Genomic DNA, 246,773 nt, shown 5'->3' with positions numbered 1-246,773 from the left:
CTTAAATAAAAATGGTTACTTGGGTCCATTCATATGTTGATCATTTTCATCATCCTTCTATAATCTTTAACTACACTTCTGATGAACAATTAAATTAATCAGGTTTTTGCCTCCATAGTCCCATATTAATCCAGGCTTGCTAGCTGCTGACCTTCTTTGGAGCGGTTCGCTGTTGGGTTTTTTCGCACTACACAGAAGGGAATATTTTAAGTAAAACTCATTAATTGTGGTGTAGCAGAGAATGATGGTTGACTTCATGGGAACACATTGCCAATCAAACAGCAAGAACTAACCTGTGCCAATGTTCTCTATTTTGCAAGGATGTCTGAGGGGGAAAACCTTAGTAATTGCACAGATTCGTCACCAACGTTTCTCAGTACTGGAGACTGTCCCGGTCTCCAGAAATACTTTTAAATGCAGAAACACATAGTGCAGATTACACCTTTGAATGGTAAAAGTAAGTACGCTGGTGTAACAATTTGGGGACAATTTACAAATACTGTATGAGATTTTGAATTTTCTGTATGCGACACTTGAATTAGTGGAGGTGGGAGTGAATTTTCATAGATCCCAAGGCCAGAAGTAACCTCTGTGATCATCTCATCTGACCTCCTATAGAACATAGGACAGCGAACTGCCCCAGAATAAGTCCTAGAGCAGATCTTTCGAAAAACATCCAAACTTGATTTAAAAATTGCCAGTGATGGAGAATCCACAATCAATTGTTCCACTGGTTAATTACTCTCACTGGGGGTGGGGATAAGGGGTTGGGCCTCCTTCTTTTAGGGACTATCTCAGTTCTGTCTTGTGGCCCCCTTACTTCCCACTACTGCTTAAATTAAAGCAATCCACTTTTTCCCATAATTTAAGCACTGTCTTTACCAAGCTGGTTTCAGAGTAGCAGCCGTGTTAGTCTGTATTCGCAAAAAAGAAAAGGGGTACTTGTGGCACCTTAGAGACCTACAAATTTATTTGAGCAAAAGCTTTTGTGAGCTACAGCTCACTTCATCGGATGCAAATGCATTCGCATCCGATGAAGTGAGCTGTAGCTCGCGAAAGCTTATGCTCAAATAAATTTGTTAGTCTCTAAGGTGCCACAAGTACTCCTTTTCTTTTTTACCAAGCTGCAAATTCTCTCTTGTCCTTTCACCTCTGTGTTGGGCTGAAATTCCAAGAGGTGGTGATACAGGGCTGACACCAGAGGGCCGTTGTATTGGATTGCTCCTCTAGTCAAATACAAACAACCTAGAGACTATGCTGGCTCACACCAAAGAGAAACAGTTTGTCAGGGGAGAGCTAGCCCAGCAGTGAAGTCACCTGGTCGGGGTGTGTGATACCTGAGGAAGGTGATCTGGAGTCACCTGACCAAGGTTATAAAATGGAAGGCTTCTCTATTTGAGATCTTTTGTCATTTTTGCCAGCTCAAAGTAGAGGCATGAAGCTGTGGGGGACCCTGCCTACCTGAACTCAGATGGTCCAAAGGGAAGGGTGAGGTAGAATGGGGGTCACTGTGTGCAGAGTGTTTGTTGTTTTCTAAATGATCTGGTCTCTGTTGTGCTTTAGGTCTTAAGGAAAGAGCAATGGTGCTTTAGAATCCTGTGCAAAGTCTGTCTCTGTGTGTGTGCACGCACTCCAGCTATCTTACAGCCCTTGAAGAGTTGATCTGTAGACCCACATGGCTAGAGTTCTGGGAGTGGGTGTGTTTAAGCAATGGGGAAATCTGGGAGTCAGCATTGGTACCAGGGTTGAGGTTGTTGGACTGTGAAGGTCTCAGTTGTCAGGATGGAAAGCACGCTAGAGGTCCCGCACCCCAAAAGTGTGCTGAGAGATCCCAAGGCAGAGGCAGTGCTTGGATTTGGAAGCTAAAAGCACATGGATTCAGCATTTGGATCTCGTCACAGCAGTCTGGTGAGTGCCCAGGAGTTAAAGAGTGATTAATCAGTTATGGTGTGTGTATATATATATAATCCACTGGTGAGTGTGTTTTACAGACTTCCCTCTGTGGCCAATCCAGAGGATCTGAGTCTTTTATAGCCCCAGCTAGAGAGCTTTAGCTCAAGCTGTGGCAGTTCATGCTTTTCGGGAGCACCCTGCTTCATTCCAAGATGGTGGCCATCATATATGCATGTCATGTCTCTTGTACTACAGTCTTCACGTTGTGCCAGACCTTTATAGCCTGGGTCAGAATTTCAACGTTTGGAGCATGCAACTGAGCACATTCATTTGCACTTACCTGGCTTCCATGCATATCTACCCATTGTGGCCATTCAACCAGGTATGGTTGTGCATTTGAAATATATAGCTGCATGTACACAGCTACATGGGACAGACTTTGAAAATATGGCCCTATGTGACATAAATTCAGATGCAAATGAAATGTTGCTGTTTCAGCTGAACTTGCAAACGCTTAACTGAACTCACAAGTAATAAGCCAAGTGCGCTATGCTCCAAATTCTCTGCCTGTGTAAATGGGTGCAAATCCATTGGCTTCAATATGCCAGCAGAGAAGAAGAAAGTAAATTGGAACTTTTCTCTACAACAATAGAGACTACAGTGTCCTTTTTCTACAATGGGTTCAGCTCCCACGGAGCCTCTTGGTGTTACTATAACACAATTAATATATCTGCCACTACATCCACAATATTTCCCATGTATGTGACTTCCCCCAACTCCACCTCCAGGGAAAGTCTTAGCTTTGCCTTCATTCCCTCCTGCCTGGTGTGCTGACTCTTCCTTCTTCATGGATTTCCCCGTATATCATATCTCTGTAAACACAAAAATCGTACAGAACAATAAAAGCTGTACAGGAGCAAGCCATGTCATGACACACCATACTGCTGGCTTCCAAGCCAAGTAACTTTTCCTTTTCCAACTAAGATGAAAATTTAGCTCACTAGTTTTTGATACCTTCCTTTGAAACGACACTCACATTTGTAAACTCTGCTAACCAAATTGTACCAGTCCCTTTCAACCATCTTAGAAAAGTGCTTCCAACAACCCCTATCAGTGTCCATGGATTTGTGCCGTGTAATAGAAAACAAACTATAGGTTTTTCCAGAGCTAGTTCATTTCCATGGTTGCTGGCATAACTGAAATTAATAAGAATGCATGCTAGCACAGTGGAGGGCCTCTTAATTATGTGACCTTGCTAGGCTGATAATTGCCTTCTCCTTAATGAGTTTATTCCCGTACTGAGGAAGATGTGTGACATAAATTGGGGCACTTTTGATTTCATGATTTGGTTTTTTATTTGACAGAATGAGTTTTCCATGTCTTTTATACATGGTCTAGTGCAGTGCTTCTCAACCAGGGGTACGTGTACTCCTGAGGGTATGCAGAAGTCTTCCAGGGGATACGTCAACTCATCTAGATACTTGCCTACTTTTACAACAGGCTATATAAAAAGCATTAGCAAAGTCAGTAAAAACTAAAATTTCATACAGACAATGACTTGTTTATACTGCTCTCTTTATTATAGGAATGTTTCTTAACCTGGGGGGGAGGCATGATTTATTTTATAATGATATGGTAAAAATGAGAAAGCAAGCAATTAGTCAGTACTAGTATGTGGTATCATTTGTATATTGTTATGTCTGATTTTATAAGCAAGTAGTTTTTAAGTGAGGTAACATTTGGGGTATGCAAGACAAATCAGCCTCCTGAAAGGGTATAGTAGTCTGGAAAGGATGAGAACCACTGGTCTAGTGGATAAGACACCGGCGTGAAAGTCAGGGCTAGTCCTACAAATGCCTCTGAATTCCTGTATGATCTGTGTAAGTCACTTGAGTTGTGTAAGTCTCTTTCCCCTCCCACCCTTTGGCTGGCTCATCAAGTTAGACTGTAAAGTCTTTGGGGAAGAGAGTGTCTCTTGCTATGTGTATATACAGCACCTAGCACATTGGGGCCTCTACGTGCTAATGTAATGTAATTATAATAACCAGGATCTAATGACTATTGCATTACAAACTTATTCTTTGAACTGTATGTTTAGGCTTACTGGTTAATAGGTTTCAATTCACAGCCCAGAAAAGACCAACTTCCAAACTAACCCACCTTTGATTCTTTATATTTTTCATTTCTGAATATAGGTGACCTAAACATATCCCAATTGTCCCTCACAAATTATAGATTGAAAACCCGGCAATGCACTGCACATCAACAAAATATAGAATAATAGAATATCAGGATTGGAAAGGACCTCAGGAGGTCATCTCATCCAACCCCCTGCTCAAAGCAGGGCCAATCCCCAATTTTTGCCCCAGATCCCTAAATAGCCCCCTCAAGGATTGAACTCACAACCCTGGGTTTAGCAGGCCAATACTCAAACCACTGAGTTATCCCTCCCCCCAATATATAAATATAGGCCTAGAGCTTCCAAACTGGGTGCCTGAAGTTAGACCAGAGGCCCTTATTTAAGCACCTTAGTGTGCCGGTTCCCCAAGGGGTCCCACTCTTCCTTCATGGTAGGCCATGCAGCCTTATGCCTCCATGACCGAGCCCCTGGCTTCAGCACTCCTCCATGCCATGAGCTCAGCCCAGCGAATCCAATTGAAATAGACGCCTGCTTAGAGACTGCGCTCTTCGGGGACTGATTCACTGCAGCAGGTGTTTACAATGACAATAGGCAGTGTGTGCAAAACAGTAGGATTGCTTAGTCAACTGTAACACAAGGTCGGAAGTCCTTTGGTTAGCACAGAGGAATCAACATTAAGACGTAGGCCATCTGGCCACCCCATAGCGCTCCACCAGCCAGCATTTCAGGTTCTGTCTCTTTTCTGACTTCTTTGGCAGTCCCCAGGCAACCTCTTTATCCTCTGCTTGTCACCTCTCAGTCCTTTGTTCTGGAGCTGGTCTCTGGACAGCTTCCCAGCAGAGAGGTCAGGGGGAAACTTTCTTCCTTTGGATTCTTGTTTCCTAGGTGTTAATGTTCTGGTCACTGAGGCCAGCTGTTGTCTCTTTTCTGCATTGATACCGGTTGTTTTCAGAAGGTTCCATCTGGTTCCTTAATGACTCATTCATTGCAGCCAGACAGCCAGGCGACACCCACCTCTTATGTCCTGCACTGCCCCCCAAAGCAGACTTAACTCTTGAATCCCCCACTGGATGGCAATTCAAATTATATAGGGAAACTGAGGCACAAGTAGGATTCACAAAACTATGACAAAAAATTTCCACTTTGTCACATGTATAAAAGGAAGAAAGGTTTCTGAAATACAGCTGTTGCTTAGAGTAACGTATTACCTTCTGTTAGCCCACATTTTCCAAAAAACCAGGGAGAACAGTCTGTATGCTAAGTACATTTGGTTACTGCCTTGAAAAACATACTGTGTTTTATTCCTAATAGGCAGGTGGTGGGGGAAGGGGGAGAACAGCTAAGAGGATTTTTTTTTAAAAATGGACCTTTCCACCTGTGGGACTGCAATGCACGCTTAATTTGAGACACTGAATAAAGTGACTTTGGCTCTTCCATTGCACTCCCAAGTGAACATCAGAATAACTCTGCTCTAAATAGTTTAATGTCGTTCCTCTCACCTTTGCTTTCATCTCTATGGATTTCCCCAAATCTCAGATCTTTCTGCTTCAGTTAAGATCCAAAACGAAGGTAGTATAGGAGGAGACTGACGAGTAAGTAGTCCTGCTAGGTCACACTAGAGGTCACTGCAGGGAAGGGAGAGAATTGTGTATACTGCATTTCCTTTCATTATTCCCAACATATGGCTAGAGAAGGCCCCTTTTCTGACCCATCTCTGTACGTTTATTTAACCTTTGCTTTAAATCTCTAATTAAAACAAATGCATCGAATAACATAACCCACAAAGAAACATATGCAAAATTTAGCTATATTCACAATACCCTATTCTTTATGGCAGAGGAATGCAATTCTCAGAGGAGCTGTTCCCTGTTAGTCATTTCCGCTAATTAGTGAATAATAGCTTAAAAGGACAAGGAAATGTAAAAACAAGTGGTGGGTATTTATGTGGGAGGTGAGGTACCAGCAAAGTGGTAAACAGGATGCAGTCAGACTGAGTGCACCGTGGATGCTAAGCTATACAAGGACTTCTGTGAGTTGGTGCCAGAGGGCACTGAAGATTTTATTTAATGTAGGTATATTATGGGATCTGTTCAGAGGGGCCATGCAAATCCTTGGGATGGGGGTGTAGTTTTTCTGGTTTCACTTGGCTCTAACCTGCATAGAGTGTGTTTGTCTCCACATAGTAAAAACTGGCTGGTAGGTTTTCTTACACTCTGTTGTGAAGTTGACTCCCAAATACTATTTATGGTGAAACTGAAGATACCCTGTGAAATTAACAATAGATGACTATAAATCTTAGTCAGTTACTTAGCAACTAGCCCACTAAAATGCAAAGGTTAAAAGGAGGGGGCTTATTTAGAAATACCTTGGTGTGTACATAATGCCCAGTTTTACATTTCTGGGTGGAAGGACAAAGAAAATTCATGTGATCATTACAAATTATTGTATCGATCAAGGTGGGGAACTGCTGTAAAATTATTCAAAGCGGTTTCAATCCAAATACCCCAGCAATGTGACACAAGTGGGAAAGCAACGCTCATGTGTTAGTCAGAGGGCTGTGATAATGAGCACAATAAGCATCTATGGCATTCTACGTAAAGGATGGAACACAGAGTGCTCTCGGTGACTCTCTCTAGGCTTACTTTGCTGTTGTTTCAGACACTCAAAGTGTGTGTGTCACTGAATAACTGTGTATTGAATATTCCACATACATTTTACCAGGATGAGAATGCTAATGGACTATGCAGCAGAAAAGCTACACAGTGCAATAAATAAATACATGAAAGTAAATGAAGCAATATGGCATGATTCATCTTGTTTTGAGTTGCTGTTCTGCCTGGCACAGCTTGAAATTCCCCATCCTTGTCTTGATGCATAATCATCACTATTTTCAATAACCGAAAGGTCTTCTGGCCAGAGTGTAAGCATCACATTGTCTCTCTAATAAAGGACCCAAGTGAGGGTGCATTTAGCCACAAAGAAAAGGTTTGGTGAATAAGCAGAAGACAATGCTGTAAAACAGATCCCTGTTTTATAGCCCAGTCCGTCAGCGGTATGGCATTTAGGGACACTTACTTGCTTTTCTAACTCTCTTTTTGTTATTGAAAGGGCTTAGACAATACCAACCAGAGGGTTATTATCAATGAGATAGTAGATGGCTGCAGAATTAATAAAGAGCTGTAATTCACCTGAGCTGAAGCTCTCCGTGTCAAGAGCCACAAGAGGGCTGACTGAGCAATATATGAACAGCAGCAGCTGGGCCCACCATTGACTCCAGCATCATTTGTGATGTAAACTATTGTCGAGGGGGTCAGATCTTTTGCTGGCGTAAACCAGTGTTGCTCCAGTGAGTACAAAGGGGTTATGATGATTTTTACTCTAGCTGAGGATCTGGTCCGCTGCCTTGTAATTTATCCCTGGCGGCAGCTGATGTTAAAATGTTCTCTAGAAAGGCCACATTCTGCTTGTCTTGCTCATGCAATGTATTTGACTTCAGTGGGGCTGCTGGCAGGAATTAGGACAGGAATTAGCTCTGCACAGCACCTGGGGACAAGTATTGGAAAAGCTGGGTGAATAAAACTAGAAATTTTCCAGGAACATTTGTCTAAATTTGAAGGGTTATAGTCTATATTTTACAAGTATGGTATGGGCTGGGCAGCAGAAGGGAATTAGGAACCTCCCATTCCTTGCATTGCCCTGTAAAGGCAGGGCCAGTCTTATGGGTGGGCAACCGCCCAGATCACTATGGTCGGACACCATGATCTAAACAGGCATGGAGCGGGGTGAGCCTGGGGTGCGAGGCCACAGAAGGGTGTTTGGAGCAATGGTGGGGAGGCAGCAGGGCCCAGGGGTGCAGTAAGAGCCTGGGGGAATGAGGGAATGAGTGCAGGGCTGTGGGGAGCCCAGGGAGGCAGCAGGAACCGGGGGTACCAAAATACAAGTTCACCCAGGGCGCCATTTCTCCTAAGACTGGCCCTCAAAGGTCAGACAGAATTCCAGTGCCCGCCTGAGGGGAGTTCAGAGATGGCACTCTAGCTATTCCCCTGTGTTGCCAGCTGTCCTAAAAGGGGACTGGAAAGGCACTGTAGTAAGCAGAGCCATGGTTCTGCCTGCATCCCTCCCACACATCCCTCCCTGAACAGCGTCCGTACGGGTGTAATGTCGTGCATGCTCCACCAGAACCCGGGGGGCAATGTGTCTGAGGCTGTGAAACATGGCTCAACGCTGAGCCAAAGTCCGTGCACAATCGAGCCCCAAACAAATTAGTTGTTAACCCCCTCCCCCGCCCCGGTGTGTGTGTGTGTGTGTGTGTGTGTGTGTGTCTGCTTTCCAAGCACCTTCACGCCATTGACTTTTGCTGCCAGAAATGTTTGCAGAGACAGAATTTTAAATTTGCTCTGCAAAACTTCATGGAAGAAGTGTGCTCGGCCTGTCAGGGAATAAGAACAATACCCCATGACATATCTGACCAATCAGAATTAAGTAACATTTCATAAATTGCTCAGTCCATAGGAGAAAAAAACTCCTGAATAAATTCCAGTTTACCCTTGGTAAAGCTGGTAAGTTATAGTGCATACTGCAGTATTTGTACACAGAAGTAATGTTTGCAGTGTAACTGGAAGCCACCCAGCCTGGTAATTGAAGTTTAGGCAGCAACTGTCCTCAACCTTCCCTGGAGCTCATTGATTGTATGCACCAGGTACAATAGAGAAGGGGTCAAATGAACATTCCTTCCACTTTACTCATCCCAGCAGGTTGAAACATCAAAAGGAAGCAAGAGCTCTAATCGCTACGGAAAAGAAAAACGGCATTAGATTTAAAAATGAGAAGGGCAGTAATTAGAATTGACAGCTTTGCACAGGGCTGGTGGAGTGATGTGGGGCAAAATGCGTTGAACAATTTAAATAACAAAAAAGTCAACAATTTGTCAAATATATTGCCTCTGACAAATATTATCCTACCAGCTCTGTTTCTGAGCCTATTGCTGGAGGTGTCTGTCTCGCCAAAAAATAATACCACATCTGAATTTCATTGCCTTCTGCAGAATAACCCACAGAAGGATGACACTTCTGTAAATAGCTCCAGCGCATTTCCCTCTGGAAGGAGGGTGTTTATGGGGGCATGGGATGGCAGGGGTGGTGGCCTTCTAATTACATGGAGGCTTGGGAACATGTGGGGATAAACAGCCAGAAAAATCAGTTCTGCTCCCTGGTTTCACCCCCACAAAACCATGGCAGGATGGGAGCTGTGCATCACCCCCGCTTTCAAAGTGGTAGAAACCATGCCCTGAGAAGTGTTAACTCCCAGTGGATTTCCTTGGGGGCAGGTTTGATGAGGGGCTGCCTCCTGGTTCCCTCTTCCTCCCAAAATGCATAGCGCTCCCAAACTGCAATGATCTCACAGATGTTCTCCTGGCTCGTCTCTCAATTTATGAGGCCCTTTAGCACTGAAGTATCTGAGCATCTCACCAACATTAATGAATGCCTCCTCAAAGGAGGGCTTTGAGGTAAGGAAGGCTGGCCACCTCCATTCTCTTGATGGGAAACGGAGGCAAACCGATTAAATGACTTGCCCAGGCTCACACAGGAACATTGTGGCAAAGCCAAGAATCAAACTCAGATTTTAATTTCTAGATGTTCCCACCCCCATACCCTCCAAGCTAATTTTTCATGCCCAAGGGGTGCAAGCTCCACTTTTTGGGACATGCTGTTGTAAATCTTCATACTATACACTTTCCTCCTTTTTCTTATAAGCTTTGAGCTACAAAATATATAATGTTTGAAGCACCACCATTGGCATCTGAGTTAGCACCCAGTGAAATGAACAAGGCAGTGCACAGACTCTCTGCAAAGGCAAGCAGACACCTCTGCACTGGCTACACTCAGGTCACATTTGGAAGCTTTTCTTTGCAACCGTAACAGTTAGAGACTGACTTTATCTTAATGAACGCTGAGAGCAGTGAACAATTAAAAGGTAGGTTCATGCCCCCTTCCTATGGCCTCAGGGGGAAGGCCCCAGAGGATGGGAAATATTACCCTAGTGCAAATGGAAGTAGCCATAATGTGATTTTTGTTGCAGAAAGGGAGCTGGCAATATAGCCATGAATGTAACATACAATCTATATTTCTCTAACTCCTTTCATCTTAGGAGCCCAAAATGCTTGGGAAACACTACTGTATGTTGTAGTGTAGCCGTGCTGGTCCCAGGATATTAGAGAGACAAGGTGTGTGAGGATATCTTTTATTAGCCCAACATCTGTTGGTGAGAGAGACCAGCTTTTGAGCTTACACAGAGTTCTTCTTTAGGTCTCACTAACACTAATCATTTAAGACCATGTGAGGAAAGTAGGGATAAATGTCCCCTCTTTACAGGTGGGAAAAAAGAAGGCCAGAAAAGTTGCATCACTTGCCCATTGTTGCACAAGAAGTCAGTGACAGTACCCAGTAAAAAAAACCCAGGATTTCTGGATCCCAGTCTTGTGCTCGGATTATGATGGGCCTGATCCTTGTGTGGTGCAGAGAACCCACTGAAGGTACTAGGAGTTGAGGGGGCTCAGCAGTTTGTAAGAACAAGCTCAGTGTACTGGGTCAGTTGAAGAATCCAGCTTTGTAGAATGCCCCAGCTGTCGACCTTATTAGACTTACTAGTGGAGTTCCACTGGTTATGAATTTGGTCTGTAAGCAGGTCATTAGGACCATGGGGCAGGTTCTCTGTTCTGTTCAACTCCCTTTCATAGAACCATAGACATGTCGGGCTGGAAGGGACAGCAAGAGGGCATCTAGTCCAGCCCCATGCACTGAGGCAGGACCAAGTTAACCTAGACCAGACCTGACAGATGTTTGTCCGACCTGTTCATTTAAACCTCCTAACCCTAACTCTGTGCTTAACTACCTTTACAGTTTTAAAGTTTTTCCAAATATCTAACCTAAACCTCCCTAACTGAAGACTAAGCCCATTACTTCTTGCCCTACCTTCAGTGGACATGGAGAACAATTGATCACCACACTTACAAAACATACGTGCAGGCTGTTATCAGGTCCCCACTCAGTCTTCTTTGCTCCAGACTAAACATGCCCAGTTTTTGTAACCTTTCCTCAGAGGCCAGGTTTTCTAAACCTTTGATAACTTTTGATGCTCTCCTCCTTAGCAACTGCATCACATTGTTGGCTCACATTCAATTCATGATTCACTAGAACCCCAAATACTCGTTTCAGCAGCATTACTGCCTAGCCAGTTACTCCCCAGTTTGTAGCAGTGCGTTTGATTTTTCCTTCCTAGGTGAAGTACTTTGCACTTGTCTTTACTGAAGTTCATCTTATTGAATTCAGACCAATTTTCTAATTTGCCAAGGTCGTTTTGAGTTCTAAACCAGTCCTCCAATGTGCTTTGTGCCACACAGGCACTGTAAAGGCTGGGGAAGCCACCCACAAGTCCCCAGCGGGGATTTGCCGGTCACAGAGGACTCTGCAGCAACCTTGTACACCTCCATCCTGGTAGCCCCCAGTGCAGCGGGCGTGTTGGTGGCAGGAAGGGGTGTGCTGGCTGGGAAGGGAGCACACCTTCAGCACAGTGTGCTCTGATGATCTCCAACTGACACAGGGATCTTTAGGGATCATAACAAGCTGGGACAAGTTAGAGCAGTCTCTGGGCTGGGGCTAGAACAGAAGATCACAGAGCTGTCGTTGCTTCCCTGTTCAGCTGTCCCAGTGAGGTGCAGCAGAGAATCTGGACCCACACCCTTTTAAATTAAGAGTGAACTTCACAATTTTTAAAAAACTGAACCATCTGTAGCAATTCCTGCCATATGCTCCCAGAAACTGAGCCAAGCGGGACAGCCTGTACATTAGGACTAAATTCGCCCTTGCTTAAGCGGAACCAACTTCACTGATTTCAGTACAGCTACGCCAGCAGGGAATTTAGCCCTAGAAGTCTGGATTACTTTAAAAGAAATGTTTTAAACCTACTGCACGTGTCCTGACCAACCAGACTATTGAGGGCACTCAAACCTTATTGCAAAAGCAATTAAACCAAAAATGATTGGCAGGTAACCTGGAAAGCATCTCCCATAGCACATTGATTCTGGTTTTAAATCATTTTTCTGGTGCTGATTTTCTTTTGGCAGGTTTAAATTGACATTTGAGGTATTCTGTACAGTACCTCATACAGGGCACCAAAATGCCATAAAGCTAGGGCCTGGTCTTGCAAGGTCCTCGTGCCATGAAATCCCCCTGACTTTGCCTAGAGATAAGAGTGCTCATTACTATGTTATTTACCACATCCCATTTTTAATTATTATTTGTACCATAGTATCAACTGGAAGCTTATGCAGAGATCAGAGCCCCATTGTACATTCACATATTCAAAAGACAGGCTCTTCCCCCCAAACAACATACATAAGTCACATGTGTACATAAGTCACCTCCCACAACTAACAGGGTGAGAAAAAATCCAGGAGGACAAAGAGAAAGAGGGAGAAAGCCAGAAAACAATGACTAAGGGAGAGAGGAAGGTTGGGGAATGGGAAGTAGCAGGGCAAAGGAAGCGTAGAAGAGGAGACAGGGAACGGGGTGGTCAACATTTTCCATTGAAATGTAATTTTGTGCAAAAATTTTGTTTTTGAGAAAAATGTTTTGGCTTTTCCATAACTTCTACAGAAACTTTTAGGGTAAATGTTGTTCAGTTACTGCGCTTGGAAAACCAACCATTTGACCTGGAAAACTGAACATTTTAACTCAAACTAATACATAAAAAAACAGGAAATAAGGTTTTCCGTGTCATTTCCTTCACCAAAACCTCAACAAATGCTCACTGGACATTTGGACCAACATTAAAAATGATTTTTATTTTACAATTCCAGCAAAAAAGTTCCATTTTTTATTGAAAACTATGAAATTGATCAACAGATAATGCATCCGATGAAGTGAGCTTTAGCTCATGAAAGCTTATGCTCAAATAAATTTGTTAGTCTCTAAGGTGCCGTAAGTACTCCTTTTCTTTTTGACTAACTCTGAGACAGGCATCCCAAAGTGAGCAAGATAGGCAGAGAAGAGAACAAACACGAAGGAAAGGAGGGAGATGAGATGACATTGTGAGGGACAAGAAATGCTAGGGTGAACCTATGAAATAATAATGGAGATGCTGCTCCATCATCTGGGCTGGAGATCAGCTCCTCCTGATTCTCTGTCTCTAAGCATTTCTATAGAACCTCGTTTTATGAAATGTTCTTGCCCTACAATGTTCTCTGTGTTTTGTTCTGTATTGTGCCAGATAGCAAAGGCCTTAGGGCAGGTGCTGGTATTTGGTCCGTTGCACCTATTTGATTACACTGTATAAGAATAAGAATAGGTTAATAAATATGCTGTTGACTCTTAAACTTAATGAAGACATGCTGTAGTTCACTAACAACTGGAACTGTGAGGACAGCGTAAAATAAATTGAATAACATAGCAAGGGCTATGTTACTGAGTGCATAATTTATTCTCATATTGAATTTAATAAAATACTCACTTAAAAAGCCAACAACTTTAACGGAAGCTGCTGAAATTTCCACTGGAATAGTGTAGACTAGAGGGGCCTTGTTGCAGGGATTAGGTCCAGCTCGCAGCTCAGCACACCCACTTGACAAAGGTCTGAGAAGCTGCAGGGAAGTGAGCTGGATGAGCGGGCAGGGCATTGCCGTGAGATGGACAGACGAGGTGGGGGAGCCGGTAGGGGCAGTGGCAGGAGGGAGCAGGGGCAGAGGAGGGGGAGTTATAAGGGGGCAGACATAGGTGTTGGAACTAGAGGTGCTGCTGCACTCCCTGGTGTGAAATAGCAATAACAACCCAAATACATGGTTTCTGCCTTCAGCCCACTATAACAATTGTTCCAGCACCGCTGAGGGAGCTGGAAGGAATGGACAGGGGCAGGGAAGGGGGAGTTGGAATGGGGCAGGTGAGGGGCAATGGCAGGAGCAGGTAGGGCAGTGGAACTGGGCCAGGAGGGATCAGGAAGGGAGTGGGGCAGGGATGGAGTTGTGAGGGGTAGGGGCGGGGTGAGCGGGAGGGGCAGGTGAGGGGTGGGGCGGGAGGGGGCGGGGTCAGCGGGAGGGGCAGTGAGGGGTCGGGGCGGGAGGGGGCGGGGTCAGCGGGAGGGGCAGTGAGGGGTCGGGGCGGGAGGGGTGAGGGGTGGGGCGGGAGGGGGCGGGGTCAGCGGGAGGGGCGGTGAGGGGTCGGGGCGGGAGGGGGCGGGGTGAGCGGGAGGGGCAGGTGAGGGGTGAGGGCGGGAGTGGGTCAGGACAGGGAGCGGAGGGGTAGTGGAAGGGGGCAGGGCGGGGCGGGGCGGGAGAGCCGGGGGGCGGGGCGGGGTGAGTGGAAGGGGCAGGGCGGGGCGGGGCGGGGCGGGAGAGCCGGGGGGCGGGGCGGGGTGAGCGGGAGGGGCAGTGAGGGGTGGGGGCGGGAGTGGGTCAGGACAGGGAGCGGAGGGGCAGGGCGGGGCGGGAGCCGGGGGGCGGGGCGGGGTGAGTGGAAGGGGCGGGGCGGGGCGGGGCGGGAGAGCCGGGGGCGGGGCGGGGTGAGCGGGAGGGGCAGTGAGGGGTGGGGGCGGGAGTGGGTCAGGACAGGGAGCGGAGGGGCAGGGCGGGGCGGGAGCCGGGGGGCGGGGCGGGGTGAGTGGAAGGGGCGGGGCGGGGCGGGGCGGGAGAGCCGGGGGCGGGGCGGGTGAGCGGGAGGGGCAGTGAGGGGTGGGGGCGGGAGTGGGTCAGGACAGGGAGCGGAGGGCAGGGCGGGGCGGGAGCCGGGGGGCGGGGCGGGGTGAGTGGAAGGGGCGGGGCGGGGCGGGGCGGGAGAGCCGGGGGGCGGGGCGGGGTGAGCGGGAGGGGCAGTGAGGGGTGGGGGCGGGAGTGGGTCAGGACAGGGAGCGGAGGGGTAGTGGAAGGGGCAGGGCAGGGCGGGGCGGGGCGGGGCGCTGGCTCGCCGGGCTGCGGGCGCCGGGCTGTGCCGGCCGCGCTCTCTCGCACGCGGGCGGCGGGCGGCGGGGAGCAGCCGCCCCGGGGGCCGGGCGCGGCCATGTTCAGCCGGGGCTCTCGGAAGCGGCTCTCCGGCAGATCGGTGAGTGCGCCCTGCCCGCGCCCCCGGCCGCCTCCCCGGGGTCCGCTGCGGCCGGGGCTCGGGGACCGGCACCTGCTGGCCCCGGGGCAGCCGCCCTCCTTGGCCCCCGCGCCCGGGCGAGGTGCGGGCTGCGGCGAGCCCGGGCCGCCCCCCGATGCGGCCCCTCCGGAGTCCGCCCCCGCTAGGCGCGCTGCAGGTGCCGCCGAAGGAGGCCCCCAGGCCCCGGCCCCCAGGCCCCGGCTCGCCTTTGTCCGGGGCGAGCCGCCCGGCCCGCTCCTCTCACCGGGCTCCTACCGCACCCGCCTGCTTCAGTGTCACCTGGGCGGGAGCAGCGCGCTCCCACCGGAGCCCGGGCCCGCGTCGGGGCAGGTGGGGCGGAAAGACTCGGGTTTAGGCTCGGAGGGGGAAACACGTTGCTTCGCTTTCTTGTTTGTTCTTTTTCAAGCTGACTGCCTCGGGCGAGCCAGAGAGAGGGCAGCCTTGCAACGCATGTGGTGACCAGTGCCCGGGCTTTGCGTTGCATAAATGGAGGTAGGACCCCCTGGGTGTTTCGGTGGCCTAGTTAACTGAAACAGCGGCAGGCCACCGAGCTCATGAAAGGCATGCAAACGGGGGGAGTGGGGCGCTGAATTTCCTCATTTTGTTTCCCACCTGAAGGATCAAAGAGGAGAGGCAGCAGCGGGTGCTCCAGTCAGCGCGGCTTGTGGCCCTGGGAGATCCCTTTCCCATGTGTGAACAGCCGTGCTTAGCTCAGTGTCCCGTGGCTGGGGTTCCCTTCTCCTCTCATTGAGACAGGGCTTCAGAACTTCCACAGCTTTCAGAGTAGCAGCCCTGTATTCGCAAAAAGAAAAGGAGGACTTGTGGCACCTTAGAGACTAACACATTTATTAGAGCATAAGCTTTCCTGAGCTACAGCTCACTGCATCGGATGCATTTGGTGGAAAAAACAGAGGGGAGATTGATACACACACACAAAACATGAAACAATGGGTTTATCATACACACTGTAAGGAGAAAGAAAAGGAGGACTTGTGGCACCTTAGAGACTAACAAATTTATTAGAGCATAAGCTTTCGTGAGCTATAGCTCACTGCATCTGTAAGGAGAGTTTCAGAGTAGCAGCCGTGTTGGTCTGTATTCGCAAAAAGAAAAGGAGGACTTGTAGCACCTTAGAGACTAACACATTTATTAGAGCATAAGCTTTCGTGAGCTAGAGCTCACTTCATGCATCTGATGAAGTGAGCTGTAGCTCACGAAAGCTTATGCTCTAATAAATTTGTTAAACTTTTACAGTTCATCTCCAGTTTGAAAATGCCACGCTGGGGTTTTTTTTTTTCAACGCATATAAATCAGCTGTGAATGTTGAATTGTGACCCTAGCTCCCCTACCTGTCATGTTTGGCGGATTGGTCTTCTTCGTAAGCAGGTTGCTTCCCTCCTGGGGCACAGGTGGATTTGTGATTTTATGCATTGGGGTTGTAAAGCACTGAAATCCATCCTACACCTAGAACAAGAGAAACACCAACATTTCTAAGCACTTCTTCTCCCACCCCTCGCCCCCCCGTGCTAGAATGACTACTTGTTTCTGAACTGCCCACTCAGCTGCCACTGCTTTCTACATGCCCAGCTCATCTTTTTGGCTTCTGCCATCCCCCTGACGGTTGGGTCTCACTCATCAGATTGAACTGCAGACTCAGAATGAGGGACATGAATGACATGATGCTGGAAGTAGCGGGGTTAATTTATTTGACATGAAGGCTGCCTGGAATAAATTGTCTGGGAAGGTTGTGGAATCTCCATCATTGGAGATTTTTAAGAGCAGGTTAGACAAACACCTGTCAGAGATGGTCTAAATAATACTTATTCCTGCCCTGAGTGCAGGGGACTGGACTAGATGACCCCTCAAAGTCCCTTCCACTCCGATTCTGTGATTCTATAGCCTCAGTTTAATCCTGTGTTTATATCCTACTGACAATAGTGAAAGCTAAGTGCTCCAAGATCTGGGTAGGACGGAGGCAAATCTGGGTCCAAACTGAGGCAGGATACTAAACATCAGGCAGGATATTTCCTCTCTTCCACTCCAGCCTTCCCCTTACTGGGCATTTCTCAATGTAGAAATGAGCAGTTATGCCCCACATCCCAATGTCTGTCCTGTACGGCAGGAGGGCTACAGGCAGCCTTTTCCAATGGTGACTGCTCTCCTGGCTGCACGCCCCTTTGGCAGAAGCAGGGTGCGCTTGCTCTTGTTCTCTTGAGGCAGCTGCCGTGTCCTGCTGCTTTTCCCATACTCTGCATCTGCCACATTTGCGTCATAATATATTTGTACAGTCACCCCATGCCTCTTTTTACAAGGGTTATACAAGGCTTTTGTTAGATGTCAAAGGCAACTTCAGATCTCAGGTTTGTGGTACTTGGTATTGTCCCAGAAGCTTGCAAGGTGCTTCATAGTTTCATAGATACTAAGGTCAGAAGGGACCACTCTGATCATCTAGTCCGACCTCCTGCACAGCGCAGGCCACAGAATGTCACCCACCACTCCTATGAAAAACCTCACCCATGTCTGATAATGTCAGAAAGAGGCAGGAAGACCTCATAAATATGTTACATGAAGATGGAGGCACCTCTCAAGGTTACCGTCTCTAACCACCACAAATCACTGTGCGGGATACAGGTTTGGTTTTCATTATGTAACAATCTGCAGCTACTTCTCAACATCTTAGCAGGCCATTTTTTTTCCTAATGTCACAATCTGGTGATGCTGTTTTGCCACCACCAATGGAATTGCATTCATCTCGGTGGATGAATGGTTTACCATCAGCTTGCACTAACATGGCAGCAGCCGCCCTCTCTCAAAATTTCCAAGCCTTACGGAGGGTTTCTGGCAGACTGGGAGTGAGATGGTGTTGGCTCTAAAGGAAAGGCTGCCATATCAGTGGAGGGAGTTATCTCCTGCATCCTAACAGAAGGCCTGATTTTAATCTCTCTTTCACCAGTGTATGTCAGGAGTAAATCCATTGAAAATCAGTGGGCCAGATTCTGACTCCTGCTCCGGCTGCTTTCTAATGCTCTAGCAATGTAAGGCAGTTGGCTACCTTGTTTAACATTGGAGCTTCCGCACTGCCTCTATTCCAGCCAGTGCAGGGATGTTCCCAAGGGCATGGGGTGTGTGGCAATTGCACTGCGCACTCTGGCTGTCCCTGGCTGCTGGAATAAGAAGAACTAGGTAAGTTCAAGGTCAAAAAAAGAACCTGATGAGTACACGGCGGATAGGTCCATCAATGGCTATTAGCTAGGATGGGCAGGGATTGTGTCCCTACCCTCTGTTTGCCAGAAGCTAGGAATGGGCGATATGGGATGGATCACTGTTCTGCTCATTCCCTCTGGGGCACCTGGCATTGGCCACTGCCGGAAGACAGGAGACTGGGCTAGATGGACCTTTGGTCTGACCCAGTCTGGGCATTTTTATATTCTTATGTTAATAGCCCATGTGCATAAGTTAGAACCTCTTTTAGCTGTTTTGTTATACTGGTGACTGTACCAGCTCCTATATAATTATTTTTAATTGCATAAATGTATAAATATATAATCAAATAAAATGAAGCCAGCTAAATTGCCAACTTAAATAAATATATACCGTGGACATAGATTCATTTTTACTTTTGAGAGGTCTGTTCTCCCATTAATGCCTAGGACGTATAAGTAGGCAAATATTAATAACCGTTACTTTTGTAGGTCACACACTCATGGGAGATTAGACCTGCTGAATATGGAAAAAAGTATATTTAACTAGTACTGGGGATGTTCATGAACATATTAAACCGCCGGGTGAAATTGAAAGAAACAATAGTTTTCAAGGGGATGTACGGATTAAGGATACAAGCCCATATCAATTAACCACTAGAGGTTCGTAAGCCTTTTTGTAATCCTTTAACAGTGTACTTTTGCTGATAAATGTAAATTGGACTTGGGCTTCAAAGATGGGAATTTACTGCATACATCAGGGAGAGAGGAATTTATAAGCATGCAGACACTGAAAGTGGAATTCATCCCTGTTGCTGAGGCAAGCTTTGTGTGGCATAGATAATTATGTGGAATTGTGTGTTTTCTGATTAACTGCAGTTTGGGGCATGATCTATATGTCCATGTTAACAAGCAAGCAAAGTTGTGTCCTGTCAGATCGCAGAGATTTTTATGCTTTTATATTCATTGGAAAGTCACTTTTTTCAGGTATGGGGTTGATTTTGATTGATTGAAATGATCATTCTTGGAAGCATATGCATGTTTCCTGTTTGAAGGAAACCATTCAGAAGGCAGAAATAGTTTGGAAGAATATGATTTATTTATGAATAAGACTACCAGGTCTAATTTAGAGGAAGTGAAATAATAATTTAAAAGGAAAGGAGTTTTCAAAAAATCTTGATTTATCATGATGAATGAATTGTTGTAATCGTATCTTTACATTACAATGTCACATTCATGTAAGCTTGTGGATTTTCTCTGTTAATGTGCCAGCATTTTTAATATGTATTTCAATAGATCCAAGTAAGAATAAATCATATGCAACATATTCTTTAAATTTGCACCTTCTATATGCACAATACCCACATGAAGCCCATGGAAGTTTGTACGTCACTGATCCCCCACGTAAATTGAGAATTTGAATTTTCAGTTTGCAGTGATTTAGCAAAAAGAGAAGAAAAACAGAGTATCAGAGTAGCAGCTGTGTTTAGTGTGAATCCGCAAAAAGAAAAGGAGGACTTGTGGCACCTTAGAGACTTATGCGCAAATAAACTTTTTAGTCTCTAAGGTGCCACAAGAAAAATAGAATATTTTATTTAAAAGAATCAAGACTGAATTTAGTCATCACTAGACATCAGTTCTGCACTGCAGTCCTCCAAAGACTACCAAACAGTAGCTACTGTAATCTGCAATTTCCCAGTGGTCTTGAACAGCAAAGTGACTTTTTACTTTAATAACATGATTTTTTTAATTACAGTAGACTGTGAATTAAAGACATAAAAAGACAAATATTTGTGTATGGCCATGTTCCTGAAAATTACCAATAACGTTAGCAACAGATTACTCATTCAGTATTTAATATAGGCTGGTACTTGAAAGGTGGCGTTGTGTGAGAAAGTGAAATCTTATACAATAAAATCTCCACCTCCTTAGGAGTCTGGCTGCTGTTTCCTAATCAGATCTGCATTACATTAAGCTACTTGCCATTCAGCTTGTTAACAAGCTTTGCATTAAATAAAGCTGTCACTGGAGTTGAGTGAATGAATAGCCATTAGAAGTGTCTTGTGCATAATGTCTGGCTGAAGAAAAGCCTGCAAAAGAGGTGGTCAGGGAAGGGAATTTATAGCCTATTCCTAATGCAATTAGTATGAATATGCAAACCTTAAAGGTGACAAATGGGCACCAATCAGGAGAATGGATCATGCTGCTTTTGCCACCCTGAAGTTTTTGATAGTCCTTTCACATGGACATTGGAGAAAGTTATACTTGAAATTGCTTTCAGTACTGCTTTTAAAATATGCTTTTGAATACAATCACGCATACTGCCACATGTTGCCTTATTTTGGTGTATCATCTACAGCCCTGAATTGTTTGTTTCCCCTTTCAGAGAGTCTTTTCACCACCGGTGACCCTCACAACTCAAACACCCCTTTTATTCCCAGCCCCCCCACCTAGTCTTCCTACACACACACACACACACACACAAAACCCCTACTCCAAGCAGAGTTTAAACCTCATAATTTCTCCATGCATATTCATCTTATCATAGGTCTGATCCAGTAAAGAACTCATGGGATCTAATTTAGTTGTTACCAGTCAAGACAGAGATCTTGGCGTCATCATGGATAGTTCTCTGAAAACATCCACTCAGTGTGCATTGGCAGTCAAATAAACCAACAGAATGTTAGGAAACCATTAGAAAAGGGATAGATAATAAGACAGAAAATATCATAATGCCTCTGTATGAATCCATGGTATGCTCACACCTTGACTCCTGCAGGCAGTTCTGGTCACCCCATCTCAAAAAAGAGATATTAGTACTGGTTCAGAAAAGGGAGACAAAAATGCTTAGGGTTATGAAACAGCTTTCATACTAGGAGAGATTCAAAGACTGGGACTGTTCAGGTTGGAAAAGAGACAAAAGAGGCGATACAATACGATGGAGGTCTTTAAAATCATGGTTGGAGAAAGAGAATAGGCAAGTGTTATTTACCTCTTTAAACCGTCATTTACTTTCAAACTAGGGGTCACCCAACAAAATTAATAAGCAACAGCTTTAAAATAAACATAGGGAAATACTTCACACACCGTGCTGTCAACCTATGGAACTCGTTACCAGGAGATGTTGTGAAGGCAAAATTATAACTGGGTTCAAAAATAACTAGATAAGTTCATGGAGGAGAGGTCCATCAGTGACTACTAGCCAAGATAGTCAGGGACACAATCCCATGCTCTGGGTGTCCCTAAGCCTCTGACTGTCAGACTCTGGGAGTGGATGACAGGGGATGACAGGACAGAATTGTCCTGTTTTGTTCATTGCCTCTGAAGCATCTGGCACTGGCCACTGTCATAAAATAGGATACTGGGCTAGATGGACCATGGGTCTAATCCAGTATGACCACTCTTATGTTCTTAAATGGAGAAGTGCTAGAGATGCCATTAAGTCCACTAGAGACTTTGCTTTTGCTATTGATTTTACAAGGAAGGTGCCCAGACACCGTGCTGACAGGTGGCAGTAAAAAACCCTAAAATAGATAGTATTTTTAAAATTAGCCAAACCCTTGCAGAAAATCTTTGTTGCCATAGTTATGCTTCTCATTTGCAATAGCTTTAAATAGCAGTAATAAATGTGCCATAAAAATGATGCTAATGCTTTTAGTTTTTGACTGCCACTGTGAAATCACATTTGTGTTGTTTATTGAATTCTTGTCCCTGTAACGTGCGTCAACGTTTTCCCCCTAAGTCATATTTTGATGGTCAAGAGTTCCGCTTCTCCTCAAGGAGCCTGTTAAAATTGTTTTACAGTCTCCATAACTTTGACTTATGTTTATGTAACAAGTATTGCCCAGTACTTAAAAAGACACTGTAAAGCAGAATCTTTAAAAGAAGGGAAACCATTTGTTTCTCAGTTTGGTAATATTTAACATTAATGAATGAAATCCTGTGGAGAGAGCTGTTGAAAGCATTCACTGCGCTTATAAAGCGTACAATGCCTCAAGGAAAGAGGACCCTAGATTTATATAAAGGTTGCATGATTTAGTACTGGACAGAGTACTGGGTAGGGAGTCAAGACATCTAGTTGCTGTGTGATCTCGGGGAAATCACCTAGTCTCTGTGTGGTGATAGGCCCAATCTTTGTCTGCTTTGTTTAGATGGTAAATTCTTTGTGAGTATGGACTGTCTCTTACTGTGTGTTTGTACAGTGCCTTGTCCTTGATCTCAGCTGAGTCCTCTAGGGCAGTGGCTCTAAACCTTTCCAGACAACTGTACCCCTTTCAGGCGTCTGATTTGTCTTGTGTACCCAAGTTTCACCTCACGAAGAAACTACTTGTTTACTAAATCAGACATAAAGATACAAAAGTGTCACAGCACGTGAGTACTGAAAAATTGTGTACGTTCTCATTTTTACCATAGAATTATAAAATAAATCAATTGGAATATAAATATTGTATAGCATATAGAGCAGTATAAACAAGTCATTGTATGAATTTTTAGTTTGTACTGACTTCGCTAGTGTTTTTTAATGTAGCCTGTTGTAAAACTAGGCAAATATCAAGATGAGGTGATGTACCCATGTACCCCCAGGGGTACATGTACCCCTGATTGAGAACCACTGTCCTAGGGACTAACGTACCATTAATAATTTAATAAAATAACTAGTAATTCTATATTTGTGCATAACCCAAATCTGCATATATTGGAGTCACATTCTTCCCTGGGAATGTACATGTCCCTGGCCAGCTTTTGGTCTTCAGTTTGATTACTGGTGCAGCTTCCAAAGGGCAGAAACAACGTTTTCAGTGTAGCACATGAATGAATAACAGTGAATTCTGAAGCATTTGTCTCTGGTTTCCAAAAAAAAAAAAAGAGAAAGAAAATACAGATTATTGCTTCCATATGTGTTCAGCCTTTTTACACTGCTTGCAATTGTTTCCTTTCATGAATAACGTGCTTTGCATCTCTATCTCCTTTAAAATTCAGATATTCTACACATTCTTGCATTTTTATTTCTACGGCTTTTAGTTTGGAGACCAATGAGCATACCTTACACAATCTTATCCTGTATGAGCTTCTGTTCGTGTCACTTCCATTGCAGTAATTCAAGGCCATTATCTTCAAGTTATCTTCTTCAGTTTTTGTGGTTGGTTGCTGAAATAAACAAAACTGTACCGGTGGGAAGAATATTGAACCTAATGACCATGAATACCCTTCCATTCTCATGTCCAGAAGCCATTCCTTGGAATTGCCATGTGGTCGGGGGTTCTACAGGAGTGAGTAAAAAAGGGTCTATCTCATGGAGAGCTGTTCTACGTGATATTATGTCCTCTGCAGTTAATGTTGAGTCTATCAGCATTAATTTCTGCATGTTCTTGCTCTACACCGTTAAATGCCTTGGAAGCCCAGGCTCTCGGACCCTGCAAGGTGGGAGGCTCCCAGAACTCAGACTGCAACCCAAGCCCGGAAGTCTACACTGCAATTAAACTGTCTCGTAGCCAGAGTCCCATAAGCCTGAGTCAGCTAGCACGGGCCAGCCACAAGTGTCTAATTGCAGTGTAGACATACTATAGATACATTGGTTTCAGAGTAGCAGCCGTGTTAGTCTGTATTCGCAAAAAGAAAAGGAGTACTTGTGGCACCTTAGAGACTAACAAATTTATTAGAGCATAAGCTTTCGTGAGCTACAGCTCACAAGTGAGCTTATGCTCTAATAAATTTGTTAGTCTCTAAGGTGCCACAAGTACTCCTTTTCTTTTTATAGATACATTGGAGTTGCTGCTTTAGCCCATTGACTTTACATCAGGACTTAAATTGTCCCATTGGGGTTAATTTTATCTCCACATACCTGTGAGAATTTATACTTGGTGGTTTCTTTTTTAACTGTGTGTATGTATTATAAAGCCCTGGAAGAAAACTGATGCACTGTCATACAATAAAAATAACGAGGAGTCCTTGTGACACCTTAGAGACTAACAAATTTATCTCTAAGGTGCCACAAGGACTCCTCGTTATTTTTGCCGATACAGACTAACATGGCTACCACTTTAAAACCTGACATACAATAGTAGTCCTGTCCAACTCAAATGACTGACTAAATGTAAATGAATGTATTTTTATTGAACACTATAAAATGCTTCTAAGAAAAACATTTACTTTTAACATACTTTTGTCTTCAGTTATTGTAAAACTGATCCCCTAAAAAGGGGAAAATAACTTTCCTGCCAAAGCTGAAGTTCTTTTTCAGCCTTCTGTTCTGAGACATAAACTAGAAACTAAATTGTGGTGCTATTGAGCGATACAGACAAAAACCCTGATTTAGCAAGATACTTGTGCACACATGTAACTTTAAGCATGTGAGTTCAATGGTCCCATTTACTTACATGTGTTAGGTTAAGCATGTGTAGACGTGTTTGTAGTATTGGGACCTAATTTATTTTATGACTTCTCTCTGTAAGTTTTCATTGGAAAAACCAGTGTTAATATGATTGATCTCTCTATGGTACTTACATGGGCCTCTGTGCACTTCACAATTTTTAATGTGTGTGTCCTTACAGCACCCTGTGAGATAGATTATGCCTCAGGAATCACACCTCTAATACCTATCTCCTGAGTTGTTGAGGGGTAGATGGATTTGAAGGCATCTCACATATTTCCTCATAAGAACCTACCCTTGGTGAAGCAAAGTGGTCTGTAGCAAAGCTCCCTTCTGTAGATCTGTTGCAGTGATATTGTTCTAATTTTCAAGTCAGGTTTCTAATTTGCATAGTAACAATGTGTAGTTGGCTACCTGCTACCATTTATTTCCTGACAGAGCCTGGGCCTGTTATTTATCATCAGCACTTCACGTGCCCCATGGCTCGATGAGAGATTAATCATGGAAGACGCTGAGTACCCTCAGTGGGAGCAATCTCTTGAGAAGCATCCCATGTTTCAGAAGCAGAGAGCCATCCTGGATTGTAAAAAGAAAAGGAGTACTTGTGGCACCTTAGAGACTAACAAATTTATTAGAGCATAAGCTTTCGTGAGCTACAGCTCACTTCATCGGATGCATTGTGGATCCTGGATTGTGGAAGTTAGTACAGCCATTACTGACCAAATATTTGTGTGATCGAATAGATCTTCATTCATTCAGATCACTTCAACATTGGCTGTAGCTGACCCTATTTATTTAAAAGATCATATTCTTATGGTTTGGTTTTCACAGCTGATCCTTTGCTGGAAGGTTTCTTACAGCGACATTTGTAGCCTGCTGAGAAGAGAGGTGTTTTGTCAAGGAAGCTATTCCTCTACGATAGCAGTTTTCAAACTTCATTGCACTGCAACCCTCTTCTGACAACAAAAATTACTACAGCACCCCAGGAAGGGGAGCCCACCCAAGCCCTGCCACCCCGGTAGGGGGTGGGGCGGGGGCAAAACCCTATTGCTCCAGGCTGGGGGGCCAAAGCTGAAGCCCAAGGGCTTCAGCCCCAGGCAAGAGGCCTGTAACCTTCACCTCAACGCCCAGGACTGAAGCCCTCAGGCTTGGACTTTGGCCTTGGGCCTCAGCAGGTCTAAGCCAGTCCTGGCAACCCTATTAAAATGGGGTCACGACCCACAGTTTGAGAACCGCTGCTCTAGAATAGCAGAGTGGTTTTTAAACTAGCAATTCAAGATTCCCCCCAATGAAAAGATTCAGAGTAACACTAGTGGGTTGGTGAGAAAAATACCTAGGTACAGAGAAGAGAAACACAGCTAAAAATTAAAAGGGTGTGCAAAGACGTCTAAAGGACGTGATTTACTGAAACGGTGTTTCTCAGACTGTGGTCCACTGGTGGCCCTCCCAGCACTCGGTGGAGAGCCCTGGAGAGCTGTCAGCCCACATGATGCTGGCAGTTTTTTGTTTCTAGGTGCCACATTGTGCCACAGTCAACTACAAATACATTCAGTATTTCCCCAGTATTATTTTTCACTGGAAATAATGGCTGTAGTTGCCACCAGGACATTATGGAATAACAAATAGGAACGAGAGGGTGTCCGTGACATTGTCAGTGGGAGATGTCCACAAGACAACTTCTCTCTCTATTAAGATATGGTCCACATTGCAAAGATGTTTGAAGGCCTCTGATATAAGAGATTGAAGATTTGATTCTCCTCCCATTTATGCTGCTGCAAATTGGGAATTACTCTCGTGAAGTCACAAGAGATGGGATGTGGCTGGTGTAAAACTGGTGTCACTCATAGTAGAGTTGGATCCTGAGTCTCTCCTGACTGGTAGACGCAGTTGAGATTGTCTCAGGTGTTCTTGCTGCCAATTCCCAGGAGTGAGTTTTCCAGGATAAGGTCTTTTTCCTTAGACTTGAAGGTTCTTCAGTGTGGCACTCACTTCCATAAAAGAAGGATGATCCTGTCATTAAGCCATAGGACTGGTAGTGGGGTGGTCTGGATTCAATTCCAGATCTCTTCTATGATGCTATTCTGGACAATGGGAATAAAAATATTTCCTTTCTCCCACTCTGTTTTCTCTTCACTTTTCAAGCTCTTTGGGAAAGGAAGCACATCTTCTTCGCACATGTGGGTGGGTGTACACACATATACAGTGCCAAGCACAATAAGTCTCTAAGTAATTGTCTGTAATGCTATAATAATTTATAACTTCCTCTAGTATTCTGACAGAGTCCTGGTGTGGTTGTCCTTAAGCTGGTAAGGCGTACACATTTTGTTAGGCTTTTAGTTGGCCTTAATTACACCAGCTTCAGGGCTTGATTGTTGCAGCTGTCATTTGGCTTAGAGGCTTATTGTAGTGCAGCTGTGGTTTATTGCCATCTATGGATGAGTATGTTGTGGTTTTTTTAATTGATTATTTAAATTTTCTTATTCTGTAAATCGACTTTGTGCTTCAGGGTGTGTCTACACCACAAAGGTGGGTGTGATTGCAGTGCATAGTCGAGCCAGCTTTCGTCCAGTTGGCGTGGGTAGCAGTGGTAGTGAGGATGTGGCCCATGCAGGCTTTGGTGCATGCTAGCTGCCCCATTCCAAGTTCTCTGGGGACTGTAAGTACTTGGGTTTTTGGCCTGCTCCGGGTTTTGCACTCTCTTGTCTTCACTGCTATTGTTGCCCATGCTATCTAGATGAAAGCTAGCGGGGGATATGCCTACCCACGCTGCAGTCAGACTTCATTTGTGGCGTAGACCTATTCTGGGAAGCCCTGTGGTCTAGTGGAATCAGCACAGGACTGGGAGCAGGGAACTCATGGATTCTAATTCTACTTGACTCACTGTCAGCCTCCTTGTGCTTTGTGAGCCCAAACGGGAGCCTCTTAGCTGGGTTGGGTTGTGGCTGGTGGGGAGGGGCTCTGGGACCATTGTGGGAGGGAGTGTACATTGGACCCTTTCAAGAGTGTCGTCCCAGGTGTTCTCACTTGGTTTCCCCCTTCCTACCTTCTACTTCTCAGCCCCCTGCAGGGAGAATGCTTCTGGGAACCCCTGGAGCATGGCTGAAACTGGGAAAGCTACAGTGTTGCCCTATATATCTGTTTCCCCGCCCAGTAAAATGGGGATAGTAATATTTCTCTGCGAGATGTTGAGGGGCCTAATGAATGTTTTTGTGCAGTGCTCTAATGTGTAAGGCCCAATCAAAAGGGCTCAGTATTAGTATCATTATCTCCACCATGGGTGGGGATTGTAGCACGAATGGGCATTTACGCTTTAAGAGAGACTTCTACAGCTTCAATAGAGGGCTTAAAGTCTAAGAGAGAAGGGACTATAAAAACCGAAATGTGCTAGTCTAAAAAAAATCACTTTTTTCCTGGCCAGTATTTCACTTTGCAGCCTTTCTTACAGAGTCAGTATTCATTTTCTTAAGACATAAACATTTCTGCAGCCAGATCCTGCTGTAAACCTGTGCAGTATCTATGCTGAGCTCCATCAGCAGAAGTCAGGCTCTTGTCTTTGAGTTGTTCCCCGTTACAGATAATTGTTCTCACTTCTTTCCAGAGATTCTCTTCCCTATTCTACTGTTTATCTTTAAAAATCTTTCCGCATTCTTTCAGTTTTGTAATCCATTAATGGATTACATCAGTGATTCACTGTTTTAATAATCTATTACATTCTAATTGACTACAATCTCCTTAGAGAAATCTTGGTCCTCTAAGTATATGGAAAAGCTTAAGTAACAGCAAATAGCATCAGCTCAGATTTTTGCCTGATGGTCTCATTATAGCTTGTTTATGAATTTCAATTGTACATTTAATTTTTCTGCCATGAATAACCAGGCAGTTATCACACAGGAAATCAGGGTGAAGGTTCTGTAAGCAGTGCACCCGTCATGACGCTGATTTGTGGTCATTAGCTAACATTTAAGGAATTTGTAATGCTATTTGTAATTTGTCTGATTATAAAGAAAACAAATTTCTGGGTAAGCTATACAGGCATGGCTGTTGCTACATAGGCAGTCCTTCCAATTAAGTTTTGGTATGTCTAAGTGTACACTGCATGTGCCTTAAAATGCTTGTTGCTATTTATGGGCCTATTGTACCTTTTTTACACCAATCTAGTCTTCCATTAGTTTCAGTGGAGCTGATCCTCGTTTAGAGCCATGTAAGGGAAATGATCTCTCAGCTGGAAATCACTCACTTTGTTGTTCACTTGTACTCCCATCCGTGCTGCACCGGATGCTTCACTGCATATAGCCAGATTCTGCAAGGCGCCGACCGCCTCCTACGACGGTCCAATCCCTATGTTCAAAGGGAGCTGAGGACATTGTGTAAATTTGGACTCCAAGCCCTCATTCTCATAGAGCTCTGCACCTACATGGAGTTTCACTGAAGTCAGTGGTGCTCTGTCTAGGCACAGAGAGGTCCATTAAAATTGAGCACCAACCAGGATCGGGGCCTAAGAGAGCAGTAACTGCAGAAGATAGGCTGGATCTGCAAAAATCACAGCGCACTCTTGCGTTAAGCAGAAAGAGCCTGGCTATTTCTTCCTCTATGTATGGTTCTTACGCTCCGCAGTGATCTGACTCCAAAGCTTGGTGCTTGAAGTGCTCAGAATCGCTATTATTATTATTACTACTAAGGAGGGTGATGCTTAGCGCTCAGTCATCACGGCAAATATTTCATTCGGTACCAGTTGCCCTTGTGCACATGCTGCTACTGCAATCATAAAAGACATAATGGCTGCTCTTGGAGATAAGGAAGCTATATAAATATAATTACTGAAGTCCCTCTGCCGAGGTGGGGGTGGGAAGCCTGTAGATAGATGAGTCCCTCTGCCTCTATATCTGCAAGGGAAGCTCCTGTGGCACTTTGCTATGCCCTAGAGAAGGGATAAAACTCCACCTAACCAGCATGCTAACCACTCGCCGCAGCACACGTTCCAGCTGGTTGCAGCTTCTGGCATACTAAATTGGAGCTGTTTGGTCACAGCTGTGAGCAATTAGCTACCCAGCCCACCATCACCACCTTTCCTCCTCCTATTTCTTGTCACCAACCCGCTGGAATTCATGAGTGAAAAAAGGGAAGCCCCTAGCAAGTTGGGGAGTGACAATATTAGAGTTAGTGAAATTGCAGTTGCATTAGCCACTGTGGCTAACAGGTTTACAAAGGGCTGTTGTTGCGCTAACTTACCCACAGGAACAAATTCAGCCTCATCATTCACTACTGGGAGTTGCACCCAATTACCCAGAGCTGCCAAGGTCTCAAAAAAACTTAAGTTAATTTCTAAAGCCTTTTCCACAGTAGGCATTTTAGTCCTGGGGTAGTTGAACTAGTGCAAATGTGTACAGATGTGATTTGTACCACTTTAGCTCACCCCTGGATAGGAACCAGGAGAAGTTGCCCAGTGCCCGTTGCACTGTGTTGGTGTTTGTCATGTCTATGTTACGGGCTTGCATCAGTGCAATTATGCTGGTGGCTAAAACCCTCAGTGTAGACCAGACCCAAGCTTCAAGCTTATTTTTCTTTATTTTCCATTTCTTCTTGTAGGTCCCATTTTTTTTAACCAGGACAGGAGCATGTTTTCTAGTTCTGTAGCCAGATATTTCTGAGGCCATACTGATGAAAATGATTTCCATGGCAGCAGTAACCATAGGAAACCTTCTGAATGTGTCTTGTTTGGTTCCTGGCTCCTTTATTTTAACTGTGTACTCTGCAAACAGACAGTGAGTATCACTGGTATTTTGTGCACATTGTAATCGTGCAAAGGGCCAAGAATATTTGCTGTGCCCCTTGGCTGATGAGCATCTCAAGTCTGTCATTCTTTCAAGTGTACCTGATTGTTTTCACACAGTTGCACAGGTTGGGGGTTGGGGAACCAAGATGTGGTGACTAATTCTCTTTAGCTGGCTAGAAGAGCTTTTGTAGGAGGATCTGTTAGAAGAAATGAAGTTTCACAGCTATCGTCTGACTCCTGTGTGCACTCAAAGGGTACAGAGGACATTGTACATTGGATGCTAATTACTCAAGAAAGAAAAGAGAATTGGCTCCCAGTACCTCATTCCCTTTTTCTATCTTTCTCTGTTCTTTCCGATTCTGTTTTAGAAAGATGTTGTGTTTCTGGTACAGCGAGGACATACTATAGAGTAAAACCTCAGAGTTACAAACATCTCGGGAATGGAGGTTGTTCGGAACTCTGAAATGTTTGTAATTCAACAACACATGATGGCGGTTCTTTCAAAAGTTTACAGCTGAACATTGACTTAAAGTACAGCTTTGAAACTTTACTATGTAGAAGAAAAATTCTGCCCCCCCTTTTTTTCAGTAGTTTCCGTTTAACACAATACTATATTGTATTTGCTTTTCTTTTTGGTCTCTGCTGCTGCCTGATTGTGTAATTCCGGTTCCAAATGAGGTGTGTGATTGACTGGTCAGTTTGTAACTCTGGTGTTTGTAACTACTGTAATTATTATTGTGTATTATGTGGTGCCTAGAGCCCACCCAAGAACAGAGCCCTATTGTGCTAGGAGCTGTACAAACACAGAGTAACACAGTCCCTGGAGAGCTGACAGTCATCCAGGATGGGCGAAAGCGATGGAACGTTCACCCTTCAGCAAGGATGGAGACTCTGGGGCAAACCTGATTTAAAGAAAAAAATGTGAAAATGCCATCAACGTGTTTGGTTGAAAATAGACATTCTGTTGAAAGTTTTATCAGGAAATCGAAATAGGGAATGTTTTCACCTGCTTTCTCTGGGACCTAATCAGAGGAGGGGTCCTGTGGGTACTGCTGCATGGAGGAAATTTGAACTGAAAAGCAAATCTAGTGCTGGAAATGAAGTGTTTAAATCAATCCTCATAATGAATTGGAAACCATGGGTGCAAGCGGGAATTAGAGCTAGAGTTAGATAGGTCATTCATGGACAATCGTGGCACTGGAAAAAGTGCAATTGTTTGGAAAAATAAAAAAATACTTAGCCCAGCTCTGGGCATGAACGTTATGGGGAGGGGAACAGGCACTTATGTTTTGGTATCACCGTTAGCCAGGTGAGGAGGATGGGAAGATTCCATTAATGATTAGTAAAATTAAAATTATTCTATACAAGGCAGAAATACAAATCCTTTCACTCCCTCCCGACCCGAAAAATGTATATTATTATTATTATTATTATTATTTTATTATTTATTTGTATTCTGGTAGCACCTAGAGGGCCCAACCATAGCTCAGGACCCCTTATGCTAGATGCTTTGGACACACAGAACAGACAGCCCCTGCTGCAAGGAGCTTACAGTCTCCATAAATATATATTGCCTCAATGACAAGCATACGGGTCTGCTCTTTCCTCCTTCCATTTGCTGTTTCACAAACCACTATTCAGTTTGTACCTTGGCCATTGCAGGGACAGCATTCATGCTGGTAATTCCACACATGGGCTGCTGTGCAGAAGATCGATGTGTGGAGAGAAGCATGCATAAACTAGTCAGACTAGAGAACTCGGTGGGGCTGGAGGAGGGGTCTCACTTGTCGTCATGTTTCCCCGTCATCTCAGTGTACGTTGGCACAAATATTAAGGCACTGTCAGTCATTGCTGCTCCACAGGGGGAAAAAAAACCCCCACAGCTGGACCAGGCTTTTTTTGAGATTTGCGGGGGAAGGGTGAAATTCAACTTCTGCTTCAGCAGGGCAGTTTGACAGTTCATCCTGCTTGCTGCTGCTGAGATGGTGATGATAATTATGTGGAACTGTCGTTTTGCATTTGATGGGAAATTCCACTTTTCCATAGTGTGACTATTACACCCTGGCCCAGTGCCATTCTGTAGGGTCCCGATCTGTTGTAAGTAGACCCAACCGCTGGGTCCCATGTGGTTGTAAACTAACTGGGGTCTGGGCTGAATCTAGCTTGTTTCTAGGATCCACAGGGCACGTTTCCAGGCTCAGCCTTCTGTCTGACATCCTTCCTTGGGAAGTGGCTCTGCAATCCAGCTGCCCTAGACCCTGAAACCAATTGTCAGACCTCCTGAGACCCTCAGTTGCTTACACGTATAACCCTAAAGCTCCAACAAGGATGTGGGCATTCTGGCTTCTCGTTTAACTCCTTTAGGAACAGTGTGTCAGGAGAGCAAGGGTTACAGGCTTAGCAAAGGAATTTCTTAACCATATGTAAGCGGGGGAATAGTCCCCCTCTTGTGGGGAACTTTCCTGGCTTCTGCATGACCCCGGTGAAGTGGGCTAGTGAAAGGATCTGAGTCCTCGCTCCCACTTCCTTTACCCAGTGGCCTCCCTGCCCTTGAGGACTCCCCTTCCACTCTCCTGTCTGGCAGAGTCCTCGTAACCCCAACAAGGCTGGGCCCAGGATTCCTGGGGGGCTCAACCCCCAACCCTGCTGTGGTCACCTAGGACAGGGGCTAGGCTGTCCCCACTCCGGGGTCCTCTCTCTGCACTGGGCACTTCTCTGACCCACTGACCATTACATACAATTTAAAGCAAATGCAAGTTATTTAATCAACCATTAATTTTAAAAAGAATAAGGGGAAATGGGAAAGGTTAAAGGAAACATCACCCCGCTCTGTGGCAGGGAACATCACAGACAGTGTCTCCGGAACATCAGGGCAGTTCACAGTCTGTTCCTTGCAAATCCCAGGCCGCCTTCTCCATCCCAGGCTGTGCTGCAGGGATGCTGTGGGTTGGATGCTTGCTCTGGTGGTGGCTACACGCTCTCAGGCTCTAAGTGGTAGGATCCTTCTTCCCAGTATCACCCCTGCCCTGTCAGGGTTACGATCCAAGCCTGGCCTGCAGAGCCCCTTGGCTGAGGCATCTCCCTGTGCTGGGTCCGCTGCCCAGGGTCCCCCTCGCTCTCCCCAGCTGCTCACCGCACCCAGCTCCCGACTGCTCCAGCCCCAGCTGCACCACTTGGTCTCTGCACGGCTGCTGCTGCTCTGCCTCCAGCTCCCTGGGCTGCTTCTCTGGCCCCTCTGGCTCTGGTTACTGTAGCTCTGCTCCAAGGACAGGTCTGCTCTCTCTGGGCTGCTTTTCTGGCCCCTCTGAATCTGGCCCAGTTCTGCTCCCCAGCTCAGCTCAGGCCCCTGCTTTCTCCTTAGCTCAGCCCCACTCTGTCTGACCCTGGCAATTCCAGCTCACACGGAGGATGGGACCTGATAAGCCTGCTCACCCTATCATTCAGGCTGACCTGGAGCATTGGCCTCTCCCCATTGTTCCTGGGGGCTGTCAGTCTCAGGGTCCTGGTTTCCCATAGACCCTTCCCCTTTTAGTACTGGGAGCTATCAACTAAAACACTCCCACTGAATGTTAGTAAGGGGGCAACAGTCCCCTTACACATAGTCATTTAACTTTTAAAAGCACTTGAGAGTTACAGATCTTTGAAAACTAACAGTCTGATCTGACCACTTCTGTGGGTCCAAAGTCTTGTCGGTTTTTCAGACTGAGCAGATCCCACCCCGCCCTTCCTCTCCTCCCCTGCTTCCCTGTGGCCATGGTCAGACCCCACTCCACAGAGAAGCACTCACCCTGGAATATAGTCTCTGTCTCCTTTTGCCATGTGTCATGTTCGTCCCTTCCCCACTCTGGGCTCCTTTACAGAGAGTCCATTGTTCCATGGGGTTGGGCCAGCAGTTTAGCAACAGTCAAAGTTGATGGCTTCAGATCTGCTCTGAGATGGCTTCCCCAGGAGAGTCTTTCCACAAGGTGTCAAACACCTCTTTGGAGAAAGGCTGCTGACTGAAATACACGGAGTGATAACATTGCATTGGGCCAGGTTAGATGTGAGTTCAGCATGTAACACAAAATGGAGATTACAATACAACATGGAGTTCACAATTTGACCCAGACACATCCCACTCTGTCACAGTGACCGTTCCATGCTACAAGACCAGAGTATGTAGACCCCTGTCTGTAAGGCAATGGGGCAGCCTTCATCAACTCCAGTAGCTGGGATTTCTACGAGGGAGTTGCCCCTAGACCAGGGGTGGGCAAACTTACCATTCTGCTCGGAGCAGCAGGAGCTCTCAGCCCCGCTGTCCTGATGGAACCAGCCCCACCGCCCGTGTGGTGGCTTGGTTGCGGGGAAGGGAGACAGCGGGGAAGGGGCTGGGGGCTAGCTTCCCCGGCCAGGAGCTCAGGGGCTGGGCAGGAGAGTCCCGCGGGCTGGAGTTTTCCCACCTCTGCCCTAGATCTTGTACAGTTTCATATTCGCCTCTATTGAGAGGGTGTCTAGTAATGTGAAGGCCCTTGCTCTGATCCCTTTTTGACTATTGGAATGGAGAAGCAATTAGGGCTGGTCAAAAACTTCCCTCAAAACTTTTTTCTGGAAATATTTAGATTTGAATATTCTACCGCAGTGCCTCATGGGAGTTGTATTTTCTTTGTCTCATATCCTCAGTCTCCTCCAGGAGCCAGGCTAGGGTTGCCAACTTTGGTTGGACAGATTCCTGGAGATTTCAGCATGTGACATCATCTCTAATTCCTGGAGACTCCAGGACAATCCTGGAGGGTTGGCAACCTTAGGCCAGACTCCTTGCCTGGACTGTATCTCTCATGATGCACTGTGGTCAGAGATTACCATGATGTTCCACCTCCCCTGTCCAAGTGGGGGACCATGGTGCATCGGGAGAGGTCTCATCTCTGAGCCCCATCCTATAGAAGAGAATGGGACCACAAAGCACCCAAACTACAACTTCCATGGGGCACTGTGGTGGCATTTCGATACTGAAATATTTTGGGGTTTTGAATTTTCACCAAAAATTTAAATTTTCCATAGAAAGTTTGGACAAAAAAATGATTCTTTTGCTTTTCATCTAAATTTTTTGCAGGAAAAAATTCTAATTTTCTGACTAATGCTATCATGTGCATTTTCCCCAGAAGATTGCATCAGTTGGGAGTGAGGGAATAAGAGAGATCTGGGCATTTTTGGAATGTTTGTGTGAAGAGAATATGGGAGAATGTAGTTGATTTCCTAATTAAATAGATGAGTCCCCTGTTTTGTTATGACAAATTTTAGGTTTGCGTAAACCTGAAAGTCAAAGTAAAACCTGGGTGCTGTGAAACTTCAGCAGACTAAATCTGGCTATGGTTGAGTAGCCATTCACTTCTGTTGTCAGCTATGTACAATAGAAGGGAATCTATAATAGACTCATGAATGCAGGGAAAATGGAGCAATGGGCATAGCTCCTTGGGCCACAGATGGTTGTAATTTTGTGTATACGTACTGTGCTGAACATATCCTTAATTCTTAACAAATCATAAATACCACTAATTGTTTATGGCAATGAACCTATTTGAGCAAAGTGCCATTTGAAGGGCAACGTGTCAGGTTGCAAAGACTGAAGGACTTTTCTTGCCTGTGCTGAAAGGAATCTCTCTTGCCCGTTGTGTTCCATTTCACCAAGTTTATAACTATTGTTTGTCTTCTACATAGAAGGCACATATTAGACGGTGTTTACATCATGTGCCTAGAGATGAAAATTGGCCAGCTTTACCAGACCCCAATAGATTTGAGTCCTAACAACCATGCTTTTGCTTTCTACAGTTTATTTAATCACTGTAGCTCTAAAACCCACAACTATAGAAAAGTCAGGCTTTTGCTTAAAATTCATGACTATTAAAGAACAGGCAATCAGTCGAGAACAATGCGAGACACACAATTGCTTTCTCTTCTCACATGCAGAACTAATTGTAACATTTATAACAAAGCTGCATTCCTGCTGTATTAAATCTGTAATTTGTGCCATAAAGATAATGGGCTGGAACTGTATCTCCTTTAAATGTTAGATTTAAGGAGGGTGGAGAAAGTGAATACAATAAAAGTTAATATTGTTCGTTGCAGTTTGTACAGAGTAGTAATATTGAGCATTTAAGGCTTTAAATAGATGTTTGAATTTGTTTTTGTTGTGGTGATTTTTCTTACTAATACCAGGAATCATGCTGTTCTTGCACAACAAAAATGGTTTCATATTGTCATGTGATGGATTTAGCTTATACCTGTAACATATGTGAAATTCGGCAAAGTATGCAAACGATCTGATTAATTCCGGAATAAAGAAGCCACATTGTTTGCTCTTATTTTCCCTTGTTGTTTTCAGAGATATAAATAAATCATGTCCAAACTGCATATCTCGAAGTTCCAAGAGAGACTGTATTTATTTTCTGCAAAGGTGATGCAACTGTGGCATATGAAAATTGAATATTTGCAAATGTGTGATGGGAGAAATCTCCAGGCATTAGCATTGTGCTCAGCATCTCAATTGCACAACATTTAACTTTATTAAACATTTAATCCAAAGTAAAATTATGAATATTAAAATTGCTCATTGGTTCTTCATTTTAAATAAAGGAGCATTTGTATCAATGTACAGCAGAGGGCACCATATAATGCTTAGCTGAGTATTTTGCTGTTTAATATCTGTATAAAGGGAAAAAACCGCTTGAATCATATTTTTTAGAAATTAATGACAGTGTGGCTGTATATATCATATATTTGGCCACCACTGAAGCTGGTTCAGTAGCTTGTCGTATTGATTAGTGTTCAGCCTGTTGGTACACCGAGCTTCAGGGGTTTATGGCTAAGAAAGATACATTTGAGAGACACAGAGGAGTAATGATGAAAGATGTCAGCATTGTAGAGATATGCCTGAAGGAGTCTTTTCCTACCAGTGGGTATAACTGTGGGCACTATTACAAATCAAAGATTTCTTGAACAGTATATAGGAAATATTAGATTATATGTATTTCACCCAAAAGTGTCAGAAGTGCCTCGCAGCAGAAAAGGGAGACACGGTCCTGGACAAGAAGACCTTACAATCCAATGTCCAGACTTTGCCACCTTTCTCGTGGGGAAAGTGCCATACTCTACCAATACCCCCACTGATTTCAGGGGCACTCCTGGTAGGTAGAATCTTACTTGTGAGTAAGGGTAGCAGGATTGGGCCTTAATTAAGATGTTTACAATCTTGCCACCTTGCTCACATGTGTAGTCACTCTGAAGTCAATGGGCTCTTTCTGTTAGTAAAGTTACTCACACGTGCAAATTCATCAAATCCAAACATGTTAGTTAAGTCCCCAATCCTGCAAAGATCTAGGCAAGTGATTCATTATGCACGCGACTATTCCTGCCGAAGTAAAAATCGAGGCTGTAGGTTGCTTAATAGTGTCATATACAGAAACACCATTTTAAATAGTAAATCCAACACTGACACTGTTTCTCTTGGAACTACTTCTTATATATTAAGTGATTCTTTTAAGGGGGAGGGGGAGGGTGACCAGACAGCAAGTGTGAAAAATCGGGATGGGGGTGGGGGATAATAGGAGTCTATATAAGAAAAAGACCCCAAAATTGGGACTGTCCCTATAAAATCGGGACATCTGGTCACCCTAGGGAGGGGAAAAACCCCTGCTCAAATGTTCTGTATTTCATAGTGTGCATTGTTGAAGAAGTGAGATGTGTTGGCATTTGTTCAGCAAGCAGTTGTACGATTGTGAAAATGCCAAGCCTGTGTTCAATTTAAACTTTAAATTGTTTTACTTCACTATGGCATATTTAAATATTCAATACAGCTGCATTTCTGATATTACACTTTGGCCCACATACTTTAAGGCAGACCCATAGAATTCCATACCGAATTTTAGATTTTGCCATTCATCTAACAAGATTTCAACATTCTCCCTTGGCAGCCAGCCCTTTTCTATTCAAATTGTGCAGAGTCAATGCAGTCTTGAAAGGCTTTACACCAGCAGAGTGCAGAAAGTATGAACATCATCATATAGAACAGGGGATCTGGTAACTATAGCAATAGTCCTTATAGTCAAAGATAACCAAAATTTCAAGCTATGTAAATGTTGTTACTGAATGTCTGTGGACGGTAAAGAACAGTTAGAGAAACATGGAAATGTTGGAGAGATTTTACGGTGGTGCGCACCATTCTCCAGCATAGACAGTATACTTATAAAGTTTGTGGGCGATACCTAGCTGGGAGGGGTTGCAAGTGCTTTGGAGAATAGGATTAAATTCAAAATGATCTGGACAAACTGGAGAAATGGTCTGAAGTTAATAGGATGAAATTCAATAAAGACAAATGCAAAGTACTCCACTTAGGAAGGAACAATCAGTTGTGCACACATAAAATGGGAAATGACTGCCTAGGAAGGAATACTGTGGAATGGGATCTGGGGTCATAGTGGATCACAAGCTAAATATGAGTCAACAGTGTAACACTGTTGCAAAAAAAAAACCCCATCATTGTGGGATGTATTATCAGGAGTGTTGTAAGCAACATGAGAAGTAATTCTTCCGCTCCACTCTTATACAAGTTGAGGCTGATAAAGCCTCAACTGGAGTATTGTGTCCAGTTCTGGGCATCACATTTCAGGAAAGAAGTGCACAAATTGGAGAAAGTCCAGAGAAGAGCAACAAGAATGATTAACGGTCTAGAAAACATGATCTGAGGGAAGATTGAAAAAATTGGGTTTGTTTAGTCTGAAAAGAGAAGACCGGGGAGGGGAGGAGAGATAACAGTTTTCAAGTAGATAAAAGTTTGTTACAAGGAGGAGGGAGAAAAATTGTTCTCCTTAACGTTTGAGGATAGGACAAGAAGCAATGGGCTTAAATTGCAGCAAGGGAGGTTTAGGTTGGACACTAGCCTCCTAACTATCAGGGTGATTAAACACTGGAATAAATTGCCTAGGGAGGTTTTGGAATCTCCATCATTGGAGATATTTAAGAGCAGGTTAGACAAACACCTGTCAGGGATGGTCTAGATAATACTTAGTCCTGGACTAGAGGACCTCTTGAGCTTTTCCAGTCCTATGATTCTATGATAAAAGATCAACTGGAATGACATGGTATCAGAATCATGCAGTTATATTAGTAAGGAGTTAAAAAGCCCTCAGAGTTAGAAGGGATACAAACCTTCAGGCCTTTGGGCTTAAAACAACCTCTGAGTGTGTTAGAAAGAGACTTTCTCCATGTTTCAAATATGGATATTTGACCTTTGAAAATACCTTCTATTCAAAATATTTGAAATAATAACGGTTTAGTAAACCTTGCACAGCACACTCCATGCTGGAACGTCTTTTATATGCTAACATTTATCCTGTTATGGAGGTCTGAGTGGTGTTATGGGAGCAGTCAGGAGATGGTGCTGTTACAGATAGGTCTCTCTCCTTTTTTTTTTTTTTTTTTTTAAGCAAGTTCTTCATCTTAACATGAGCGCTGTTCAGTCTTTTAGGAAATGTTTATTGGGTTAGTTTTGCAAGGCAGCATGTTTTGGGCTGGAGCTGTGGCATAGATAAAGGAATTGCTCTCTGCCTAAATTTTTCTGCCCCGAGTCAGTTCTGGAGGCAGAGTTGCTCCCTGGGAACTGGGTGTTGGTTATTTGCCTGAAATTCCTATAGCAGGTGTGATAGACCCAGGCCAGCTGGGTACAGCAGAGTAGCAGAAGGCAGATATACTGGCCACTGGGTTAACAGTTTTTTTGTTGCCTGAGTGACCAGAGCAAAGGGCTGCTCCAGGCTAATGAGAACACCTGACTCCAATTAACCTGCAAAGAGTCAGGTGAGGCCTGATTTTAAGCTAATGTGACCACCTGACTCTAAATAAGGCCCCTCTGATCATATAAAAGAGGAGGAGGAGCCAGAGGAGACGAAGTGCAGCTGAAGGGATGGTTAATGAAGACACTCTCTAAGTCATGGGTAAGGGTGAAGCAGGAGAACTGTGGGGAAGTGGCCCAGGGAAATGTAGCAACTCTGGCAGTAAAAGGTTGGCTGCCAACAGCTGCTACCTTTAGGGTCCCTGGGCCAGAACCGAGGGTAGAGGGTGGACCTGGGTTTCCCTACAACCCACCACTACAGAAACACTCTTGGGAGGGGAAAACAAGCCCCTGTCAGGACAGGAGGCTAAACTGTTTTGGCATCAGGCCGTAGGAGCAACAGAGACTGTGGGAATTCTCTCACCAACCTCCATTGCTGGCTTATGATGAAAAGGGATCAGTAGACTGTATCCCTGGCCCTAGAGAGAGAAGGGGTACGTGGAGGGTTGCAGTGAGCCTCTGAAGCTAGTACAAACCGCCTGGAAGCGCGGGATCCACAGGGACAAGGTCAGAGCTCTGGCACACAGGGGATTGCTTGCATGCTGTTTGTAACCACATTTGTTCCAGGACTAAGGAATGTAGTCTAAGCCAAGATGAACTGAGAATATACCCTGATTCCATATCACTGATTTCACCTCCAACAGGAGGATGACTTGATAGGCCTTGATGTCTTCTACCACTTACAACAGTATTATCCTGGGAATGGCATAGATAGGAGAAATCCATGCTGAATAGAAAAAATTGTCCATATGTGAACTCAGTAGTGTCTGTATTTTTGTTTGTGTAGCTCTGTGATAGATTTCCTTACCCTAGAAGATGATGTTAGTAGCGTGTAGGAGCCCCAGTCATGGGCCAGGTCCCCATTTTGCTAACTGCTGTACAAACATAGAACAAAAATGCACTCTCTGGTTGTCTCTTCTTCTGCCATTCAGGCTTCCCTGCCATTGTGTGAGCTGCATAAGATGCCACATGTAGCAAAATAAGAGTGCTTCAGAATATTGACTAGTCAAGAGGTTAGGATTTATGATAGTTTCATAGGGGTTTTTTTAGCATTAATGTGTATTTATTAACACATCATTAGAATGACTGTGCTAACGGCAGCCCTGCTTTGTTCTGAAGACTTTCTAATCTAAAGACTCACCTTTGCCAATGACAATAGACATGAAACTACTTAAATACACAGTTAAAATATTTTCTTATATTAATGTGTGGACCTCCATGCAAGATTCCTGTTTAACTATAATCATTTAAAGGACCCTCATGCAAGACATACAAAAGGCTTTTAAAACCTCGCAGCATTAACCAGTCGAGTGCTGCCAAGTGTACTTCATACATGCAAAGAGCCCACATGAATTTCCTCTCTGTGTACCAAATTCACACCTTCAGCACCCCAGTGTCCCTGTGACAGGGTTAAGAAAATGCTGCACTGTTTTCTTTGTGCAACAAAGTCCAGCTATATAGTCTATCACATTTTTTTTCATTACTATGTTTTTATATGTGGCAGCCAAAACCTTTGTAATAGATAATCTTCCTGCCAAGTTTTATCACTTAATTTATTTTAAGCTGATTTTCTGTTCTTTCAGGTTTTTTCTGTATGATCCTGGAACTTGCAAAAAAAAAAACCAAAAAAACTCCAAAGTAGATAAAGGGGCCAACGAAACATTCCCTTGTTGCTCATAGATTCATGGAGCAGACCCTTTACACAATATTGCATAAAGAAAAAAGTGGATTCCATAACCTTAGGGTCATATAATGTACAATTTATCAGGGTGCTGGCAACCGTTATATAATGTTTTTTGTTCTAATTCCTCTTTTCAGTCACTCACGATAACTGTCTACCCTTTTTGTCCTGAAATAGTCCAGGCTTGATAGGAGATCCTGTCCCCACTGAAGTCAATAGGAGTTTTGCCACTGACTGAAGTGAAACCTGGATTTCATCCTTGGTTGTTGCCTGAAGATAATTTATTTTTGACAAATTTGAGTATTTTGGAGCATAATGAGGATTTAAAAAACCTCTCCATGATTTCTAATAAAGAAAACCTCACTACTTTTAAAGCTCTTCAGCAGCAATGACCGGGGGATAGAAAGCTGAAATTCGGCATGAAAATAGCCCTTCCTGGGAAGTGCCTTGGTGTGTTCCAGGGAAAACTACTTTTGATTTGACTGACCCATATTACTTTGACATTTTGAGGACAGTGTATGCACAATACATTTTAGTGAATTCACCACTGCACAGAGGGCAAGCCCAAAAGCCATGCATGATTTAAATCCTACCAAAGCCCTAGTTTAAGATCTTCATTGGGACAAGGCTGAATAGTGCTGTCCCTTCTTCCCGTGTGTGAATTTCACCTAAGATACACAGTTAAGGATGGTCACACTCCCCTTGCATGAATGAAGAGTGTGTGCAACCCTAATCTGGATGTCACCTGACTTCTGAGGTCTTAACCATGAATCCTTAACATTCTCCTAACAAGGATTGTTTTTGTTTGATGGACTGCAGAGGTAATGCTCAGGCTACAGATTGGATTTGAATTTGGTAACTGATACCTGCCATAGGTGCTGGAACTAAGGGTGTGTGTGTGTGCGGGGGTGCTGCCAGACCTCCTGGCTTGAAGTGGATTCTGTTAGATACGGGGTTTGCAGTTTGGTTCAATGGCCCCCTGCCCCCAATAAAAATTGTTCCAGTGCCCCTGCTGCTACCTTTGGTTTTAGACCCTTCCAACTTCAGATCCAGCCTTGAACCAGAACTGAAGACATGGGTTTGGGCCTGAGCGCTTCAAGACCAAAACCACATCCCTGAATTTTGAAGGGGTTCACAGTCAAAGTTTTGGCATTGTCCTACCTCTAAAATATAACATGATGATTGTAGTATAAATATTTTTATTGGGCTGAATTTGGGATGGCCATTACTCACGCATAGTTTCTATAAACTATAATATTAGTATTATAGCTGCAGTCACTGGCACCAATTACATTTCTCTTAGTATTTCTGTAATAGAGCAGTGAATCCAGATGCAAAAAGTCTGTCTGGGCTGAAGCACAGTGTCAGTAAGGGGGACATGACCTGATCTGATTTTTTTTTTTTTTTTGTATCAGATCCTGTTTTAAATAAATCACATTAAACTTACAATTCCAGCAGCTCTCCAAGCTCACTTTGGAGGATGTTTACTTTGGAGCTCAGACTGATTATTCATTCTTAACTCACTCTCTTGTGCTTAGCTAGTGCAAGGGTTTCTGTAGTGGTATAATCTTGCATACAATTATGTGTATCCATCTTGTACTTTGCACACTTCAGTTCCATTAACTTTAATGGGAGTTATAGTAGTATCTTCAGGGGATCTATATCCTCTTAGGTATTGCAGTACTTAAAAACAGCCTGGTGGAACCAAGCCTTAACTCTGAATTTCCATGCTTCTGTCATTTTAAGGCAAACTCTTAACATTTCTTAAGTGGGATAGTTTGTGGCTCTATATATACATGTGTAGCTTACTGAGTTTGACTGACATTCTTACTTTACAAATTGCTACTTTTTGAGTATTGTTTGTTGTTTTGGTTTTTTTTTTTTGGTCAGATATGATTTTTCCCCTCTTCTCTGAATGTAGGGATATCGGACGTCTGCTGATCTCTGTAAGTTTAATATTATGAGTGCTTTGATTTTCATACTGCTCTATCTTTAAGATGATTTTATGCAATTGCCCCAAGGTGCTTGCATGCAAGGGTGCTTTAGAGATGTAAATTTGGTTTGAGAAATGATTCTCACTGTGACTCTCTCTCAGTTCAACACGAATTGGTACTGTAGTTTTAATTAAAGTTGGTGAAGGTTTGGAAACAAGTCGCTATGAACATGAAGAAGATAAGACATAATCACATGCCACCTAATCCCCCCCCCCTTAAGGGTCCATTGCATGTAGGGGAAAAATATAGGAGACTGAGATTGAAAATGATGAGGATTTGGGAGCAAATCTGTCTTTTATAGTTGGAGCTTTCAAACTATTTTACTTCAGGTTTAGGGATTTCATATATATACATACTATAGGTAAATAAAAAAGGACCCAATCCTCAGCTGGTGTAAATCAGCATAGCTCTACTGAAGTAGGTACACACACACACACACACACACACACAGTGGTCTTGCAACGTACGGGACCTCGGAGAAATTAATCATGTCCGGATGTGATGAGAATTAGCTTTTCGTTAATCCATGCTATGGTGCCAAGCTTCTATCAAGGACTTTCCCCAAAGTTGGCAGTTATTTAGACAAAAGCACCTGGTAAATTGTGTTTCTGAGAATAAGAGGGAAGAGAAGTTTTCAGGCAGGCAAGCTTTTAGCACGCTCTTTCAGCGGAGGAGCCAAGCATCCTGTAATTACCTGGTTGTGGAACTGCACTCCAAAATTTCCACTTTAACTGAAAAATTAAAGCAATTTTTGTTTCTCTAATGATTGCTAGAAAACTTTTTTTAAATTCAGGGATTGAGTGTAAATTGGATCTGTTGTTGTCTTCCTGAGTCTGAAGAGAACCTGAAACAAAAGCTCCAAGTGTTATGATCTTCCCTGTTATAGTTTATCCTACAATCCCAAATGCATTCCCAACTGCCAGAAGCCTCAACTGTCCTTCTATTTGATCACCAAAGCCTCTGGTTTTCCCTTGACAACTTCCTTGCTGCAGTTGTGCGTTGTCAGTGCTGCAATCTTTCCCACGTGGCAGACAGAAAATATAGCAATGAATGCTGGGCCTTGTGCTGATTGCATTATTTATTTAGTAAAAAATTTCCAACTTTTTAATTTCAAGGCTACTGTCCGAAGACTGAGGAGTCCCCCATCTGCCACATGAAGGACTAGGGCTCAGTTTACTGCAGAATGCACAGGGTCTTGCACACAGCTTCACTAATACAACACAACAAGAATTGTTTTCTGGGTGGAATAATTATAAGACAACAGCGATAATTGGCTCACCTTTTGTAACTGTTTGAGAATTCAGGAAAGCTCTATGTATATTAGTTTCACAATATGATAAGGGCATGATGTGATCAAAAACAATGAAAAACATATCTAAAGTACTGTTTCTTTATTTATTTAATTTGCCTTTCAAACTGCGTTAACAGCTTAGGAACAATGAGTTCTCCAAAGATTTCTGCATGGGTCCAGGTCATATTTGCTCACATGTTTCCTGTTGATGACCCGATCTTGCAAATGACTCCATTCCAGATCTTTTCACCTGCACAAAGCCCCATTGGGTTGAATGAGGAAAGGTTCAGGCTCCGGGTGGTTGAATGAGGAAAGGTTCAGGCTCCGGGCTATTCATAGGGCCATGGTTTGTCAGTGCTGGTTATGTGAATGACTTTTAAAGGCCAGTGTTTATATGTTATGACAGACCATGTTGTGTCACAAACAGTGGTATTTAACTTTGTGTAGTTCTGGGTTAGAAACCATGCTGTCATGTGGTCTAGCTGGGGGGGGGGGTGGTGGGAGAGGGAATTTAGACTTGTGTGAGTGTGTCAAACAAGAAAGAGAAACAGAGATTCTACTTACAACCCCCCGCCCCCACCCCCGAAAACCGGAGTTCTGTTTTGGTGTTAGCAGTAGAAATGTAGGAGCCATTTGTGAGAGCCTTCATATAATCAGAGATGTGCTGTGCAAGATGTTTCTGAGCACCAGGAAAACTTGAATTGATTTCAGTGCAAATAAGACCATTCGACTTTTTGGATCTGGGGTGAAATCCTAGCCCCATTAAAGTCAATGGCAAAACTTCTGTTGGCTTCAGTTAAGCCAGGATTCCAACCCTGATTCTGTTCAGTTTTGCTATGGTGTAAATCAGGAATAACTCCACTGCAATCGATGCAGTTCCGGAGGTGTCAAATTAGTGGAAGTGTGATTGGAAGCAGACCCTAAGATTTCCAACACTTGGAGCAAGAAAAGTAGCACGAGGAATTTTGCACTTGCTGTTCCCATTGGTAAAGGTGGACTTTGAACAACAAAGGGTTAAATCATCCACTCAATGACAAGGGGAAGAGAACGGCTAAAGAAAAGGGGAAAAGAGGGCTAAACAAATACCTGACAAAAGACTGAAGTGGACCAAATTAAAGCAAAAATGTGTCCGGCTTCCGCACTGCGGAACCTCATGGAAACTAGAAGGGCTTTTTTTAATCTGTCTGTTGAATTGGGCTCAAAGCCAAGTGAAAGAAAACATTTTCCCAACACCAAATGGAAAAACGCAACACAGCTCTCTTAAGTGATCTGTTAAAGGAATAGAGCTGTGAAAAGAATACATTTGCTGTGCACCAAGGTTATGCATTTAACAGATTTTGACTGTACTTGACCTTTGCAACGTGTAGGCAGAGAAATATGTTGCTGAAATTTGAGAAAGTACCGAGTGCTGAAAACAAATATCCAGCATCTCATCAACAATAAAGGATTGAGATTTAGTTAAGAAGAATGTAAAATATCGTTCCATACTAACAAGATCTCCCCTCCCCGCCCCGTCCTTTTTTTCTTTTGCAGATCACTAGCAATTCTGCTCAGGCTTTAAAATAATCCAGGCTAAAAAGTGTGATTGGTGTTTCAGTGATTTTGATTACACCCACGTACTATATTTATTGCCGTTGAAATCGTCTGTTAGCTTGAAACTTGTTTCTTATTTTTTTTGAAAAGCCTACTCTGCACTGTTGCTAAGGAAAAGAAGTTTTTTTTTCATCTGGGCACTGCTTTAATATTGGAAGGCCGATAGCCATGGGAGGGGAGTGTCAGAAAAAAATGATTACACTTTTAGGCCTTTTGGGGAACTTTGCCATATTTACTGATGGTTAATGGATATAATTTTTTCAACATTATGCATGTTGTCTTAGAGGTGCAACTTCCATTATCATTCATGGCAGTTGTTTTTCATCTAGGGCTTGATCCAATGCCTATTAAAGCCATTGGGAAAAAATCTATTCACTTAAGTGGGCTTTGGATCAGGCCCCTTATTCACCAGGGCTATAAGTTTTAACTGTATTCCCTATTTCATTCAGCAGATGTCCCAAGGCATCCATTCCAGAAATTAACAGTACTTCTTTTTTCTCATCTTTTCTAACGCTACTAAGGTTAGTTTCTTACAACTCTGAAAACCAGTTCCCACTCCTTTCAGAAGAGAGACCTGTTTTCTTGAATAATTTCTAATCTAGCGGTTTAAAGGTGTTCCTCTCCACCCTCTCCTTTGTATCATATCTGTTTGAATTGGCATGTATCTTCACTAGGAAAGATAGCTGAATTTATGTTGGGTTTAGCTAATCCATGTTAGCTAAATCCAACAAAAACCTTACTTTTTTTTCCCCCCAGCGTAGATTCAAGCCAACACCTTTAGCTTGATTTCAGCTGCTCAACTTGTAGATTCGACTGCTTCTGTTCCTCAATGACACTTGGTTGTACCATGGATTCCTAGTTTCCAAAGCCAGAAGGGACTATTGTGATAATCTAATGTGACCTCCTGTAGAACACAGGCCAGAGAACTTTCCAAAAATTCCTAGAGAAGAGCTTTCAGAAAAACATCCAACCTTAATTTAAAAATTGTCAGTGTTGGAGAATCTACCGCGACCCTTGGTAAATAGTTCCAATGGTTAATTACTTTCATCATTAAAAATTAATGCTTTTATTTCCAGTCTGAATTTGACTAGCTTCAGCTTCCAGCTATTGGATCATGTTATGCCTTTCTCTGCTAGATTGGAAAGCCCATTATTAAATATGTGTTCCCCAGGTAGATACTTATAGATTGTATGATGTGAGTTTCCAGTTTGCAACTGAGTACTTTAAATCCATGTCAGATTATAAGCAGAGAGAGCCAGAAATGTTGCTTCTAATGAAGGGTTCAGCAATGCTATTAGTTGTATGTGAAGTTTTCTTTTAGCGTCAAAGCAACAAGACAATATAGTTTCTCCTGAGAACTTACTAAAAATTTCTCCTCCTTCTTGATTTAAAAAAAAAAAATTGGTAACTTTTGAAAAAAATATAAGTTCTGTTTTGACCAGGATGGCTATCTTAGAGAGCTTGCACCTCTGTGTATTTACCAAGTGAATTTTGTAAACCTATCAACTACATTATTTTCCCCCACTGGGTTCGTTCAAGGAGTGCCCCAGGAATTCAATAATTATTTAATGTTAGTCTTAAAATGAAAAAACGTTCCTGGCATTGGTGTATGTAACCTGCTAAAACTAGGGGAAAAAATAAAATCTGTTTAGATTGCATGAAGCTAAGGGAATGTATACTGATTCTTCTGATGTAACATTTATAGTCTCACCAGGGATAGTCTCTATGACAGTAAAATAATGTGAGGTTTTTTCATAAAAATACCAGCTTACTCTAAACATTTTGCTTTAACCTTAGAGGGTTAAATATGTAACAGCCTCCTAAAATGCACTTGTGGAGTTTAAAGACTAATCCATTGGTATATACAAGCCCTCAAATTTTTGCACAAATTAAGTTACATATTCAAATTGGGCAGTTAGCAATGCAAACACTTGACGTATGTGTCCAGTTAAAGAGATCATCAGATATTTGAGCTTAAGCTGCTTGTTAGTGTTTCTCATACAAACTATATGACTTTTTTTGATCAATGTACATACCATGATAAATATCACAGTCCTAACTGTGATAAGAGTAAAGGGAAAAGTCATTGGGCTTTGATATGGTGAAGGGCAAAATTAATGAAAACACTGTTTTTAAAATGGCCATCAAAAGTTAAAGGCATCCTTCAGCACAAATACAAAACCATTTCTCTAACTTCTATGTAAATAGCAAGAATACTTTGTATTTAAGAACTTTCATACCAGAGTAAACATAACCAGGCTCTCTTAAAAATAAATTTATATATAAAATATAACTTTAACGTGACATCTGGAAGAGAGACACTTCATGACTGGACCTATGTGCACCCTTCTCCGTGTATAATTGGAAATGGGCTTGCCAACTTTTGTGTCAGGTCACAACTGAAACTTGGGTTTTCAGCTGAATGACTTTTTCCCCCACAAAAGTCTGCTTTCCATACACAGTGTAATTTTGTCAAAAAAACAATGTCCAAAATGGCAATATTTCAATTTGGAAATGTCTCATGAAAGGAGTTTGATTTCCTCCTGTCCCCATTCTCCCCTATGGTCCTGGTTCCCCAGCTAGACTATATCTTCCATGACCAGGGACTCCTGTCATCCACTTTCCAAGAGGAGACTGTGATGTATCACGGGAGATATAGTTAAACCAGCAAGCCCAGCCTATAGAGGAAAAACGAAGCGTGAGGAACCTGAACTACAATGGCTATCAAATAAAAAAAATTGAGTTTTGGGCTGAGTTTTTTCAGCACCTTGACACCAGAGACAGGATGTATATGACTTAAATACTGTTTGGCTGTACCGAACGAGCAGTGAAATCTTTTTATTGGCTTTCAATGCCCAGACCACACCAACAGCTGTAGTGTTGCTATTCTTTTCTTTTTTATTTTTTTATTTCACATAAAACAGAGTTGGCTCCTTGTTGCCATAGAAACCAGCAACCTTAATTATAAGGAGTGTGATTCACTGGATGTAGAAAGCCATAATTCTTATTTCTATTAAAAACAGAGTCGGGTCACAAAAATGACAACCCAGAGCTGGCACGGGATCAATCTTGAGAGCTTCCCATGAGAATAGGGTGTAATTGGATGATACAAATAGCATTGCATGAGAAGAGACCACCCCCTTAGTGTGTGATCAGTGGTGGTGGGCTTCTCTGTGATGTAGCCAATGCTGGCTTCCTTTCGAGCTCTGTCCCTTGTACTGCGGCGTTGCCGTTTCCACATGGATACCCTAAACCAAATCAAACTGATTATGTACTAAGAATGTAGATTTGACTGTTCTATCACTGCATTGTGTATAGCAGCATAGCATAACTTAGTGTGACTGATCGGAGCATTAACCGAGCACAGTTTTAAATATCTTCTTACGAGTTTGGTTCCTGCAAGGAACTCAGAACTCTTAGTAAGGTGAGGGTGCTCGGCACCTTACAAGATTGGGCCCTATAGCAAATCCAGCAAAACAATGAGGCGTGTGCGTAGCTTTAAACACCTGAGCTGCCCCCTTGACTTCAAAGGGGCTATTTATATGCTTGAAGGTGAGCATAGGCTTAAGGGCTTTGATGGATCAGCCTTAGAACTTGCCAAATTTGCAAACAGCCGTTAAGTAGCATTGTGACTAGATCAAAACAGGATGTGAATCAGAACGTAAATAATGCACAGAGGTATGCAGCGTATGCCTAAAGCACACTCAAGTGTCCTCCAAGTTCAACTTTCCAGCTAGTCCTGCCATCTGTTTTCTGATGAGTCTTAACAGAAACCTACAAAATTGGGAAATGTTTATCTTGACCTCTTAGCTTGCTTTCTTCAGGCAATGAGCTGGCCGAGGGTTAAATGACTTTAACTAGTCATGGTGTCAGTCTTCTTTGGGCCAATAAGGTTACCGGGAAGCCAGAGATTTGCACATGGAATTGATTATTTTATTCCTTTTTTAGAATGTGCTTCCTGCAGTGTAAAACATGTCTTGCAAATTCATCTCATAACATGAATATTTAAATCCTCGGCTGGAACCTTAGATTCAGAGGGGAATGTATTAAATAACTACTGAATCCTTAGTTCAATCCCTATTTCAAATATACATATAAGAGAGAGTCGTTTTCTGGTATATCTGTCAAGAAACAAAAGTTGATATTTTAAAATACATTCCATTAAATAATGCACTGTGGGCTTTAATGCAAGGATAATGCCTAGAAAGTTTGCTTTCTGACAGCCTGAAAAGCAAGAAACGTTTAGAAGGCCTATGTAGGCAGCTCTATTGACTATGATAAATTATGCATGATCAGCCCCTTGCAACTAGGAATTTTTCCAATAATAGGTGGAGTTTGTTATGGGGAAGGATTTTATACTCCATCTGGCTATTGGGAACAGTTGGTGCGGTGGTGTTTTGTATGGCACCCAGATGCTACAGCAATGGGCAGTGTTTGAATGTCTCACAATACCCCTTTTGAGAGTAGGAAGTACTATCCCCATTTTACAGATAGGGAACTAAGGCACAGAGAGATTGTGGTTTTCCCAGGACACACAAACCTGTGATGAAGCAGGGAACTGAACGCAGATCTTCCACGTCCCAGTTCAGTGTGTTAACCGCAAGGCAATTTTTTCTGTGTCTTTTCAGGGCTATTGCTGGGACGCAACTGGCAAGTTTGTTTAACAAGGAGTCTCTGAATGAACAACTGAAGGTGACAAATGTTAGTCCCTTATCAGCCCATGCTGTCAAAATGTGGCAAGGATCTTAAAACAAAACAAAATGCACTGCAGGCACATGGACAATTCCAGTGTTATTCTGCAGTTGGCCAAGAATGGGGAACTATAGTTTTTCATAGCTGCACAGAGTTAGCAAGCATAACTTTTTATGGGTGGTTAGTGGTGAAACTAAGAGGGCTATTCATTCTGTCTAACGTCATGTCAAACACTTTGGGGATAGTAATTAGCTGCCGGAAAGCAGTTTGGGAAACAATAATTTTCTCTAGCACTGGAGTGTTCGGCAGCTTTGAATCAGGCTGATGATTTGTGATCGCTTCGCCCCCCCACTTTGGAAAGTGACATGTCATTCCTACAGGTGTTACCTCCAGTACTTGTGCGAGTGAGATTACAGCCCTGAGAAAAGATGCTGCTGGGAGGACATTTCTTAAGAGACATTAACTCTGCAGATGATGGCCTGTTAGTTGTGGCCCAATCAGTGATTATACAGCAAAGTATTTAATCATGTGCATAGCTTTAAGCCTGTGACTAGACCAACCAAAGTCAATGAAATTACTCTCATACTTAACATTAGGCAGGTACTTACATGCCTCGCTGAACTGTGATCTTGGTGACTAATCCTGAATAGGATGTTATCTGGGCCTTTTCTAAACTGGAATAATTTAACAACATTTTACATTCTTTATGAGCTCTGAGTGATTCATCTCTGGCTTGAAGGTTCTTAGTCGTAGTGAACTATATCTACCTCTGCCAGCTGTTACCATGTATGAATTATGATGTTGTGAACAGAATTTATGAAACCACAAATTACCCTTCGTATATTGGAAAATTAAAACAGCACGAGCATTTTTGGGCTACTGCAAAGGTAATATAGTACTTTTTCACTTAGCAAGTAACCCTATGACTGATACAATATTTTTTTTTTTACCTACCCCTCATGTTTGGAATGTGTATATTGGGCATAAGAAAATTATAAAAACCATTAGGCAAGAATAACAGGTTTTTAAATGACAGGTTTCAGAGTAGCAGCCGTGTTAGTCTGTATTCGCAAAAAGAAAAAGGAGTACTTGTGGCACCTTAGAGACTAACACATTTATTTGAGCATAAGCTTTCGTGAGCTACAGCTCACTTCATCGGATGCATCCGATGAAGTGAGCTGTAGCTCACGAAAGCTTATGCTCAAATAAATGTGTTAGTCTCTAAGGTGCCACAAGTACTCCTTTTAGGTTTTTAAATGTATTTTACATGGGTTTCTTAGGCTGAGTTAACCATATGTTAAAATAAACTTCACCAATGGCAGCAGTTCTCGTTTGAGGCTGATTATGTCTGAATAAAATAGCATGTAGGTGGTAAATACAAGCAGATACATTACTGCCCAGAAATCAGCACTGGGATATTTTATATTATATTTATAGACCATATAATGTAGGATACAGGTGACCAAAGTTTGGCTGACTAAGTTTCCTAAGGTGGTCCACTCATCTGTAGCAGGAAGATGATTGTTTTTTTGTTTTTTTTTTTCCTGTGCTACCAGCCCTTGTGTGAGAATTTGTTCTGCTGCTGGTTGTGCTGATCAGCTCACACCTGCAATTCCTAAGCCAACAAAATGGAAGCAGTGGATCTTATGCAAAAGTGGCCTGATCCAAAGCCCACAGAAGTCAATAGTAAGACTCCCATTAGATTTAGCTCGGGCCTACAGGTGGGGTGGAGGGCTCTTGATCTTGAAAAGGAGGAATGTGTTCTGCCAGGTACAATCCGAGTAAGCATGTGGATTTCGGAGCACTTAGAAACATCAGCTGACGAACAGTAAGCTAGTCTCAACCTTAACTATTGGGATGCTACCACACAGCTATAATATGGCCCCTGATTAGCCCTCTGTGAGATCTATGCACCTGCTGCATTAGGGTTGACTCCTGTTGCCACTGAAATCAATGGCATAATCCCATTGTCTTCCATGAAAGCAGAATCAGGCCATTAGTGATCACATTGGCCAGGTTGTGACATCCTCACTGATGCTAAACAGTACCTTGCACTACGAGTCTTCCATTGAAGTCAAAGTTTGTGGAGTTCAGGTACTATTCAGGAAGAGTACAGCAATCTGGGCCATTGGGTGCAATGGCTTGTCTAAGTTAAGAAATTCTAAGTATCCTGTGAATAGGATACATGGCTTAGCTGATCTGTTTGTGTATACACTCCCAAGTGACTTGCTACATCCTTGTAATCTATTGTGCGTCTTTCAACGTAGAAACATTTTTCTCACCAGTTTAAAGCAAGGCAGGTTGTCTGAATAATCCTGATGCATTTTGGGGTGATGGCAGTGAGCCCTACGATAAGGCAGAGGCGCACACAACCATTTTTGTGAATGGCTAATGGTCTAATAGTGTCATTGGGCCTCCCTCTCTTTCACAAGTCACTTTTGTGTCTCCTAAAATCCCCAGAAGCTTGTCTATTTTGAGAGCAGGCAGAGAAATGCAAAACCTCCAGGACTTGATATATAAATCATTCTTTCAACAATCCGCATGCATAGCGTGGAAGTAGTGGTGTTAACTTGGTCCTGAGTGCATGCACTGAGCAGTGTCACTTCCTCTAAAACATTCCACCAGTTCTGCAATGGGAAGGATAGCTTTGAAGCTATGGCCTCAACCTTTTCCTCACATACGCAGGTGCACACACTTCAGATCATATATTTATGAAAACACTTGAGCCATATGCTTCTGTCAGTGTGACTGCAGTAGTGGCTCCCATCTGTTTACTGCCTGAACTACAGAAACTAAATAAATAGGATCAAAAGGTTTGAAATCCTAGTGATGTACACCTGGGAATAGGGGCGGGGGCTGAGAAATAATTACAAGAAACAAATGGCAAGAGCTGATCCACAGTCCAAACATTTAGTCCATATTACAAACCCTCAAACAGATTAGTTTCAGCTAGGGTCATTTCCCCACGCCAGCCTTCATCTGCTGAGAAATCCAATAGCTGCAGAAAGTTAAGTGACAGGATTCTAGTGGGCAGAAGGGAAGACAACTCATTTGCTACTTTTGTGAGGCATTTTGGCAATGTAGTTGGTTTATCTTCGTTTTTGTTCCTCCAACCTTTGCAGCATGACTACAACAGCCTTTTCTCAGCCCTTCCCCAAAACTCCATTGGTTCCCAGCGTTGGTCTCAGTGGGAATTTTGCTCAAGAAAAGACTAGAACATGTCCCATAGTTAGTTCAGCTACAGCAATCTGGAACTGCTCCCTTTATGTTTCGGCAAGTTTGTTCCTTTCCTGCTACTGGTTCAGGATTTTTCATTTCTTGCAGAGTCTGTGAACTATTCACAATGATAGATATATTTCCAAGTGCTCTGCTTCTTGCAGTACACAGGAAGGCATTGCTTCATCAAGTTTAAGGGTAGGGTGTGTGTGTCTGTAATCGCCCTCCCATACCAGACAAGTTTTATTAACACCATTGTAGGACACGGGATCCAAGGCATGGCGAGTAAGCCATGAGGTAGCTGACGTTCCATCTCCCCCAGTATATTGAATTAAGTGTAGTCTTTTTCAAGCCCTTTAACGCACAGTGGTTCATGTTTCCAGATGACAGTTTGAAGGAATTGGACAAAGTCGGTCAGAGCTGGCAGCCTGGAATGTGCTGTAATGGACAGTTAATGCCCTGTGTAATCTCTGACCTGTGTAAACCTGACCCACCCTCCGCTTACTTTACTTTTCTATACATAACTTCCTAAAACTGTGGAATAGACTTTTTTTTTTTAAAGGCAGAATGTGCAAGAAAAAACTAATAGAAGTCAGTTGTAGCCATGGATGTAACTAAAGATTTGGTGGAAACCACATCAAATGGTAACATGAGTCCAGAGATGAGCTTGACTCAGCAATGTTCATATTCCAAACCAATACAAATGGTTGGTTCATGTGTATGTGGATTTCATGGCTACCATTTCATACTGTGTCACTCTGGCCACCTACTAATGCCTCAGAAGGCCAGCGATGCACTTCTAGCCTTTCCCCACCTCCTTTTTTCCTGCTCTTTTCCTTGTCAAAAATGGGGGGGGGAAATATGGGCAAAAACTTAGATGCCCCATGAGGAATATGGAATTCCATCAGTTAAACCTGTGCCTCCTTTTAACTGATGGACTTAGCCCTCGATGGTAAACCCAGGCTTTAGATTTTCACTGCTGTTTTCCACTAACACTGGGCTTTGTCAGTCAGTTGCCTTTTCAAGAGTGATGTCTCATGCTCATCCTCCCTCCTTTAACTAATGCTTGTGCTGTGAGAAAATGAAAATGAGTCAGTGTACTTGTTAGATCTACAATTTTAGTTTGAAGTCAGTGTCCTGACTTCACTGGGATCTTGGAACATGAATGGCTGGGATGGGGAAATGGATATGCCCAGAATTGTTCTGCTTTGGGGATTTTCAGGAGTGTTTGGAACGTGGCTTGTCTTTTCAACCTTGTCATTATTCCTCAGTCCTGTAGAAATGTAGGGTTTGGATCTTCTCTCACTCTGGTATTAAATCAGGAATAAGCTCAGCTGAAACAAATGGTTTATAAAGTGGCATAAGTGTACAGGGAATCAAGTCCCTTGAGTCTTGGATGTCCTGGGCTTTTCAATGTTTTAATAGCCTCTGATTAGAGGATCTCCTGGTTGTTATCTTGGAATCACTCCAAGTCCATTGTAAAGTTTTGTTTTCTGTTCATTTTTTTTTAAGATAAGCGATTGTCACTTTCTGGCAAACCAACATGTGTTCAAATCTGGGATGTAAACGGGGAGCTAACCTTCAGAAAGATCTGAGCTCCTGCAGCCAGAGGGGACTTGAAACCCAAGTGGGGTTTTGACATTTTTTTTGTTTTTAATCTGCATACTTATATGTACAGCTTGTCTATTCATACGTGCTTTTATAAAAACGCCTTCTCCAAGTCTACAGCTCAATCTCAGCCACTTTCTTGGAAGCACAGGTGTGGGGTTTTGTGGTGTCGATCTGCGACATATTTCAAGAGGCAGTGTTGCAAGTACTCTCATAATGGAAGGTAGCCAAAATATTTCTCAGCTGTGTTAGCCCATTCCTGTTGGTTGTATGATACATTCTGTCACTCCAGAATTCTAGTTCTATTTATCTTTACCTCTGATCATTTACTTAACTTTGCGTTTATGTAGGATTTAACTCGAGCAGCTTGTTTTAATTGCTTATACTGCCATGTTGTTGTGCTAAACTCAAGACAGATGGTGCTTAAATACAGACCACACATGGAGACCTGCAACAATTGCTCTGCTGGTCCAGTGGAAGGCAAAAATGACCTGCTTCTCTTTGATAGGAGGGGACCCAATGGAAAATACGAAGGCTGGGAACTGGCAAGAGATTCAGCGGCATCTTTTCTGAACTGAGTGAGGAGCAGCAATTAGTACAAGGAAGAGCAAAATAAAAGGGAATCATGTTGAAAGCGAGTAAGATCCCATTGTGCCCAACTTAATCTATTTATTTGTGCATGTTTCCATAGACACACTCTGGAAAATCACAGAATGTTATTCAGGTGTGTAGAGATATTAAATTCAGCCAGGTAATGCTAGGGGCCTCTGATGAGGTATATAAACCCTGCACTGGGACAGTAAGGGTTAAGGAGCAGTTCTGGGCCGGGGTAACTCTGCCCATGCAGAGCCTTCTGCAGCTGGACCAGGAGTTTAAAAGGGAGCCAGTGCACACAGGAGAGGAGACCAGACCCATCTTGAGAGCTTCTGAGCAAAGGCTCCCCTTGAGTTCCTTCCGTTGCTTTTCCCTGCCAGCTAGAATCATCCTGGTTTCATGGGGCAGGGGATGGATCCATGTCATGTGCTTGTTCAGTGCCTAGTGCAGCGAGGCCCTGATCCATAACTAGAATTACTAGGCACTATTGTCGTTCAAATAATAAGTCGGCTTCAGCCTTATCCAGCGCCATCTCAGGCATCATCCTGGCTCCCGTGTTTGCAAGCTGTCAGAAACAAAAGAAAGCTGTTGGCTCTGACATATCAGAAAAGTGGAGTTAAGTGGCATGACTAAGCTGATATTTCTGCAACCCAAAATACTTCCCTGTCTCCTCAAGTGACCCCCACTTTGAACAAGAGGCCATGACTCAGTGGTGCCCTCAGAGTAGATTAGCAGTTGCCCAGCAACACCCTTTAAGGCTTCTTGGAAATAAAGAAAAGGAGCCACAGAAGAATAACCTTGTCCACTCTTGTCAGGCCCTGTGGGCAAGTCAGTAAACCTGGTGGTTGGTGCTCTGATGAGCTGCTGAGAGATCTAATATAATAGCCTGACCATGTGAAGGTGCACGTGTTGTGCAAAGCTTTTCTTGATGGTTTTATTATCCCTTGCATGGAAATCCTGTTGCAAATGGAAAAAGGAAAACTGAGAGTGACACTGTGTGTATTAAAAAAGTCAGCTATCTTCAGTTCAAATAAATACAGCTATTTCGAGCCTTGCTTATGGCTAGATGACGACTAATGATAAAAGGGAAATTAACAAATGTTCTGGATCTCAGTAACTGGAGTTTAGGACAATTAAAATGTAATTTTAGGATGATTAGCATGTTACATGCTCAATAAAAACTAAAAGAAACCTTGTGGAACAAAAAATCTTAAAGACTAGAGCTGGAATAGAACTATTAGTTCATTTTGTTCAACTTCCTAACAACTGTGTGTTCTCAAATGTTTTGTCTAGCCTAGTTGAAAATGACTCAAGCAGTTTCGTCGTTCAGTCTGGTATTAAATGACTCAAGCCTTCTACCACTTCCCTTGCTTGCTATTCCACAGTCTAATAGATCTCTCTGTTTAGGAAATTATTTCCTGATATTCAATCTAAATTTTCCCCTGGTCAGTTTCATCTTGTGAGTTATGCATTTGTGCCACTCAAAGTAATTAATTTCCATTATTTGTTTGCACTTCTTGAATACTGCAAGGTTAAATGCAGAACATTATCCTATTTCCCCCTCCATATTGTCAAGCAATATATATTCCTAGCATCTAATCTTCCTTCCTATATCCCCCAATAATTTTGTTGTGCTTTTCTGGATTCGTTCTGGTTTAGCATCACCATTCTGAAGTGCCCACAATGCTGGGCGGCTTTCTGAAAATTAGGGTTAGAAAGTGCATTGGTTGCGTTTTGACTAGACACCATTCGAGCATATGAAAAGAAGCTGCTATGCTTTGGATGAGATGTTAAACAAAAGTCTCTTCTGCCTTGTCTCTAGAGGCTGAATAAGTGGAAGTTGAAGATCCCCTAGCATTCCCTGTGAAGTGGAGAGCGATAGCCATTCTGTCATTCTTCACTATAGATTCTAATAGCGATGGGTGAGCTGTTGCTGAGCCTAAAATGGAAGGAGTCTGCATGCATGTGGCTCACTGCAGGACCTGGTCCTTTGTTGCTGTGCTCTTAACACACAGTATTGCTGTGTAATGCAATTTGAGCTGCTTGGAGTATCAATTGCACAATATGAAATGAAATCCCTTTCTAGGTTGTTTACTGTGTAGTTGTCAAAATGCTTTTAAGTAATTTTTTTTTTTTGGAAGCGTTTTATAAGTGTGTTTTCCCTCAAGGACGCTTTTTAAGTGGATTTTCCAAGTCAGCTTATTTTTTATAATTGCATCATGTTTGCTGATTCTGGCTCATGAATTTGTAATAAATGAATGTTGTAACTGCCTTTTGCACTAAGGTGCCACAAGTACTCCTTTTCTTTTTGCGAATACAGACTAACACAGCTGCTACTCTGAAACAGTACAGAGGAATGAATCCAGTCAGCTAACTAGCTGGGGCTCAGACTAAGGCCTGGTGTACATGTAAAATTTAGATCAATAAAGCTACGTCGGTCGGAACATGAAAAACCCACCCATCTGACCAATGTAGTTGTACTGAGCTAACTCCCAGAGGAGAGACAGTTATGTTGATGGACGAGTGTGTCTGTCTGTGTAGCTACCATCACCATCATTTGGTGAGGAGGTCTTCCTACACCGATGGAAAACCCCTTCTGCCAGTATAGGCTTTGTCTGTGCTAAATGGTATGCTCGCATAGTTACAGTGCCGTAGCAATGCTGGTATAGTCGCCATAGAGTGAACCTTGCCTTAGTAACAAAGGAATTCATGGCATGTTTATCCATGGAGTTTCATCAGCCACTGCAGGTGTTGCCCAGAGGCTGGTAGAGAAGGGGTTTAAATTATTTTCTGAGTTCTCAGCCAGTTTGCATAGAAGACAAAAAAGAAGCAAATTGTAATCGGTGTTTAAGTTTTGAAATCTACCCAAATTTCCCATAGGTTGGTTGTCCTCTGCTTTAGTGCTATTGCTGGAATCATTCAGTGTAACTAATTACAGTACCAGCTGGTAAGATTCTTCTTTGAATCTATAAAGTGGGTGTGCTTCTGATCTTTTTAACTCTTCTGTAGAAACCAGTCTAAAAGAAACCAAAACCAAGCCTGGAGAGTCTATATTAGACTTAAGTGGATGTGGGAACCAAGCTCTTATACCTGAGATAGAGAAGAGAGCCTTATTCAGAGGAAGCCTTGTAGTTCATATTTTGTAAAAGTGAGATTTTGTGCCAGTATCAGAAACCTTCAGGAAAAGATCAGATTTTTCTCCTCTCTTTGTAAGACAGACCTTCACTAGCCCAGCTCTGTTTTGAATCTATCTTTCCCGGGCAATAAGGCGGTATTGTCATTTAATGAAAGTGGCCACCAGATATTGTTTTTTCTTTTTAAAAAGACTCCTTTTAGTTAGTAGTTTTCTGACAAATCATTTAAAATCTTTGAAAATGTTGGTAACCAAAGAAACAGTTACGTAAACGAGTAGCACGGTTACCAGTGGGGTTACCAATGTAAATCCCAGATTATCCAGAGTTTTAAAAAAAAAAGTTTCCCTATGAAATGTTTTTAAAAGCACAAACCCACATTTTAATTACCTGCCCAATGATGGGAGGGGAATACTTTTCTTTTCTTTTTTTTTTTTTTTTTTTTTAACAAGGCAACTTATCAGTGACACACATTTGTTGCAGAACTCGGCACTAATATCACATCTTTGCTGTCATTTTACGTGCTATCCTTTGCTGAGAACAGTCTCTGAACAGGTATCTCAGAATCTGAGGCAAAACAGTAAATATTTGCCACTGGGCATTGGCTTTTTCTTTTGGCACTTGACACCTTGCATAGCGTCACCCAGAGCTCTTTGTACTGGGATTTTGCTTCAACATGTGGTCTTTTAAGAATCTAATAGAACTTACATTAGTTCTATTCACGTTGGGGGCTGAAATGGGGTCTGATTTTTCTCCACGTTTTCACTGATATAAGTCCATTGGCCACTGGGGATATTATTTGATTTATATTGGTATAAATGAGATCGGAATCAGGTCTTTTGAATTTTTTCAGTCGTTTGTTTTCACAAAGCACGTGTCAAAATGCATACCAATCCTCAGACAGTTGTCAAAACACATTGTGTTGTCAGATACTAAATTGTATTGATAAGTCAAAAATATGCCAACTTATGTACAATGAATGGTTCGTTATTGTACCAGGAGTGGGTACTGGGAGATAGCAGGCCTAGAACCACCCATAGTGAAAGGTACTCCCCCTTAGTTAGGGGGAGAGGCACCAGAGGCCCCAGGCTGCAACTAAATACTGGCAACAACAAATAAAAAAATGGATGGGAGTGAAGGTCATAGGGTGAAAATCAGAGAACCAGAAGGGAACACCAAGCAGAGAACCACTGACAGTACCCATTACTCCCCATTGCACCACCCAGAGGAGGTGTTTGGAGGTGTGACTGCACAAGGAAATGGAAATAGGCCCCACAGTCACAGAATACCCTCCCCCTCCCCCCCCCCCATAGAACTTCCTCCTCCTGGTATGGTGAATGGCCATCTTGACCAACACTAGAAGAAGGTTGACAAGGCGGTCCCATCAGTGTGTGCTAGGATTGCCAACTTTCTACTCGCACAAAACTGAACACCCTAGTCCCCCCCTTCCCTGAGGCCCCACCCCTCACTCAGGACATTTCCCCCTCCTTCAGTGGCTCACTTCCCCCCCCCCCATTCGCTTTCACTGGGCTGGGGTAGGGGGTTGGATGCGGGAGGGGTGAGGTCTAACTGGGAGTGCAGGCTCTGGGGTAGGTCCAGAAATGAGGGATCCAGGGTGAAGGAGGGAGCTCTGGGCTGGGGAAGGGGATTGGGGTGTGGGTGTGGATGCAGGCTCTGGGGTGAGGGGCTAGGGGTGAAGGGAGGGGGGTCCAGGCTGGGGGTGCAGCTGAGGAATTTGGAGTGCGGGAGGGGGCTGCAGGTTGAGGTAAGGGGTTGCGGTGTGGGAGGGGGTACAGGCTCTGGGCTGTGGGGCCAGAGATGAGGGGCTTGAGGTGCAGGAGGGAGTTCTGGGTTTGGGGGGCTCAGGCTGAGGTAGGGAGTTGGTGCATGGGCTTACCTCAGGCGGCCTCTAGTCAGCGGCACAGTGAGGCTAAGGCAAGCTAGTCCCTACCTGTCCTGGCTTCGTGCTGTGCCCCGGAAGCAGCCAGCAGGTCTGGCCCCTAGGCATGGGGGTTAGGAGGCTCTGTGCGCTACTCTCGCCCTCAGGCACCGCCCCTACAGCTCCCATTGGTTGCAGTTCCCAGCTAATGGGAGTGCAGAGCTGGTGCTCGGGGCAGGGGCAGTGCGTGGAGCTCCCTGGTCCCCCTGCCTAGGAGCCGGACCTGCTGGCTATTTCCGGGGCACAGCATGAAGCCAGGACGGGTAGGGACTAGCCTGTCTTAGCATCACAGCACTGCCAACCGGACTTTTAATGGGCCAGTCGTGGTGCTAACCAGAGCTGTCAGGGTCCCTATTCGACTGGGCGTTCCAGTTGAAAACCGGACACCTGGCAACCCTAGTGTGTGCCAAGATGAGGAGGTGTGAGGAGAAGTGAAGACAGAATATCGGTAAGAGGTTCTGGTGGTTGGTTATTGTAGGGTAGCTCATTAGTAAGGCTATGTTTTAGTCATGGGTATTTTTAGTAAAAGATGTGAACAGGTCATGGGCAGTAAACAAAAATTCATAGCCCATGAGCTGTCCAGAACTTGTATTATATACCCCTGACTAAATCTTGGGTGCTCTGGGCAGGGGCGCAGCTCATGGCCCGGTACCCCACTGGTGCAAGTGGGAGGGCAGGCGGGTGTGCAGCAACGTGTGGCCAGGGACCCCTGCTGCTTATTGGGGGGGGGGGGAGGGGTAGCAGGTGTGGCCCAGGACCCCCCACTGCTGCTGGGGGTGTGGTGGGGGCACGGCAACCTGAGACCCCTGCTGGTGATTGGGGAGCGCAACAGCCTGGGACCCCCGCTGCTGCAGGGTGTGTGCGATGGCCTGAGTCTGCCCCAGCAGTGGCTGGCCCATGGGCTGCCCAAGCTGGTCGGGCAGCCCGCGGGCCAGCCACACTGGCCACTTCAGAAGTCACTGAGATCCCGGAAGTCATGGAATCCGTGACCTCTGACGGACTCGCAGCCTTACTCAGAAGTGCCAAACTGCTGACCTTCTTTGTGGGGAAAATATATATACATTTTTAACTAAAATACATAAATATCTGGACTGTGCAAACGGACAGAAGAAAGAGAAGGTAGGTCAAATGTTAGGCTTGTTAACCTTAACTAGCAAAATCAGAGTCTGCTTATTTAGGGGTGTTCTCTGAAAGGGTTGATCCTGTATCCATTGAAGTTAAGAATGGCAACACTCCAGCTGATTTCATTCAATGCAGGTTTGAGCCCTAAGGGTGTAATCTTCACTGCAGAAGAGTGTTAGCCCAGCCCACCCACTACCATCTGCATAGAAAAACCTCTGCATGGAGGAGCTTTAAGCCTGGGCGAGCTGGCCTGACTGGCTCTGCTTTAACTTGGGTGGAAACCCACCTGCTTGGCAGCGAGGGGACAGTCTAAATCACCCGAGTGCTGATAGTCCTCCAAAGCCTTTCCATAATCACCCCCCGCCCCGCCCCGCCAAAGGGCAGACAAGTTCTCCCATGGTTATTGGGAAAGAATCCTAAAGCATCTCAGCACAAAGAACCATGGGATATGCTCCCAAACACACATGGCCAAGTGCAGAAACAGTGAGGATGCTGTAACATGGGTAGGGCTTTGTAATCGGAATACTTGCACCAGGGCGAGGACAAACCCAGGTGTTCAGCCTGAGGTGCCAGTCACCCGGGTTCACTCCACAATGAAGACGTGGCCTGTATGACTTTCAGTAGTAACTCCAAACCTTGTTGAAAATTGCTTTAAAATTCATTGGCGAGCAGGGAGACTTTCAACAGCACTGTGCACAGTAAACTAATCAGCTTTTTAATAATCTCTCTATCAAGTTTTGGAATGGCGTTTGTCTCCAGTTACCAGTCTCTCCAAAACGTATATACTGCTCTTTGCTACTATAATCTTCTAGCATGATTTGTTAGTAAAGATCTTTCCATGTGGCCTTATTAAATGACCTTTCAGTAATTTTAGGAGCTTAATTGCACTGTGCAAATAACTTTCATATTCTGATAGCTTGATGCATTTATTTAAATCCGTGCACGTTGGATTATTTTTTCCTCATGCTCAGTGATGATTTTGGTTACACTGGGTATATTCATAAATGCATATAGGAATGCCATAAAACTAAAAAATTCCAGGATTCAGACAGAGCATCTGAGCACTAGTCTGTGAATGCATCTTTGCTGTCTAGAGAGTTATCGGATCTGGCAGTTTATACAACAAGGTTTGGTAATGCTCCTTTAATCTCCCCTCATCTGAGTTAAAAAACCTGTTCTACACAGAGCTGCAACCAGCTCTCCCCCGCCAAAAAAAACAACTAACTGAAAATTACAGATCTAAATATTTGCTCAGTGAACATTCAATTCTTAATTACAATTAAGCTGCTACAAATTCTCCTTATAAATTGTTTTTGAAAGAACAAAAGCTACAGCATGAACACAGATATTAAAAATAGCCTTCTACAATTGCAATCTCTGAGTGGTGTGGTCCCATCTGGAAATCATTCATTCAAACATACATCCTATACACAATAGATTGTTGTTTTCCAGTTTAGTATGACTTTTGTTCCCCAGAGCATACATTATATCCAGGCACTGGATCTATTTCTTATCTATATTGTCTCATTAATACTGCACAAACTGGCTTGCAAGGGTACGTCTCTTTTGTGTGGTTGAGTGTCATCCCTTGTAGCAAAAAGAAATGCATGCCAAATGGCTTGGGTTAGTAAACTATACATGCACATTTTTATGTGACTATTGACTATCATCTCCCACTTAGATTTGGACTAAATTTTCTAAAATACTGACCCAATTGATTGCATTTTTAGTCAAAATAGGCTCATGTTGATTAAAATACACACAGAGATTTCCAAGAATGGTGGCTGAAAATGGCTTTGTTAGTCTATGGCAGATGTTCTCAACCAGGGCCCCCTGGGGGTTCGCAAGCAGGCTTCGGGGGTCCGTCAAACAGGGCCAGCATTAGACTCACTGGGGCCCAGGGCGGAAAGCCGAAGCCCCACCGCATGGGTCTGAAGCCCAGGGCCCTGAACCCCGTCACTCGGAGTTGAAGCCAAAGCCTGAGCAATGTAGCTTCGTGGGGGCCCCAGGCAACTGCCCTATTTGCTACCCTCTATCATAGAATCATAGAATATCAGGGTTGGAAGGGACCCCAGAAGGTCATCTAGTCCAACCCCCTGCTCAAAGCAGGACCAAGTCCCAGTTAACTCATCCCAGCCATGGCTTTGTCAAGCCTGACCTTAAAAACCTCTAAGGAAGGAGATTCTACCACCTCTAATGCTGGCCCTGGCTTTTATTTGCAGAAAAACAGTTTTTGTAGCACAGGTGGGCTGTGGAGTTTTTATAGCATGTTGAGGGGGCCTCAGAAAGAAAAAGGTTGAGAACCCCTGGTCTATGGTATCTAATTTTTCATGTTGTCCAACATTCATATTGAAGTTACAGTGTAAGCACGCTCCCTGCAGAGAGCTGAATGGTCAGGCTGTGCTAACAATGGAACATTTTAGTGACACAGACCAAATTCTCAGCTGGTGTACATGAGTGAAGCTCAACTGACTTACACAACGTCCCCAAATTCAAAACAATTTTTTCCCCAAATGGACATGCAACTGATTTCATTTCAAAAGATTTCATTGTGAAGTTTTTCATGGGGGGGGGGGAGATATTTCAAACAAAATAAACGTTGTGCTTTTTTTCAATGCCACCCCCTTCCCAAATAAAATAAAATAAAATTGATCAGCTCGAACGGGAGTCACAAAAAGCAACATTGGTAAAACCATATATCGGCATTTGCCTGATAACTGAATCCCAGTCTCCTTCCCCTTGCTGGGGACTGCTCATGGAAGTAAAATTACTCGCATGCATGAGTGCTTGTAGAATGAGGCTCTTTGTAAACTAACAGGGCAATGACCTTGCATGAAATCTTGGCCCTATTGAAGTCGATGGAAATGTTGCCACTGACTTCAGTGGAGCCAGGATTTCAGCCTTTATCTTTACATTTGTCTGTAAAGTATTGCACACAACCCTAGAGCCATAGAAACAGCAAATCATAGTGGTAACACTAACCAGTTTCCTCTAATCCAAAGCAGACTTTGGTGGTTATTTTGTGATCTGAGCATTGTCATTTCAAGAAAACTCCATAATGAGAACTTTCTGTCCATATTAGTGAAGTTTCCTATATTAACGCTATCTACCTTCCATAGAACCCAGGATATTTACAAATTGGACAGTGTAGTTTAAGCCCTTTAGGGAAATTTTCAGTTTCTATTTAAATCACTTTAGACAATTGTTAGGCAGCTTGTTAAAAGAAACATGAACTGCTTGGGAAAAAATACACACACATTATTGTATATAAATAGCATATAATTTTATCCCTTTGGAGATCTGGAATGTTGCCTTTTGTGTCCTGGATTATTGGATTGCATTCACAATGTCAAATGCTTGTAGCATCTGACAAGGTAAAAGCTTCATGTTCCTGCACTTAAAAAAAACCCAGTAGACTACATAAATGTGGTTGGGATTCCCCTCTTCCCCCAATTTGATGGTGCTTTCACCGCCTTCCTGCTGTGTGGAACATTTGTTTTCTGGGAAGTGATAATATGCTCTTATGCAGGGTTTATTCATGGAGTGGGAATCTTTTAATTGAAATATAAGTTACCAAAAATATCATTGTTCATCTTTTAAAAAAAAAAAAAATAGAATCCACTTCAAAGCCCAGTACTATATAAAGGTTAACATTCTCTACTACAACAACACTGAGAAGGCAAATCTGCTTGAAGGAGTGTAGATAAACTGAAATGTTCTTTCCGGTTTGGTTTTAAAAAGCATTTTGTTGATAGAAATTTTGCTTATCACTGTTCCAGATGAAACATTGATCTAATTAGCAAACAAAGACTATACGGTAAATGCTGTGTTATCCGAAAAGCATTTCGGGGTGCCGGTTCCGCGCAGCGCTCACCTTGGGCAGCTTCTCCCAAGCGGCGACATGTCCCTGCTGCTCCTAGGTGGAGCATGGCCATGGAGGTTCCATGCGCTGTCCCTTCCCCACCCCAAGCACTGGCTTCGCAGCTACCATTGGCCAGGGACTGCAGCCAATGGGAGGCTGCAGGGGCGGTGCCTGTGGGCAGAGGCAGCACATAGAGCCGCTTGGCCGCCCCTCTGCCTAGGAGCAGCAGGGACATGTCACCGCTTGAGGGAAGCTGCCAAAGGTGAGCGCCACCCTGGATCTGGCATCCCAATTCCCCTCCTGCATCCCAACCCTCTGCCCTGAGCCCGCTCCCGCACCCAAACTCCCTACCTCCGCTGGTAAGTATAACTATAACTCTTAGTTAACCAGATTGTTTCCCCCACCATGCTGGATAACAAAGCTTTTACTGTATTTAGTGGTGATTAAGGTTGCAGCATGGCACACCATGTCCATCCAACATCTTAAAAATATGGACATAAATTAAGGAGAAAGATTTATGCATCCCCTTCTACCTTCATATTGCCCAGACTCCTATGCAACATAAGGTTTCTACTTCCATCTCCAGCAGATACCCTTAAGCAATGCATACTCATCCAAATCAGACTCTCACAACCCTCATATTTCATCAGACTTGTACTCAAATGCAAAACCTTAAGCTTGTATAGCAATTACATCAGCAGAGCTGCACAGCTGACTCTCGCATTCCGTGCATTTGGGAAGTTATTTTGCCTTAACACTGCTGAGGTCACTGCCAAGGTTTTGCATTATGTGCCTCATGCCCCCATTCTGTTCTCTGGGCTGGGTACTCCTCCTGAACTATGCCTCCCAGAATGCACTGTGGCCAGGGACTCCCATGATGCACCACTGTTGCCCAGAAACAAGGGAGACCATGGTGCGTTATAGGATTCCAGCCCATACAGGAGAATAGAGACATGAGCATTTGAACTACAACCCCCATGGTGCACTGTGGCACCATTTCCAAATTGAAACTCTTTGTTTTTTAGCTTTATAGGTCAGTATGCCTTTAAACTCCACCTGGAAACCCACAGGCAGCCAGTACATCCTGGAGCAGTGGTTTAATATGGACTGAACAAGTAAGCTACTGCATTATGAGTGTGCTTCCGTTTCTGAATGATTTGAGGCATAGCAATGTGTAGAGCACATCACAGCAGTCTGATCGTCTGGTTACAAAGACTTGAATTGGGGTGGTGATGCCTCCACGTCAGAGAGAAGAAGTCACCGTGTTCCAGCCATACGCAAGTGATAGATGGCCGTTTCAGATACTGCTGAAGATTGACAATCCAGCAATGGTTGAGAATCTAACCAGACTCGCAGATTGCAAACACAAGTAACACACAGAGGAGACACGCCTGTGAGACACACCCTGGTCTGTGAGACCCCTCGCTACCAGCTTCCTTTGGCATAAGGAAGCCTTGTCTGTCAGGCCTGCCATGCATCAGCTCCATAGCTACTGGCCTCGTAAACCCTCCTATTACTCTCTAGGTTAGCAATAGACACATCCCAATGCTTGAGCCCTCTGAGCATCTCCCTGGAGTGTCCAGCCCCTGCTTCACTGGACGCTCAGCGTTCACAGATTCGCTGCTTCCAACGTCGCAGTTCACCCCAGCTTACCGGTTCCACCTCAGATCCCTGCTCTGCTTAACACACACGACCCCTGCCTATGCTCAGAGTGAAATTAAGTATAAGTTTATTTTACAAAGCATAGAGATTCAAGTGATAACCAGGAGAAGTATTGACAACAAATGAGTGCATATGAAATAACGCATTCTGGAGATAATCTCCTTTCTTCTTCAGTATTGCTCACCCAAAATCTTTGCAGCCAGGTGGACTGTGACCCTCCTTATATGAGACAGACGTGCTCTCAGCTTGACCCTAACTGAAGGATCCCATGTGTTCCTTTGCACCCCAAGATATACCAGCCAATCCTTTGTCTTTATTCATAACCAAGACCACCACCCTTTGCTGTTTGTTTCATCTAGTAGATTTCCTTTTGCCATCTCTTCTTTTACCTGAGGCTCAGTATGCACATAGGCATCTCTTGGGAGGCATACAGTGCCCAAATGGCCAGACAGGGAGATGGGTGTCTGTTACCTCCTGCCTCATCTGAGGTTCCCTTTCTGGATCCCTACTGTGTTGGTAGCTTCCCTGCACCCCCAGCTCTGTTTCCCAGTTCAAATTCTGTTCTAACCAGGAGAGGGCTCCATAATCCTGGGAGCTGGCTGCAGAGGCAAGGCCAGGTAACAGGCAGCCTGGTGCTGGCAGGGGGCCAGCAGTAGCAAAAGCAGGAGGATGCAGTGGTCTGGAAGCAGTGGATGTGGGGATGGCTGCACATGTGCAGCAAAGGGGAAGCACAGAGGAGACCCCAGTAAGACTCTTATGGTTACGCCCCCATACATGGGCTGTCCCCAGGGGCTGAGCTAGGAACCATTGGATGGATCTTCCACTGTAACTTAAAATCATCCGTGGCGAGGGCATGAGTACTACTTAATTTCTGGGAGCTCTAGCAAAGCTCCTCATTTACTCAGAACATGTAACTATTTATGGAATCCTACGAGGGCTGCACCTGTGGGGCCTAGTCCTGGGAGTACTTAATTTACCTCTGAGCTCCTGGTACGCAGAGCACACTATCAGTACCAGCCATGTAGAAGGGCCTGGTGCTCCACATGGCTTGCATCAACCAGCATTGTGTCCAGTTGCAGAACTATCGTCTCCTCTTTTTAGATTTTTGCCCTTTTCAGGGGATGAATGCTGCAGCTTGTCCTTTCCTTAGGAGCATAGGAGGGCCAGTGGTCCACCTAGTCCAGGATACACTCAGAGAGCCCAATGCTAGATGCTTGAGAGGAAGGTGTAAGAAACCCTGTAATGGATAACTATGGAATAACCAGCTCACTGGGGAAGTTTTCTTCCTAACCGACATCAACTATTGGTTGGTTTGTACCCTGAAGCATGAGAATTTATAGCCCTTGTAAAAACCAGAAATAATGTTTGTATCCTGTGTAATGTAACTGCACAGATTCTCATTATCCATATAAATGTCTAATCTTTATTAAGCTCTTGACCTCCATGTTTGTAGCGATGACTGATTTGCAGAATGGCACTGTAATAGTTTCCGTATTTTCCTATCCCACTCCTCTGCACTCTAACATTTTTGTTTGCAGTTTCAAATCACAGCTGTGCATGGACCAGGGTTGGGTTGCTGACAAAGATGTCTAGGTCTTTTCCAGAGTGGCCTCAGTGGTTTGTTCTGAATGTGTCTGAACTCTTGCATCTATTACGAGTAGTACATTGATTTGATAAACACAGCTAATCTAGCATGCCTCTATCTTGCCTGCAGGGAGAATGTTGTTGTGTGAACATTTACCTTCACAAGCAGATTCAACTTTGCTAGCTGATCTATTTTCTCAATTCCAAGAACTGAACTGAAATCATCCATTTTATGTATTCTAGCCCACAGGCTATCATAGAAGCACGATAGCAAGATTGTGTGTCTTAGATTGCAGTTGCCTTAACAGAGAGTATCTTCTGATGAATCTTTGGGGACTTTCCTGGGGTTACAGAGGAAATTGTCTGCATTGATTTTAATATTTAATGAAATATTTACAACATGGTGCTACTCAGTAGGATTACCACAAAGGAGCTATAAACCTTGGTATGTCATTTTAACACCAAGTTGAGACACCTGGGATTCTGTAGCTCAATAGTATTTTAATATTGGTTTTAACTGTGATTAAAGCTTTCAGAGAGAGGACATCTTTTTCATCCCTGAATATAACCCTTGTGGCTTTAGAGTCATAGGGCTAGAAGGGACCTCGAGAGGTCATCTAGTCCAGTCTCTTGCACTCATGGCAGTACTAAGTATTATCTAGACCACCCCTGACAGTTTGTCTAATCTGCTCTTAAAAATCTCCAATGATGGAGATTCCACAACCTCCCTAGGCAATTTATTCCAGGGTTTAACCACCCTGACAGTTAGGAAGTTTTTCCTAATGTACAACCTAAACCTCCCTTGCTGCAATTTAAGCCTATTGCTTCTTGTCCTGTCCACAAGGAGAACAATTTTTCTCCCTCTTTTATGTACTTGAAAGCTGTTCTCATGTCCCCCCCCCCTCAGTCTTCTCTTCTCCAGACTAAACAAACCCAGTTTTTTTCAATCCTCCCTCATAGGTCATTTTTTCTAGACCTTTAATCATTTTTGTTGCTCTTCTCTGGACTTTCTCCAATTTGTCCACATCTTTCCTGAAATGTGGCTCCCAGAACTGGACACAATACTCCAGTTGAGGCCAAATCAGCACGGAGTAGAGTGGAAGAATTACTTCTCATGTCTTGCTTACAACACTCCTGCTAATATATCCCAGAAGGATGTTCGCTTTTTTTTTTTTTTTTTTTTTTGCAACAACGTTACACTGTTGACTCCTATTTAGTGGAGCAACTTCAGTGACAAATTTGGCCCATACAGTAAAACACGATGTTGCTTCCATAGAATTATGGAAGTCAGAAAACACACGTCCCCATCTGTGAAGAACGACTCCCTACAGTACATTTTTAGGGGAAAGTCCTGGCCTCACTGAAGTTGATGATAAAATTCCCATTCATTTCAATGGGACCAGAATTTTGCCCTTAATGTTTAGCCTCAACTTATTTTTATTTGTGATTGATTAATTTATTAGTTTTCATAAAGAAACAAAGAGTGAAAAATACAGAAAGATAAATGACTTCCAGCTTGTGTATGGTATCAAATACTGCACATTTGACAGGATATCCAATAAAATTATGCAATTGCACCATTTTACAACTTGTCAAAGCTTCACGGGACAGACCGTACAAAATCAGACAATATTTTACAGAGATAACATAGACTCATAGGACTGGAAGGGACCTCAAGAGGTCATCTAGTCCAGTCCCCTGCACTCATTGCAGGACTAAGTATTATCTAGACCATCCCTGACAGTTTGTCTAATCTGCTCTTAAAAATCTCCAATGATGGAGATTCTGCAACCTCCCTAGGCAATTTATTCCAGTGCTTAATCATCCTGATAGTTAGGAAGTTTTTCCTAATGTCCAACCTAAACCTCCCTTGCTGTAATTTAAGCCCATTGCTTCTCGTCCTATCCTCAGAGGTTAAGAAAAACAATTTTTCTCCCTCCTCCTTGGAACAAGCTTTTACATACTTGAAAACAGTTATCCTGTCCCCTCTTAGTCTTCTCTTTTCCAGACTAATCAAACCAGTTTTTTCAATCTTCCCTCATAGGTCATGTTTTCTAGACCTTTAATCATTTTTTTTTGTTTGTTTTTTGCTCTTCTCTGGACTCTCTCTCCAATTTGTCCACATCCTTCCTGAGATGTGGCTCCCAGAACTGGACACCGTACTCCAGCTGAGGCCGTGTCAGCGCGGAGTAGAGCGGAAGAATTACTTACAACACTCCTGCTAATACATCCCACAATGATGTTCGCTTTTTTTGCAACAGTGTTACACTGTTGACTCATATTTAGCTTGTGATCCACTATGACTCCTTCCCCTCACCCCCGATCACTTTCCGCAATACTCCTTCCTAGGCAGTCATTTCCCATTTTTCAGAGTAGCAGCCGTGTTAGTCTGTATTTGCAAAAAGAAAAGGAGTACTTGTGCATCTGATGAAGTGAGCTGTAGCTCACGAAAGCTTATGCTCTAATAAATTTGTTAGTCTCTAAGGTGCCACAAGTACTCCTTTTCTATTTCCCATTTTGTATGTGTGCAACTGATTGTTCCTTCCTAAATGGAGTACTTTGCATTTGTCCTTATCAAATTTCATCCTATTTACTTCAGACTATTTCTCCAGTTTGTCTAGATCATTTTGCATTTTAATCCTATCCTCCAAGGCACTCGTGACCCCTCCCAGCTTGGTATTGTCCTCAAACTTTATAAGTGACTCTCTATGCCATTATCTAAATCACTGATGAAGATATTGAACAGAACCAGACCCAGAACTGATCCCTGCGGGACACCTCTCATTACATTCTTCCAGCATGATTGTGAATCACTGATAACTGCTCTCTGGGAGTGGTTTTCTAACCTGTTTTGCACCCACCTTATAGTAGCTCCATCTAGGTTGCATTTCCCTAGTTTGTGTATGAGAGGGTTATACGAGACAGTATCAAAAGCTTTACTAAAGTAAAGATATACCACGTCTATCGCTTCCCCCTATCCCCAAGACTTATAACGCTGTCAAAGAAAGCTATCAGGTTGGTTTGACAGGATTTGTTCTTGACAAATCCATGCTGATTGTTAGTTATCACCTTATTATCTTCTAGATGTTTGCAAATTGATTGCTTAATTATTTGCTCCATTATCTTCCTAGGTACAGAAGTTAAGCTGACTGGTCTGTAATTCCTGGGTTATTCTCATATCCCTTTTTATAAATTGGCACTATACTTGCCCTTTTCCAGTCTTCTGGAATCTCTCCTGTCTTCCGTGACTTCTCAAAGATAATTACTAATGGCTCAGGTATCTCCTCAGTCATCTCCTTGAGTATTCTAGGATGCATTTCATCAGGCCCTGGTGACCTGAAGACATCTAACTTGTCCAAGTCACTTTTTAACTTGTTCTTTCCCTATTTTAGCCTCTTCTGATCCTACCTCGTTTTCACTTGCCTTCACTACATTGCACGTCCAATAACCACCAACCTTCCTTGTGAAAACTGAAACAAAAGTCATTAAGCACCTCTGCCATTTCCACATTTTCTGTTATTCTCCCATCATTGAGTAACGGGCCTGTCCTGTCCTTGGTCTTTCTCTTGCTTCTAATGTATTTGTAGAATGTTTTCTTGTTACCCTTTGTCTCTAGCTAGTTTGATCTCATTTTGTGCCTTGGCCTTTCTAATTTTGTCCCTACATACTTGTTGTTTGTTTATATTCATTCTTTGTAATATGACCTAGTTTCCACTTTTTGTAGGACTCTTTTTTTTGATCTTTAGATCATTGAAGAGCTCCTCGTTAAGCCAGGGTGGCTTATTTGCCATACTTCCTATCTTTCCTATGCAATGGAACAGGGTCCTAATTTGTAGAAATTCACATAATTGCTTTCTGTGTTGTTAAGATATTCTTTCTCTGCCAACTCAGACAGGTCCAAATACCACAACTGTCTTGTAGGCCTATGCCTACATTTTTGTAAAATAATGCTCTTTGTAATCATTGAAGATCTCAAGAACCAAAGGCTTTGTGGTATAGTAAGCCTAGCAAAGTAAGTACATAACCTAGGACAGTGGCTCTCAACCTTTCCAGGCTACTGTACCCCTTTCAGGAGGCTGATCTGTCTTGCATACCCCCAAGTTTCACCTCACTTAAAAACTACTTGTTCGAAAAATCAGACCTAAAAATACAAAAGTGTCACAGCACGCTCCCACTGAAAAATGGCTGACTCTTTTTTTTTTTTTTTTTTACCGTATCATTATAAAATAAATCAATTGGAATATAAATATTGTACTTCCATTTCCATGTCTGGTATATAGAGCAGGTCATTATATGAACATTTAGTTTGTACTGACTTCGCTCGTGCTTTTTACGTAGCCTGTTGTAGTACTAGGCAAATCTCTAGATGAGTTGATGGACCCCCGGGAAGGCCTCTGTGTAGCCCCCACCTACGATATAATTTTCAGCTGAGACTTGGTTGCTGAAGCCAAGTGCCAATTTCACTCTTGTGTCCACCTTTTTCCACAGCTGCCTGACTGTTGGACGGTCCTGCAGCATATGCAATAGGCTTCCTTTTTCTTTATTACAGAGCCCACAAACATTGGAGGACAAGGCTTGCATAGCCTCTATGGCATCTGATACATTTTGGATAGAATTGTTTGCTATATCAGGTGTAATAATATGTTCTGCCATTGAGGTTCTTTGAAAAGCTGTGATAACTCCTTTCTGTGCTTTCACAAAGAACTGCAATCAGAAAAGCATACATAGTGGTAGTGGCTTGGGGAGTTTATGAAGCATTTCCAAGGTTCCCAGTAGGTCTGGGGCCTCTGGCAGTAGTAGGGCATCTGGACCAAATTGAAACGGCAGCAAATGTTTTAGTTGTAAGTACTGCCACTCTGCTGAGCGTGGCAGGTCATATTGTTGCTTTACTTTTAGGAAAGAGACAAAGAGCCCCCATCCTTGACTAATTGGGAAATAGCTTAGTCTTGTTTTAAAAGTCCCTAGAGATGTGACTTTAGAACTTTGAGCCTTTGATGGCATAATGAACACAGTTGTTCATACTTGTGTCCATAACTATACCAGGGCATGCAATTATGACTAAAGAATATTGCTGGGAAAAATTAAACAAGAGAAACGATAGACTAAGGAAAACGACCGATATGAATGGTTGCAGTTAGAATTTTGAAGTGAGCGATATGTATAATCAGTAGGCTTGTGTCATGGCAAAGCAATTTCAAATGCAACACTAATACAATGGTTAGTCCTTTGACTTTTTTTAACAATTGTTTATTTGTATTTTTTAAAATTAAACTTTCTTAGAGCTTGTAAGTGCTACTTAGCATCAACCTCTTTGATATGCACAGTAGCAGATACACACATATGTTAAAATCATGCACAAACATATTGCTGATGCAATATTGTGTTGGGGTTTTAGTCTTCCCCAGTTGCATCTGTGGTTTTTGGAAAGCTTGATTTTGTGTCAGGTTTTCCACCCTTGTAGAAGAAACCCCTCCCTCCCCTGTGGTGAAATCTAACTCAATTTCTGTTAAATAACTAGGATCGATTACACTCATTCTTGCTCTGTTGCTGACATGAGCACTCTTGACAATACCAGTAAAACACACATTCTTCACTTTCCACATTAATGAGCCGTCCTGAGTTGCTATATTAAATCCATTTATGCTGTTTTTTATTTTTAGCTACCAAGCAATCCTGTTTAAAAAAAAAAAAAGTAGTAAATGGCTGAGCATAATCATTTTCTCTTGCTCTTTCCTATTAGAAATACTATTTGGGAATTGCAGGTTTCAGAGTAGCAGCCGTGTTAGTCTGTATTCGCAAAAAGAAAAGGAGTACTTGTGGCACCTTAGAGACTAACAAATTTATTAGAGCATAAGCTTTCGTGAGCTACAGCTCACTTCATCGGATGCATTTGGTGGAAAAAACAGAGGAGAGATTTATATACACACACACAGAGAACATGAAACAATGGGTTTATCATACACACTGTAAGGAGAGTGATCACTTAAGATAAGCCATCACCAGCAGCAGGGGGGGGAAAGGAGGAAAACCTTTCATGGTGACAAGCAGGTAGGCTAATTCCAGCAGTTAACAAGAATATCAGAGGAACAGTGGGGGGTGGGGTGGGAGGGAGAAATACCATGGGGAAATAGTTTTACTTTGTGTAATGACTCATCCATTCCCAGTCTCTATTCAAGCCTAAGTTAATTGTATCCAGTTTGCAAATTAATTCCAATTCAGCAGTCTCTCGTTGGAGTCTGTTTTTGAAGCTTTTTTGTTGAAGTATAGCCACTCTTAGGTCTGTGATCGAGTGACCAGAGAGATTGAAGTGTTCTCCAACTGGTTTTTGAATGTTATAATTCTTGACGTCTGATTTGTGTCCATTCATTCTTTTACGTAGAGACTGTCCAGTTTGGCCAATGTACATGGCAGAGGGGCATTGCTGGCACTTGATGGCATATATCACATTGGTAGATGCGCAGGTGAAGGAGCCTCTGATATTGTGGCTGATGTGATTAGGCCCTATGATGGTATCCCCTGAATAGATATGTGGACAGAGTTGGCAACGGGCTTTGTTGCAAGGATAGGTTCCTGGGTTAGTGGTTCTGTTGTGTGGTGTGTGGTTGCTGGTGAGTATTTGCTTCAGATTGGGGGGCTGTCTGTAAGCAAGGACTGGTCTGTCTCCCAAGATCTGAGAGAGCGATGGCTCATCCTTCAGGATAGGTTGTAGATCCTTGATGATGCGTTGGAGAGGTTTTAGTTGGGGGCTGAAGGTGATGGCTAGTGGCGTTCTGTTGTTTTCTTTGTTGGGCCTGTCCTGTAGTAGGTGACTTCTGGGTACTCTTCTGGCTCTGTCAATCTGTTTCTTCACTTCAGCAGGTGGTTATTGTAGTTGTAGGAATGCATGACAGAGACCTTGTAGGTGTTTGTCTCTGTCTGAGGGGTTGGAGCAAATGCGGTTATATCATAGCGCTTGGCTGTAGACAATGGATCGAGTGGTATGATCTGGATGAAAGCTAGAGGCATGTAGGTAGGAATAGCGGTCAGTAGGTTTCCGATATAGGGTGGTGTTTATGTGACCATCGCTTATTAGCACCGTAGTGTCCAGGAAGTGGATCTCTTGTGTGGACTGGTCCAGGCTGAGGCTGATGGTGGGATGGAAATTGTTGAAATCATGGTGGAATTCCTCAAGAGCTTCTTTTCCATGGGTCCAGATGATGAAGATGTCATCAATGTAGTGCAAGTAGAGTAGGGGCATTAGGGGACGAGAGCTGAGGAAGCGTTGTTCTAAGTCAGCCATAAAAATGTTGGCATACTGTGGGGCCATGCGGGTACCCATCGCAGTGCCGCTAATTTGAAGGTATACATTGTCACCAAATGTGAAATAGTTATGCGTCAGGACAAAGTCACAAAGTTCTGCCACCAGGTTAGCCGTGACAGTATCGGGGATACTGTTCCTGACGGCTTGTAGTCCATCTTTGTGTGGAATGTTGGTGTAGAGGCTTCTACATCCATAGTGGCTAGGATGGTGTTTTTAGGAAGATCACCAATGGACTGTAGTTTCCTCAGGAAATCGGTGGTGTCTCGAAGATAGCTGGGAGTGCTGGTAACGAAGGGCCTGAGGAGGGAGTCTACATAGCCAGACAATCCTGCTGTCAGGGTGCCAATGCCTGAGATGATGGGGCGTCCAGGATTTCCAGGTTTATGGATCTTGGGTAGCAGATAGAATACCCCAGGTCGGGGCTCCAGGGGTGTGTCTGTGCGGATTTGTTCTTGTGCTTTTTCAGGGAGTTTCTTGAGCAAATGCTGTAGTTTCTTTTGGTAACTCTCAGTGGGATCAGAGGGTAATGGCTTGTAGAAAGTGGTGTTGGAGAGCTGCCTAGTAGCCTCTTGTTCATACTCCGACCTATTCATGATGACGACAGCACCTCCTTTGTCAGCCTTTTGGATTATGATGTCAGAGTTGTTTCTGAGGCTGTGGATGGCACTGTGTTCTGCATGGCTGAGGTTATGGGGTAAGCGATGCTGCTTTTCCACAATTATGCTCTAATAAATTTGTTCGTCTCTAAGGTGCCACAAGTACTCCTTTTCTATTTGGGAATTGTTCTGCCAATTCTGTATTACTGTGGGAACATTTTCTACAGAACTTTCAGCCAGTGGAAGAGCTTCATATGTGGGGCACTTTGCCAATACTGCCTGTCATTTCTGGTTTAGTATTTGATTCTTCTTACCTATTTTTTTTCTCTTTATTCTTCACAGTGCAGGCATTTCTTACACACCAGTTCATCTGCAAGAATGAGTAATCCCTTCCCCTGCAAGGATTACTGAATGAAATTCTGTTACCTCTATTATGTAGGAGGTCAGACTAAATGTGGCCCCTTCTGGTCTGAAAATCTGACTCTACAAGGTCCTGTTTTTCTAAAAACTGGGACTATTCAAGAAAGCTACACTTCTAATGTCATGTAATACCTTTAATATTTCTGAAAATCCAGTGCCCTTCCCTTTAAAATTGGGTTTGTCAGCTGCTTTTCTTCTTGAAAACCCCACTTCCACCAACACACTTTTGCCAAAATAATTAAATCCTTATTGACTACTTAATCTTATATCAGGGACTGTTCAGAAAGTTCAGAATGCCCATCCCTGAAAGTCAGGCCCCTTTAGGATGTGTGTACTGCAGTCATGGGCTGTGGTTGCAGTTTGAGTAGACAAACTCATGCTAGCTTTAATTTAGCTAGCTCAAGTCCTGGAGTAATGAAGATGCAGCAGCTTGTGTGCTTATGCTTCAGCATGGGCTAGCCCCGTGAGTAATTATCCAAGCTCCTGGGTGGGTTTGTACAGCTAGATTAAAACTATTTTGTTTATATCTACGTGATCTGCAGTTATACCTTGTGATTGCAGTCTAGACGTTGCCCTCAGTTTGGCCACTTAGGAATTGAAGTACCCCCAAATCACCGCTCACTTTCAAAAGACTTGGGTCACAGCATTTGTTTCACCCAAGTAAAATTTCGAATGGGTTTTCATTTTAGGTGACACATCAGGCATTTTAACTTGCCAAGATTCCACTGCAGTGTACGTATCCCTCAGCAACAGGTATCCAGGTAACCATGCCAATGTTGTTCTCCAGCAAGGTGACTGGAACAACTTGTTTCTTCATTTGGCAGGAAGAGCAGTTCAGCAATTGCTGTACAGTTTTCACACTCCTGCTGAAATTGGCATCTGAACAATACAGGTTTCTGGTTCTTGTCACTCAAAGCCAGGCACTTCCAAAGCCGATAAGGCATCAGAGGTTCAGCCACAGATCAAGATAATCTGACCTGTCACAGGTAAATTTGATTTAAACTATTTTTAATTTGTGTTTAACACTGAGATTGTGCCACATAGGATTTTTTATTGGAGGATTTTCAAAATACTTTCCCAAATGATTTCTGTCTTCTGATTTTATTAAATGGTTACAGCATCATAAGTGTATGGAAGACCTCACCAGAAACTCCTTATATTTAAAAGAATAAAATAAGAATCTTGGAATAGTTTACAGCTGTGTGTTGGGTGTTAATACTTTTGTGTTTGCCTAGTTTTAAAAGACAACCATCTTGTTGAGCGATGTGTTTAAATAGAAATATTTACCTTTATAAAGGAATTCTCTCTCTCAAACATCTCTTCTTCCGCTGTCCATTTGTAAACACTCAGTTCCCTCAAAGGACTGGAGAGTTCTCTTGGAGCTCAGATACATTATAACAATAATAATATTGGGCTTCATTCTCCATGACCTTGGGCCATGTGCAGACATTGACCAACCCCAACCCCAGAGTAATTAAAGGTTTCAGAGTAGCAGCCGTATTAGTCTGCATTCACAAAAAGAAAAGGAGTACTTGTGGCACCTTAGAGACTAACACATTTATTTGAGCATGAGCTTTTGTGAGCTACAGCTCACTTCATCGGATACATAAATGCAACCATTTTGATTTGCATTGTATGCCCATTGTACTCTTTCCTTGTCCATGACTACAGTGGTCATAGTCAATAGAGAACAAAGCATGGAATTAATACATCAGGAAACAATGCCAAATTTTTGTATTATTAGATTCATAGATTCATAGATACTAAGGTCAGAAGGGACCATTCTGATCATCTAGTCCGACCTCCTGCACAGCGCAGGCCACAGAAAGTCACCCACCCACTCCTATGAAAAACCTCACCCATGTCTGAGCTATTGAAGTCCTTAAATCATGGTTCAAAACTTCAAGGAGCAGAGAAGCCTCCCTCCAGTCAACCATGCCCCATGCTACAGAGGAAGGCAAAAAAACCTCCAGGGCCTCTCCAATCTGCCCTGGAGGAAAATTCCTTCCCGATCCCAAATATGGCAATCAGCCAAACCCTGAGCACATGGGCAAGATTCACCAGCCAGATACCCAGGAAAGAATTTTCTATAGTAAATCAGATCCCATCCATCTAATAGCCCATCTCAGGGGATTTGGCCTATTTACCCTGAATATTAAAGATCAATTACTTACCAAAATCCCATTATCCCATCATACCATCTCCTCCATAAACTTATCGAGTAGAATCTTAAAACCAGATAGATCTTTTGCCCCCACTGCTTCCCTTGGAAGGTTATTCCAAAACTTCATTCCTCTGATGGTTAAAAACCTTCGTCTGATTTCAAGTCTAAACTTCCTTGTGGCCAGTTTATACCCATTTGTTCTTGTGTCCACATTGGTGCTGAGCTGAAATAATTCCTCTCCCTCTCCTGTATTTATCCCTCTGATATATTTATAGAGAGCAATCATATCTCCCCTCAACCTTCTTTTAGTTAGGCTAAACAAGCCAAGCTCCTTAAGTCTCCTTTCATAAGACAAGTTTTCCATTCCTCGGATCATCCTAGTAGCCCTTCTCTGTACCTGCTCCAGCTTGAATTCATCCTTTTTAAACATGGGAGACCAGAACTGTACACAGTATTCTAGGTGAGGTCTCACCAGTGCCTTGTATAATGGTACTAAAACCTCCTTATCCCTACTGGAAATGCCTCTCCTGATGCATCCCAAAACCGCATTAGCTTTTTTCACAGCCATATCACATTGGCAGCTCATAGTCATCCTATGATCAACCAATACTCCAAGGTCCTTCTCCTCTTCCGTTACCTCTAATTGATGCGTCCCCAACTTATAACTAAAATTCTTGTTATTAATCCCTAAATGCATAACCTTACACTTCTCACTATTAAATTTCATCTTATTACTATTACTCCAGTTTACAAGGTCATCCAGATCCTCCTGTATAATATCCCGATCCTTCTCCGAATTGGCAATACCTCCCAGCTTTGTATCATCTGCAAACTTTATTAGCGCACTCCCACTTCTTGTGCCAAGGTCAGTAATAAAAAGATTAAATAAGATTGGTCCCAAAACCGATCCCTGAGGAACTCCACTGGTAACCTCCCTCAAGCCTGACAGTTCGCCTTTCAGTAGGACCCTTTGCAGTCTCCCCATTAACCAATTCCTTATCCACCTTTTGATGTTCATATTGATCCCCATCTTCTCCAATTTAACTAATAATTCCCCATGTGGCACGGTATCAAACGCCTTACTGAAATCTAGGTAAATTAGATCCACTGCATTTCCTTTATCTAAAAAATCTGTTACTTTTTCAAAAAAGGAGATTAGGTTGGTTTGGCACGATCTACCTTTTGTAAAACCATGTTGTGTTTTGTCCCATTTACCATTGACTTCAATGTCCTTAACTAATTTCTCCTTCAAAATTTTTTCCAGGACCTTGCATACTACAGATGTCAAACTAACTGGCCTGTAGTTACCCGGATCACTTTTTTTTTCCTTTCTTAAAAATAGGAACTATATTAGCAATTCTCCAATCATTCGGTACTACTCCTGAGTTTACAGATGCATTAAAAATTCTTGCTAATGGGCTTGCAATTTCAGGTGCCAATTCCTTTAATATTCTTGGATGAAGATTATCTGGGCCCCCCGATTTAGTCTCATTAAGCTGTTTCAGTTTCGCTTCTACCTCTGATATGGTAATATCTACCTCTATATCCTCCTTCCCATTTGTCATGCTACCATTATCCCCAAGATCCTCTTTAGCCTTATTAAAGACTGAGGCAAAGTATTTGTTTAGATATTGGGCCATGCCTAGATTATCTTTAACCTCCGCTCCATCCTCAGTGTTAAGCGGCCCCACTTCTTCCTTCTTAGTTTTCTTCTTATTTATATGGCTATAGAACCTTTTACTATTGGTTTTAATTCCCTTTGCAAGGTCCAACTCTACTCGACTTTTAGCCTCTCTCACTTTATCCCTACATCTTCTGACCTCAATTAGGTAGCTTTCCTTGCTGATCCCTCCCATCTTCCACTCCCTGTATGCTTTCTGCTTCTTCATAATCATCTCTCTAAGATGCTTGCTCATCCAGCTTGGTCTACAACTCCTTCCTATGAATTTTTTCCCCTTTCTTGGGATACAGGCTTCCGATAGCTTCTGCAGTTTTGATTTAAAGTAATCCCAGGCCTCCTCTACCTTTAGATCCATAAGTTCTTCAGTCCAATCCACTTCCCTAACTAATTTCCTTAATTTTTGAAAGTCAGCCCTTTTGAAATCAAAAACCCTAGTTGCAGATTTATTTTTGTTAATCCTTCCATTTAGTTTGAACTGAATTAGCTCATGATCACTTGAGCCAAGATTGTCCCCTACAACCATTTCTTCTATGAGGTCCTCGCTACTCACCAAAATTAAATCTAAAATGGCATCCCCTCTAGTCGGTTCAGCAACTACTTGATGAAAGAATCTATCAGCTATCACATCTAGGAAAATCTGAGCCCTATTATTATTACTAGCACTGGTCCTCCAGTCTATATCTGGGAAGTTAAAGTCTATTAGCTGATGAACCCGTCTTTTTAAGACCACGTGAGTGTAAAGTCAGAGCAAATTAAGCAAATAAAGCACTAAAAAAGCAAGCAAAGTCGCATGATTCCAAAGGGAGGCCTGGCAGTGGTTAAAATAGAAAATACCTAAAATATGTAAATTAAATAGTTTTCAGCCTTTTTTAAGATGCAGGGGGAGAGAGTTTGTGGTGATTGCTCCAGGAGTATATGACCAATAGTACAGCAAAGTCTGGATTGCCCTTTAATTTCAAAGCACAATGGTACAACCCCTAAAATGTTGATGGAGTCATAGAATGGGCCTTAATTTGGCAAAGCCCTTAAGCACTATCTTACTTGCCATTGGCTGCAATGGGGCTTATGTATTTGCCACAAGTTAAGAATGTGTTTGAAGTTTTACCGACTATGGGGATTGGATGAAAGTTAAGCACATGCGTCAATGCAATAGTGAATCAGGGTCATAGATAATCATAGAATCTCAGGGTTGGAAGGGACCTCAGGAGGTCATCTAGTCCAACCCCCTGCTCAAAGCAGGACCACTCCCCAACTAAATCATCCCAGCCAGGGTTTTGTCAAGCCTGACCTTAATAGCCAAGAGATGACTAATGTCGAGTCAGGTCCCTCGTTATCAGAGAGAGTCTAAAGTCAGCAGAGACTTCTTATCAATCCACCACTTTATAGATAGCCAGAAAGAAACCATTTCACAGGCAAGTGTCATCAAGGGAGGACTTTTGCCTAATCTGTCTTGAGTCAGACACTTTATGATCTTTGCCCAGTGCTGTAAACTGACACTGAGCCAGGCTTTATCACTCACTTTCCCACTTTCAGGTGCCCTAAGCCTCTATAGCTGTGAAGGGGAATTGTGGGGTACTTATAACTTGATTATTTGCATGACGTTGGAGTGGGGCTTTTTTGTCTTCATAGGTGTGGCTAGGAATATTCTGGAGTTTTGACTACAAAGGCTTTTCAGTGAAGATTAATAAAAACTCTACAGAGTTTCCATTTTGGAATTGCATATTTGGAAGCTCTTGTGTAGCCATTCACAGAATCACAGGGTTGGAAGGGACCTCAGAGGTCATCTAGTCCAACCCCTGCTCAAAGCAGGACCAATCCCCAATTTTTGCCCCAGATCCCTAACTGGCCCCTTCAAGGATTTAACTCACAACCCTGGGTTTTATAGCAGGCCAATGCTCAAACCACTGAGCTATCCCTCCCCCAAAGAAACAGGCACCTGCCTAGCAGAGGATGGCTATTCACTATCTGGTCTGCATGCACGAAGATCTTTCACCATGAACACTTTCATATTTGATGATAACCTCTTATAATAACCCGTGTAGCCTTTTTGCAGCAGCTGACCTTTACAGCGGGCTCTGAAGTGATAATAGAGCCAGTGTCCCCATGCAGTCAATGCTCATTTGTTGATGTGGAGATCTGCAGTCTTGGTGTAAAAGATCAAGGAATGCCGTTCTGATTCTTGGCCAAGGTGCATTTTTATTTTATAAGTCTCGGCAGTGGGAGCTGGGAAAATCATTGTCTCTGAAGCATGTGTGTACAGATGGGTGTGTATGGGCCAGATTTTCCAGCCTGGCTAAGCAGTGCTCAGTGCAAGACCAGGAGGAGAAGGGAAAGACAAAGGCAGTGGTAGGTCACATTTACACCTTTCCAGTCTCCCAGGGAAGATAAGCATCTGACCCAGCTGCCATCAGCTACATATCACTGGGGCACAGGGACACCCCGGCCGGCAACCCTTTCCACAGTCATGCCCCTGTGTCCGAGGAGAAGTAGGCTCTGGCTCTGTACGTAGGGGGAATTCTCCATTACCTGGATTTGCAGAGCTTTGAACTGGGAGACACGCGCAGGTCTGTATACGTGTATGCATGAATAGTGTGTGCATAAAATAAAGTTCTACTGGGGCATCACATGTTGAAATAGTGTCTGTCGTTTGTAGGAGAACTGTGAAATTAGAGACTTTGCCACCACTAGACAACTTTGCTCGAGAGCCTGATCTAGTGAGCTGCATAGCACCACTTGCAGGGTGCCTGGTGCCCTCTGCTCTCAGTGACAGCTGAATGCACTCCGCATCAGGCAGGACGAGCTTAGCAGATCTCAGGATCAGATTCTGCAGATTTAAAAAAAATATATATGAAAAAGTGTATAGGACTAGGTCCTGCTAACATTCTGGTTTTGCTTTTAGGAATTCAAAAACTGTTTATATCTTTTTAAAAAAGATATAAAATAATCCCTTTCCCCACCCCCAGCCACCCTCAGATTTAAATGTCTGAGAGTCTCGGCATGGCAGAAGTGTTTCCCATGGGAGTTATTTGGTTAAAACCCCACATGTTTTATCCCGCCCCCTCCCCCAGCTGTTATATTTTAATATTTGACTGTGTCTCCCGAATAAGACTTTGAGCAAAGCTGAATCCGGAGAAGTCACTGCATTTCACGTCGTAACACATCGCTGGAAGATTGCAGCTTTAAACTGTCTGGTTGCAGCACCTTTTAAAACAAACATAATAAGCCTGAAACAATGATACCTACAAATTCTTAAAGGGTATTTTAAGGGTACTTTAATTCTTAAAGGGTCTATTCATCCTATACGACAAAGAATAAGCAGGGTATGGTGGGAGCTGCTTTTTTCTGTCCTGGGGAGGGATTGTTTGTTATTGTTTGGATCAGAACTTCCACTGGATTTAAGTTGGGATTTTTAAAATAGCCTAAGGGAGTTAGGTACCCAAATCACTGGGTGTTCAGTTAAAGCTCCATTGCAAACTCCAGCTTTATATAAACATATATATCTTCAAATAGTAAATAATACAATTGCAGGAAAAGAAATTAAAAAGGAGAAGAAAAGATTTTGGTCAGGCAGGTCTGAGCTTCCTAAATGATTCTTCCATCATTCTTTCAACTGGATGCCAAATGGCTTATAAATTAGTTGAAACATTTTGATTTTCTGAATGTCTTTCACATGTGTGTTTCCAATAGGGAGGGTGCCCATTGGTTAAAAGAGTTCTAAGTGTCTCTCCTTTTCTTCAGTATAAGAATAACAGTATCTGGCAATGGGTTTTGTTTTGTTTTAATACCAGCTAGATTTCTCAGGGAGAGTGACTTCAGAATGACAAGTGAAAATCAACTTTCAACAGTAATGTCTATTTAATCAGTTCGTTTTTTTCTCCCAATATCTAAAGGGGGTTTGTCACTCAAAGAATTTGGGATTAATTGAATCACAAGAATTATGGAAACCTAGATTTGTTGGTATCAATATACTTTATGTAATTTTGTTAATAATCCAGTTAATATCCAAAAACAAAAATCAGGTCTGAATATATGAGGCTGATTTTGAGGACTTGAACTTTTTTTCCTTATTTTAAATCAATCTTTGATATTTAGTTCTGACTCTAAATTATTTTATTCCTACATGTGATGCAAAACATTCTATTGGCTTCCATATGTTACATTTAAGTAATTTAATGTATTTTGGAGGCTGTATAAAGATTTGATGATTGCCTTCTTTTGAAGGTTATATAAAGTGAGAAAGTATGCAATATATTAATAGCTGAATATATTTAGTCTTGATTGAGATAAACCAATAATCTTCTTGTAGACTGGGAGTTAATAGTAATGCATTTTCTCTATTTATATAATCAAGAAAGTGAATATTTCTTCTATCTCTGGTTTCCAGTAAAATGCATGTTAATCGATTTCCTCCTGAGTTGTACAGATATTTATTAGGGAATAATCAGACCATAGCTTTGTTTCATGTAACAAATTACTTAATAATAAATGTAATTGGATTATTTCCCAAAGATCTAGGAAGATTCACTATTCTAACAGAAATATTAAATGACATTGTCCCTTGATAAGTAACCAGGAAGGGAAAACTGAATTGTGGAGTCCATTTTGAATTGTTGAGTACTTTGGTGTATAATGAATGCTGTATAAGAAGGGCGAAGATTGCAGAAATTAACTTTTGCCTTGCAGTTTTGGAAGCTGTGTCTTTTTCTATGTTTGTTCACTGATTCTGGATTTTTCAAAAATATTGCATCAGAAATGCTGCTACCTGGGTATGAAAACTGAGGCATTATAACTGGTAACCTGCTAAATGTATACAGTCTGAGTTCCAATGACGGTTCTATTGACTGTGTGACCCACAACGATTAAGTTTCAATAGGCTTCACTTGTCAGTGTTGCCCTTGTATAATGTTAGAATTATTTTCTGCTAGGTTAGAAGTCGATATTACACATTGATTTCACTCCTGGAGATGAGCTGTATGTTATCAGGGCTCCATATAACAAGGCCTGTTTGGAATGTAAGAGGAACAGCATGAGCCCAATCTAAAATGGTAGAAGCATTGGGTCTATCTCTGAGAGCTCCCACATTTTCACTTACATCCTGCTGTGGGTAGTGGCTGAACTATGACAATTTAACCCTTAATTTACTTGTCTATGAGGGTCAACCCTTTCATTAATGCAAAGCGAATGTAGTGAGGGAAGGCCTAAGTGAAGTGCCTTGGCATTAATGGTTTCATTTTGTGACCACTGGAATTTGACATGATGCAAATGAAGCCACTGTATCTTAAGTGGTTGCTCATATTCTCCTAAGGTTATTGCCAGTGCTCAGCTGACCCTTTAGCTTCCCACATTTTTGCTGCAGATGAATATCTGCATCTTAGGTGGAGTTTGTAAAAGCTGCCTCATGACTGGTGTTTCAAAATGGAGAGTCCAGGGTTTTGATCAGTCTCCAGTGTTAGTGTGGCTAAAGGAATTATGACTAGAGAACAAGCATTCAACACTAACAATCATGTAATACTCTACGGACACAGGAAAGGAGCTGACTGAGACACGTAAGAAAGAGAAGAATGCAACGCAAACAACTGTGTTGATTCTGAATGAGAAGCTGCGCTGGTATACCCTTTCAGAGGGTAGCTGCGAGGTGAAACTGGGATCCGTTTGGAATAGTAGATCCCTAATAATAGATCACTGTCTTGCAAGCATCATTGCCTCTCTTCTGAATGGCTGCTCGCTGCTTTTGATTGTCATGAATTAGATAGTACTGCAGCGTTCCTTGCTGAAGGCAGTTTAATTCACAAAAGTACTTGCAGAAATATTTAGTCCTGCCTCAGTGCAGGGGACAGACTGGATGATCTCACGAGGCCCCTTCCAGACCGCCATTTCTATGATTCTGTAAAAGCCAAGAAAATGCTAAGTTTCCTACCAATTTCAGTACACAGGAGCCTCCGTTTGTGTTCAGTTTTAGAAAAATAAATACACTATGTCCATTGGTCATATATCTGTTACAAGCTGTAAAACAATGTTGACGGATTCTAATCTAACATTTCCTCAAAGAAACTAGAACATTTCAGATTTAAGATGAACTCGTTTAGTTTGGGATACCTTGATAGAGATATCTCCTAACACTGGAGAACTTGAGAATTTTATCTCTCGAACCTCTAAACCAGAGAGAGTTCCACCATTTTTGCTATCAGTATTCCTAGAAGTCTTGCCACAGACACAGCACTTACGCTGTGATGCAATACTCAGAAGGCATCGGCTCATGTGACATAATTCACAAAAGCCCTGTTTTCCAGGGGGCAGCACTTCTAAGAATGACTCTCAAAATGCCCCCCCCCCCCCCCCGATTGCTATGGAGTGACCAGGTTGTAAGTCAGACATACGGGAGCTCTTCAAAACTATGGCAGCACATATTGTTCTTTATCACAGGCTACAGGGCATTATACAGCTGTAGAGATTACAATGGGCCTCGTAATGTTACCCAGTGCAGTGGAACTCATGGTATAAATACTTCCTTCTTCCTGTTCCTTCATGCATTCGGTTGACTCTTCGCGCCTGCCCTATATGGGCACATGTAATGCTGCACCCATGGGTGGGTTGTTATTAGTGGGGATTGAGTCTGGGACTTCTGATTCTGAAAGCATGAACTTCTACGGCCTGAGTTGCATGACCATTTAATAAAATGGGTTTTGGGCCCTAATCCAGCAAAACACTTAAGCATGTGCTTAACTTTAGGCACTTGTAGTCCCACTGAAGCCCCATTCTCTATGAGAAATAAGTTAAAGATGCCTTGATAGAGCAAGAAAGCTTCATAAGGACTTACAATTTCAGGAGGTCGCAATTTCATTGTAACTTTTCCTTTAACTTTGCCCACTGGTCTGTTTATATGTCCATCTCTGTCTGATTCAAAGAGCGTATGAGTCTGTTACCACCTCCAGCTTCAAAGTGCTGGTTCAGGTTGAAATGAAGAGACCCGTGGATTTAGCTCGGGAGGTTTCCAGTGCAGATCTTTGATGTCAGAAGAAATGGTGGCTGCCCCACATGGTCATAAGCCATATGTGAAAGGTCAATGAAATGCGTGAAAATATAGGAAGATACAAGAACCTGAGTGGAATATGGTACTTGATTCTACAAATTCACAGTGCAAAATATCCTAACTTTCCATTGACCTTAATGGTAGCTGAAATGACTCCACACTTTTTAGTTTGGGTCCAAACACTGTAAACACCTCCAGTCTGGTGCCATTTTCCTGGAAATGTGACAAACAGCTGAAAGGCACTGGAGAAATCAGTTTTTATTCAAGGCAGTGCTGGGGTAACGGGCATTAAGATGGTTTCCCGTGCATTGGGAAGCGGCTAGGTCTGTACAAATGCATGCAATTTTATTTTTAAACAAGTACATTAAAAATCAATAATCTCATTAACGTGCCAATTGCAGCTCCTACTGTTCAAGAGTATTTAACTGCTTTCTTCCGCTGTAAGTAGCCATTTGTGTATTCTTCCAGGGGAGCCATAATTAAGGAAAGATGGGAAATGAGGGGAGCCTGTGTAACTGGAAACTGTTGTTATTGACTCAAACAGAAAGCAAAGTCCACATGCTAGTTTTGAAGCATTCCATCTCTGCAGGAGTTCCGCCACTCAAGCGTCCAATGTTGCCAACCCCAAATGCTCAACAATCATCAGGCGGGCCACCCAAAATCAGGAAATGCGCTTAAAAATCAGGAGACTTAGTTTATATATTAAAAAAAAGAGAGAAAAAATATGTGGGTTCTTTTCACTTGCCTTCTCATTTTTGAGCCTGTATGGCTTATGGGTGAAATCCTAGCCCCATTCAAATCAGTGGCATTTGGCCGTATTTTCAAGCTTTTCTCCGTTACCAGGAGGACAAGGAAATTACTTTTTAAAATTAAGATTCTCTCATAATCACAAAAAGAAAAGGAGTACTTGTGGCACCTTAGAGACGAACAAATTTATTTGAGCATAAGCTTTCGTAAGCTACAGTGAGCTGTAGCTCACGAAAGCTTATGCTCAAATACATTTGTTCGTCTCTAAGGTGCCACAAGTACTCCTTTTCTTTTTGCGAATACAGACTAACACGGCTGCTACTCTGAAACCTCTCATAATCACCTAACTCCAGAAGCTGGGGCTTCAAGAGAAACACCAAATATTGCAAGACTCTCACTAAAAGTTTGTGAGCTGGCACTTCTGAGCACTCATTCCACTTTTCTGGGCTTTTCTTTCGCTCTGAGATTACAGGGATAGAGATAATTCCTTTCTATGCGATTTCATTAAGCTACTAGACAGTGCTCTTACATTGTTTTGATCTTATAGCCTGCTTACCCTTATTATGTGTAGGAGAGTGTTGTTTTAAAAAAAAATGAAAGGTTTACTCCTTTCTTCTAATAAGCACCAGTTATCCATTGCAGTAGAAATGGAATTACGGAAGATGTAAGTAATCATTGGGATTATTAAAGCAGAGACCCAGCTACAGTCATTTCAAGTGAAAAATACATATAGGAGCCTGCTATTTACAAAAGATCCAGAATTTCTTTAGGGTTTATTATATACTCACGAAAGGGTTCAGTTGTCTTTAAGGGAAACGCTAACTCTTACGTCTAAGAAATGTGTTTTAAAAAAAGTCTGTGTGTCATTTTTTTAGTTCCCACGTTTCTTTCGTTGTTCCATCTCCCTCTTTTTTATTTTTGTCTTTTTATGATACCATCTTGCTTTTGCATCCACAGTTACACACTAAAAATGGTCTAAAGCTGAGAGTGGTTTATCCTGAAATGGTGAACCGCAGCTGTGCTCTGTGGTGTAGACTATCAAGATAAAAACAGTACATGATTTTAGCTCTCGTAGTGTTTACGTTTGGTGCCAGAGGTACTCAAGCGTTTTCGCAACGTGTGTCTACAGTGCAGGCAGGGTTTCCAAAAAAACAGAGTGCAGTATCTTTTGAAATCTACAGGATCTTGCTTACCCTGCTGGGTTTAATTTTAGAATACAGAGTTTATCTTAAAGGGGAAAAATGTTTTTGGTATGTTACATTCTCTATTTAATCAAATCCAGAAAAAAAAGTTGTTGTGGGCATCGTTCATTAGATTCATCTACATCGGCAAATTTTTGTTTCCCTTTTAGTTTTCTAAAAATCCTGCACGAGTGAAACTTATTTATTGATGGTGCAGATCTGATGTCCCTGAAACTGTTGCCCATGGTGTGGAATGGCAGCAGGGTGTATGGGCAGCCCAGTATGTATTTGTTGTTTGAGGGTGGTTTAATGCTGATAACTGTGTGTTTAATCACTGGGAAAGTGCCTGGATAGAATGAATAGAGCCTATTCCCCTCCACAGCTTCCAAAACTTAAGTCAAGCCCAAACGCACTCCACTCCCAGCTTCTAAAACTCATCTCTCTCTGCCCAGGGTCATGTTCCCTCAACTGCCTTCTGGCTACCACCCCCCAAAGTAACCAGCCCCCCCACTCCTTCACAATCACCCATCCTCCTGGGTGAGAAACCTTCCTGCACCCTTGGCGACAAGTCCCGTCCCCTCCTCCATCCCCCAGAAATCTCCCATGTCCCCCTTGCGTGTTTGCAATCCTGAGTGCTTGTGCTCAAATAAATTTGTTAGTCTCTAAGGTGCCACAAGTACTTCTTTTCTTTTTGGGAATACAGACTAACACAGCTGCTACTCTGAAACCTGAACAAGTCACGTGTGCCTCATGTCCATTAGTGAGAAGAATCCTCCTGGGGCTCATTCCCCAGAGTGGAGCACTGGGACCTGGAATGCTTTGTAGAGCCCCTCAGTCTGCAGAAGCCCACTGCTGCACCTAGGTGCCCACTTCCACTGTTCCCAGTGGGTGCTTGACCATCCCCCCCCCTTCCACCACATCCCTGCCCCTGCCCCACCTCTTCTCCACCTCCTTCCCTCAGTGCGCTGCCTCCCTGCTCCTCCTCCCTCCCTCTTGGAAAGTCCTAAGCCCCGCCAAACAGCTGTGTAGCAGGGGGAAGCGCTGGGAGGTAGGGGGAGGAGCAGGGACGCAGCGCGATGGGTGAGGGGGGGAGGGGAGGGGAGCTTGGCTGCCAGTGGGTGCAGAGTACCCACTAATTTTTCCCCATGGAAAAATGCCTCCAGCCCCGGAGCACCCACAGAGTCAGCGCCTCTGCTGCTGTGCCCCTTCAGAGTGCAGCTCACTCCTACCCCACCCACCCCCCTGGTGGCCAGCCAGCTTCACCATCTAGCATATAAGTGGGGAGGGGCACCCTAGCCCTCCCAAGCCCCTTTTTGGGCACTGAGCATGCCTAGGGAATAGGGATGGGAGGACAGATCAATCCATCCGCACAATGAGTAGGACTGTGCCTGGCCCTGGTCCAGGCCGTGGGTTACGGAAGGCAGGCTGCTTGTGTTCTCCTCCTCCCCGACTGTGCACCCTGATGAGGGGTGGGCAGAGTCTTTGTGAGCATCAGGGGAGAGGATCCTAAACACCAAAGCTGAGTGGCACTTACAGAGAAAAGAACTTACAATCCTCAACAGTATTTTATAAAGGGATACAGCATCTACATAGTTTGGTGTAACAAAGGAGAATGAAATAAAGGGTCCTACAGTATCAATAATGATATTTCTGTATGCAGACTATCAGCCAGCCACTAGGAGTCTTTGTGTGCTATATAGAATTCCAGAGAGGATGGGCTCCCTGGTAAACAAGAGAGACAAAAGGGGAACTCAAGCTCTTTGGAAGCCCGTTAGCTTGTTTTGGGAGGGGTAGCTGCTTTATTTAATACAATGCCTCCTGTTTAAAAAGAGTTGTGATTCCTCATACCATGATGATGATGACATTTGGAGTTGAGTGTATAGAAATACATGTGAATAACTTAAGCATGCTGCTATGATGATATAAGCATCAGCAAACTGTAGTGAGTGCTCATGCAGAATACCCAACCGGCCATTTGCATGGGCAGCTGCAGTAATTGCTCATACAGAGTTTGTGTGTGAAAATCTGGTCCTCGAGTGTGGTGGTTTTTAAAAAAATAAAATAAAATAAAATGGCTTGCTTTGTAAAAGTTGGCCCTGGAGTCTTTCTGTCATGGGCGTGTTTTAATATAATGGTACATGATGGCAGTCAAGTCAGAATTAGAATGCTCAGGAAGAGAATTCCCGTAACTGCTACCGATAGAGCCCAATTAGATTTCATTTCCCTAATTCAAGAAACAATTCCTGTCATTGTAGGGTCCAGTTCAGCCAAAGAAATGGCAGAGGGAGAGAGAAGTAAGGTGTCCTCAATACAAGGAGGTTGAAGGCTCTTATTTTTCATGATTTGACACATTTTAAAAATGTAAATTTCTAGTTCTGTTTGGAAGCGTTTTAGTTGTCTAATTTGCACATCTGTGTATTTGTACTGTTGTATGTTCTTCTGTATGTTAACACGTGCCTTGGAGTGATGCTTCGTGAGCTGCTCTGAAAATACAAAATAAAAAGGGTGGGGTGGCTTGGACTGCGTTGCAAAGTGGAACCGTTCTAGTATGCCTGCACTAAAGGGAAAGAGACAGGCCCCATTGCCCAAATTAATTTATGGTATTTGAAAGCCCCCTCTGAATATGTTGTACACAACACACTCGTGCTGGAAACAGCTGAACAGTTCATCACTGCAATAGCCATTCCATTCCCTGAGAGGGCGTTTTCAGAAACATTCCTTGAGCGATTTAACTAGCTGAACACAGGAGCTTTACAAGCTACGTTCATAAGACTTATGGCTACTTCTTATAGTGCCACCTAGTCAATAGTTTGGGGGTCAGGACTGTAAAGCTGAACAGTTCTAGCAACGAAGCTCTGAACTGTACCTCTGGTCATTATTCCAACCTTCCACTACAATTGCCTATTTTAAGAAATGGAGAGGTCATGTCAAGGCATGTTTCTTCTGTTATTCCAATGCAAATAATGAAACAACTGTGACGGAATGAAAAGAATAAAAAGCACTCTGAGAAAGGGAGTTTAAAAACAATAGGTTGGATAGTCAGCAGGTGTAAATTGCCTAGCACTGTTGACTTCTACAGTTCACACCAGCTGAGGATCTGGCACTAAGGTGAGCAGATGTCCCGATTTTATTGGGACAGTCCTGATTTTTAGGTCTTTTTCTTATATAGGCTCCTATTACCCCCCCACCCCGTCCTGATTTTTCACACCTGCTGTCTGGTCACCCTAATCTGGCCTGTGCTGTTCATCAATGTTATCCATTTTTCACAGTTCAGAACTTTGTTGGAGCTCTTCAGAACATTTGCAAATGGAACAGACTCTTCCAGATACAGTCCTGAGTCTGCTCCCATGGTGTCAATGTCAAAACAGTGTGATTGCAACCTAGACAATGCCCTAGCTCCTACAACCCCACTCTAATTTCAGAGAGTAGAAACTGGCATTTCCCAGTGCTGGGTTTAATTTCATAGCTTGGGAATTACACTAAATAATTGTGCATGTCTGTCGTGGCTTTGACCTTCAGGCCAAGATATGTGGTGTATTCAAATAAATATTGTTAGTTTGAAAACTAAGCTAACCCCTACCAGAAACCAAATAAAATAAGCAATTTAACAGAGCTCTAGATGGCTTCAAAGGAGCTGAGATCTTAAACATTTTTACAAGTCTTTTATGGCTGTCTCAACCACCTTTTATCTTGATCAGTTTTGCCATAGTGACTAATGACGCCTGCTGGCGGGTGCAGAACGGAACATTTGCAGGAGTTCCTGTGGTTACAAGCAGCTATGGTTTTTCATGATTTCAGCAGACGTGTTTCTTTTCTCACTATCCCTCCGCCCCATGCCTCCTGCTCCTGAGGCCAGAGCTGAATTTTCTAAACCAAGTCATCTACTTGATCTGCATGCATAATTTCCATCTGCATAAATGGAAGTGGCACAGACGCACCAAGAGGAGAATGTTCCTCTAATTTCTCTGTGCTCTGGCCTCCCAGAGTGATTGCCTCCAAGGTTTTACAATCAACATCTTGCCCACAACAGAAGAGAGATTTGTCTTCCTGGAGACACTGTGTTGAGGAGCAATGAAGTTTAGAGCACAGTGCTGCCTTCCTGGCTCTCTGAAGCATTTACCAGTACAAAAGCAAGCAGCCAGCATACAGCTGATAAGTGTTGGCAAGAATTTGCTCCCCTAATTGTTCTCCCTTATGCATAGATAATTTTAATATAGTTTCACTTATCAACCCTGCTGTTATTGGAGTTGCAAGGACTGACCTGCTAATCATAACCAAAAATTAATGGAAATTTTCAGTGGTCTCTGAAGTGCTCAGAGAGCAGCTTCAAAGGCAAATCAAAAAGTGAAGCAAGCATATGTTGCCCTTATGGCTGTTGATAAAGTGGCCCAATGTCAGTTACTGAGGTGGTTGGGGCGGGAGGCAAGAAATAAAACTGGAGGAGTGTAAATAAGAGGTTAAGAGCCAGATCTTGGGAGGTGCTGGGCCCTCTCAAGCCCCCATTGAAAACAGGTCAGCAACATGCAGAAACCAGACTCCTGGGTTTAAAAAAAATAAGAAAATTCATACTTTGCAAGAGTATGGTGGTTCTAGAAAGAGAAGCACTTCAGCAAGACAGGCCAAATCAATTCCGTTGTTACCATTCCCATAGACTTTAGGGGCCAGATCCTCACATGATATGAATTGGAACATCACAGTTGAAGTGAAGTGACATCAAAGCATCCACTCAGAGTTACGCTACCTGCGGATATGGCAGGTAATTGCCAAATACCACTGTGAGTTTGTGTAGATACTTCACAAAGCATTTCTCATTCATCTTTTCAGAGGTTTTCTTTAAAATGCCATGGATCCATTTTGACTGTAGAGATAAAATATCTTATCAGTACAGAGGCCCCCAGAGTCTGTAAACATGCTTTTATGTTGGTGAGGCTAAAAGAAAGGACTGATTAGCTTGTCTGAAATATCAAAAACTTGGTTTGCATGTGTCTGAGTGCCTGTACACCCATCTCAAAGAGAGAGAGATTTTTGAACATGATGTTTTTGAATCATAGTTTGGTAAATTGCACTTAAATAGTTCTGTCATGGGCACATTCAAAATGAATTTATAGGTGGACGTTTGGAATACTGGCTAGAAGATAAATAGTTTTATAAAACAGGAATAAATTGCTTATATGTGCAAAATAAAAATGGTTCAATGAACACATTTTCTTTAGCACTAGAAATTGGAAAATAAAATATCATTTAATCCATTCCATATGTGTAGCTGAGGATCTTTTAAAAGCATGTTTATTGGTTTTCAGGCTAATCCAATATTGGTGGGGGGAGAACTGTATGGACAATGAGAAAATGATTTATAGAGCAGTAAAAGAGGTTGGATAGGAAAGTATTCATAATCTGATAAATTCTAGCTTTTGAGTGCTGCTGCCTCCTGGAGAGAAATCACATCCCACAGCCTTCAGGATAACAAATTGATATTGTTGATGTGTTTGAACGTCTCTGGACAAAAAATAACTTTGTTAATTTTGAGCTAACATTGCTCTAACCTATTTCCTCACAGCAACGCAAACATTAAAGAGGAAGAAAACCCTCAAGTAAGGCAACTTTCCCACCCAACCCAATACCAAGCTCCACGAGAGAGCAGCTAGGTTTGTGAGATTCAGCCACATCAACCTACTTGGAAACACATATTTGTAGCTGTGCCTTGTACGTGGTGGATGCAGCGGTGGAATTAGTTGTGGCTCTGATTCTGTGGCTGGCTCTACAGGGTAGAGTAGCATTGGTGTGGCTCCAAATTTCCCCAGCTAGCTGTGCCCCAACAGGTTATAACACCAGCCAAAAGTAGCCAGACAGCAAGAGGGCCCTGGCCATGCCCCCTCCCTCCCTCCATGCCTTCTGCAGGGAAGGGGGCAGAGCTGGCTGTGCCAGCGGAATCCTAAGGTGGGAAGATATGGTGGCTTTCCTGCCACTACCAGTGTTGCAAAGGGGCTGGACTGCAGAAAAGCATCTGGCATTTTCAGTGCAGCAATGCTATCCCCCTCAGTAAATGCATGGGAGAACTGAAAATCACACTGCAGTGCCCCACCTTTGCTCTGGCATACCTTAGGAGACGCGCAAACAAACACACGTCTATGCTGTAGTAACATTGTGGCTTGGGGGGTGGGGCAGCTCAGCTCTACAATACACACCGCTAAACAAAAATCATGCATAAATATTCATGACATCTAGTAAAATCAGCTCCTGTGGATATTCCTAATGTGGGTTTAATGAAATAAGAAGTTGCCAGGCTGGAATTTTAAGTTGCTGTATTGCAGTGTGGAGGGTTTTTTTTTTTTTTTTTTTATCCCTGCTGAGCCTAGACTGTGGTTGCTGGCTCAGGTGATGTTGCTGGCACGTGGAGTGTATCTGGGTAACTGAGAGGCAGAAGAGGAAGGACTGTGCTACCCAATCCCTGAAGGAGATCCTGCCGTGTAAGCAAACTGAGCCAGATACCTGGACCTGAAGCAGATCCTCTTGGACCTTAGCATGCTGCTATGGGCCAGATGAAATGCTATGGGGGACAAGCTGAATAGGTTCTTCAAGTGGAGGAGGAGCACAACCAAAGAGCAGTTTACAAAAAAAGTGGAACAGAATCAGAAGCTGGCAGCTTCTCCTCTAGGCTTCAGGTGATAGACTTTTGTTCTGGGGCTAGGTAAATGGATATAAAACCGTTCTCTTCCATTTGGTTGCAGCTCAGGTCGACAGTGCTTGAAAGACGTTTCCATCCAGTGGAGGGGCAGCTGCTTCTGTTGGTGGGCAGACAGGCTTCCACTTTCGGAGGGCGGAAATGCCACTTGTAAAGAGTGCCTTTCTTGTTGGGAGCCTCAACAAAGAAGCCCAGGACTGAACATGCAAGGAGACCAGACTCCCTCCTTTTTGCACTCTGCTGTGCTCTCGCTAGATGGAGGGAGGACAATGTGTTGAGGGCTGTCCTGCAGTTCTGTTGATTCTGTGGATACTCCTGAAGACATCAGTTTCCATTGCTATCATGTTATGATGAGCACTACAATTCACGTAATTAAAACAACAGCCTCAGTAAAGCCCAGTTGAATGGTATAGCTGAGGGCTGAGTAAAAACGGATTTGGGGATTTTATCAGACACAAGTTGACTCTTATTGGTTGCTCTGAGTAGTCTCCTGAATGAGCAGAATAACCTCCAAACTCCTCCTTAGAACCTATTTAGTCTGTGAAGTCTTCCAGTGTATAGTGATGTACTGGTGGTGTCTGAATTTGTTCTTGTACTTTGACTAGTATCTTATGTATCATATCTAGGTTGTAAACTCCTTGGTAAAGGGACATTTGATTATAAAGTACCAAGCACACCTATTAGCCTTCTATGGTAATAACAGCCTGCCCCAAATTCTGATGCTCTGGAAGATCATTGGTGAAATGTGTTTTTTCTGGGGCTGAAGTTGCTAGATTCTTTTCAACACATTTAATTTTGGCGAGACACATTTAATTTCCTGGCTGCAGGAAAATGGGGTACTTTCAACAGTCAAAAAGAACGAGTTTCTGGACTGTTCCTCAGATGTTCTTGTTAACTGCTGGAAATAGCCTACCTTGCTTGTCACCATGAAAGGTTTTCCTCCTTTCCCCCCCCTGCTGCTGGTGATGGCTCATCTTAAGTGATCACTCTCCTTACAGTTTTCATAGTAGCAGCCGTGTTAGTCTGTATTCGCAAAAAGAAAAGGAGTACTTGTGGCACCTTAGAGACTAACAAATTTATTAGAGCATAAGCTTTCGTGAGCTACAGCTCACTTCATCCGATGAAGTGAGCTGTAGCTCACGAAAGCTTATGCTCTAATAAATTTGTTAGTCTCTAACGTGCCACAAGTACTCCTTTTCTTTCTCCTTACAGTGTGTATGATAAAACCCATTGTTTCACGTTCTCTGTGTGTGTATATCAATCTCCCCACTGTATTTTCCACCAAATGCATCCGATGAAGTGAGCTGTAGCTCACGAAAGCTTATGCTCAAAAAAATTTGTTAGTCTCTAAGGTGCCACAAGTACTCCTTTTCTTTTTGCGAATACAGACTAACACGGCTGCTACTCTGAAACCTGAGATAGTCATGGTTATTCTTTCAAGCATCCTTCTCATGATCTTCCATCCCTTGATTTTTCTCCATCATCGCAAAAATTAATAGAAGTGAAATTTTCTTTCCTACTCTTGCTCCTTGTGATCTCGCTGAAGTTTTAAAGACATACCTTTTTTCTTGCCTGTGTTTTGGTTATTCTGGAACTTTTATTTGGAGTTCCTTTTCTATATTTAGCATGTGTATTTTGCATCTGCAAGGTAATCCTTTGAAATGCAAAACAGTCCATTAAAGTTAATCTGCGAACACCACAGCTAAATGATTTCTCTAGCCTCACTCCTTTGCTCCCATATAGTCTTCATTGGCTTTATCCACATGCCTGTGACAAGCTGGAAAAAACTACTTTAAGGTTGGTTTCTGCAGTCCTTACATCAATTCAATATTCTTGAGTATACACTATAGTTCTGTGGTTTTCAACCTTGTTTCATTTGCAGATCCCTAAAAAAATGTCGAAAGCAGGTGTGGAAAAATTTGGAACCCTTTGGAAAAATTCAACCTGTGGTCTATGGACCCCTACCATAGAAGTCTTAAACTGAAAACTGACTGAACAGAATTCAACTATAAATGTTGCATGTGCTCTGCCCAGCATTTGGTGAGAAAGGGCGCTTAACTGTGGGCTTCTATGGTAATGACACCACTTCCAGGTTTTGACCTGTAGGTGGGGGTATTCGCATACTTCTGATTGATCCGAAAAACAGAATGCCATTTCTGGGATCTGAAACTTTTATTTTCATAGTCAACATTTGCAGATCCCTGAGACATAGTCTGCGGATTCCCAGGGTTCCGGGGATCCCAGATTGAAAACTACCACCATAACTACAACATAACTTCAGATTTATTCCGAATGCATCTAAACTTTTGACTAAATTCTGCAGGTACAATATGTCAGCGGAATCTCTCCAGGTTTACACACCTGTAAAAGATCAAAATTTATCACGTGAGCATAAAAGGCCTGCAACTTCTTCCATGCTGACCTGTTGTTTGGGAATGAACAGAAAGTTTCTAGGTCACTGTGCCTCCTGTAGGAAGTGGCACATGTTGTAGCTCTGCAGTTTATAATTTTATGAATAGCCCCTCGTTTAGTATAAGTATCAAAAGTTATTACCGTGATCAAGCATGTAGATCTGTATGCAGTGAAAAGAATGGAGCCTCTTTTACAACTAGGTTCTATTGAAAAGAACAAATGTGAACAGCATTCGAGTTATTTGCCTGGCATCTTTTATGGCTGATAGTTAACTGTGAGACTCATTATTACTTTTAGAACTACGTGCTGCTTATAACCCTTTTTTCTACTGACGTACAGCCATGAGCTGTGTTGGGCAAAGTAACTTTTTCTTAGCTCTGTTAGTTAAAGCTGTGAGGGATGCTGGCTCCCGAGATCGGAATTTGGTTAGAGGGACAGGGTTGGGTTGTGCCTCCTGATTTTCGCCAATAAGCTAAAACTTCGGTGGGCGTCACTGGAAACCGCCTGAGTGCTTTAACTCCCCAAATGACCTAACTGATTCACAGCTACGAAAAGCAAAGCCTCTCCAAATGGCAGTGTTTTAGTCAGGCTGTGTAAGAACGCTTCTCCACCTCTCGCTGAGTACCCCAGAGGGCCTCAGTAAGTATTTTGCTCTTTGCTTCAGCCACCACACTTTTCTCATTAGGAAGACATTGAAGAGACGTCTCTCTTTTTTTTCTCTCCATCTTTCTCCCTTTCCTTTCTCCTTCCCACTGACACAGTGGTTTTTGTGCACACAAAATAAATGCCTGCTTAGTCGGGGTAAGTAATCGTGTTCAGTTTGTAACATAGGAAAGCATAAGCCAATTTAATCTGACAATAATATTTACACTTGGAAAGTTGTTTTCAGTTGTAATATTCTGTATCCAGCTGTAAACTCAGGGTTGCTTTTGCAATTAGGCAGGAAAACTGAGCTAACTAGCTCAAATGTTGTAGAGAATTTTGGTCTCATTTAATTACTGCTGCTAAATTACAGTTCAGAGACTTGATTTAACTAATACAGGATATTAATAATATCTATACTTCAAGTGGGGTTTTGTTTTATTTCCTTTTTTTACCTAGGGAAGTTGTAAAATTGACAGAACCGTGGCTTTGCACAGCTTCTCTTACCAACTTCAAAACCACTGGTAATTTTTTAGTGCGTTAAGAGTCTAAAATGTAAAACACTGTGGGTTCTGGAGCTTATCTTTAGCTCTTAGTTTCAGAATGTAGCGTATGTCATCTCAGCTGCTGTGGGGATTTGTGTGGAATGACAAAATGCAAATCTTGAACCTTTTGACAGCTGTGTTTAATACAGGCTAAAATGTTGTTTTTAACTCTTGGATGTTGACTTTTTATATTAAAAATATTAGCACAGATTCTAAAGGGAATGTAGACTTTCTCTGATGCAAAGTAAAGCACTTTTTTTCTTTCAAATAAAAGAAAGATTTTTTCAAGTATCTAAGGAAACTTACTTTACTTACTGGCTTTTGAATACTTTTGCAAATAAACAACTAGCAAGTCACATTCACTGGTTAGTCATAAATGACACTTTTGAGTGGAAAAAAGATACTTCTTGCAAATACAAACTAGTATGCCGTCTACAGAATGCCGGTCTACATTAAGTTACTTTGGCTATTTGCTGCTATAGATATGTTTAACATCCTCCTCTTTTTGCATTCGTTTAGCCAGTTTAAATCATTTCAGAGTAGCAGCCGTGTTAGTCTGTATTCGCAAAAAGAAAAGGAGTACTTGTGGCAATTTGTTAGTCTCTAAGGTGCCACAAGTACTCCTTTTTTTTTTTTAAATCATTTGTATGCTTTGGGATTCCTGCTTTCTTCAAGCAGATGTGTTTATCTGCACAACTGGCGGAGTAATTGGAGAAGCAGACATAGTGATCTGTGTATACAGACAGAGCAAATATCCACTTGGGAGGGAGTGGATTAGGACAATTCTTAAAATAATCAGTTGCAAAAACTTGAGAACATAGCGCCAGGCAACTGAAGGTGTCAAGTGAGCTGGAGCAGTGAAAACCTTGTATGTTTCTAATTCTGTTCATCATGTTACAAACGGCCCCTTAGTGGGGATTAAAAAAAAAAGATCCAATATTATGTATCTATAGAGTCAGTGCATATCCTATACCCACAGAACTGCGCATAATCCCATCGTCGGAGCAGTTGGCTGAAGTAAAAAAAGTAAAAGAGAAATGCTATGGCCTGGCTTTCTTGACTTTATTTCTGTTGAGAGAAAGGGAAATAAAATATATTTGCACTAACAAATAGTTGATCCATCCTGGAGCAGAAGACTGTACTTGTTCTTAAGGCAAATTCCTCTGAAAGTGTGAATCATTTACTTTGGATTTTTGTGGTGGAGGCTTGGAGATGATTAAATGTTCTGTCTGCAGGAAATTACCAGGGGATTTGAGTATTTTCCTGAATCAGCCTCAGATGGGACACAGTTTTTGGTGTAATACAAGAAAGTACTGTTACAGGGCAATCTTTCTGTGTTTCGCTGCCTATTGACAGAGCAGGCCTCCCTGAGCCTTTCAAAGCTCTGGTTACGCAAGAGTATTTTTATTACATTACTATTTAAGTAATCGGAGCAACATGCTGATTTCGCTAATGATCTTGATTAAGTTATCATTTATTTCCTTAATTAGCTGCTGGATCTACTTATACCTTCAATGAGTTTATTTTCTTTGCTCTTCTAGTGATTAGAATCTATATGAATTTTTGCAAAGGTGACTCTCTCCTTCTTAGGTAACACTAGAGCTTAAATTGAAGGGCTGTAGCACTACTGAGCCAACACATAACAGTCCTGTTTGACTGTTTATGGCATTTGCATTGCAGGGTTGGGGAGTGGGAAATAAGGACGGCATTGTTAAAGCTGCCTGGGCTACCAGTGAGCGCATCATTCATGAACAGAAAAGGAGTAAAGATGTCAGGGGGAACTGGAAACTGAAAATACAGTCTTGTGTAACAGCCCTGAGCTGCTCCCAGTGAAGCGAAGCAAAATGGCATCTCTTTGGGACTTTATCTTTTGTCAGTGATGATTCAAAACTTCAGAGGATCCCAGTCAGGGAGAGAGTATGACTTTTAGAATGCCTCTCTCCAGAGAAGATGCCTATGTGCTTAAAATATTTCTGTAAGATACTTTGGTGGATTTTAAATAGACCAGAGGGCACAGCGCTGATGGAAGGCTACTTAAATATGCACCCAGACATTTCAAATCTGAGAAGGGGTGACAGCTACCCAGCATTGTTTGATGTGTCACTGAAAAACAGACCAGCCATTTGTATCTGTTGTTGTCAGTTGCTCTCAAACAGAGAGAGGCTTTAACAGAATTAAAAAAGTGTGTTTTAGAAATGGGCATGCTAAATATGTTGATTATATACAATAATGGGAGGGTGGTTGCTGTCTCCAACCCAACCAGGGAAAATATTTTAAAACAATATGCAGTACAAGTAGGCTAGCTGAGGTGTTTGAGCACAGGGCCACGAGAGGGGTGTGTGTAGACATGCACCCTCTGTGGGACAGCTTGGGGAATGGGTTGTGTCCTTAGACCTTCCTAAATTCTCCAGCATGCGGGAGAAATGCTCTGTCTGCACTACCCTTTGAGAAGGTGCATCCTTCTCTTCCCAATGAGCAGGGCCGGCTCTGTGTCTTGTAGGGGCAATCTGTTGACGCGAGGATGGAGTATTCACTGGGCCTTACACAGGATGCAGGGGAGAGAGGAGAAGGTTTTTTGCACCCATTTCCACTCTGCCCATGTGCAAAGGCCAGGGACAACGCAGCCGAAAATGTAGGTACAGATCTTTGTATCGTGTATCTGGTAAAGTGTTGGAGGCTGAGGTGGAAGGGGTGCTGCACTCAGCTTGTGCTAACTGTATTTAGATGATTGCTGTTGGCAAGGGGAAAGTGCATGGGTGGAATGAAGTAATGCATTACTATCACACCGTCCAGTATTGCAGGAGTGCCAGGGAGTTGTCAGAGCTGCTGGTCCAATTCATTAACAGTTTCTTTGGAAATTATACACAGTGTTTAATCTACAAATGCCTTTTTGGGTCCTTTGCTCGGAGGAAGTGCACCCAGCCGAGTCACGGAGCACATACTTTCCAGATAATAAAACACCTTCCCTTCTCCAATTAAGAGCACAGCACTGGGAGTCTTTCCAATGCAGTGCTAGCAGGCGCACACCTCGTGGCTTTTGTAGGAAATCGCAAGTTACTGTCAAATTAGCACATTCAGCTGTGCTCATGGGAAAAACTTTTGATAACATCCTGTGGAAAAACCCACTGAAGATGTACTATGTCTGTAATAATGAATATACCACAGAAGGCATTAGTGTTACTTAGTGCAGGGTCAGTTTTATTTGTGTTCATCTAGTGAGGGAGGGGAAGGGACAGCGGACTCTGACACAAATTTCAGATAGCTATTAATATTGAAACATCTCCTTATTTTAAAAATAGCATCATAGCTGGGGGCCTGTCTGTCACTAAGAAGCGCCAATCAGTATTGGAGCCCCATTGTGGTAGGCACTGTCCATACGCATGCCCCAAAGAGCTTACCGTCTAAATAGACAAAGGAAGGATTAGTATCTCCCTTTTGACAGGTTTCAGAGTAGCAGCCGTGTTAGTCTGTATCCGCAAAAAGAACAGGAGGACTTGTGACACCTTAGAGACTAACAAATTTATTTGAGCATAAGCTTTCATGAGCTACAGCTCACTTCATTTTACAGATGAGGAACACAGAGAGTAAGTGGCTATCTAAGGAAGATTGTGGCAGAGACAGGAACTGAACATAGATCTCCTGGGTCCTAGCCCAGAGCTTTTAACCACAAGACCGTCCTTCCTCTCCTTGTCATCAAGCAAACCAGCATATTTCATAGAGGTATCTGGGAAATTTCTTGCAGCATAACAGCATATACCCCTCTAAGGCTGAACGGATTTTCTGTTTCAAAATGTTGACATTTTGGCTACCAAGGTCTTGACTGACATGTGAGGCCTTTTAACAGGAAATCAGAATTGGTTATGAGATCAGTGATTCTCAACCATGAGAACATGTACCCCGGGGGTACGCAGAGGTTTTCCAGGGAGTACATAACTCGTAGTGATGTTTGCCTAGTTTTACAACAGGCTACATAAAAAGCAGTAGCGGAGTCAGTACAAACTAAAATTTCACACAAACAATGACTTGTTTATACTGCTCTATAGCCTACACACTGAAATGGAAGTACAATATTTATATTTCAATTGATTTATTTTATAATTCTGTGGTAAAAATGAAAGTCAGCTATTTTTCAGGAATACCTGAAATGGGGCATTTTTGTGTTTTTATCTGATTTTGTAAGTGAGTAGTTTTTAAGTGAGCGGAAACTTGGGGGTATGCAAGACAAATCAGCCTCCTGAAAGGAGTACAGGTTGAGAGCCCATGTAGTAGATCACTTGGCTCATCCCTTAGGGCAGAGCTGGGCAAACTACGGCCCACGGGCCACATCCAGCCTGCAGGACCATGCTACCCGGCCCTTGAGCTCCCAGCCAGGGAGGTTAGCCCTCAACCCCTCCCCTGCTGGCTCCCCTCTTCCTCAGTTATGCTACCGTGCGGGCAGTGGGGCTGCAAGCTCCTGCCGCTCTGAGCGGCATGGTAATGGGGTGGTGGCAGCGTGTGTACGGCGGTGAAAGTCTGGGCAGGGGTTCCAGGGGGGCAGTCAGGGGACAGGGAGCGGTTGGATGGGGTGGAGGTTCTAGGGTGGTCAGGGGTTCGGGAACAGGGGGGGTTGGATAGGGCGTGGGAGTCCCGGGGGGCCTGTCGGGGGGTGGGGTGTGGATAGGGGTCGGGGCAGTCAGGGGACAGGGAGGAGGGAGGTTGGATAGGGGGTGGGGTCCTGGGGGGTGGTTAGGGGTGGGGGGTACCGGGAGGGGATAAGGAGCGGGGGGGTTGGATGGGTCGGGGGATCTGAGGGGGGCAGTCAGGGGGCGGGAAGTGGGAGGGGGCAGATAGGGGGTGGGGACCAAACAGTTTGGGGAGGCACATCCTTCCCTACCCAGCCCTCCATACAGTTTCACACCCCAATGTGGCCCTCGGGTCAAAAAGTTTGCCCATGCCTGCCTTAGGGCCTACCATTGGGTTATTCTATGTGGGATATTCTCCGGTACTTTGACATCCTATTTTATCCATGCTATGCAATGGGCCTTCCATTACTAGTCTTGGAGAACATTCAACTCTCTGATACAGTGGTTCCCAAACAGAGGTCCATTTGCTGGTTATCTGTAGAGAGCAGTTGTTGCTCTGTTGTTGGCTCTCTTCACATTAAGATAAATTAGGCAAGTATCTAATGTATTTTTAACCTGACTTGACCATGTAAGCAATTGTGCCTGCCCAAGGGATGTTATTTGATCACCTGTGGTAGGAGAAATGTCCATGAGGTTACATCAAGGGATAGTCCACTCTGTAAATGTTTGAGAATCCCTCTAAATTAATCTCTGCTCAGTATGTGCTTATGCATTCTTCTTCTGTGCCTGGTGCATCGAACTCTGCTCGAGCGCTCATTTAGGAGTCAAAGTCTCTTAGTCCAAGCTGTAGAGGCTCATGTTCTTAGCTCTGAAGATCACTGATGATGTACAAGATGACAGTTCACAGTCCTGACATTAAGCCTAATTTTTTCTGCTCCTAGTTGCATCCCGTTACTCCAAAATAGCCCATTAATACTTCCTCTCCAACCTTGTTAAGTTATGCAGGACTTGCTGAAACGTACCATGTAGAATGAGGCTGATTCCATATTTAAAATGCAAGCCAAAAGAGGCACAAATTGGGACTGTCCCAAGTAAAACAAAACTGAAGGGTTGCTTTGTGACCTTCCGATAAATCTTAACATCTGTGCCAAAAAAGTTATATATTCTGGTTGGATTATCAAGAGTTGTAAAATATGCAGGATTTACTCTGTGCTTTTTTATTTTATTTTTAGCAATGACTAAATTTTAAATATACCACATTCTTCTCTTTCTTAAGGAACTTTAGACCAGAAACATGACAGGTCAGGTTCTCTGGTGCAGAACTCCAATTTCACGCTGGGGTAATACCACCAAAATCAGTGGGGTTACACTGGTGTAACACTGGAGTAATGCAATGGGAAATCAGACCTAGGAGCTCTGCAAGAGTCAGAGTGCTCCATTTGGAAAACGCGCATACGGCTGTCCTAAAAATCCCATGTGTCAGATCTGGAAGTCAATACAAGTTGGTTTCACCAGCTATAGAATACCATATTTTAGTGTTGCCAACTCTCATGATTTTATCACTAACCTTTACATATTTGGTGTTCCTCTTGAAGCCGCAGGTCCTGGAATCAAGTGACCATGTGAGGATCTCAGCTTTCCTTTTTTTAACTAAGCTACCTGCCCTAATAGTTGCAGAGAAATATTTGAAAGCATGAACTCTAAAGGCTCAATATCTAGAAGGCAAATAAAAAGAACCTCTTATTATTATTGATTAATCTCATGATTTTAAGACAATCTCATGATATTGAGATCCTGATTCATGATTTTTGCATGCTTGGGGTTGGCAATACTGCATCTGAAGAATATTTTGTCTATCTTTTGCACCCATTTCTTACCATTTTTGTATGTATACATTTAGTTTCAATGGGAAAAAATTAAGTTGGAGAAAGGGACAGTGAACATGGTTAAAAAATCAACATTTTCCCACAGTTAGCATAGAGCAGCCTCTGAAATTACCTCCCTTTTTTATGCTTCTAGCTCAGATATCACAGTGGAGACACGGAGTTAACGCTGACAGCTTGATTGGAAGTATTGTACTGTAGGTGTAAGATGCTGATGCTGCTGTGTGCCAGGTTGGATTCTCCCATAGTGGGTTTGTTCAATAGAGGTTGTCTAGGTGGGTAAGTGAGCTGTGGTGGTGGGATGTTCTTATTGTTTAAATTTTAGAGGCAGATTATCATATATGAAATGGAGTCCCTGGTGCTCAGTTCTCCCGTCCCTTAGACCCATGCAGTCTCACTGAACTTAATGGAATTGCACAGGTGTACATGAAGCCAGAATTGAATAGAAAGAAAGGATGGGTCTGTGGTTAAGACACTGGGCTGGGCCCCAGGAGTTCTGGATTCAGTTCCTGGCTCTGCCACAGATCTCTGGTAACCTTGGGCAATTCACTTGACCTTTCTGCCTTTCAGTTGCCCACCTTTGAATCGGGAATAATAACGCTGCCTTTCGCACAGACTGTCTGTCTATTTAAATCATAAGCTCTTTGGGGTAGGGACTGTCTCTTGCTATGAGAATGCACTGCAGCTAGCACAATCTGGCCTAGTCTTGTTTGAGGGCTACCAGAAGATAAATAATAATAAATGATAATAATTTGGCCCCAAGGTTTATCCAGAAACTCCTATTGCTGGCTTGTCTCTTCAGCCTTTCTGCACAAACTTTGGATGTAAGGTGGAGCGAGGTAATTGCTATTTGAATTCTGTTACATGACCTGACACTTTGGGTTTGGATTTTCTCCTCCTGCTTTGGACTATGGACTGATGTTTCCAATATTTCATTATATGTCCCTATTTCCAGCTCATACTGTGTTGTGAAGGGATAAAAGTGAAGGAGAAAGGTAGACTTTGGTAATGAGGTTGCTGCTTAATCACATCAGGACTGAAAGGGAGATACCCATTAAATATTTATAGGATTGTATTCATTAACATTTTCGCTGTGCTGGCACTGGACAGCAAAGCTCTCCTGAGAATTCAAACCTGTGTCATGTTGTGAAATAACTGGAAAGAGTTTTAGTCCAGAAAGCTTATGAATTCTTATACTGTTATACTAATATAGACTTTGTACCTTAATCGTACTTTGGATGAACAACAATGGCACTATGTCAGAAGTGTAAATTACCATTATGGGAATGTTTATGATAAATATTTTGGACCTGATTTTCTGACTGGCACCAACTTGGCTTCACATTTTTCAGGCACAATTAGTAGCACTTTGACATCACACTTCCTGATTCATGGACGGGACAGGTAGTTAGGCTGATAAGACTAAATTTGGAAGTGACTAGTGATTTGGGGGTACTTCTGTTTCAGAATGCTCAACTTGGAGACATGTTAAAGGGGCCGGATTTTTCAGAGTTTGTGTTGTCCTTGATTTTGAAAACCATCTTGTTGATCCAAAGCCAATAACCATAATCCATTGTAGATGCAAAATTATGGACAGTATTATTTTGGAGTACTCAATTATGCCCTCAAAATTAGATATGGGGTTAGTGTGGTACAAACACTCTCTTAATGATTTGGCAATTCTTATGAAATCACAAGTTATAAAACATTAAATTACTGTGTGTTAAATCACATTGTACACTTGGAATAGTTAAGCTAGCTAGTGCTTGAAGTATATTTGACTATTTGTGATAGTATAATTAATTTTAGCATACTGGCATGTGTCAATATATATCCCTCAGTAATAAGTGAAAATGCATGAAGCAGTTCAAAACTAATAGAAAGATGAAATATTTCTGAGGAGAGAAAAAAGACTGAGGTTAATATAAACTCATCTTGACAGCGGCTTTGCAGTATTCAGGATAATTTTGGAAACAGAATGCAAGTGTGCTGTTTAATTTGACAGTTGCAGAATGTGAGGTACTTAGAATAAATAGTGAAAAGATATACGGGAAATGTGTGCTTATTATAGCCAAGAAGTTGAAAGACACGATGGGGCTTTGCCACCCCTATGTGTTCCCATTAATTTCAGTTGGATTCTTACCAGAACAGAACTGCAGAGTCAAACGCTGCAAGTAACAGACATGAATATACCTGTAATTTCCAAAGGTCTCATTTATTTTTTCCTGCAGTGCATGAGAAATGAACCTTACAGTTCCCAGTAACATTAATGAAAATTGCATGTCTCATTCTGCTCTCACAGAGCTGAGAATTTCTCACTATGCATCAACATCTGTTGTGTCATGTTTTGTCATTTCATGTAAACTGATGCAGTGTAACACAATGCTTAGACGTGTTTGATTAACCTTCCTTCTATCCTACCGCTGAATAACTGATTCCTAACATTTGTGTGGATCGTTGGCAGCGATGATGGCAGAACACAGAACACTTACTGAATTTGCAAGTTAGTGGATGTCGTTTGTTTGAAATAGTCCGGATTTCTTTTGGATGACTTAGAATTTGTCTAACGATGATCAAAGCTGTAATGCTTTTCCCATCTCGTTTTTCTAAACATGCAGTTTGTCATTCAAATACACATTTATTTTCTTGCGCTAGAACATTAGAGGAATCTTTGTTCTGGCTTCAAATGCAAAGATTTATTTTTTCAGCCTTTCATGTAGAGTTCATTGGCATCGTAATTCCATTATTTCACCACCAGTATACACTCGCTAATGAAACTGTCCTATGCAATGCAGTTTCAGACTAAATATTTCCAGCCTCTTAACCTTATTTTATTATTAATATTTGTATTATAGTAGCACTCAAAGGCCCCCTAAGCACTGTACATACACATAATTAGAGACATTCCCTGCCTCAAGGAGCTTACAGTGTAAATAGACAGACAAAGAGGTAATGGAAAGGAAGTATCATTATCACTATTTTGTGTGTGGCCCAAGGGACTAGGTGATTTGCCCAAAATTACCCAGGAAGGTTGTGACAGAACCTGGAATTGAGCTCTGCTCTCAAGAGTGCCAGTCCAGGGCCTTAACTACATCCTAGTCTACATCCATCATACTCCCTAAAAGTAAACTGTCATTATCCATTGACATTTCCAACTTCTGGGATGAGCAAATGGGGTACAGCTTGCTTTCTGAAAGACCAGCACAGTATTATGTTCATAGATTTCAAGGCTGGAAGGGACCATTGTGATCATTTAGTCTGGCCTCCTTAGAACACAGGCCAGAGAATTGCCCCCCGAAATAATTCCTAGAGCAGATCCTTTAGAAAAACATCTAATCTTGATTTTAAAATTTTCAGTGATGGAGAATCCATGTCCCTTGGTAAACTGTTCCACTGGTTAATTATTCTCCCAGCCTAGTTTATGCAATTTAGATTGCTCTGAATCTGTGACCTGTCCTCTTCGTTATTTACCACGCCCCCAATTTTTGTGTAATTTGAAAACTTTTACCAGTGATGGTTTTATGTTTTCTTCCAGATCATTGACAAAAATGCTAAATAGCATAGGGCCAAGAACTGATCCCTGCGGGACCCCAATGGAAACACACCCACTCAATGATGATTCCCTGTTGACTATTTTATTTTGAGACCTGTCTGTTAGCCGGTTTTTGTTTAAGCATTGGCTACCTTAGATATGAGAGCATGTATCAGAATTTTGTGGCACATGGCACAAATTGGAAGCAAAGTGAAAGGCATGTCAAACATTTGCTCTTTCATCTATGGCCACACCACAACCTGCATGGCCCAGCTGACGAGCAGATGCAATGTGCCTTTCCCTTTGTTGTATGGCTCACACATACTGGAACTCAGCATCTAGTGTAAAGGACCTAACACAAACACTGTACAATCTTAGTGGATACGTGAACTCTTGGCAAAGACTTCTGGGATTGAAGGAATCTTTGGATTCTCTATTGTGATGCCAGTCTGCCAGCTCAGATATAATGGTGGTTTGTGTGAGGTGAAGGACTTTGTGTAAATTCACATTTCAAAAACAGATGGAGGAGACCATTCTGAGTGAAAGTCTGCTCTGTTGTGTAAGTATGACCCGTACTGAAGTCAGTGGAAACTGCATCCATTGTATCAGAGTGGAATACAGTACATAGATTTTGTGGCTAGAAGTTGGCATTATGATGATGTAGCCTGACCTCAGGGCTTAGAATTTCACACACTAATTCCTTAACTTCTTGTTGAACTAGAAGTTTTCTTTTCAGAAAGACAGAATCACAATTCAAGACCAACCGATGGACAATCTACCACTTCCTTCTCCTGTAGGAATTCTCTTCTCCAGGCCCAATTCTTTGGCATCAGTGGAACTGCATAGGTTTAACCGAGGAGGAATCTGACCCTCTTTGATTAGCTACATGAGTTTCATACACATGGCCAGTGTTCAATCTGCAGCTAGCCCCATACTGTAGCATTGTCCAAAAATATATGCTTCAACCTACCACAGTTATGGGTGTAGCTATGAGTTGAATATTTCCAAATTTCTGCAGAGTAGATGGGGAAGCCCTTTTTCACAACCCGCACTACCCAACGCCATTTCCATTTCTAGCAGGGAAGGATTGAAATGAATTCCTTTTTTCCCCTGGTTCTGAGCAGAGATTGGCAGATCTCCTCCAAAACAAAATGTTGCCCCAATTACAGTAAGCACAGGAAGTGCATTTCAACATCAAAGTCTATGTGTAATCTGCTGTGTTGCTGTTAGTTCCATGACCCCATGATGGGATTAATTTCTGTCCCTAAACACCCTCCCCCCCTTCTCAATTATCTTTTTCCAAATTTCCCAAAATAATTAACCCTTATTATAAAGGAATAGCACATTTTTGATAAAAACAATTACATCTGCCTCTGAAACCTGAAACTATCAGATATGCATCTGAGCCTGATTGTGTTTAAGATTTCACCTGTTTGGCCAAGTTTTTTAAAATGAGTTCCAGATCAACTTCCCCTGCTATCAATGGCTATTGGCCAGGATGGGCAGAGATGGTGTCCCTAGCCACTGTTTGCCAGAAGCAGGAAATGGGTGACAGGGGATGAATCACTTGATGATTACCTGTTCTGTTCATTACCTCTGGGGCACCTGCCTTTGGCCACTGTGTGAAGACAGGATATTGGGCTAGATGGGCCATTGGTCTTACCCAGTTCGGCCGTTCTTATGTTCTTACGTTCTTATGTTATCCTCATCACTTACTTTCTGAAGTTGTGATCGGGGGCAAGACAGGAACAAATGTCAGAGTATTACATGGAAATTGTCCGTGCCTGAGTGCCAGCCATACACAGTGCACCCAGCCACTTCAGAAATGAGTGACCAACAATCTCTGTGATGAACAATTTAATAAGACTTTGCACTTTTCTATAGAGCCTTTCATCTGAGATGCTCAAAGCACGTTATGAAGATGAGTAAATAGGATTATCCCCGTTTTGCAAAGGGGAAAACTGAAGCCCAGAGGGGTGAAGTGGCTACTCCAGGATCAAACCAGGTGTCAGTTCACAACTGAGAACAGAGCCCAGGTCCTCTTCATTCTAAACCTCTACTCTAACACTAGGTGATACTTCCTCAGACAAATTCTTTGAGTTCTATAACTGCATGAAGGCTTCTGTAATCTGCAACCTCTGCACGTGTCACTCTAGACCAGAGGTGGGCAAACTACAGCCCGTGGACCACATCCGGCCTGGCCTCTGAACTCCTGGCCAGGGAGGCTAACTCCCGGGCCCTCCCCCGCTGTCCTCCCTCCCCAGCAGCCTCACCTCGCCGCCGGCGCCATGCTCTGGGCTGGGGGGGCTGCAAGCTCCTAGGGCAGGGCAACTGCAGAGCCCAGCCTGACCCAGTCTCTGTGCTGCATGGTGCGTGGCTTCAGTGCCACCAGTGCTCCAGGCAGCACGGTAAGAGGGCAGGGGAGTTCGAGAGGGTGGTCAGGGGACAGGGAGTAGAGGGTGGTAGGTGGGGCAGGAGTCTGGGTGGGCCATCAGGGGACAGGGAACAGGGGGAGTTGGATGGGCCAGGAGTCCTGGGGGGGCCGTCAGGGGGGCGAGAAGCAGCGGGGATCAGATAGGGGTTGGGGGCCGGGCCATGCCTGGCTGTTTGGGGAGGCACAACCTCCCCTAAGGAGCCCTTGATACAATTTTGGAAACCTGATGTGGTCCTCAGGCCAAAAGGTTTGCCCACCCCTGCTCTAGAATAACTGTAAAACCAGCAAAATAGGTTTGTTAGAAATTTAGTGATAAAAGTGCTGCTTGTTTGCAAGCATTGCAGATACTAAGCCGTGGCTAGGTGGCTGTGATTGCTGCTCACTACACTAATTATAATGGTCTTGCTGATACCTTGAGCTCCTCCTGTCCGTCTGTTTTAGCCACCTGTTGTCTATCCTTTTTGAAATAGGCACTGTCTTTTTGTGGTGTGCGTGTAGTGACTAGGACAGTGGGGCCCTAATCTCTAATTTGAGTCTCTTGTCTGCTATTGCAATATAAATAAAGAGATAATAGTTTTCTGCATAGAAGGAATTTTTATAGTTCAAGTATAAGACCTTAAAATAAGGGGGCATCGTGTGAATACCTTAACTATAACATGGCAGAATGTAGTGCCATTGTAAAGCTAATTTGCAGTACCTGTGATTTTTCATTTCAACCCAAATGGGTTGTGTTATTGCTTGGGTTGCAAAGCTGAATCCCGCAAAGAAACAGATTCCTTCTGATCGCCACCTGTTTTTTATTGCTTTTTAGGAAAACGTTTTGTTCATTGTCACAAAGATTTCCCTGTGAAGAACAATCCGTTCTTGAGCAGTCGGCAAATACTTCCTGAGCCACAAAACGGCAAGATCAACAGAATCTCTGGCAGCAGCAATTACTTTTAGAAGGCTGACGAATTTAGTCTGCTAATGTTTGGCAAACATGTTTGTTTCACCCTTTGAAGATAATGCTGCATGCAGCACAGTGGGGTGAGAAAAAATATGAAGACATGGCCTGTGATTTTTCAGCATGCTTAACGAATAATGGCTCATTGCAGCAGTAGTATTAAATAATGACTTTTCCCTTTATGTTAAATACAAGTCGCGATTTTATGCTGGGCAATTTGATTTCACAAACCATTCTTGTGTTTACTGTTAGCTCACTTCGCAATGGTCAATATGCCCTCATGGTCTCAGGGAGAGGGATAATTGCAAAGCGGGATCTTTGAGATCTGGGCCCCAGTTGGAAGTGAGTCAACGAGCAGCTGGCAACACAGCATGTAGCTAATTGGTGCTGCTCAGCCATTCTCTGGCACAGGGCAGAAATACACCAAGACCCTGATCGATTGGCTTCAAGAGAAGTCTTTGCATTGTCTTCAGAGGGCCGTATCTCCTGTATCAGCTAGGGAAGTGAGGGGAGTAGGGAAGAGCAGGCAGAGCGGGTTGTAAAACATTGATCTCATTTTGGTTGTTGGTAGGATTATCAACTTGGCAATATTTAAAAACCAGGCACTCCAGCAGGAGTGCTGGAACCTCCCCTACCCCACCTCTTCCCCTGAGGCCCCCCACTGCCCTGCCTATTCCCCCAATGTCTCACCCCTGCCCCACCTCTTCCCCTGAGGCCCCGCTCCCATCCACTCCTCTTCCCCCTTCCCCCTTCTCATCGCTTCCTGCTTTTCCCCTCCTGCTGCCCAGGACAGGAGGGACTTGCCTGTGGAGCCGGGGCTGGGAGCTGCAGCTACCAGACAAAGGTAGGAGGCGGCCCTGGCTTAGTAGGGGCCGAAGCAAGTGATGACCCAGCGCCTCCCATGCTCACAGTAATCAGACTTTGGGTGTCCGGTCAGGAGATCTGATTGGACACTGTCAGGTCACCTTTTTGACCAGACTTTCCGGTCGAAAACTGGGCACCTGGCCAGCCTAGTTGTTGGGTTTAGGGTTTGGGTGTTGGTGGCCTATGATGGACAGGAGGTCAGACTGGATGATCTAATGACCACATGGGTAACTCTCCAGAGAAGGAGCAAGTGTGGGGAGGAGTGTGTTGAAAGCAGTGTCCAAACTTTTACTGGACTCAGACCCAGTGTAGTCCTACTCCACCCCGAATCATAATCTTCCCTTATTGTGCTGATTACTTTCCCCATAGATCATGATATGAGAAGAGTTTTGTTGTGATTTGTAATATGGAAACTGGTTTAGCAGAGTTTGAAAAGGAATGCGTTTATAATACCAAAGGGATTCTGCTTTCAAACTGAGCAGTTTGATTGACTTCACCTTAGTCCTCTTTGATGTGGATTTGGGATTGATCTGTATTTCAACCATATAGATTTGACAGCTGACATGGTGACTTCTTCGCAGTGGCACATGGGGCTTTTTTAATTATTTTGATGCAGCTGGCTATTGTGTATTGTATTTGGTGGACGTTCCTGGTGTGGTTTTGGGAAAGGCCTATAGATTACGAGGGACTGTCCTTCTCCTATTAAATGTTACAAGGCAGAGACAATTCGCAATTACTTTATTTCAGACAGAATATGTTTTGCCTAATTAGCAGTAAATTATCCATGAAGAAGTTGTTGTTAAAAATATTCCTCTACATAATATCCAAATGGTTGGAAAAGAAGCAAATGAAATAGCTTGCAGACTAGAAAGCATATTATCAAGAAGGCTGTTCAAATTATACACTCAAATTAGTTAATATTGAGCAAAGTATTTTTATCCCGAATTTAATATTCATACCTCTGAGGCAAATAAAACAATGAAATAGTTTGTGCCCCCATATTTTTTTTAAATTCAGCTGTGTAAAATTTCAGTTCTATAAGGTCTTAGAGGGAATATTAAAGCCTTTTAATTTCCATGAGTCAGATGCCATATAAATCACAGTCTGGGTGGTATATTTCATGGGTCACTTGTGGCAGGAGTGGTGAATTTCATGGTTCGTTATAAGCTAGCAAACTCTAATTCAAACACAGAAAGCACATGGAAATCTCAACGTATCATTCTATAAAGCAGTTTATTCCTAAGTATGAAAAAAACTCAAGCTATGATAGCAATGTTATTTCTAATTAAAACAGTGGGGGAAGGAGGAAATAGCAGGCATCAAATGTGATTAGTACACCATACTGGCGTCTATCTGATAGACACCCGAGTTCATTCAGCCTTATTCACAAGCGTGCCCAGAATGCTGGGTTAGGTTGAACAGTTGTCTGCATCACAATGCCACCAAATCCATTGACCTGCTTTGCACATGCTGTAGTTTGACGAGCCCTACCACAGGTTACAGCACATGTAGGTTAGCAGTGAGGTGCATCAGTAAATGGGATAGGAATGCAGGAAAAGCCTTTCAAAACCTGGGCGCCTAAAGTTAGGCATCGAAGTCCGTTTTTAAACCCCTGAATAAGTGACCTGGTTCTTAAAAGTGTTGTGGACTTGGCATCTCCCATGGAAATGCTTGGCACTTTTGAAAATTAGGTCACCTATTTAGGAGCCTAAATAAGGGTTTAGGAACTTAACAGTAGGCACTCATCTTTCTAAACTCTTAGCTGAAGCATAGAGCAGGATGCTTGGATTTAAGCTGTATTCTCTGTCCCTCATTTTCATAATCCCATGCATGCATACATCCCCCACCCCAAAAGGGTATAAAAAGCATAGTGTGAATCCACTCTTATTTATAATCCTGAACAAGCTTTTCATTTTTCCTCCAAAGGGCATTATGTGCGTTATGTGTTTGTTCTTGTACTCATAGACCCTCTCCCAAGGACCTATAGTAACCCCCCAAAAAGTATCTTTTCTTTGTAGTTGTCATTAAACAAGCCGCATACATTTTCCTCATGTGTGTAGGATAAGACTTGAGATGTTCTAAGCTAGTCATTGTTTTTAAGTGCTTGGTTATATGTTTGCTGTGATAGGCAAATACACTGTTTCCATCTAGTAATAGTAACTAGAGTCTGAAACAAACTTTTTTTTTTATTTTGTGAAGGTAAACCCAAAAAAGTCTTTAAAATGTGACACGTTCTCAGTAACGTCAGTGGAAGTGGGATAGAGTCCCTAAGCAAAAATCAGATAGGCACTTTGCATCATGATGACTTATTTTCTTCAAATAAAGCTGGTGAAAAAGCTTTCAAGGAGATTTAACTCTGTGAAAAGATGACTGGTAATAGCACAAATAATAAAAGTGGCTTAAGCTAGTAGGAGGCAAAGAAATATTAGATGAAAAGTTCAAATTCTATTTCTGTTCCTTTCTATATAGGTTCTTGTACTGCATGTGAAGTTCTTGCTGCTGATCTGTAATAACTGATGAATGTTGGATGTGACCTGGTTCTTGAAGAGTTGTTTTAGCTATATTGGGTTGGAATGTTTGCTGTATGCATGTTTTGATTTAGTTCAATTGTAGAGCTGTTGGGAAACTAACAGGAAGGCAATACATTGGCCCTAGATAAGTGACTCCCTGCTAATCATTTTAAGAAGGCTAAGAAAAAATGCCTGAGCTATTAAACTGGGAAGATGCTATTTACAAGCACCAGGTAAGTTACTTTTTTTTGCCAAGGCTGGAAACTAACAGCTCAAGGAAACTAAACCATTAGAAAGGGAAAATGTGGGGAAGGAGGAAGTGGTCAGTGAGCTGTTCATGGTAGAACAGGTTGACACAGAGGGACACCGATAGGTCCTGCAGAGAGAGTCTGAAGCCTTTGAGGATTGCTAATTGCCAGGGGATGGAAAGCCTCAGGGAAGACAGATATGCTTGTAGACTATTCTATTGTTCTAAAAGGCCAGTGCTGTGTTTGGAACAACTTACCCAGGGTGATGGTGGTTGATTCTCTCTTCACTGGCCATTTTCAAATTAAGATTCAGTGTTTTTCTAAAAGACCTGCTCTAGGAATGATTTTGGGGAAGTTCTCTGGCCTGTGTTATACCGGAGGACAGACTAGATGGTCACAGTGTCTCTTCTGGTCTTGGAATCGATGAATTTAGGAATCTACTGTTAAGATTAAACAATACTTTGCTGTAAGAAAGCTCCTGAAGAGCAGATTTGCAGGTGCTGAGCTCCGCGAGGCCTGCTGAGAAGTTCCAGGTGGGACACGGGGGCAGTAGCTCAAGACATAGTGGGAGAATGGTGGGATTCCATCCCAGGACAGGTGAGGGCAAGAGGGCTAACCCCTGAGAGGGGTGCATTCAGTGAGACCAGAGAAAAGTCAAAGGTGCAGCTGGTCCTGTAACCAGGACCTCATTGCCACATCTCCGTGCATTCCAGTCAGTGTAAAATTTTAATAACTGAGAATAAGTGTCATAAAATATCTTCCTCAAGCTTTGCCTTCTGAGCAATCTGAGTGAATTTGGCAACTTGCGGTCAGAATGAAATGTTCAAGTCTAAATTATAGAGGGGCAAAAATAGGGCTTTATGGTGAAAGCTGACTGCCTGGAGAAGAAAAGGGCCTAGGTTTTACTGCATGACTTTATCTATGCAGCAGATCTGAAGAAAAAGGCTAATAAGTGGTTCATGTTGGTTTCAGTGTGGAAATGGGAGCATTATGCTTTAAACAGTGACTTCCACATTCTGTCTCTGACATCAATATCAGCCCCAGTCTACCTCCAAAAGGGGGCAAAAGCTGCATTTTTAGCCTACTGAATCACTGATGCAGATTCTCATTGTCACAGTTCAGGGCAACTGCACCTGTATATCCCCCTCCGTGTTTGTGCAAGGGTACCCATTCTCAGCTTCCAGCTACGCAGCCGATGCCTTTCTGGGTGGAAAGCCACCTCTCTCTCTCTCTCCCTTCTAACCAGGATATTCCCAGACTGCATAGTTCCCTGTCTTCACTGTGCATTTCCCAGCACAGGCGGTCTGCCTACCCAGGCCTGCTTGCTTTCTTTGCAGAGACTTACAACACAGCGACTGCTACCACGCAATTCGATCTCAGTAAGCCTACTTTATTCTTAGGTAAAAAGCATTACAGAGAAAACAAATTAAAACCAATAAAAGAACCTACATGTTTGCTAATAAGCTTACCAGGCATCACCCCATCGTCAGGGGTTCTTTATGGTTACAAGATCATTGGAGCTTCAGCTCAGAAGAAGCACATGGTCTTATGGGTAGGCTAAGTCCTTCCAATGCTCCCCTAAGGACTAGGGCCCTCCATGGCCCAGGTGTCCTGTCTGTGTGCTGGATCAGGAAGAAGGCTGTGAGTCCATTTAAAACCTAGGCTTTTATCCAAAAGTATTTTCTTTGTCTGTTGGAGAATCTAGTTGGAACTAGTCTATGCATCTCTCTCCGGGGAGGGAGGCATCAAAGACTGATACAGAGGAAAGAAATTAGCATCCCCTGTCCCTACTAGAGACTAGTACAAAATTGCACAATTGTATTTTTAATACATTGTACACCTCTCCCTCCCCGAAGTATTAACCTTAATTTGATAAGGTTTGACTTACTTCAGTGAAGTTTTATAAGGGCAGCTCAGGATATGACAGAGTATTGTCAGTCTGACACACTCATGTCACAGAAATTGTGAAAATCAAGACTGTCATCCAGGAAATCTCTTCCTCCTAGATGGATTAGCTACTACCCAGAAGCCTCTGCAGATGCAATCATTGAGCATTAGGGTGGTCACCCATCTGTGCATGCAAGCAGCTCTGCCTGTGTTCAGGTCACAAGAGATATTTGCCAGTCAAGAGTATCTAGTTGGTTTTGCAACCTCCATGGAGGATACTGGGCCCAATCCAATGCCAACTGACGCCAATGGGACTTTCTGTTGACTTCAAGGGGCTTTGGATCAGGGCCGTTATCCTCCCTGGCATTGGGTAAGAGGTGTAACCCAGCTCTAGTAGATTAATTCTAAAAAAGAACTTCAGGAAATTGCACAATCATTCTGTCATCCAGAATGGCCAGAGATTCATCTGTCAGCATGGAGCCTCTCCAAAAGGTGCGCACGTGCAAATGAATGTGCATCATTACTGAAATATTCACACCTTGCTGAGGAGACAGATGGAGACAGTGATCTGGAAGCTATTGTACCATTGTCAAGCACTGAAAATGAGGGCTCTCTCTGCAATCATGGTACTGTCAACAGCAACGGTTTTTTGTTTCATGTGGGGGCATGTGGCAAACACATGAGGAAAACTCCCTGGTTTGCATCACTATATGCTTATGGGAGTCGGTTTTGTTCTTTTGCTGTTTCTTCATATGATCACCATGTTGCTTTTCTTAGCCATGGTATAGTTTGGCCTTTGCTGAGATTCCTGTTTCTCTGAAGGAGAGTCTTATGGCATTGCTCTCATTTCTGTTGTGCAGACTTAATGGACCAAAAATATATGTTTTCTAGTAGCGGAGGCTCGTGCACGTCCAAGCAAAATGTACATGAAAAACTTTTTCTCGCATAGGTTGGGTAAGTCAGTGCAGACAACCTGACATTGAGAACCCATTTGAACACACAGAGGAGCAGAAGGGAGAAAGCGAAAAGAGAGAGAGTTGGGAGAATGTCTCCACAGGAGACAGAGGGACAAATGCATGCCACTGAAAACTGGGTCCGTCGTCTTGCCGTGCTGCAGCACACCTCTGTGGAGTTATACAATAATGCTGACCTTGGCCAATCTAAGTTAGTGGGACTGTGCGCTGTTCTTCAGGAAAGCTAATTGGAATCTTCAGAACAGTCTTTTGCTCTTGGGCCAGTGAACTGCCACCATCCTGTGACGGCCTCCAACATGGAAAGCCACTCGAGCACTCCTGCCTGCTGATTAAGGAGGTATGTTGATGGACTCCAGAAGGCGTCATCTCCTGGCCTTACCCACTGGGGCTGCAGTAAAGGGGACAGAAGATAGATGGAGGAAGATGGGAAGTTCTCAAGGCACAAGCACTGCCCCAAAACACCCCAGTGGGTATGTTTCAAACCAAAATTGTCTAACATGATATTGACCCAGACAACATCAGATAATAAAAACAGCTAGAATGAAATAAATGAAAGCTGTTGCCAGGATACATGTCAAAACAGACTTTCAAGGCGAGTCAGTTTTATTGTAAATTTGTAATTTTATGTAAATAGAAAATTAATTTGTGTAACTGATCAAAGGTTTAGCTCTTTTGGAAAACATCCCACAAGATAAGCAGAAGATTTATGAATTTCCTTCATCGCATGTTTTTGGAGAAAGTTTTATTGACCATGGAAAGCCCCCAAGAAAAATATTTAATTTAAAAAAACACCAGTGTTAAGTTTTATTTAGCTTAAATTAAGATACATGCTTTAATTCAACCTTTGGAGATATTGTTAAAGGGACCATCTTTTCCTCCTAAAATGAGAATACTGTCAAGCTAAAAGAAAGACTGAGGGGGAAAAAACAGACACCACCATTGTTTAAAATCTGACCAAAATACAAAAGCAAAAAATATAATCATGCATAGTTAAGGCTGGAGGCTATGAAGAAGACTTATTACTGTTAAGTGCTCTAAGCGTCTAGCATTAAGGTGATTATAAAAAAAAGAAGATACAGTGGTTGATTGAAATTCAGTCTGTATCTTGCTCCATTGTGTCTCAGCAGTGTACGTGACATGTAAGATCTGCCAGTATCTCAAGCCCGCTGCAGTAGCTTTTATAGCATGATGGGTTAAAAATGGAGTAACGGTATTATACTCCTCATGTGCTGTTTTCTTTTTCTTGTAAGCAGTGAAGAATTGTGATGTGAATGAAAGAGAAATTGATAGCTCTGACTTGAGCCAGCGTGCTCAGACCTACCGCGAGTAAATGCAAGCATCTCCTGTGCAGTCCATCTCTCTGTGCATTTTAAGTGTGAACTGTAATTTGGCTGTTTTAAGGCCCTGATACTGCAAGCTGCTTCATTCAGTTGAACCTGTGGTGGCCATGAAGACTAGCTTTCAAGATGAGGGCCTAACTTTGGTGTTCTAGCTTGTTTTCCTTCCCCACTTTCCCCCCCAAAAAGTTGGGTTAAATAACACACTATAAATTTTTGGGAGTTGAGATTATTTATATTGTCCTCCTGGGGGAATTCTGCACCAAAAATTCTGCTCACGGTATTTTAAAATTCTGCAAATGTGTCAAAATAATACTATATAATGATACCAGTTACTTTTATTTGGGTAATTTTATTTCAAAATACCTGTCAGCAAGTATGACTGTAACAATACAGACACACACAAAAATTCCCCCAGCAATCGGGAGTTAAAGAAACCTACGACAACCCAGTTCCTGCTTCTCTGCCCCACCCAGAGCCTAGCCGGGAGAGGGGGAGCAGACATTCACCCCCTACGCCCCCAGAGCCCATCTGTACCACCCCGGCCCAGACACACAGCCCCTGACCACCAGAGGCCAGCTGCAGGGCCCTCCCCTGCCAAGACACACACCCTCTCCCCCAAGCCCAGCTGAGCCCCAGACATTCTCACCCCTTACTCCCCCACACACCCTCCCTGAGCCCAGCCGCAGCCCAGACACTCACAGACCCTACCCTCTTAGAGCCCAGGGATGCAAAGGGAGAAGAAGCCTGACGCTGGGTCCCGGGCTTGCACAGAGTTTCCTGTGCTCCGCTGCTCCTTCCTTCAGGGTGCGCTGGGAACTGCCGCTGTTGGGAACCCTCCAGTTCCCTCCCCCTCCCTCTGGCCGTGTCTTCTATTTGTGAGCTGGGCTCTGCTGGGTCCAGCGATTCCTAGTGGTGGCCAACATCTCTGCAGCTCATTTTTGTGGGGCGGGGGGGGGAAGGAAATTCTGCCCACCCAACATTAATTTCTGCAAAATTCTGCATTGCGCAGTGGTTCTGAATTGCGCAGGGTCAGAAGGGGGTTGTGATGCAATGAAGTTTGGGAATCCCTGATCTACAGTATTACTAATCTGTTACTAATATAGGGAGAAATTCTTCCCAGTACAGCATTAGGCCTATTTATCACTTAAACTCTATTCTGAGATGTTAATTAGGACTTCAGTGCTTTATAGGCCTTTTGCTGGACCTATGGGTATATTTCACCCATAGCCGATAGGTGTTGAGGGTGCTTAGGGCTTTGCAGGACTGAACATACATTACTGAATAATTTATTAATATATGTAAATAATTATTTCTACACATAAAATTACAGATATGAAAGTAACTGGGTGCAGAGGACATGGAGTACACTGCCCCCCTCATACGGCCTGCTGCCAAACTGCATAATATTTTAAACCTGCAACCAGTGTTACACACTAACATCTAGAAAATCAACCATCCACTTCTCTTGTATTCATGTCTCTGCGTTTCACATCAAAAGTAGCAATTATAACCACAGGAGTAACATGTAAAGCCAGGGATTAACCAACATACAGATAAAAGCCTGAGTCCTAGGCAAACTGAGGCAAAAATATAAAAAGTCCAAATTTTCAGGATACACTGTCACCATCTGAATTTTGTCCCTCCCTCCTCCCACACCCCCATTTACTTTTGCAATTTCTTTAATGCATTCATCCAAAAGGCCAAAACTCCCTCTGGCATTGAAATTGGGAATGTCTGTGACACCCCCCCCCCCCCCGAAAAAAACCCTAGTCTGTCTGAAAAAAGAAGAGTGTATTCATGACCCATGTCTTCCAAATAACTTCTCATGTCCCCAAAACGGTTGACTTCTCCTGACAAAGGGGTATAATCAGGAGGAAATGAGGTCAAAGCACCCTCCTGTTCGATCTCACTGCTCCTTCTTGCAGCTTGTATCAGCTCTTTGCAGTCACCAGTAGACTGGAAGGAAATCAGGAAATCTTTGCCTACTCAGCAGCATTTTCTTTTTAACCTGGGAGGCAAATCCCGTAGTTCAGGCATCCTGGAGAGGGAAGGATCTGATCTCCAGGGCTTTCAGTGGCCACTATTAATGCCAGTTTTGATCCCACTTTATTTGAAAGGCTGCAAGTCTTCATTTTTCTGTTGTTAGCTTTCCCCCCCTCTAACCTAGCTTTCATCATTCCAACCCATGTTAGTTCTAAGTGGGAGGTTTTCTCCTCTGAGGCCATCAGTCCATCTCCGTCTACCGGCTGCTCACTTTTTCTCTCCTTCAGCTGGGGATTTTCATTCCGAGAATCCAGAGGCGTAGTCATGTCTTCATTTCCCTGCACGGTCATATCCAGGAGCTGAGATTATCGTTCAGACCAGCACACTGCTGACTAGTCTGAGGATGTTGATGGCATTTGGAAGTTGCTTCACCGCATTGTTTCTCCTTCGGCTTTCGCCAGCAGCAACCTGTCTCTCTCCAACCTCTGAACCTACCCATCTTAGCTGTCACCTGTGGATGGTCATGCCCTTTTGACCCTAGCAGTTGACAGACTGTACCTGCAAATGGTCAGGAGATTAAAAGAAAGTGACTCATTATGAAAACCACTCATTAACCAACTTGCTGCATTCTTTAGTCCATATTAATGAGGAAATAATACATCCCCTGAGAGTGCTAAAGATCCTTTAGGAAGGAACACGGTGGGTGTAGTGCAGGCAAGGAGTATGCAAAACAAGAGAGTATTTATTTACTAACCATGCTACAGAATGACTTGTGGCTCTGATGAATAAGGCTGGCTGATGATGATGAATCTGTATTACAGTAGCCTCAGCTGAGATCAGGGCCCCCTCCTGCAAACTGTACAAACACACTGGGAGAGATTGTCCCTGCCCTGAAGAACATACAATACAGACAGATGATGGGAAGGAACACAAAGGCACTGAAAAGGGAAGTGACTTGCCCAGCGCCACCCAGCAGTTCAGTGGCTGAGCCAGGACTAGAACCGACAGCTCTGGATTCCCAATCTAATGTCTTATCACTGCACCATGTGCTTCTGCAATGTAAGTTAGTTATTGTGTCATTCTTATGATCAGATGTATCAGATTTTCTGTGCAAACCGCAAAGGGGGGGCGGGACAGAAAAATGACTGTAAAACAACCAATTCTGCATTTTTGTGGGGAGAAAGTGAGCTTTTGTTGTGTGTATCTGAAGTTTGAGAGGCTTATTGTGAGCAAACAAAGGATCCGTGATGGAGTACTGTGACACGAACCACAACAGCAACAAAATAATCCACCATCGCCACCAACAATCACCACCGCAATTGCAAGAAGAATTCCGGCCAGTACATGCTGTTGAACAAATGTATTGTTTTGTAGGTTTAAATCGGGAGCGTTGCTTAGCACTGTGTGTTTAGGGCAAGGTTTTTTTACAACCTGGCGCCCGATATTTGTAGATTCCTCAGCCTGTATCTCCTCTGAAGATACATGCATTGGGAGCTAGATTTTTTTTTTCCCTATCCAAAGGGGGTAATGTCCCTTCTGAAATGTACTGTAAGTAGGTCACTGCTGCTTTTATCTAACAGTCTTTCCTTTTTGCATTCTCTCATTGATGTACCTTCCTCTGATTCTCTGAGCTTCATGTGATCATTGACCAGCTGCAGTTTTACTCTGGCTAAAGAGAGTGCCAGCAATCAAGTTCCAAAGCAGGATTTGCTTCTTTGTGCTGCATATTCACTGAGTGCCATTTAAGGAAGCCTCAGAGGCAGCTCCTAGCCCGTGAGTCATCCGCAAGCGACCGCATTCTTTCTGTAGCAGGCTGCCTTGACAAGCTTGGTCAGCCTCTTTAGAGGATGTTCACTAAATAATTCAGAAAGGCAACTTGATCTGACATCCATCTGGTTTAGGAGCTTGCTGACCTCACTGATGATTACCTGCCACTTCTACCACTCGCCGTGTAGTGTATTATTTTTTGCAGTCTAAAGAATAAACAATGTAACATGAATCCGCATTGATAGACAAAAAAAACAGGAGTACTTGTGGCACCTTAGAGACTAACACATTTATTAGATCGTAAGCTTTCACGGGCTACAGCCCACTTCATCGGATGCACAGAATGGAACATATAGTAAAAAGATAGATCTTTATATATATAGATATATATCTATATATATAGATATATATACACACATATATAGAGAAGGTGGAAGTTGCCATACAAATGTAAGAGGCTAATTAATTAAGTAAATCAGTAATCGGTAAACTAAGCTGTTGAAAAAAGCTTGCATACTTTTAAAATGACAGTTCCCGCAGCTGTGGAAATGAATTTGTACAAATTAGTGACCATTATAATCAGTTTTGCTGCCTTAACAACAGCAAAAAAGGATGTCACATTTCTTTGGCATAATTATTGCCCTTGCACTGCCTAATCTGGGTATGGGATTCGAAGTTCTGATGATAATAATTTATCTTTATTTAATTTCCGAATCCCGTCCCAAAGTTTTTCTCTGAACAAAATGGTAGCTCGGAGCAATAATCTCATCTGAGTGTTGGCAAGATCCATCTCCATAGTTGTAAAAGTCATTCAAGTGACCTTTATGAAACAAGCTCCGTTTGCTTGGCCAGCACCTTTCTCCTTAATGAAACACCCCTTTAAACTGCACAGTTTCAGTCATAGGAAACACAATTTGCCCTCTGGAGTTACTTGAACATGTATGGTGTTTCCACAGGCAGTAGAGCAGTTAATATGAAAGTGATGATTACAAACCCATTGAGCACCTTTCCAGAAGAGAAAAGTACATTTTCGTGAGAAATTTGGAACCAAAACTTGAACAATCTCATCTGGTTTGTCTCAGAATAATAGTACTTCTTGTAAAATAATTATTGTACTTGGAGGATACCTTGTCTCTCAAGTACTGGAGGAGGAAATCTGCCAGGAGTGAGGAGAAATATATGTCCTTCTTTTAGAGTAGCAGCCGTGTTAGTCCTTCTGTGATGCAAAGGTTTCTTCTTCTTAGCTAACCCCTAGGTTAGTTGCATGGCTATAAACATTTGTTTTATGGGGCTATTACATGAGGTCACGACCTGCACCTTCATTGTACCATTGTGTGTCAACTAGTACCTAAAATCTTGGAATTCTGCATGTAATTACTATTTCCAGCAGTATTTGCTTAACAACATAAACAGTCAAACAAATAGGCCACAGAAGTTTGACTTGATGAGTGGCAGGGCTAGAACAGGCTGACTATGGGAGCTAAATTGTCAGCCCCAGCTTCTGATTCTGCACAGCCGCTTTTATGGGAGCAGCTGACGCTGCCTTCAAAACAAAACAAAATGTGGGTGTGACCATTCTGTGCATAATAAAAGACTGTTAGTTCAGGTGGATCATATCTGCTCACTCTACCACCTGATTTGCAATGGAAATGGGAGTGGTTCCTATGCATGAAAAATACCTGCAGGATTAGGGTTACCATATTTCAAGTTCCCAAACAGAGGACATTGCTGGGGGGGAGGGGGAGCTGGGGAGGGAGTACAATTGGGGAGGTGCTGGAGGGAGTATTTGGGGTGCTGGAAGGGTCGGTGTGTACAGGGAGGGGTATTTGGGGGGTGCTGGACGGGGTACCTGCAGCCTCACACTCGAGGTGGGGGGCAGTGTGATGTTCCCTGGCAGGGTGGCTGGCACGGGCCCAGGGCGCAGAGCTAACCTGTCACTGCCTCCCTGCAGGCCACTCCCCTCCCCAGGGTGGGGAGTAGGGGCTTAGCCCTGTCACCCCTCCTGGCCAGGCTCTGAGGCCCCATGGCGGGGCAAGCAGACCGGCCAAGAGGCGCTTGGCAGCTCCGCTTACCTGTCGGGCTGGACCAGGGCAGGCGGGATCCGGCAGCTGCAGGGGAAAGACCAATCCAGATGGAGAGATGGCCCCTTCTGAGCTTCAATGACTGGAGCAGAAAAATCCTCCCAGACGGAGGAGAAAAAAAGAGGTCATGTCCAGAAAAACCCAGATGTACGGTAACCCTAGGATCAGGTGCATGCGTGAGGGTGGATGCATGCAGTTAGGAGCAGAGCTAAAATCTCCTGACAACACTTTGTATGGAGTGCAATGCTCATCACCATGAGTCACTCCATTCAGAAGTGTGTGCATTTAGTGTCCCTGGCTCCTCAATAGTAAATACAGATAAACAACAAGTCTTTTACTCCTCTGTTTAATGAAAATTAGTGTGCACCAGGAGCTCTCATACGAATGGCATTTAATCTGTGAACTGAAGAGTCCCTGACATCTGCTGGGAGAGACAATCCAGGAAGTTTTTGGAGAGTGTTGGGGACATCTTCCTGGTGCAAGTGCTGGAGGAACCAAATAGGGGCTGTGCTCCACTTCACCTGCTGCTCACAAACAGGGAAGAATTGGTAGGGGAAGTAGAACTGGGTGGCAACCTGGGCAGCAGTGACCATGCGATGGTTGAGTTCAAGATCCTGACAAAAGGAAGAAAGGAGAGCAGCAGAATACGGACCCTGGACTTCAGAAAAGCAGACTTTGACTCCCTCAGGGAACTGATGGGCAGGATCCCCTGGGAGGCGAATATGTCGGGGAAAAGAGTCCAGGAGAGCTGGCTCTATTTTAAAGAAATCTTATTGAGGGCATAGGAACAAACCATTCTGATGCGCAGAAAGAATAGCAAATATGGCAGGCAACCAGCTTTGCTGAACAGAGAAATCTTCGGTGGGCTTAAGCACAAAAAGGAAGCTCACAAGAAGTGGAAACTAGGGAGGAGTATAAAAATATTGCTCAAGCATGCAGGGGTGTAATCAGGAAGGCCAAAGCACAATTGGAATTGTAGCTAGCAAGGGATCTGAAGGGTAACAAGTAGGGTTTCTACAGGTATGTTAGCAACAAGAAGAAGGTCAGGGAAAGTGTGGGACCCTTACTGAATGGGGGAGGCAACTTAGTAACAGATGATGTGGGAAAAGCTGCAGTAATCAATGCTTTTTTTGTGGACAAGATCAGCTCCCAGACTGCTGCACTGGGCAACACAATATGGGGAGGAGGTGAGGGGCAGCCCGCAGTGGTGAAAGAACAAGTTAAGGACTATTTTGAAAAGCTGGACATGCACAAGTCCATGGGGCTAGTTTAATGCATCCGAGGGTGCTGAGGGAGTTGGCTGATGTGATTGCAGAGCCATTGGCCATTATCTTTGAAAATTCGTGGCGATTGGGGGAGGTCCCGGATGATTGGAGAAGGGCACTATATTTGCCTATCTTTAAAAAAAGGAGAATCTGGGGAACTACAGACCGGTCAGCCTCACTTCAGTCCCTGGCAAAATCATGGAGCAGGTCCTCAAGGAATCCATTTTGAAGCCCCTGGAGAGGAGGAAGGTGATCAGGAACAGTCAACATGGATTCACCCAGGGCAAGTCATGCCTGACCAACCTGATTGCCTTCTATGATGAGATAACTGGTTCTGTGGATATGGGGAAAGTGGTGGACATGATATAGCTTGACTTTAGCAAAGCTTTTGATACAGTCTCCCACAGTATTCTTGCTAGCAAGTTAAAGAAGTGTGGATTGGATGAATGGACCATAAGGTGGATAGAAAACTGGTTAAGTCATCAGGCTTAACGGATAGTGTTTAATGAGTCGATGTCTAGTTGGCAGCCGGTATCAAGCGGAGTGCCCCGGGGGTTGGTCCTGGGGCTGGTTTTGTTCAACATCTTCATTAATGATCTGGATGATGAGATGGATTGCACTCTTAGCAAGTTTGCAGATGATGCTAAGCTGGGGGGAGAGGTAGATACCCTGGAGGGTAGGGATAGGGTCCAGGATGCCCTAAACAAATTGGAGGATTTGGCCAAAAGAAATCTGATGAGGTTCAACAAGGACAAGTGCAGAGTCCTGCACTGAGGATAAAAGAATTCCATGCACCGCTACAGGCTGGGGACCGACTGGCTAAGCGGCAGTTCAGCAGAAAAGGACCTGGGGAATATAGTGAACGAGAAGCTGGATATGAGTCAATAATGTGTCCTTGTTGCCAAGAAGGCCAATGGCATATTGGACTGCATTAGTAGGAGCATTGCCAGCAGACTGAGGGAAGTGATTATTCCCCTCTATTCAGCACTGGTGAGGCCACATCTGGAGTATTGTATCCAGTTTTGGGCTCCCCACTACAGAAGGGATGTGGACAAATTAGAGAGAGTCCAGCAAAGGGCAATGAAAATTATTAGGGGACTGGGGCACATGACTTATGAGGAGAGGCTGAGGGAACTGGGGTTATTTAGTCTGCAGAAGAGAAGAGTGAGAGGGGATTTGATAGCAGCTTTCAACTACCTAAAGGGGGGCTCCAAAGAGGATGGAGGTCGGCTGTTCTCAGTGGTGGCAGATGACAGAACAAGGAGCAATGGTCTCAAGTTGCAGTGGGGGAGGTTTAGGTTGGATATTAGGAAAAACTATTTCACTAGGAGGTTGGTGAAGCACTGAATTGGGTTACCTAGAGAGGTGGTGGAATCTCCATCCTTAGAGGGTGTTAAGGCCTGACTTGACAAAGCCCTGGCTGGGATGATTTAGTGGTATTAGTCCTGCTTTGAGCAGGGGTAGGTCTAGATGACCTCCTGAGGTCTCTTCCAGCCCTAATCTTCTGTGATTCTATGAAGCCCATTTTTACCTACATGTAATGTGGTTTTAAGAGAATTTCTAAGGAAAATTATTACAGTAAACAAGTATAATTTGTTTCTGCTTTAAATTATCAGTCTGTAAACAAACTTCATTTTGCTCTTTGCCCAGTGGAGTTTTGTCTCATTTACTACATATTTGAATTAACATATCCTGCATTAAAGATAAAATACGTCATTTGGGGGCCTTGGCAGGCAGACTGTTCAGGGCTTTACCAAATGCTTGTGCTATATCCACATTAACCATTCAGGATTGAATTTACAGCCAGCCTGCCTATACAGTGATGAAAGCAGAAACAGACAAAATGTGGCTATTTAGTGGAGGTGTATGTCAGGGGGAGGTTATTTTTTCTCCTAAATACTCTGTTGAATTGTGTAATTTGAGGAGGGGGATGGAAACCTACCCAAATCCCTAGTGTATCCTTAGTAAAGTATTTGATACTGTTATTCTTTAATAGAATTGTATGGAGAACTGTAATAAACAAAGGGTTTCAGTTCCTTGAGTCTTGCTGAGCTGAGCTCAGCAGAGGACCTGGCAGAGGAGGCAAAAGTGGTTTAAAGACAACTTTGTGTTTCTCATCCCCCATTTACATACATACACACCCCTCAGGAGAGCCAGGGGCCAGTTTGGAGCAGCCTCTGGGTTCTGCCTCTGTGAATGCAACTGCAGGATCACAGCCTGATTCCTTGCTCTAGAGCATATAACTTACTATGTAGGGCCATGTGTTTGAACCAGTAATTTATATAAAATGATATTTTCTTTTGAAAAAATTGCTAATTCCATAAATATTTATTTCAGTAAGGTCTGGCCCAAAGCATCTCTCTTGAGGTCAGTGGAGTTATGTTGATTTAGGCCAGCTGAGGGTCTGGCTCTTGGTATATTGAGTATAATCTCACATAATGAAACCAAATTTATATCACATAATAAAATCCATCATTTATGACATTGGAAACTCATTGCTAACTTACTCACCATTGCCAATAGCAAGTGCCCCAAAATCCTGAGTCAGGCCCCCAAAAATCATGAGATTGGTCCAGAAGTAATACATTTTGGATTCTTTATTTGCCTTCTGTTTTTTGCCTATAAGGGCCACAGTTTCAAGCTTTTGTCCTCACATATGAGGGCTAGAAACACATTTTTTTCTAAATTGAACCTCAGATTCTGATGTAATCACATGAATCCAGGAGCTGGGCTTTAAGGAAAACACCAAATATTGTCAGTCTTGTGATGAAAGCCCAAGCGTTGACAACACTGTTTACTCTGTATGGGTTCTCTTCTTTTAAAACCATGGCATGTGATGGGGATGCTCTTTCTCTATTGACTATGTGAGCTTATTCCTGGGGTCCAGAATATGTACCTGGGATATACACAAAAGATGAAAACCACATGACTCTCTGGGCCAGATAAGTACAGATCATAAAATATGCACTAAATAAAATGCCACCTTAATAATAATGTGTATTACTCAGAATATTTAGCCCTGCTGGGGCATATATGCTGTGTCTAAGATCAGTGGGGCATCATAGGAAATTAGTGGAGAATAAAATTAAGAGGGCATTGAAAGTTAGGAGAAAAATAAATTGTTATGAACTATAAAATTGGTCTCTTTAATAGCCTGCTGTAATATTAGATAATGGGGTAGAACAGCTTAAATGGGATGCAGTGACTCAAGTTGGATAGTAAATTGAGATTTGGTCGGCAAAAAATAAGATCATACGTCTAGAAGGATAATTGATCTCTTCAAACAATTCAGTTTTGTTTGTGGGTACCTAGACAACTGTTTGTAATATACACGTGAGCCAGATAAAAGGATTTTCTTGTCTTTTTCTAAACAGCCTGCAGGGATTATTGATTGGTAAGAACAGCCTGATTTACATGTAAATAAATTATAGACACTGGCCAATGACAATATGAACTGTCCAGATGCAATGACTTTGACTTGCTGACATCACTGCTTCATTAGCATGCAGGAGATGAGAGCACTGCAACAGTAAAGATTCAGGCTCCGCTACCAAGCTGGCAATTATTCTCGATGGGCTACATATTTCCTTGTTAATGTCTTGTGCTTTGGAGAGCAAATGGAATATACTCTGGCTGCCTCTAAGGGTCATTTACCAAAGCCAACATTGTGGAGTCTGCTGAAAGCATTTGGATGGCTGGAAGAGGATATGGTAGGGGAAAAGCAAACGACCAAGCTGGAATTCTGAGGAAGGCAATGTAAGCTACAAAGCCCATCCAGACACAGGGCAAAAATCACACTTTTCCCCACTGATGGTTCCCACAGCACATTTTCGTTCAAGCAACAGTGTGTTTTGTGTGTGTCTCTTCTAAAAGGCTTCCACAAAAGCCTGCTGCTCATTTCAAGAAGGCTCCTACCAGAGTATGCCACGCAGTTTTGAGAACGAAAACAAGATGTTTTATCACACTGCAGTGCTGTCTGTGTTCTTGGTAGCAGCATACCCCAGGAAAGTAAACTGTAAAAACTAACATAGCAGAACAATTTAGTGGATTTCCCCCCTCCTTCTCTCCCCTCCTCCCCCCACCACCACCAGCCTGGCATAATCATTGGTGAGAATAGGTAAGAAATGACCTTTTATTAGCAACTTGTATTTTGTTATGTATTTTTAAAGAGAAGCTGAAGCCTGTGCTGGGGGGCAGAGGGGATAGGCACCTATGCTATGTGTGCATATAGTGATGTGATAACTTTGCTGATTTACTGTTATTGGTACCTGTTAGAGAATTTTTTTTAAACCTTGCTGTTCTTGCTGTTTGTGAATGAAAAAGGTTAATTGTTAAATTGAAGTTTACAGCTGCAGGAAGTCAAAGATGCATGCTTCAGCTTCATTAACTGTTTTTCATTTTAAAAATAATTATGAAAGGTTTTAAATAGAAATACATTCTGATCTCTCATTGGTAAATTCAGCTTCAGGAAGTCTGGAATCATTGGGTATTTTAAGCAAATTGTTTACAGTATAGGTTTCTAGATGATGACATTACAATTAGGGTTATTTGTTTTATTATTTTACTGACATAATTTTGAAAACAGTTTTCAAATATTAATCATATTGCACCTTTGTTATACTACCAGAGCACCTACTCTGTAGTTTGAGCTAGCCCTTAAACCAGGAAGTTATATTTTTCTAATGTACTTTTCTTTTAGTGGATTCTTCTTTATATTCCTTTGAGCGACCATATGTGACATAGACGTAACCTGTGACCATGTAAAGATTTTAATCCAGTTACTCTTTGTTTTGTTGCCATGATTCCTGGGCTATACTAAAGACTGATTGAACCTTTATGAACCATTGAGGATTAACGTTGGACAGAATAATGCCAGAGTAATTATTCACACCAGATGCAGTGTCATTCTTTTAGTTTTTAGCTCTGTTGTCTTGTACCTTACCCTGCTCATTTTTATTCAGTGATTATTTTCACCTACTGTGTGAGTGCTTAAATGTCTGACCTCAGTGTGTTCTATGTATAAGGGTACTGACTTGAATCTGTGACGAAGATTTATTCAGTGAACTGTCTGCAGTTAACAAGATTATATTTTGCTTCGTGTTTCAGTCTTCTCCTGTAGTTTGTTTTAAACAACTTTATTGTACTTAACAAAATGAAATGGCTTAGCCTGTTTCCCTCAGACAGTACAGTATTTGCCAGTGTTAGCCAACATTCACAAAAAACATTCTGCTGGTGACGGCATTCACAGATGGGTCAGTAATTCTGGTAAGCCTCAACTTTGAAATAATTACGATATTTCTAAGTGTGTCATTGCTTATAATATTTCTGAGTATTTTGTCCGAGTATTTTGTCCAGGATATGTTAAAAGGGAACCATGTTTACTGCCTACCTGCTACACATCAAAGGCTGTAAATATCCTTTTAAATCAAAAATAGCACCATGGAGACGTCATAGTGAAACAGCTTTAATTTAAAATAGAATCGACAGAGTTCATTATAAAAAATGAAATCTAGAATGTGATGGTACACAAGGGAGGGCCAATGAAATAGCTGTGGAGAGGTCAGTGTTCTGTAAATTTACAAATAAAGGACTGCATATGCTACCAAGGCCACAGTTGTCTGTCTGGAGCTCAGTAAGTGCTGTGTTCACTTAGAAATTAAAGTATAAACCCTGGTAGAATCAAACACTGTGAAGCAATCTTCTCCCTTATTTAGGAGATATAAAGAAATCCTTTGAGACTGGTCTACAGCGCTGTATCTTGCTGAGCTGGAAAGCAACAGAATGGTGTAATTAAAAATGTCAAAAGATAACCTACGGTAGAGTGCAAGCTTTTCAAGGGACACTGATGTTTTAACAACTGAGAGCTCTCTTGGGTAGAGGGCTGCAGAATTAAAACGAGAATGGGTGTTTAGTAAAGGATTTTGCTGAGTCTTCATTATGCAAGTCTGGTTCTCACAGTGCACTTGGAATGATGTTTGTAGAACCCAGACAATGGTGTGTTTGGAGTTGCCATTATGCATTTGAAAGGGTCTGTTCAGTTCATGAAAAGGTTAGGAACTGTATTTGTGCTGCCATAGGGGAAGCTTCAGGAGTGTTGCCAATCACAAGCGTTCAAAACTCATGAGTCAGGCCCCTGAAAAATCATGAGATTGGCTTGAAAATCATGAGATTTAAACAATAATAATACCAATAGTGGGTGAAATCTTGGCTCCATTGAAGTCAGTGGGAATTTTGCCATTGATTTCACCAGGAGTAGGATTCAGGCCATGATTTTCTTGGGAAGTGGGGTGGGGGGTATTTGCCTTCTGGATTTGAGCCTTTCAGGATCACGTTTTCAAGCTTTTCTCCGCAATTTGAGGGCTAAAAGATGGTTGTCATGAAATCACCTGACTCCAGAAGCGGGAACTTTAAGAAAACACTAAATGGTATGAGACTACTGGTAAAATTGTGAGTTGACAACCTGCCTCTGCTATGGTAGTTTTATATATATATTTTTTTTTCCATGAGAAAGGACGGGCCCCCACAAACCATGCGTCTTCTGGACTGGGATTCAGGAAACCTGGGTTCTAGTCTGGTCTCTGCCTCTGGCCTGCTGTGTGACTTTGCATACATCAGTTTGTCTCCCCGTGCCCAAGTTGCCCTACCTGTAAATGAGAGACAGTGATATGTAATGTCCTTTGCAAGTTGTTTTGAGGTCTATGGATGAAAAGTGCTGTGTAAAATCTACATATTTATCATTATTACAAGTTGTTCATCATTATCCAGCATATACTTCATACTTATCATCACAATTTGACTCCTGGGTGTAAGAACAAATCAGAACATTCCTATTCTGAACTCACTCTGCAGTGGTGTACAGGATTGTACAAGGTACGAGGTGCTGCAGAATCAGTTCTTGAGCTTTCGTACATTCATGGGTTTTATTCCAGTAGTGTAGGAGAGGTTGTAAACAAGGCACAAATGGTCCCAGTGCATAAAGGGCTTCCCCAGACTCTGTGCTCCAACTGTTCTTGGCTAGGAGACTGTAATAGCAGAACACAAATTAAGGCAGCCTTGAGGCTGCTCTAATTTGTGTCAGGGACTGTGCAGTCCCCCAGTAAGTTTTAGAATCCAGGGGAGCACAATGGTGGTTTAAAGATAACTTTGCCCCCCAGCCTTCTCTGTTCTAGTGCTCAGTGGAGGAGTAGAGCAGTGAGGGACTCCTGTCTCTTTCATCCTTTGCATGAATTGAAAGGCCTAATTCACAGTGAAGCCAAGCTAACTGGAACATCATTTCACATTGTCAGTTTCAGCCATACACACGTTACCCCCTGAGCAAAAGGTCTCTTAACATTGATTTAAAAGGGGGACAATGTATTTTTTTACCTTTCCATAAAATAAATCACAGGTGAAGAGATTTTACTGAATCTTTTTCTTATTTTTTAATAATAATTTGTGGTCTGAGACCAAGCAAGAAGAATTTCAGCCAGAAAGGGGAATTTTTCAGAGAGTTATCAATACCTCGAAAGGAAGTTATAATTAAGCTTGGCAAAATTCAATTTTTATTTTTATAATGTTGACAACTACTATCAATGTTTCTATTTAAACCTTTTTTTATTTTTACAGATTTAAATTTTCACAGTTGTGCAAAATTATGGGGTTTAAGCATTTTTTTCTCTTTGTATCCATTTAAATTTTCCCAGTTGCAGGAAATATTGAGGGGCATCATAGATGATGAGATTCAAAAGTTAACCCTTAATAACCATTAAAACACAAATTGTCAACATCACATGTCAAAATATACAAAGTAAATATCTGTAAATGCTAATAAGGTCTCAAGCAGCACTTTTCTTTCATTGCCTACCTGTAAACGGCAGTTATTGTCGATGGAAATATTTTTTTCCTTGGTTTGTATGTTTACGACAAAATTGATGTTTCCTAACATTTACCAATAAAAATCATATAGTCGAGTTATAATGAAAGACTTCACATAAGCTCAGCTATAACATAAGCTGCTGTTGCCCCTATAAAAGTCACAGGGAATTAAATCCAGGGAACATGAAGGGTATGTCTTGCATCCCCAAACCAAGGACATTTAAAGTTTACAGTGAAAATACAGCCTGTCACTTGTTGTCATCCTGCTTTGTTTTTCTTAGGAAGAGAAGGACAAGCCATGAAATGCAAATCCTATCTTGAGATGTGCAGCTATGCATGATCTATGGTAGCCACTACAATTATTCATATATTACCGGGATGCTTTTTCCTTCTGTTAGTATTTTAATATATAGATGATGGTGCTTTTCATAAAACTGTAAGGCTAACAGCATAACTTCCCTGTGGTGCACTGCCATTGCTTTGCCATCAAATTCTGGACCTACAACATCCATCACTCCATAGGAGGAGGCACAGAGTGAATGTCGCAGCATGAAGGCAATCTCACCACCCCTGGCTTCTGATGTAGGGAATTAAGGCTTTAGCGCTCCTGCTCACAGATAATGCCCAGCAGCCACACTGGCCCCTTGTCAGTGGCTGGTGCAAGTTAGAACTTCAGGGGCTGGCCTAATGCACAGCTGGCCAAGGACCAGCTGAGTGTAAAGGTTGCTTAGAACATCCTGGTACCCCCATGTCCTAAGCTGCCCCGGATGCTCCTCTGCCATAGTTGATTGTCTTAGAATAAAAGAATCATAGAAGATTAGGGTTGGAAGAGACCTCAGGAGGTCATCTAGTCCAATCCCCTGCTCAAAGTAGGACCAACCCCAACTAAATCATCCCAGCCAGGACTTTGTCAAGCCAGGCCTTAAAAACCTCTCAGGATGGAGATTCCACCACCTCCCTAGGTAACGCATTCCAGTGCTTCACCACCCTTCGTTGAATATTTTTGTTGTGCTGGTACCAGATTTTTGAGCTTGCTTTTCATAATGGCAATCAGTGTGCATGTGTCATGGTGGCCACCAAAGCAAAATGAACCCCACTGTGAAGGGTTACCATTTAAGGCCTCAGCCATGCAAAACTCATTAGAGGACACAGTGGTTGCAATCATAAGATGTCCTCTGGACTTCAGTGGGAGTCCTCATTGTGGTAAGCAACTCCTCATGCGAGTAAACACTCAGCCAAGCAGTGTCTGCAGGAGTCTGTTTGTAACCAACAAGCTGCACGCTGCATGACAATTGTACTGATTGTTACCAGGCTTCAAAATGGTTCCGTGCCACATATTTCACACTGTCCTCTGTCACTCTGCCTGAGCAAACCGAAAAAGCTCGTTCAACTGCCTTCAGCGGTTATTGGGTAATTCAAAAATGATCATGTCTGAATATGTGTGTTTTGAGGGGCTGCAGGGCGGTTTGGCACGGGAAGTGTTTGCCCATTTTCCCCCCTAAATCAAATTCCTTGTTTCATGAACATTCAGTGCTATGAAAACCACAACTTGCTGGCTGCTTTTGCAACTCGAATTTCCTAAAGCAGAGGAGTGGTAGCTTTGCTTCTGCTCCTTCCTTCCGTGGGAAGACTTCAGATACTTTGCAGAAAAATACTCTTGCTCTATACCATTTACAACTCAATTATACAAATGAACTATTGTACATGTTTATTAGCTCTTTGTTCTACTGAGAGATAGTGTCATACTAATGAACAACTGAAGGATGTGTGAAGTCAAAGAAATGTTTTGTACGAAAACAACCTGTTTTGTAGCTGAAGTCTGTGGTCACTTTGGAGCTTCCCAGCAGAGTGGTGGATAAGAGTTGAGAGTTTGGTACAAAATACAGTGTCAGAATGCAGTTGGAAAGGATTGGAATGGGGGATCAGGAGGGATCCAACATTTCTGGTCGGCAGAACTCTGGGTCAATGCATGGTTCAAGCTGGCAGCTCTTCTTTTGATCTTTCACAGGATACTCCGAGGCAGATTATATTGTTCAGCCATTTAAAAATCCTATTTCAGTCTTTGCTCTTTAACAATGCAGCACATATTTTGTACCAGATCACTATAGGAACCACTGCAAAAATGCTTACAAAGACGTACAGAAAGAGTTTGTGCTATTTAGAGAGATCATACAATTCGCTCACTAAAATATTATTCAGGGACCCAAACTGCAACTGTTTAGAGCAAAATAAGCTCTCTGGGCTTTGATGTAGCTGAATTTTAGAGTGGTGAAGTTGGAAGCATCCTGGATTGACACAGGTAAACCTGAAGGTGCATTAGGGCAATGCAACGGCCTTTCATAGACTTGAAATTGATAGCATGCTGGAGTTTGAACACCCAGCCTCGAAGGGTAATTACTCTATTTGATAGAACCAGGAGTAATGGTCTCAAGTTGCAGTGTGGGAGGTTTAGGTTGGATATTAGGAAAAACTTTTTCACTAGGAGGTTTCAGAGTAGCAGCCGAGTTAGTCTGTATTCGCAAAAAGAAAAGGAGTACTTGTGGCACCTCAGAGACTAGCAAATTTATTAGCGCATAAGCTTTCGTGAGCTGTAGCTCACGAAAGCTTATGCTCTAATAAATTTGTTAGTCTCTAAGGTGCCACAAGTACTCCTTTTCTTTTCACTAGGAGGGTGGTGAAGCACTGGATTGCGTTACCTAGGGAAGTGGTAGAATCTCCTTCCTTAGAGGTTTTTAAGGTCAGGCTTGACAAAGCCCTGGCTGGGATAATTTTGTTGTGGATTAGGTCCTGCTTTGAGCAGGGGGTTGGACTAGATGACCTCCTGAGGTCCCTTCCAACCCCGATATTCTATGATTCTATGTCAATATCCAGGGGATGGTTTGCTTTCAGCTCTGGGGATTGAACTGCCAGGTTCAGTTGTGAAACCTGTTGCCATCCACAACTGCAGGGTTAATGCAGCAATATTCAAAATCCCTCTGTCTACAGTGTCAAGAACAACTGCAATGGTAATTCTTGGTAATTGTTTCCACTGGGCAACCTGCCACCGCCCAGCTCCTTTCTTGGCATTTCTGTGTCAGTCCCTGATACTGCAGAATCTTTCATTCCAGAAGGGTACTGAGGAGCAACTTTGTACTTTATGGTGACCACAGTGTGGGATCTGGCCTCAGGTTGGCTATGCTAATCTCTTAAATGCCATACATTGATTTTTGTTTAGCTCTCCTGGTAGGTCTTATTTATGAATCTTCCTCAGTCTCTCTGCCATAAACTGTTGCAACTTTAGACCTCCATATTTGACAGATCATTTCTATGCAGCCAGGCCAGGCTACAGACAGGAAATTTCACTGGGCACAACCCAAAGGGTGGTGTTAGTTTTTTAAAATTACTCAAGTTACTTAAACAAAGACATATGGAGTGAGGTACTAACCCCAGCAGAACATCCCTTACGTTGGTTTATTTAGAGTTTTCTCGGTTGCTCCTGTCAATATCCAGGTGCAATGTTACAAGCACAGGCAATAATAAAATCCGTGTCAAAAAGGACATTAGAACAGAACCAGCTGCAACTCAGAAACCACAGATAGGGCTTGCAGCATGTGCCATATCCAGCACTAATAGATCTACAAAGAGATGTGAGTTCCAAAGCTCAACAACTTTGCCCTCAGCCCTCTCTCATTTAATTGGGGCTAGTAGCTGGAGCATCTGTTAGGGACTAGGATGTAGGTAGTCTGGCCTAGTGGTCAGAGCAGGAGTCAGGTCTAGTGGGTGGAACAAGCATCCAGGGTGAGGAACGAAGCCAAGGGTCAGCCCCAGAGTCAACTGCCAGTTACTAGAGCCAGGGCTCAAGCCAAGAGTCGGAACCAGGAAACAAAGCTAAGGGTCGGAGCAAGGGTCCAAGCCAGAGTCAAGGGTCAGTAGTTGGACACCAGGGTTAGGACTGGTCACTGAGGATTGGAGGCAAGGATCAAGCATGGAGCAGGAGCATGGTGGGAACAGGAGCAAAGGCAGGGATAAGGCAGGAACTGAGCAGGAACAGGGTTGGGAGCAGTAGTCAGGCACAAGCAGGGTCCAATGCAGCCACAACAGGAAACCACCCAGTTACTCAGACAAACTTCCTGTTCCTCCTCCTCGTGGCTTAAATAGTATAGTTGGACCAATTGGTGGAGCCAGGTGATCCTACAATCAGAGCACCCGTGGTTGGGGCTATAGCCCTGGTAGCTTCCCAGGTCATCTGGTTTCAGTAGCCATTGTGTGGATGCCAGGCTGTGGCAGCTGTCTGGGACTTTCTGGCCCGGGTTCAAGACCCGGGATATCACAGCACCTTGGAGGAAGGCAACTACTTTTCAACTGAGGTTGAAAAGGATCCTAAAGGGAGCGGGAAAGAATCCCCTAATTATCCTTCATGTGGGAACAAATGATATGGCTAGATTCTCGCTGGAAAGTATTAAGGGAGATTATGCTAGGCTGGGGAAGACGCTTAAGGAAATTGAGGCTCAGGTGATCTTTAGAGGGATCCTTCCTGTTCCTAGAGAAGGGAAACAAAGGTGTGACAAGATTATGACTGTCAACAGATGGCTTAGGCAGTGGTGCTATAAGGAGGGCTTTGGGATGTATGGCCACTGGGAGGCATTCACGGACAGAGGACAGTTCTCTCGGGATGGACTTCATCTGAGTAGGGAAGGAAATAGACTTCTAGGATCGAGGCTGGCACAACTGATAAAGAGAGCTTTAAACTAGGAATTAGGGGGAGATGGATGGGAGATGTCCAGGAAATCTCTACGCCAGATTTTAGCATTGAGAGGGAAGAAGACGAAGTAAGAAAGGATACAGCTGTGGGTAGGAGAATGTATATAAGGAACGAGGGCAGTGTGGATACTAGTCTAATAGGTTATACTGGCTGTAGAATGACTGTGCCTAACAGGGTACAAAATGTGAGCGAGGCCAAACAGCAAAAATTAAGATGTTTATACACCAATGCGAGGAACCTAGGTAACAAAATGGAGGAACTAGAGCTACTGGTGCAGGAAGTGAAACCAGATATTATAGGGATAACAGAAACATGGTGGAATAGTAGTCATGACTGGAGTACAGGTATTGAAGGGTATGTGCTCTTTAGGAAAGACAGAAACAAAGGTAAAGGGGGTGGAGTAGCATTGTATATCAATGATGAGTTAGAATGTAAAGAAATAAGAAGCGATGCAATGGATAAGACAGAATCCATCTGGGCAAAAATTACATTGGGGAAGAAAACTAGTAAAGCCTCTCCTACGATAGTGCTTGGGGTGTGCTATAGACCTCCGGGATCTAATTTGGATATGGATAGAGTCCTTTTTAATGTCTTTAATAAAGTAAATACTAATGGAAACTGCATGATCATGGGAGACTTTAACTTCCCAGATATTGACTGGAGGACCAGTGCTAGTAATAATAATAGGGCTCAGATTTTCCTAGATGCGATAGCTGATGGATTCCTTCATCAAGTAGTTGCTGAACCGACTAGAGGGGATGCCATTTTAGATTTAATTTTGGTGAGTAGCGAGGACCTCATAGAAGAAATGGTTGTAGGGGACAATCTTGGCTCAAGTGATCATGAGCTAATTCAGTTCAAACTAAATGGAAGGATTAACAAAAATAAATCTGCAACTAGGGTTTTTGATTTCAAAAGGGCTGACTTTCAAAAATTAAGGAAATTAGTTAGGGAAGTGGATTGGACTGAAAAACTTATGGATCTAAAGGTAGAGGAGGCCTGGGATTACTTTAAATCAAAACTGCAGAAGCTATCAGAAGCCTGTATCCCAAGAAAAGGGAAAAAATTCATAGGAAGGAGTTGTAGACCAAGCTGGATGAGCAAGCATCTTAGAGAAGTGATTAAGAAGAAGCAGAAAGCATACAGGGAGTGGAAGATGGGAGGGATTAGCAAGGAAAGCTACCTAATTGAGGTCAGAACATGTAGGGATAAAGTGAGACGGGCTAAAAGTCGAGTAGAGTTGGACCTTGCAAAGGGAATTAAAACCAATAGTAAAAGGTTCTATAGCCATATAAATAAGAAGAAAACTAAGAAGGAAGAAGTGGGGCCGCTTCACACTGAGGATGGAGTGGAGGTTAAAGATAATCTAGGCATGGCCCAATATCTAAACAAATACTTTGCCTCAGTCTTTAATAAGGCTAAAGAGGATCTTGGGGATAATGGTAGCATGACAAATGGGAATGAGGATATAGAGGTAGATATTACCATATCTGAGGTAGAAGCAAAACTGAAACAGCTTAATGGGACTAAATGGGGGGGCCCAGATAATCTTCATCCAAGAATATTAAAGGAATTGGCACCTGAAATTGCAAGCCCATTAGCAAGAATTTTTAATGAATCTGTAAACTCAGGAGTAGTACCGAATGATTGGAGAATTGCTAATATAGTTCCTATTTTTAAGAAAGGGAAAAAAAGTGATCCAGGTAACTACAGGCCAGTTGGTTTGACATCTGTAGTATGCAGGGTCCTGGAAAAAATTTTGAAGGAGAAATTAGTTAAGGACATTGAAGTCAATGGTAAATGGGACAAAATACAACATGTTTTTACAAAAGGTAGATCGTGCCAAACCAACCTAATCTCCTTTTTTGAAAAAGTAACAGATTTTTTAGATAAAGGAAATGCAGTGGATCTAATTTACCTAGATTTCAGTAAGGCATTTGATACCGTACCACATGGGGAATTATTAGTTAAATTGGAGAAGATGGGGATCAATATGAACATCAAAAGGTGGATAAGGAATTGGTTAAAGGGGAGACTGCAACGGGTCCTACTGAAAGGCGAACTGTCAGGTTGGAGGGAGGTTACCAGTGGAGTTCCTCAGGGATTGGTTTTGGGACTAATCTTATTTAATCTTTTTATTACTGACCTTGGCACAAAAAGTGGGAGTGTGCTAATAAAGTTTGCAGATGATACAAAGCTGGGAGGTATTGCCAATTCGGAGAAGGATCGGGATATTATACAGGAGGATGTGGATGAGCTTGTAAACTGGAGTAATAGTAATAGGATGAAATTTAATAGTGAGAAGTGTAAGGTTATGCATTTAGGGATTAATAACAAGAATTTTAGTTATAAGTTGGGGACGCATCAATTAGAAGTAACAGAAGAGGAGAAGGACCTTGGAGTATTGGTTGATCATAGGATGACTATGAGCTGCCAATGTGATATGGCTGTGAAAAAAGCTAATGCGGTTTTGGGATGCATCAGGAGAGGCATTTCCAGTAGGGATAAGGAGGTTTTAGTACCGTTATACAAGGCACTGGTGAGACCTCACCTAGAATATTGTGTGCAGTTCTGGTCTCCCATGTTTAAAAAGGATGAATTCAAACTGGAGCAGGTACAGAGAAGGGCTACTAGGATGATCGGAGGAATGGAAAACTTGTCTTATGAAAGGAGACTTAAGGAGCTTGACTTGTTTAGCCTAACTAAAAGAAGGTTGAGGGGAGATATGATTGCTCTCTATAAATATATCAGAGGGATAAATACAGGAGAGGGAGAGGAATTATTTCAGCTCAGCACCAATGTGGACACAAGAACAAATGGCTATAAACTGGCCACCAGGAAGTTTAGACTTGAAATCAGATGAAGGTTTTTAACCATCAGAGGAGTGAAGTTTTGGAACAACCTTCCAAGGGAAGCAGTGGGGGCAAAAGATCTATCTGGTTTTAAGATTCTACTTGATAAGTTTATGGAGGAGATGGTATGATGGGATAATGGGATTTTGGTAAGTAATTGATCTTTAAATATTCAGGGTAAATAGGCCAAATCCCCTGAGATGGGATATTAGATGGATGGGATCTGAGTTACTATAGAAAATTCTTTCCTGGGTATCTGGCTGGTGAATCTTGCCCATATGCTCAGGGTTTAGCTGATTGCCATATTTGGGGTCGGGAAGGAATTTTCCTCCAGGGCAGATTGGAGAGGCCCTGGAGGTTTTTCGCCTTCCTCTGTAGCATGGGGCATGGTTGACTTGAGGGAGGCTTCTCTGCTCCTTGAAGTCTTTGAACCATGATTTGAGGACTTCAATAGCTCAGACATGGGTGAGGTTTTTCATAGGAGTGGGTGGGTGAGATTCTGTGGCCTGTGCTGTGCAGGAGGTTGGACTAGATGATCAGAATGGTCCCTTCTGACCTTAGTATCTATGAATCTATGAATCTATGAAACTACCGTAGTTTCACACAGGGAGAGAGGCAGCCTCTAAAGCAGAACCATTTAGTGCTCTTCAGTTCAAACCAACACCTTCAACTTCCCTTGAAAATCAAGTGGTAGGCAGTGTAATGTGCTGTCTGCTGAAAGGCTCCATAGCCAGCGGACTGCCGCATTCTATAATTGGCCATGATTTCTGAATAGCTTGAAGGCATAGCCTCCAGGAAGGTTCGTTGTGGTAACCCAATCTCAAGGTGGCAAAGACATAAGTAACCACAGCGAGGGCCACATCAGGAAAAAAAGAATTCAACCTTCGTGCCAACGACTGCTTGCAGCTCTCCTAGCAACTGCTGCTACCAGGATCTGCAGAGAGAGCTGACATGAACATGGATGTTTCTCCCAGCTGTATTATCCACCCCCAACACAACATTTCAGACTTGTCGTAGCCACTTAGTCCTCATCTGTGTCGCAATCATCCATACTGTAGAGCAGCATGGTCTAGGAGTGGGAGTCAGAAAACAGGGTTGCTCTTTCTTGCTCTGTCACTGGTGTGCTGTGTGACCTTGGGGAAGTCACAGTCCTTCTCCGTGCCTCAGTTTCCCCATCTGGAAAAGGAGAGAGTGATGATTAGTCTGCTTTGTAAAATGCTTTGGTTGCAAGTGCTATACAACAGTTAATTATGTTAATTTTTTAGCCTCAGTAAATTATTTCTCCTGGCAGGGTCAGAAGAGATGGACACATGCTGTGGACACCATCCCTCCTAATTCCTGATTAGCTCCCCTAACGGTTCCATAATCGTGTTCAGCAGGAGGGGTAACAGACCTGGACCCTAAGAAACCGTGCCTGAGAAATGTGTGTTGGATCAGGCAGCTTTCCAGTAATCTGACTAGTGTAACATGACTCAGAGTTTCCTGACAGTCAAAATCATTGTCCAATACTGAAAAAGATCATGAACTCATGCATATGTCAAGCAGTCTAGACTCTAAAAAGCACCCCACTATTTTTGCAAAATGTAGTAGATTGGAACTCAGCCATAATTTTTGTTCAGAAACCAGAGAATTGGCTTTAAAGGGATTACAAAATCTCACATATTAATATGCACACAAATGTATGCAGACCCTTTATTACACAGAGGGCACAACCGTCTCTTCGCCTTAAACTATGAATCAAATATGAGCAAAGCCAGTAGCTTGTGCTACGAGTCAGGAAATTGCTGCACGTTCTCCTGGTATTGAAATTTCTGTCTGATACGATTTACTGAATTCAGTCCCACAAGAGACAACAGAGGAAGGAGAAGCAATGCTAGGAATGTTGAGTGTTCCTGATCTGTCCCTTTTCCAGCCTGACTGATGTTAACATCTCTGCCTTGACAATAAATCTTGCCTTGATTGTTGCTGCTGCTTCCATTTTAGACAAGATCAGACTCGTACATTTCATGCATAGGGCGATCCGGTGCGGTAGGATTTACTGAAGGCCGGAGTCAAAATATAGAATGCTTATGCCCTACTGTGTCCACTAGGTGTCAGCCTGCTGCCCCCCACACCTCTCCTCCGCTTTGTGAAGTACAACAGGATTCCACTTGCAGAAATGTAACAAACATCAGGAGGTTGGTGTTCCCCCGTAATGGCTAGAATAGAGGGACCCTGGCTTTTATTCCTGGCTTGGACTGATATTGCCTTAAGCAAGTTGCATGCTTTATCATTCAGGTCTCAGTTTAGCAGTCTGCAGAATGGGTATTGTAATAAGGGTCTGACACACAGGATTGCTGGCAAGGGTTACATGACAAGGGTCGATCTCCATTGACCCCAGCAGCTAATCATGGCACACGTAGGATAATCACAGATCTGTTCACAGGGGTGTCGTGTAGCTTTATTGATTTATGGCTGCAGAATCATTGCAACATGTCATTACGATAATGCAGGAGATAGAAAAACGTGGCTAGCAGGGGCCTGCTTGCAATCATTACACATTCACAGCTGTTCCCTAATTAAAGATGGTAAACAGCACAATACAGGAGTGAAAAAGACCTAAAGAGAGTGGCATGTTCCACAGCTGGGATCTTTGATATTTCATTAAAGGTGACCTGCAAAGAGAAACCTGAGTTAAGGACAGATTTCTATGCTGAAAGCCTCTAGCAATCAGAGGCTGTGTGTTGGAGACAGGAAGGAATCCAATACAGAAATCAATTTTAACTAACATGGTCAAAATTAGTTTCCCCATCTCCAAAACCCTCTAGCTGCCATTTGGTTATTGGACATATCCCAGAATGAATCAGCCTGGTTAGTAGGATCATCTAGCCCATAAATCTGGGCTTACCTCAGTCTTTGTTTTGCAGCTCACATTAATGAAATATCAAAGATACCAGATCTGGGAATACTTCCCTTTTAGACATTTTTCACTCCCAGACTCAGTTGCTCACCATCTCTGTAATAACGCTAATGAAATGAAAGAAGCTACCATTGGAGCTAGTAGTGGTTCAGTGACTATGCAGTAGGCAACCAGAAATGACAAAACTGGTGGATGATGTCTTGAAAATAACTTTGGCCAGGAAATTAAGGTTTTAAACCAGGACAGGGCAGAATAGAAGGTTTTCAGCACAGCAGGAGCTACTAGGGTTGCTGTAATGACAGGCCGGGAAGGGGTTTAAAATCCTGTTGCCCTGAGCTGCATAGAACAGAATTTGGCACAATCAGGTGATTCATTTTCACCACCAGGTTTTTCTCGACATTTGCACCATCCAGGGAGAAGTCATATTGGCAGACTCTAGTGCACGAGTTATGGGGGGTTTTGTAAAGTGGCCTCTTCTTCACATCCCACCTTCAAGCTCACCCCTTTCATGAATTTCTTCTCTGCCCCTCTGTTGTTTGAGTTGCAGGTGCTGCCCTATGCTCATCCAATTAAAAGGCATTGCAGGTTCTTGGGAGCAAAGATCCTGTCTCACCTTATGTTGTATGAAGCACCATGCCTATTTACAATCCTTTTAATAACTCCCTGGTACTGATAAGCACCTTCCACCTATATTATCTTTCTGCTGCTGCTATTAGAACACTGCCCCCAAAGGCTCCAGTGGAGATGGAGGCCTGCCTCATTGTGCTAAATGCTGTACAACCACATAACAAAAGGTCAGAGAAGCCGCTGAGAAACGCAGATGCGCCAGAAACTGGGAACCTGGCTGCAAACCTTGAGCTTGGATCCAGCTCCCAAACTCTGTCAATTGGACCCATCGTTGCTACGAATTCTACTCTTCTTGTTCTCATCAGCTCACTGTTACAATAATCTTCGTGAGACAGCCGAGCCATACAACAATGTGGTGGGGTTAGTGTGGTTTATCAAGAGAGCTTGCACTGAGCCTTTATTCTCCACAGGCAGTCTGAGCTATTCTTGCAGTGCAGTAACTATGAATGTTGATTATTTTTCTGAGAGGTAAGTAGGTCCCCTTTAATTTGAAGCCCACGGGCCAGATTCTATTCAGCTATTCCATTGTGGCCAGTAAGGAGTGTGTTGATGTAACTGAGAATAGAGTTTAGTCCCTTCTCTGCAGAGTGCAGCAGCAGTTATACCAGGAAAACAACAGAAAGACAGATGTTGAAAATAAAATGCATCCATCCTGTAACTTCATCAAATGGATTGTTGACTCCAGGTAGAACAAATTTTTCAATGTGTTTAGGGAAGTTACATCTTGGTACGATGTGAAGTCAATTCAACAAGGGCTTCTTTCCAACAAAATATGAAACCAGGAAATGATATTTACCTCCCTCCTTCCTGGGCCTGCTGCCAGGCAAACAAGTGTGTAGCTCCTTATAGAATAGCAATAGCAAGGCTGTTCTGTAGCTCAAGCTTCAGTAGCCGAGCAGTTAGCATCCTGCTTCCTCTTTTTTCTTTATTCCCCTTTCACAAGCTATTAATATTTTTCAAACCCTGAGATTTCCCCTAGTCTCCTGCATTAGTTGGTCCCACGTCCATTCTTGAATTTGCAGCACTGCCAACACCCATGATTTTATTGCAAGTCTTATGATATTTGGTCTTTTTCTTAAAGCCCCACTTCCTGAAGTCAAGTGTTTCCATGAGGATCTCTGCTATCATTTGAAGAAAAAAAGTTCTAGTCCTCATGGTTGTGCAGAAAAACCTGAAAAGGTTAAATTGAAAGGCTCAAAAAAACCCAAACAGAAAGTAAATAAAAAGAACCCCAAATTATTATTTTTAAAAACTTGCATGATTTCTCAAGTAATCTCATAATTTTGGGGGACCTGACTCATGATTTCTGAATGCTTGAGGTTGGCCATGTTGAACTTGTCTCCCAAAGGCATCTCTGAAATTAAAAAGCATGTTAAAATAGCTACTTATGAGTTTCTAACATCATATAAAGTACCATAGGGCAAGCATTTCCCTAACACAATTTGGCAACCCCCACACTGTCATCAGTGGGGATTGTATGTGTGTATTCCAGGGCAGAATTAGACCCCTACTATTAAAAGACTGACACCAAAAGGCTTGCTTTGGAATGAAGATGAGATTTCTAGAAAGATGCTGAGTGATTGGCTTAATTTTCTTCTCCTTAGCAAATGCACAAACTGTTTTCTCAGACAGCCTGGGGTTCCTCTGCATATGTGGAAAAGTTATGCGCTACCCAGAACTTTAAAGATAAAAGTCTTTCTTAATCAAAACATCACTATTGTTAAGTCAGTGCTGCTGGTTGGACAAAATGAAGTTAATGGGTTTACCCCGCAGTGAAATATGTGGCTATACCTGCTCTGTGTTGCTCTTTATATGGTAATGTATTTGGCATGGTAGCTAAGAACCTTGAGCTTGTCCAGACTCTCATATTCTTACCTCATATGTACAACTGGCTAAAACACCATCTTTGCTACTGTCAATGAGTGTTCCAGTTGCTTTGGTTTGCAAGGACATGGTGTAAGTGATACTGTATACAGAGGTGAGCATTCATGGGGCCAGATTCTGATCAAATAAGAACTAACTCCATTGATGTCAGTGGAATTTACACCAGTGTGAAGTCAGAGTCGGGTCCCTTTTGCCTTTCAAATATAATACTGGCACTGTCTTGTCATGTTCATCATAATTAGATACACCTACAATACATAGGTGTACCTGCTTATTGCACCAATCATTGATATGCCTTTGGCCTCATCAGTCTCACCTCTCAGAGGTAAAGTTTGGAATCTTCACATTTCTATCAGATTTGCATTAAGGGAGATTATTTTTAATTGAATTGGGCTAGAAACTCATAAAACAATGAGAAATATGTCTACCTATATAGAGAACAAATGGGAGCTATACTTTAGTAAAGAAAGGTACCCATAAGGTATTGCATATCGCTGTCATGAAACATCAGATCCCAACATTCATAAAATAAAGTTTTCAAAAATACTATTTTCTCAGCTTTCAATTATATGGTCGCACAGTAAATTGTAATGGGCTATACCAGACCCAAGGGCATTCTATACAAAATGATAGGGCTACAGCCCAGTCTGACTGATCATTGTATACTGGTTGACAAGATGCTAGTGAGTCAGAGACTGGAGAGCGGGGTTGTTTAGGATGGTGTAATGAGAAGAAAGGTAGAAACTTCAGCTCCCTGATGGCAAGATCTTGACATCTGTAAAATCTTCCCAGAGAAGTGACAGAGGTCCCATCCTCTCCGACATTCAACACTGAGATGGACAAAGCCTTAGAAGACTCAGTATCCAGAACAATTCTACATGGCTGAGGAGATGAACTGGATAAGCTATTTAATATTTGCCTCTCCAACTCCTCTGATTATATGAACCATTCTTTATACAGACAGATGTTTTCCTGCTAGGAGATTGCACAGACCCTCAGTAATTGGAAGACCAAACATCCTTCCTTCATAGATTATTTTTAATACACAGACTACAGTGTGAAATGAACAGCATCCCTAAGGGAAGGGACAAATTCATCTAGTGTAGTTGCACCCAGGATAAATTGAGTCCTCTCCGTAAAAGTGAAGGTCTGCGGCCGGGATCCCTTAATGGATGAACATGTATGGTAACAGCAGCGGCGACCATCCTTTTGTTCTGCATTTGTACAGCACTTAGCACAATGGGGTGCGGGTCCAGGACTAGGGCTTCTGAGTGCTCTAGTAATACAAATATCATAATAATAATTAATAACTGAAATTTGTAGGAAGCAAGGCTATGTATGAACAAGCTTCCTGGATTTTTTCCTCACAAGCCGAGTTGTATATAGACATGGTATCAGTGATGTGATGAGATCCAAGCAGGGTAAAGCAAGGATTCTGACTGATCATTTATCTTTTTGTGCTGCCGCTTCTCATTGTTAGACACTTTTTTAAAACAATCATCATCAATGCCCAGTTTACCTCATTTAATAACAACTGAAAACTTTAGTCACGTTCTTGGCAGTTAAGTACCATTCAATATGGTGTCCCTATCGCTGGATGGGGGTGAACATAGATTGGGTTTTTTTTTAATGTTACAATGTTTGTACTTTCAAAAGTCTTGCTGTCCGTACAATGTCACAATTACACGATCCTGTACCTTGTATAAAAGGCGGACCGATCTATGATAGTGTTCTGGTTTCAGGGTGAGCTACTCCAGTTCCTCCGGAATGGATGTGATTAGAAGCCCACAGTGAAAAACAGTCTAAACATTCACACTGGGGCCTGCGCCAACTCCCACTGACGTGTATGGGAGCATTGCTGTTGATCTCAGTGGGAGTAAGATCAGGCCCCTGGTGAGAGGTGACCATGACACGTAAACTGGAAGAAAATAAAATATTAATAGTAGCATCAGAGCCTACTACTAGTAATAACCAATTAGCTGAACAGTGACAATGTTTATGACACGAGCAGTATGGAGAGAGATTGTAAAGCCCATTTCCACTGTGCTTACTTTACTGCTACTTTAATATCTGCTGATTATAATACAAGCTCTTTCCTTTTAACTGCTCTTCTGTTGAGAGACACCTCCAGGAATTCAGACAATGAGAGAGCTGCTATATGTTCTAATTCTCTTCTCTGCCTTCATGATTGTCTTAATTTTGCCCCAATACTGGAGTTTATTTTGTTCGTTCCCAATGCTTTAAATATTGTGTTGTTGGCTGGCTGGAAGAACGTGATTGCTATCCTGATCATTAAATTTTGTAAAACAGAACTAAACCCTGCTAAAATAAATATCAAATTCTGAAATGCTAAGTCTTAGCCTCTAAAAACATTATTTATTCCCACCACATCGTTGCATGTTGAGCTGCTTCTAATCATATCATAAAATGTGATGGAAACAGTTGTGAAACCAACTGCTCTTCTTTTCCACAGTAGCTGATTAATTAAAGTATTCACATGAAATTGTGCCTTGATTACTTTTTAAGGTAACAGCCACAAGCTGTACTGAGCCCCTTTGATGGACTGGATGCAAGCCAGATGCATTCTGTGCATTTGGTCGGTGTGTATTTTAGATCTGATGAAAAGTAGGAAATGGGAAAATCTGGCAGATCTCCCTGGCTTGACTTAATGGAGCCTCTTGACTTTTGCTAGAGTGCATTTTTTGTGTTGTGGAAGGGCTCAGTGGAAATTTAGACTAAAACTGGATCAGAGTGCTAATATTCTTAGCTGTCTTTGAAGCAATGGCTAAAATGAAATAAGGAAGTTTGGGAGAAAAAGGTCACAGAGTCTACCTGTTCCTGCTTTCAGGTTTTCCTTGGCTGTAAATTCTAGCAAAAGGAACCAGCAGTCTGTAAACCCATTCCTTCCCATGTGTTCTGTATTGCTTCATCATTTTCTGAGTAACAGATAGCAGGCTTGAATCTTCCCTCTGCTGCAGTAGTGTAAATCATAGCTGAAGTCAATAGTGCAAGTGAGCACAAAGTCTTGCACATTAAACGTAAAGCACACACTGATAGGCCACGTTACAGAAAAGCATTGTATCTTCCCATACTGCCAATAACAACCCAGTTTATCCCAACTCCACTCCCTCTTCTCCGAATTCCAGTCCCCCTGTGTGAATCATACTGTGATTCATGCTGTGATTGCAGAGCCCTTGGCCATTATCTTTGAAAACTCGTGGCGAACGGGGGAAGTCCCGGATGACTGGAAAAAGGCTAATGTAGTGCCCATCTTTAAAAAAGGGAAGAAGGAGGATCCTGGGAACTACAGGCCGGTCAGCCTCACCTCAGTCCCTGGAAAAATCATGGAGCAGGTCCTCAAAGAATCAATCCTGAAGCACTTAGAGGAGAGGAAAGTGATCAGGAACAGTCAGCATGGATTCACCAAGGGAAGGTCATGCCTGACTAATCTAATCGCCTTTTATGATGAGATTACTGGTTCTGTGGATGAAGGGAAAGCAGTGGATGTATTGTTTCTTGACTTTAGCAAAGCTTTTGACACGGTCTCCCACAGCATTCTTGTCAGCAAGTTAAGGAAGTATGGGCTGGATGAATGCACTATAAGGTGGGTAGAAAGCTGGCTAGATTGTCGGGCTCAACGGGTAGTGATCAATGGCTCCATGTCTAGTTGGCAGCCGGTGTCAAGTGGAGTGCCCCAGGGGTCGGTCCTGGGGCCCGTTTTGTTCAATATCTTCATAAATGATCTGGAGGATGGTGTGGATTGCACTCTCAGCAAATTTGCGGATGATACTAAACTGGGAGGAGTGGTAGATACGCTGGAGGGGAGGGATAGGATACAGAAGGACCTAGACAAATTGGAAGATTGGGCCAAAAGAAATCTAATGAGGTTCAATAAGGATAAGTGCAGGGTCCTGCACTTAGGATGGAAGAATCCAATGCACCGCTACAGACTAGGGACCGAATGGCTCGGCAGCAGTTCTGCGGAAAAGGACCTAGGGGTGACAGTGGACGAGAAGCTGGATATGAGTCAGCAGTGTGCCCTTGTTGCCAAGAAGGCCAATGGCATTTTGGGATGTATAAGTAGGGGCATAGCGAGCAGATCGAGGGACGTGATCGTTCCCCTCTATTCGACATTGGTGAGGCCTCATCTGGAGTACTGTGTCCAGTTTTGGGCCCCACACTACAAGAAGGATGTGGATAAATTGGAAAGAGTACAGCGAAGGGCAACAAAAATGATTAGGGGTCTAGAGCACATGACTTATGAGGAGAGGCTGAGGGAGCTGGGATTGTTTAGTCTGCAGAAGAGAAGAATGAGGAGGGATTTGATAGCTGCTTTCAACTACCTGAAAGGGGGTTTCAAAGAGGATGGCTCTAGACTGTTCTCAATGGTAGCAGATGACAGAACGAGGAGTAATGGTCTCAAGTTGCAATGGGGGAGGTTTAGATTGGATATTAGGAAAAACTTTTTCACTAAGAGGGTGGTGAAACACTGGAATGCGTTACCTAGGGAGGTGGTAGAATCTCCTTCCTTAGAGGTTTTTAAGGTCAGGCTTGACAAAGCCCTGGCTAGGATGATTTAACTGGGACTTGGTCCTGCTTTGAGCAGGGGGTTGGACTAGATGACCTTCTGGGGTCCCTTCCAACCCTGATATTCTATGATTCTATGATACCCAGCAACTTCCCTGGTTACACAGTCTCCCATCACTCCATTCACTGAATGTGATTCATGTCCTTGAAGCAGTTCAGGTAAATGGGGTTGTACTATGTATCTTCTTGGCCTTTCCCTTGCACTTCCTGCTGCTCCCATTCGAGACAATGGAAAATCTCTCTTTGACTTAAATGATGCAAGATCATGCTTACTGAGCTAAAAAAAGGTGATACTTCCAATGAATTAAACTAGTGCATTTCTGAATGGCAACTTTTAGGTTGTTATGTTACTAGTTATTTGAATTGCAGTAGCACCTGTTTGTCTCAGTCAGGGATTGGAGCCCCATTGTGCAAGGTGATGTATAAACGCATATAACATGATTTTTGCCCTAAAGACCTTACAATCTAAGTAATTGAAAGAGAGACTATTGCAGTGGGATTCAGAGATGCATTCCGATGAAGTGAGCTGTAACTCACGAAAGCTTATGCTCAAATAAATTTGTTAGTCTCTAAGGTGCCACAAGTACTCCTTTTCGTTTTGCAGTGGGATTGTGTTTCATAGCATCCTTTAATTTAACATGCTTAGATTATGATATGTTTTATGCCATTTTAAAGCTAATTTATGCTGTTGGAATGGTAAAGGAACTTTTCATTCACATCTTTCCATTTAACCTGACATTTTGCATATTTAATAGTACAAGCCAAGTCCTCAGCTGGTGTCAATCTGAAGTCACTGCAGGTCTGCCAGTGTAAACTAGCTGAGAATCTGTCTCTACACATATTTATTAGCCCTGTGGAAGTTTATTTCTCGGCATAAAGGAGGAAACAATTCTGTCTCCGACTACCTTTAACAATCTGATACAGTCCTTGACTCTCTGGGGTTGTTTAAGCAAGTCTGGACATTTTTTTTTCCCCAGGAAAGACATAAATACTGAATTAGAAAACTGCTCTGGATGAATTGGCTTATTGCCAGGGGCATGCTGCCAATGAGTGTGTGTTTATAGTTTGGGATCTGAGCTTTGCTGATTGGCAGCAATCACTCAGATTGTTTCTTCTTCAAAATGAAACTCACAGTTGGATTTGTTTCTTCACAATTTGCAGGAAGATTTGCCTTCACTGTAAGTGCCCGCAAGAAGAGCACTTTGTAACAGTTATGCCTCTGGAGATGGAGAAGACTGTGACCAAGCTCATGTTTGACTTTCAGAGGAATTCCACATCTGATGATGACTCAGGCTGTGCCTTGGAAGAGTATGCTTGGGTGCCTCCAGGGCTGAAACCAGAACAGGTAAAACCTTTGGTTTAAAATGTACTTTAAAACTCTCCTTTAGAAACAATTAGCCTGATTTTCAGGGGTGTTGAGTGAGAGATGTTTACTTGCAGTATGTTGTTCAGCCACTAGATGTCTCTGTGTGCTGTATAGTGTTCCAGATACTTGTGGCCTAGGTAAACAAGTGAGACAAAGCTGGGACTTGTGCTGTGTGGAACTAGGGTGACCAGCTGTCACGATTTTATAGGGACAGTCCCGGTCTTGGAGGCTTTTTCTTATATAGGCACCTATTATCCCCCACCCCCGTCCCGATTTTTTACACTTCCTATCTGGTCACCCTATGTGGAACCTGCCCTTTTTGGAGCTGTTTTCTCTGCTCCTCTTTAAGAAAAACAGAGTCTATATATCGTGACACATAAGGAACCAAAGTAATTGTGTGACTTCCTGCATTAAGACCAAAGGAACATGCGAATACCCAACACTTCTAAAGATCTGGACAAATGCTCATACTTTCCCCATATGGGTTTGGTTTCTCAGGCATACTATCTATAACTCACTGGGTAAGGTCACTCAAATGACTAAAATGAAGGTTGCATATTTCTAGATAGGAAATTAATAGGGTGGATTTATCCCAGTATGTTATCAGTGTAAAATGTTCATTTATTTCGATTACTTGCAGTTTACTTGATTTGTTTAGCCTTTATGCTGAGCTTTTACATTTTAGACTTAAAGCTTAATTTCCAGAGGAGATTGTGAAATGAGGTTAGCCTTGATAATTGCTATGGTGATCATTTTGAAATCATGTAAGGAGGCTGAAATAGGGTGGGAAGCCTATATTCTTAGTCTTGTATTAGCTGTCTTTAAAAATTCTGTTTTCCCTAGCTTTATTCCGAAAGTCTTTGGCATTTCCTGAAATAGTTTGGCACCCACAGGCTGTAAATATTATCTGTCAGACTGGAGAAAATCCAGTTGCATTTTTCCTTCATGTCTCTGCGAGCATTACAGCAATGCTCAATCCCTGCTTTAAACTCCTTGGCACCTTACATCTATTGCCATCTAGCTGGGCTAGTTCAAATTTAACATTGCTTCCTTTCAGCTTTCACAAGTGAGAGATTTCCTTTGTGCCTTCCCCAAGACTCAGAGGACACACATTTGGAGTCAAAAGAACCCAAATTCCAATACAATGGTGGCACATACTCCAAAAGAACATTGAGGTCAGCCCCTTGTGTGGATGCTTGTTGTATTTCCAAGATGCTTTGACTGCAGGCACATCCTGAGAAATAACGCATGTGCATGGAGCATTGGTTTAGGATCTTTTAAAGCGAGTAATCTAAAAATGCTGCTGGGGATGTCGAAAGTCTGAATTACCACCCAGGTTAATACATTTTAGTCTCTTAGTTTCTAGCTTGTGCTTCTCTCTGAGGTCACTTTGCTCCTTGACATGAACATTAACTTTCTAGTTTCGGTTATCGGTCCACCTTATTTGATCTTCAGGCTAACAAATGTGCAACTCTAGGTCTGGCTGTAATCACCACGGAGATGACACAGACAGAATAAGTACTGTGAACGAACAAAGTCTAGTGCTGTGAATCTAAATTGCTGTTGCTAAGATGGATGCTTAAAGATTTTCTGCTGATCTTAGCCAGGAGCCATTTTGGGACCCATCCTATTTCCGATGGGCCTCTAAGGGGACAGCCTTATGGTCTGACTCATCTATACTGTGGAAAAACTAGGCCAGTACTAGACTTTTCAGGCTCCCTAGGAAAAGCAACAAGTGGGACCCTGGCCTGCTGCCATAATTAAATCCACACACACGATACCTGTTCCTTCCCCCATCCTGCAGTCTCCTGTCTACTCGGCCCTGACTCCCACTTCTGGCCCCAGTCCATCTGTGAAGTTCCAAACCATTAGGCGATTCCCCCTAAATGGATCAGGAGGTGAAGTGAAGCACAATTACCAAGAGGCAGAACTGGGGTTGCTCAGTGAGAAGATTAAGTCTCTGCAGCAACTCACTGGGACTAGAGTCGTACATAATTGCAGCCAGCCACAGGGCTTCCTGGCTGGTAAATCAGGGGTGTGTACATGGTGTGGAGTCCCTGGAAGCACTATGTCTTATGCAACTGCATAGGCCTAAGGCAGCCATTAAACTCGCTATTGGGCCACATTCGGGTCTGGATTCACTTCTGTGAATCTGGAGTGAAATCTACTGAAATATGGATTTGCAGACGGTGACTGTTCCCATGTTTTTTGTTACTTTTCTATAGCACTTCTCTGATGGGCTGCTGGAGGGAGTTTTTCTTCCGTTGTCAACTCTACTAAAACCTCTTTTAAAAAAAAACAGTCTGAGTAGATTAGGAAATAATCCCCTGGAAGACTAGGGCTCTCTTGATATGTGTGGAAGACAGAGCTTCCATCTCAGTAAGACACAATAATTTACTAAGAGCCTTTGAAAGCTATCAGAGGAGGTGGCGGCCAATAGCCATCATTCATGACCAATTAGTTTAAACTACTGCTTCTCTCCATGTTTCCTTTTTAGTTCCTTTTTAGTTCCTGTTTAGTTCCCACAGTAGATCTAAGGTCTACAAGAAAAAAAGTGTTTCCATTTTCCTTTGGCATCCGTAGATGAAATTATGAATGAATATGAGGTCACATCCCCATGTACGACCAATTCAGAAATCCCTGGTCCACAAATACAGTAGCGGGTTTTGACAGCTTCGATATATCATTACAGAATTCTGATGGTCCAAAAAGTCTATAACTAGATGTTTAAGTATAGCTAAAGGAGAGTCAGTGCAGTCAGACAAAAATGGGTTGGCTTCTTGCCCACTTGTTCAAATATGGTCAATTTGAAAATGAGGCATGCTGACCATGTAAGAATCAAGTTGGTAACTTGGCACACATTATTTAACAGTAATAGAAATTTGAGGTCAAGGATTTTATAAATAATGCTATAAGAATTGTGTTGATCAGCTGCATTAAAACCATATTAGCCAAACGATGGTGTTCAATGCATGGGACTACAAAGTCTTGAACAAAATGGCTATTCTTTGGCCTCAGCTGTGGAAAAAGATTGATCTCAGATGACAGGCTCTTAAGTCCCAATTTCAAAAGACTGGAACATTGGCATGGAAGAAATTGCTTCATGGACCTGATCCAAAGCCCATTTGACTTCAATGTATCAAGGCCTCTATGAGCATCTGATTTATAAGATTATCTGAAAATGTCTTTTTTTTCTTGGAAAGGAATTTATCTCTTAGGTAAAGGAAAACACAGATATGCCTGTGAGGCGTATGTGGAATTGCTAGGGACGGACCATTATAGGGAAGGCTCATCCATAGTTCATTACTTTTGTATGTGTTTTGCATCTCAGTATTAAAAAACCAATAGAGACGAGTAAATTGGAATCACAGACCAGCGCTCTCTGCTGACTCAGGAAACATGGGAGACAGTGTCAGGAGCCAAAGTCTTGGCTGGAGCTGGTGCTCTGCTAGCTAAACCTTTGCATAGCTCCCTGCAGGTATATCCGATTAAGGGCATACATTTAAAATTGTAAATGTGTAGTTTATATATTGTTGGACACTATGGGGAAAGAGTGGGAGGGTTGGAGTTCCCAGGGGCTGTGGTTTGCTAGCTAGAGAAATTTAGACCAAGGTTTAACATCCCGAGTTCACTTCTGACTAGGAGGGATTTTTGCGGGTTTATAGCTTGTTACAGGAGCACTTGTTTGCTCTCCCAATGGCTTTTGAAATTCAAAGTGGCATCAGTGATGGTTCCAATTTTTCAGAAATGTTATATAGACTGAGCTACAGAGATATTTAAAAGCCCCGTCAAAGCCAAAAGCTTTACACAGCCTTAATGATGGCATCTGTACTGTGCCTCAATAATATGAGATAAGGGGGTGTGATGGACATGTTCTGTAAGTTGAACAAATAATAGTAGTTAGTGGTCCTCTCTTTCAACTGCCCCCTAACCTCCAACTGGGTTTCCTGTCATTCCCAGACTCAAACCCCCTTTGTATAGCAAAATAATTTGATCTCTTTTGTTGATAGTACAATTGCTCAGGACAAGTCCCTTAAAAGTTATAAAAATATGATCTAAGGTAATATTAATAGTGCGAAGGGTCATGAGACCAATTTCTTCTACAACGAACACTGCAATCTTGGCCTTGAGAGCATTGCAACGTGGTGTGAAATGAGCAGCTGTCACAGAGAATCTATTCAATAGTTAATACATTCAGTGGCTTCTATTCTGTATCTTTGGCTAGATGTATACGAAGGAGGGCTAGTTTATAATACCCTCAAGCTACAGCAGTAGCTATTCTAGCTGTTAAACGGTAGGGCAAAGTACAGCCAAGGGTCTCCTATAGCTTTAGTCAAATTCACAGACATTACCCACTAAATTAAAGTTGTCAACTATTGCAGCTTTGCGTACAGGAGAAGGAAAATGTATTTTTAGATGCTCTGCCTTGCTTTGCTACCTGTGCATTGCTCAGGTAGTGCAAAAGGAACAGACCCCATCCCCTAGCTTGAAGATTGCACATTGTTGGGGTGTTCCCAACAAAGAAAAGGCCAGTATAGCCAGGTCACCCTCGCTACAGCCCCTGATGCAGCGGATGTGTTAGTGGCAGACAATAGAAGTGGCCAGGGCATGCTGTGTTCTGACAGATGTTCCCTCGGGGCCCTTTGCCAGCTGGCACAGGTTAGAGTAGTATCACACTGCTCTAGAGTCATAGATTTGTTTTACTTGGAATACGTTTTATTGTCTCTATAGGTTCATCCTCTAACCTGCTGTGGGGCTATGCTGGGAATCAGGGACCAGTAACTCTGTTCATGGTGCCTGCCTCTCTCTGCTTTGTCGAATGTAATCATAATAAGGCAGAGAATCCGTCCCATCAATTTGGACCTCTTTAGCTGATGGAAATGGCTGGTGCAGCTTGATTTTTGTGGAAGTTCCCTTCCCTGACTTGTACTATCACAGAGTTAATCAGCTTGTTTGTATAAACCATTACATCAGAAACCAGATGCTAATAGTTCTCCATTTATTTTTCTTTTCTTTAAACTTAAATCTGAAGCAGTTTACATGTTTTGAAACTGTAAGTGTACCGGACAGCAGAGGTAAGAAGCAGGGGAATATCAAGGACAAGGAAATTAAAATTGACACATCCCACAGTGTTCAGTCTAATGTTGTACTGGAGCTTTATTTCAGCATGCAACATCCACTACCTTTGCATGTTACAGTGTGGCTCCTAGTGTTATATGCTACTGCAAGTACTGTAAATACGAAAGAATTCTCAGTTGGCGCGCTCCGGTGGATTTCTAAACATGCCAATTACGGTACCTGCAGTAAATGATTATCCCAATTCTTGGTGGCTCCTGGGATTTTAGTGCTGTTAGGAGGGGTTTTGCTGCAGTGAGTTGGTAGATTCCAGCATAAAACAACTGCTAATCATTTTTACAAGTGATCTTAAAGGGTCATTGTAAGGCTACATTGAGGTTTTGTCCCCTTCTCGTCTCCCTTCTAGGCTTTTACAAAAGCTAATGCTAGTAGATATTTTTCCACAATTTCATTCTTTTTCTGTAATGCCAATGAAGTCAGCTTGCTTAAAGAATGTTTGCAAACCAAGCCTTGCAGAGCTCTGCTAGAGCATGAGAAACTGAGTGTGATTGTGAGTAGAACACCATCAAAACTGACTCATCAACCTCTGCCATCAATGCCAAGAGACGTGGAAGAAGTAAAACCAGCGAAAAGTGTTTGGTGTCATTGGTAACAAAGGGATTTTTAACTCTAATTTTTTTCACCTGTCTCTGTCCCTTTACATATGACTGGAAAGACAATAGGAACAATACTGCCAGATAATGATTGATTATGAAACGTGGCAGAATTCTGATTTGCCAACAAGAGTTCTGAGCAATCCCCATAAAAAGAGCCACATCCTCAGCTAGTATAAATTGGCATATTGCAGGGTCCCCATTTGCTCCTAAGCCACCCTCTCTTCAGTCCTTGATTGGGGAGAAAGGGCCTCTGATTTTACAGTAGCTGAGAATCTGGCCCATGATGTACATCCAGACAATTCCGATCTACCTGTGCTTTGCCATGAGACCACCAGAATTTTAAAGCCCCGGTTTCTAAGGGCCCTTGAGGGTGCATGTAGACTTATAGGGTGATGAAGTTCTCATCCCACCTAGGTTTTTCATCTACGATACACCTTACACGAGTACACCTATCTTGTACCGTGAGGCTTAAAATCAAAGACAGAATGATTTCCAGTGCCAGAGGCATGCACACCTTGGTGTTCCTCAATTATAATATGGATTAATGTGGTTTTAAATACTAACAAACATACAAGGATTCTTTTAATATAATTTCTTTCCTGCCAAAGAGATTTATTAATTCTTCCTGCATGATCGCCGCTAGGCTCCATTAGCTAGCCAGATTGTTTGTTTGTGGTTGCTCCCCAATTTTATATGAGTTTTTATTTGTTCTCTGTGTGTTTATCGCTAGGTCCATTCCCACACTTGTTAGCCAAATCTAGTTCACCCCCCTGTGCATGTCCTCTTACCCCCCACATACACACTCTGTCTCTCTGAGCCTGAACAATGGTTCAGCCCAGTATGGAATGTTTAGGGAGGAAATTAAGTGGAGAGATTCCAGAGGCTCACGTCAAAATCCAGTCGTCATGTATTAAACTAGAAAAATAATTGAACTCACAAAATGTTTTGCCTTCCTAGTTTGGATTTAATTATAGTGTCCAGCCCCAGCCCTGAACAGAAATCAGGTAAGGGAAGGGATGGTCTTCTGGTTAAGCCATTGGATCAGGGAGTTGAGATCTCGGTTCAACTCCTGACTCTGTCACAGACTCCCTGTGTGACCGTAAACCAGTCATTTAATCTCTGCTCCTTAGCTCTCCATTTGTAAAAAGGAGGATATAAATACCTCCTTTCTGTCTTGTCTGTTGAGCTTGTTAGCCCTTCAGGCAAGGTCTCTCTCTTACTATGTGTATGCCTAGCACATGGGCCTCGATCTCAGGGAGGGGAACCTAGACATTACTGTAGTACGACTACTACAGATGGTAAATACTAGTCATCTGTCTGTGGTATCTGACTAGCTGTATATGTGTTGACTTAATACAAAGGTTGTTTGTCGAAATATATTGTTTCCCCATAAATATTATATGATACATGAGGGGCCAAATTTTCAGAGAGATTTTAACCCTTCCTCTAAGTTTGCAGATGCTGTAATTTTCATGTATCAAAGTTGTAGAATTCTGTTCCATGGACATGTAAATAAGGGCACATGCAAAATTCTGGAGGTCTTTTTTTTAATTTAGCCCAGTCTGAATCATATAAATATAAACACCAACTACAGCAAGAAACAGTGTTCATTTCTTTAGAGGTATGTCAGTTTTAAACACGCACTATTAAAGTCCATGAACCATCTCGTAAAAATGCTAATAAGCTAGTCTTCAGGGAGAAGTCAGAGTGGGACTAGAACCTGGATCCCTGAGTTTTAAGTGCTCTGCCAGATGAGTTGCCGAAGCAGCTCTGCTAGTTCAAGCCAGAGCAGACTTGTTTAAACTGTTTGCTGCATTCTTCCCACTTAAGCCAATGTTTGTTTTCAAGCTCTCACACAGAGGGTCATGAAATGAGGCCACAAGTGGATTTCACATACACACACATGTACCAGCAGAAATGGCCCCACACCTCATTATGTAAACAGCTCTGCATGCCGACATGATACATTCACTTAGAGTGAGGGTCAGTGAGGAGGGATAAGAATTCCCTATGTTCCCAGATAGGATTGTAGAATCAGGAGCTCTCTGCTGCAAAAGCAAATCCTGCAGCAATGCTAGCTCTCTCATGAGTCCCCTCCTCGTCCCTGATTACTCACAGGTAAGACGTGACTCATCATCCTGCTGTCGCTGGTGGACTTCAATGCATCCTACTCCCTGACTGACTGCTGACATTCATGGATCTTGCACAGAGCCCTGTGCGAGATATAAATACGTGCCTCTCAGTAACTCCTGATTGAACAATATGCTGCAGATCCACACCCAGTTATATACCTAATGCTTTTAGTTTGCATAGGGCTAGATCCTGCAAAGTTCTGAGTGCGCCATGATCCAGGGAAGCACTTGAGCATATGTTTGATTTTAAGCACATGAGTGAAGCTCATCATCAGAAGCAAGCTCCCCACAGACCGGGACACACCAAGTGATACTAGACTCTGCCAGAACAACAGATGCAAAACATGCCGACATAATCTTTCCACTGATACGATGATCAATACCCCCCACAACAGATCTTTCAAGATCCACGGTTCCTATGCATGCCAATCACAACCTGTGGTGTATCTCATCCAGTGCACTAAATGCCCCAACAACAACTATGTCGGTGAAACCAGAAAAACACTATGCTCTCGAATGAACTCACACAGAAAAAATGATAAATGACAAAAACACCCTATTGTCCATGAGTTACCACTTTTCACAAAGCGATCGCTCCATATCTGATCTCTGTCCTTGTCCTCAAAGGAAACCTGCACAACACCTTCAAAAGAGAAGCCTGGGAGCTGTTTAAACCCATGTTCAGTGTAGATATCAACCAAACCCAGATACTTAAGCTTCTTGCACTAATGATCTTGCAGCTTTGGCAACATGCATCACATACTAAGAAAGGCATTAGGGACTGGCTGGGTTGAAGCTGAGATGTTGGAAATACCAACTGTGTAACACACTGCCCATGTGATCACATCTCTTTTAGTTGTGTTGTCCAGACACTACAATATTGTTACTTTCTCACAGCTAAACAAGTTCTCCTGTAGCCCCTGAGTTAGAGAGTTGTGATTTTGGTATTGAAGGCTCGGATATTACAGTAATGAAGACCATGCAGCTATCTGGATGGAAAACAAAGAGGGAGATCAGTATCCCTTTGTTATGTTTTAAGAGCAATAAAGCTTTTAAATATTAAAAAGTTATTTATGTTGTGGAATTGTATTTTGGATAGTTGTTGCTACGATGCTCCCAATGAAACCGAAGCAGAGGAATAGTCTGACCTGTAAAAAGGGCTTTATTTTGGCAATTTGTGTAATCAGATCCCAGACTGACATTTTAATGAGAAATAAGTAAATAAGAGGGTCTCACTGGAATGTGGCTGGAGAAACATGAGAGCGGTTATTTTTTAGAACATCTGATGCAGATTATATTTCTAAACACGCAATCTCAGATTTTCAGATACCATCCAGAGTTTGTCATGGGCAGAAAATAATGGCTGAGCCCCACTTTGCTACAGCAGCTCAAGGCAAAAGGACAGCTGATGCTACTCCCAATTCCTTGCCCATGAAATGTCTTTGTCAAACAATAGCTTGAATCCCTGCAGTGTGTGCAACCTTTTCTTTCGGAAAGAGGTTCTGCATACTTAATCACTAGAAGTAAATAGATTCACCAAAGGAATCTGAAGTTATCATTTATTCAGAGTTTGAAAGTTAAACTTCTAAACTGAGGAATTTAAACTGAAAACACCCCCAGAACTAATAAAACTGGAAAACATACAAGCATTTGTGTATTAATGTAATTATTTCCCTCAATTAATTGAATAGAGTTGGCTCAACTTTAAAGAATTTTTTTCCTAGTTTCATTTTACAAGGATTTTTTTCTCTTGAAGTAGCTGTTAATTTCCAAAATACTTATTAGCTTTTTTGCTAGTAAATGTCTTCTTTAAAATGTATATTGTTTGATCTACTTTTTGAGGTGGATGGGGGAAGATGAGACTCAAATACTTTGGGAAAAGAACGATGAGTATAAAGACCAATATCTTTCATTTTGTCCTGTTTTCCTCACTTGTTTTGTGAATTTGAGAGAGAGAGACCTCCTTAAAATCAAGACTAGACCTGTTGGAGCTACTCCCCTTGCCTTGCCAGTATTCCTGAGTCCCACCCTACAATGCCTTTCTATTCCATTACTGTCAGGTTACAGGTCCAGGTTGTATCTTGGGGTCTGTGACGTGGGTTAACTTTTATTAGGATTTGGCCTGGGATCTTTTAAATTCCTTCACAGTCAATCTAATTCAAATCTGACACAAGTCACAGAGGAGAGATGAACACAGATTAATTCAGAGTGAAATCTAATTTAGCCTCCTCCTCGAGAGACTATGAATTATAACAGTGCTTGCTAAAATAGCTACAGATGAAGGATGTTGTTACAAAGAGAAATAACACAAAACTGAATTTTTATGTTGTATGTGGCAAAAGTACTGAATAATGTCGTAATTAAAAATAATTAACAGTAAAAAAAATTATTTGTGTTACGCTACAAGACGATTCTGTGGTGTAATCAAATCTTATATGCATTTCGGGCCTCCCCCAGAGCTTGCAGAAGTCAGTGGAAAGACTCCCATTCATTTCTGTGGATTTTGAATTAGGTCCTTACGTAGCATCTTCCATCTGTATTTTACACACAATGAATTAAAAGTACAATGATTCACTGTGTGCAGACCAATGACATTATACCCATTTCACAGTTAAGCAGACTGAGACTTGGAAAGAACAAATTTTTCAGACATCTCTACTTCTTTAGGGTACCCATCGTGAATTCTCCTTCATTATTATTAGTATTTATTAGTATTACCTGATGCCTACAAGCCCAAGTTATGGACCTGGACCCCACTGTGCTAGCTCTGTACAAACACAGAACAAATAGACAGTCACTTAGGGCCTGCTTTTCAGAAGTGCTGAATACTCACTGTTCTCATTGACATCACAGATTTGCGGGTGCTTTGCACTAGAGCTGTTTGGAAAATGGGCCAGGGAGAGTCTGTGGATAATTCTGATTTTTTGTCAGAAAGAAAAAAGAAAACAGACAGGTTTTAGGTTTTTCAATTAAAAGTTGAAGTTTTCCACAGAGAGCAGAAGCTTTCCCTGAAAGATTTTTTTTGTTTAATCAAAAATGCCATTTTCTTTCAGAAAAACAAAGTTTTCAACGAGGCTGCTGCACTTCTGAAAATCAGGCCCCAGGTATCTCAGTTTGGCCCCCCCAAATTAATGGATGTTGTTGAAACTCTTCACTTTCGTGTGACAGAACCAAGAATAGAACGCGTGATTCCTGCCTCACAGTCCCTGTAACCATTAAACTAGACTCCCTATCCAGCCATGAATTGATATATAGCACCCATTAAGGGTACAGTAAACAGCTAAACAATAGACTAAACATAGAGAACTGTGACTGCTTCTGAAGTAGGTTAACACCAAGGATTTGTCATATTCCTTGGTATAAACTTTCATTTCCTGGCACATTTGCTCTAAGTTGAAAACCCATTTATTTCCAAACTATTTTTTCCCCCTACCACTGTGTGAATCTTTTGTATGGAGAGAGAATTGCCATCAAAGGTGAGATTCTCTTTCACACACGTGAATTTGTCTCAGACTTGGTGAGACAATGCTTTATGCTCTCCAGCTGCAACCTGGCTGAATCTCGGTGCAGTCTGTCAGGACGAAGCGAGGCCGACATATCGGTAATAGAACTGGGCAAATAACGGATATGTTGGTTCAGTGGCCACACCAGCAAAATCCAGGTTGGGGGGAACTGCTTCAGGTCAATCCAAAATGACCATTTAAAAATGTTTCTCACTGAAATAAAAACAAAAATTTTGTCCAACCCAAAATGAAACATTTTGTTTCATTTTCAGGAATGTTCCCCTCCCCCTCCCCTTTTTTTAAGTTAAATCTAGCTCAATTTCTAAACAAAATATCATTTTGGAATGAAAAGTCAAAGTGTTTTGACTATTTTGATTTTTTGCAGCCAAAACTATTCACCAAATTCAATCCGAATTCACGAACACTTTCGGTCATCCCTCAGCTGCATTTTTCAGGCAATTACGTGGCGCGCACACAAAATATTGCCCAGATCTACTCAATAATTCCTCAGATAAAGGGACTTCAATCTCTGTGTTAAACACTATATGATCTGCAAAAAACTTATGTAGGACAGATACGGACAGCACCTGTTCTACACAGCCATGAACGCTCCATGGCTCACTGATTGTCACAATCCTAGGGAAGAAAATTCAGTCCTGTGCCCACATCATATCGCTGAGGGGTGCATTGGGGAAGGAATCTTTCTTCCTCCAGAGCTGTTCCACAGTTGCTGTTGCAACCTACAATTTTGTATGTGTATTAAGTCCCCACCACTGCAAGGAAAATGGGGGTAGGTGGGATTTGCATAGGAAAGATTGCTAGCTCCGATGCAACTTCTCCTTTGCATTGGGGCATAGAGCTGTACTCCATGTGTGCAGAGTGCCAGAGTCCATCGCCTGCACAACCTTTTCAATGGAGGACCCCCAATGGAACCTCACGTACCAGGTCCACTGTCAGGGCGCCCTCCCTGCCCTTGGAAGCCGGGGAAGGATTTCCCCCTTAATACCTAGCTGGGACCCTTTACTTAAGGCTGGTCTACACTTACTGGTAGATCCGCAGTGCTGCAATCGGTGCAGTGAGTGTCGGTATGGCAGGTCTGGTGAGGACACGCTAAATCGATGGGAGAGTGCTCTCCCATCAATTTGTGTACTCCACCTCCCTGAGAAGCGTAATGGAAGTTGACGGGAGATGCTCTCCCATCGACACAGCGCAGTGAAGCCCCCGCGGTAAGTGGATCTAACTCCGTCGACTTCAGTCACGTTATTCACGTCACTGAAATTGCTTAAGTTAGATCAATTGACTGTGGTAGTGTAGACCAGCCCTTGTATAAATGCACAAGGTAAAAAGCAGCTCCATTTCCTTGCTACAGAAGCCAAAAGCAAATTATATTTTTCCTTTAAAAAAAAAACAGTAGACAAAAGGTATCCAAGGGCTGGATTCTGGCTTGGTTCTTACACACACACACACGCTCACAAAATCAGCAATTATAAGAGCGGTTGTGAGTATCCAGATTTTCCCCAAACTCAGGAAGCTGACATTCCAGAGACCCTCCTGGTGTTCCAGGACAGGACGATATCCATGTGTCTTGGTGTGGAACCCTTGCCATGACCCAATCTTCCCATGGCCTCTATTCATGCTTTCCCCACTTCATTCATTTCTCTTCCAGGCGTTAGTCATTAGCATGGGCGATGTGCAGGGAGGGCAGAATGCAGGTGCTGACCACGGTTAAAGACTCACTCCTGCTATGCTACCTCCTGAGAATCAAGCAAACTTTTTTTTAAAATAACATTAATTGTTCCTTTTCCCCCGACTTGTCTGTGTGTCTCTAACCCATGAGCTCCTTGGGAAAGGGACCATCCCTTCTTGAATGTCTGGAAAGTACCTAGCGCATTGTGGACACTAACAGCATCAAAATATAACAACCACTCTGTTTTTCCATTGTTAGAGTGCACCCATTTGGGGCAAGGACTTGGTCCTTTGGGCAAATACAAGCAAAAACACCAACCAGGGGAAATATGACTGTGCAAAATCCCACATGATGGATCATATGGCGGACCCAAGGCATTACCGGGGAGGAGCGTCAGTACTCATAGGGAACAGACAAATATCTTTGTGAGGACAGTCCCTCCACTGACTCTGCAGATTGACAGATACCACGTGGAAGGCCTGCTGAAGCTGATCTGAATATGACAAAATGTTTCAGGTTCATTTTAGGCAATGCCGCACAGGTCTGGGCCTGCTATTTTTGTTTTATTTTGTTTTGTTTTCCAAATTAATTTGCCTATCCCTACAGAAATATTTTGCTAAATTTATGGGAACTGGCTCCAGCGGGCCTCCTGAGATGCAATGGAAAAATTCCCAGAGGAAATACTAATGGCCGTACACACACATCTTTCTGTCTGATCACCAGAAAACAAACACCTAGTTACCAGATACTGGAGTGCAGACCTGCATTCGATCCATAGCTTCTTTAGCATACAATGTGTGTCTTTGTAAAGAGCTCATTACTTGAGGGACCTGAATGACATAATGTAATTTGGCAGCTAGTCAAGAAGAAATTATTTCTGGACTCCTTCAACTTCAAGGACAAATTGTGCATAAGATCTTCATTTACAACAATCTGAGCCCAGGTGATACATAGCAAAGAGGCTAAGCTATCGGTACAGATACTTGATCGGAAATCAGCAGACCTCAGTAATATGGAGGGTATAGCCCAGCATTTAGATGAAAGGTCTGGCAGTCAGAGCTCCTGCTGGAATGTATAAGTAACTGCTACCAACTAGCTACATGACGCTGGATAAATCAGGTAACATCTGTACGCTTCAGTTAGTACTTCCTAAAGGGGCTGTACCTGGCACAGTGTTGTAAGGCTTAATTGTTTGTAAAGTACTTGGATATCCTTGGATGAAGGATGTTCTATAAATGCAAAGTAAGTATTATTGTGTTTAATATTTGATTTATTATTTTTAAAGAGTTATTTGGAACTTTCCATTTCTTTTTTGGTTTCCACACTAGAAGGTTGTCTATCTGTCTGTTGCACTAGTGAAACGAATTCTGTGCCATCTGTTTGGATCATTGCATATTGCCCAATGGGTTCTTGGGATCCAGCAGTCCATACTGCATGTAAGCCCCTTGCCATCAGCACAGCAAAAATACATATGGAGGCATGTAAAAAACTCACCATCAGTATGAAAGCAATGATGGGAGGACTGGAGATTAGGCTTATTTCAGATAAGGACTCCAGAATAAAAGAGGCTGAGGGAGATTTTCAAAAGCACCTAAGTGACTTGAAAGTTGTTTCAGATTAAGATAGGGTGTGACCTTAAAGTACAGTAGCTATTCCAGAATAACGCCATGTGTGAACGAGCCCTCAGAAGCACAAGCTTCACTGGAGGTCAATCCCTTAGGTATGCTGGCCAGTTTTCCCCCTTAACATGCTATGGCTCCTGCCATCTGCCCTCATTCGGTGATTGGGATGTGGGGTGTCCATAAGAGCTTTAGGGGCTAGAGGAAGGAAGCCACCTGAAGGGTGGAAAAATCTTCCTCAAACCTCTCCTACTCTAAAAATATAAATTGGCCTCAGCTGGCCATGCATTCCACATTCTTCAGTCACCCTTTGGGAAAAGGCCCCCAGGAGAAGAGGTAAGTCGGGCAGCAGCCACTTGAAAGCACCAGTGGGACAGAGAGTTCCAGGGTAAAGGACCCTCTCCCTAATTTCTGTCCTTTTGAAAGATTTTGTTAGCTGGGGCACCGCAGCCCTAGTTGCTGTTGCTGTGGGCTGCCACCGGGGAGAGATACTGTCAGGAAGGTCAGATCCCTTGGTACTTCATAGGCCAAACCCATCTTAAATTCCACAGAGGACCTGGTGGGAAGCCACTGTAGCTTCTATGCTGTCTGAGCGAAGCACTGCTAAATTAGCAGGCGGCCGCATCTTGCTCTCGATTAAATTTCTATGGTATCGTAAAGTAGAGATCCATAGCGGGAGATTAACCTCCAGGTGGCGAAGGCACAAGGAGCTGTGCTGAGATCCGCACTCTTGTAGCCAAGCACAGATTAAAGAGAGCCATCTGGCCCACTGCTGCCAGCAGAGCATCTACCCACCACTGATTCTTTGCAATTTTTAGAGCTGACCAGTGGGCGCGCTCCCTTGGCCAAAGGGGGACAATTTAATTTCTGTCAAACCTTCTGGGTGCTCTTCCCAAGCCTTCAAACATCACCACAGGCCCTGTTGAGTTGAGCCTCAGCCAGCAAGCCCTCACCCAAGCTCCAATATCAGCCAGAGACTGATGAGCTGGAGTTGTGCAAGTATTTCTCTCTCTCTTTCTCTCACTCAATCACACACACACACACACACACACGGGATCTCCTAGGAGGCGGGAACAATCTCCTAGGAGGCGGGCACGTTGCGCTCCACCGTGCTGTACTTTAAATAATTGTTTTAATTATATACTCGGAGACTGGAGAGAAAAACAAGCCTTCCAACAGGTTCTATCTGCTGATTATTTTCACAAATTGTTACAGAAAAAACCTTGAGGGTTTCAGAGTAGGTGGAGGCTGAAGTACCCATTAACACGTTGGGTGCCAGGGAGTAGCATTGTTAACCTCTGTTGCAAAGGCAGGTGCTAACACATTCTCCCGGCCAAGGGAAACATGCTAACAGTATGGACGTTAACAGAGAAAACGGTAAAGAACAACCCCTAAGAGTTAGGTTAGATGTGGAATTCCTGCTATCTCCTCTTTATCTCTCTTTTTAAAAACAAACTGAGTTACTTTGTTTCCATATATAGAAAACCAGATGGTTTAACTTTAAAAGCATTTTTTGTCCATTTGCACCTTTCATTTTTAATGACCACTTGCTCTCCAAGTGTTTTGTTCTATCAGTTGAGGAGAATGTGTCAAAGTCAATCAAGGAATTGTACTGCAGTACCTTCTTTTAACATTTAGGTTCACCAGTACTACAGTTGCCTCCCGGAAGACAAAGTACCCTACGTGAACAGTCCTGGAGAGAAATTGCGTATTAAGCAGCTTTTGCACCAACTGCCGCCGCATGACAATGAGGTGAGTGGTTTAAAAATATCATAATTTAAACATTGCAATATATCATATTTGGTGTTGAGGGGAATGCACCTTTTTGATTTAGCATTGGAGTCATGATTAACCGATTCACTGAAAGAATCTTGCGTATATTACTGCAGCTTTCAGTTGGAGTTTTCTTGATTTCATTTTAAAAAGAACCAATAAACTTTTATGTTTTCTATCATCTATTTTGAATATTGTGCTATGAAAATGGTATGGCCGGGTGACTTTCACTGTCACGTATTGCTGTAAGCTCCCTTATGCAAAACTCCTCCAGAATTTAATAGCCTAACTTTTTAAACCAACCTACAGCATTCAATAGCAAGTATCCAATTCTTTATTACATTTTCTAGGATGGTTTAAAAAACCTGTAGACGGGAGATCTTTCTCTGCATATTTGTAAATAAATTTCTATAGAACATTAATTTCTTGAGATCCTTACTTGTTAAATCCCTATTAAGGTGATAGCTACATTATTCATTTAGAAGCTCTTGTTTTGTTTTTTAAAAGTCAAGTTTTATCTTTAATTTTAATTTTTTTAATTCATCTTCCTAAAATTGGGTGTGTGCAAAACAAAGAAACCTTTCTACACTCAAAGGCAAAAACTTTGTTACAATTGTATTAAGGTTCCAGTTAAATCAACTAGAGCTTGATTTAAAATTAACTCCAGAGTCTATACACAATTCTGTTTTGTCTCACCTAGGGCTTGCAAATGTGTCTAAACAGGGAGTGATTTTGTATTTGCACTGAACAGCTAGAGGACGAGTTAAGATCTGTGATTTTATAGACGTTGAACCTCAACTCTGAGTTTCCAGTCAAAACCATTTACAGCAATGTAAGGTGTATTCAGATAATTATTAAATCCTGTGTTATTTATGAGACAGCAGAAAAGGGCCCCATCTTTTAAATTCTTTTCTTATGAGTGCGGACGTTGAACTAGAATATCTCATGAAGTTCCATTGCGTAAACAATGATCCTCACATTGCTCCTCTGCGAAAGACATGTCCGTAACTTGTTTTATCTAGGTCATATTTTAATGTGCTTGTCTGTGCTTGGCAAGATGCCATATAAATACAATGCAGTATTATCAGAATCAAGGAGAATTCCGAACATAAGTGGGGACAGAGTCAAATTCTTCAGGGCCCAATCCCGTAGGCCTTAAGCTTGAGCAGCTCCCTGAGAATCTGCAGTGCCTGACAATAAATAAATACGTAATTTGCTGTTACAAGTTAGGGCCCTGATCCTGGAATTTTTCTGCAAACAGGGAGGGAGTTAGGCATCCCTTTCCCATTGAAACTCAGTTAATTTGATGACTCTATTCATGTGAGTAAGGAATGTGGGATTGGCCCTGTTACTGCTCATGGCAGTAACATTTCTCCCCAAATACCATAGCCTGATTCCATTGGGTTCAAATTAGAATCAGATTAAATCTGTAAGCACAAAAATAATATTTGAGCTGTGGAAACCTCTCATTCTCTGAACTTTCAGTGAGATTATAACTTTGTTGTTTACATCAACATAGAGTCATAGAGCATAGAGTCTTCATCCCATAGCAAATAATTAGTACCACATCATAAACTTATGAAGAGTGGGTGTCACAGGAGAGCTCGTTGCTGAACCATTACAGGGCTGCTCTAATACTTCCAGCTCTAATACTTTTCCAGCATGAAAAGACTGAAGGAAATAAATGACTGTCCTGTTACTGGATTATAAAGAGCACTCATGGTCTCAGCCTTTCCTTACTTGGGCCAGATCCTCAGCCAGCTGAATCAGCATAACTGCATTTACTCCAGATCACCCCTGCTGAGTCTCAAGCGAGTAGTTCTCACTTGGCGGTAAATCAACCAAGCTTTGAAAATAGTAGGCACAGTTACAACAGGTATGTTTGTGGTTCTGTTCATGGTAAAGCAAAATATCACTGCTTGCCTATTAGGTCCGCTATTGTAATTCACTGGATGAGGAAGAAAAGAGGGAGCTCAAACTCTTCAGCAATCAAAGGAAAAGGGAGAATCTAGGGAGAGGCAATGTTCGACCATTCCCCGTCACCATGACCGGAGCCATTTGCGAACAGGTAAGTGCCAATTACATGTTGTTATTCTGCCCAGTGGCTTCCTTTGATTCACATGGGGCTTTCTACCTCGTGGAAAGCACGGATATACATTAGCTTGGGTTGTTTTGAATGAGAGCAAGCCATTCTGTCCCTATGTCAGGCACTGGGAAGTCTGATCCCCCTGTGCCTATGTAGAGGGAATGCATGCACCTGATACTCACCCACATTCACTGCAATCTCTCTACCTCTGCATCCAAGTTCTCCGGCCAGAAGGCTGAATTTAACCCTTAGGTAACTGGCTAGCTCCCAAGTGGGAACAAGCTGGGTATTTTTAGGGGTTTCCCGGGTCAGGTAGCAGGCAGTGGTGTCAATTTCATGCACAAATCAGTCCGGGCAGGCATCCCAACCCATCCTGCTTCCCTCATGGCTGGAAATACTCCTGATTAATCTCCAGCCTGTACTCCCCACAAGAACCACTCCTGAAACACTGGTTCTTGACCCCAGAACAGGGTTGAGGCAGTTTGATTGAGCTCATGCCCAGAGTGTCAGTGAGGGAACTGGCTGGAAGCCAGAGTGGGAAAACAACAGGGAAGCAGCCCAGTGCGGGAAAGAGGGGAGAGCTGAGGAATAAGCCCAGATCGGTAGGGGAGGTTGGTTTGGGGATATTTAGAGAGCAGGTTGTGGGAAGGGCGACTGCTGGAAGAGGGAGGAACCAGGTGATGGAAGAAGGACGAATGGGGCCCCTGGTGTTCAGTTAAGGAAGCTGTAAGTGAAGGGGAATATTGTTACATCTGACATCTTCAGAAGCATTTGGTTTTGCAGTGCAGTGATAAGTGACAGCTGGCCAAAGCGGTTACTCCATTTGGCTCTTCCATAGAGTTCCCCAAGCAGCAGAAACTCAGCCATGCCAGGAAGGCCATTTCCCCCCTTACAGGCCTAGGGAAGAAATGCGCCCTGAGGGCACCATGCTTGCCCATAGGATCTGACTGGCTAGCCCGTGAAGACAGTGCCACAGAGCTGGGTGCGGCAGAAGATAGCCAGAGTCAAGCCAGCTTTGGGACACAGCAGTACTTGTAACTGACTAGCGTCCCAAGACTTGTTTGTTCTCCAGAGAAACTGTGCAGATTTGCTGCCTTTAGCGTCCAGAGAGAGACAGCTGTAGTGCATAGGGACCTTTCGGGCTGCCCTAAACCGCAGTCTAGGGTCAAAGAGATGGTGACACCAAAACCAGGTTTCATCTGATGGGTCCAAACACTGTCAGCCAGAGGGGGTGGGGGAAAAAGCTCCTGCTTTATCATGTTGTATAAGTCACCTTCTGAAACATGGTTTCAGACTAGCGTCAAACCAAGCTCTCTTCCTGTTTGTTGTTCTTCTGCCAGTGTGGGGGTCAAATCAGTGGAGGCGATATCGCTGTATTTGCCTCCAGAGCAGGCCACGGCGTTTGCTGGCACCCACCCTGCTTCATATGCACGGTCTGTAATGAGCTGCTGGTTGATCTGATCTACTTTTATCAAGAGGGGAAGATTTATTGTGGCAGACACCACGCGGAATGCCTGAAGCCTCGATGTGCCGCATGTGACGAGGTAAGAACAAGCTCCGTTTCGTGTTCGGTGCTTGTGTTATTCTACTTTGGGTTACTACATAGATAATTCTGATCACAGTGACTGGCACTGAGCCACCTCTTCAAAAACTCAGCTCATCCATCCCAAATTTGCCACCGTGGCTACTGGCCCATGGAATATGTAAAACTACTGGACCATGGGAGTCGCCTAGCTTCTAGCAGCACTGTCTGTTTTGCCGTGAGATACTGATTTGGAGCATCCTGTGGCCATTCAAGTCTGCCATTCTCCCAATTACGGCCTGTGCTCAGCCCATTGGCCATGAGACTGGGAGACTCGCCATCCTATCCGATAGGGTCCTGCCTCTCCAACTACCGCCAGAGTTCAGCTGCGGGGAGCCATGTGGGTCAAAATGAAGGGGACCAGCAAATTATTCCTGCAGGAAAGTTGTGCTGCAGGATCCGTTTCGGCAGCACGGGTCCTTGGTCATCTCTGCCCCACGTTGCTTTCATGCTGCCATCAGTCATTTTCACCAGTAAAAGGGAAGGGGAAGACACCACATTTGCATGGAACTCTGTTGATTTTGGGACTTCAATGAGTGATGTCCCCATGAAATGAGGGGCACCAGAGAGACATGAATAATAGGCTTGTTACTCTGAGTGACCATCAGCCACGGGAGAAATTTTAAAGCGGCAACGCAGCCTGGAGATGGCTGAGCCCTAAGTAGAACTTGGTCCGGGAGGGCTATAGAGGGGCTATCAGACTGAATTCTTCAGGTCCCTACAGACCCCAGACCCCAGCTCCTTAGCAATGTCAGTAGTTCCAACTCCCTCTCCAGCCAGCACCGGGTCTCCTAGGACTGGGAGGTGGAGAATGGAGCCGCTGCTCAGGCAGGTAACTTTGGTCTTGAACAATCCATAGGCCAAACCGGACCCAGGTCTCGGCTTCTCCTTAGGGAGATTTGCAAGGGGATTCTCACAGCTGGAGGGCTGTAGAAACCACTGTGTACTCCATGGGGATGACAGGAGAAGCAGAGTCCAGGCCCATGATAAGAGCCTGTGTAGTGCAGGTGAGGGAAGCTTATTTACAGTTCAACAGTTTTTTACAGTTATTTACAGTTCTGTACTGTGGGGGATTGTCAGGAGCTCACCTGTCCTCTGATTAGGCTGTCCACTGAGCAATCCCCTTCTGCCTCCTGGTAGGCCTTGCATGAACAGTATGGTTGTGGAGACTTTTGGATGGAGAGGGCCTCGTGGTACCTGTGTGTTCAAGGTAGCTGAAAGCTGCAAATTTGCATTGACTGCCAACCATTTTCCCTCTTCTATAATGTCATGAGCTTAGCAAATACTGCAGAACATTCCCTGTTCAATTTTTAAAGGACATTCACTTTCCATGAACATCTGTGGGACTGTGTTTTAGTAGCACCAAGGATTGTGGAAATATTCAAAACCTCACAGTGAAGCTGAAATTCTCTTTCCACAATAATTTGCACCAGAAACCTGACTGTCAGCGTTTAAGCTCATCCAGTTGTGGAGCAGAACCAGTAATGTCCAGCTTATAGGACAAGCACAACTATGCAATGCTACTTTGATTTCTGAGCTCAAAACTAACTTTGTGCAAAAATGTGTCTAATGTTAAATAATGAATAAATCTGAGAGAATCGCAATATGTTCGCAGACCAGACAAAACGGGCTGATTCGTAAAGTAAATGACTCGTTATGAATTATTGACTCAGCTCTAACATGGACTGTGATTGGTTACTTATAAAAGGCAAAGATTTTTATGCTCAGACTAAAAATGCTAAACAGAAAAATGATGTCAGGCCTGCTGAGCTACTGGGATTTGGCGGAAGTCAAATCTTGCCTCTAGATAGCTTCTTCCTTTAAAAAAATAATCACCATATTGTGGGATTGCTGATGTTGGGATACTCTGCATACAGAAACTAACATTAAAATAAACTCACACTGCAGTGTTCTGAGTTTTGTGGATAGACCTGCAGCACGTGTGTGTGTGTGTGTATACCTGATATAGCTCAATTTCTACACTAACTGGTAGAGAAAACATATAAGCCATATAAAATTTGGTGGTTTCAGTTTGTTAGGGTTCATGAACATCTTCCCCTTTGGTTTCAAGTTTGCACCCCAGGAGATTTGCACTGGGAGGTTTCAGGTTCAAATCAGCCCAGGGTCATGCTAGCCGAGGTCTAGGTTTACTCACAGGGTCAGGGGCCTTGGAGAACTTTTCAGTAACTTTCCTGTAATGACATACCAAGCGGTGCAATTTCATCCCAGCCATGGATAGTGGTGCCTCCACTGTATGCAGGTCTACCAGCAGAAACCTCACATTTGCAGTGGAGGAGAGAGTGTTCTATATCTTGTGATATGTGGAGTTTGACTCTACATTGTATTGAAATAGACCTTAATAGAAGAGATTAAAGGGATATGAGAAGCAGAACAAATGTACAAAAAAACCTTTGAGGCTGATTCTGGATGTTTCTCAAGTGTCAATCTCAGTTTAAAGGCTGGTGAAGGAAATTGTTCTGGCTTGGAGAGTTATGAAAACTGAAGTGTGGAAAACCATAAGTATTATAAAAATCCTAAATCCCATCTGTGCAAGTGTCCAATAAAAATCCCACTGTATATCCACATCAAGTATAAAGAGCATTGACTTATGTATCCAATTAGATTTGTAATGTTACCAGTAAAAAACAAACTCCTAACCATTGAAATGGCCCTGTTTCTGGTTCTTTTAAGCAGAGTAACTTTTTTTCATGTACTTTTATCCTTGCAAAGTCCTGTTACAAATTCTAATACAAATACCCTGTTCAATTCCCTCTTTATGTCCAAAAATAATCACAAATAATATGAAATAACCACAAAACAAAGCTTCCTATCCACCTGCTCTGCAGAATATACTGTGCTGGCCTAGCCTCTGTCACGGAGGCCAAGTAGCTCACTGCATAGGAGTATTGTTAGAAGTTGAGAGGCCAAGACTTTATTTGTAACTCAGTTGTTCACTCAGTGTAACCTCAAATAACTCAGCTAACTCTGGGCCTCAGTTTCCTCATCAATAAAATGGGGATGCTGATTCTTTCTCATTGTTGGCCATCTGTGGATGAAAAGCATTGTCGGGATGCTACGCATTGCTGCTGCGAATGCTGCCGTCTCGCTCCTCACCCTGATAGGTTATCATTTTTGTTGTGTTTCAGTCACTCTTTATATTAAGGTTCCCTTTATAAATGGTTAATAAATGATTAATAGGGGTTTTAAAAATGGCTAATCAGTTATTAATACAGAGTCCCACAGGTCAAGAAGTTGCTTATTACTTTGACTTCACATCATCCACTGATGTGCTCAGAAGCATCTATAACTCACACTACTCGTTTTGTAACATGTTTATAATATCTATGAGTCATTCATTAACCCCTCAGACACCAGGTACAAATGGAACCTTAATATTAAAAGAGACTCTGTTTGCTCTGTAATTCATGCAGTGATCCTAATTAGTACAGTAAGATCCCGATTAGAGGATCTAATCTTTTTGTTTTCCTGTGAAGTGCTGTGCCTGCCTGCAATATTGTGCTATAAACAAGGTGGATAAAATGTGATCATTTTTTAAAGTAAAAAAGAAAAAACGTTTTTTTATTCAAATTGGATTTTTTATTTGAATTAAATCCAGATTTATTTTTTAAAAATAAACCTATTTAAAATTAAATTTTGAAATTGACAAATTATGTTAAAAGCTAAACATTTTATAATGTATTAAAATCATTTAAATTGAATGTAAAAATAAATATTCAGCAATACATGTTTGCTGCCAAGTTTTAAAGAGTTAAACCACTGAACTGGTGGAAGTCACTGGCTAAGCACCTGGAACCAGAATTTGTCAAAAGGCTAAGTCAGCTTTTGACAGCAGTAGCTGCTTTCAGAAGATGCAAAGAGAATATTTTTTCAGTTCAGTTTATTCCACTAGTTCAGTTCAATGACTAGTTCTTTCAAAGTAAAGAAAACAATTGGGAGTTGAAAGAGCGGGAAAACCTGTTTTCCTCTTCCAATCTCTGGATACAGCCATGGTGTGAGAGGATGAGATCTACAGTTCTAAAACTTTAAAGGGCATGGTGACCAGAAACAATCAGTTCAGCTCACTAACTACAGATATTCTTTACTTTTTCTAAATAAATCAGTTTGTTTGAAAGTAAAAAGCTGTTTTGATCAACAATTTGGTCAACTTTTATTTTCTTATGTATCCAGGGTAGTTTTATTCTTTTTTTTAAAAAAAAATCTGTTTTTGTGCATTTTTAATTGAAGTTGACTTTCCATCCAAATGGAGCTTGGCACAAATCATAAGTACAAAATGAATCATCATCTACTAAATCAGAAATGTATAATTCATCTTTTTTCTAACATAAAAAAGTAAAAGTTAAGCATCTGAATAAAGGTAAATTATGCCAGTGTTTCCCAAATGGTGGGTCCCAGCTCACCAGTGGGTCTTGGGAGGGATCCACATATGGACATGCTCTCTGGGCAGCAGGCAGTGACGTGGGGAACGGGTTCCAGGCAGCAGTGGCTCAGAGGAAGTGTCCAGAGCCAGCAATCACAGTCTCATCGCAGGGGGACAGAGACCGGCTAGGGCTGCAGAAGGGGACAGGGATGGGAAAGCGAGAACCAGAGGGCTGGAGGGAGTTGAGCAGGAGGCTTAGGCTGAGAAGTGGGGGAGCAGGTGATTGCGGGGCTGAGAAGGGTAGGGGAGCAGGTATGGAGAGGTGGAAGAACAGGGACAACGTTAGGTCCCCAAGAAAGACAAATTGCAGTTGGTGGGTCATTAGTAAAATGTTTGAGGACCTCTCAGTGAAACCAAACAATTGTTTAAATCAGTGATTCCCAAACGTGTTCTGCTGCTTGTGTAGGGAAAGCCCCTGGCGGGCTGGGCCGGTTTGTTTACCTGCCACGTCCGCAGGTTCGGCTGATCGCAGCTCCCAGTGGCTGCGGTTCGCTGCTCCAGGCCAATGGGAGCTGCTGGAAGCAGCAGCCAGTACGTCCCTTGGCCCACGCTGCTTCCAGCAGCTCCCATTGGCCTGGAGCAGTGAACCGCGACCACTGGGAGCCGCGATCGGCCGAACCTGTGGACACGGCAGGTAAACAAACCAGCCTGGCCTGCCAGGGGCTTTCCCTACACAAACGGCAGAACAAGTTTGGGAACCACTGGTTTAAATAAAGGTATATAGCTAGAATGTAGCCTCTTGCATATCAAACAGAAGCATCAAATTTAGTGCCAAGATATAGGTGCAATTCAACGCATTTTAGAGATTACCAATCAATGCGAATCAACATTTCTTTAAGAAAATAACTAAGAAGTAGAAATGCAGAACACGGTTAAAATGGATGTTTTAAATCAAGGTTTCCTGCTTGCTGATTTAAATCATAATTAAAATCAATTCCCCGGCTATAAATAAAAACAAGGCAGCTCTTTTACTTCAATTTCCTTCCTCCCCATATCCCATGTCCAGCCCCCATGATTTATATTATGGTGGTGCCGAGAAATCCTGATCGGGGCTCAGGGCTTCATTGTGCTACGTGCCGTAGAGACAAATAACAAAGATGACACTCCCTTCCTCCAGAGAGCTCCCAGTCCACATGTTGGACAGTACGCAACAGGAGATGGAAACTGACAAAGGCGGTGGAGGTGAGCGGCATGACCGGTGTAACACAAATCTCCACGTTCTAAGCCCTCTCTCTGTCTGTCTGCGATCCCGGTTGGCTCATTTCCTTCTCTGGCTTTTCCCAGATCATTTTTGCCGACGAATGCACCGAGGCCGAAGGGAGACACTGGCACATGAAGCACTTTTGCTGTTTTGAATGCGAAACGGTGCTGGGGGGCCAGAGGTACATCATGAAGGAAGGCAGGCCGTACTGCTGCAACTGCTTTGAATCTTTGTATGCGGAATACTGCGACACCTGCTCACAACACATAGGTAAGGGCAAAATTCCCTGCCAGCTGTCAACAGGAGAGAGCATGAGTCGGGGAGGGGGGGATGAAGTCATGCACCTTTTGATGTGGGTTCATTTAAGATGGTGATATCATGCTTTGTTGTACTGTTGCTTTTATTTCATTGGTTTGGTAATATTTTGAGCGGAACACACCTGAGGCAACCTGTAGAAATGACTTTAACTCGAAAGGACATTTCTGGCACTGTTACTTGTTTCAATAAATCCTTCGGAAACCACTTGGCAGTGCAGGAGTCTGTATGGGACTTCAGTCAATACCGCCTCATTTCCGCTGTGCGAGGAAAATCTATGTACAGCTGCCGCCAGCCATGTCCCTGCCCTGCGGAAATAACTATAGATGCAAACATCTGACTTTTCCTGGAGAATCAAGAAAGGTAATTTATTTGTTTAAATGACTGCTTTTACAGGGAGGAAAAAGAGAGGCTGATCATATCCCCTTTTGTGCTAGGGAAGGTTTCTTGAAACAGGAAGAACATTGGAAAGCAGTCTCAGGAGATAATAAAACTACCAAAAGCAAAGATTTCACTGACTCATTTACTGTCCATTTTAACATTTTCTTTTAAATACTCTTGCACTTGTTGTAGCTGATCCTCCTCACTCCAGCTCTCATAGGGAGCATATGGGTTAATGAGCCGTTCCAAGGGGAAATGTGTGTTCAATAGAAATCATTAACATTTCAATTTGCTTGTTTAATCCACAAATAGATGTGATGTGCTCAGCAAAAAGAGAGAGAGAGAGAGAGTGTGTGTCAGAGAGAGAGAAAAAGAAAACTAACAACAACTGCAGACTTAATCTAGATTTCTGCTGCTGATATTTTGCTGCTCTAAAAATACATTTGTACACTGGGTGCTAGCTCATTTTTTTCCTAAATACTGATACATTAACATTCCTTAATCTCATACTAATCACAATGGTTAATATGAGCTTGGCAGCTAATGTTACTACATTCTGGAATCTGCCTGGCTGTTTTGCTGGGTGTTGTAAAAAAAAAAAAAATCTCTTTACACGGATGGATGCACAGACAGGCCTTTATTTGTCCCCATAGGTAAGTGCACATTTTTATGCAGTACTGCACGGTGTGGGTGGGGAACCCTTTTTCTCACATGAAATGGTCAACAGAGGAATAAAAATTTCAGCAAAGCACTTAAGGACGTGCTTAACTTTGTCCTCCATCACGTCCCTCCTTAAAACTGATGTCTGCTGTGATGCCTTCAGAACACTCAACTCTGGAGAAGCAGCTGCTATGCTTATCACACTTGTCTCACTGTTACTTTGTGCTGTCCGCCTCTCTGTCCCTTGTCTTCTACTGAGAATGTAAGCTCTTCAAGAGAGGGAATGTATTTTACCATAGGTTTGTGCAATGCCTGGCACAGCAGGGCTTGGGCCTCTAGGTGCTACCACAATACAAATGATTAATAATAATGCAAACATGAGCTTAAGCCCCATATCAGTTAAAACTAAGCCTGAGCTTTGCAGAACTGGGGTGTATAGCAGAGCCTCTAAATAAGAAAAAAATCCTCCTGCTTCTCCTGGAGATAACTTCAGGAGAGAGGGCACTATCTGGCTGAATAAAAAGGTGATGTTCCACCCACTGCCTTCTCTCCCTTTGGCATTCAAATGCAATATAAGTGGTTTGCTTGTTACACTGGAGAAAAGAGTTACACTGAAAACAGTTCTAGCTCGGAATAGAATGGGCTAATGGGTATATTATAATGGGTTAATGGGAAAATATATACATATAAAATTAGTCAAATGTACTCTCTATGTGGAAACTTGTGTTGCACACATGTATAGTTGAGTTCTTCATAATGTTCTTTATGCCCTGAGCATTCTGTATATCATGCAGCAGTTACTAAGGTAATTACTTTTTCCCCAAGAACTGCAATGTAACCTGACATATAAAAATATGAATTATAATTGTGTCTTCAGATGCTGTTTTCACCCCCTGGAAAATATTTATATCTTTGACCAAAAAAAGGATTACCACATATGTACCACACACATTTTTTGTCTGCCTCTCTTTGAGCCAGTCGGTTGTAATTTCTTTTTGTATTAGGCTCTTCTGTTTATAAATACAGAGTAACTGCTCTCTGCTTGCAGTACATATTTGGGTAGGGAGGGTTAATGAAAATGCATTTTGAATCTTCCCCACAGGATTCCCAGGAGGTTGGAGTGACAATGTAATGACTGTGTTTCAGTTTAGTGGTTGTGTGGGTTAAGTGCTGACGAATAGACTGCCCATTGCCCACTCTCCCATTGGCTACCCCATTTTAAAAAACTGTCTTTAGACCTTGTTGAATTTTGGTGTGGGGGAGTGGAGGTACAGCACATTAGTCTGCAGTGAAGCCTTTAACACCAGTTAGTAAAGAGGATTTCAGGGAATACATATGATTTAAAGCCAGCTTCCCATTGTGAGTACAAAGAAGAGCTAACCTAGCAGGGATAATTCTTGGGTAAATATGGTGGTGATCAATTGAAGTTACACCCGGTGTAACCTATGACTGGTAAGCCTTGTGCATCTGCTTGTTCAGAACAGATTCTCCTTGTTAGGCCTACAATGAATTTAATTCCCTCAGTAAGCCAGGCAGGGCTGAGTGAAGGCAAACTTGATCCTCTGTACGGCTGCTCCTAATGGATTTGAGTATAAAGCAAGCCAAGGTGATTGTTCATGTAGTCTCTTTACCTCTCCTCTTTAGAGAAGAGGCTACAATAGTTAAAAGAAGTTTGGGTCTTAAAATCTACAGGGAATAGAGTAGTCAAGGGCAGGGATGGATTTATATTTAGTTACGTCTCATAACTGGGAAAGCAGCACAAATTCCTCTTCTGGGTTGTTGGTTTGGGGGGGGGGGGTTAAGTAGCTAGTGGTTTTATTGCATTGACTTCAACAACTTTGTGAAGAAATGTTCATGTTCCTACCATTTAAAATATGAAATAACCATTTAAAATTAAATAACCCCTGACTCAGCTGTGCCACCGATTCTAACATTAAGTAAGTCCTTTGGTTAGGCCTTGAACCTGTGAAGACTTATACTTAACTTTACACAATTTAGTAGTCCCATTGAAGTTACCAAAGGATTGGGACCTATATGTGGATTATTTTTATGGGCTTGCTCCTCAACATGAGGAAAGATGGTAGAATCAGAGCCTTCTATGTTTTCATTCTTGATTTATCTTTCATGAATAGTTAGAAAATGAAACCACTAAAATTTCTGGGGAGTAACTTCCAATTCATGACATAGCTCTTACACTTTCTATACGTTTTCCCCTCCCTCCCCCAAGGTATTGACCAGGGCCAGATGACTTATGACGGCCAACACTGGCATGCTACAGAAACCTGTTTTTGCTGTGCTCAGTGCAAGAAATCCCTACTTGGTCGACCTTTCCTTCCAAAACAAGGGCAGATATTCTGTTCGAGGGCATGCAGCATGGGCGATGATCCTAACGGCTCAGATTCATCAGATTCGGCATTTCAGAACGCAAGAGCAAAGGAGTCCCGCCGCAGTGCCAAAATTGGCAAGAACAAAGGGAAAGTGGAGGAAAACATGTTAAATCAGTGCAGTCAACTGCAAGTGACCTCAAATAGACTTTCTGCAGATGTGGACCCACTGTCGCTACAGATGGATTTGCTGAGTTTGTCTAGTCAGACTCCTAGCCTAAACAGAGAGCACATATGGAGGAGTAGAGATGAACTCTATCACTATGGAAATCAAATGGAGCAAAGTCAATCCCAAAGCCCCTTGCAACTGCTCAGCCAGTGTAATTTAAGGACTTCCTATAACCCAGGACAGGTCCCAGGCACTCAACCAGATTTATGGGCCAAACATTTTAGCAATCCAAAGAGAAGTTCATCTATAGCGATGAAGGGTCATAGTGGAAGCTTCAACCAGGAGTGCAGAGAAGATTATTACTCAGGAAGGCTTAGGTCACAAGAAAGCTATAGCGATATGTCTAACCAGAGTTTTAATGAAACCAGAGGAAGCATCAAAGTTCCAAAATATGATGAAGAGGAAGAAGGCGGGATGTCTACCCAACAGTGTCGAACAAGGCATCCAATCAATGCACTTAAATTCACTGAGGACCTAACACCCACCGAGCAAACACCACGGGGCTCAATGGAGTCCCTCGCCCTTTCAAATGCCACAGGTAAGACACTACCGGCTAGTACAATGTTCTGTTGTTAATCCTGCAGCCAGACAGAAAGGTAGGTGAATCCACCTATTAAAACAAAATGATGGTTTGCTGTGTGGAGGTAGAATTGCAGAGCTCTGCAGCAGCATTGGGAATGTATGTGGGTGATGATGAAAAGGTAGGGATGCCTCCAGGGTTAGACAATCTAATAGATTTTGCAATGCAAAAATCAGAGTCTGAAGCCCTGTGGCTGTGTGGTGGAGCCAAGCAGCAGCAGAGCTGGTGACTTGTTTTTGAATCCAGAGGGCACCTCCATGGCTACTTTGTTTTCCGATTTGACTGTCCATTGTGCTAGGTGCACATACACATAAAATCCCTAAATAGCTGGATCGAACATAAGAACTGCCATACTAGGTCAGACCAAAGGTCCATCTAGCCCAGTATGCTGTCTTTCTACAGTGGCCAATGTCAGGTGCCCCAGAGGGAATGAACAGAACAGGTAATCATCAAGTGATCCATTCCCTGTTACCCATTCCCAGCTTCTGGCAATCAGAGCCTAGGGACACCATCCCTGCCCTTCCTGGCTAATAGCCATTGATGGACCTATCCTCCATGAATTTATCTAGTTCTTTTTTGAACCCTGTTATAGTCTTGGCCTTCACAACATCCTCTGGCAAGAAGTTCCACAGATTGACTGTGTGTTGTGTGAAAAAAATACTTCCTTTTGTTTGTTTTAAAGCTGATGCCTATTAATTTCATTTAGTGGCCCCTAGTTCATGTGTTATGAGAAAGAGTGAATAACACTTCCTTATTTACTTTCTCCACACCAGTCATGATTTTATAGACCTCTGTCATATCCCCCCTTAGTCGTCTCTTTTCCAAGCTGAAAAGTCCAAGTCTTACTAATCTTTCCTCATATGGAAGCTGTTCCATACCCCTCATCATTTTTGTTGCCCTTTTCTGAGCCTTTTCCAAGTCCAAAATATCTTTTTTGAGATGGGGCGACCACATCTTCACGCAGTATTCAAGATGTGGGTGCACCATGGATTTATATAGAGGCAATATGGTATTTTCTGTCTTATTATCTATCCCTTTTCTAATGATTCCCAAAATTCTGTTCGCTTTTTTGACTGCCGCTGCACATTGAATGGATGTTTTCAGAGAACTATCCACAATGACTCCAAGATCTCTTTCTTGAGTGGTCACAGCTAATTTAGACCCTATCATTTTATATGTATAGTTGGGATTATGTTTTCCAATGTGCATTACTTTGCCTTTATCAACATTGAATTTCATCTACCATTTTGTTGCCCAGTCATCCAGTTTTGTGAGATCCTTTTGTAGCTCTTTGAAGTTTGCCTGGGACTTAACTATATTAAATAGTTTTGTATCATCTGCAAATTTTGCCACCTCACTTTTTACCCCCTTTTCCAGATCATTTATGAATATGTTGAATAGGACTGGTCTCAGAACACACCCCTGGGGGACACCACTATTTACCTCTCTCCCTTCTGGAAACCGACCATTTATTCCTACCCTTTGTTTCCTATCTTTTAACCAGTTACTGATCCATGAGAGGACCTTCCCTCTTATCCCATGACAGCTTACTTTGCTTAAGAGAAGAAGTTACACACTCCTCACTGGTTCAGCTTCATTCAGAAATCACTCTTCTGTCTCACTCCATTAACCCCCCACCCTTTTGACTCAGCCCCTTCGCAGAACCCTTTGGATATGGCAAGCTCTGCAGTGTGCCCTGAAGGTCAGTAGGCTTGGTGCTGTCAGACCGAGAGGGGGAAACAAGTTCAAGAGACCAGCCTGCCACCATGTCTCTCTCCCATGGGGGCCAGTGGCCAGAGCATCTTAGCTGATCTCATGCACCATGCATCTATTTGAGAGATGTCTTCAGAAGGTAAATGCTAGTTGATCAGGACTGGGACAGAAGGGCATAGTGGAGGACAAGTGAGGTACATGCCCTATTGTGTCTAGAGAATAGCAAAGAGAGGAAAGAAGACAGCTTGTGCTCCTTTTCTGGTCTAGCTATATAGAAGCATAGATACCGAGCAGAGATCAGAGTGAGAACATAGTATGTGACAGTACAACCTCCCTGGAACCAAGAAAATACCGTATAGTCTGTAAAACAAGGGTGCATGCAAGTAATGGAGTGTCTGCTTTAACTGTGGAAATCCCAGAATTTTCAGGTTTAATAAGACAGTCAAGCATTGCAAGACCTTGAATTCACCTCACTTTGATTTCTCTTATTTGTTTACTAAATATAATTATTTCAGGGTGCGGGATGGGGGGGGCGGGCTTTTAGTGTATTTCAAAACAAACCCATTGCTGCTCTTTAATCCTTCCTTTAAAAGAAGGGAAATCATTAATGCCAGCTGCTGGAGAAGAGACGGATTTTAGCCTCAAGAGCCCAAGGAGCTCTCCTAAGCAACAGCTGGGGGCAAAAATTATTTCAAAATACTTTGAAATATAACCCAGGACAGGCCCACAATAAGCCCCCTTTTGTGTAGTGTTGGTTTTTTAAGTAGAACATTATGGTGCTTAGTGTTTTACTAGTCTTTCCTTTTTATATACACCACTCTTTCCCCCCGCCCCCCGTCTTTTCATTGTATTGTAATAACTAGTTACAAAACCAGAGATGATGCTGGCCTCCCATGACTGTAAATGTATCCAAATGAAATATTCAGTATTCGCTTGGTCTGACTACATTTGCTTTTCATTCTTTGGTCCAGCAAAGCGTGTGTGTGTGGAAAAAGCTTGTTGGGGCTTAGGAGATATAACACATTAGTCTGCAAACAGGCTGTATGTTTGATTTAGACTCCAGTGCAATGGAGTTTTTCTTTTGTCGACAGTAGTTTACGTTATCAGATGACCACGCTAATCTGGCACAGCTAACAGCCTTTCCTCAGGAGTCCCTAAAGCATGAAACCTCCTTGAAAAGAAAATACCAAGTATGGTTTGTTAGCCACAGATATTTACTTTGCTTTTTCTTTCCTCTCCCTCCCCCTATTCCCCTTCTCTCTCCCTACCCCCAGGGCTTTGCTTTGTTTGGATTCAGGCATGTATGGTCCCCTCCCCCCTGAAAATCCAATCTACTTCTAATGCTTTCACCTCATAACTAGCTGCCTAGAAATGGTTCAGAGTCCAGTTGCATGAGCTGCTATTGTTATTTGCAAGGTGCTGGCAGTATGCTTGGCACTGTGTGAACAGATGCGAGGCCCTCTCCAATCCTTGAGAGCTCAGAGCATACCAACCCCGCTCAGGAAATGCAATAGGACAAGTCTGTAGGTGTCTCTGAAGCCCCTTTGTAGCATCCAGCTTTAAGAGCGGAGAGGGGTTAGTGGAGACTGTATTTTAGAAGGGTTATGAATTTCCTCAGCCTGAAATGACAGGACTCTTTTGTTACTCTTCTGCCCCCCTGGACAAGTTTATGGGTTCTGGTGTGTTTGTCTTGGAGGTGTGCCAGCGCCGTACCTGGAGTTGAAATAATCTGTTTCTGGTCATATCCTCAACTTCAGCTCAACTTCCATAAATTAAGTTCAGAATAGGACATAAGAAGAAGCCAGTCTTCCCACCCTATATACAGTTCCAAAACGGAATCTGAAATTGGGGACAGAGAAGGCAAAATAAATCGCTTTCAGAAATCGGTGTAAGCATGAGTGTAGGTGAAAGCAATCTGAGAGAGACTCAGACCCACACCCTTCGTACTCCTCATATGGAAACTTTGTTAGCATAAATAAACTTGAGCCGCACTGAGGTCTGTTGCTGGATTTGCAGCATGCAAGCAATGTACAGCTATTTAAATAATGATTTTGTAGTTTGGCGTTCACATGTAGCAAGTTATTTGGGCACAGGTCAACAGGCAAGTTTAAAAAAGGGTTTTCATTATTACGATGCAAAATATCTCTATATTTAATCTTAGGACATCCCTTTTTAAAGCATTATGGGAAGGTTTTCAATGGCACTCAACTCCCAGTTGTACCTTTGAAAATCTGCCCTTAAAATCAAACTGTCCTTCCAAACACTTGCTCTATTAATGTATATTAATTAATCTGTTCCTTCCTGCTTAGTTTTCTCTACTGGACAAGTAGCTCAAAATGCTGAGGCTTGCATTAAAGGTGTCAAACAAGTATTTATGAAATCCAGATGATGATCATAGTTTTCAATAGTAATTTGTATTACAATGGTGCCTAGAGACCCCGACTGAGATCAGGGCTCCATTGTGCTAGGCACAGAACAAATAGAATAAGAGGCAATCCCTGCCCCAAATTGTTCACTATCTGAAGAGACAAGGCTGACTTGTCTTTTCCCTGAGAGAAGGAAAAAAGCAAGGATTATTATCCCCATTTAATAAATAGCCAACTCAAGCACAGAGAGTTTAAGTGACTTGCCCAAGATCATGCAGGAGATGGGTAGCAGAACTGGGAATTGAAGCCAGCTAGGCTACGTTCAGTAGAGTAGTGGAAGAGAAAACAAACTACTTCACATGCTACCTTGTTTAGCTGCCCTCTCCACTCAGATGCAGGGCTCCTTCCTCCCACCCACTCTTACCGCTGCTGTTGCTCAGCCCGTGACCCAACGTGCAGCTCAGACATGGTGTTTTGCTTTTCATGATGGCTCGGCCTGGCTTTTGGAAACCCCTGCAAAGGAAACGCCACAGTAAATATGTCACAAATCAGAAACAGCCTACGGTGCCTCTTGCTCCAGAGCGTTCCTTGACACATCGCTAAACTGCAGGTATCCTAAATGAAGCAAAGTAAACACACAGGGTCACTCTATCCATGCAATTTGCGACTCCCACCAAGAAAGCTTGAGTGTGTTTTTTGCAAAACACTCCAGCGTTTCCCTTTGTACTAAAACACTGAGAAAGTCCCTTTAAAATTCTCTCTCCACACAGTTGCACCACCTTGTAAAACACACTGTGTGGAGTGATTCATTCTGAATCTGTCCAGTATTTTTATGACGTCACTGAAAACATTTATTTTATATAGAGCTGAAGGGCAAACAGTCTCTGACCTGCACAGCACATGTTACAATCTGACTGACTCCATCCTGGCAGGAAATTCTGCTGTGATGTTTCTATTACAGCTCAGCCAGTAATTAGCTGGAGGTGCCAGGAAAAGCAGATATCAAACCAGGTGTGTGGCTAGAGTCCATTTTCTATGGGTAAAAAGCTACCTGTGTCTTCCACCTGTGAAAAGTTATTGTGACTGTTATATCTGCATTGCTGTCAATAGTACCTAGACACTCCAACTGAGATCTAGGTGCTGTACAAACACACAGGAAGAAGCTCCCCCCCTAAGAGTTATTGTCTAATTAAATGACAGACAAAGGCTAGAAAAACAAAGTAGCATTGTGCCCATTATACAGGTGGAAAATGCAGGCACAGAGAGATTCAGCAAAGCACATGCGTAGTCCCATTTAAGTCAACAGGGTATTGACAAACTTTGATGTACACACATGTGTAAGAGCTTTGCTGGAGAAGGCTCTTCTAAATGACTTGTCACAGAGGAATGTTGTGCCACTGGTGGGATTTGAACACAGATCTCTTGAGTCTCAGTCCAGTGCCTGGGCATCAAGCGGATCTTTCTTTCCTCATGGTCCTACTTAGTAAATGGTTGCACCGGATGGTGTTCTCGTCCATCCTCCCCGTGGAAGGAAAAGGCCTGGGTAGGGACCGTCGAATCGTGGAGGTCAACGAATGGCTACGCAGGTGGTGTCGGAGAGAAGGCTTTGGATTCTTTGACCATGGGATGGTGTTCCATGAAGGAGGAGTGCTGGGCAGAGACGGGCTCCATCTTACGAAGAGAGGGAAGAACATCTTTGCCAGCAGGCTGGCTAACCTAGTGAGGAGGGCTTTAAACTAGGTTCACCGGGGGAAGGAGACCAAAGCCCTGAGGTAAGTGGGAAAGCGGGATACCGGGAGGAAGCACAGGCAGGAAGGTCTGTGAGGGGAGGGCTCCTGCCTCATACTGGGAATGAGGGGCGATCAACAGGTTATCTCAAGTGCTTATATACAAATGCACAAAGCCTTGGAAACAAGCAGGGAGAACTGGAGGTCCTGGTGATGTCAAGGAATTATGACGTGATTGGAATAACAGAGACTTGGTGGGATAACTCACATGACTGGAGTACAGTCATGGATGGTTATAAACTGTTCAGGAAGGACAGGCAGGGCAGAAAAGGTGGGGGAGTAGCACTGTATGTAAGGGAGCAGTATGACTGCTCAGAGCTCCCTGTACGAAACTGTGGAAAAACCTGAGTGTCTCTGGATTAAGTTTAGAAGTGTGTGCAACAAGAGTGATGTCATGGTGGGAGTCTGCTATAGACCACCGGACCAGGGGGATGAGGTGGATGAGGCTTTCTTCCGGCAACTCACGGAAGCTACTAGATCGCATGCCCTGATTCTCATGGGTGACTTTAATTTTCCTGATATCTGCTGGGAGAGCAATACAGCGGTGCATAGACAATCCAGGAAGTTTTTGGAAAGCGTAGGGGACAATTTCCTGGTGCAAGTGCTAGGGGAGCCAACTAGGGGGAGCGCTTTTCTTGACCTGCTGCTCACAAACCGGGTAGAATTAGTGGGGGAAGCAAAAGTGGATGGGAATCTGGGAGGCAGTGACCATGAGTTGGTGGAGTTCAGGATCCTGACGCAGGGAAGAAAGGTAAGCAGCAGGATACGGACCCTGGACTTCAGGAAAGCAGACTTTGACTCCCTCAGGGAACAGATGGCCAGGATCCCCTGGGGGACTAACATGAAAGGGAAGGGAGTCCAGGAGAGCTGGCTGTATTTCAAGGAATCCCTGTTGAGGTTACAGGGACAAACCATCCCGATGAGTCGAAAGAATAGTAAATATGGCAGGCGACCAGCTTGGCTTAATGGTGAAATCCTAGCGGATCTTAAACATAAAAAAGAAGCTTACAAGAAGTGGAAGGTTGGACATATGACCAGGGAAGAGTATAAAAATATTGCTCGGGCATGTAGGAAAGATATCAGGAGGGCCAAATCGCACCTGGAGCTGCAGCTAGCAAGAGATGTCAAGAGTAACAAGAAGGGTTTCTTCAGGTATGTTGGCAACAAGAAGAAAGCCAAGGAAAGTGTGGGCCCCTTACTGAATGAGGGAGGCAAGCTAGTGACAGAGGATGTGGAAAAAGCTAATGTACTCAATGCTTTTTTTGCCTCTGTTTTCACTAACAAGGTCAGCTCCCAGACTGCTGTGCTGGGCAACACAAAATGGGGAAGAGATGGCCAGCCCTCTGTAGAGATAGAGGTGGTTAGGGACTATTTAGAAAAGCTGGACGTGCACAAGTCCATGGGGCCGGACGAATTGCATCCGAGAGTGCTGAAGGAATTGGCGGCTGTGATTGCAGAGCCCTTGGCCATTATCTTTGAAAACTCGTGGCGAACGGGGGAAGTCCCGGATGACTGGAAAAAGGCTAATGTAGTGCCCATCTTTAAAAAAGGGAAGAAGGAGGATCCTGGGAACTACAGGCCGGTCAGCCTCACCTCAGTCCCTGGAAAAATCATGGAGCAGGTCCCCAAAGAATCAATCCTGAAGCACTTAGAGGAGAGGAAAGTGATCAGGAACAGTCAGCATGGATTCACCAAGGGAAGGTCATGCCTGACTAATCTAATCGCCTTTTATGATGAGATTACTGGTTCTGTGGATGAAGGGAAAGCAGTGGATGTATTGTTTCTTGACTTTAGCAAAGCTTTTGACACGGTCTCCCACAGCATTCTTGTCAGCAAGTTAAGGAAGTATGGGCTGGATGAATGCACTATAAGGTGGGTAGAAAGCTGGCTAGATTGTCGGGCTCAACGGGTAGTGATCAATGGCTCCATGTCTAGTTGGCAGCCGGTGTCAAGTGGAGTGCCCCAGGGGTCGGTCCTGGGGCCCGTTTTGTTCAATATCTTCATAAATGATCTGGAGGATGGTGTGGATTGCACTCTCAGCAAATTTGCGGATGATACTAAACTGGGAGGAGTGGTAGATACGCTGGAGGGGAGGGATAGGATACAGAAGGACCTAGACAAATTGGAGGATTGGGCCAAAAGAAATCTAATGAGGTTCAATAAGGATAAATGCAGGGTATTGCACTTAGGATGGAAGAATCCAATGCACCGCTACAGACTAGGGACCGAATGGCTCAGCAGCAGTTCTGCGGAAAAGGACCTAGGGGTGACAGTGGACGAGAAGCTGGATATGAGTCAGCAGTGTGCCCTTGTTGCCAAGAAGGCCAATGGCATTTTGGGTTGTATAAGTAGGGGCATAGCGAGCAGATCGAGGGACGTGATCGTTCCCCTCTATTCGACACTGGTGAGGCCTCATCTGGAGTACTGTGTCCAGTTTTGGGCCCCACACTACAGGAAGGATGTGGATAAATTGGAAAGAGTACAACGAAGGGCAACAAAAATGATTAGGGGTCTAGAGCACATGACTTATGAGGAGAGGCTGAGGGAGCTGGGATTGTTTAGTCTGCAGAAGAGAAGAATGAGGGGGGATTTGATAGCTGCTTTCAACTACCTGAAAGGGGGTTTCAAAGAGGATGGCTCTAGACTGTTCTCATGGTAGCAGATGACAGAACGAGGAGTAATGGTCTCAAGTTGCAATGGGGGAGGTTTAGATTGGATATTAGGAAAAACTTTTTCACTAAGAGGGTGGTGAAACACTGGAATGCGTTACCTAGGGAGGTGGTAGAATCTCCTTCCTTAGAGGTTTTTAAGGTCAGGCTTGACAAAGCCCTGGCTGGGATGATTTAACTGGGACTTGGTCCTGCTTTGAGCAGGGGGTTGGACTAGATGACCTTCTGGGGTCCCTTCCAACCCTGATATTCTATGATTCTATGATTCTATGATTCTATGGACAATAAGTACTGAATAAGTGTGCACCACTCGTGACTTTGTAAGCCGGACTTTACACCCATGAGAATGGCATGAAATCCTGTGGGGTTCTTTCTAAACAGATTCTAGTTAAACCCTTTAGAGCCAATTCCTAATGAGTTAGTTAAATAACACTAATGTTAAGGGCAAATCTACTGAGCACTCACCCTAAGTGTCTAGATGTTCTCTGTCGTCACACCATGTATACTAATATATTGAGATTCAGTTAGATCACTGAATTTTCAGTGTTCGCCATAACTCTGCATTTTCTTTGTTTGTGGATTTAAATTAGATCACTAGTGGTCTGTTCTCCCCTAGCTGGGCATGTCTAATCTCCATTAACAATTACGGGACATAACCACACACACACCAGCTAAGGACAATAGACTCCTGATTGTAGTTTTTGTCTCTCATTTCCCTTTCATTTTTTAATTGTGATTTGTTTAAATGTTTCCCTGGCCCCAGTATCAATCGTAATCTATGAGACAATCTGAATTGCTATGGTGCCTTCATTGAGATTAGACTAATCTGTCTAAATGTATGAGAAACAGAGTCGGAAGTAGGGGCAGGAGGAGAAATACATTAGTTTTCCAATGCAGCCTGGAGCCAGCCTGGTCTCAGTGGAACTCTATGCGAAAGTCAGAGAGCATCCTCCTACTGAGATCAGATGGGCAACTTTACAGAAATCCCACTCCCAACAGAGGTTCATAAGAGAACCTAATTGGCAGGCCCAACATTTGGCCTCCAAAAGAGAGTGCCGCAACATTCTTAAATTCCCAGCTGTGCCATCTTTCTAGCCTCTTTGCTGGCTTTACTCTTGTGAACAGACGGGGTGTTGAAATATTAAAACATTCATGCTTTGGAGTTCTTCAGAGAGCAACGAACTCTTCATTTTCAGTTATTTGTTGGCCAACAAGAATGGAGCCACTAGGGGGTGTATATCAGCATTTTAGCATTCTCACAGCTGCAATTCCAGTAAACTCAGCATTCCGAGTTGCTCTGCGATGGGTCACCCAGTTTAGAAGCTGAGATGTTAATACATTTGCAGCTCACTCTTTGAAGGGCAGCTACGTTTCCCCTGCCTATCATATTCAGTTTCCTTTGACCAGTCAGCTTTGGGAATCTCCATTAAATGGAAGTTATTAACATCACAAAATTAGCAACAATAGATTCTACCATTGTAAAAAGGTTTACACCAAAGTCTCTGTCTCATTCATTAAACTGGCAGGATGGTGGTGTTCTGGCGTTTGTGATTCTTATCTCATGAGAACAAGCTGATCCTGCCAGAGATTAAGCACAATCTGGAAGGCATTCAGTCCCTTATTGAATTGATCTTGAGCCCAGTAGTTGTCTTGTTGCTATTGTCATATTAATTCCAATGGGTGTTTCATAACCTTGTCAAAGTTGATGCAAAGCATTGTGCATACTTAGCGACCAAATTATAAATAAAATCTTCTCTCTGCTGATTCCGAACAATGGTTTTAGCAAAACATCAGTCAGTCTAATAGCCCCCTTTAAGAAGTACTGGCAAGCAAAATTTCAATGTCAAATAACAGTCTCTTTGTTTGCAGACAACTTGGGGAGGTATCGGAAGTCAGGCCCACATTGAATGAGGACACTGTTGGAGTGCTCAAAAGGAGAAACAAATTTTAACCAGAAAACCACCTCAATGTAGGTTAACAACATAGAGTCAAATCCTGCTCTCATTTGACATAGGTGGAAATCTGGAGTAACTACTCTGAAGTCAGTGGGATTCCATGGGGTGTCAATCAGGGCAGAATTGGGTTTAACAGGTGTCAAGATTCCTTCCCGACTCTGAACTCTAGGGTACAGATGTGGGGACCTGCATGAAAACCTCCTAAGCTTACTTTTACCAGCTTAGGTTAAAACTTTCCCAAGGTACAAACTATTTTACCTTTTGCCCTTGGACTTTCGCTGCCACAACCAAACATCTAACACCGGTTACTGAGAAAGAGTTCGTTTGGAAACGTCTTTCCCCCCCAGAATCCTCCCAAATCTTACCCCCTTTTTTTCTGGGGAAGGTTTGATAAAAATCCTCACCCATTTGCATAGGTGACCACAGATCCAAACTCTTGGATCTTAAGAACAATGAAAAAGCATTCAGTTTCTTAAAAGAAGGATTTTAATAGAAGAAAAAGTAAAAAGGATCACCTCTGTAAAATCAGGATGGTAAATACCTTACAGGGTAATCAGATTCAAAACATAGAGAATCCCTCTAGGCAAAACCTTAAGTTACAAAAAGACACAAAGACAGGAATATCCATTCCATTCAGCACAGCTTATTTTCTCAGCCATTTAAAGAAAACAGAATCTAACGCATCTCTAGCTAGATGACTTACTAAGTTCTAAGACTCCATTCCTGTTCTGTCCCCGGCCAAAGCATCACCCAGACAGATACAGACCCTTTGTTTCTCCCCCCCCCCCTCCAGCTTTGAAAGTATCTTGTCTCCTCATTGGTCATTGTGGTCAGGTGCCAGCGAGGTTATCCTAGCTTCTTAACCCTTTACAAGTGAAAGGGTTTTTCCTCTGGCCAGGAGGAATTTTAAAGATGTTTTCCCTTCCCTTTATATTTATGACATGACCCCCAAATCACAGATAGAGTGATACGCTGGCTGGGATTTCTTTCCTGGAGCTCTAGGAAAAAACAGAGTTAATAAGACACATGCACCTCTAAATATACTACCAAGTATATAAAGACTAAAAATATTTTCCACATCTCAAGGACGATTTTAACCAGTTGATTCTGGGAAACTTTCACAGGAGAGTGCATCAGCCACTTTGTTAGAAGCTCCTGAGATGTGTTGGATGTCGAAATCAAAATCTTGGAGAGCTAAACTCCACCGAATAAGTTTTTTGTTATTTCCTGTGGCGGTATGAAGCCACTGTAGTGCAGCATGGTCGATTTGCAGGTGGAAACTCTATCCCCAAACATACAGGCGTAGCTTTTTCAGAGCATAGACAATGGCGTAACATTCTTTTTCAGTGACTGACCAGTTGCTTTCCCTCTTAGACAGCTTCTTGCTGAGAAACACTACAGGGTGGAATTCTTGATCCGGTCCTTCCTGCATTAAAACTGCTCCCACACCATGCTTGGAGGCATGGGTGGTTACTAGGAATGGTTTGTCAAAGTCTGGGGCCCTTAGTACAGGATCAGACATGAGTGTCACTTTAAGCTGTTTAAAGGCCTTCTGACACTCTCCGATCCACTGAACGGCATTTGGCTGTTTCTTTTTTGGTTAGGTCTGTCAGTGGGGCGGCGATTTGGCTGTATTGCGGAACAAATCGCCTGTAATAACCGGCCAAGCCTAAGAAGGATTAAACCTGTTTCTTTGACTTTGGGACAGGCCACTTTTGGATAGCATCCACTTTGGCCTGTAGGAGGTTGATAGTTCCTTGACCCACCTGGTGTCCAAGGTAAATCACTCTGTTTAGGCCTATTTGACACTTCTTAGCCTTACCAGTTAGTCCTGCCTCCCTTATTCGCTCAAAGACTTTTTGTAGATGTTACAGGTATTCTTCCCAGGAATCCAAAAATATGGCAACATAGTCAAGATAAGCGACTGCATATTCCCCTAATCCCGCTAGGAGACCATCGACAAGTCTTTGGAAGATGGCGTATGCATTCCGCAGCCCGAAAGGGAGTACATTAAATTCATACAGCCCGACATGTGTGGTGAAGGCTGACTTTTCCTTGGCGGATTCATCTAGCAGTACCTGCCAGTACCCCTTGGTTAAGTCCAAGGTAGAGATGAACTGGGCCCGTCCCAGTTTCTCTAATAGTTCATCTGTGCGTGGCATTGGATAGTTGTCGGGGTGAGTTACAGCATTTAGCTTATGGTAGTCCACGCAAAAACGTATCTCCCCATCTGATTTGGGAACTAGAACCACTGGAGATGCCCATGCACTGCCAGAGAGGTAGATTACACCCATCTGTAACATATCCTGGATCTCCTGTTCTATAGCAGTTTTAGCTTGGGGAGACACCCGGTTAGGTTGGACTTTAATTGGGTGAGCATTACCTGTGTCAATGGAGTGGTATGCCCGTTCAGTCAGTCCTGAGGTGGCTGAGAATGTCGGTGCGTAGCTAGTTCACAGCTCCTGGATCTGCTGTCGATGCATATGCCCAAGGGTCATGGAGAGGTTCATCTCTTCCACGCCGCCAGCTCTTTTCCCTTCACAGTAGACACCTTCAGGCCACTCAGCGTCATCTCCTCCCTGGACTGTAAACTGACAAACCTTTAATTCTCTGGAATAAAAGGGCTTTAGAGAATTAATATGGTATACCTTAGACTTTCAGTTGGAGGTGGGGAATGCTGTGAGATAATTAACAGCTCCCAGGCGCTCCTGGACCATGAATGGCCCTTCCCACAATGCTTCCATTTTATGGGCCTGGAGCGCCTTTAAGACCATGACCTGGTCTCCTACTTTGAAGGAACACTCTCTGGCATGTTTATCATACCAGGCTTTTTGCTCTTTTTGAGCATCCTATAGGTTTTCTTTAGCAAGGGCTAGAGAGGTTCGGAGGGTGTTTTGTAGGTTGGTTACAAAGTCCAGAATGTTAGTTCCTGGAGAAGGTGTAAATCCCTCCCATTGCTGCTTCACCAACTGTAATGGCCCCTTAACCTCACGGCCATATACAAGTTCAAATGGTGAAAATCCTAAACCGGGATGTGGTACAGCTCTGTAGGCAAAGAGCAACTGCAGCAACACTAGGTCCCAATCATTGGAGTGCTCATTTACGTATTTACGTATCATGGCCCCCAAAGTTCCATTAAACTTCTCCACCATGCCATTTGTTTGATGGTGGTAAGGAGTGGCAAACAAGTGATTTACCCCATGAGCTTCCCAAAGGCTTTCCATAGTTCCTGCCAGGAAATTAGTTCCTGCATCTGTGAGGATGTCGGAGGGCCAACCTACCTGGGCAAAAATGTCTGCTAGTGCCTGGCACACACTTTTAGCCCTGGTGTTGCTTAGAGCTACTGCTTCCGGCCATCTGGTGGCAAAATCCATGAAAGCCAGTATGTACTGCTTTCCTCTGGGAGTCTTTTTCGGAAAAGGACCCAGAATATCCACAGCTACTCGCTAAAATGGAACTTCAGTGATGGGGAGTGGCTGAAGAGAGGCTTTGACCTGGTCTTGGGGTTTTCCCACTTTTTGCCATACCTCACAAGACTGGACATAGGTAGAAACATCCTTGCCCATTCCCCCACAGTGGAATGACCTCCCCAAATGGTCTTTGGACCTGTTCACCCCAGCATGGCCACTAGGATGATCGTGGGCTAAGCTCAAGAGGTTGACCCGGTACTTAGTTGGAATTACCAACTGTCTCTGAGGATGCCAGTCTTCCTGGTGTCCACCAGAAAGAGTTTCCTTGTATGAAAAGAAAAGGAGTACTTGTGGCACCTTAGAGACTAACAAATTTATTAGAGCATAAGCTTTCGTGAGCTACAGCTCACTTCATCATGAAGTGAGCTGTAGCTCACGAAAGCTTATGCTCTAATAAATTTGTTAGTCTCTAAGGTGCCACAAGTACTCCTTTTCTTTTTGCGAATACAGACTAACACGGCTGCTACTCTGGAACCTTGTATAAAAGTTCTCTTTCTACAACAAACCTGGATCGATTGAAGAGCTGAGAGGCGGTGGGTTGCTCCGTGCCTCCATCCAAGCTTTCTGGAGGCTTTCACCTGCTTCCTGTTCGGTCTGGAACTGTTCCCCTGATGCTGGAGACATCAGTTCCTCACTGGATTGTGGACCTATACTTGGTCCCTCTGGAAGCGATGTAGGGGATGGGGATGTTTCCATTGACTGAACCGCTCTCCACTGATGCACTGTGTTGGGGTTCAGGCTCCGGTTGAGCCTCTTGTATAGGGTTATCGGCTGCTGCCGGTTCAGGTTCGGTGGGGCCCTCTGGTGCTGGAGTTGCAAGTACTGGATTCAGTGCTGGCAATGGGTCTGGTGCTAGTTGTTCCGGCGGTTCCGGTTCTGGCTCTGTCTGGGTCTCTGGGACTGGATCCACTACTGCTGTTGCAGACATTGTCCTGGTGTCCGGGTCCATCACCTCTGACCGGGTCCTGGTAGAAGTTTCCGGAACAGAGCTAGGCGTGATGGCTTGTTTAGCCTGGCTGCGGTTGACCATTCCCACCCTCTTGGCTTGCTTCACATGATTGGCCAAGTCTTCCCCCAACAGCATGGGGATGGGATAATCATCATAGACTGCAAAAGTCCACGTTCCTGACCAGTCCTTGTACTGGACAGGCAACTCGGCTGTAGGCAAATTGAAAGAGTTTGACTTGAAGGGTTGAATCATCACTTGGATCTCTGGGTTGATTAAATTGGGGTCCATTAAGGAAGCATGGATAGCCGACACCTGTGCTCCGGTGTCCCTCCACGCGGTGACCTTCTTCCCACCCACACTCACAGTTTCCCACTGCTCCAAGGGTATCTGGGAGGTATCTGGGTCTGAGGACCTCTGGTGTGATTCCGGTGCAATGAACTGTAATCTTTTGGGGTTCTTGGGGCACTTGGCCTTTACATGCCCCGGCTCATTACATTTAAAACATTGTCCAGCTGACGGGTCACTGGGGCGAGGTGGGCTGCTGGAGAATGGTGTGGCAGGATGATAAGGTGGCTGGAGGGTTCCTTGGGGGGTAGGTGGGGCCTTGGGCTGCCCCCGGTAGTAGTGTGTGGTCTGAGGTTGTCCCTTCTGGTATCCACTCCAACTGCGACCAGTTTTTTTCTTTTCTGCCACCTCCACCCATTTGGCTCCAATCTCCCCCACCTCGATTACAGTTTTGGGCTTCCCATCTAGGATGTATCATTCTATTTTCTCAGGAACGCCCTCTAAGAACTGCTCCATTTGTATTAGGAAGGGCAAATCTTCTGGAGATTTAACACTTGCTCCTGATATTCAGGCATCCCAATGTTTCACAATGTGGTAGGCATGTCGGGTAAATGACACATCTGGTTTCCACCTTAGGGCTCTGAACCGCCAACGGGAATGCTCCGGTGTTAGCCCCATTCTGACTCTCGCCTTGGTTTTAAACAGTTCATACTGGTTCATTTGTTTCTTAGGCATTTCAGCCACCACCTCAGCTGAGGGTCCACTGAGCTGTGGCCTCAGCTCTACCATGTATTGGTCCGTAGAGATGCTGTACCCAAGGCAGGCCGTTTCAAAGTTTTCTAAGAAGGCCTCAGTATCATCGCCTGCCTTGTAGGTGGGAAACTTTCTGGGATGGGAAGTGGTACTTGGAGAAGGATTGTTGGTATGTTCTGCTGAGCCTTTGCCTTCTCCATCTCCAGTGCATGCTTCCTCTCTTTTTCCTTCTCCTCCTCCACATGCTTCCTCTCTTCTCCTCCAGCTCTTTGTCCCTTGCCTCCATTTCCCTCCTGTGGGCAGCCTCCATTTCTTTTTCCCTGGCCACGTGTGCCTCCATCTCCATCCATATGAGTTCTGTCCATCTTTCATGTTCCTTTTGTTTTTCCTCAGCCTCAAATCTGGCTAATTCCAGTTTTTGTTGAACCGTGCAGTCTATCATCCTAACCTCTCTGTTTTTAACTAACTTTACACCCAAGAGTTAGAAAGAAAACAAAACAAAAAACTTGGCTTGTAAAATTTTGCTGTGCTGTAATATGATACCTATGTTCTCTGATAGTGATTGTCAGCCTACAGAGAAATCCTTAAAAAAAAAAAAACCCCTAACACCTTTGTCTCCGGGCAAATAGGCAGAAAACCCCTCTAGTTGCTCTTAGGGAAAAAAAAAACTTCACGTCTGTGAAGACTTGTGAATTTCCCTGCAGGCGGTTAACTACCCTGCCTTTAGGTAGAGAAAACTCCAGCTCACAAAAGACAATTCCCTTTTGTCTCTGCTCTGGCCCCAAAGCAGAAAAAAAAAAACTGCTTTCAGCCAAAACCCTGCTTTTCAGCAGCCCAAAGGGAAAAAAAATTCCTTTTCAAATCTGTGCTTCTGGTTAAAAAAATCTCAAATTGATCTCAAAATGATTTCAAGTTAATCCAACCGCTCTGCCACCATGTCAAGGTTCCTTTCCCACTCTGAACGCTAAGGTACAGATGTGGGGACCTGCATGAAAACCTCCTAAGCTTACTTTTACCAGCTTAGGTTAAAACTTTCCCAAGGTACAAACTATTTTACCTTTTGCCCTTGGACTTTCGCTGCCACCACCAAACGTCTAACACCGGTTACTGAGAAAGAGTTCGTTTGGAAACGTCTTTCCCCCCAGAATCCTCCCAAATCTTACCCCCTTTTTTTCTGGGGAAGGTTTGATAAAAATCCTCACCCATTTGCATAGGTAACCACAGACCCAAACCCTTGGATATTAAGAACAATGAAAAAGCATTCAGTTTCTTAAAAGAAGGATTTTAATAGAAGAAAAAGTAAAAAGGATCACCTCTGTAAAATCAGGATGGTAAATACCTTACAGGGTAATCAGATTCAAAACATAGAGAATCCCTCTAGGCAAAACCTTAAGTTACAAAAAGACACAAAGACAGGAATATCCATTCCATTCAGCACAGCTTATTTTCTCAGCCATTTAAAGAAAACAGAATCTAACGCATCTCTAGCTAGATGACTTACTAAGTTCTAAGACTCCATTCCTGTTCTGTCCCCGGCCAAAGCATCACCCAGACAGATACAGACCCTTTGTTTCTCCCCCTCCTCCAGCTTTGAAAGTATCTTGTCTCCTCATTGGTCATTGTGGTCAGGTGCCAGCGAGGTTATCCTAGTTTCTTAACCCTTTACAAGTGAAAGGGTTTTTCCTCTAGCCAGGAAGGACTTTAAAGGTGTTTACCCTTCCCTTTATATTTATGACAACAGGTATAGGGCAGGTGTCTACTGGAGTTATTTATATCACGAAACACCTAGAGACCCCAATTAGGTTCTTCTAAAAACTGACCAACCAGATGTAACAGGTAGTCTCTGCCCAAAATAATTTCCAGTCTAGGGTTGCAGACTGGTGGAAGAGACAGAAAAATGGGTGTTAGCAGAGTAAACACGGTGGCCACAAAATGAACGCGGTATGCATAAAAGAAGGCTACAGTGTCTAACAAAGCCCCAGTTCTGGAATTAAAGTAGAAATTCCAGCTGAGCTTCATAGCAACTCTGACCGCCTGTAAACAGAGAGGGAGAGAATTACCATCTCTGCTCCCCTCAAGTATGTTCTGTAAACTATAGCTTCACGTGCAAAAAGGGAAGAGAGGGATGTTAGACCATCACAATAGAAGTTGTTTCATGCTGGCATTGAAGCTCAGGGCCTTTTACGATGGAAAAACCTTTTTAAAAAGTCATCTCCCTGTGCCAAGTTAGCCATATTTGGCAAGACTCGACCACTGTCACAGGAAACTCAGCAAATAGTGTCTCACCCCATTGGAGCAGCTCTGTTCCCAGCCTTTCATGGCAGCTTCCAAGCCCATCTGCCTCCCTGCATCGGACAAAGAATCAGAAGCGAAGGGGTGGAGAGAGTCTGTCAGTGTACGGAGTGGGGCGGCAGTGGCAGTAACACTGACCTGGCGGGCTCTTTGCTTTCAATCTGTTTCCCTTTCTTCGTCCAGGTGAGGAGGGGATTTGAAGCGGAAAGCCCTGCTAACAGTTCAGATGTACTTGCAATACCTGGGGGTCCAAACTAGCCTCTCCCTTTTCTTTGTTGCTGTAAAGGTAGATGAAAGATTGTTGGTGGGAGTTTCCAAAAGCCCACTGAAGTCCCTGAAAGCTGGGGAGCTCAGAGCGGCCAATGCTGAGCACTGCTAAAAATCCCACTCCTCATATATTCTTTTCTCTTCCCCTCCCGCCCCCATTGAGAATGCGGATGTTCGTGATAGGGTGGTGGATGAAAAGCCAGACTGTTGTACCATCCAGTACTTAGCTAGGCAGCACACCGCTCCCAATTCCATTGAGCTATCGCTGTCTTTTCCACTGGCAGGGAGACCTCTCCCAGCTCTTCAGCCATCCCCTTCCCTTCCAGCCCGGGAAAATGGAACATTTCTTTCAAGTCACTGGGCAATAGCACTTAGCAGACTTATTGCAACTTCAAAATATAGAGAGAGATACCCTTGCATTTTCCAGTCAAACAGGCAAAGCCTGAGATTCTCCTTCTGACAAGGACAATATCAAGGTGTATTAACTCTGATTAGTACACTCTGTGCTCTCTTTTGTTTTTCATTCCTTCATTCCCCTGGAAGTTTGGCCGGCAGTCTGTGTGTATATTGAGATGCTCCTGCCTTACGCGAGTACATGCTAGTTTACTGTTGCTGCATCTCTGGTGGTAAACAGTAGGCTGCTGGCATGGACTTTTATTTTAGACAAAGGCACGGAAGCATATGTTTTGCAAAAGAAAATGAGACTTGAAATGGATCCTTGGAAACCCATATTGTGGCAAGAAAATAATTGTGCATCAAATAGTTGTGCTTCCCTGACCCGTCAGCCACCCTTCCAAACCCAGGACGTTGTGTTCTACAAGATGGAATCCTGCTGGTTTTGTGGAGAGCCGTAAAATCCAACATTGGCCACTTGGAGGGCTCTGTCAGTGCTTTCTCTAATGTGTGGTGCTCCCTTGTTTGCTCACACGTTCTCAGCTGTTGCTCGCCCTGTAACAGTGTTCATCTTTCTCATTTGCAAATCAGTTGTTGGGAGAAAAACTTGAATTAGTCCCCAAAATGATGCATTGAAATGATAACCGGCCCGTTCCTCGTGCAAATCTAAGTGTTTTGACAGCTTTCTTTCCTACTGAAAACTCTTCCACTGCAAAGCAGGGAGACAAAAGGAGCAGCAGAAGGATTCTGCAAGAAGGGGGCTGTCTTTTCTGGCTGCAGGCAAAACAGAGGGAGGAATGGGGGGGAGTCCTGTTTGCAGAATGACTGGTGTAGAAAGCTCCCCTGATTGTCCCACTGAGTACCCCAAAGACTGAGGCTTCACTAATGAGGCATGGCGGATGAGGTGGTTAAACCAGGCACGCTGCATTAATCATTTCCAATCAAATCTCTCACCCAGATGGTATTGGCATAGTGGCTGTTTTCAGTGCACTGGGTGTCTGAGCCGTTTGTGACAAGAAACGTATCCTGAAATCATTAGAAAATCTTCATGATTTACAGTGCACCAGGCTGCACGGCAAAGTGTTAGAATCATGAATGGCTTGGCAGGCACTTCGCTTGTCTCTGAATTACAAAGTTCCTTGCCTTTCTCTCCCAGCCTTGTTTACGTTTAGCTATTTCCAGTGGTTATATAACTGTTCCCTTTTATTTCTGCAAATCCCAGGGTCGAAGTGGAGTGAAGCTGTGCTATAAACAAGTCACTGACAGTACTGCTCCTCTTTCTCTTAAGTTCCTTTCAATTCCTGCGGTGGAATTTAAAATCAAGCCCATTTCATGGGCTGTCAGTTCTTAAGAAAGTGCCTACCTAGCACTACAGAGGCAGCCAGAATCCAACAGCTTCAGGGAGAGAGGGAAGGTTAGAAGTGAAAGAAGCTGTTCTGTGCTGTTCTGTTCTGCCTGTGTAAGCTGCAGTTAAACAAAGCCAATTCAGGAGACGCTGATTTTGGAAACGTACACTCAGCTTTACACATTTAACACACTTCAGACCTCAGTTATTATGCTACACAGAGGACTTGCTTTCCATTCCCTGTGGTGAGTGTAAGGAAATGGAGTGGTAGTGAATTGCTGTATTCACAAGTAGTATAATAAACTAATCAAGTATTATTGAAACCTCCTTTCTGCCCAGTTCAGCAAAGCATCAAGCATGGGCTTAAGACCAGTTGCTGTCAATGAGACAGCATGAGGGTGGGATTTAAGTTGGAGTTGTGCAAAAATGTTCACAGAGAAACCCTAAAGCCATTGCAAAACCTGTCTTGTGTCTTGTGCATCATCACAAGGTTCACAAGTCTTTTAGGGGAACTTGAGCTTGGTCTAGAGTGACCTCCAGATGATGTGTGCATTCATCTGAAGTCTGGTTTTCCATGGCCCAGCATGGACACTGGTAATTGTTATTGGTTTTGACTGAAGCCCTGCCTACGTCCGAGACATTTGAACCAGTGTAACTGTGCATGGCTATCCATCGTATCTGATAATGGTGTCACAGCAGCTCATGTGTTTTCTTGTGGCTGTACAGCCAATCTCTAAGGAGCAAGGTCACGAACAGATGTCACATCGGAAGTTAAAGCCTCTCCTTGAAGACTTGACATGAAACTTGGCCCTTTTTTAAATTGTTTTGTGCATCTGTCTTTCTCCAAGTGTTTACAGCTTTTATCGCTAGTTGCTCTCCATTCAGGTCTGTCCTTGGCTGGGCCTTCGAAGTTACCAATATGCAGCATGAGTTGAGATTCTCCTTGAAGTATTTACGTTGCCCGCCCTTTCTGTGCTTTCAAGTGTAACTATGTCAGTGCAGTCGCATCACTGCAAACCCTTAATGTAAATTTACTGCACTGACATCAAACGGGGTTTGTACCAAAGCAGCTTAATCTGATGTTACGCAAGGATGCTGTTACAAGGCGTGAGCCTCATTTGATATTTGTGCAGTGTAACTACATTAGGGGGAGTGTACTCCTGTAACCGTATAGTTGTTGACTGGAAATAGTGTCGCTTAAGATCAATTGCTGTCACTGAGACAGCAGGAGGGTGGGTAGATATCTCAAACGTAGATGGGGTCAGTCGTGCTTTGAGACTTTAGTGTTTGCTTGGAATTGGAAACTCAGAGGGTGTGATGAGATATTTGCCGTCCCCCATAATTGTAGCCTTTAATATCATGGTGTCTTGATGAGGCAAGTGCTTTCATTCAACAATTTGACGTGAATCAGCAAAACAAGATGCTTGGCCTTTTGCACTGTGCCACACTCTGGTAGCACCAGGGAGCCATCTGTCACACGGCAGTAGGCTTGGCAAGGCTATCCAGTTGTTCCAGCTCCTCACACTGAGACTTTGAAGAGTCATCAGGAGATGGTGATTTAATCCCAATCAAAATGGACATTTCAGAAGGTCCTGCAGATGTGAGGGGAAACGGGAGACTATATTTGTACAATAAAAATGTCCTCCAGCCATGGGCTAGAGTAAGTTTTCCGCTCGCCTGGATAGTCTGGTGAAACAGATTCTCAAATTTCTTTAATAGAAAAATATCCTTTGCATGGCAGGGTCCCTCTCTCTTTCTTCCAGGGTAACATTTCACTTGATCAAATTATGAACTGTGTTCCCAGACAAAACACATCATTAAGCTGGAGCAAAGGGGGCTGTAAATAAATATCAGTAATTAAAGGGCATCACCCTGGATTTTGTAGTCGTAATTAAAAAACAAATGCCTGAAAAAAGAGAAAATGGAAAGTTAATGGTACATTCATCTATATTATGGAAACACAGCACTACTTGAATATTACCCTCAGGTCTCCTCATTCCTCCAGGGAGGGTCAATACACATCTGAGACCATAATTGCGACTAATATGAAACCCCACTACTGCTGAATACCTCGCTAACAGAGAACGTCTCAAACCCTGCAGATATGTGTATTACATTTGCTGCTGACACCCTGAACCTAGGCCATTGTGGTTTATACGGCACAGCATAGACAGCTTGGTTGCAAAGTCACATTAGTTGTAAGAATGCCACAGCAACAGGGAACCCAGTCCTTGTGCACAGTAATGAGTTAAAATGGGTGACACCTGGTTAGAACCCACTTATTGGCACTTGCTCGATCAAGCAGGAGATACAACACTTAAGCAGAGCCATTATTACCATTCATTATTGTTAAAATAAAGCCGTTATCCTGCAAAAAGTCTTTTGCATGGGCCCAACTCCATGCACTGCGACTAATATCTTAGGAGATATCCCAGTAAAGTACCTTTTTGGCCCAAAGCACTTTACAAATGCTATACATATGATGCCCTTAACTGCAGCTGCCCCTGGTGAGGTGGGTACCTTCAGCCAGCATGTGGCATGAGAGTGGGTGCAGGAGAAGGATGGTACAGGACACCAGGGCAAATCCATCGCCTTCCTGAATGCATGATGGATTTTCTAATGTTTGGCCACAGCAATCAAGACATTTGAGCCAACCTATTGCCTAGGTATAAACCTAGCTTCTTGGAGACTTTTAGAAATCTTAGCCCTATTGAAATCAATGGCAAATTGAAGTCAGTGGGGACAGCCCTGGTGTTTGGATCACTAAGTCATCTCCTGTAGCTCAGCCTCAAAGTTCCACTTGCATTTTAGGTGCTTTAGACATTCCACAGCCTGTGGTTGTGAATAGCCGAGAACACATGTCCTTGCTTTGCTCACTTTAAGAGTCCACAGCGTTCCTAATATCTGCATCAATGCCATTGATTAATGAGCTAATTTCCTCCTTCAGCAATCTCAGACCAGTGAAACGTGCCCCTCATTGCCAAGGTCAACAAGATTAAAACAAATTTGGAGTCTCTAGGCCAAGTTATTTTTTGACAGATTAGGAGGCAAAAGTTAGGGGAAATCTTCTAAAGTGAAGCCCACCTCATTTTTTTTTGACCCCCTCATATTCCACGAACACCTTCTCCAGTTTGCTTCAAGCTTGGTAGGAAAAAAATTATGCTGGCATGAGATCTTCTTTGTGAAGTTTCAATCGGATTTGGTTTAGTTTTTGCAAAGTTATTTCGAGTCAACAGCCAGATAATGAAAAGCTGGTTTCCCCATTAGCTATGGCGGGCCTAACCTCACTCCACGGGTATGGTCAGAGTAGCTTTATGATGATATGCAGCTGCTGGACAGCTGACTTACTTCCTGTTTGCTTTGGAGTGTCTTTCCTCCGGGAACAGTGCAGGGGGCTTCTCAGAGTGTGTGCAGTAGTGTACCCTGCAGTTGTTCAGCAGTGATTACAGTAGATGTTGTCAGAACTGGGTTCATGCTGTAACCAACAATTCCCCCAGTCTTCTAAATCTTGATGTGTGTTTAATAACGAGGCTCCATGGGTGAAGAGCCCCAAAATCCCATGGACCTAAGAAGTGCTGCTTAAACCCCACTATTGGATAACATTGCATCACTTGCCCTGTATTCTGAAATCATTTTTCTATGTGACTATCAGTTCTCAAGAAAAATAGCTCAGTGTGTGTTGTGAGTGGGGAAGAGTCTGGAAGGTACTGAGCACAATTAAAGATCTAGGCCCAGACCGCTGAAATTACTGGAAGTTGGGAGACTAAATACCTTTGTGGATCTGAGCAGTAGAGCCTGGATCTCAACTCTGTCACACTGTTTTACATTAGTAAATCTCCACTGATGTCAGAGGGGACACACTCACATAATGGTTACACACCCTGTGTAATGGAGTGGACACTTAGGTTCCTGTTTCCTCAACTGCACCTTAGTCACCTTAGCAGTGAACACAATTTATATTAAAATGTACTAATTGGGAGAGACACAATTCTGGGAGTGAGCAGGAGCCCCTGCTATAAACATGACCCCTGGTACAAATCAGAGCAACCCAAAGGCTGCTCTAATTTACACCTGGCTGCCCATGGCCCCAAGGCATTGTTCTGGCAGCTGGAATTAGCCAGACAGCAGAGGCACTCCTGACACACCCTCTTTTCCCAGCTACCTTCCCAATGCCCATCTGCTGCGATAGGGCACGTCTTAGGACTACATCAGCTCAACAGTAGCTGAGGATTTCATATATGCTGAGGAACAGGTTAAACTGGCACCTGGCACCTCTGGGGCCTGTAGCGGTTACTAGGCATATAACTATCCCAGTACTGGGCCCTGTTAGACCCTGCCACTTTCAAACTGAGCTCAAAGGTACATTGAGGCAATGTGGATAAATGTCATGTATAAGCCAAAAGCTTCCACAGCCACCTTGTTAACCATTAGTTGACTGCAATACAAATGACCAACAGTAATGTCAAAAGGCTTCAAATCACGCAGTAGTTCTGCTGCACAATAGGTGGAGTCAGGGAACTGCTGTTAACTACTGTAACTGTGGTTAACTGTATGTGTGTTTGTGAGTGTGTCATACACACACACACACATGTATCTATACACACACATTGTCTCAGGGCCAGATTTCCATAGGGAATTAGGCACCTAAAGATGTAGATGTAGGCACTTTTCTGCGTCATTAGATGCCTAAATAGCTTATCTGCTTAACATCCCATTGAGTTTCCTTTAGCATTTCTCTAGAGCCTTTATCGGAGAACCTCAAAGCACCTTAAAGGCCAACTCCAACCCACCCCTTCCACGCCCCCCCCCCCACTTCCTCGGTCATAGAGGTTCCTACGGTAGCAGTACTGTTCGGGAGCAAAGATCGTGATGCAGATGCACAGTGTGTACAAGACATATCACTTGTCCCAAACTTTTCCTGTGAGGAGATGGGAAGGAGAAAGCATGGGAGAAATTTGGTGGCAGGAGCTCTGGGGGTCTTTAGCTTTTGAAAATTGGTCCTATTTTTAACTGTGTAATTTATATAGAGAGTCTTATATAGGCCCACTGTATTGGTGAGTCCATCAGAGAGGAGAGGGCCTTTCTCTTTAGCAGACGTTTCGCTTTTGCTTGAGAACTTTTCTTCCTCCTTCTGATGCTCCGTCTGCCCCTTTCTGCTGTTCCTATGGCGATGTACCTCTTGTCCCTTTCCATCAACAGGCAAGCATTGCGTTGCCATGGCGTGTTCTGTTGTCAAGTAACCTTTGGCCATGTTTACCCTCTGCAGTTCTGTTCGTTTTCACTATTACAGCTGCTGTTACCTGCGGTCACACTCCTGGCTTGAAGTTCCATGGGTTGATGGGTTGCCAGTATACAAGAGTAGGACCACGTGGCAGCCAACCAGAAAGCCACATGCCATTTATTTTCCTTCTGACCCAATTGTACAATGTGGAAGCATGTTGCCATCCTCAAGACATGGCCTCCTTGAAGATGTAGCCCCACCCAGCTCAATCTCTAGCCAGGTTTTTAAGGAGGTCTGTCTGGACATTCAATTTATGTCGGTCACTGGCAACCTTATCACACCTCTGATGCTTGTGGCGACCCCGTGATCACCAAACACAAATTTCAACCTAATCATCAATGCCGTAATGACCCTCCCTCTCCTCCTTCGGACATCTTTGAAAAGGGTAACAGCGCTAATGGCACGTAGCAACGTAACTGTCTATATGTTGTACTCCCTTCCACAAACCTGTCTGTCTGACTGTCTTTAGGTTGTGAACTCCCTGGAGGTGGGATTGTGCCTCTTCTATTTGGAAAGCGCCGAGCACAATGTTTCTCAAATGTGGCCGCATGAGGCCACCAGAGGCTCTTCTTGCAGCCGCAGCCTCCTGGGCAGTGACTGGGGGGCAAAGCAGGGGCCCTTCTCCTGGGGCTGCCAGCAGGGATTGGGCCCTGTCCCTCTCTGGAGCCAGTGGGGAAATGTTTGCATAATTTTTGGTGGTGCCCAGAACGGGTCCAAGTCCCCCCCCACCCTTCCCCCATACTTGCCTTGTAAATTGATATATGTTTTTTAAAATAATGTAAAAATGGACTGGAAAGAGGAAGCATTTAACAGTTTCCCTATATTGCACAATATCACTGTTGTAAGAAAAATATATTTCACTAAGAATATCAACTTTTTTAATACTCTTTTGAATATAGAAACAACCAAGCATTCTTGGATCAATCACCCCCAAAAACAAAAAGCTTTGTCTAATTCGCTACTGGACTCCAACCACATAAATCTTGACAGCCAAGACTGATGAAAACTCCTTTTCTGATCTTTTAGATTTCCCGCATCTTTCGTCTAAGGTTGCAAGCTGGGTGTCGGACTCAGGCCGTCACTTGATGAATTAACCTTTTGTTCTTTTTCCTCTGGGTAACTTTATTAAGAATTTATCCATTGTTGATGATAATTAATTTATTATTATTATTAATTAATTTTAATTAATTAAACTTAATGGGGTGGGACCGAGGGGTTTGGAGTGTGGGAGGAGGCTTGGGGTAGGGCAGAGGGTTGGGGTGCGGGGGTCAGGGCTGGGGGTGGGGCCAGGAATGAGGCATTCACAATGCAGGAGGGGGCTCAGGGCTGGGGCAGCGGATTGGGGTAAGAGGGGGGGCTCTTGCTGGGGGCTCTGGGGTGAGGCTGGGGATGAGGGGGTTGGGGCATGGGAGGGGCTCGGGCAGAGGGTTGGGGTGCGGAGGGGATGAGGGCTCTGGCTGGGCATGAGGGCTCTGGCATGAGGCTGGGGATGAGGGGTTTGGAGTGTGGGAGGAGGCTCAGGGTAGGACAGAGGGTTGGGGGGCAGGGTAAGGGCTGCAGGGTGGGGCCAGGGATATGGGGTTTGGGATGTGGGAGGGGCTCGGGCAGAGGGTTGGGGGTAAGGGCTGCGGGGTGGGGCTGGGGATGAGGGGTTCACGGTGCAGGAGGGGGCTCAGGGCTGGGGCAGAGGGTGGAGGTGGGGGGTAAGATTCCTTTCCTCTCCCAGGCTGGAGAGCAGGCAGAACTGGATTACTGGCATGGTTGTGCAGAGCATTACGACTGGGGATGCACTGATTTAACTGGATTTGTTGTTTTAACTCTTATACAAATATTTCAGCCTAGTAACCAAGATGAAAGGAATCTAAAAGGGTAAATCTTCATTAATGTGCAGTGGGAGGTAAAGGCGAAACTCTGTTATTGGGGACATGGCCAGCCGGAAAGCCAGATATTGTAAACAGGTATTTCTGTACCTATTTTTGACTCTTCACAGTCTGCGCATCTCTTAACTTGGACAATGAAAATCCATTAAGGTGCTTCCAAGTTCTCAGTGCTGTAACACTCGGGTTGCGAACACTTGATGGAATTTTGTCCTTGCTGTAAAACCAGTGTTTTCAATGGAATTTAAAAGAATAACAGGGGGAACATTTTTCTGTGGGTCTTAAGGGTTTGTTTTTGTAAAGCTCTTTTTTTTTTAAGATAAAGTGGAGTTGTCACCTTACTAAGGGCTTGTCAACACTGGGGATTCACACTGAGATAAACTGTACCAGCACAAGTCATGGTTAACTGGGCATGGATTGTCTACGCTAGGGGCTTTCACAATTGCAGCTACGTTGGTGTAAAATCACCCAGTACAGACAAGGCCTGCAAATCAGGCAGTCTAGCACCCACAGCAATGCACCCCTAAGAACCACTTATAAAGGAAAGAAATGCCAACTCCTAAGCAAAGACTGAGGCTGGGGATGAGGAGTTCACAGTGCAGGAGGGGGCTCAGGGCTGGGGCAGAGAGTTGGGGTCGGGGGGGGGCGAGAACAATGGCTGGGGGTGCAGACTCTGGGGTGGGGCTGGGCCGGGGATGAGGAGTTTGAACTTTTGGGTGCAGCAGGCTGGCTCCCCAGGGCTGGGGCCAGAGAGGAAGACTCCCCCCAGCCCTCTCACGGCCAGCAGCAGCGAGCTCTGGGGGAGCTTGTCTCCTCCCCGTCCCCCCGGCACGACGTTCACCCACGCCCCAGGCTACTGCTCAGGAGGGCCAGGCCTAGGCGTTGCCTGCTGGGGCCGGGGGGGCTGATGTGCCGCTTGCCTCCTCCCCTTCTCCCTGCCTCCAGCACTGCTCCCTTCTCAGGGGGCAGCCGCCCGGTCCCCAGGGTGCGGGGCAGGCATGCAGGGGTGGCAGGCATGCAGGGGCGGCAGGCGTGTGGGGCCAGCAGGTGGGGAACATGAGTGGAGCCAAGCGCCCAGGGCCCTGAATTTGCTGGAACATGGGCACCACGGGTGCCACAAGTGCCAAAGGAGCAGGCAGCCGATGTGAGTTCCCCACCTTCCCAGGGGCAGCCATGGGGCTTGGGCTTCCGCACTGGGGTGGCGGGTGGCAGGCTTTGGCTGTGGGGCTCCATCCCCCAGCTGCAAGGCTTCAAGCTCCGGCTACGGGCTCACCAATCCCCCATTGCCTCTGGAGCCCGCCAATTCCCTCAGCCCTACATTGCCCCTGGCCCCCCGGTGCCTTCCCACCTACTCGTCCAGGGCTTAATTTGTCACCCAGCTTGTGCTGGGGCTGGTAAGTCTGCTGTGAAAAGCGATATTTCTATGTTGTTAATATCACTTTTCACTGCTCCCAGCTAGCTAGTAAATCTGCTGTGAAAAGTGATGATTGACAAACATACAAATATCAGTTTTCACAGCAGCAGACTTACTAGCTAGCAACTCTTAAAAAAAGGAATCAAAAAAGCAAAGGAAATAACAAAAAGACATGACCTTGCAAAGCACCTTATTTTGTTTCTATTCTGTTTAGGTCCAGTAAAGAATAGAGAGAATTGTACATTATTATTTTTATTGAGTCAGCAGAAACCCCTACTTAAATAAATGACAATGATTTGGATGTGGATATGTGTATATTTGTTTTTCCTAAAGTTAAGTATTTTATGAAAATTATCAGAGCGGCCACCAGCAAGAGTTGGTGGCCACACTCTGAGGCACCAAAAGTTTCTTGTGAGAACCCCTGGCCTAGCGCATCATGGGCACTACCTGAAATAAATGATAATCTCTTTAGAATTTCATATCTCGAACATGAGAAGAGCCCCAGTGTGACAGTGGCACATGCATTTCCTTTGCACGTGTCTTGTTGATGGGATTAAGGATCCTAAATTATCTCCTGGATAATTTAAAACCATTGTTCAGCTCTAGATCTACTTCTGTATTGTATGGAATTCTCCCTGGATAGTAATTTTTATTATTACTGATGATGAATTAAAGGAAACGGGGTGTTTTTAACAGAACCTCACGGTTGAAGCATGGGACTTCAAGGGAAGAGATGTGGGTTCTAAAGTCTGATCTGAGAAGGCTTGCTGTGTGTGTAAGGAAAATTATTTGCTCTCTTTCCCTGTGTCTGGTTCACAGGATATTGAGGCTCAATCCATTGCTGCTGTGGAAATACACAGAGGTATTTCAAACTATATAATGCAAAGTGGTTTCTGTTCCTTATTATTAAAAGCCAGTTATTCCTCATTTGAAGCTTCACGTCTGTGACATCCCCAAACTGATTGCTAGAGAAGGGACTGGTGTGACAGAGTGGGGAACAAGGAGGAGGAGAAGATAACTGCTCAAGCAGCAAAGATCCATTTGCCAGGAAAATATCAATAGTGATGACGGGGGGGAAATGAGAAAGGAAAAATGAAAATGGCATCGAGCGTAAGGCAGGACTGTTTCTAAACAGACATTATGGGTGGGATTTTCAAAAGCCTGCAGGATTGCCCTCAATCTGCCCCATTAACGTCAGTGTGGCCAATTCCAAATGTTCCAAATCATGAGTCTCATACCCCCCCAATCATGAGATTGGCTTAAAAAATAAAATGCACCATTGTTTTATTTGACTTTGGTGTTTGAGTCTTTAGGAGACACATTTTTTAGCTTTTCTCTATAACCATTAGGTGTAGAAATATACTTTGTTTAAAATGAAAGCTGAGATTCTCACATAATAACATGACTCCAGGAGTTGGGGCTGGAAGAAAAACACCAAAGATTGTCAGACTCATGATAAGAGTTGGCAACGTTGCAATGGTAACACTCCCATTGGCTTCAGCGGGAGTAGGATAAGCTAAAACTGAGCACATTGATAATCCTGGTCAATCTTTGAAGCTTTTCTGTCAAGTAACAGCTGCTTTTCAGGGACCAAATTATGCAGAAAGTTCAGAGTAACATCCTGATTTTGACCAAAGTGCTCTAGATTTTAACTGGTTACTGAGAGCAGAATTTGGCCTTAATAAAATGAAGTTTGCCAGAAAATGGCTTATGCCAAAGAAGTCAGGCTGCGGATTAATCAATGGAAAGTTTTATTAAGTAAAACAGAGCAATTTATTTGTGAATTTTTTCAACAAATTTACAGAGTCAGAATTTCTCAGCGATGGAATAAGGGGCATGCATCATGCTAATGGTACAGAGATCTTACCAATTAGTTTGCGCAGAAAGGTTATCAAAAAATGCCAAAGTCACCCTTCGCCCTGGGATTTGGGCTAAACTAGACTGCAGCTGAAATCGTTTTTGAGACATGGCATCTAGAGAATGCAACATGAGCCGTGGGCACAGCCAGTTGCCAAGCCAGTGGGCGGATAGTCTGAGCCTCTCGGGCTGGGAGAGCAGAACTGGGAGGAACAGTGAAGGGCGTGGGCTGTATTCTAGTTCCCATTCCCAAGGGGATGTTGAGCTAACCTGTGCTTTTGTAACAAGCCCTCTACTGCTGCTAAGAGCCACTGACTTCCCACCCAGTTGCCATTCTGTACGTCTAGCTGCTAATATTAGCTTGCTCCCCATTCCTACAAGAGGAGACTCTGGGACAAAGAATCAACACAAGGATCCCTGATCATTCCCTCCAAATGAGCCAGTTCCCAGGGAGGCTAGGGCCAGTCTGTACTGGTAAACCCTGCTCCTGTGTAGCAGTCCGACTCCCCTTGTGGTCCTTCAGGGGCAGCTTTGCAGAATCCCAGCACTGTCTTGGGGAGCTCCATGGCCCTGGAGGAAGGTGTATGTGTCTGCCTGGCTCCCTATACCTCTCCACCACAGCCTGGCCCAGGCCGCAGGCCCGCCATAGCCTGGCTCCCTATACCTCTCCACCACAGCCTGGCCAGGCCCCAGGCCCCGCCATTAGCCTGGCTCCCTATACCTCTCCATCACAGCCATGGCCAGGCCCAGGCCCGCCATTAGCCTGGCTCCCTATACCTCTCTACCACAGCCTGGCCAGGCCCCAGGCCCTCCAAAGTGGGCAAGTATAAGGTGCCATGGAAGCAACTGTTTCCTCTTTCCAATCCATGTGTGGGGACAATGTGAACTACTGTAGTGAACTGGCTCATGTCTGTTTGCACCAGTGCCCTCTCCTGGGTGACAGAATTGCTCCTCTTTGGGTCACATAGACCATACAGTGCTGTCACATAGACCCTATATTGTTAACAGCTAAGGGAGAGTCTTTTTGAGCTCAAGTGGCGGAGGCCTGTGCTTTTGGAGCAGGGTCTGGCTTCTATCATTGCAATCGCTGTGACATTCTGGTGGCCTTGGCTTTGTGACAGTACATTGCTCTGTCCTTCCAGAATACCTATGCCACCAGTGTCCTCTACTGGATGGCATTTGGGTCTGCTCAACCATTTGTGGCCATGTCTCCGCTTAGTGGCTAAATAGTATTACACAAAGTACAGCCCTGACGTCTCTGAATGGTGTCTGATTGTGTCACTAGTTATTACAATGGGCCATCATAGGTCAGAAGGCCTAATGCTGCTACAGAAGCATGAACGTTGTCGGGGTAGCACTGGTTGTTCTCACAAAGTTTCAGTCATGTCCTAATAGAAATATGAGGGGAGACTGAGTCCAGGTTTTGAAAAGTGACTGGTGATTTTGGAAACCCTCAATTTTTTGGTGGAGGGGGGAGTTGGGGGGGCAACTTGCGCCACCTTGAAGCAGCCTTGATTACCAAAGCAGGGGTGCTCAGCGCTTTGTGAAAATCATGCCTCCTTCAGGTGTCTGAAGTGAGGCACCCAAAATCACTCCCATCCAGATCCTCAGATGTGATTCCAATGGGAGTTAGGTGCCTAAATACCTTCTAAGGCTCTGGGCCTTGGTTGCTTTGACAATTGGGATCGGTTTTGCCAAGCAAGTGCAGCTCCTCGCGTTGTGCTGTTTGCAATAGAAGATTCTCATGTTATCGGCCTTTTTTCTCCTCCTCCCCCCCAGGACTCTCTGCGGACGGTGGCACCAAGCGCCAGGAGCATCTCTCTAGATTCTCAATGCCTGATCTGAGCAAAGATTCTGGAATGAATGTCTCAGAGAAGATGAGTAACATGGGAACGCTGAATTCCTCTGTGCAGTTTAGAAGTGCCGAGTCAGTCCGTAGCCTCTTGTCTGTGCAACAGTACCAAGATATGGAGCCGAACTGCGCGACCTTGCCAATCCGTCAGTTACAGAGAGATGCCATCGCATGGAAGGATGCATCAGAGTTTTGAGTATGACAGCGGGATTCCAGGGAACAAAATTCCTGGACAGGATAGTGCTAGGCTTCCCCCTATGAGCGGAGCGCACCGTAGACGAACTAATCTCCGGGATGACGATCGGCGTTACCGCCCACACAGACCCCGGCGGTCCAGACGCTCCCGCTCAGATAACGCCCTCCATCTGGCCAGCGAACAGTGCTGTCGATTGAAAGAGAGGCCCTCGCTGCGAGCCAGAGAGGACTATGACCAATTCATGCATCAGAGAAGCTGCAGAGAGACAATGGAACAGGGTCCCCGCAGAGACCTGTATGGTCAGTGTCCAAGGACTGTGTCGGATCTTGCTTTGCAGAACCATCTGGGGGATAGATGGGGCCCCTATTTTGCCGAATATGACTGGTGTTCTACCTGCTCCTCCTCTTCAGAGTCTGACAATGAAGGCTATTTCCTTGGGGAGCCAATTCCGCAACCGGCCCGTCTCCGATACGTCACCAGCGAGGAGCTTCTGCACAAATATGGATCGTATGGCATGCCCAAGTCTTCCACATTGGGTGGCAGAGGACAGTTACACAGCCGAAAAAGACAAAAGAGCAAAAACTGTATCATATCGTAACAGTGTCACTGCCTGGGCACTTTCTGAGAATGTAAATTAACTCATAACCTTGCACTGTTTTAGATCTTATATGCGCTTTTTATTGTAACAAAAAGCCCTGAAGACTGGGGATTTGTAAGAAGGTTGTAGATTGGCTTCTATAAGTAGTCATAAATCATTGGCTCGGTGAATATATTTTGCACATTTTACTTTGGAAAAAAACAATTCACTTTAGCCTGGAATATTTACCTAGTATTGTCCCTCTTTTTCCTAAATACTGCCACTCCTTTAAGTCCAGTTAGTCCATATGGTTTAGTTACCCCTGTTCACTGTAATCAACAGCTTGCGAATAGCTCGTGTTCTCCTAATGCGCTTTGATTTTCATTACCCATTTTGGTAAGTAATTTGTCTCTCAGTCAGTGCTGGAGTCTGAGTTATTTCCATGATTGTTGTAAATGCAATGTAAATGAGAGTTTGGAGAAAATATTTTTGTATTTTGTAATATCAGAGGAATTTCTATATCTTAGGAGTCACTGGGAAACGGCATGCATATTCATAATTGTTTTCAGGCAGAGCTAAACAAATGGTACTTCAGAATTCCTTCTCATTTTGCCATCAAATGTATTAAGTATATCAGTGAAATCTTGGGGAGCAAGGTTAAGTCTTTTCATTCCTGGGAAATCAAAAGAACATTTTATGCTTTGTTCAATCTTAAAGAGGCTTAGATGGCGTTTTGGAGTCTGCTCACACCTTCGATTTTCAGTTACTTTTATCAGTGACATACAGGAGTCTTTACAATTGCAAAAGTGACTTTTTTGTCAAATAGCATAGAACCAATTACCAAATGTCTGCAAAGTTTTAACAACCAAAGTTGGGGAAGGAATTTTCCATCTCTGTAGCGAATGCTGATGTTACTAAATTTTGAACTATTATTTGGAGTAAATAAAAGTGTAAATGGTGCAATTGTGTGATGTCAGCATGACGTCGTTTTGAGTATAGAATTGTCTTATGGTGCTCTAGTTTCCTGGATTATGTTAACTGCTGTTCATTACCAAAAGGAATCTTCAATGCTGCCTACTACATAATCATTATAAAATGAATACAAACTAATCACATTGGGCTTCATTCCATCTTGGAACTATGCCCTGTCAAGTTCCCTTGGAGGTCAATAGGAGTTTGGCATGCATAGTCCAAGGGTGGGATTGAGCCCATTATTTGGAGCTACAATCAATCTACAAAAGCATCAACATGGTAAAGTGTTATATAAATAGGACTCAAATGTATTGTGCTGTGGTGATGTGAGTTTTTCTCTGTATGTTTTAAACCATTTGGGTCCTGACATCAAGGTGTGTCCCCTACTGTGCCCACATGGGACAGTGCAGAGGGCAGATTTTCTGTAGGGTTGTAATATGGGTGCAGTTTCTTTGACATGTTCCCAGCCAGGGTGTTGCCAGGTCATGACAGCTTTTGTGCTATATTGTGCAGGGTTTGGGGGCTCAACCAGTCGCCCATTGGAGTTGATGGTAAGATTCCCATTGATGTCAGTGGCAGAAGGAGCCGAGGTACAAATGTATTTAGGTGCCTAAAGATGCAGCAAAGCGGCTCGTGGGATTTTCAAATGCTCCTAAGCAGGTCAGGCACCACTGAAAGTCAATGGGAGTTAGGCACCTAGTGGGATTTACAAAAGCACCTGTCTGCATAGTTAGGCACCGAAAGACCTCTATGCTCCTGACCCATTCCTGCAGTTAGAGCCACAAAGGCAGATTCCATTGCAGGATTGGGACCAAATGTAACGCATTTTGTAACTGGGAACAACCTATTGCCTGTCAAAAGCAACGAATGCAGGAAATCTTGAAGATGGAGGTCTCCATACCACAGACTATTGCTAGGAAATTTTTGTTGTTTGTAAGGAGAATGTGATGATGATTATTTTTAAAAAAAAAGAAAGACACGACTAAGTATTAAAACAACAAATGTTTTTCCAGTTGGAATAAATGGAAATATTGATCCAAAGGGGAAAAAGACCAACGTGTGTGTGTGTGTGTGGTTTTTTTAAAGAATGTCTATTACTTGTGAAGTTATGAATCATAGTTTTCATTTATTTTCAGTCTGTTCTATTATTAAAGCACAAAAACTAACTAAATCCCCTAGATCAGTGTTTCTCAACCTTTTTGATACCAGGGACCTGCTTGCTGCCTTCCTAAACTCTGTCAGGGAGATCTCAGGAACCGGCTCCGGTCCACGGAACCGGCTCCGGTCCACAGACCGGTCATTGAGAAACACTGCCCTATATGATTGATTTGATGGTTTATTGAGAAATCAGCATAGTACACATATAGGAGCTCCTTGGCAATCTGCTGTGTTAATGTGACTCTGATTTACATTCTACACATGTATCCTCAACTGACGAGAATTGGCATAGCTCTCTTGGAATCTAGAGTGACACCAGTTTTCATCAGGTGAGGCTCTGACCTGTAATTTATAAATCATTTTTCTTACCAAGAATCCCAGCTTTTTAGATAGTATCCAAAAGAGTTCTGGTAAGTAGGGTCAGTTTACTTCTCTCAGTGACAAATATGACATTAATTGCAGGGTACTTTATATAATTTTGTGTCTCAAAAATACAATTTCACTCATTGTCACTGATTAAAAAACACAATTAATCTCTTAGGTCCGCACGCTGTCTTTCAGCTCTAAATGCTTCACATAACTGAACCGCCAGAGAATTAATTGTCATTTGTATAGTCAATTCATAAATTCTTGGCCAACATTTACAGGTTACTGTCCTCTATGGCTTCTCATTACCAACATTAAAATGGGAAGAAAAGTCTTCTGATAAAATCAGTGGCTATAATGTTACATTTGCTGGTTACCTAAACAGGAGATCAAGGCTTATCACTAATCAGAGATGATTGCTACAACCTTTCCAATATAATCCCTCTCTAAGGCCCCGATCCCCCAGGCTGTTCTAGGTATGGTCCACTGACATGGAATGGCTTTGCAGAATATAAGAATCTTAATGAATGAAGTCAGAGAAGAACTCGGGCCATTCCATAGGTGCTGAAACTATGGCCCACATTGCAATGCCATGCTAAAAAGAAAGTATTGTTGTGTCTGGGCATGCTCATTCAAGCCAGCCCCTCTCTTCCTGCTGCCAGGCCACAATCCCTACCAGGCTGTTGTCGGCCTCTTCCTCCTCCACACTGTTGCTGCATGCTGCCTGGGGAAGTGAGCATGGGGCACCTCCAGGGCATGTGTGGCCAACCTAGATCCTTCCCATAACCCACTGGTGCATTGGAAACCATGCTTGGGAAACACTGGTAAAGGCACGTAGGAGATACTGGTGCAAGTCTCTGCCCCAAATCAGTAGAGCAAGGACTTGAAACATGGTCATCCCTTAACCCTTGGCTGTATGGACAGGGCAGTCTCCCTCTCTTTTTTTTGCAAGAAATGTCTGGGTTTCAGCTACTAGAGCATGGGCTGCCATAGGACTTAACGCCAAGAGAAGCTTCATGGCTGAGAATCCTGAACAGAGGGAGATGCCTCCACCTGGGCCATCAGTCAGGACTAGGGCCCAGCTCAGTGGGAGTTAGGCACCTCCATAATTTTGAGGATCTGGGGCCCATGCACTGTGGGAAAGGTTAGCTGTAGCCTGAAGTTGACACTTGTCTTAAAAGAAAAACTACAAGGATGGAGTAAAGTAAAAGTGAATATATTAAAATCTGAGCAGCCCTATCAATGAGAGTGTTATAGGTGAAGAGAGGCAATTCGAGGACCACTTCCCTAGGATTTGTTTTGCTAATTCCTGTCAAGGAGCTCCTCGATCCCTTTGCAGGACAAAGGGAAAAGCTTGGGGTTTTTAGCAGGAGGAGAAGGAGGAGTGGATTGCTGTTTCATGCAGATAAGAAAGAGATACCGTGAATCACTGTCAATTTATTTCCCATCATCCTTGCATTGTTCTTTTCTGTTTCCCCAACATTGTCATTTCGCCATAGAAACTCCTTACTTACCAAAAGACAGAGTTCACTTACAGCTGTCTTTCTGTCACCTAACACTGAAGTTCATTAGGCAAGTAAGGCCAATTGCAATTGTATAAAACACACAAGATGGTTACTGGCACCAATTCCAAAAAATGGGGGACTATTTTCACAGACATGTTACTGAAACAACTTCTTTGACATTTCAAAATTAAAAAAAAAAGTGTTGACCCTCCCTTCTTAAGTGGCTGAATAATGCGAGTAGTTAGTTGTGGGAAATGTATCAGTTTTTCCCTGTTTTCCGTATATATGAAATTTTAAAAATTGTTGACATCTCTTGTGGGTAAAAGTACTCATTTTCTGCTAAGAAGCTAAGCAATGAGCCTCTCCAGGCTCCAGAATATTCCTTATATTGATGTCTCCAGTCTTCATTAAACAGCAAATGTGTTCATGCACGGCTACTTGGAAAAATCTCTCAGAAGTTCCATGTACAATCTACCCCTTGCTTAAATCCCTCTCTCCAATATTTTCCATGGCAACAAAATTAAATAAAAGTCAGTCACATCATATAGACAATTGAAACCTGCTTCTCTCCTTTGACAAAGAGAGAGATAGAGAGAGAAGTCCCTTGCCACAGTCCCTGCTCCCTGCCTGGTGGATGTGTAAGCTTTGCCACGGTTGAAAGCCAGCGAGCTGATTTACTATCTTGGGAATGTTTGGAAGGCCCACCATAAGGTAGGAGAAGGGAGGATGCCAGCTCTTTAAAGTGCCTATGTCTTATGAGTTCTCACAATATGTTTGAGATTATAGGCCCCCAAAAGAAAATAGGAAGCAATAAAAGTTTAGCAGTTAGTAATCAAAGGAGCAAGAGTGACAGAACCCATCAGTTTGGGGGAGAAGTAAACCCAACTTTGGTGTGGTAGCAACAGCCCAGCTAAGGTTCCTATGGCCATGTTGTCGACCTGCTGAAAGTTTAGAGGATAAGATATTTACCCGACAGCATGGATTACCACCTAAAAATCCAAACCCCATGGTCCAGATCCTCAGTGATATTTAGGCTAATTCCTATTTACGGCCTGATTCTGTAGCCATTCTCCACTATACACAGATGCCACATGCACTGTATCACACCCACAGATCCTCCTCTCTCAGTGCAATTGTATGACTCCAAGAATACAGCTGTATTAGAAGGGGGAACCCAAGAGCAAAGGCGTGCAGGACTGTTGTCCCATTCAACCTAGGCAAGTAACATTTTTGGGCAGAGAGACCCTTTTGGGCAGACTTATTGCTGCACACAGCACAGAAATCTAGGCCAAAATTTTCAAAAATGCCTGCTAAAGGTAGGCACCTAAAATTATAGCTAGGCACCTATACAAAGTGATCTGATTTTACAGCACTTAGTGCAATGGGGTTCTGGGCCATGCCTGCGGCTCCTAAGCACTATAATAACACAAATAATTCATTTTGGTAGGTAGAGTTATGTCTATTAGAGTAGAGTTTCAGATGAAGAAAAGCAGGAAAAAAAGAAAGTACTTTTATCAATTATTAGTGTCTAGCTACTCCAGCCATGAATCAGGGTCACCTGGTGCTGGTCACAAGGAAAAGAGAGTCCCTGCACCAAAGAGCTTACAATCTAAGTATCAGGCATGTGACAACAACATAGAAATGAGGCTGCAATGAGACTACTGGTCAGCATGAGAAATGGTGATCTTAGCACTGCCTGACCACTGCTGAATTATTTAAGCATGTGGCAGAGGAGAGTTTTAAGGAGCTGGAGGGGTGTTCTGTCTTGAGCCCCAGGAATGATGATAAGTATGGTTTCAGGGGTGGGGGGAACTCAATTTTAATCATGTTTTTGTCTATTATCTGGCTGGGTTACATCTCTCTGACCTGGAGTATTGATAGTTTTGTGAGTTATGCTACTACAGAGAAGACTTTTCATACACATGGCTTTCCCTCTAGAGAGCCCCAAAGGTCATTTCACATACAGCGTATTGTACCAGATGTGACCCTCACTGTTAGGCCACACTGCTTTAGGTTATTTTAGGGCAGTCTAGATACTTGGGACCTGCTTCTCCTTTATACTAGAATAGCCGCTGACCACCTTGAAAAATGACTGTGTAAGCATAGTTCAGCTGCTGCGAGTCATGCTACAGCACCATGCATGGCTAAAACATCCAGTTCTCAACTGACAGTCCTTACCCCAGCTAATCAGGCATAAGGCACAGGATGGCGACCTACTAGTCTTGAGACCTGCTATGCTTTCTTTTTCTCTCAGCCACCTCCCTTCAGCCTCTGTGACTCCCTGAGGTAGTGCAGCCCTCCAGCGTTGCCTGGTCCTAACTCCCTCTTCCCGCTTCTTAAGTCAATATTGAAAGTCCCTCTGAACCTGGATCCTGCGCCTACATCAGCCCAGTGGCCTTGGTGCAGCCACGAGTTCCTCCTGCAGGAGAGCCTTTGGACTGCACCTATTGCCCATTCAATGCAAATGACTAAGCCAATGGAGCTGAGGCTAGTGATTAGACTTGGCAATTTTGCTTTCTCAAGTACTTCAGTGTCAGGGACTTGATATTTAGAATACGGTGAGGACAATGGGTGTGGAAGATGTTTAGCCTTCTCTCATGCCTGCTGTAGGTGGGCCATGTCTTGCCACCATGCAGCAGCAGGCTTAGAACGCACACCTGGTAGACCTGTAGCTAGTTGTTCAGTGTTAGTTTCCTGTTTTCTCACATGCATTGGTCAGTTGCCCAAATGCGGTATCTTGCCAATGTGAGAATTAAGCTATTCATCTGTAGTATGTGCACAAGTTTTGCTATCTATGATCTACTGTGTTGGCAATGTCCAGCATAACACAATGCAATGCCCCTCTGCCATGTACATTGGCCAAACTGGACAGTCTCTACGTAAAAGAATGAATGGACACAAATCAGACGTCAAGAATTATAACATTCAAAAACCAGTCGGAGAACACTTCAATCTCTCTGGTCACTCGATTACAGACCTAAGAGTGGCTATCCTTCAACAAAAAAGCTTCAAAAACAGACTCCAACGAGAGACTGCTGAATTGGAATTAATTTGCAAACTGGATACAATTAACTTAGGCTTGAATAGAGACTGGGAATGGATGAGTCATTACACAAAGTAAAACTATTTCCCCATGTTATTTCTCCCCCCCACCCCACCCCCCACTGAACCTCTGATATTCTTGTTAACTGCTGGAATTAGCCTACCTTGCTTGTCAGCATGAAAGGTTTTCCTCCTTTCCCCCCCCCCTGCTGCTGGTGATGGCTTATCTTAAGTGATCACTCTCCTTACAGTGTGTATGATAAACCCATTGTTTCATGTTCTCTGTGTGTGTATATCAATCTCCCCACTGTATTTTCCACCGAATGCATCCGATGAAGTGAGCTGTAGCTCACAAAAGCTTATGCTCTAATAAATTTGTTAGTCTCTAAGGTGCCACAAGTACTGCTTTTCTTTTTGCGAATACAGACTAACACGGCTGCTACTCTGAAACCAGCATAACACACTAGCTCTTCTAACTTGTGGTGCAGTCAACACACCTTCTGCCATAATCATGGTCTTCTTTAGACTGATGGTTAGTCCAAATCCATCATAAGCTGGAGCAAAGCTACTGCAAAGTTGCTGGAGCTCCTCTTCACTGTGTGCAATGAACTGCAGCATCAGTGAAAAGTTCTCGTATCAGCAGGTGTTTGACGTTGCTTTGTCTCTTAGACATGCACTGGTGAAGCATTTTCCATCTGGTCTTGCATGGAACTGTACATCCTTGGGGCTAGATGAGACAGTGTGCCAAAGCAGTGAGGGAAGAATATTGGTGGCAAAACGCCTCCTGGTTTGACAGCACTATGGATTTCAAAGCTGTCTACCTCATCATCATCATACTGGACTTGGACTATAGGCTTCATGCTACCATGGAACGATCAAATCAGATTGAGATTTTTTGGGGGGGGGGGTGAGGCTGGGGGAGTGGGAAAAGGGAACCAATTCTCTCTTTCAATTGGAAAAGGCCCTTTGTGCTGACCAGGTCAAAAGCCTTTGTAAGATCGATGAAGGCCATGTAGCGAGATCTTCCTTGGTCTTGATACTTTTCTTGCAATTGCACTTGCAATAGTGTGAAGACTGTGTCGATCATTGATCTGTCAACACAAAAGCTGCACTGACTGCCTGGATATACACATTCAGCAATACCTTAGTCTTTTGAGAATGAGCCATGTGAATGCCTTGCCAGCAACACTAAAATGATAGCTTCCTCTTTAGTTTACAAACAAACACTATGATCTCCTTTGTTTTTTATATGCTATGATGTTGGCATCCTTCGTATCGTGTGGTACCCCTTCTTCCCTCCAGCAGGCAAGCAAGACATTGGCCAGATGTTTAAGTACAATCAGTCCTCCTTGTTTCAGTACTTCAACTGGAATTGTAGTTTTTTTCCTGTAGCATTTCCTGTGGCCAGGGAGGTGATTGCTGTTTCAAGCTCATTCATCGATGGTTCTATAGCAACGCTTTAATAGGCTGGAGCCTTGGGCGTCACATTTAGTGCTGCTTCAGAAACATTGGTTTCAATCAAATAGAATTTGTGATAGAATTCCACTCAGCCTTGCATATGTTTGCTTCTGTCAATGAGGTATGCATTAAGAGATTTGAGTGCGGCAAACTTCTTGGCTGAAGGTCCTATTGTGGTCTTGATTCCATCAAATACACTGCTTAGATCTCCATTCTCAAAGGCTGTTTGCATCTTCTTGCACATACCGACCACTGTGAATAGGCACATTGCCTTGCTGTTCATTGCAATGCATTCTAGGCCACTCTGAGTTTAGCACATGTCTCAGGACATGTGGTGGTGGAAGTATGCAGTACAGCTGACTTCAGTAACTGGAAGCAGTTCTTCAGAGTATGCTGCAAACCAGTCTTTATCGCATATAGATTTTTTTTTTAACCAGAAGTTAAGATTGCAGCCACATGGCTATTATTCTGAGTGCATTTCATGCTACATTAGCATTCAGGGGAGGTGCAATCAATGACATAGCTTCCCTGAGATTTGTAGTAAATTGGAAACACCTTCCTTGGTCTTTCGTGTTGTTGATGTTAACAGCTGGTTTTGGTATGATGGAATTTCCACAGTGAAAGCCTTTTTTTGGGCAACATATACATTTCTGGCCTGTGTCACTGTCTGCACTGGGAAAACTAAGAGTATGGAGAACATCCTGTCGGTGTTTTCAACAAGTGACAGTTCAATCCAGTTGGTGCCAGGGTCCAGCTCCGAAGTGTCTCCACCAGCCCTTCTGGCGGGGACCACTTTGGAAGCATGTGTTGGGTAATGCAAAATTGTTGGTGGGTGCAGCGCTCCAACGTTCTTTACCCATTGTCGTTCATTTTTCACATCCCATGGTGACCAATGCATAGCGACCACATCTTGTGATCTGACCCAGCTCTAGCACTGAAGTCTCCTGGTAGATAGAGGTCCTCACCTATTGGTAACTTACTGATGACACCATGGAACTGCTGATAGAGCAAGTCCTTTTTCTTCAGAGATGGAGGAAATGTTGGGCCATATGGAAGGGTGAAAATGGCAAAGCAAATGGTGAAGGATATTCATGTTGCAATGGGACATTCAACTACAGGTTCTAATAAGGTTTTGACTGCAAAACTCACCTTGAGTTCGCAGCACCCTTGTTTGCTTTTTCCAAAGTCGAACGAGATGTAAGCTCATGGAGCGAACTTGAGGCAGCTAGGCTGATTTCGGAGAAGTGGCTATGTCTACATCAAGCATCTCCAGCTCTCCATCAATAATGGAGGCCTTTCTAGGATCACTGACCACCTCTAGATTGTTTGTTTGTCATACCTGTGCATGTACAGAAAGAGCAACTATCGTAGCCAAACCTTTGGCATGTCTGCCTTGGCAGACACTAATAAGCAGGCTAAGCCCCACTCTTGGCAGCACCAACTGGGCCCAAAGTCTTGGAGACCAAGACTTTCAGAAGCCACATGGCTGCAGAAGATGCCAGAGGGCAGAGCTGAGTTGCAGTGCCGTGTGTCTGACATTTTTCCCCACCTTGTATTTGGTTCAGGGTTTACACCTCTCACCTTTATTTGACCAAGAACTAGCTGCAGGGCAGTAATGCCAGAGGGAGATGCTCCTTTATGGATACTGGTTTTCATTCAAGTGGGTATCTGGCATCCCCACCTCCCACCCCCCCCCCCATCACTCAGTGAATGGTCAGGTTCCTGGTTTAGGTACCGAGCACCCGACCCATGGTACGTTGTACTAGGGTCCATGTTGCCAGGAGCAGGCCATAAAGGCCTGACCTGATTGCATGTATACCCTGGACCTTTTATACTAACAGGGTAAACAGCAGAGATTTTAAAGCCAGAAGGAACTGACCTGATCCCTAGGCTGCTCTTCTGCAAAACACAAGGCAGAGAATTTCACCCCGGGATTGTGGCAGTGGAAGGAATTTTCCCTCTAATTTTCAGTGAATTAGGCTACATCTTTCCTAAGAATGTTGCAGCATTGCCATTGTTAATCTCTGTTTTAGCTCCTCTTTCATCCTGATCCTCAGAGCTCTGCGCACCCATGGCTCCCATTGAAGTCAAGCTCTGTGGTCAAGGGGAGCCTGGGGGGTGAACTGCTCTTCCAGAAACCAGGCCATTCGTAATTCAACTTGAAGGACTGTGTCTTCCCCCACCCGCCGGCCATCAGCTGCTTTCCTTTCAAGCACATCCAACACCATCTGTAAGGGATCGAGGCTGTGAAGCGGAGCTGCTATCTGGCTCCTTCTGCCCTGCTTGGAGTCTTTTGTGTGGGCTGCCTCCAGGAGACTTTTTGAACATTTTAAGCTTGAGCTCTGTGCCCTGCAAAATGGAGCTAATGCTTTACTGATGTCTGCGCTGCAGATGGAACTTTTCAATAAGATTGCAGTGAAAGAAACCAGGCCCTTTCCCCCAGAGGCTTGATACAACTGTGTGTGTCTAGTAGAAGGAAGTTGCCTATTTGCAGGGTATGTCTAAGCAGCAGAGGTATGAATGCAGCCTGTGTAGACCTACCTGAGCTGGATTTGCCCGAGCTAAGCCCTGGTACTGATAGCAGTGAAGCTGCAGCAGCGCGTTCTGCACCACAGTGGCCACCTACCTAAGCACCGACTCAGGGCCCCCGGGGGGGGGGGGGGGCTGTACGCAGGCTGCTAGCTCACGTTGCAAGCTGCCCTGTGACTAATGCCTGAGCTAGCTACATGTGCTGCACACACATCTCCCGCTTGCAGGGGAGAGGAACCCACGAACGCCGCACCCAGTTTCTGTCCCGGCATCTGGGAGAAAGCAGCAGGCCGAAGTGTGTGAAATCTCCCAGGCCTGCTAACTAGCCCTTCGAAATAAACCACCTCAGCTTAGTCACCATATAACCAGGTGCAAATTCATGGCAGGAGAGGGTCAAACTTCCATTTTAAATCAAGGGCCTGAGGCTGGGACAGAAGAGTAGGGCTCCAACCCTCACCCTGTCAATTCCCAGCAGATCTCGGCGATGCCGAAGGGAGGTTTGCGCACTGGTCTCGTGGCATCATGACTGCTGGGTGAGTGACAATCACCTTCACCCAGGAAGAAAATTAACCTCACTTTTAGCCCCACAGCTATTCTGCCCTTTGTTTGGCTTCCTTCCCCTGCTGTCCTTTGTCTGGTTTTCTCCCCCTTCCCTGTCTCTGTGTGGCTCTTCTTTTCTCCCCTCTGCATTTCCTTCCCAGGAACTCCTCCTTCTCCCCATGGGCGGGGGTCACAGCCAGTGCCTTCCCAATCCTGTCGGATAAGATCTGCACTGGGGAATGGTGATTCCCTGGCTGGGATGATTTAGTTGGGGATGGGTCCTGCTTTGAGCAGTGGGGGGGACTAGATGACCTCCTGAGGTCCCTTCCAACCCTGATACGCTACGATTCTACGATTCTGACAGTGCTAGCACTAGATGTTAGACTTAAGAGTGTAAGTACGTGGGCATGTTCACACACCGCTACGGCATTGTTTCAGGCTGGCTGCAGACGCAAGCAGCCATCGCTGTTTCAGTTACTCTCTGGTCACATGGGGGCAAGGAGAGGGGCAGGGCCATAAAGTGGCGGGGCTAAGGGTTGCCAGGTTTTCGACCAGAACGTCCGGTTGAAAAGGGGAAACTGGCAGTAACCGACCGCCACCACCTGGCAGGAAGGGCAGAGCAGCAATTGCTGCTCTTCCCACCCCCCACCCAGCCTGATGGAGAGACCTGGCTGCTTGTGGACAGCGGCAATAACCTATCTACCACCCCCCCATACCCCACTGTGCCCCAATTTCCCCAGCCCTTTGTTCCAGCGACAGACCCCCCGCCCACACACCCCCCTCTGTGCCCCAGCCCCTCGCTTTAGGGTCCCTGCACCCTGCTGTGCCCCAATTTTCCCAGGCTCTCGCTCTGGGGGCCCCTCCTCTCCACCCCACTGTGCCCTGATTAGCCCGGCCCCTCACTCTGCTCACCTCCCTCCTGCCCTGCTGTGCCCCGATTTCCCTGCCAATTATTCCAGGGACACCCCTACCCCCTGCTGTGCCCCGATTTCCCCAGCCCTTTGCTCCAGGGACAGACACCCCCAGCCCGCTGTGCCCTGATTTGCCCAGCCCCTCACTCTGCCCCCTCCCCGCATCCCGCAAATTGCTCTAGGGATGTCCCCACCTCAGGCCAGCTGTACCCCAATTTCCCCAGCCCTTTGCTCCAGGGACAGACATCACCCCCACCCCACCCTACTGTACCCCAATTATCCCAGCCCCTTGCTCTGGGTTCCCCCCCCTTGCTCCAGGGACAGATCTGCACCCTGCTGTGCCCCAATTTCCCCAGGCCCTCACAACACTCCCGCCCGTCTGCCCGGCTGTGCCCCAATTTTCCCAGCCCCTCCCTCCAGGACCCGCTCCGCCCCACTCTGCCTGATTTCCCCTCTCCAGCCCCTCGCTCTGGGACCTGACCCATTGGGCAGGTGTCGCATCAGTGCCTCCTAGCCCGACAAAGCGAGCGGCCGGTGAGTCCCAGTGGAGGGCAGAGTGAGCAACGGGGCAGAGAAGGCTTTCTAAAAGTGTGTGTCACTCTCTCTCTCACACACACACACGCACACACTCTCTCTCTCTCTTTCTCACTTACCCCCGAAGGGCTGGCTGCTCACCCCCCTCCCACCCCCGCACGTTGTTCTGCACCCATTTTTGGGTGGGCATTTGTCCTATTGGCTCTTGCCGGGATGGCCAGAACAGGGCTTAAAAAAGGGCCTGTCCGGGGCAAAATGGGCTGTATGGTCACCATGGTTAATGGGCTTTGGGTTCTCTACATGTGAACCAACTGTATGGAACGGTTTGGCTTGCTGCTCAGTGTTCAAGCAGTCCCAGCTCCAACTTGTCAAACGCCACATTGTCTCCAAGAAAACACGTTGGCCCCAGGGTGGGCTCTGTACATGCCACTGTTCAGATGCCAACCAGCTTTGCAGTAGGCCTGCGTTGTTTTCAAACACAAGGAAGCATGTGGGATGGATGGAGGACGATGGGAGACATGTTGCATCGCTTTGCCCTTCACTGAGTTAAGATATTGCTGAAGGGATTTTTGCTTCACTTTTTAAAAGGCATCCACCATTGGGAAATGACAACGCATAGAAAAAATTCAGCACACAGGGTGAAAACACAGAGGTAGTATGGGTTCTGAAGTGGCCGCTATCTACCACCCACTATACACGAGAAAACTATTAATGCTTTCTGTTAGCCTATGTGGGGCAAGATTAAATGGTTCTGACAACCCCACTGAACTAGGATGATGATGCTACAACCCTGTAACCATCGGGCTCTGCTGGTTTACCTTCTGCACAAGCTGTGGCTAGACTCTTTGATCCCCTGTGGGAACGGCAGTGCACTTAGAGAGTTATCATCTTTGCTATCGCTTTGCAGTTACTAAATTTCACATCCCCAGGAAAGAAAGGGTGCAGGCACTCTGGTTACCTTAAAAGGTGCAATGTTTATGGCGCATACTGTCCATGAAAAATTATTAAAATCATAGTGTATTGCCTTTGTCAAAAGAATAGACATCTCGTTCTTTAGAAACTTTGACAGCTGTATGAGCCGAACTAGTCTAGCCTGTCATCCCTTTGGCTAAAAATCTGATCAGGTATATGATGCTAAAACAGTCAATCCAAGCCCATATTTAGTATCCATTTTATCAGCCCTCTCCCCCGCTTCATTTTATTCCAGCCCTAATTATAATTCATTTAAACATCCGCTTGGAAATTACTTCCGCTCTGATTCATTTTTTCTTTTTGATCGCAATTGTTGTTTCAGCTGCTGTCTTCTTGGCCTGGTTATAAATAAAATGAATCTCGTCTGGTAAGCGACACCCAAAGTGACCATAAAGTGCATGGCTGAGCTGTGGACGGGTCTGGAGAATCCCAGCTGAAAGAACCCAGTGGCACGTAGAGTTAAGAAAAGAAGCAGCAGGGTCAGCATGATTCCCAGATAATAGGGTTAGGGTGTGCACCTAAGAAAAGAACCATCACTAAGCACACATCCTAATTGTGAGTACAACAGCCAGATAGCTTCCTAATTAAATGTAAAGTCCTCCCAGTGATACTTAGCCACTAGTTCAGGGGAACGGAAAAAACCCCAGGGACCTCGTCAAACGTAATGGTTTCTAAGGCACGGTAACTGTACAACTAGTTCGTGCCCTGAAATGAGCTGATTATTCTTCCAAGTCAAGCTTTGTTGCATCCCCAAAGGAAACAATTTTTGCCTCCAAAGCATTCCCATTGATTTTGAATATGGACGATGTGTCATTGAAAGGAGCGTGATTACAATGACACATGCCCGTAAAATCATTGGCAACAGGTGGCAGAAGATCCAACTCAAGATATGCTCCTAATATCCCTGGCTCTCTCCTGCGTCGTCAGACCTGCTATGTTAAACAAATCAAAACTGTTTTCTGGGGCGTGGCACTTGACATTGGTGATGGCACAGGTGGAGGTAACAATGTCATTTTGGTCAAGCGGTTCCCCCAAAGTCTATTCAACTGACTAGCGGACATAAATGGAACATACATGGTGAATTGGACATGTGCTGGCCCTATGTATGGGCATACATTTTACCCAAAGCAACTCAATGGGGATGTGCTATGACTGCAGCTATTTGTCAATTCCAAAGCCAGACAAGACCACTGTAAGCATCCAGTGTGACCATCTATGAATGGCCATGAATTTATTTTGCAATATTTGTCCATCCCTGCAAGGTCCCCTAGGACTAAACTGAGGTCCACCAAGGATTCTCATACCATCTTCTCTTTCAGCAGCTTGCCCTTAAAGCCCATTGTTTCATCTCATGGCATACTGCTGCCCAGCAAACCAATGCTGAGTGGATACACTTACTGTCCTGGAGTGTTTGTATGGGGAAGCATTGTTTCCTTGTAGTTAGAGCAGGGGGCACTGGGGAGGTCAGGGTGCTGTGTTCTACTCTCCACTGGCTGTATGACTTTGGACAAGTCACTTTAGCATGTTCCTCAGTTTTGGCATCTGTAAAATGGGACTAAATATTAACTTGCCTCAATGGCGTGTTGTGAGGCTTAGTTAATTTATGTGTAAAGTGCCCTGAATTTCTCCAATGTGGTGTGCAAAGTATAGTTGTCCCATTCCCTAGCAAAAAGCTGGTACGGCTGTCCTATGGTACATCAATAGCAATCGCCTACCCGAGATGGGTTCTGGCTCAGGAGAGCTATGTGTGCATTGTGAGACTCCCAACAACTCACTGCCTTCTTGGCTGAGCTACTTAGATTCATAGATTCATAGATACTAAGGTCAGAAGGGACGATTCTGATCATCTAGTCTGACCTCCTGCACAGAGCAGGCCACAGAATCTCACCCACCCACTCCTATGAAAAACCTCACCCATGTCTGAAGAAAAGGAGTCCTTGTGGCACCTTAGAGACTAACAAATTTATTAGAGCATAAGCTTTCATGAGCTACAGCTCACTTCATCGGATGCATTTGGTGGAAAAAACAGAGGAGAGATTTATATACACACACACAGAGAACATGAAACAATGGGTTTATCATACACACTGTAAGGAGAGTGATCACTTAAGATAAGCCATCACCAGCAGCAGGGGGGGGAAAAGGAGGAAAACCTTTCATGGTGACAAGCAGGTAGGCTAATTCCAGCAGTTAACAAGAATATCAGAGGAACAGTGGGGGGTGGGGTGGGAGGGAGAAATACCATGGGGAAGAGTTTTACTTTGTGTAATGACTCATCCATTCCCAGTCTCTATTCAAGCCTAAGTTAATTGTATCCAGTTTGCAAATTAATTCCAATTCAGCAGTCTCTCGTTGGAGTCTGTTTTTGAAGCTTTTTTGTTGAAGTATAGCCACACTTAGGTCTGTGATCGAGTGAGCAGAGAGATTGAAGTGTTCTCCAACTGGTTTTTGAATGTTATAATTCTTGACGTCTGATTTGTGTCCATTCATTCTTTTACGTAGAGACTGTCCAGTTTGGCCAATGTACATGGCAGAGGGGCATTGCTGGCACATGATGGCATATATCACATTGGTAGATGCGCAGGTGAACGAGCCTCTGATAGTGTGGCTGATGTGATTAGGCCCTATGATGGTATCCCCTGAATAGATATGTGGACAGAGTTGGCAACGGGCTTTGTTGCAAGGATAGGTTCCTGGGTTAGTGGTTCTGTTGTGTGGTGTGTGGTTGCTGGTGAGTATTTGCTTCAGATTGGGGGGCTGTCTGTAAGCAAGGACTGGTCTGTCTCCCAAGATCTGTGAGAGTGATGGGTCATCCTTCAGGATAGGTTGTAGATCCTTGATGATGCGTTGGAGAGGTTTTAGTTGGGGGCTGAAGGTGATGGCTAGTGGTGTTCTGTTGTTTTCTTTGTTGGGACTGTCCTGTAGTAGAAGTCCTTAAATCATGGTTTAAAGACTTCAAGGAGCAGAAAAGCCTCCCTCAAGTCAACCATTCCCCATGCTACAGAGGAAGGCGAAAAACCTCCAGGGCCTCTCCAATCTGCCCTGGAGGAAAATTCCTTCCCAACCCCAAATATGGCGATTAGCTAAACCCTGAGCATATGGGCAAGATTCACCAGCCAGATACTACAGAAAATTCTTTCCTGGGTAACTCAGATCCCATCCATCTAATATCCCATCTCAGGGGATTTGGCCTATTTACCCTGAATATTTAAAGATCAATTACTTCCAAAATCCCATTATCCCATCATACCATCTCCTCCATAAACTTATCAAGTAGATTCTTAAAACCAGATAGATCTTTTGCCCCCACTGCTTCCCTTGGAAGGCTATTCCAAAACTTCACTCCTCTGATGGTTAAAAACCTTCGTCTGATTTCAAGTCTAAACTTCCTGGTGGCCAGTTTATACCCATTTGTTCTTGTGTCCACATTGGTGCTGAGCTGAAATAATTCCTCTCCCTCTCCTGTATTTATCCCTCTGATATATTTATAGAGAGCAATCGTATCTCCCCTCAACCTTCTTTTAGTTAGGCTAAACAAGCCAAGCTCCTTTACTCTCCTTTCATAAGACAAGTTTTCCATTCCTCGGATCATCCTAGTAGCCCTTCTCTGTACCTGCTCCAGCTTGAATTCATCCTTTTTAAACATGGGAGACCAGAACTGCACACAGTATTCTAGGTGAGGTCTCACCAGTGCCTTGTATAACGGTACTAAAACCTCCTTACCCCTACTGGAAATGCCTCTCCTGATGCATCCCAAAACCGCATTAGCTTTTTTCACAGCCATATCACATTGGCAGCTCATAGTCATCCTATGATCAACCAATACTCCAAGGTCCTTCTCCTCTTCCGTTACTTCTAATTGATGCGTCCCCAATTTATAACTAAAATTCTTGTTATTAATCCCTAAATGCATAACCTTACACTTCTCACTATTAAATTTCATCCTATTACGATTACTCCAGTTTACAAGGTCATCCAGATCCTCCTGTATAATATCCCGATCCTTCTCCGAATTGGCAATACCTCCCAGCTTTGTATCATCTGCAAACTTTATTAGCACACGCCCACTTTTTGTGCCAAGGTCAGTAATAAAAAGATTAAATAAGATTGGTCCCAAAACCGATCCCTGAGGAACTCCACTGGTAACCTCCCTCCAGCCTGACAGTTCGCCTTTCAGTAGGAGCCGTTGCAGTCTCCCCTTTAACCAATTCCTTATCCACCTTTTGATGTTCATATTGATCCCCATCTTCTCCAATTTAACTAATAATTCCCCATGTGGCACGGTATCAAATGCCTTACTGAAATCTAGGTAAATTAGATCCACTGCATGTCTTTTATCTAAAAAAATCTGTTACCTTTTCAAAAAAGGAGATTAGGTTGGTTTGGCACGATCTACCTTTTGTAAAACCATGTTGTATTTTGTCCCATTTACCATTGACTTCAATGTCCTTAACTAATTTCTCCTTCAAAATTTTTTCCAGGACCTTGCATACTACAGATGTCAAACTAACTGGCCTGTAGTTACCCGGATCACTTTTTTTTCCTTTCTTAAAAATAGGAACTATATTAGCAATTCTCCAATCATTCGGTACTACTCCTGAGTTTACAGATTCATTAAAAATTCTTGCTAATGGGCTTGCAATTTCAGGTGCCAATTCCTTTAATATTCTTGGATGAAGATTATCTGGGCCCCCCGATTTAGTCCCATTAAGCTGTTTCAGTTTCGCTTCTACCTCAGATATGGTAATATCTACCTCCGTATCCACATTCCCATTTATCATGCTACCATTATCCCTAAGATCCTCTTGAGCCTTATTAAAGACTGAGGCAAAGTATTTGTTTAGATATTGGGCCATGCCTAGATTATCTTTAACCTCCACTCCATCCTCAGTGTGAAGCGGCCCCACTTCTTCTTTCTTAGTTTTCTTCTTATTTATATGGCTATAGAACCTTTTACTATTGGTTTTAATTCCCTTTGCAAGGTCCAACTCTACTCGACTTTTAGCCTCTCTCACTTTATCCCTACATCTTCTGACCTCAATTAGGTAGCTTTCCTTGCTGATCCCTCCCATCTTCCACTCCCTGTATGCTTTCTGCTTCTTCATAATCACCTCTCTAAGATGCTTGCTCATCCAGCTTGGTCTACAACTCCTTCCTATGAATTTTTTCCCCTTTCTTGGGATACAGGCTTCTGATAACTTCTGCAGCTTTGATTTAAAGTAATCCCAGGCCTCCTCTACCTTTAGATCCATAAATTCTTCAGTCCAATCCACTTCCCTAACTAATTTCCTTAATTTTTGAAAGTCAGCCCTTTTGAAATCAAAAACCTTAGTTGCAGATTTATTTTTGTTAATCCTTCCATTTAGTTTGAACTGAATTAGCTCATGATCACTTGAGCCAAGACTGTCCCCTGCAACCATTTCTTCTATGAGGTCCTCGCTACTCACCAAAATTAAATCTAAAATGGCATCCCCTCTAGTCGGTTCAGCAACTACATGATGAAGGAATCCATCAGCTATCGCATCTAGGAAAATCTGAGCCCTATTATTATTACTAGCACTGGTCCTCCAGTCTATATCTGGGAAGTTAAAGTCTCCCATGATCACGCAGTTTCCATTAGTATTTACTTTATTAAAGACATTAAAAAGGGCTCTATCCATATCCAAATTAGATCCCGGAGGTCTATAGCACACCCCAAGCACTATTGTAGGAGAGGCTTTACTAGTTTTCTTCCCCAATGTAATTTTTGCCCACACGGACTCTGTCTTATCCATTGCATCGCTTCTTATTTCTTTACATTCTACCTCATCATTGATATACAATGCTACTCCACCCCCTTTACCTTTGTTTCTGTCTTTCCTAAACAGCACATACCCTTCAATACCTGTAGTCCAGTCATGACTACTATTCCACCATGTTTCTGTTATCCCTATAATATCTGGTTTCACTTCCTGCACCAGTAGCTCCAAGTACTTCTTGGAGTCATTAACAAGCTGAGCAGTAGACTCAGGCCTCAGAACAAGCCCGACACTTGGCTTAGAAAAGATCCCGCTTCCAGTAAAGCCACCCAGTCTATTTTCCAGGGCTGACCCACTGTAACTAACCAGCTTGAAAGCAAGAATGGGCGTATTTGAAAGAACAGTGTAAAACACCAGGTACTAGAGCGCTCTTTAATGTAGAAGAGAAAGGCAGAACAAGAACTAATGGCTGGAAACCAAAGCCAGCCAAATACAAATTAGAAATAAGGCAAAACCTTTTACGCAGGAGGTTTATTAACCATTGCAACAAACTACCAAAGGAAGGCAAAGATTCCCCATCTTGATGTCTTCAAGTCAGGACTGGATGGTGTGCTTTAGTCAAACATAAGTTCTTGGGCCCAGTACTGGGCTACCTGGATGAAATTCTGTGAGCTGAGTGAAAGAGAACAGAGAACATTTTAGTGGGTGAGCAGAAATATTTTTTTTCAGGTGAATCTGTGGGATATTGCTTGATGACTCCAAAGTCACATGTTGTGAACAACTTGCTGCAGTCTTCCTGAAAATGATAAACTGCTCTATAAAGCATGTGTGAATACTGTAATGTACTTCTGGGTCTTTGCAGCAAGAAACATCACCCCCAGGGCAGATTCACATTTTAAAATTCTCTCTGTCACTCTGAAGCCCATAAATACCCAGGGAAACTCCCAGAAATCTGGAGTCCTAGTTACAGAGAGTTCAAAAGCCACACAGAAGTGAATTCACACAGATAAATTATAATCAGATGGGCATAGATTTGCTAAAAGAGCCAGCAATAGGAAGTAAAAGATTTTAAAATAATCAGAACCACATTGATCTAGAAATGGTTATACTCAAACTCATATTTGCAAGTGGAACAAATTCATTTATTTCAGTCTCCCTATGCAATGCATTGTGGACTTGCACCAGCAAATGTGCAAAAGCAAGCAAAACCAAACCAAAAATCAATTAATAACATCAGTGCACACTTGCGATGGGCCAGATATCGATTTCAATGGAAGTTGAAGGTGCTCAGCAGCTTGGAAAAATCAAGCCAATTATTTAGGTATCTCCATGTGGCTTTAAGAACTCTGGGTTGACCTAGCTTTGATCTCATGGATGTCAGTGGGCATCTGACTGTTGGCTTCAATGGGAGAAGAGTAAGGCCATTGTTGAGCATTTCTGAAATCCCCACCCTAAGTGCTTCAACTTCAGCCTTCTAAGCTTGCAAGTCCTGGCCATAGTCAATTCAACACTGCTCAAGGGATCCAGGTCCCTCCTGTACAGCAGCTGGCACCCACCTCGTGGGAGATGGGGTTGAGTCATGGTTTGGCCTGATGCTGTGTATTGCTTTTTGTTTTCTCCTTTGATTTACCCGCTTTTAGTTCAAATCCTATTTTTCCTGAGCCTCCAGCACCTCTCCTTCCAGAGAATCCATCTACCTTCCCTCCACTCATCACAACCAAAACAAAAACACACCAGGGCTACTTAGCTATCAGCAAGTGGGCTACTCAATCTTCTTAAATTCCAGTGCAGGCTACAAAAATACCTGCCCTGTCATTGCGAAACCTGAGAAAACAGAGTTCTCACAAAGGTCATGCATTTGGTACCAGCATTTTATACTCAGAAAGGACTGCCCGGAGGTTGGACTAAATAGTGCCTCATCCGTATTCAGCACCACTGCTTCAGCATGACAAAAGAGAAATATAAGGAGAGCAGTTAATTTTCTCTCTCTCTCAAATGTATCTCCTTCCCAGCTTACCCTAGGTCAGGCAACTGGCAGGTGGTGCAGATGGAGCAGTGCTGTCACACATACAGCTGTACATACAATGCTGACCACTGTAAAGAGACGTTCAGGTTACTCTTTTGCTATATGCTTCCTTGAATCTCTAGGAAAAAAAGTATCCAACATCACTTATCTTGCCTAGTAGAAGAGCTTGTGTCTGGCCTGGTTAACCTTGGCTCACCTTGCCATTATCTGACAAACTGTTCTTTTTTAGGTCACGAAGAGGCAAATATTTCTCAGCGCTGATGTACAATTGTGCTATTCTTGAAATCTAGGGTGCCCTCATTCTCTCTGAGAATATCTGTTAGAGCCATTTGACTAATGTCCTCCAGTACCAACGGAATAATTCAGTCACTGAGAGCAACTTCATAGAGCTTGAAGGGCAATTTGTCCTCTTTGTTCCCATTTGACTCACTACCACTCCTTAAATACCTGAAATAAAGTGTCTAAGGGCCAGATCCTCAAAGTTGTTTAGGGGCCTGACTTCCATTCAAGTCAATAAGAGTTAAGCACCTAAAGACTTTGGAGGATCTAGACCAGTGGCTCTCAAACTTATTTCATCGCCCGCCTTCCCCCCTCTTCCCACCCTCCGCCTTCTTTGTGTCTGTAGTTATTTATGCACAGTGCAGCGGCTGCTGGCTGGGTGCCCAGCTCTGCCAGCAGCAGCGCAGAAGTAAGAGAGGAAATGTGAAGAGCGATATTCGCCAGTATCACTTTTCACAGCGGCCGTAGCGCCCAATTACTACCCTTAGCTTCTGTGCTGCTGCCCTGAGGCTGAGAGCCGGCGCCCTGCTGCAAGGGATTGGCGGGGGTGGGAGGGAAGGAGAGCTTGAGCCTGGGGCTGCCATCCAGTGAGGAATGGGGGCAGAGGGGAAGAAGGACCTCAGAAAGGGTGGCAGGGCCGCAGCTGTCCTCTTTACCCCTGCCATCCAGGTGTGCACGGCCCTTGTGCACAAGTCCCAGCTGTCACCCGAGGCTGACAGCCAGAGCGCTTCCAAAAAAAAAAAAAAAAATCAAGCACACAGCTTACGCCTCCCTTGATACATTCCCGCAGCTCCCTTGGGAGGCCTGCCCCTTAGTTTGAGACCTGCTGATCTAGACCTTAGTGACTTAGGACCCTAAGTCCCATTTTCAAAGCACCTAAATCCTTTAGCAGCCTACGCCCTAATGACTTTAAAAATGGGACTTAGGTATGTTTGAAAACCTTACCCAATGATAATGTTCTCCCGGTACCACTAGTTTCCAGAGGTTTTAATCAATAAAGAATTTGTAGAGCACCTCTCTAATCTAGCCACCAAAGTAGCAACTCAGTCCTGTGATACCAGTAATGATTACCAAGGGCTTGGCTCCCTGTTCCATGTTTTCCCTTCTTTCTTTGGAAGTTGTCCCTGAGCATGCTGTCCTCTGCTAGTGCCAAAACCTGAACAAATTCAGTAAGCTGGAGGTTTTTGACTCTTTTCCAAGGGTCACAGAATGATTGTCTTGCAAACATTTAGTTTCAGGATCTGTCTAATCATGCTGAGACAATGGAGAGGACCGTAACAGAAAACTGGTTCCTGCTGTTGGAAAGCTCTTCTTGCCACTTACCCATTGAGTTTTGTGGCCTTGGCTTTAAAGAAATGGAGATGCCCTCAAACTCTAGCGTGGCTTATAGTGATAGGTTGATGTTTCTTGCACCATCATGAGTTCAGTTGGCCAGGTGCCTTACAAATTCCTTTTTTTGTCTGCCTTAAGTAAGTCTCTAGGCACTTCCTTTAGCTTGTCGATTTGAATCTCTTGGTGGGTTTATTAGTAAAGATTTACTAATTCTTGACTTCAATAGGAGGTAAGCACCCAACCTGGTTAGGTGATTTGAAAATCCCACTAGACAGCTATCTGAAAATATAGGCACTGAAATACCTTTGAAAATCTGATCCATTGTCTTTTAAGAAAGCGCTTTAGTCTTTCACAGAATGATTTTCTACCTCTGCACCGTGGAAAAAAATAATTCTCTTCTCCTTAACCCAGACAGTTATTCCCAGATGCTCACATATTTGTTCAGCACCTGGCCATCCTCTTATTAGCATTTAATGCAAGGAAACTGGTCTAGATCGCCTGAATTCTCTCAGGCACAAGAGAAAGCCATAAACTTTAACTTGCTTGACTCAACCGTCCCTTCCACTGAAACCTGCTCTTGGGTTGAGGCACTCTTCATTGTCTCTTCATCCTTCACTGCAAGCAGCAAACACAGCTGGTAAAGACATAAGCCTCAAGCTCCCGTTACCCTGTCTTCCTTAGGAGAAAGCTGACTTCTACGCACTTCCATCATGGTTCAAACTGCAACAATTTACTTTGTGCCCGCCACATTCCCTTTCTCAATATCATATTTTTTACAAAGCTCAACGCACTTCTGACCTTTGTGTCTACAGACAGAGGAATTGAGATGCAGCTAAAAATGGAGGTAGCACCACCCCCCAATGTATGGTGTAGTATGATGAGTGGAACTGGAGCAAAAAGTGAGATTTCAGGAGGGACCTACTTCAGTATTTCATCACGGGGGTTCAGGAATGGAGGCCCTTTGAGTCTAGACTGCTGGCACTCAAACTCTAGAGCTCCCATCATGTAACACTGGCCATTCAGCATAGTTTACTTAAAGATCTTTCCCACAACTTTGCCTGCCTGTTGCATTGCTTCTTGCTAATGAAATGGTGACAGGGTACCTGCTTCCCTACTTTAAACAAAACCATGTAATTAATTGCTAAAGAATTCCCAGGCGTGTTTTTAAGTTGTGGAGGCAAATGTTTCAAGAATATCTGCTGTACTTTTTTTTTTTTTTTTAAATCAGCGTATACGGTCAGTTTCATAAGCAAGATCTGACTAAATGAAACTGATAAGCAAACAAGGTCAAATGTAACAAGTTAATTAAATCTAAATAAACGCGAAAGAATGTGCATTGTATCACAGTACATATACAAAAAGAAAAGGAGTACTTGTGGCACCTTAGAGACTAACAAATTTATTAGAGCATAAGCTTTCGTGAGCTACAGCTCACTTCATCGGATGCATTTTCCGATGAAGTAAGCTGTAGCTCACGAAAGCTTATGCTCTAATAAATTTGTTAGTCTCTAAGGTGCCACAAGTACTCCTTTTCTTTTTGCGAATATAGACTAACACGGCTGCTACTCTGAAACCAGTACATATACAACATTCATAAAATAAAATATGCATTAAGTCTTGAATGTGATCTTGAATTACAATCTTTCTCTATGAAAAAATCATGGATACCTTAGAAATAAGGCTAGATCCTTTACGTGTAAGACTATGGACTAGTTGTCAGGACAGGAGACAGGGAGTCAAGACTCCTAGGTCCTAATCTAGTCACAGTGTAAATTCCTTGTGGGGGGGCAGAGACTGTGTCTCATACAGAGCTGAGTGCACCGCTGGTGCTTAATAAATCAAACATAATAATTACTACTTAGCATTCCAGTTCTGCCACTGATTGACAGAATGACACAACTTTTCTGTGCCTCAGTTTACCCATTTATAACTGTTCTATCCTACGGGAGTGTAATGAGGCTTAACTACTGTTTGTAAGGTGCTTAGAGCTTCTTGGGTGATAAGTGCTATAAAAGTATTTTAAGACCTTAACTTCCTTTTGACAATCACCCCCCCCCCTTTAAGGCTGACTGGTCTATTTTTTCCTTACCGTAACTGAAGGAGCCTCTAAGTCTACTTACAGTCATATGGCTATAGCCAGGATATTTCAGACTTGTTATGTGGCCTGTAGTTTTTATTCAGGAGTTTTCCACCTCTGGAACGCTGTTATTGCTTGCACATGTTCTGTTTAGCATTCACATACCTGCCTGGTGACTTGTACACGTATACCCTCGTTTGCATAAAAGCCGAAAGTTCAATCTAACAACTCTCTTGAGGATGCCGGGAGTCTTGCAGAAACAGAATAAAGAGTGCATTTTGCTTTGCAGTGGTAAAGGGACCAGGCTAACTCTTCAGCACAGAGACTGACCGCATCTGTGTTCTGTACAGCGCCAAGCACAGTGTCATCACAGAACAAATAATAAATAAACCCACACTTCTAAAGCCTTCATTTGCTACATAAAGGGCCTGATCCTTAGCCTTCAGTAGCTCCAGCTCCTGGTGATCCCCCCCACCACCCTCAAAGTAGAAATAGTGGTTCTATCTTACTAGCATAGCAGTTGTACTGGGGCTTGGAGGGGGTGTGGGCAGAACATGCTGTACTCCAGCAATCTTCACTGGTAGAACAGCCTCTCTTGGAGTTGATTATAGGTAGCAATCAGAGAAAGCTCTGGGGCTGTTGTAACTTGGCCTAGAGAGGAAATGGCACCTGGCTGTCCCCCAAGGGCAGAGGGAGCGAGTTAAGAGGGTGGAAAGAAAGAGGGTGCTGCCCAGGTCCTACATCAAGCAGAGCTTGGCCAGACTTGAAGGTCTAGCCCATATTTGAAAAGTAATTGCCCAAGAATGATTTGACCTGTCACATGGCAGTGCAGAGCTTAGTACCAGTGCTGACCAAGACAGTAATTAATGTAACCCCAATGCGCTCCTTAGGTTATGTGGGGTTAAAACACAAAAAGGGAGAAGTGAGAAGGAAAAGTCACTTCACAGGAAAGCTAGTAGTGACTGTATTGCACAGCATATT

General features: G+C 43.5%; 1 protein-coding gene across 1 annotated transcript; it reads left to right on the top strand.

The window, feature by feature from the left end:
• The first annotated feature begins 14,976 nt into the window (after window positions 1-14,976).
• On the top strand, window positions 14,977-222,396 carry PRICKLE2 (prickle planar cell polarity protein 2). The gene is given in 10 exon segments (XM_038411679.2): window positions 14,977-15,120; window positions 15,566-15,651; window positions 156,609-156,792; window positions 173,125-173,238; window positions 175,190-175,327; window positions 176,686-176,889; window positions 182,650-182,836; window positions 186,150-187,013; window positions 219,508-219,718; window positions 219,720-222,396. Coding segments are annotated over 10 exon segments (2,685 nt in total). The 5' UTR covers window positions 14,977-15,078; the 3' UTR covers window positions 220,375-222,396.
• Window positions 222,397-246,773: the final 24,377 nt, after the last annotated feature.

Source organism: Dermochelys coriacea, chromosome 7 (assembly GCF_009764565.3).
Source record: "Dermochelys coriacea isolate rDerCor1 chromosome 7, rDerCor1.pri.v4, whole genome shotgun sequence".
NCBI lineage: Eukaryota > Metazoa > Chordata > Testudines > Dermochelyidae > Dermochelys > Dermochelys coriacea.
This window is presented reverse-complemented; position numbering and strand designations above follow the sequence as displayed.